Source organism: Manis javanica, chromosome 8 (assembly GCF_040802235.1).
Source record: "Manis javanica isolate MJ-LG chromosome 8, MJ_LKY, whole genome shotgun sequence".
Taxonomy (NCBI): Eukaryota; Metazoa; Chordata; class Mammalia; order Pholidota; family Manidae; genus Manis; species Manis javanica.
The window spans coordinates 2,201,234-2,483,948 of NC_133163.1; the positions used below are offsets into that span (position 1 = coordinate 2,201,234).

At 48.9% G+C, this 282,715-nt stretch overlaps 8 protein-coding genes and 3 long non-coding RNA genes across 46 annotated transcripts; 6 read left to right on the top strand and 5 right to left on the bottom strand.

Annotated features, from left to right (window-relative positions):
- The first annotated feature begins 20,447 nt into the window (after positions 1-20,447).
- PPP1R13B (protein phosphatase 1 regulatory subunit 13B) lies at positions 20,448-106,281 on the top strand. Of its 5 annotated transcripts, none has more exons than XM_073241782.1 (18): positions 20,450-20,660; positions 56,160-56,307; positions 69,625-69,744; positions 74,753-74,829; positions 88,135-88,236; positions 90,519-90,693; positions 91,450-91,646; positions 93,471-93,611; positions 96,204-96,381; positions 97,690-97,794; positions 99,600-99,769; positions 100,142-100,643; positions 101,575-102,344; positions 102,828-102,965; positions 103,031-103,164; positions 103,845-104,011; positions 105,112-105,311; positions 105,986-106,281. In XM_073241782.1, exons 1-18 carry the CDS (start codon positions 20,652-20,654, stop codon positions 106,025-106,027), a joined length of 3,375 nt encoding a protein of 1,124 aa, XP_073097883.1. In that variant the 5' UTR covers positions 20,450-20,651; the 3' UTR covers positions 106,028-106,281. The 5 variants fall into 5 exon arrangements, 4 of the variants coding, with proteins under 4 accessions (XP_073097883.1, XP_036847348.1, XP_073097884.1 ...); XM_017666796.3 differs by lacking the exon at positions 20,450-20,660 and adding an exon at positions 21,061-21,378; XR_012133625.1 differs by lacking the exon at positions 105,986-106,281 and having other exon boundaries at positions 20,448-20,660; positions 103,748-104,011; positions 105,112-105,275.
- A 1,059-nt stretch (positions 106,282-107,340) lies between these two features.
- On the bottom strand, positions 107,341-123,540 carry ZFYVE21 (zinc finger FYVE-type containing 21). 2 transcript variants are annotated; one of them, XM_073241786.1, is made up of 8 exons: positions 123,390-123,540; positions 112,023-112,073; positions 111,469-111,637; positions 110,805-110,880; positions 110,628-110,719; positions 110,015-110,066; positions 108,106-108,248; positions 107,341-107,937 (listed from the first exon to the last, which is right to left on the bottom strand). In XM_073241786.1, the coding sequence occupies exons 1-8, from the start codon at positions 123,525-123,527 to the stop codon at positions 107,918-107,920; spliced, it is 741 nt and encodes a 246-aa protein (XP_073097887.1). In that variant the 5' UTR covers positions 123,528-123,540; the 3' UTR covers positions 107,341-107,917. The 2 variants fall into 2 exon arrangements, with proteins under 2 accessions (XP_073097887.1, XP_017522288.1); XM_017666799.3 differs by lacking the exon at positions 110,015-110,066.
- Positions 123,541-123,796: 256 nt separating this feature from the next.
- Positions 123,797-137,083, top strand: XRCC3 (X-ray repair cross complementing 3). 3 transcript variants are annotated; one of them, XM_036991471.2, is made up of 8 exons: positions 123,797-123,942; positions 126,989-127,435; positions 128,990-129,127; positions 129,399-129,611; positions 133,638-133,789; positions 135,774-135,986; positions 136,112-136,158; positions 136,238-137,083. In XM_036991471.2, exons 1-8 carry the CDS (start codon positions 123,801-123,803, stop codon positions 136,455-136,457), a joined length of 1,572 nt encoding a protein of 523 aa, XP_036847366.2. In that variant the 5' UTR covers positions 123,797-123,800; the 3' UTR covers positions 136,458-137,083. The 3 variants fall into 3 exon arrangements, with proteins under 3 accessions (XP_036847366.2, XP_036847367.2, XP_073097886.1); XM_073241785.1 differs by lacking the exon at positions 123,797-123,942 and adding an exon at positions 124,827-124,851; XM_036991472.2 differs by lacking the exon at positions 136,112-136,158 and having other exon boundaries at positions 136,238-136,400.
- KLC1 (kinesin light chain 1) lies at positions 134,566-192,764 on the bottom strand. 24 transcript variants are annotated; one of them, XR_012133626.1, is made up of 19 exons: positions 192,500-192,763; positions 184,228-184,333; positions 169,141-169,238; positions 168,488-168,749; positions 166,385-166,615; positions 163,196-163,274; positions 162,551-162,776; positions 160,500-160,587; positions 159,794-159,895; positions 157,526-157,699; positions 157,287-157,386; positions 154,795-154,844; positions 154,640-154,707; positions 153,298-153,406; positions 150,818-150,979; positions 144,614-144,744; positions 140,915-141,025; positions 135,252-135,321; positions 134,566-134,969 (listed from the first exon to the last, which is right to left on the bottom strand). XR_012133626.1 is itself a non-coding variant. In XM_036991458.2 (17 exons), exons 3-17 carry the CDS (start codon positions 168,746-168,748, stop codon positions 134,967-134,969), a joined length of 1,803 nt encoding a protein of 600 aa, XP_036847353.1. In that variant the 5' UTR covers position 168,749; positions 169,141-169,238; positions 192,500-192,763; the 3' UTR covers positions 134,566-134,966. The 24 variants fall into 24 exon arrangements, 16 of the variants coding, with proteins under 16 accessions (XP_036847353.1, XP_036847351.1, XP_036847352.1 ...); XR_012133631.1 differs by lacking the exon at positions 184,228-184,333 and having other exon boundaries at positions 150,845-150,955; positions 192,500-192,764; XR_012133629.1 differs by lacking the exon at positions 184,228-184,333 and having other exon boundaries at positions 150,818-150,955; positions 192,500-192,764.
- An 18,524-nt stretch (positions 192,765-211,288) lies between these two features.
- COA8 (cytochrome c oxidase assembly factor 8) lies at positions 211,289-242,434 on the bottom strand. Of its 2 annotated transcripts, XM_036991446.2 has the most exons (5): positions 242,298-242,434; positions 227,353-227,550; positions 226,627-226,690; positions 221,742-221,832; positions 211,289-212,756 (listed from the first exon to the last, which is right to left on the bottom strand). In XM_036991446.2, exons 1-5 carry the CDS (start codon positions 242,418-242,420, stop codon positions 212,657-212,659), a joined length of 576 nt encoding a protein of 191 aa, XP_036847341.1. In that variant the 5' UTR covers positions 242,421-242,434; the 3' UTR covers positions 211,289-212,656. The 2 variants fall into 2 exon arrangements, with proteins under 2 accessions (XP_036847341.1, XP_036847340.2); XM_036991445.2 differs by lacking the exon at positions 221,742-221,832.
- Positions 240,953-248,192, top strand: LOC140850682 (uncharacterized). The gene is made up of 2 exons (XR_012133633.1): positions 240,953-241,061; positions 246,305-248,192. It is a non-coding gene; the product is annotated as an uncharacterized lncRNA (long non-coding RNA).
- On the top strand, positions 242,419-250,452 carry BAG5 (BAG cochaperone 5). 2 transcript variants are annotated; one of them, XR_012133632.1, is made up of 4 exons: positions 242,419-242,735; positions 244,032-246,561; positions 249,330-249,467; positions 250,151-250,452. XR_012133632.1 is itself a non-coding variant. In XM_036991444.2 (2 exons), the coding sequence occupies exons 1-2, from the start codon at positions 242,419-242,421 to the stop codon at positions 245,398-245,400; spliced, it is 1,686 nt and encodes a 561-aa protein (XP_036847339.1). In that variant the 3' UTR covers positions 245,401-248,192. The 2 variants fall into 2 exon arrangements, 1 of the variants encoding a protein (XP_036847339.1); XM_036991444.2 differs by lacking the exons at positions 249,330-249,467; positions 250,151-250,452 and having other exon boundaries at positions 244,032-248,192.
- Positions 250,453-254,283: 3,831 nt separating this feature from the next.
- On the top strand, positions 254,284-261,490 carry LOC108384486 (uncharacterized). Its single transcript, XR_001850039.3, has 3 exons — positions 254,284-254,588; positions 256,218-256,444; positions 257,143-261,490. It is a non-coding gene; the product is annotated as an uncharacterized lncRNA (long non-coding RNA).
- A 4,267-nt stretch (positions 261,491-265,757) lies between these two features.
- TRMT61A (tRNA methyltransferase 61A) lies at positions 265,758-272,987 on the bottom strand. 4 transcript variants are annotated; one of them, XR_005053989.2, is made up of 5 exons: positions 272,869-272,983; positions 271,838-272,190; positions 269,173-269,439; positions 266,593-267,181; positions 265,758-265,922 (listed from the first exon to the last, which is right to left on the bottom strand). XR_005053989.2 is itself a non-coding variant. In XM_036991721.2 (4 exons), exons 2-4 carry the CDS (start codon positions 272,166-272,168, stop codon positions 266,922-266,924), a joined length of 804 nt encoding a protein of 267 aa, XP_036847616.1. In that variant the 5' UTR covers positions 272,169-272,190; positions 272,869-272,987; the 3' UTR covers positions 265,758-266,921. The 4 variants fall into 4 exon arrangements, 3 of the variants coding, with proteins under 3 accessions (XP_036847616.1, XP_036847614.1, XP_036847615.1); XM_036991721.2 differs by having other exon boundaries at positions 265,758-267,181; positions 269,173-269,385; positions 272,869-272,987; XM_036991719.2 differs by having other exon boundaries at positions 265,758-267,181.
- A 3,481-nt stretch (positions 272,988-276,468) lies between these two features.
- LOC140850685 (uncharacterized) lies at positions 276,469-278,364 on the bottom strand. Its single transcript, XR_012133636.1, has 3 exons — positions 278,237-278,364; positions 277,608-277,772; positions 276,469-277,222 (listed from the first exon to the last, which is right to left on the bottom strand). It is a non-coding gene; the product is annotated as an uncharacterized lncRNA (long non-coding RNA).
- CKB (creatine kinase B) lies at positions 277,906-281,114 on the top strand. Its single transcript, XM_017641506.3, has 8 exons — positions 277,906-278,041; positions 278,338-278,542; positions 278,736-278,890; positions 278,964-279,096; positions 279,390-279,561; positions 280,109-280,232; positions 280,456-280,645; positions 280,729-281,114. The coding sequence occupies exons 2-8, from the start codon at positions 278,350-278,352 to the stop codon at positions 280,905-280,907; spliced, it is 1,146 nt and encodes a 381-aa protein (XP_017496995.1). The 5' UTR covers positions 277,906-278,041; positions 278,338-278,349; the 3' UTR covers positions 280,908-281,114.
- Positions 281,115-282,715: the final 1,601 nt, after the last annotated feature.

Below are 282,715 nucleotides of genomic sequence, written 5' to 3' on the forward strand. Positions count from 1 at the left end.
TATGGTGTTCATAGCATCTGAAATCTGGCAAGTCAGAGACCAGAGACAGACATGGAGCTGCAGGAGCAACTGTGAGCAGAAACAGACTCAGCGAGATGGAAGACCAGCCCAGGGGCCCCCTGCGGGCAACTGCAGTGGGCAGTGGCAGGGGGTCGAGCGGGGTGCCCACAGTGTGGCTTTGCACCCCAAGCCCCTCTGTGTTATTTGTGCCTGTGGTTGTCGCTTGCATCAAAAAGACACTTTGCTAATTATAAAATGTTTGGAGTCACCACCAACCACTTCAGAACTAAAAATGTAAGTTAGCTAGAAAATCAGGTTCCATTTGCCATTTGTTGGAACACAGCCTTTGCCTCAGACACCATCTGCCTCCCTCCCACTTCCACCAGCAGGCCTCAGGCCATCCGTCCGTGGAGCCACGGATTCAGGAGGGGGTCCCTGCCTTCTCCTGGGGGAGCTCTCCAAACCCGCAAGGGCCGCTCTCCTGTTCCTCTGAGCCTTGTCTTCTGCAGGCTAAACTTCACCCACCTCCTCGGTTCTCTGATGGACATAGGTTCTATGACCCTTTCTGGCCAGGAGCCTTGGGGCACTCAGGTGTGCAGGGAGTGGGGGTACTCTGCTGGCCTCTGTTGGGAATGCATCATCCACCCACCCACTTGCTGGTGCCTCCTCCCGGCCAGCCCCTCTGGCTCTGCCCTCAGGGAGTGTCCAGTGTGAGAACCACACTGACCTGCGCACCAGCAGTGACCACATAAGGGGTAAGAAGAGCCGGGGCAGAGCTCAGCCCTAGGAGTGTCAAGGGAGGTTTCTGCTTGGGGGAGGCAATGGGGAAGATGCTCTGAATAGACAGCTCTGAGTCAGGGCAGTGGAGGGCGGGAGAAACAGGAGTGGTCTACAAGACCAAACCCGACCTCCGCAGAGGTCAGGTCCAATGGGGTAGGACGGCGCCGCTGGGAGGGACCGTTCTGCGGCCGCTCCGGCCTCCTTCAGCAGACACTTCGTTTCAGGGACTCTGGCAGACACCCCAGCTCCAGAGCAGTACATGCAGTGACAAGCTGGGGCTTGGAGCCCCTCCGACCTGCTTCTCCAGGTGGGGCATCAACTGTGGGCACAGACTCGATCCACCTGTGTAAGCAGGAAATGATAACCACCATGAACTGTTCTTGGGGGTCCATTTAGCAAGAGTTTATTGAACAACTGGTATGTGTCAGACACAGTCCTAGCCTTTGGGGAAAGGGCTGTGCGCCCAAGTCCTGCCCTCGGGGCCCAGTGAATTAGAGAGAGGGCACCGAGGCCGCAGCGCACAGCAGAGGGGCTGCCCCTGCCTCTTCTGTGAGAGCGCGCAGGTGCACAGGAGCACCGCTGTGCACAGGGCCCTGGGCCTGCCTCCCTCAGACGGGTGTGTGTGTGCGTGCGGCCAGGCGCCCACTCCACCTGGTCTTTCTCTTGCGGGCAGACCCCGAGCCAAGTGTGAGGAGCGCGGCACCTGCAGACTCTGCCTGGTGGGGACATTCTGCTGACCAGGCTGTGGTTCTGTAAAGCTTCTTTTCCCCTTAAAAAAAAAAAGAAATCAGGACTTCCCAGGTTGGAGGCTGGGGTGCAACGAACAGACGAGGCCCTTCCTCCTGTGCGCCCACCCTGCCTTGGCAGAAGGGCCCCCTCCTCTGCTGGGCCCAGGCTCCTGGGCGCCCACCGGCGCCTTGGAGGAGTGCCCTGGGCCCGCAGGAGGGGCTGCTGGGCCGCCCTGGGGCCCCACTGCCGGGGGCTGTCGCGGGAGGGCCCCGCCGGTGTCCCGCGGCCACGGCACGTCGGGCTGGCCTCTGAGACGCCTGGCCTTGGGCTCCGCGGTGAGGAGATCCGCCCAGAGGTCGCGGGCTGTGTCCGGGAGGGTGGCGGCGCCGGATCCCCGAGGCAGGAAGTTAAACTGGGTCCCCTGGGAGGGCGTGGTGTTGAGGGGAGCCCGGGGAACCCGCAGGCGGAGAGGCCTGCGCCAGGGCGGCCCGCAGCGGGATGAGGGGCTGGGCGCAGACAGGAGCCTGGCGGCGGGCGGGTGAAGGATGCTGACTGTGGAGGAGCCCCCGCGCCCGGGGGAGGGAGGGCAGGGAGCGCCCAGGCGGCCCCCGTGACCTGCGTCTAGGCACGGGGTCGCAGAATGGAAGGTGGGGCTCCGGGAAGGAGGGCCGGGCGCAGGGGAAGAGCAGCAGGCCCACCGGGGGAGGCAGGGCGCCCCCCACCAAACCGGGAGGATGCAGGCTCCATCCTGCCCGGCTAGGCCCTGCCCCCGGTGGAGCAGGAGCGGGTGCGCCCGCGGGGAGCCCAGGCCTGCCCCTCCGAGCCCTCACCCTGTCTCATGGTGCACCCCCCTACCAGCACCCTACCTCGCAGGCACAGTGTGGCCCAGGTGCCGCTCACCCGCCCACCACACGGTTCTCCCTGCTCGGGATAGTCCAACACCCCAGGAAGGGGCCCGCAGGCTGGACCTTGCCTGAGCCGGGGGCCAGGGTGTGACCACAGGAAAATGGGAGGCTGTCCAGGAATGAGGAGGCCCGGGTCCTGCCCACCTCCCTGCCCCGGTGAGGCACTTTCTCTAGCAGAGCAGCAGGGCACTACCTGGGTAGGTGGGATGCTCAGAGCCCTTCACCGGGACCACCTCCAGGGAACAGGAAGCTCCTTCCCCAGCTGCAGACACTGGCCTAGAACACCAACCACAGCCCTCATGGTGGCTGCCGTGCTGCCGTGCACACACACCTGGGGGTTACTGCTCACTAATGGATGAGTCCATCTGAGCCACCAGTGTCCAGAAGTGTGGCCAGGGAGCTTGGTGCCAGGGCCCACCCACAGGTGGTCAGAGCCAGCAGGACACTTGGGAGAGTGTGCTTCATCCATCTGGGCAGCAACAGTCAGCAAGAAGGGCAGGGCACAGGGTGGAAGGTGTCGGGGAGTGGAACCACAGCTCTGAGGGGCCGGGCAGCCTCTGGCGGCCGGGGGCCAGAGCACCAGACAGGTGCTGGGGTGCGCTGATGGGATGGGCTGCAAGAGGTCCTGCATGGGACTGAGCTGGTCAAGCCCCTCAAATCTGGCTTGGCCCCAGGGCTGGCTGCGGCTGGGGTGAGGGCAGGAGAAGAGCCAATATCATGTGGCTCCAGCTATCGTGGGGCAGGGAGTTAGGCCAGATCTGAGATCCATCTGTGGGGGATCAGAGGCCCACATCAGTGCCCCACGTACCATCCTAAGGCCATATGGTTCCTCTGAGACGCAGGCTGGGGAGATATTGGAAGGTGAAGCCTTAGGGTCTCTGGTTGCTAAGAGACAGCTGGAGGAAAAGCTGGCCCCAGGATATGGCTGCGACAGCGAAAGTTCTGGACACAATCCCACAGGGGCCCGGCACTCTCAAAGGACACACCCCTTATGCCCACTAGGCTCACCTGCAGGGGCAGCTGCAGTCAGGCACTGGCTGGGAGCAGAGGCCAGTGCACAGCTAGACAGGCTCAGCGCTGGTCTCTGGTCTGGGGAGCACCCTGTTCCCTCCCTCTTAGGGCAGTCAGACCCTGGAGGCAGAGACAGAGGGCCTTGAATGCCATGCAAAGGTCAAACTTTATCCTGCAGGCAGTTTAGAGCCAGAGGGTTTCAGGATGACCTAGTCAGATCTGGGTGACTAGCAAAGGAGGCCGCCCTGTGCCTGTGCGACTGCGTTTGGGGACGGAGCCCTGTGAGCAGCATTGCTGTCTATGAAGAGGGACCCTGGCTCCCTGGGTTAGAGGAGGCGGCGGAGCTGCAGAAATGGGGCTGGGGGCTGGGGAAAGCCAAGGCCTCTGGCATTTGCCCCAGGGTGCCTGGGGATGGCTGCTTCCATCATGGGTGTTTGGACCGCCTACCCCTCCCTTGGAAACCCAACCGAGCTGGTGCTGCCCCACTTCCCAGAGCCCTTTATGGAGGGTGGCTGGCCCCACCTCCACCCCAGCCACACAGAATGCTGTGACACCCAAAATCCAGTAGGGGCAGGGGCAGGAGACACAGTGCTGTGTCCTTAGGATGCCCTGCACGCTGGCCTGAACCTGACCTGTAACTGCAGCTCTTGGAGCCTTCCGGAACCCAGATCCCCACCTAAGATCAAACCAAAGACCTGGTTTAAGGTCCCTCACTTGGCTTGTGGCCTCCCAATGCTGCCCCACTTCAAGGTGTGTCCTTGGGCCAGCCCCTTGGTGTCCCTGGGACTTGCTTCCTATCTGTAAAATGAGAGGGCACTGCAAGGTTTCTGAGCTCCTTCCTCCCCCTCGCTCCTCTGGGCGTACTTCTGGGTGCCAGGCCCTTGCAGAGTGATGGGGTTACAGAGGGATACAGACACAGTGGAAAGACAGATATGTACTCAGAGGGTGGCACATGTGACAGTGGCAACAGAAAAGAGGGAGGGGAGGAGTTCAGGGCAGCAACATCAGTTTTGACCCTTGAAGGCTGGACTGAGGCAGAGCCTGGGGTTGCCTCCCCCTACCAGCACCCAGCACTGGCCTTTGCCCACAGGCCTGCTTGGTGAAATAAGTTATCATTAGTGGTGGCTACCAGTAACTACCAGTATCTGTGAAGCCTACTGAGTTACAAAGGCCTGACAGCGCGACCTGGTTTGCCTTCCAGCGCCGCCTACCCGAGCTTCAAGGTAAGTCTTAGGATCTCCGATTCACCGAGAGGGGTCTGAGAGGCAGAGGGGAGCAGGTCGCTGGCTGTCAGCCCACAGTGGTGGCCCTGCACCTAGGTGGGGCGGAGAGGCAGCCCTGGGACCCCAGAGCAGGCAGGATGCTGAAGACCCTGCCCTGCAGCCTGGGCAGCCCATCCAGGAGAGCAGCTGGAGGGAAGCCCACATGACCCTCCCAGGGGCAGCGGAGCCCACGGTCCAGCCCACACCCTGGCCTCTGGCCTGCCCTGAGTTTGGGAGCAGGAAATGGGGGCAAGGCTGAGCTCCCGGAGGCTGTCTTCTTGCTGTAGGATTTCATGAGATAAAGCCTGCTAAGTGCTTAAGCTCAAAGTCCAGAGATACACAAGGTGAGAACAGGGTGGGCAGGGGCTGCTTCACTCGGGAGTCTCAAAGATCAAATCGGATTCAGACCCAGGAAGATGGAATAAGGGCGCCCTGGGGCCAGGCAACAGCAGGAGTGAGGAGGCAGGCCGGGGAGTGGGGAGGAGCAGGCTGGAGCAGGGTGTGGCCTGGCCCTGAAGGGTCAGGAGCTGGGCTGTGGGGAGCAGGGACACAGGCCTCCTGCAGCACGTGGGACCCCAAATCACTGGCAGATCACTTCTGTGTTGAGCCCCAAAGTGGCCACCAGGGAGGCCTGGGGGATGTCACCACTTTTGTTTGCCAGCAAGGCCAGCTTCCTGGGGAAGCACTGTTGCCTAGCTCTGACCAAGCTCAGTCAGAGGTCCCCAACCCGGAGGTCATGGGGGCAAGGAAGGCTGGCTTTGAGGTCCAGGGGCCCCACTTGGGGGCCTCAGAGGGGTTGGCTCCATGGATCTCTGCCTACAGCCCTCCGAAAAGATGAGAAATCCGGCTGGCAAGTAACCAGATGGGTTGTTTCCAGGCCAACAGGCCCTGAGCCAGTGCCCACAGGCCCAGGTGAGACCACTGTCCTCCAGCCCACCCCCGGCCTGGCACTGCCTGGCACTCAGATCGGAGGGGCCCTGGCAAGGGCTCCTGGATGTGGGACTGCAGGCATGTGCCTCCTGCCCACAGGTGTGGAAGCGCATCCTGCCCACACGAGCTGGGCCACTGGTTATTTGCCCTCTCTGGGCCTCAGCTTTCTCCTCTGCCAAATGGAGGTGAGGGCCAGGCTCATCTCCTAGGGGCTGCGGCCAGGAGAGCAGGGGGGCTCCAGGCAGAGGGCACACTAGAGACTCAGGTCAGCACCTCTCGAGTCGCTCAGCCTTTGGGGAGGTCACGCGGTGCAGGAGGTGCCGGGAAGGCTTCCAACAGGCGGGGTTCTGGAATAGAGGCCTGTGCTTGGGCCCCGCGTGTCCCCCTGGCATCTCACTCTCCTCCAGGTACAGCCCCTGTTCCTTGCCTCCTCCTGGGCCTGGTGTGACAAGGATCACCAGGGCCTTTGGGACTTGAACAGCTGGAGCTCCTCCCTGCTAGGTGTGGCCAGTCACCCTTAGGGGAAGGTCACCTGCACCATCCATATCCTGGGACCTGTGCCACTTCTGGGGTGCCCAGCTTGGAAGCAGTGGGACACCCGTCGTCCTTCTGCGGTGCTGCCCCAAGCCACTTGCACCCAGGGGGAGGAGAGGCAACCCCCCAGTAAGGCTCTGGAGACCCCAGGAAAGAGCAGTGGGTTCTGGCTAAGCACTCTGCCTTTAGCTCAGCCCCGCCCCAGAGCCTAATCAGGGACAGCAGACTCCTAGTAGAGGGCTTGCTAGCTGGCGCTCCCCACCTACATCTCAAGTCTGGACCGCCACCCCACCAGGGCAGTGAACTGTTAGGAACAGGGGCTCTGCAGTCAGGCTCAGGTTCAAGTCCCCGCCCAGCACTTAGCAGCTGTGTGGCCTCAGGCGAGTTTCTCAACCTTTCTGACTCTGTTCACTTACCTAAAAAGTGGGAGTGACAATTGTTCCTTCCTCTGAAAGTCATAGTTTTGCCAAGTTGTTGCCTGCAAAGGAGTTTGGCCCTTAGGGCTTAAAACCTGACTCTCGGAGCAGGAGCAGGGAGGAGAGAGGAAAGGAGCTGGAGAGGCTGGCCGGTGGGCAGGGGGTCATGGCTGTGGCCATCCAGAGCCCCACAGCATTGAGGGCTGGCAACAAGCCCTGAGGACAGCACCAGGACAGACACAGAGGCCAAGAGTCTGGCTCTGGTTATGAGGATGAAAAGCAGCGGAAGGGCGAGCTGGCAGGTCTGAGGGGCCACAGGGGCACCAGTCACTCACCCATCCGTCCACCGCCTGCTCACTTGTCGGTTCATCCCCCGTATTTCTTGAGCACAGATGGTGTGCAGGGCACTGTTCTAGGCGTAGGGGGGCTTCTCCATGGAGCATATGTTTCAGAAGTGAGAGGCAGACACTTTTTTGGGACTATACGCGATATACAACGTTACGTTGGCTTCAGGTGTATGACATAGTGACTCTCTGACTATATACATTACTGCATGCTTGCTACTGTCAGTCAGGTGCCCCCTGCTACCATGCCAGGATATTACACTTTTATTGGTTGTATTCCCCATGCTGGACTTCCATCCCTGTGACTAATTTATTTTACAGTTTGAGGTTTGTACCTCTTTATCCCCTTCACCTATTTCACTCATCCCCACACTTCCCTTCCCTGTGGTAAAACCCACAGTCTGTTGTCAGTATTTATGACTCAGTTTCTTTTTGTTTGTTGTGTTTTTTAGATTCCATATATAAGTGAAATTTTATGGTATTTGTCTTTCTCCATCTGACTTATTTCACTCAGCATAATGCCCTCTAGGTCCATTCATGTTGTCACAAATGGTAAGATCTCATTCTTTTTTATGGCTAAGTAATAATCCATTGTGTATATGTACCACATCTTTATCCATTCATCTATTGATGGGCACTTAGATTGCTTTCACATCTTGGGTGTTGAAAATAATGTTGCAATAAACAAAGGGGTGCATGTGTCTCTTCAAATTAATGATTTTTTCTTTGTGTAAACTCCCAGAAGAGGAATTACTGGATTGTGTGGGATTTCTATATTTACTGTTTTGAGGGACCTCCATACTGCTTCCCGCAGTGGCTGCAACAATTCACAATCCTACCAGCAGGGCACAAGGGTACCCTTTTCTCTACAGCCACTTGTTATTTCTTATTTTGTCCACTGCAGATTTTAAACAATACGTAGAATGCTATCCAGAGAACCGTGAAAGAGCAAAGGGTGAAGTGAAGGGCGGGCCGGGGGTCGGGGAGGAGTCAGGGGCGGCCTCTCTGATGGGACTGTACTAAGCAGAGACGGGGTGGAAGGGAGGCAGGGGCACGTGCGGGAGGCTTCACGGACCAGCACAGTCGCCCCGGGCCCCACGCTCAGGGTTTATGCCCTGTGCATACCATCTGAAATTCTTCGTAATTCTCTTTGAATTTGTGTTTTATAAGGGGCGTCTGGGGACAATGGGGCACGCACTGGGGATTGGATCCTGGGCGCATGCCTGTGTTGTCCCCCTTCCTGCAGGTTCCCTGTCTCTTGGCTGCCTGTGCCCCTGCTGGCTGGTGTCCCAGACCCCATCAGAGCCACACACACACACCTGCCCAGCAATTGCTACCAACTGCCCCCAGTGGGGACGTGGGCATGGGGACAGGGAGGGTCAGGGACAGTCGCACTTGCCCATGGCATCTCAGGTGGGACAGGGAGGTGGCTGATCCCACCCTGGGCTGGCAGCCACACAGCATGTTCTGTAGGTGATTTGGCAGGGGTGAGCCTCTCACCCACCTCCAGTCCAGGCACTGAGAGCTTCCTGTACAGAGGTTGTAACCCCCTTGGGGTCGCCCACGGGAAGGGGAGATTGCTCTCCAGCCCCCGTTAGTAGTGGTTAGTCAGCAGCCTGTGGTTTGTGCTGTCACGAGTGTGGGGCCCTGGGCTCCTGTCAGGTCTGCACATTCATAGCCAGCATCCCTGTGCCCCAGAGAGCACAACATTCAGTAATGCATTTAATGACACTTTCTTTTCCTGCTCTTTGGGTGAGGAGCCCCACATTTTCATTCGGCAGTGGGCCCCACAAATGACATTGCCATCCCAGCTCACGTGAAATCTGAGGGAAGGACTTCTGAGACAGAAGGAAGAGCGAGTGCAGGGCCCCGAGGCAGGAAGATGGTTGGCAGCGCTGAGCAAGGTGGCCCATGTGGCTGGGATGAGGTGACAGAGGGGACGGGAAGTAGCATCTGTGTTGACCCTGCAGGCTGTGGAGGGCTTAGGCTTTGCTGGGTGAGGTGGAGAGCTAGGGAGAGTTTTGAGAGAAGTGAAGTGATCTTTCCTTAAAAGGATCATGCCAGGTGCTGGGTTCAGCACGGACTCATGGTCAGGTGGTGCGTAGTGAGCAGGCAGCAAAGGCAGAGGCAGGGGGACCAGTAAGGGACCCAAGTAAGGGTGACACCACCTTAGCCTGGGGTGGGAGCAGTGGGGGTGGCAAGACCTGGTGAGATTCTGGAGATGTTTTGAAGGTTGAGCTGAAAGAATTTCCTGGGAGACTGGATCTGGGGTATGAGACAAAGAGGATTCAAGGGTGACTCCAGAGTTTTAGCCTGAATGATTGGAAAGATGGGGTGCCCTCAGCTCACATGAGGAACGCTGTGAAGGCACGGTGCTGGGGAGTGTACCGGCTTCTGACTGCTGCTGTAACAAGTCACTGCAAACTTGGTGGTTTAAAACAACTCACATGTGTTTTCTTTACAGCTCTGTAGGCTAGAAATTTGGAATCAGTCTCACTGGGCTAAAACCAAGGTGTCAACAGGGCTGGCTTCTTCTGGAGAATCTGTGTCCCTGTCTTTAGCTCCTGGAAGCCACCTGCATTCTGGCTTATGACCCTTTCCTTACAGCACTCCAACCACTTGCCTCTGTTGTCACGTCTCCTTCTTTCTCCTCTGACTTTCTCACCCCCCTTTTATAAGGACTCTTGTGGTGGCCTTCGGGATCCACAGGATCATCTTCGCATCTCAAGATCCTTAATCACATCTGCAAGTCCTTTTTGCCACATAAGGTAACATCCACAGGTTCTGGGTTTAGGATGTGATTATTTTGGGGAGCCATTGTTCAGCCTATTATAGGGATTTAAAAACTGGGGTTTCAGTTTTAGACATAATTAAGCCAAGAAGACTATTAAATATACAAGTAGAGATGCTGAGAAGATAAGTTAGGTAAAGGAATATGGAACTTAGGAGAAAGGTCCAGGCTGGAGATATACATTTGGGAGTCACCAGTGTACAAATAGCATTTAAAACCATGACATTGGATAAGATCATGTTGGGATCATCATTTCCTCAAGTTAAAGGACTGTCCCAAAAGATGGATATATAAAAAAGGAGAGAAAAGAAAATTGAGAAACCGAACTAGGAGGTCCAATATCTGAATGTCAGGAATTCTGGGGGGAAAAAAAATCACACAGAGAAAACAGAGAAATGAAATAATCAAAGAATTGTTAAGAAAAACTCCCAGAACCCAAGGATATAAATATCCCGATGGAAAAAAAATTCCACCAAGTTACCAGCATAGTTAATAGATAAAAATCTGTATCGGTACACTTCATCTTCAAATTTCAGATCAACAGGGATAAAGATAAGACCCTAAAAGCTTTCAAATAGAAAAAAGCAGGTTATGTCCAAAGGGTCAGATAGCAGAATCATGTCCACAGCAACACTGGAAGTAAGATGACCATGGAATCATGCCTTCCAAGTTCCGACGGAGGGTGATCTCCAATCCGGAGTGCTGTACCCAGCCGAACTCTTAGTCAGTTGTGAGAGTAGAACAAAGACACTTTCAGAATGCAAAATTTTAGAAAATTTACCTCCCATGCACTCTGTCTCAAGAAGCTACTGAAAAATGCGCTTTGTTGTGAAAAAGATGCGAACTCAAGAAAGAGGAAGATAAAGATCCGGGAAACAGATGCCTCATGTAAGAGTGGAGGACAAGGAGAATTCCCTGGACAATAGCAAAGGAAGTCCCAGGACAGGACAACAGCCACGTAATAGACTTAGCAACCACCCAGACTGAGATGTATTAACTCCTAAAGGACAAAACACTACAGAAAGAAGAAATGTAATTGTGACTGATGTATTTTTGTTACAATTAAATATGTATGTTCCTTTAAAATCTTGCCTTCGTTAAATCCCATTCACTAAAAATAACAGGGCTCACCGAGAAAAGACGGTTAGACACAGATTATGTGAGGTCCATGGAACATTTTTAAGAGTTGGGTTTATTGAGGTATGATTTATATACAATAAAATTGTTCCTTTTGAACTGTATAATTTGATGTTGTTTTGAAAAATGTAGTCATGTAACCACCACCATCAAGACATAGAACACTTCCATCACCCTGAAATTCCTTACCCCCACTGCAATCAATTCTCCCTCATCTTCCAGCAATGACTGGTCTAGTTTCTGCCCCTATAACATTCCAGAATGTCATATGAATCGTGGAGTACAGTACGCAGTCTTTCATGTCTGACTCCTTTCACTTAGCATAATGCTGTTTTTAGATGTACCTATTTTGCTGTCAGTGCCAGTTAGTTTGTTCCTGTCTATTGCTGAAGCAATATTCCATTGTACAGATGTTCCACATTCACCATTTGGACACAGGTTGGGTGATTTCCAGTTTGAGGTTATTATGACAAATGCTGCTGTGACCTTCACATACAGGTCTGTGCTGTGTGAGCTTTATACTTTCATTTCTATGATTTCGTAAGAAAATAACAAGCTGTTTTCCAAAAGGGCTGAACTGTTTTGCACCCCCACCAGCAATGTATGAACATCCTAAGTGTTCCACCTCCCCCCCAACACAATATTGTCAGTCTTACTCATTTTAGTCTATATAGGAGGTATGTGGTGGTATTTTATTGATGGTGACTAATGACCTTTTCATATGCTTATATGTCATCCATATCTCTGATGAATTATCACTTCAAATTTTTTGCTAATTTTTTTGGGTTGTCTGTCTTATTGGGTTATAAGAGCTATTTATATATTCTGTATACAAGTCCTGTATTAGATTGTGATTTGCACCTTATAACTTTGTAACTGGAGCCCTAATAAAAATGACAATGATACTAATAAAGCAACTACCAGGGTCATTTCTCCTATGGCATTAGCACCTAAAATCACAGCTGGTCCTTCCTCTGTAGCCTTAGGCTTTAGGCTTCTGCTTTCTCCTTGAAGATGTTGACCCTTGCAGACATTCACTTCCAAAAGAGACCAGTTTCAGCAACAATAAAAATGCAATATGGAGGTAGTTTCCTTGTCAACCAAAAGGAAGCAAAATGTTTTAATATGAGGGAATGTCTTTGCAGCTTATCATCTGCATGCTCCCCTAGACAGAGCGAACATGGAGGGGAATGAAGTGGCCTTCCCCTACACCATCCAGCACCAAGGGGAGACTTGTCTTGGGATTTTTCAGCTTATCTATTTCTTAAGGCCTTCATATATTGCTAAAGCCTTCTTAATCATTGGAACACTTGCCCTGATGGCTTCAAAACATTAACAAATATGCTGGGGAAATTGTCTATGAACAATTTGATTTCCGGGTTGTGCTGACATCCTTCCCTGCCTACAATCACCTGTGAGCTGATGTGCATTAACAAAACACATGTTGTAACAGAACAGTCTGTACACAACTTGGCTCAGCAGTGAATAGTGTTTACATGGGCACAACAGTGGAATCCTGAATATTGTTTAAACCAAAAATAGGACATAATTGTGCTGTGAAAAAGGGAAGGATATATTGGAAGAGGACATAGATTGCCAGTTTCTCATCTGCCTTAATAGGGAGCCAGTTGATCATCGCTAGCATTAAAAAAAATCAAGTAATAACATTGTAAGCATAAAATTTACAAATGTGAAGACAACACATACACATATACATAAACTGTAAAAGAACTGAGAGAGGTTGCCCCTGTGCGCTGTGACTTGGAGGTGGGCCTGGGCCTACTGGTTTTCATCAGAATACTATTTGGTTAAAAATTAAGTCCATGGATTATTTTGATAAGAATGAGAACTAATTTTAAACATAAAGAAAGTTAGTATTTTGTCCAAACAGAACTATTTTTGCAGGTGGGGGTTTTTTAATTGGAATTTGACTCCTTCTGACTCCAGTCACCATGTTACAAGTAGAGAGCACGAGAGGCTGATTTAGGAGGAGAGAAGACACAGGTGATGGGCTGCCACCCGCATTGGTGTGTGTGTGTGTGTGTGTGTAAAGTCCCCTTCTGGCTCAGCCGGTCCCGTCCTCCAAGACCGAAGTTCTCCAGCGAAGCTCCCACACAGCCTTGGCATGTTCTTCATGCTTCATTCAACTCGGCTGCCTTTCTTGCCCAGCTGGACATGCCAAGGAGTTGGCAATTTCCCTCCAGGGTCACTGAGAGGCGTGTCCAGGGTCCTCCTTGCTCCCTTAGAGGAGGTTCCTGAACTTGTGCAGACTCTCCTCAGGCATCTCGTACCAACTGTAGCCATCAAGTCATATTATCTCACATACCAAGAGGGCCGGACCTGCCGCGAGCTGCCTCTTTGGTGTTAGCGAAAAGGACAGATCACCCTGTTCCAGCTGGTGTTCTTGTCTGTGCGGAGGAGGCTGAGGTGGGTGAGCAGAGGAGACGTGCTCAGCTGGCAGGGGTGTTTCAAGGTCAGGTTGGCAAGCCTGGGACCCGAGGCTGCAGATGAGCAGCTTAGCATGGTGGGTCCAGAGACCAGGGACCGTCCTGGCCTGGCAGCAGCATCTTGCCCAATACAGGGTAACAGCAAATGCCTGGTGGGATTCACTGTGTTCCACACCTTTTAATTTTATGTAATCCAGATAAGATTTCTTGAGGTAGGCTCTGTTATTATCCCCATTTTACAGATGACCAAACTAAGGCACAGAAAAGTTGCATAGCTTGCCAAAAATTACACCAGCAGAGCTAAGTAGCAGGTGGTTTAGCTCCACAGTTCAAGCTCCTAGGTACTATGAGAAAGCACATTTTGTTAACTTCTTGCTGCAAAATATATAATTAGGTTTTGCGAAATGGACTCTTAACTCATAAAAGGGTGCAAAGTGTATAAGACAGCAGAGTCTGGAGTCAGAACTGGATTGGAATCTTGGCGCTCTGCCTGGGGAGGCCCATCTCCAGAGACTGCATCTACGGGCCCTGGCCCTCCAAACCCAGTGGGTTTGCCCAGTGAAGTGCCCTCATAAAAAGCCAGGGAATCAATCTGGCTCCTCCTGATGAGGTCCTTGGATAGACTGTGTTACCTGACCCAGTGTCATTGCTCTCAAGGTCAGGCCTCTCTTGGGGACTCTCATTTGCTGGTGGCATCCCCTCCCTCTCCCCTCCAGCTCTGGAGGTGTAACTGCTGCCCCAGGTCCTGGAATCCTGCCCTCTCCCACTAGTTCCCCACCGACCCCCCTTCTGTAAGCAGTTCCCCTTCGTAAATAACCCTCCTGGAATTTCCCTAACTGGCGGAAGCCATCTGTTTTCCCACGGGACCCTGACTGATGTGACAGCATCGTGAATAATGGGGTAAACTGGAAGCACCTGAAGTGTGGAAGAGCACAGGAGAGGAGCGCTGACTGGGGGACTCTGCGCAGCGGCTCGGCGGGAGGGGGTGCAGCCAGTGGAAAGGATGTTTGGAAAAGCCATTATAACCAAGTGGGGTAAGGGGACGCTAGGGTAGGAAGCTTGGGGAAGAACAAAAGACCCGAGACTAAAGTGTGCTTGGGCAGGACCTCCCTAATCTCCCTACAAGCAGGACCTCAGGTCCAGCACGGAGACACAGTAAAGGTCAGAAATGAGCGAGTCAATGAATGAATCAGTGCGTGTCCGGGCCCAGCACAGGCCTTGCCCCTTCCCACCGAAGTCCCAGGCGGATCCCAGGAGGAGGGGAGAATGCGTTTTCGGCCTCGGACCAGGATCGGGGCTGTGTATGCGTGTGTGCATGTGCGTGCGCGCGCGCGCGCGTGTGTATCCATTTTAGCGCGGGCGCCGCACCACCTCCCTGGGCGCGGAAGGCCCAGCGCCTGCGGACGCCCCCTCCCCTCCTCGGAGCCCCGCCCAAGTCCCCGCCCTCCTTGGGTGCCCCGCTCACCAGGGCGGAGCCCGCGGCCGCCGCGGAGCGAGGTGACCGGCCGCGGCCGCGGGGAGCGCGCCGGGCGCTGCGCCTGCGGGGCGGGGCTCGGCCCGCGTCCCAGCCCAGACGGCGCACGTCCCCGCCGCGTGGCCCCGGGCTGGCGACGAGACCGCTGCGGGCGTCAGGGAGCACCTGCCCCTCGGGGCTCCTGCAGGGATGGGCCTGGGGCCGCGAGCTGGGCACGCGGACCCCTTCCGCCCAGGCCTCACCCCGCCCCGGGCGGTAACCCCGCCGCTGGGCTTCGCGACGGCGACAGGCCCGTGCGGGAATCAGAACCGCCTGAGGCCCCGGACTCCTGGGCGTGAGAAGCCGATGTCCGGCGCTCGGCTGCGTCTTCCCAGGCGGGGGGCAGTGGGCAGGCGCACCCCAGCCCTGCAGGGCCACGCACAGCCAAGCAAAACTCGGCAGACAGACCCATCGCCCTGTGCTCGCGCCACGTGCCTCTTTTCTAACTGTGACAACAAATATTACTTAATGCCCCCGAGGAGCGAGCGCGACCACGAGGAGAAGCCAACACTCGTGGAAACAGGTTTCCCCGGGAACCGTGGGGACGGAACAGGAGCCATGCCTCCCACAGTGGGGCAGACGGGGCGCACAGCAACTGTGCGCGGGTTGGAGGGGTCCCACTGGGGCAGTGGCCTGCTCTGATTTCCACTTTAGAAACACCCTTCGGGCTTAGGAAGGCTAATCAACGAGGTAGGTGATGGTGGCTCCAGTTGGAGTGCGTTGGGAAGCAGTTGGAGGTGGTGGGCAGTAAGGGGCAGAGGCCCAGGCCATCCATGCCCAATACCTGGCTGCAGTGCTGAATGGATGGCAGGGTGGGGTGCCAACCAGTTGGAGGAGGAAGGGGGGTCCTGAAATGTGGCCTTTCCTAGGGAGTGCCCAGCAAAGCAGGAAGTCAGCACTGGACCTCCCACACCAGCTCCCAGGCCTGCAGGGTGCTCTGTGGGCACCATGCAGCCTGGGCTGCTTACCAGCCCTCCACCACTGGGTAGAAGCCATGGGCCATCCCGCGCCCTTCCTTTCTCTCTCTCCTGAGTCCCAGCCTTCAAAGCACATCCCAAAGGGGACTCCTTATCCACATCCACCACCTCCTAAAAGGCTTCCGTCCTTCACTCTTGCCACACGCTGCGCAGCCTCCCCACGGTGGCCACTGGATATGGGAAAACATAGATCTCTCTACTCCCCTGGAAAATCACCGGTATGAAATCCAGACCCATCCTAGCCCACAAACCCCAACCTGCCCTCACCTCCCTGCACTCGCCCCCTCTTCTGACTGTTGAGCCCCCCAGCGCTGCCCCCAGAGCTGCTGTAAGCTCACCTGCTCTTGTTCTTCCTTCACATGCTTCTCCCCGGGTGCCCCACAGGCCACCTCCTCTGCATTCAAGTCCCAACTCAAAGGTCACCTTCTCCTGGCAAAAGCGAGTATCTCTGTCACATTATCTGGCTTTGTTTTTATTATTATTTTTAATACCGTTACCACGGTTTGAAGTTATTTTGTGTTATCGTCTCCCTTGACCATAATATAAGCTCTGTGAGGACAGGGACCTTGTCTGTCTGGCTCAAGGTTGTCAGGACCTGCACTGGTGCTGGCATACAGGAGAAGCCATTCAATGCTTGTGAGCTGAGCAAGCTCGCTGGCCTCGGCCGGGAGACAGGTATATTGCCGGCTTTAAGGTGGCATGTTGTGACAGGTGATCCAGGATTCAGCAGTCTCGGAGATGGAGGTAGCGATGAGTTCTCCAAGGAAGGATCTGGGAAAACCTTGAAGAGTAAAAATTTGGCTTGTGACTTGTAGCGCTTCTTGAGGAAATAGACAAGAGTGCTTCTGCAGGCATAGGGAGATGGCTGAACAAGGACTGGAGGAGGAAAGGGCCAGGGGCCAGGATGGCTGGGTTATAGGACTTAGGTGTGGGCTGCTAGGGGCATGGGAGACAAACTTGAAAAGGGAGACTGGTACCATGCTATGAAGGTCTTGTTATGGGCTGAATTGTGTCCCCCCAAGATTCAGATGTTGAAGTCCTTACCCTTGTTAAACCTCTGAATGTGGCTATATTTGAAATTAGAGCCTTTAAAGAGGTAATCAAGGTTAAAGAGAGGTCATATAGTGGGCCTTAACCCAGTATGACTGGTGTCCTTATAAAAAGAGAGAGAGACACCAGGGATGCACACACTAAGAAAAACCATGCAAAGAGCCAGCAAGGAGTTGGCCATCTGCCAGCCCAGGAGAAAGGCCAGAGGAGCCGGTCCTTCCTGCACCTACATCTGGGACTTCCAGCCCCCAGGACTGTGAGAAAATTAATTTCTGTCATGTAAGCCACCAAATCTGTAATCTTTTGTCACTGCAGCCCTAGCAAACTTATACATACATGTCTCAATTTTAACATTTAAACTACATTTTAATTTTAAATAGTATTATATTCACCTGGTTCAAAAACCAAACATAAAAGGAATAATGACAGGTGATCAAAGTCAGCCTTAACAATGACACATGCTGATAGTGTGCACTCTTGACATGAGGTCATGAAGGTGGCATTTTACTCTGTGGTCTTTCTCCAAAAACACCTTAGTGTATCATGAGAAAAAATGTCAAATACATCTTGAGTGAGAAACATCATACAAAATGCCTAACCCAGAGGAGAGTAACTAAATGTAGTGTGGTGTCCTGGATGGGACCCTGGAACAAAGGACACAGGGTAAAACTAAGGGAATCCAAATATAGTGTGGACTTTGGTTAGCACTAATGTAATGACATTGGTTCATTGGCTGTGATGAATACCGTACTGATATACAATGTTAATAAACCAGGCAGGGGGTGGGAGGAACATGAACATAGGAACTTTGTATTAATCTTTGCAATTTTTCCATTAATCTAAAACAGCTCTAAAAGTAAAGTTTATTTTTAATAGTAATAGTGAAAAGTCTCACTCTGATTTCTGTCCCTTGCCCAGTATGTTCCCATTGACAGCTGCTATCTTAGTGTTCTGAGCATCCTTGAAGAACTCTCTGCAAAGATGAATCTGTACTGATTTTCTCCCCAGATGGTCTTTGTATTTATTTTAAAGAACATTTAATAATTTTTAATGTATTTCAAACATACAAAGAGAAAAATACAATGCACTCCATATACCTATCACCTATATTCCACAATTACCAAGAATTTGCCATGTATGCTTCAGCTCTCCCTCCCCACCTTGCTCTCTCATTCTTTTGCTGAACTGTCTTTAAAGCAAATTCCAGACCCCTTACATCTGCTGACGTGCGTCTCTGAACAATCTGAACATGTTCCATCTCCCTAAAGTCTGTATCCCACCGTCAGTAGTGACTCCTGAAGGGCCTCTTGTGAACTTGAGTCTCTGTCATGGAGAGATGCAGAGGGCTTTACCAGGTGGGGGTGTGTAGGTGACCTGATTACATCTGTGTGGGGGATGGTTTGAGCAGGGAGGTCAGAGCAGGGAGGTCGATTGTGAACCCCCTTGGTCAGGAGGCCGGTTGAGGGAGCCTGATGCTCAGTGGCTGCGGCAGGATGAAGACGGGAAGGCCAGCCGCAGAGCTTATGTGGGGCCCATTGACCAGCCTGGTCTCAGAAAGATGCCTGCAGGAAGATGGATGGGGCCTTGGTGTGAGGGCCCAAGGGGCTGCCACTATCTGTGCCCATGAGTCCTGCAGGCAAGGGCATGGGATCCAAAGGCCAAAGCCCCCTTCTCAGGAAGGTGGACTCATTTTGACCACCTCACCCCAGGTGGCACTTCTTTGTAGTGTCCTCAAAAGGTGTTCCTTGCCTGGCAGAGGGAGCCAGCACCCACCCCTTCAAAACTCACGGGTGTCAGTTACGTCAGGGCTGGAAGGCCCTCAAGAGATCATGGAATCCAACCCCTTTCTAGTTTAGATGAGAAAACCGAGACCCAGAGGAGAGGTACAAGTCGCCTAGGGCTGCACAGGGAGTCAGAGCAGAGATGGAATTAGAGCTTGAGTCTCTGACTTCCAGCCTAGGGCCTCCCATTACCTAGAGCTTACTCCTCTCTCCAAACTCTGCTCCTAGAAGAGATGTGCCATTAGCCATTGATGCCCAGCATGTATACATTTAAAAATCCTTGGATGGCCCTTCTCCCAGGGGCCATTTGTACACTAAGCCTGCTTACTAGTGATAGCATAGTAGAAAGCTATTCATGGAGCAGCTACCATGTGCCAGAAACTGCTAGGAGCTTTTGCTGTGTTGGGTCTGAAACCTCCCCAAATCCCATGAGGCAGGCACTATTATTTCTGTAATCTCCCATTATAGAGATGGGCAAATTGAGATAGAGAGATGTAGCTTATTAGAGTAAGGGTGCAGCAGAGACAGGGTCTGTCTAACTGGAAAGCCTACCCTCTTAACCACTAACCCCTGTGGCTTCTGAAGAACAGGGTTCCCCATGGAGAAGAAGGCAGTTACCCCAGACCTCCCCTCTTTATCCCCCAGACCCACCCAGCAGCCTTGAGCCTCTCAAGAGGACAAAGGTGCGGATGGACCGAGACCACCACCTGTTGCTGTCTCCGAGAAGCTGCACCCTTGCCAAGGTGGTTTATGGCCCTTGGTGTTCTAGATGCTTCTGGATGCTCCCGGAAATTTCAGTGGTGCCTGTGACATAGTCACGGTCACATCTCTGCCAAAGAATGGGAGACGGTGGAGGATACACAAAGGGTGCCCGCCCACTGGGCGCCTTTCATGAGGGCCAGCTCCGCGCCAGCGCTGGGCATTGGCCACATGGGCGTCCCTGACCTGGTCTCTCTCACTGAGGTGCTCGGACCCTACCAGGAGGTGTCACGGGAAACAGGGCTGTAAGGACAGACTTGGACCCTAGAGATGAGGACCGGGCGCTGCCCTGGACTTTTGAGTATCAAAGGATGCTGGCCCAGGTGGGCACAGGCGTTCTAGGCCGGGGGTATCGCCAGTGTGAAGGGCCAAGGCTACAGAAAGCGGATGCATGCCCCGGAAGGCCGACTGGTCGAAGGAACCGGGCACCGGGAGCCCAGACGACGCGATGGGGACCGATCAAGTGCCCAGGAGCCGAACGCCCGAGCAACGCAGAGCCGGGTCGCGGTTTGGGGGTGCACCCACGCCTTCCGCCCTGTCCCTAGCCTGCAGTCTAGCCGGACGCGAGAAGCCAGGGTCAGGCTGCGGTCAGACGCGGGCGCGCGCCGTTGCCGTGGGAAGCACCCCGTTCCCCCTGCGGCCTCCGGAGCCTGGGGTTCCAGTCCCGACCCAGAGGTGACTCGCTGCGCGGCCAGAGCAGGGCACTTGCCTTCTCCGGCCCCTTTTCCCACGCCCCAGCCTCCTAGCGCCGGGGATCTCGGGTCCGCGCGGCCCTGCTCCCACAGGCCGAAACGCGGGGCGGGGCAGCGGCGCGGCGTTTGCAGCGCGCCCTCCCCTCCCCTCCCCTCTCCCACCCGCGGGAGCGCGGACGCGCACGGGCGCGCTCTCACCTGGCCGCCGCCGAGAGCCGGGTTAGACGGGAGGGGCAGGGAAGCCCCACCCCGGCCCCGCCCACGGCCCCTCCGGGCCAATGGGAGGGATCGGCCAGACCCTAGCGGCGTGACGCGCTGGGGGCGGGACCTGCGGGGGCTGAGGAAAGAGCCCGCGGGCGGGCGGCGCGAGGCGGGCGGGCGGAGGCGGCCGGTCCCGGGACACCGACGCAGCGCGCTGGCGGCCGCCGCAGGGCTGGCCAGGCTCCGCAGCCTGTCGCAGTCGCCGCCTCGCCGCTGAGGTCCCGAGAGCGCGGCGGCGGGCGCGCGGCCTGTGAGGGCGGCCGGAGCGGCGGGCGCGGTGCGGCGCCGAGCGTCCTGTCAGGCGACCGAGGGCGCCGCGGACCCGCGCCGCGATGATGCCGGTGGGTGTGGACGGCCGCGGCTTCCTCCGCGGGCGGCTGGCCAAGCCTCCTTCCTCCCGCGGCTTCCCGCCCCCGGGGCCCGCGCGAGGCCGTTCGTTCGTTCGTCCGTCCGTCCGGGCGGGCGGGCAAGGAAGTGGCCTGGCGGGCGCGCCCGGGCCCGGCGCTCTCCGGGCGGGCGGGCAGGTGGGGGCGGCACCGGGCTGTCAGCGCGGCCCGGCCGGGGGTCGGGGCCGGGGACCGGGGGCGGCCCGGCCCACCCTGCCCACCTGGCACCGCAGGGACCCCCGGCCGCAGCCCTAAGTGTCGAGCTCCCCGGCTGGGGGCTGCCCGGGAGGGGAAGCACTCGAAACCGGAGCCGGTCACTTTTCCATCCGTCCTGGAGGGCGGTCAGACGGGGAGGCTGGGGTGTCGTCCGGGGTCTGAAATTTGCTGGGGTCGCGTTCCGAGGCGGCAGCGTGTGCACCCCGTGCGGTGTTCCCACGCCGGCTTTCTCTAGCCCTTCCCGGATTCCGCGATTCTGTTGAGTTCACGAATTAGGGAATGGAAGTGGAGAGCCATTTTGGGAATTGCCTTTCACCGCGTCCTGGACATTGGAGCATCGCCCCAACTGGCCTGCTGTCCCCGTGTTCTGGAGGTTGAGCGGGGTTCATTTGTGGCGGTGCCTTTGTCCTGCCCGCAGGGATGCGCTCTCCTGGAGAAGAGCCACTGGTTATTAGAGGTGCTGCCATCCTCCTACCCGGCCTTTCCTTTACCTGTAGCTGAAATAGCAGTGGGTGCTGGATTGTGATTTTTGTATTCTGGCTTTTTGTGAGATAAATGTCATGACTTACCAGAAAATGTGGGACTGGTGGTACCCAGTTGGATGTATTGGTTTTCTGAGTGCCCAATATGTTAAAATTCTCAAACACATTTATACTGAACTAACAGCAAAATCAGTCTTTTAACCTACAGTTTGTACATTGAAAATCTCATTTCGGGAAGAGGGTGCCCTTTCTCTGCATTTTCTGATTGAATACTGTTATTTGCTATGGTGCACCCAAGGACATTTAGATAAGAATTTTTTTCTCGTGTTCTTTCAAGTCGTTTCCTGACTCTTAATAATCTCTCTTTGAACTGATGCCAAAACATCGTGTTTGCAGACTCTTAAGGTTTGACCTAGTTGATCCTTAGATCCTTCTTTGTCATCAGGGCTTGTTGGGTTTCTAAACATTTGGTTTTAAATGAACGTATTGTGATGGAAAGAGAATTGGATGAGAATCAGAAGATCCGGAGTCCAGTACTGGTTCTCCTACTTTTTAGCTGTGTGACCTTGAACAAGTCAAGGTTTCCCAGCCTGGAATCACCTGGGACAAAACAGCATGCCAATATCTGAGTGCTGTCCTGAGGACCAAAAGGCTGATGTGTCCAAAACTGCTTGTCAAACAGAATGCCATGCAAATATTTATTATTGTTAATATGGCTTTGAACTGTCAGTTTTAATCTCAGCAAGACAAGGCATTTGGAAAACATTCCTTCCCTAATTCTCACTGGCTAGATTTGGAAAAAGGCATTGCTGTGTCTTGGCATTTTGAAAGCAGTTTTAGCTAAATCCTGTAATAGTTGATCGGTGTATTATACTAGTAACATTAACAGATATCCATAAAATTTTGGTTGATTTTGTCATTGTATACTGCTGAACTATAAATACCGTGTCAAGAAACTTAGCTTACATTTTCCCATATGGTACATTCAGACATTTTATCTCTATTCACATAGTTAGAGTTCCTAGTCTATCTCACCCCGTTTCCTTTTGAAGAAGTTTGCTTAGCTGGCAACGGGGAAATTTCTTCATGACATTCAAAATAATCAAATAGTGTCTAAAAAATTTTTTTAATTGCTTTTAATATGCCTCCTAGAAACATAGTATTTCTCTTAGTCCCCTTTTTGTGGCCTTTATTTTTATTTTTTATTTATTTTTATTTTGGTATCATTAATTTACAGTTACATGAGGATCACTGTTTACTAGACTCCCCATATCACCAAGTCTCCCCCACATACCCTGTTATAGTCACTGTCCATCAGCGTAGTAAGATGCTGTAGAATCACCACTTGTCTTCTCTGTGTTGCACAGCCCTCCCCATGCCCCCCCCCACGTTATACATGCTAATCATAAGGCCCCCTTTCTTTTTCCCCCTCCCTTTTCCCTTCTTTCCCACCCATCCTCCCCAGTCCCTTTCCCTTTGGTAACTGTTAGTCCATTCTTGGGTTCTGTGAGTCTGCTGCTGTTTTGTTCCTTAAGTTTTTGCTTTGTTCTTATACTCCACAGATGAGTGAAATCATTTGGTACTTGTCTTTCTCTGCCTGCCTTATTTCACTGAGCATAATACCCTCTAGCTCCGTTTTGTTGCAAATGGTAGGATTTGTTTTCTTCTTATGGCGGAATAATATTCTATTGTGTATATGTACCACATCTTCTTTATCCATGTATATGTACCACATCTTCTTTAACCTAAGCGTCTACTGATGGATGCTTAGGTTGCGTCCATTTCTTGGCTATTGTAAATAGTGCTACAATAACATATGTCTTTTTCAAACTGGGCTGCTGCATTCTTAGGGTAGATTCCTAGGAGTGGAATTCCTGGATCAAATGGTATTTCTATTTTTAGTTTTTTGAGGAACCTCCATATTGCTTTCCACAATGGTTGAACTAATTTACATTCCCACCAGCAGTGTAGGAGGGTCCCCTTTTCTCCACATCTCACCAACATTTGTTGTTGTTTGTCTTTTGGATGGTGGCCATCCTAACTGGTATGAGGTTATATCTCATTGTGGTTTTAATTTGCATTTCTCTGATGAGTAGTGATGTGGAGCATCTTTTCATGTGCCTCTTGGCCATCTGAATTTCTTCTTTGGAGAAGTGTCTGTTCAGCTCCTCTGCCCATTTTTTAAGTGGATTATTTGCTTTTTGTTTGTTGAGGTGCGTGACCTCTTTATATATTTTGGATGTCAACCCTTTATCGGATCTGTCATTTATGAATATGTTCTTCCATACTGTAGGATGCCTTTTTGTTCTATTGATGGTGTCCTTTGCTGTACAGAAGCTTTTCAGCTTGATATAGTCCCACTTGTTCATTTTTGCTTTTGTTTCCCTTGCCCATGGAGATATGTTCATGAAGAAGTCGCTCATGTTTATGTCCAAGAGACTTTTGCCTGTTTTTTTCTAAGAGTTTTATGGTTTCATGATTTACATTCAGGTCTTTGATCTTGTGGCCTTTATTTTTGCATTTCCTTCCTGATACCTGAAAACAACACTTGCAGGATTGAGTCCTTCCTATGTTGTTGAAATTGGGGTTTGTTGTGAATTTAATACATGTCTTAAGAGCATGCCATTCTAACTTGATGCTATACAAGATATAATATTTTTCTTTGCTGTACACTTGGTGTTCGTCATCATGATAAATCATTAAGGGAAAATTGTATCACATTTTACATAGTTTGTATAGAGCAGCATTGTCTAATAGGAATATAATGTGAGCTGCACAAATATGATTTAGTTTTCTAGTAACTATGTTAAAAAGGTGGTATTATTTTAATATCTTTCATTAACCCAATATATCAAAGATATTTTAATGTAGTCAATACGAAACATTTAATAGTGTGATATTTTACTTTTTTTTTATAGCCAGTCAGTGAAGTCATGTGAATCCAGTGTGAATCTGGTGAAGTTTTACATTTATAACACACCCCTGTTCAGGTTTCAAGAGTTCAGTAGCCATGTGTAATTAGTGGCTACCATACTGGACAACACAGGTTAGAGTATATTTTATTTTATTTATCTGAGAATTGGCAATTAGTGTGTAGTGTCTATGATAACTTGTAATTAATCAGATGGTTTACTGCAGGGCTCAGTCTGTCAGCTGTTGGGAATAAAAGGAAAGTATCTGGCCATGTTCTCATCTGACACATAAAATCTTTGTAGAAGTGTTCAGTTTGGTGCACAAAGTTCCATGACTGCCTACTTTTAAACAAAGTTATGTTTTGGAATTTTCTCTTATTAAAGTAGTATTGTATTCTAGTAACTGTAGTCATTTGCCTTTTTTGTCAGTAAATGACATTTTAAAAATGTTTTCCCAAAAAGAAAATGGACTATACTTTAGAAATTACTCTTGGCTTATCCCTAGGATCTGGATCTGACAGCATTTAGGCCACACCTAAGCAACTTTTATAAAAATAATAATTTAAATAAAAATAGCCTGATTCAGAGTATGGAAAGGATGAAAACTGCCTTGATCATTAGTCAGCAGCATTCTTTTTGAAAAAGTAAACATTTTACAGGTGGTGAAACTTTTCGTTTATAGGTGAATTATATCTGGGGGATGGTGCTAAGGATACTTTTTCCTCTTTGAAAGGAATGTTGACCTGAATAAAGAAAGCTCTATGGCTCTGAAGTGTGTTTTATCCATAAGTAAGGTACTCTAGTGGTAGTGTTTGGTAATGTTAACAGTGGGACTCCTTACCCCCAGTAGACACCACGCAGTGTGACCACTGATTCCACTCATTTCTGTCCTAGATTATTCTGTCATTTCAAAATAATCACTATAGGCTATGGGTTACATTAATTTGTTTTTAATATTTATCTCAGTTAAACAAACATCCACTTACTTAAGGTAGTTTCTTCCCAACTATGTAGAAAACATTTTGAGGTACTGGAGAAGGTCTTTCTCTCTTTTTAAGCCATCAGCTATCATGGAATTGATAAAACAAATGTAGGGAGACTTAGATTCTAGTCGTGCTGTGTGACCCTTGGCCTCCATCTTTTTGGACCTTAGTTTCTCATCTGTAAAATAAATTGGTTCTGATGATTTCCAGCTGTTTGTGTTTGGTCCAGTAGTTGACATATAGCAGACACTTTCATGGAGGTCAATAATACTGATATTGGCTACATCAGTTGAGGCAACCTGACACTTTGTTCGGCAGCCTTTTAGTAAACTTCACTGCCCACGTATCTTTGTATGACAGAGCAGATAAGAAGAGCTCAGTAGAGGTTTGCTATTATATTTAATCAATAATTAGCTACTTTGTAAGCTTGAATATACACCTTAATTTAGTAAACAAACCCTGAAGACTGGATATTTTTTTAAATTTCAGTTTCATTTAAAACTAAAATTACAAATATAATATTACCATTTGAAATAAACTATTCCTAGCCTTTGGACAGCCCAAAAATTCATAAAAAGGGAGAGCAAAGCCTCCATCCTACAAAGATGTGTATATAAAAGCTTTTATTATTACATTTTTATTGAACTTAAAAATGTCTAACTCTTCTAAAGGCTACAGTATTAAGCATAGCCATAAATTTTTGCAGCTATTTAACTTACAATAATTTAGTAATAGCACTCAGTGAATGGCATTTGTCATCATTTGCTAAGGCACTGTGTCATAGGTTTTGTAGTGGTATCTTCATTTTTATGGAGAACTGAGGCCCAAGAGGTAAAGAAACTTGGCTAAGGTCCCCCAGCTGGTAAGTGGTAAAACAAAGTTTGAAAAATAAACTATGACTCAAAAGCTTTAGTGCTAGTCATTTCAGGGAGTTTGCTTTAGTCAAGGCATTTTGCTAGAGGTGCCAGTAAACTGAGTTTAGATAAATTTTTTCCTCTAATGCTCAGCTCAAATGGGGCTTAATATTTAAAAGAATCCCAAGGTGAATCTTTCTGATAAAAAAAGATAGTTTTCAGCATCTTGAGTTGGAGGACAATGCTGTGTTAAATGTATCTTTCTTTTTAAACAGTCTATGCCAGTATATATGCTTGAGTTACTTAGGATTTTTAGCACGATAGACACTTAAAATATCACCAGGTTATTGTACTGAAGTTATATAACTGGTGGTCAACATTCATTTTTGTGTGTGTTTGCACAAGTGGGCAATAGTTTCTCAGCAAAAGTTCAGTACCTTGAAGTGTTGTTGCCATAGTTATTTCACAAAGTTGGTTCTAGGGCTGAACGGTGGAATGGTGGTAATCAAATTCTATTCTGACACTTTCTTGGCTTAATTGCTTTGTTTTATTTCACTGCAAAGATAGCTGGGTGACTGTTATTCATACTAATTAGTAAGCAAAAGCTGCTGTTACTGGATTTTGTAAAATAAATATCTTTGTATGGTGACATCATGCAGAACAATAAGACTGAAAAAATGAGGTAGTTTAGATGAAAATAAATGACATTCAAAATACTAGTGTACAGTTCAGAATAGGATCTTTCTAGTGACATGGCTAGTGTATCTAGAGAAAATGTTAACTGAAGTTTTAACAGAATCATGATTTATAACATATGTTGTGATTACAGTCATCATAGATCAAGCAAGTGCAAAGGTCCTGTGGTAGGAGCATGCCCAGCATACTACAGAAACAAAAGGAAGCCTGTGTGGCTGGAGCAGGGTGTGTGAGGATGTGAATGGAGAAGATGAGGTCTGAAAGGTGATGGTTGGTGGCGCAGAGGATGATTTAGGATCTTGTAGGACCCTCTAGGTTATTGTAAGGATGAAGGACATAGAGAGAAATTTCTGTGTGAAGAAATGAAATGCAGTATTCATTCATCCTTACTGTACTGTGAGTAGTTCTGAGTAGCAGGTATGAGTGTGGGCCCAAGTGTCAGTTGCCTAAGTGAGGATTCTGGGATCACCACTCACTGGCTCTCTGACCTTGTAAAGTTACTTGACCCTCCAGTTACTTGTCTCTAAACCAAAGATAATAGTAGTAGAGGATTGTTAGGAGGACCAGATGGATTATTCTAGTGAAAACTACCTGTTGTGTAGTAAATGCTCAGTAAATGTTAGTTATTTGTAAGAACTGATTTCCTCTGGAAAGCTTTCACTGTCTTTTCCTTGGCCAAATCTACCAAATCCACCAAATCAATCTGGTGTATCTTTTTTTTTTTTAAGATATTATTCTCATGCCATAAAACTTTCCTTTTAATGTGTACAATTCAGTGTCTTAGTTTATTTACAAGATTATACAACCATCACCACTATCTTGATTTCAGGACATTTTGCCTGGTGTGTGTGTAGTACTTGTAATCACTGAAGTCTTACACATTGTGTGACTGATGAATGTCTATTTCTTATCCTAGACGGTAAGTTTCATGAGAGCAGGAACTGCCTCTTTTTAATCACCATTTACCACCAGTGCCTGTCCCAGGGACTGGCCACATAGTTGGTATTCAATGGTGATTGGTGGAACAAAAGAAGATAGGATGTGGAAAGTAGTGTAGGACCCCTTTGTGAAGAGGTATGTGTGCTGTAATGGCACTCGCCCTTGATCTGAAAACACCAAACATTTTTTTAAGATGATATTATAGAGAATTGTAGAGCCATGAGAAGGCAGATTAAAAAGAAACAGGAAGAGCAGTTAGGAGACCAGTTGGTACAGGCTTGATCTGACCTAAAGGAAAAGAGATCCAGTCAGTAGGTGGTAAAGTAGACCTGATGGGGTGTGTGTGTGAGTGTGAAGGTATGAGTGAGTGCTATTGCTCTATGTTGTGTATGTGTGGGTGTGTGTACCCATGTGTAAGTGCGTGTGTGGGAAAGGGAGAAGGAAGGAAGTACAGTGGCTGGAGTTAAGGTTAACAGTTAATTACTTCAGCAGCCAGACTTGTCTTTCCTTTAAGATAGGGAGCACTTGAGAAGGAATAGGTTTAGAGTGCTGTAAGGGGCTGTCGGGTTTTATTTTGGCTGTGTTGTGCTTGAGATGACCGCTATATCTGGAAAGATGTTACTCTTAAATCTTAAGGTAAAATAAATACATCAAGAAAAGAAATCGTTTGCTCTTTATTAATAAGTGGTTTTCAGTGCTGTGTTCTTGGCATCTAGATTGCTGCCTGGGCATCTGTGACACACCATACACGTTATCCCTTGTGCTTGTCTGTTTGCCTGGTCAGCCTGAGGTTCCCAGGGCAGTGGCTGGCCTGGGCTTCCTCCATCTTCTGCTGTCAGCACCTGGCAGAGCTATGTGCACATGTTTTAGGGCAGTGTAATCTGTGTCTGCATTGACAGCTTGTGTCCTGCTTTTACTCTATTGCATGTTTATATTTTTATCTAATGGGAGCCTTGAAAATAATATTAGGAAATAATAACTAATGTCACAAATGATCAAAGCATAGACAAACTTTTGTCGTAGAATGAGGGGGATTTTGTGGTAGAAGTAGAAATGAGAAATGAGGTTTGGTCAAAATGTGAAGAAAGATGAAGTAAAAATTGACAATTTCAGGATTAACAGAAAGAAAAAAACCAACAATAGGAACAAAGAGTATTTTGTGACAGAAATTACAAATGTGAAACTGGATACCATAGTTGTTATCGGCTTAGATCCTGGAGCTAAGACTATCTGACTTCAGATTCTAGCTTTGCTGCTTAGTGGCTCTGAATTCTTAGATAAATTATTTAACCTCTTTTTGCCTTATTTTCCTCTTTAAAATGGGTTCAATAATATATGTCAAAATGTTGTGAGGATTGTCAGGTACTTAGAGCATTATGTTAATATACAAAATAAGCTCTCAATAACCGTTTGCTCTTCTCAACTTTTCCCCAGCAACTATAAGGCTTCGTGGCAGACAGGATTCAGTCATAAGAGCATATTATCCCATTGAGGTAGAAAGTTATATTCTTCCTGCTGAGAGAACTGGGGGTAATTGCAAAATCTATTAAGCTAATAGGACTGAGAAGGAATGGTTTGCTTTTCTTTATTTTATTTTTTTTGGTATCATTAATATACAATCACATGAGCAACATTGTGGTTACTAGATTCTCCGCATTATCAAGTCCCCACCACATACCCCATTACACTCACTGTCCATCAGTGTAGTAAGATGCTATAGAGTCACTACTTGTCTTCTCTGGGCTGTACCGCGTTCCCCGTGCCTCTCCCCGCCACCACATTATGTGTGCTAATTGTAATGCCCCTTATTTCCCTTATCCCTCCCTTCCCACCCACCCTCCCCAGTCCCTTTCCCTTTGGTAACTGTTAGTCCATTCTTGGGTTCTGTGAGTCTGCTGCTGTTTTGTTCCTTCAGTTTTTGCTTTGTTCTTATACTCCACAGATGAGTGAAATCATTTGCTACTTGTCTTTCTCCGCCTGGCTTATTTAATTGATCATAATACCCTCTAGCTCCATCCATGTTGTTGCAAATGGTAGAATTTGTTTTTCTCTTATGGCTGAATAATATTCCGTTGTGTATATGTACCACATCTTCTTTATCCATTCATCTACTGATGGACACTTAGGTTACTTCCATTTCTTGGCTATTGTAAATAGTGCTGCGATAAACATAGGGGTGCATATGTCTTTTTGAAACTGGGCTGCTGCATACTTAGGGTAAATTCCTAGAAGTGAAATTCCTGGGTCAAATGGTGTTTCTATTTTGAGTTTTTTGAGGAACCTCAATACTGCTTTCCACAATGGTTGAACTAATTTACATTCTCACCAGCAGTGTAGGAGGGTTCCCCTTTCTCCACAACCTCACCAACATTTGTTGTTGTTTGTCTTTTGGATGGTGGCCATCCTAATTGGTGTGAGGTGATATCTCATTGTGGTTTTAATTTGCATTTCTCTGATGATTAGCGATGTGGAGCATCTTTTCCTGTGCTTGTTGGCCATCTGAATTTCTTCTTTGGAGAAGTGTCTGTTCAGCTCCTCTGCCCATTTTTTAAGTGAATTATTTGCTTTTTGTTTGTTGAGGTGCGTGACCTCTTTATATATTTTGGATGTCAACCCTTTATCGGATCTGTCATTTATGAATATGTTCTTCCATACTGTAGGGTACCTTTTTGTTCTACTGATGGTGTCCTTTGCTATACAGAAGCTTTTTAGTTTTTTTATATAGTCCTACTTGTTCATTTTTGCTCTTGTTTTCCTTGCCTGGGGAGATATGTTCATGAAGAAGTTGCTCATGTTTATGTCCAAGAGAATTTTGCCTATGTTTTTTTCTAAGAGTTTTATGGTTTCATGACTTATATTCAGGTCTTTGATCCATTTCAAGTTTACTTTTGTATATGGAGTTAGACAGTGATCCAGTTTCATTCTCTTGCATGTAGCTGTCCAGTTTTGCCAACACCAGCTGTTGAAGAGGCTGTCATTTCCCCATTGTATGTCCATGGCTCCTTTATTGTGTAATAATTGACCATACATGCTTGGGTTAATATCTGGACTCTCTATTCTGTTCCACTGGTCTATGGCTCTGTTCTTGTGCCAGTACCAAATTGTCTTGATTACTGTGGCTTTGTAGTAGAGCTTGAAGTTGGGAAGTGAGATTCTCCCTGCTTTACTCTTCCTTCTCAGGAAAGCTTTGGCTATTTGGGATCTTCTGTGGTTCCATATGAATTTTAGAACTATTTGTTCCAGTTCGTTGAAGAATGCTGCTGATATTTTGATAGGGATTGCATTGAATCTGTAGAGTGCTTTGGACAGGATGGCCATTTTGACAATATTAATTCTTCCTAGCCAAGAGCATGGGATGAATTTCCATTTATTAGTGTCCTCTTTAATTTCTCTTAAGAATGTCTTGTCATTTTTAGAGTACAGGTCTTTCACTTCCTTGGTTAGGTTTATTCCAAGGTATTTTATTCTTTTTGATGCAGTTATGAATGGAATTGTTTTTCTGGTTTCTCTTTCTGCTTGTTCATTGTTAGTGTATAGGAAAGCCACAGATTTCTGTGTGTTAATTTTGTATCCTGCAACTTTGCTGAATTCAGATATTAGATGTAGTTAGTAGTTTTGGAGTGGATTCTTTAGGGTTTTTATGTACAATATCACGTCATCTGCAAACAGTGACAGTTTAACTTCTTCCTTGCCAATCTGGATGCCTTTTGTTTCTTTGTGTTGTCTGATTGCCATGGCTAGGACCTCCAGAACTATGTTGAATGGTTTGCTTTTCTTAGGAATTAGTTCAGTGTCTTCTGTTGACCAGACCAGAGCTCAGAACCAGAATAAGATTCACTTCACTCAGAGTTCTATCAGTGAGCTTTTCAGTCTTTCTGGTCTCTCCGTAGATGGTGCTCTGCAGGTGCCAGTATAAAGCCCTTCCCCTTCCTGTGCTTAATTTCTGTTTATAGTATTTATTTCTGCTTGGGATTTATTTGTGGAAGTTCCATGAAAGTGGGGCTCTGTTTTCTTTTCCCATTGCAGTATGCCCAGTGCATAGGACATTGCCTGCCTCTGATAGGCAGGCATTCAATGAGTACCAGTTTACTGGATTACCTCAACAAGGATTTAGGGTGCGTCGCTTATATGCTGTGTCTGTGCTGGGTCTGGGCATGGTCTCTGTTCTCAGCAGGCTCACAGTGGGCCACAGTCATGTAAACAAAAATGCCTTTCTGAAAGAATGATTGTAAGAGTGGCAGAGTACAGGTACAGCGGGCACAGTGTAAACAGGTATCTTCTCAACCTTGAGATGTTGGAAATTTCCCAGAGGAGGTGACATTTGAATAGGGTTTAGAAGAATGAGGTAGAGGGGGTAGAGGTGATAGGGAAGGGCTTTTAGGTAGAGGGTTAACATATACAAGGCACTGAGATATGAATCACAAGGTGTGTTCAGAGAAATTGCCTGGAGCATGAGGTCAGAAGAACCTAGAGGGAGGCTAGAAAGGTAAGTAGAGGTCAGATTCTGAGGACCAAGTATGACCTGCAAAAGAATTTGAACTTGATCCTAAGAAAAATGTGAAATTTTTAAAGGGCTGGGGTTTTTCTTTTCTGTGTGTGTGGTAAAATACACATAACGTAAAATTTACCATTTTAACCTTTTTCAAGTGTGTAATTCTGTGGTGCTGGGTACATTCACACTGTTCAGCAACCATACATCCCCAGAATTTTTTCATATTGTCAAACTGAAACTCCTGTTGCAGGATTTTAAGCTGATTGTTAAGTTTGCTAAAGTGTCTAGAGTCAAAAGGAGTCTGTTAGGATAACTGGAGCAGGAAAGGGTCTCTGAGCAGTCAAAATAGTTTTCAGAGAATCTAGTACTGAAGCCAACTTGTAAGACACCCTCTTCAGCCCTCACTTAATCTTTATTCTTACATGTTGTGCAGTCCTACTTTTCCTGGCTTCTGAATCTTTAGGTGGCTAGAGGGGTGTAGCTGTGTGCAGACTGCTGGAAGCCGTGGACTGAGGTTGTGGTCTGAGGTCTCAGGGTGGGCAGCCTGACCTCAGTCAACACCAGAGGTACCACAGTTACAGATTACCCACAGGGCAGTAGTTAAAGTTCTTCATGATGACTTAGTCATCAAGAAAAGAGTAAAAATTATCAGCAGTGTATACAGTGACTGGATACATTTTAGATGAGCTCTGTCCAATGGAAGCATAATGTTAGCTACAAAGGCATTTAAAAATGTCTAGTAGCCACATAAAAAAGTGAAAAGATGTAAGTGAAATTCATTTTAATAATATATTTGACTCATATTCAAAATATTATTTAAACACATAGTTAATATTAAAACATTATCAGTGAGACATTTTACATTCCCTTTTTCATACTAAGGTCTTAATTCCAGAACATATTTTACACATACAGCATATCTCGATTCAGACTAGCCACCATTCAAATTCGTAATATTCATGTGTAGCTAGTGGCCATGTCATACGGACAGTACAATTTCAGATTTTGGCTCAAAGGGATTAGACCCTCAGCTATTTAGAGAACGTTGTTAATTCGTAAGAATTAATTTCTCAAATTTTATAGATGGCTGGTGTTTTATTATAGTAGTTTTCATGTACTAATTTTTGCTTTTATATTTGAAAAATTATAGAGAGGCAAAGTATGGAGCAGTTAAACAGCACAGATTTGAGGACAGATTATCTGGGTTTAAATCTCATTTCCTACTTATGTAATCTTGGGTGAGTTATTTAATTTCTCCATATCTGTGTTCTCATCTGTAAAATGGAGGTCATTGAAGTACCTACCTTACTGGATTTTGTGAGAATCACATGAGTTGTTATGTATAAAGAACCTATAACAGCGCCTGGTATATTCTAAGCACTGTTGATGTGTGCTATTATTCCCAAAGTGTTAGATGATGTGGATTCTGTAGATTTTTAAGGCATTCTTGTGTTGTAAACTGTTTAATTTCAGATAGGCAGTTAATAAGATTTCACAGGTGAAAAAAATATTAAACTAATTTTGTGAGGTTACTTTCTAATTGCTGTCTTTGGGTAACTAATTTTCTTGTTTGCTGTAGCACTTACGCTGCTTAATGGCCACAGAAATAGTATAATTAATAATTAAAAGATTTAGGATTATAATTAAAATTAGGAAAAATTTGAAAGGATGATTTTATCAGCATTTAAATGCTAGTACTGTTGTAATTAAACTACTCTTTCTCAGAAATATTTTATCAGTCCTACTATGTCTGGGGAGACGACTGAGTTCTGACTTTTCCATTGGTATCGTCTAACACTGGATTATTTTAAGAGTTTCATCTTCTATTACTTTAGAGTATAAAAGAGTAGCAAAAGTAAAAGCAAAATATAAAAAGATCACTAGCAGGTGGAAGACATTTAACAGGAGGTCTTTCATCACCTTCTAGAGTGAAGCATGGCTGGAAGCATAACCAAATAATGGTATGGTTATTTAAACATTAAGTTCTGTGGCACAGAAGAAAGCAGTGCCCAGTGTGGGGCTGTTTAATCACGGCTCTTTCCATCTGTCATTGATTGGCACCTCTGCCCTGCTGTGGCAGCCTGCAGAACAGTTAACAGCTCTCTGCTTACAACATGACCCACTCAGCCCCTGGCTCCCATGAGCATTCCCCACTCCCCTCCATGGCTGACCCCTTCAGTCTCAGCCTACATGTTGCTTCCTCTGGGGAGTCTTTCCTGGCTCCGGCGTCTAGATCAGGCAGCCCTCCTGTGGGGTCTCGCGGCACTCTGTAGGCCGCTGCAGTTTCCTGGTGTCTCTTCTGTGTCTCAGCTCCTATTCAGTGAGGGCAGAGATCTTGGTTGTGTGGTGCCCTAAGCCTGGCCCAGGGCCAGGTTGGGCTCTAGAATTTTTCTAGGTGAGTGAGTGAGTGATCCTGTAAATTGTCCAATTTATGTTATGTATAAAGGATCACTTTGCACTTACAGTATGGCTTTTGGCTGCTTATGCCCATTACACTGTAGTGTCTTGCCATAAAACCTGAGAGCCTAATATTAATCTCTTTATGGGACTATTTGCTTCTAGAATTGAACAAATCTTCAAGTATCATCATTTAACAGAGAAAATCTTATGGCCCAATTGGTTTCTGATAGGAGACCTTTTGGAAATTTGCTAGTAATTAGATACTAAGGCTTATATGGAACAATTGGGAGTGAAAATGGGATATTTTTACCATAGCAATAGTAGCTGCTGATGATTTTGGTAGTAAAGTCAAAGTAGCTAAGTTCCATGTCTAAATTGAATGGAGAGATGAACTTCTGTGTTTGTTTTGCCAGCTTTTTTTGTTGTGAAACTGTTATTAAAGCCTCTTAATCTGAAGCTTTATAGTTATTGTACAATAGAAGAACCCATTTCTAGCAGTTTATGAGGTATTGGCTAGTAATATTCAGAGGAGAAGTCTGGTGCTAGAGATTATTGAGGTCAGAATTCTGCACTACCATGGAGTCAGGCAGGACAAGAATATAAACTTCAAATTTTTGGAGGTTCAAGTAGACATTTAGATATTTGCAAAATCTCACTGCCTTCGTGTCCTGCTCCCCTCTCCAAGTAGTAGCTAGCATAATCTGTGTTTAAGTGCCTATACTTTTGTTTTTAAATTCCCAATTTCTTGTGCGTTGAAGCCTATTAGTTTGTCATAAAACCATGGTTTATGATCTCTTTTATAACGAAGTGAGGAGGATCCAGGCAAAGAAGTGCTAAGATACTTTGTGGTGCTGACTCCCTGTGATTGCCCTGTTAGAGCGCTATAGAGGGTCTCCATGTGAAAGCCCTCTCTTGGGGAAGCTCCTGGAGAGGTAGGTGGGCTCTGAGCTTGAGTTGCCCGTGCATCCCGAGATCTAGAGAGGCCAAGTGACCCAGGCCAGTAGGGGGCAGTTCTGTGCTGCTTGTTGAATCTATACTTTGAGCAGGTATGTTGTGCCCCCACTGTATGCCAGAGTGTTGTGAAAGATGTGAATGGCATAGTGGGGAAGATAAATTTAATACAACACATAATTAGCTTTTATTATGTGATAGAACAATACTAGGAATGAGAGACAGACAAATTCACTGTCTTCAAGAGGTTTAAAGTCTAGTTGATGGAAACTTGCAAAATAGGTACATGGTGGGGCAGGAACACAAACTTTAGGTTAGGTAAGCCTGATTCCAGCCCTTTCCCTGACATTTACTGGCTGTGTGACCTTGACAAGTTACATGACCTGTTTGAGCTTATCTCCTTACCTGTAAAATGAAAGTAACAGTGCCTATCTCATAGTAAATTATGGTGTGGCCATATAGAGAAATAATATATAGACTAAAAAAGAATAAGGTAGAACTGTGTGTATTCTCATAGAAAAATGCCCAAAATACAGTGTTGGCTGAAAATCCAACATTCTGCTTAATGTGGTCCCATTGTAAAAGAAGAGAAGAGCTTTATGGTATAGAAAAAGGTCTGAAACCAGCTAAAGTGTGGGTCATTAGGGGGACTATTTTTAAGTTCCTCTATTAGACTCCTGAAAAAACTTTGTGTCTTAATTTGCTACTTAAAAATAATAAAGATAATAGTATAAAAAAACAAAACCATAAACCTGGTTTGCAGGATTTCTGGCCAGATTGGAAATGCATGGAGAATGCATAGCACGAGGTCTAAAGCGCGGGTCAGTAAGTGGGTACCATTATTGTGATTGCTGGATGTGGCAGCTGAGGAGGAAGAGACTGCAAAACTCTTGTGAATTTAAGTTGGGTTCTGCAGTTTTGATCTCCAAGGTCAGGTGATTCCTTAGGTTGTCCTTTGGGTTCCAGATCTAGGAACCAGAGTTCTAAGGGTCCATGAGCTTTTCCTCGCCTTGGTGAAAGAGACAAGACCCACAGCTGGGTCCAGTGTGCTAAGTGCACAGGAACCTCTGCACCCCTCTCTCCATTCTCTTTCAAGAAAGAAACATAACCCACCTCACCTTGATAGGAGGGAGAGAGAAATGTCCTGTTAAGTTGCAATGACTGTCCTAAGAGAAATCTGGGACCCTTATGAACAATGTGGTGTATATAGCAGGCTTTTGGAGTCATCCTGGGTTTAGGTTTGGACCTTGAGCAAGATACCAAGCCTCTCCTGACACAGCTCCTTTATCTGTACAGGGGGGAGGGTGCTTCCGCCTCTTTCACTTGCACGTCATAAATGGTTCTTTTTCTTGTTCTTGTCAGATGAAGGATTGGAGAAGAATGTGTTTGAGGTAGGATTGATGGATCATCTTAAAAGATTTGCCTTTCATCTGCTGGTGAAGTAGATAGTTGTAATGAATCTTCAAGGGAAAAAAAGATCTGTGGGTTTTGTTTTTTCTTTAAACCTGATTTTTAAAATACTTGTTCTTTGTGGTACCTGTCCCTTGGGAATTGTTTTTTTGTGAATGAAGCAGTGTAGTTTTTCTTTGGAGTGACTTATTTGGCTGCCCATACATGCAGGTGTGCAAGGGCAGGTCTTGATTTTTTTGTCTGTTACTCTGGCAGTCTGTCTCATATGCTCCTTTTTTTCACTCAAAATGGCCATGTTTGGTTCTTAATTATATGGTCACCTCAGTTATATCCCATTTGTATACTTTGGACTTATGTATTTTTAACAAGATTGTTCTATTTAGCTTACATTTTTCCAGGATCCCAGTGATATTTTTGGATCCCTCTTATAATATTTTCAAAGCATGTTATAATTCTGTTTCATGATCAGCTATCCTTTGCACTTGATTATGTGTTCCTGTGTCAATTTTGTTTCATGGTGCTCTTTTGTGGCTTAGCTCATTTCTATAATTTTAAAAGACCTGTAGGGTTTTCTAGCTTTTTCAGTGCTCAGAGTTGTTGTGTATTTAAATAAGAGAGGGAAGAAATTTGATTTGAGGGAATATTGTATGTCAGTCTTCTTGCTGGACATTTTACAGACCTACTTATTTAAGTAAACAATATAACTGTAAGCTGCTGAGAGGAAGGCAGCTTGCTTGACTGAGAATCAAGAGACCTGATTTCAGTCGTGGTTTTATCACCAATAAGATTTATTAACCTAGATAAATTATTCCTTCTCTGCTTCCTCATCTGTAAAATGGGGAGGAATGGTGGTTAGATTAGGTTCCTCTGGCTCTAAGATTTGACAACTGATCTTTGATGATAGCTTAAATTTGAAACTCTCAGCATATCCCTTTAAGTTGAAGAATGTTTATGAAAGTATTAAGCACGTGGTCACTTACTCTGAAATAACCAAAAAATATTTTTTATATTTTTGCCCAAGTAACTTTAGTAACTTGAAAAAAAAAAGAGGCACCTTGTACTGTCATCTCAGATATGCACCTTAAACTGTGTGCTTTTAATAGGACAAGTATGAATGGTACCTTAGGAAACACATTACAGTTGACCCTTGAATAATGCAGGGGTTAGGAACTCTGACTTCCTGCGCAGTTTAAATCCATGTTTAACTTTTGACTTCCCCAAAACTTAACTGCTGATAGCGTGCTGTTGATTGGAAGTCTGACAGATAACAAACAGTTGATTAACATATTTTCATATGTTATATGCATTATATACTGTATTACATGTACAATAAAGTAAGAGATAGAGAAGAAAATCTTTTTTCTAATTGTCACAAACCTCTAAAAAAAAAGTTCCAATATATTTATTGAAAAATATCTGCATATAAGTGGACCTGCAAAGTTCAAACCCATTTTGTTGGAGGGTCAGTTGTACTTATTTTTGTGTTAAAACGCAAATCCTTGTGAGAACATCCTAAGTGTTAAGCCAACAATAACACGTCAACTATTGATAAGACCAGAAGGGAAAGCAAACTATTATGTGGCAGTGAGAGGTAGATGATAAGACCAAAGGAAAGATGATCTGCTAACCTGAGCCCCATTTTCTCTCCTTTTCTGGATGGAAACAGCCAGAACTTACAACTTGATACAGAGCTGGGACCTCCCTGTGTTTGCTGAACCCAGTTGCTGAGGCTCTTGACTCTGTAGGGTGGAGGGAGCAGGGGAGTGTTCTACGTAACAGGACAGCCCCCGCCTCTCATGTCCTGTGAAGTGCTGGGTCTGAAGCAGGTGTTCTTGCACCTCCAACCCCCACTGTGTTTTTGGTTTAGTTCAGATGCTCTCCGAACCTGTTTTCAGCTAGAGGATTAGTGAGGACCTGAGAGGCAGTGTGGTGTGATGGGGCAAGCGCAGGCTCTGGGGCCGGTCAGACTTGTGTTCCTAGCTCAGCTCAGCCACTCAGTAACCGGTGCCTCATTTGTAAAGTAAGAGTACTTTTAGTTAAGTTCATTTTGGTTGCAAGTAGCAAAAAAACCAACTCTTGTTTTCCAACATCTTAGAAAAGGGGATTTATTGGGGGGATACTGCAAGGAGAGCTGAACAACTGAATCCTCAGTGGAGCAGGAGCAGGGGCAGCTCCGGGGCCTTGCCAGCGGGTGAGGGAGGCCTCTTCTCTGCGGCATCCTCCTCTCACCGTCCTCACCCACCCCCTCAGCAAATCTCAGCACGGCTGCCTTCACAGTCTCCCCAGCTTTTTTTGCACTACCTCCAGGACTCTCACTATCTCCTAGACTCTCATGTCAGCCTCCTGAGGGGGTCTTCCTGGTTCTGTGCTCCTTCCTCCATCTGTTCCCAGCAAAGCAGCAGGAGTGAGCCTGCAAATCCTTATGGTAAAGCACGCCACTTGCCAGCCCAGAACCCTCCCAGGGCTTCCAGCCTCCCTCTGGGCAAGGCCTAATTAAATAGCTCACTTCTCATCTCCTACTCGTCTCCCCTGGATTTCTCTGTTACAGCCAAGCTTATGTCTTACTGATTCGGAGCCTTACCGGGCATTCCTTCTACCTCAGGGCCTTGGTACTCCTTGCCTCTGCCTGAGCGCCCTTCAAGCTGTCTGTACTTTGCTCTCTCATCTCCTTCAATGAGGCCTTTCACCTTATTTAAAATTAAAATCGCCCTGCTCCCAATCTCCTTTGTCTGCTTTATTTTTCTCTGAAGTATGTATCGCTACCCACTATACTGTATGTTTTACCTACTTATTTCGTCTCTTTCCCCAAAGTATAGTCAACACCCCACACATGCAGGAACCCTGTCTGCTTTGTTAGTGCTGCATCTCCAGAGACTGGAACATAGTAGGTACACAGTAAATACTGGGATGAAGAGTATTTTTGACAGTATCTTCCGTAGTTGAGTCACCAATGGCAAGAGGGATGGGCATGTGAACTAAGCATGACTGCTAGTAACTTGCCCAAGTGTGAGTCCTAGAGAAGAGAGAATTGCCAGATGAGAGACATCCCAGTCGGGGTCTCTTAGGTTGCTCTGAGGACTAAGTATGAGATTGCTGTTCAGTCTTTTCTGTTTTGGAAAATGTATAACTTCCTGACAGTATTAACATTCAGAAATTCATTCTCTTTAATAGAGATTGTTTACAAAGGTCAAAATCACAGCTGTATAGTAAAAAGAAAACTCATGTGCAGTCTAGTGTTTAAAATAAGTGATGGAATACATAATTCTCTTTTCCAAAGGAATGGTGTTGAAATTTGCATGCAGATTTTTTTTTAGGAGAGCAAGGCAGAGGCTTTTATTTTTATTTATTTATTTGTTTATTTATTTATTCATTTATTCATTTATCATTAATCTACAATTACATGAAGAACATTATGTTTACTAGGTTTCCCCCTTCACCAAGTCCCCCACACACACCCTATTACAGTCACTGCCCATCAGTGTAGTAAGATGGTGTAGAATCACTACTTGTCTTCTCTGTGTTGCACATCCCTCCCCGTGCCCCCTCCCCACATTATACATACTAATCGTAATGCCCCCTTTCTTTTTCCCTGCACTTAACCCTCCCTTCCCACCCACCCTCCCCAGTCCCTTTCCCTTTGGTAACTGTTAGTCCATTCTTGGGTTCTGTGACTCTGCTGCTGTGTTGTTCCTTCAGTTTTTCTTTGTTTTTATATTCCACATATTAGTGAAATCATTTGGTGCTTGTCTTTCTCCACCTGGCTTATTTCACTGAGCATAATCCCCTCTAGCTCCATCCATGTTGTTGCAAATGGTAGGATTTGTTTTCTCCTTATGGCGGAATAATATTCCGTTGTGTATACGTACCACATCTCCTTTATCCATTCATCTACTGATGGACACTTAGGTTGCTTCCATTTCTTGGCTACTGTAAATAGTGCTGCGATAAATATAGGGGTGCATCTGTCTTTTTCAAATTGGGCTGCTGCATCTTAGGGTAAATTCCTAGAAGTGGGATTCCTGGGTCAAATGGTATTTCTATTTTGAGCTTTTTGAGGAACCTCCATACTGCTTTCCACAATGGTTGAACTAATTTGCATTCCCACCAGCAGTGTAGGAGGGTTCTTCTTTCTCCACAACCTCGCCAACATTTGTTGTTGTTTGTCTTTTGGATGGTGGTGATCCTTACTGGTGTGAGGTGATATCTTATTGTGGTTTTAATTTGCATTTCTCTGATCACTAGTGATGTGGAGCATCTTTTCATGTGTCTGTTGGCCATCTGAATTTCTCCTTTGGAGAATTAGTTTTTTTTATTGCAGGTTTTATATGGAGATTAGTAAATTAGTGTTTAATTTTCCTTTTCATGGTGATTTCTAAATCCTGGCTAAAATTGTTATTGAACAACAATAGAACTGAACGTTTGTCTTCCATGGAACACACCTAATTCAGTGAAAGTTATGTACCATGTCACTCTGACAGTGGTGATCTGTGTTGTTGCATTAGGATGTCTTATCATGACTCATGTCATTAGTGCCTGAATTTAGATTCCAGGGGACTTAAGGGATATCTGTTTAAGTATTTTCTCTTTGTAAATGGCATAGATAATCTCCAGGCACTGGAATGTTTGTTTTCTACACTTCACTTTTGCTTAGTTTTCTAAAGATGAGAAACATTTTTATAATGGTAACTTAAAGCATTTCAGGTATTTCAGAGTGGGCTCAAATCTGAAAGAGAAAAAGACAAGGTGCTATTGGACTTACTTTTTTTATGAACTGTATTCTGATTTTGTAATAATCAGACAAATAGTATTTACTGTGGTATATCTATAGTCATCACTAAAGTGTTCTTCAGAGAGCTAATTTTACTAATTATCTTTCTTGTTTTAAGAGAGAAAAAAGGATCTCTAGTAATGAAAGAATATTGAGAGAACTGTGTGACCAATACAAATGGAACAATATTTGCATTTTAGGAGTACCAGAGAAAGAAGAGACAAGTAAAGGGATAGAAACTGTCTTTGAGGAGGTAATTGCTGAAAACTTCCCCAATTTGGGGAAGAAGATTGTCTCTTAGGCCATGGAGGTGCACAGATCTCCCAACACAAGGGATCCAAGAAAGACAACACCAAGACATATAATAATTAAAATGGCAGAGATAAAGGATAAGGACAGACTTAAAAGCAACTAGAGAGAGAAAAAAGATCACTTTCAAAGGAAAAACCATCAGACTACCATCAGACTTCTCAACAGAAATCTTACAGGCCAGAAGGGAATGGCATGATATATTTAATGCAATGAAGCAGAAGGGCCCCGAACCAAGAATACTCTACGCAGAAAGATTATCATTTAAATGTGAAGGCAGGATTAAACAATTTTTAGATGAGCAAAAGATGAGAGAATTTACCTCCCACAAACCACCTCTGCAGTGCATTTTTCAGGGACTGCTATAGATGGAAGTATTCCTAAGGCTAAATACCTGTCACCAGGGGAAATAAAACCACAACAAAGTAAAACAATGAATTAGTAAGCAGATGTAAAATCAAATCAACTACCCCCAAAGTCAGTCAAGGGATAGACAAAGAGTACAGAATATGATACCTAATATATAAAGAATGGAGGAGAAAGAAAAAGGAGGAAAAATAAAAAAGAACCTTTAAGTTGTGTTTATAATAATAGCATATGAAGTGAGATAAATTAGACTGTTACATAGTAAGGGAACTACCCTTGAACATTTTTTGGTAACCATGAATCTAAAGCCTGCAATGGCAATAAGTACATACCTATTGATAATCACCCTAAATTTAAATGGTCTGAATGCACCAACCAAAAGACATAGAGTCACTGAATGGGTAAAAAAAACAAGACCTGTCTATATGCTGCCTACAAGAGACTCACTTCAACCCCAAAGACATACACAGACCGAAAAATAAAGAGAAAAAGATATTTCATGCAACTAATATGGAGAAAAAAGCAGGAGTTGCAGTACTTGTATCAGACAAAATATACTTCAAAACAAAGAGAGTAACAAGAGACAAAGAAGGACATTATAAAATGATAAAGGGGTCAGTCCAACAAGAAGATATAACTACTATAAATATCTATGCACCCAGCACAGGATCACCTACATATATGAAAGAAATACTAACAGAATTAAAGGGGAAATAGAATGCAATGCATTCATTTTAGAAGACTTCAACACACCACTCATTCCAAAGGACAGATCAAACACAGAAAATAAGGAAGGATACAGAGGCACTGAACAATGTATTAGAACAGATGGACCTAACGGACATTGACAGAACACTCCATCCAAAAGCAGCAAGATACACATTTTTCTCAAATGCACATGGAACATTTACAATAATAGGTCATATACTAGGCCACAAAAAGAGTCCCAGTAAATTCAAAAATATTGAAATTGTGCCAACCAGCTTCTCAGACCATGAAGGCATGAAACAAGAAATAAATTACACAAAGAAGACGAAAAAGCCCACTAACACATGGAGGCTTAATAACATGCTCCTAAATAATCAATGGATCAATGACCAAATAAAAACAGATCAAGCAATATATGGAGACAAATGACAACAATTATTCAACAGCACAGAATCTGTGGGACGCAGCGAAGGCCATGCTAAGAGGGAAGTATATTGCAATACAGGCCTGCCTTAGGAAAGAAGAACAATCCCAAATGAACAGTCTAAACTCACAGTTAACAAAACTAGAAAAAGAACAAATAGGGCCCAAAATCAGTAGAAGGAGGGACATAATAAAGATTAGAGCAGAAATAAATAAAATCGAGATGAATAAAACAATAGAAGGAATCAATGAAAGCAGGAGCTGCTTCCTTGAGAAAATAAACAAAATTGATAAACCACTAGCCAGACTTCTATCAAGAAAAAAAGAGAGTCTACACACATAAACAGAATCAGAAATGAGAAAGGAAAAATCACTACAGACACCACAGAAATACAAAGAATTATGAGAGAATACTATGAAAAATTATATGTTAACAAACTGGATAACCTAGGAGAAATAGACAACTTTCTAGAAAAATACAACCTTCCAAAGCTGACACAGGAAGAAACAGAAAACCTGAACAGACCAATTACCAGCAACAAAATATAATTGGTAATCAAAAAACTACATAAGAACAAAACTCCTGGACCAGATGTTTTCACTGTTGAATTTTATCAAACATTTAGTGAAGACCTAATACCCATCCTCCTTACAGTTTTCCAAAAAGTAGAAGAGGAGAGAATACTCCCAAACTCATTCTACGAGGCCAGCATCACTCTAATACCAAAACCAGGCAAAGACACCACAAAAAAGAAAATTACAGACCAATATCCCTGATGAACATAGATGAAAAAATACTCAACAAAATATTAGCAAACTGAATTAAAAAAATACATCAAAAAGATCATCCATTATGATCAAGTGGGATTTATTCCAGGGATGCACAGATGGTACAATATTAGAAAATCCATCAACATCATCCACCATACCAACAAAAAGAAGGACAAAAACTGCATGATCATCTCCATAGATGCTGATAAAGCATTTGACAAAATTCAACATACATTCATGGTAAAAACTCTCAGCAAAATGGATATAGAGGGAAAGCACCTCAACAAAATAAAGGCCATATATGCAAACCCATAGCCAACATTATACTTAACAGTGAGAACCTGAAAGCTTTTCACCTAAGATCGGGAACAAGACAGGGATGCCCACTCTCCTCACTTTTATTCAGCATGGTTCTGAAGCTCCTCGCTATGGCAATCAGACAACACAAAGAAATACAAGGCATCCAGATTGGCAAGGAAGAAGTTAAACTGTCACTGTTTGCAGATGACATGATATTGTACATAAAAAACCCTAAATAATCCACTCCAAAACTACTACATCTAATATCTGAATTTAGCAAAGTTGCAGGATACAAAATTAATACACAGAAATCTGTTGCATTCCTATACACTAATGATGAACTAGCAGAAAGAGAAATCAGGAAAACAATTCCATTCACAATTGCATCAAAAAGAATAAAATACCTAGGAATAAACCTAACCAAGAAAGTGAAAGACCTGTACTCTGAAAACAAGACACTCATGAGAGAAATTAAAGAAGATACCAATAAATGGAAACACATCCCATGCTCATGGATAGGAAGAATTAATATTGTCAAAATGGCCATTCTACCTAAAGCAATCTACAGATTCAATGCAATGCCTATCAAAATAACAATGGCATTCTTCAGTGAACTAGAGAAATTGTTTCAAAATTCATATGGAACCGCAAATGACCCCAAATAGCCAAAGCAATCCTGAGAAGGAAAAATAAAGTGAGGAAGATTACGCTTCCTGATTTCAAGCTCTACTACAAAGCCACAGTAATCAAGACAATTTGGTACTGGCACAACAGACCCATAGACCAATGGAACAGACTAGAGAGCCCAGATATAAACCCAAGCATATATGGTCAATTAATATATGATTAAGGAGCCATGGATATACAATTGGGAAACAACTGCCTCTTCAACAACTGTTGTTGGCAAAACTGGACAAGCTACATGCAAAAGAATGAAACTGGATTATTGTCTAACCCCATACACAAAAGTAAACTCAAAATGGATCCAAGACCTGAATGTAAGTCATGAAACCATAAAACTCTTAGAAGAAAACATAGGCAAAAATCTCGAATATAAACATGAGCAACTTTTTCATGAATGCATCTCCTTGGGCACAGGAAACAAAATAAAAAATGAATAAATGGGACTACACTATGCTAAACAGCTTCTGTACAGCAAAGGACACCATCAGCAGGACAAAAAGGCATCCTACAGTATGGGAGCATATATTTGTAAAGACATATCCGACAAGGGTTTAACATCCAAAATATATGAAGAACTCACATGCCTCAACACCCAAAAAGCAAATAGCACTGTTAAAAAATGGGTGGAGTATATGAACAGACACTTCTCCAGAGAAGAAATTCATATGGCCAACAGGCACATGAAAAGATGCTCCACATCGCTAATTATCAGGGAAATGCAAATTAAAACCACAATGAGATATCACTTCGCACCAGTTAGGATGGCCACCATCCAAAAGACTTGGAACAACAAATGCTGGTGTGTATGTGGCGAAAGGGGAACCTTCCTACAGTACTGGTGGTAATATAAACTAGTTCAACCTTTGTGGAAAGCAGTATGGAGGTTCTTCAAAAAACTAAAAATAGAAATACCATTTGACTCAGGAATTTTACTCCTAGGAATTTACCCTAAGAATGCAGGATCCCATTTTCAAAAAGACATGCACCCCTATCCCTATGTGTATCACAACACTATTTACAATAGCCAAGAAATGGAAGCAACCGAAGTGTCCGTCAGTAGATGAATGGATAAGGGAGATGTGGGACATATACACAATGGAGTATTATTCAGCCATAAGAATAAAACAAATCCTACCATTTGCAAGAACATGGATGGAGCTAGAGGGTATTATGCTCAGTGAAGTAAGTCGGGTGGAGAAAGACAAGTATCAAATTATATCACTCATCTGAGGAGCATAAGAACAAAGCAAAAACTGAAGGAACAAAAGAGCAGCAGACTCACAGAACCTAAGAATGAACTAACAGTTGCCAAAGGGAAAAGGACTGGGGAGGATGGGTGAGAAGGGAATGAGAAGGGGAATAAGGGGCATTATGATTAGCACACATAACATGAGGGGGTCACGGAGAAGGCAGTATAGCACAGAGAAGACAAGTAGTGACTCTATAACATCTTACTATGCTGATCAACATTGACTGTAATGGGGTATGTGGTGGGGAGTCGAGAATGGGGGGAATCTAGTAACTACAATGTTGCTCATGTGATTGTATATTAATAATACCAAAATAAAAAGATAAATAAGTAAAAGTATGCCTTCATTTTAAAAAGTGAAAAAAAATGCATATAGGAATATATTTTCTTGACTTTTACATAGAAACAAAGAGGAAGTCTTACTCTGATAATTGTTGGTACACAATTTTTGAAAGATCAAGGAAATTTAGGGCATCTATATAGTTTTAGTCAGATCATCTTTATAGTTGATTAGAAAAACATGTTTTTTTCTTCTTGCTCCTTTGTGTAATAAAGAACTTTTCATTTCATATATTTCAACTATAAACACTGGATAAAACTTGGTTAATTAAGTTATTGAGTAATGGGGAGTATATTATAAATAGGAAGGCGTTTGTGAAAACCTATGCTGTCTTTCCTGTTTTATTTTGAAGCAGTGTGGAGTAGTGGTCCAGAGCATAGCTTGTGAGTCAGACAAACCAGGGTTAAGTCCTGCTTTGGCATTTATTAGTTCACTGACCTTGAAAAAAAGTTACTTAGCCTTTCCAAACCTCCTTTCCCTAATCTGTAAAATGAAGGGTAGGTGACATCTGTCTCATGGAGTTGGAGCAAGAATTGAGAATGTGTGAAGTGCATGTCACAATGCCGAATAACAAACACTGATAAATAGTGATCAGTGTCTGTTTTTTCTCCCAGTGCAGTGATTTTTTATTTAGTCCTAGTAGGGTTTCAGGAGACCCGGAGAGTGGTATCTTTCAGACTTCTTAGACCATGACCCAACTAAGAAACTCCTTTCACAAGATGAACCCAGTCTTAACAGACACATACCCACATACGTGTATATCTATCTATCTATAATTAAAATTATATTTGTTAAATTAATATACTTTATTTTTAGAGAATTTTAGGTTTACAGAAAAATCGAGGCTGTACGTTTTCCTTATTAACGTCTTGTGTTAGTGTGGTATATTTGTGACAACTGATAAACTAAAGTTCATAGCTTATAGGGGGGTTCACTCTTTGTATTGTATAGTTCTGTGGGTTTTGACAAATGTGTCATGTTATTTATCCACCATTATGATATCATACAGAGTACTTTCACTGCCCTAAAAACTCTGTGCTCCACTTATCAGCCCTCTCTCTTCCCAAACCGCTGGCAGCTACTGATCTTTTCACGACTCCATAGTTTTTCCTTTTCTAGAATGTCATAGAGTTGGAATCATACAGTATATTTCCTTTTCAGACTGGCCTCTTTAACTTAGCAATATGCATTTAAGTTTCCATTTCTTTTTGTGACTTGAGAGCTCATTTCTTTTTATCACTGAATAATGTTCCATTGTCTGGATGCACCACAGTTTATTCATTCACCTACTGAAAGACATCTCTGTGGCTTCCAAGTTTTGGAAGTTATGAATAAAGCTGCTATAAATATTTATTCATTTTCAACTCATCTGGGTAAATACCAAGGAACTTGATTTCTGGATTATTGTAAAAGTATGTTTAGTTTTGTAAGAAGCTGCCAGACTGTTTTCCAAAGTGGCTGCACCATCTTACATTTCCACCAGCAAGCTTCTGTTTCATATCCTCACCAGCATTTGGTATTGTCAGTATTTTGGCCATTCTAATATTGGTTATCCCGTTTTAATTTACAGTTCCCTAGTGACCTATAGTGATCATCTTTTCATATTTGCCATCTGTATATCTTATTTGATGTTCTGAATCTTTTGTCCATTTTTTGATTGGGTTCTTTGTTTTCTTATAACTGAGTTTTAAGAACTCTTTGTATATTTAGAATAAAACTCATTTATCAGATATGTATTTTGTAAGTATTTTCTCCCAGTCTGTGGTTTGTCTCTTCCTTCTCTTAATATGTTTATATTGTTTTATTCCATTAAAAAGAAAACTGGTCCTGAGGCACTCTTTGGTTTTAATGCCCACTAGAGTAGGTCGCAGCCTGTGGTTTGAAAATCAGTGTTTCTTCTGCTTTCCTAATACTCACATGGACATTCCAGGAAAGCAACCATCGTTCCAGGCAGTGATTCCCAACATGGACCAGCAGGAGTGTCAGAGTTGATACTGCCCTTTTTCTATTCTAGAGGATTCTTTAAGTTTCAGTAAATACATTAAAGTTGGGCAGCTACGTCACCTCCACACCTGATAGTAAAGGCGCGTCTATGCATTATGGAAAGGCTTTGTGAATTTTGCATTTCCGTATTTTAGACGGGTTCCCTCAAAATGCATGTGCTTTTAAATACTGAAGGGATTATGTAAATAAGGCGAAGGGAAGCTGAGGTGTATATTCAGGATTCCCAGGAATAATGTATAACCAGATTTCACCAATTCAAGGTGGTAAGAGGGAATTTTTATATTATGGAATATTTGTGCATATAAATAAACTCCAAACAGGGATTTGAATTAAAGAGAATGAAAATAGTTATTGAGGATCTAATTTAACAGGCATTTAACTTTGAATAGATGCTACTCAAATATTTACAAGTATCTACACTCTCAAGAGGGTTAAATATGTACGCCTGTTTTCATCTCATGTATTTAGGAAAAAAAATGAATTGCTCTTCAAAGGCTAATTCTATTTTTTTCAAAAAGAATACAACTTACAACTATGAAAATTACAGTGAACATAAGGATCTTACTTAATTGTTGATCTGTTTTCTTTAAAGTTAACTCTTTACCCTCAAAATTTACAAAAGGAAAGAAAAATTCATCCCCTGGTGCCCTGCAGTGCCACCTTGTGGAAAGAGGGAAGGATTTAACAGGGGTTGTCCATGGATCTCTGGGCTAGAGTGAAATCTGCCAGGTATCACATATGTGTGTGCAGGCTCCTGACTTACACACTAACATTTTTTTAAAGACTTTTTCCCTTCTCTCTGATGTGGACTAACTCATTGATTAGAGGGATAAAATATTGGCGGTTTTTTTTTTCTATAGAGACCTTAAGGATGAGAAGGCAGATACCTATGATTGTGACTCAACTTACTATAAAAAAATGTTGTATATAATTGGGGAAGTTTATTGAGTGCCTTGTATGTTCTGGGTACTGCTCCAGCACTAGTGATAAAGCAGTGAACTAATATTCCTGCTCTCAGGGAGCTTATTTCTAGTGGGAGGAGACAATGGGCAAACAAATATAGTAACAATGATCAGGTAGGGGTGAGTGCTAAGAAGAAAAAAATAAAGCAGGACAGTAAGAGGATAGAGAGTCACAGAATAGTGTTAATTTAGATAGATTGGTCAGGGGAAGCTTCCCTGATAAAGTGACATTTGACCAGAGTCCTAAAAGAAGAGACAAATATAACCATGTTAATAGCTGAGGGAAGAGTGGTTTAGGTAGAGAACAGTGAGTGCAAAGGCCCTGAGGCAGAAGTTGACTTTCTCTCTTGGAAGAACAATGCAAATGTATTTCTCTCACTGTGGCTGGAGCAGGGGAGTGAAGGGAGGAAGAGTAAAAGGTAAGATCAGAGTGTGTGGGTGTGTGTGTCTGTGGGTGTGAGTGACTGATGCAGGTTATATAGGACCTTGTGGACAGTACTTAGGACTTTGGAGTTTTCTCTGAGAGTGGTACGAAACCACTGGAAGGAACTGAGTGAAGTGATATATCTGAAGGGCAAGTGTGGAAACACGGACCAACTAGGTTGCTCTTGCAAACATCTTGAGAGGCAGTGGTGGCTTGGACTAGGGTAATAGCAATGGCAACAAGTGGTCAGATTCTGCATATAGTTTGAAATTAGGGTTGATAGTATTGCTAATGTGTTGTTTGTAGATTACGAGAGAGAAGAAAGTCTAGAGTGCCTCCCAAGTCTGTTTTATTTTCTGCTCCTGTGCAGTGGGAGTGGGGTGGGGGTTCCCTGATGTGTGCTTTTACGCCTTTGAGAGGCTGATGCAGAGAAATGGGATGAGGCAGCAAGGCGATGCCTTAGACTTAGTTTTTCTTACAGCACTAAAGTCTTTGAGATTCTGCGTTGGTAAACAGTGTTACATGCTGGGGCCAGAAGTAAGGTTACTGTTGATTCTCCTTTTGGGGCATGCAGCCCCCGAGAAAGCTTGAATGATGTCCCTTACCTGCACCGCAATGGATCCTTTCTATGGCTTTTATGAGCTACTTACTCAAAGGCTACCAAATGAGTTATTACACGTTATTCAAATTCGGCATCACTTTTATTTCTCAATTATTTTTTTCTCATCCCTGAGTTTCTTTTCCAGTAGAAAGTAGAAGTAGGTGGGGTTGGTGAGCTGAGGGATCTAAGGTTTTACCTGAGTGGGTCAGGGCCAGAAAAGTCTGAGAGACATTGTGCTAAAGGGTATATACCATCCGTATTATCTACTGAGCTCCTGATGAAAGGCCAAGACCCAGAGATGGATGATGGATGAGAGAGCAGCTTCCTCAGCCAGTCACTGCAAAATCAGTGGCAAAGCCAAGGATAGAACCTGAGTTTCTCATTCCAGGCTTCTTAGTGCCATATAAATAGAGTATCTTATTTTCTTTTTTGGAAGTTTATAGTTCCTACATTTTAAAAACAGCTCTACTGAGGGTATAGTTTATATACCATTAAATTCACCTATTTTAAGTGAACAATTCAATGATCTATTGTGAATTTACATAGTTGCGCAACCATCACCACAATCTAATTTTAGAACATTTCCATCATTCCCAAAAGGAGTTTTGTGCCTATTTGCATTTAGGCATATCTACTTCATGTAGTTTCTGTCTCTGTGGATGTATAGTTATGGGCATTTCATACAGATGGAGTCGTATAATATGTGGTCTTTTGTGTACTATGTGGATGTAATCAAGAAAATGTTATTTTACGTGGTCTTTTGTAGAAACATTTTTTCCATGTAAAGCATAATATTTTCAAGGTCCTTCTATGTTGTAGCCTGCATCAGCACTCTTGTTTCTTTTTATGACTGAATAATATTCTGCTGTATCATATACCACATTTTATTTATCTCTTCACCAGTTGCTTGGACATTTGGGTTGTTTCCTTTTTTGGCTATTATGATTAATATGAACATTTGCATACAGGACTTTGTGTGGACATATATTTTTATTCTCTTGAGTGGATACCTAGGAATGGAATCACTGGGTCATATGATAAATCTGTGTTTAACATCTTTAAAAACTGCTGGAGGGTTTTTCAAAATGGCTGTGCCATTTTGTTTCCATCACTGATGTACAACAGTTCTAGTTTCTGCACATCCTCAACTCTTATTAATGCCTGCCTTTTTGATGATAGGGTAGTTCTTTTTTTGCTATGGATAACTTTTCCCAGCTTAATTGAGATATAATTGACATAGAACATTGCATCATTGTATAATTGACATACATTGTGTAACATTGTGTACAGCATGATCATTTGATACATCTATATGTTGCAGGTAGTTCCATTTTATAATTGCCAATTTGTGCTTTGCTCTAATTTCCTTGGACAAAAAACATCCTTTAAATACTGAGTTTGTCCATGAAAATATTTTCCAAAGTGTCTGCACTATTTTACCTTCCCACTGGAAGTCTATGAGAGTTCCAGTTGCTCCACATTCTGGCCAACATTTGGTACTGCCATTCTTTTTAATTTTAATTGTTGCGTGTATAATGGTATCTCATGGTGATTTTAATTTTAATTGCCCTAATGACTGATGATGATGATATTTTTTGATATGTTTATGAAAGCATAAAATTTTGTTTGATGAAAAAAATACTGAGTTTGTAAACATTTTAAAGGGTCTTTGTGGATTACTCAAATTGACAATTACTTGATTCCAACTGATTCTGTTTATGTAGCTCAAATATTCTTGAAAGTAAGGATTAGGTGACTTCATAGCTTACTCGATATGGTTACTTAGTTGTCTGCCTGCTAACCTGCCCCCATCCTTCACTTTCTGAGCACTATTTATGTGTGTAGCTTTGTACTCAGGCACTGCGATAGTGACCACAAGTCCTGCCCTCACTGGCCTATGGTCTTTCCACGGTTTTCAGACTTTTTAAAATACTAAAAATATGTGCAGTTTGAGACACACTTAGATGATTTCAAGAGCAGGGTAGTGGGTTACAACTCACTCCCGTGAGTCACAAACACTGTTCCAGTAAAGGATGTAATCAAGAAAACATTGATAATTTAGTGTAAGAATATTGTAATAGAAATCGCCAAAGTCTGTTACAGGAGAGCAGACAGGAGGCTCCATGTTCGATTGGGTCAGGATGAGTATACATTGGTGCCAGGAAATACTTTCAAGAGGAAGTGGAAGTTTGTGGGTGATAGAGAAGGATGGGCAGGGGCAAGCAGAGCTGTCAGCATGACTTGTCTGTGCAGAGGGAACAATTTTAGGAAAGGCATAAATAGGGCATCTTGCATCACATGCTCTATTTGTTACAGCACATAGTATAAATCTTTGCATGTTTTTCTAACTAGTTAACCAAATTCTTTTTCAATGTATTGATTTTTTAGATAAGCATTGACTTCTTGTCTTTTTCCTTCAGTTGTTTCCTGTAATGCCCCTAATCCTATTGGGTTTCATCTGTTTCCTATGTGCTGTCAAGAAAGAAAAAATAACACTACCTGTTGATTGTGACATGCTATCCATTGTAAGATATATTGTGACTTTGAGGATGTAAAAATATAAACAAAACAAAAAAGTGCATCTGAAATCAATACCATACAATAATTGTGTTGGAGATCCTTTAGTCTTTTTAATCTGAGGAAATCTTGCTAGAGTAACAGCAGTCACATACATGCCTTTTAAGGTTTAATTTTAGGTGATGCTTTAGGGAAGTATGTACCATCCAAGTCAATGCCAGTTTGATTTATCTTGAAAGTTTTTAAATAGGTCATGATTATAATGGAATTAACTTTGATTGAATAACAGAGATTAGGGAAAGTGAATTTTGCTAAGATTAGGAAAGATAGGGTTAACTGAAGACTATAAAATATGATTTAATGATTGAAGTAATGTTTGGTGACTTTATTTGGGAATTCTTAGCTTTTAAAAATAAGTGTTCAGACTCACAACTCTGCCATTCTGCGTTTCCTTCCCTCCATTACATTGAATTTATTCATGAGCTGAAAAATCTTGGTAATTCAAAAAGTGTCTCAAAATAGTGTCATGCCGTTGTTCATTTTGACAGCATGTTCATAAAGAACTGTGCTTTTCAGAGCAAGTGAGCTTAAGCCAAGCCTTTATGGGTGAGTGCTGAAGGTGCTGCTCTGTGACGGTGCTGAGAGGTGAGCAGGCAAAACACTGGGCCTTGGACATGAAAAACAAACCTTGGGATATCCTAGCAGGCACAAGGGGAAGAGAAGAGAAACAAGACTGAGGAACGAGTGAAATAAGGCACTCTTCCAGTTGTTGGTGAGCTGTAGTCTCAGCACTTAACAGGAGATAATAAAAGAAAAAAGATTCTTACTAATCTGAAATTTTGATTTATAAAGCATGATTTGGGAAACTATTAGATTTTGAAATGCATAGGCTATGAAATTACATGGACAAATATTTACCATTGAAGTATACGATAAATGTATGTAAACAAGAATAAAAATACATTCCAGTTGTTCTGGTGAAACTGTTATAGCATTATAAGGGGCTTCAGTTCTGGACTTGTTTGCCTTGGATCCAGGAATTACCTAGTTTGTTCCAAAATCTATAGATTCCAGGCCATTTATTTCAGGATTCAAAAGCCCCCAATTTTATAATTTTCTCTTAATGTGTTAGTGAGCAGAAGGTACTCTTTAACTTCTTATAAAATAAAAACATACAATATCCAAGAACTGAAGGACAACGCTTATTGAGCAGACTGAATGTATTTTGTATAGATGATGGGCAGTATTTGCTCTGTCCATCCTATGGTATAGTGGACGTTTTATATCCTGTGTCTTTCATAAGAGTCAGCCAGGTTTTAGTGTACCTGCCATGCACCAGATACAGATTAGGCAGTGGGAAGTAAAAGGCGTAAAAGTGAATTGCTTGGAGGAGCTGGAGTCTAGCATGGGGAGGGAGATGTGTTAATGCTGTGATGGAGGTTTAGTGTGAAGAGTTACTGGACCACAGAGGAAGGAGTATATAGCCTCCCTCGTAAGGTGCAGAAACCAGTTCAAAACTACTATGAATTTTGGTTACATAAAATCTGACCATTGATAAAAAGATGTTTGATGTCAATTTAGGGCACTTCTAAGAAAAAAATACTTTAACAATCAACTAAAATATTAGTTGACAGCTAGGGTTTTAAGTGAGAGAAGAATTTGGAGACAAATCCAGATTTTTTTTCTGATTTTAATCAAAAATTAAAGTTGGAAATACTTTATAATACTCTCTGATTAAAGAAAATCTGATTTAAATTGTACTTTAGGAGTAATGTTTTTAAAAAATCCTTGCTAATAGAATCTCTTCAGATCTTAGATCAAAATGGTAGGATTAAAAAAAATTTTTTTAATTTATTCTGAATAATTTTTATTTTTTACTTTTCTTTCATATTTAAGGGCCATATGCATTTCTTTTACTATGATATATTTTTTAATTTCCCCAGCCAAATTTTTTTAATAAATTGGATTTTGGTCTTTTAATATCAATTTTTAGGAACCCTTTAGATATTGAGGAAATTAGCCTTCTATCTGTAATATGAGTTGCAAATACATTTTCCCCAGTTTGTCTTCTTTGCTTTGTAAGATTATTACATTTAATTACTTGAACATATCAATCCTTTTTTTTTATGGTTTCTGGTTTTTGACTCATACTTAAAAAGGGCAAAGTTATTAAAAAGAATTTACCCAATTTTATTTTAGTACTTTAATAATTTTATGATTTGTATTTAAATATTTGATCTCAGTAGCATAAGAAGTATATATACAGTATGGATACAATTTTTTCTTTCGAGATGGGCATTTTAATTACTCAGACGTCATTCATTGTACAGTCTTTTTCCCTCCTCAATTTTGAGATTCCTTCAGCATTTACCATTTTCTGTTTCTGGACTTTAGTTGTCCCACTGATCTCTGTATATGCTTAGTGCCCTTTTGTTTTGAGGCTTTATAATGTCTAATAGTGCTAGTTTCCTTCAAATACTCTTGTCTGTTGGAATTAACATGACTTGTTTTACATTATTAAAATTTTCTACATAAACTTTAGAATCAATATATCTATTTCTAAAAACTAATCCTATAAGCATTTTGGCAAGGATGAGGGAGTGGGGAGGTGGGGGATCACTTTAAATTTCATATTAATCTCTTTATAATAATGACTCTAAGCTGTAGTTGTTATTTAATCTTCTCTTTTACAGATGATATTAACCGTGTTTTTGAGCAACAATGAACAGATTTTAACAGAAGTTCCTATAACACCAGAAACAACATGTCGAGATGTTGTAGAATTTTGCAAGGAACCTGGAGAAGGCAGTTGCCATTTAGCTGAAGTGTGGAGGGGAAATGGTATGTATTACGCTTTGTAAAGATTAGTAAGTACATAATATGTAATACCTATCAAATATTTAAAAAAACGTTGCTTCTGGTCCTTAGTTACGTGTGGTAATAAGGAAATGAGTAATCAAAATAAAAATATATTACCTGGGATAGTATTTCACAAATGCTTTTTATTTTCTAGCCTTTAAAAAAAGATTCTTTTTTTATTAAGGTATCATTGATATACAGTCTTATTAAGGTTTCACATGAGCAACACTGTGATTACTGCAGTCACCCATATTATCAAGTCCCCCCTCACACCCCATTGCAGTCACTGTATATCAGCGTAGTAAGATGCTATAGAGACACTTGTCTTCTCTGTGCTATACTGTCTTCCCTGTGACCCTCCCTACATTATGTGTGCTAATCATAATGCCCCTTAATCCCCTTCTGCCTCCCCACCCTTTTCCCTTTGATAACTGCTAATCCCTTCTTGGAGTCTGTGAGCCTGCTATTGTTTTGTTTCTTCAGTTTTGCTCCTTGTTACCCTCCACAAATGAGGGAAACCATTTGGTACTTGTCTTCCTCCTGCTGGTGGCTTATTTCACTGAGCATAATACCCTCTAGTTCATGTGGCAAATGATAGGATTTGTTTTCTTACAGCTGAATAATATTCCATTGTGTATATGTACCACATCTTCTTTATCCATTCATCTACTGATTGGACACTTAGGTTGCTTCCAATTTCTTGGCTATTGTAAATAGTGCTGCCATAAACATAGGGGTGCATAAGTCTTTTTGAATCTGGGTTCTTGTTTTCTTCGGGTAAATTCCTAGGAGTGGAATTCCTGGGTCAAATGATATTTCTAATTTTAGTTTTTTGGGGAACCTGCATATTGCTTTCCACAATGGTTGAACTAATTTACATTCCCACCAGCAGTGTAGGAGGGTTCCCCTTTCTCTACATCCTTACCAGCATTTGTTGTTCCTTATCTTTTCAATGTTGGCCATACTAACTGGTGTGAGGTGATATCTCATTGTGGTTTTAATTTGCATTTCCCTGATAATTAGCAATGTGGAGCATCTTTTCATGTTCCTGTTAGCCATCTGAATTTCTTCTTTGGAAAAATGTATGTTCAGATCCCCTGCCCATTTTTTAATGAGGTTATTTGCTTTTTGGGTGTTGAGGCGTATGAGTTCTTCATATATTTTGGATGTTAACCCCTTGTCAGATATGTCTTTACAAATATATTCTCCCACACTGTAGAATGCCATTTTGTTCTACAGATGGTATCCTTTGCTGTACAGAAGCATTTTAGTTTGATGTAGTCCCATTTATTAATTTTTACTTTTGTTTCCCTTGCCCAAGGAGATGTGTTCAGGAAAAAGTTGCTCATGTTTATATTCAGGAGATTTTTGCCTATGTTTTCTTCTGATATTTCTATGGTTTCATGACTTACATTCAGGTTTTTGATACACTTCAAGTTTACTTTTGTGTATGGAGTTAGAGAATAATCCAGTTTCTTTCTCTTACATGTGGCTGTCCAGTTTTGCCAACACCAGTTGTTGAAGAGGCTGTTGTTTCCCCATTGTATATCCATGACTCCTTTATTGTATGTTAATTGGCTGTATATGTATAGGTTTATGTCTGGGCTCTCTATTCTGTTCCATTGATCTATGGGTCTGTTCTTGTGCTAGTAGCAAATTGTTTTGATTACTGTGGCTTTGTAGTAGAATTTGAAATTGGGGAGTGTAATTCCCCTGCTTTATTCTTCTTTCTCAGGATTGCTTTCACTATTTGGGGTCTTTGTGGTTCCATATGAATTTTAGAACTATTTGCTCTAGTTCATTGAAGAATGACATTGATATTTTGATAGGGATTGCATTGAATCTATAGATTGCTTTAGGCAGAATGGTCATTTTGACAATATTAATTCTTCCTGTCCATGAGCACGGGATTTATTCCCATTTATTGATGTCTTCTATAATTTCTCTTAAGAGTGTCTTGTAGTTTTCAGGGTCTTGGTCTTTCACCTCCTTGGTTACATTTATTCCTAGGTATTTTATTCTTTTTGATGTAATTGTAAATGGAATTGTTTTCCTGATTTCTCTTTCTGCTACTTCATCATTAGTGTATAGGAATGCAACAGATTTCTGTGTATTAATTTTGTGTCCTGCAACTTTTCTGAATTCAACTATTCTAGTAGTTTTGGGATGGATTCTTTAGGGTTTTTTTTATCCTTCATTTTTCTTTATTTTGCTATCATTAATCTACAATTACATGAAGAACATTATGATTACTAGGCTCCCCCCTTCACCAAGTCCCCCCACATACCCCTTCACAGTCACTGTCCATCAGCATAGTAAGATGCTGTAAAATCACTACTTGTCTTCTCTGTGTTGCACAGCCCTCCCCATGCTCCCCACACACTATAAATGCTAACTGTATAGTTGTCCTCTTTGGGTCCCTTCTGTTGGGATTTCTGTGTGCTTCCGTAGTCTGAGCAACTATTTCCTCCCCCAGTTTGGGGAAGTTCTCAGCAATTATTTCTTCAAAGACACTTTCTATCCCTTTTTCTTTCTCTTCTTCTGGTACCCCTATAATGCGGATATTGTTCCTTTTGGATTGGTCACATGGTTCTCTTAATATTGTTTCATTCCTGGAGATCCTTTTATCTCTCTCTGCGTCAGCTTCTATGCATTCCTGTTCTCTGATTTCTATTCCATCAATGGCCTCCTGCATCTCATCCATTCTGCTTATAAATCCTTCCAGAGATTGTTTCACTTCTGTAATCTCCCTCTGGACATCATCCCTTAGCTCTTGTATATTTCTCTGCAGCTCCATCAGCATGTTTATGATTTTGATTTTGAATTCTTTTTCAGGAAGACTGGTTAGGTCTGTCTCCTTCTCAGGGGTTGTGAATTTGGTCTGTATCAAATTCTTCTGCCTTTTCATGGTGATAGAGATAGTTTGCATAGCTGGCACTAGTGATGGCTGGGAGAACGTCCCTTCTTGTTGGTTTGTAGCGTTCCTCTCCTTGGAGAACAGTGACCTCTAGAGGCGTGTGCTGGGCAACAGAGCGCAGACGGGGCTTCTGATTCTTGCCCGGCGGCTATGGAGTTTAGCTCCGTGTTTGCTGTGGGCGTTGGCTGCCTTGGGCTGCTGCTTCAATATGGCGGAGCCACGTTGGAGGGGAAACGGCCGGGAGGCTGTTTATCTCCGTGAGGGGCCTCCGTGCTCCCTGCTGCCCAGGAAGTTAGAGTGCCCAGAGTTCCCCAGGATTCCCAGCTGCTGGGCTAAGTGTCCTGGGACGCTTCCGTCCAGCTGTGGGGTCCCTGTCCCTTTAAGGCTTTCAAAAAGCACTCGCTTTTCTTTGTCCCAGGGGCGCCAGCTGCAGGGACCCGCTCACAGGTTTTACTGTCCTGTTTCCCTAGTATCCAGGACCCCACGCATGCACTGTGTCTGCGCTCTGGTGCGTATGGCTAGGGCTGGGTGTTCAGCAGTCCTGGGCTCTCTCTCCCTCCCCACTCCGACTCCTCTCCTCCCGCTGGGAGCTGGGGTGAGGGGCCCTCGGGTCCTGCTGGGCCATGGCTTGTATCTTACCCCCTTCGTGAGGCGCTGGGTTCTCATAGGTGTGGATGTAGTCTGGCTGTTGTCCTGTGTCTTCTGGTCTCTCTTTTAGGAAAAGTTGTATTTGTTGTATTTTCAAAAATATATGTGGTTTTGGGAGGAGATTTCCGCTGCTCTACTCGCCCTGCCATCTTGGCTCCACCCCTTCTTTAGCGATTTTTATGTACAATATCATGTCATCTGCAAACAGTGACAGTTTAACTTCTTTCTTTCCAATCTGGATGCCTTTTATTTCTTTGTGTTGTCTGATTGCCGTGTCCAGGACCTCCAGAAGTATGTTGAATAAAAGTGGGGAGAGAAGACATCCTTCTCATTTTCCCAATCTTAGAGGAAAAGCTTTCATCTTTTTGCTGTTATATGATGTTGGCTGTTGATTTGTCATATATGGCCTTTATTATGTGTGGTACTTGCCCTCTATACCCATTTTGTTGAGACTTTTTATGATGAATGAATGTTGAATTTTGTCAAATGCTTTTTCAACATCTATTGTGATGATCATGTGATTTTTGTCCTTTTTTGTTGATGTGGTGGATGATGTTGATAGATATTCGAATGTTGTACCATCCTTGCATCCCTGGAATAAATCCCACTTGGTCATGATGGATGATCTTTTTGATGTATTTTTGAATTCAGTTTGCTAATATTTTGTTGAGTATTTTTGAATCTATGTTCATCAGGGATATTGGTCTGTGATTTTCTTTTTTTTTGGTGTCTGCCTGGTTTTGGTATTAAAGTGGTGCTAGCCTCATAGAATGAATTTGGAAGTATTCCCTCCTCTTCTCCTTTTTGGAAAACTTTAAGGAGGTTGGGTATTAGGTCTTCACTAAATGTTTGATAAAATTCAGCAGTGAAGCCATCTGGTTCAGGGTTTTGTTCTTAGGCAGTTTTTTAAATACCAATTCAATTTCCCTGCTGGTAATTGGTCTGTTCAGATTCTGTGTTTCTTTATGGGTCAGGCTTGGAAGATTGTATTTTTCTAGAAAGTTGTCCATTTCTTATAGATTATCCAATTTGTTAACATATAATTTTTCATAGTATTCTCTCATAATTCTTTGTATTTCTGTGGTGTCCGTAATGATTTTTCCTTTCTCATTTCTGATTCTGTTTATGTGTGTAGACTCTCTTTTTACTTGATAGAAGTCTGGCTAGCAGTTTATCTACTTTGTTTATTTTCTTGAAGTACCAGTTTCAGCTTTTATTGATTCTTTCTACTGTTTTATTCTTCTCAATTTTATTTATTTCTGCTCTGATCTTTACTATGTCCCTCCTTCTCCTGACTTTGGGCCTCATTTGTTCTTCTTTTTCTAGTTTCACTAATTGTGAATTTAAATTGTTCATTTAGGATTGTTCTTTCTTGACATAAGTCTGTATTGCAATATACTTTTCTCTTAGAATGGTCTTTGCTGCGTCCCACACATTTTGGGGTGTTGAATTGTTGTTTTTATTTGTCTCTTTATATTGCTTGATCTCTATTTATTTGGTCATTGGTCAATTGATTATTTAGGAGCATGTTGTTAAGCCTCCATGTGTTTGTGGGATTTTTTGTTTTCTTTGCATGATTCATTTCTAGTTTCATACCTTTGTGTTCTGAGAAAGTGATTGCAAATTTCAGTCTTTTTTAATTTATTTAGGCTCTTTTTGTGACTTAGTATGTTGTCTATTCTGGAAAATGTTCCATGCGCACTTGAAAAGAATGTGTTTCCTGCTGCTTTTAGGTGGAGTGTTCTGTAGATGTCTGTTAGGTTCATCTGTTCTAATGTGTTATTCAGGGCCTCTCTCTTCTTACCTATTTTCTGTCTGGTTGTTTGTCCTTTGGAGTAAATGGTGCATTAAGTCTTCTGAGATGAATGCATTGCATTCTATTTCCCCCTTTAATTCTGTTAGTATTTGTTTCACATATGTAGATGATCCTGTGTTGGGTGCATAAATATTTTAAATAGTTATATCCTCTTGTTGAATTGACCCCTTTATCATATGTAATGTCCTTTGTCTCTTGTTACTTTCTTTGGTTTGAAGTCTGTTTTGTCTAATAAAATACTGCAACTCCTGCTTTTTTATCCCTATTAGTTGCATGAAATATCTTTTTTCATCCCTTCGCTTTTAGTGTGTGTGTGTCTTTGAGTTTGAAGTGAGTCTTTTATAGGCAGCATATAGATGGGTCTTGTTTTTTTTTTCACCCATTCATCCAATGACTCTATGTCTTTTGATTGGTATATTCAGTCCTTTTACATTTAGGGTGATTATCGATAGATATGTATTTATTACCATTGCAGGCTTTACATTCATGGTTATCAAAGGTTCAAGGGTAACTTCCTTACGATCTAACAGTCTTATTTAACTCACTACTCTATTACAAACACAATCTAAAGGTTCTTTTTTTTTCTTCCTTTTTCTTCCTCTTCCATTCTTTATATACTAGGTATCATATTCTATACTCTTTGTCTATCCCTTGACTGACTTTGGGGGTAGTTGATTTGATTTTGTATTTGGTTAGTAATTAATTGGCCTGCTTTCTTTACTGTGGTTTAATTTTCTCTGGTAACAGCTATTTAGTCGTAGGAACACTTCACTTCCATTTATAGCAGTCCCTCCAAAATACACTGTAGAGATGGTTTATGGGAGGTAAATTGTCTCAGCTTTTGCTTATCTGGAAAGTGTTTAATCCCTCCTTCAAATTTAAATGATAATCTTTCTGGGTAGAGTAATCTTGGTTCCAGGCCCTTCTGTTTCCTTGCATTAAATACATCATGCCACTCCCTTCTGGCCTGTAAGGTTTCTGCTGAGAAGTCTGATGACAGCCTGATGGGCTTTCCTTTGTATGTGATCTTTTCTCTCTCTCTGGCTGCTTTTAATACTCTGTCTTTGATCTTTGCCATTTTAATTATTATATGTCTTGGTGCTGTCCTCCTTGGGTCCCCTGTGTTGGGAAATCTGTGCGCTTAATGGCCTAAGAGACTATTTCCTTCCCCAGATAGGGGAAGTTTTCAGCAATTATTTCCTCAAAGAGACTTTCTATTCCTTTTTCTCTCTCTTCTGTTGTCTGTATAATGTGAATATTGTTCTGTTTGGATTGGTTGCACAGTTCTCTTATTATTCTTTCATTCCTAGAGATGCTTTTTTCTCTCTGTGCCTCAGCTTCTTTGTATTCCTGTTCTCTAATTTCTATTCCATTTACCTTCTCCTCTACCTCATCTACTCTGCTTTTAAATCCCTCCATTTTACATTTCATTTCAGATAGTGTATTTTTCAAATTTCTGTCTCTTTCTTGAAGTACTCCCTAAGATCTTGAATATTTTTCTGTAGCTCCATGAGCATGTTATGATTTTTATTTTCAAATCTTTATCAAAAAGATTGGTAATTTCAGTTTCAGTTAGCCCTCTTTCTGGTGTTTGAGGGATTGTGGTTTGTATGCGATTCTTTTGCTGTTTCATATTTCTAATGGTTACTATGGAATAACAACTTTGTGGATATGGTACCCTCTAGTGTCCAGAAACTATTCTCTGGAGCTGCCCAGCACCTGGAATGTTGGTTGGCGGCTCAGGCACACAGCGCCTGTGCCTACCGGGAGGAAAGAGCTCTTTCCTGCTTTCAGGCTGCAGTGCCTGCCCCCACTCCAGGGCCAGTAGGCCAAGCACACAGGGATGAGCCTCTGCAGTATGCCTCGGTAGCTGGTGTAGGCGGGGCTGCCCTCTGGATGCTCTGGTGCAATGGTGGGGGCAGCAGATGAGCAGACTGGTCCCTGCCCCGGGAAGGAAGGAGCAGCAGGGGTCCTCAGTGGGGAGCCTCAGCACTGCATTGCCAGCCAGGGGGATGGAGTGTCTGAAGCTCCTGAAAGTTCCCAACCTGCTGGGCAGAGTTTTTCCTGGACAATTTTGTCTACCTGTCCTTTCCCCTGAGCACCCCTCTCACTGCTGGAAAGTCTTTCAAAGTGCCCGCTTTTCTTTTGTCCCTGAGCAGCTGGCTATGGGTCCTTGTTCTCCACAATAGGCTGGAATCTCAGTCTCTCTGAGTATTCCATCTGTCTTTGCTTTCCAACCCCTTTAATCTCCTGAGCACCATGTAATGTGGGTTCGTGCTCCTGGAGCAGCTCTCCAGGGGTGGGTGTTTAGCAGTCCTGGGCTTCTACTCCCTCCCTGCTCCATTTCTCTTCCTCCTGCCTGTGAGCTGGGGTGGGGGTAGGGCTTGGGTCCCTCTGTATCATGGCTTTGCTACTTTACCCTTTTCTGTGAGGTTTTCCCCAGATGTAGGCATCCTGTAGCAGTCTTCAGGTTGCTCTTTCAGGATTCATTGTATTTGCTGTATTTTTGTGTGATGTGTTGTTTTGGGAGGAGGTTCTTGCCTCACTTCTCATGCCGCCGTCTTTTCCCTCCTCCCCTATCTACTGCTTTTGTATATGCTCTTCCTATTGTGTAAAAAAAATCCCTGGCACCCATCTCCTTGCTTGGTTAGCTTCTACTCATTCTCTGTTTCTCATTCCTTCCTTGAATTTCAGAGGATGTTAAGTGTCCCTCTCCTGTGCTTCAGTCCTGTCCTAGTGTCTATGAGAACATGACACAGTGGCTTTCCCGTCTCTCGTTGGACTGCGATCTCTGAAGGCAGGAACTCTTCTGTTCACCGTCACATCCCTGATGCCCCGCCTAGTGCTCATATGGGCTCTCAGCAAACAGTTAAATTACTGAGTAAAATGGAGCAGGAAAGCTGGATCTTAAAGAGATACTTTCTAATGAATGAGATTCAAAGGAAGAGGCAAGGCCCTATAATAGCCTTTCTCAATCTTTTTACCTTAGAGGAATGCTGAAAGTGATTTTTAGGTTTCAGAACCCCTGTGTAAAAATTATTGCATTTGTAACTCCTGGTTTATTACTAGTGCAATCAGTATGTCATAAATATGACACTGCAATATAATTGTCAGTGCTTTTGAGAAGACAGTATTTTTCTGTGGATCTGTGTATTAGTCTGGTAGGGCTGCCATAACAAAGTGCCATAAACTGGGTGGCTTAAACAACACAAATTTAATTTTCTCATGGTTCTGGAGACTAGAGGTCTGCAATCAAGGTGTCTTGTGGGGCTGGTTTCCTCTGAGCCTGTCTCTTTGACTGTCCACCTTCTCCCTGTGTCTCCCTGTGGTCATCCCTCTGTGCCTGTCTGTGTCCTCATCTCGTCTTATGAGAACACCAGTCAGATTGGATTAGGGTCCACCCTAGGGACCTCATCTTAACTTACTACCTCTGTAAAGATCCACTTTCTGAATAAGTCACATTCTGAGGTACTGGGGGTTAGGACTTCAACATGTGAATTAGTGTAGGAACACAACCAGCCTGTAATTGTCTGTTAAGTTGGCTGGTTTATTACCCACTCTTGCTGTGGTTCCCTTCCCACATACAGGGTGTCAACTCTCATGCAAACCAGGTGGTGTAGGTAGACTCTTCAGTTTCTCCTTTTGTTAAATTTTCTTCTTTATTTTCTTTTTGGTTTATCCAAGAATGCCTAAAGGTCTTTTCATAGTGTTCTATTATGTAAGATGCTAATGAGGCATAATATACAGTATTTGTAAGGTAGTTTGTTTCCACTATAAAACAAAAATTTTCCTTATTTAAAAAAAGGTAGTAAGGCCTAGCTTACTTTTCTTGAAATTAATCTTTCTTTAAAAAGTTATTTTTCAATTCCTAAAAGAAAACGAATTTCTGTTAACTTTCCTAAGACAAAATTGGGTTTTATTTTTATGAAGTTGGTTCATTTGGCAGATTTAAGTGAAGGTTGTAAATTGATTTTAATTAATGTAAAAAAAAGAAAATTTATCACAATGTTTAGTTAGGTGACTAAAATGAAAGCTACTAGCATCATAAGCCAAAGCAACATGAATACAAATATGGCCTAAGACACAATTTTATCCAAAACTGAAGGAAGCAGTTATGCTTAAATACCAGCCTCAGCCTCGTAAAATTACAATACATGTTTTTAAAATTTTTTATAGGCCTGTAACATAAAAGGTGTTGATGTCAAAACTGAAAATAAGGAATGATACTTCCTTAATGTTTAGATTGTGTTTGTTTTTGCCATGCAGATACTTAGTTCTCAGCTGAACTTGAGCTAAGCACATATGAATTTCATTTTCAGCTGAGATGAGACCCTTTCTGCTCTTGCCCTTGACAGTCCTCAAAGGAGGCAGATCTTATCTGCACATGTGAGATGATGAGGCGCCAGCCCAGTGTGCAGCTGCATCTCTGTGAATGGTAGTTTTCTCCTTTAGAAATCTAGAACTCAGACGTAAATGTGTAAAACTCAGAACTCGTACCTTGAATATGTGATTAGACTGCAGCTTGGAAGTTCTTTCTCATGTCTCAAGGTCAAGTTCTCAGATTGAGCAGATTTGGGGAAAGGTCCCTGAGAACCCAGCCATACGCTGTGTGGAAAGGAGGAAAAACACTCAGTTTTGTCCTGCTGCCCTCTTAGGCCATTTTCTATAAGGCTTTAGTCTTGCTGATACCCTTCTACACTTTCAAACACAAGCAGCGGTGGGAACATTTCAGAGTGTCCTTTCTTTTCCCTTTGATTGGAAACAAAATTCACATAACATAAGAATCACCATTTTAAAGTAGGGTTCCGTAGTGTTTAGGACATTCACTGTGTTGTGCAACCATCACCAAACTCTGGACCGCCCCCCATTCCTTCCTCTCTCAGTCCCTAGCAACCACTCTTACTGTCTGCTCTATGTATTTGACTATTCTAGGCACCTCATAGAAATGGAATCATCCAATGTGTGGCCTTTTTTGTCTGGCTTCTCCCACTTAGTATAATATTTTCAAGGTTCATCCATGCTGTAATACATATCATACTTAATTCCTTTTTTTAATGATATACCACATTTCATTTACCCACTCATCAATTGATGGACACTTGGGTTGTTTCTGCTTTTTGGCTACTATGAATAATGCTGCTATGAATATTCATGTACAAGTGGTAATGTGCAGATATGTTTTCAATTCTCTAAAGTGTATGCCTAGGTCTAGAATTCCCATTATCTCACACCTAGTCTTCAAAAACTGCCCCATTGGGCTGCCAGGTACGTTTGTAAAACACAAACACTAATAAAATATAAAACTCATAATTAATAACTAAGCCAGAATTACTAAAAAATATGAAAATTTCATAACACAATTCACTTTTCACTGCAGAATCCACATTTGTTAATGTTAGCAACAGCAAAGAGACAGGGGGAACAGCCCCTGGGTTTTTAAAACTTCTCTTTAGAACAAAAAATTCCCTCTAGTTTCCTATTATAGCTGTAGCGGTATAATAGGTCCTACAATGTTAGCCAGCACCTGAGGAAATGTTGGGGGAGATGCTTCTGCAAGAAGAAATTAATGTTGTCAGCCTATGGTCCTCCCCTCCACACAATATAATGCTCATCAGTTACTACCTGCCTGACTGGGGTTTGGGGAGGGAGTAGGGGGACCTGACAGACATCGCTGTAGGTAAGTGATAAAGGTCAGTGTCACCAGTGGTCCGTCAGGGTGATGGCATGTATACCCTGGTATGATGAGATGATAAAGGGGCCCTCTATCTGTGGTGTTCTCCCCAAAACCCATAACCTCTGTCTAACCATAGAAAAAACATCAAATAAACCCAAGTTAGAGACATTCTACAAAATATCAGACAAGAACTCCTCAAAACTGTCAAGGTCGTATAAAAACAAGGAAGGACTGAGCTATTAGAGACCTACGGAGACCTGGGGTTTATGACAAGTAAATGCAATAAGTTTTCTGGGTTAGTTCTCAGAGCAGAGCACATTAGCAGAAAACTGGTGAAATCCAAATAAGCCTGAAATTTAGTTAACAGTAATGCACCAGTGTGAGTTTCTTAGTTTTGACAAACATACCATAGTTCTTTTAGGTGTTAACATAGTGGAACCTGGGTAAAGCATATTCGGGAACTCTCTGTGCTATCTTGGCAACTTTTCTGTAAGTCATTCCAAAACAATTTTAAAAAAATATATGCATATGTAAACAAAAAGACCTATAAGGTGTGGAGGAATAGATTAAGATGTTTAAGACCACTATGGTAAGACTTAAAAAAAAAATCATTGAAGGTACCTGAAAAAAATGGGGAGACATAACCATGTTCATTGGCTAGAGAACTTGGTCTGTAAAGATGCCAGGTCTCCCCAAGTTTGTTTATAAATAAATTAGTATGATTCTAGTCAAAAGCCTACCATTAAAAAAAGAACTCGACAGGTTGCTCCTAAGGTATATACATTGGAGCAAAGGGCTGAGAAATGCTGAGACAAGATCAGCCATGTAAGGGAACTTGCCCTATAAAAAGACAGCAGTTGAGACTCTAGCATTGGCACAGGGGGCTGAGAGACCAGATGAGACAGTGGAAAGATCCACTGTGCATGTGAGATCCTGACACGTGCCAGACACATGCAATGTGTTCATGTGGGGAGAAGATAGACTTTTCAATAAATGATGCTGGGACAACCGAAGATTCAAGTAGGAAAAAGTAAAATCAGATCAGTTCTATAAGTACAATGAAAAGCAATACTTCAGAATTTGTAGAAAAAAATTCTAAGAATATCCTTTTGATCTTAGAGAAGGATTTATTATACAAAAAATCAAATTAAAATGGGAAAAAATTGATAACTGTTTACATTTAAATTTTTTAACTTCTCTATCAACAAGTTACCAACAAAATAAAGACAAGCCCTATTTTCAAGATATGTAACCAAACCAGGATTAGTATCTAACATCTAAATAACTCCTTCAAATACCAAAGAAAAAGATTAAAAAAAAATTTTTTTAAAAGGACATAATGAGGCAATTCAAAAGAAAATGGGATGTATTATAAACAATGAACATGGTAACTTTTTTTTTTACTTATTTTTTTATTAAAGTATCATTGATAAACACTCCTATGAAGGTTTCACAAGAAAAACAATGTGGTTATTACATTCACCCTTATTATCAAGTCCCCCCGCACCCCATTGCAGTCACTGTCCATCAGTGTGGTAAGATGCCCCCGAGTCCCTACTTGTCTTCTCTGTGCTGCACTCTTGTCGCGTGACCCCACACACAAAACATGGTGACTTTTAAATTTAACATTTGTGTTACTGCTGTTCTCAACTGCTAAAGAAATACTCTCTCAGCTGTTTTTATATTTGAATTACACTAATGCATATATGAAATGGCATGGAATTTAATTTTTATTATTAACTTGGTTATTTTTGGTATCTGCAAGTGCTAGCAAACATTCACGGTAATGTTAACTGAGTTGCCAGGAAGTGCCCAGTCTGTCCTTTGCGCATCTGATCGCCACATGCAGCATTTAATGAACGGGAAGACTCAGCCAGTTCGTTAATGTGTCTCTTTGAAGAGTGCGGGGCATATTGCTCCATGATGAATAAATGCTGTAAAGGGCATTTTTTCAATGTTCCCTATTTTATGTTGCAAAATTGCATTTGTGTACTTCTTGTGTTTATGTATTACCTAGATTTCTTCCCATTCATATTCTTGCTTTTATATCATGAAAATTAAAATTCAGTGCTTATAATAATCCTTGATTCTAATATATGTATGTGTATGTCCATATGTATATGTACATATATATTTATATATACATTTACTTAAATTTATCTTTATTTTTTACTTTCAGTAGGAGTGATTTTGTTTGTTTCTGGGAGATGTAAGACTTGGGTTGTTTGTTTGTTTGTTTTCTAGAGCGTCCCATACCCTTTGATCATATGATGTATGAACATCTTCAGAAGTGGGGGCCACGAAGAGAAGAAGTGAAATTTTTCCTTCGACATGAGGATTCCCCCACTGAGAGCAGTGAACAAGGTAGCTGAGTGCCTTTTCCCCCCATTTGTTAATTTTTGCCATAAAAGTTACTTCTAGAAAAATAGAAATAATTACTAAAATAAATTATTCACATGATTTTTTCCCCTTCACACACAGGTGATGAGAGGAATATTTTGGTATCTCACTTTGGCCTCTGTTACTGAAGTTTACAATTATTACACACTTTTTAGGCACCCAGCCTTGCTTCTCAGGACTCCTAAGTCAGTCAATTAATGCGTTCAAACATGTGAGGGGACCTTCTGTTTAAAGGAATTGTTTTTGGTGAATACCATGTAGATCAATATCTAGGTTTTAAGAATAATTAAAACCATGAAAGAATTAGAAAAATTCTAAGAAATATGTTATTTAAAAAATTTTTAGAGTGAACAGAACTTTCTAATTGTAACACTAAGACTTAAAAGATGGATAAACTAAATTATTAAAAACATAACAAACAAAACTACATGGCAATAATCACCCTAAGCAGAGTCAAAAGGCAAGTTATAAACTGGGAAACGGCAGTTATAGCACATACTGTAAAGGGCTAATTTCCTTTACATATAAGAGATCCTACAAATCTAAAAAAATTAGTTAAAAAATGGCTAAGATATACAAACACAGTTCACAGAGAAGGAAATGTGCATGGCCCTGGGTATATGAAAAGGTGTTCAGCCTTAGTCCTAATAAAAGAAATGCAGGGAAAACACTAAGATAACTCTATTTCATCTGTCACTCTGACAAAGAGTAGAACATTTAATGACATGGTGTTCACAATGTTGAGAAACAGCCACTCTTCCCCATTGCCATGGGGGGGATCAGTTGGCAGCTTCTGTAGAGGGCAGTTTGGCAATATTCACACAGCAGTCTTACTTCTGAGAAGTTTTCTTAAAGCTGTGCCTGCATACATACAGAATGATGTATACATAAGTGTTTACTCATGGAAAATTGCTGGTAGGAACAATTAAATGCCTACCAGTGATGCCAGGCTTAGAGATTGTAGTACTTCCATGCAGTAGACTGCTCTACTGCGTAAATAACAAACAGGCCCTGTGCCCTGACTTGTACTGTCTCCTGGGCACTTCAAATGAATAGGCACAGTGCAAAACACAGTGCATACCATGCTACTTTCTGTGTAACAAAGACAAAAGAATAATTGTGTATGTCTGCATTGGCTTGTGTGTGTATAAAGTCTCTTTGGAAGGGTACCTAAGAAACTGGTAACCTTGCTAGCCTGGGAGGAAGGCTGCAAGACATGGGAAAATTGGTGGTTGTATACCTGTTTTTTCCTTTTGAATTTTGAACCATGAGACTATGTGACCCATTTTTGAATAAACATTTAAACAAAATAATTTTTTTTGTTAAAGCATGTAGGCTGTACAGTTTGGAGCCTATTAACTTGTCATTTAACAGTGATTGTAGATTACTTCTTCTATTTAAAAACAACAATAAAAGGACATCGTTTTTTTAAAAGATTCCTTTATTGCACATTATCCCCTAGGATAAGCTGTTACATTTTGTCCTTAGGATGAGGTGCTATCTACTTGAAAATCATCTTCCAGAGCTATAAATATTGTTACAGTGCTGCTGCATTTCATAATGCACCATTACTTCTTGGTTTTATTCCACTGACTGGTCATCTGGAGTCAGGAGACCAAGGCTCCAGGTCCAGCTCTTCATCCATTTTTGCCTCAGACAAGGGGCCCTACCTCTCTGGACAGAGTCCTCCTGAGGTGGAACACTAGGCTGGCTGGCTGTTCAAGCGCTGTTCTGGTGCTAAGAAGTGATTTCAACTCTCTGCCTGAGCTCTCCCTCACCGAGTCATACTGAAATGAAGGTTTCCTAGTTTACTTTTACTGATACAATAAATGTACTTAAGGCTTAATGTCCTGGGGTTGTAGGAGGTCTTACTTTATTCTCACTTTATAAAGTTTAGAAGTGTTAGGGATGCTTAAGAGAACCGGGCAGAGTCCCAAGGGAGGTCACAGGGCTGACTTCATCACGTCACAGTGCTGCTCAGCCTGCCTGTGCTCGCCCAGCAGGCCCATGAGACCACTGGGAGGAGGGGGCATGGCACTGCAGGGTTTTGTGGCGCACAGTGACTGCCATGGGCACCGAGCAGAGAAGGATGGGTGGGAATTGAAGGACAGTGCCGAGCTGCTGTGGTCTAGGCAGGAGTGAGGATGAGGGTGATGTGGCGGGGGATACACTTCTCATGGCAGGCTGGTATGGAAGACCAGTCAGGGTTGGCAGGACCCAGTTCAACACAACTTTCATCCCTTTTCAGAACTTCCAGCAAAGTCCCTGCTGCCCTATTTAACATTCCTCAGCTTAGCTCTGATGGCATTGTGACAGGGCCCTACCCATCTCTCCCACCTCATTGTCCCTTCTTTCTCTTGACTACATCCTTTCCTGCATATTTGTTCTCTCTCGTGCCCTAACTCAGAATTCCATTCCAGCAGCTGTAATGCTCTGCCCTCTGCCCTTTACCCTCTGCCTATGCTTGTGCATATTTTGCTCTCAGAGCTCGTGGCAAATTGAACAACTTGGGTCGGCGCTTTGCTCCATCTTGTTTGTGCCCACTGAATGGCGCCAGTTTATATTCTGAGCAGCCAGAGTGGAGGATCCAAGACTCATGTTACCTGTGTGCTTCCACAGAGCTGAGGACAAGGCAGTTGTCACCTATTGATACTATTTAAAAAGGATGAAATTTGGGTGCTTTTGTATGTAGAACTGCAGAATGTAACAAGAAGAGAATCCCTCTCTAAAAGACTAAGAATTCTTTATTTGGAAGCTAGAGGAGAGCATAGAGGACTTTCACTTCAGCCACTTTTACACTTGGGGAAACAGAAGCTTAGAATGTAAAAGTACCTTGGTGAAGGTCACGGGCAGAGCATAAACCAGAACCTGGGAGCTGGTGTGATGGAGCTTGGAGCAAGGCTGCCTGACTTCTGCACACTTAGCGTGGACCTGGTGCAAGTGACCTCACGTCTGTGTGCCTCCATTTCCTGTCTGCAGGTTTCCTAGGATTGGGGGGATTGATGAGGTGACCCTCTGAAATGCTCGGAGGGCCTCAGTGCCCAGTAAGTGTTCGCTAACTGCTGATTCTTAGTATTCATGATTTTTTAACTCAAGATGCAAGATCCTCAAGTTTTTTCTTTGCTATCAGAGATTAAGTGGTACTTGGTATAATTTTAATGTATATACTAATTCTTGTTAGTTGTTAGGAAGAGACAGCAATTACAGAATATTAAATTAACCTGATTGCCTTATGCCTTAAAAATACCAAGAATAAAACTAAGTTAAATTTACCCTGTAAATGGATAGATGCCATAGTTGTATGTGTGTATAATTCCTGCTAATAGGAAATCACTCTTGATTTTATGAAATGGCTACTGTATATTATATGACCATGTTCGGTTGCATGCTGTGTTACTGTTACTCACATTTATTTAAATTCTTTTTTTCATTATCTCCCAAAGGACCCTTTTTTGGATGTTTTGTTCTCCCTGTCTTTCCCTCTTCCCCTGTATCTTTTATGTACTATATATATATTTGCTTTATACATAAACAGTAAGACATTTTTATCCCCTAAGGACCAATCTTTGCCCCCATGGGGCTATCACTGTCTTTGAGAATACATGGTTTAAGGTAAAGTTGTACTAACGTAATATAGTTTTTCTTCAAATTTTTCAAAGCAGTAAAGAAGGAAAATGTTTTTGTCTTTTTGTTTTAACATTAGGATCATGACCTTTGAAGTCAGGTATTCTAGGTAATAAAGCAGGCTCTGGGGTGTAATAACTCTCAAAATAGCATCAAGTAAAAGCTGGAGAGATGAGTGAAATAGAAACAGGCACTTGACACATCAAAGACATTAATTCCTATGACTTCAGGTTCACCTGATACCAACTATGCATCATACTTTATTTTGTTTTAAAAATGACAGGACATGTAGAGCATTTTTCCCGTTTAAATTTGAAACCGTTTTTATTTTATTTTTATGGAATAAAAGAGAATTCATAAGACTGCCCAATTTAAGATGGTATCTCATCTCAGCTTTAACCCTGTTAGGAAAGAATAGATTTGTGAATCTGTTTTTTTCATTGCTGACTATTAAGTTCTATTTTAGTCTCTTCCAAAATATAAAAGCCTTTTTAAATTTTTTAATAAAAATTAATAGTGATAAAATATGTATAACCTAAATTTACCATCTTGACCATTTTTGAGTGTTAGAAACCTTTTGATACAATCTCAAAATTCTGAAGTAGAATGTTAGAAGAAAAATTTTCATTTAAACAACTTCATATATAAAGATTAATTATAAAACATCTTTTCAGTTGTACTAAGTCTTGAATTGTTCAGGGTGTTTTTTACTGTATTTAATAAATATTCAAAAGAAGATGTGGTACATATACACAATGGAATATTATTCAGCCATAAGAAGAAAAATCCTACCATTTGCAACAACATGGATGGAGCTAAAGGGGATTATGCTCAGTGAAATAAGCCAGGTGGAGAAAGACAAATACCAAATGATTTCACTCATATGTGGAGTATAAGAACAAAGAAAAACTGAAGGAACAAAACAGCAGCAGAATCATGGAACCCAAGAATGGACTAACAGTTACCAAAGGAAAAGAGGCTGGGGATGATGGGTGAAAAGGGAGGGCTAAGGGCGGGGAAAAAGAAAGGGGGCATAACGATTAGCATGTATAATGTGGGGGTCACGGGGAGTGCCGTACAACACAGAGAAGACAGGTGGTGATTACACAGCATCTTGCTACGCTGATGGACAGTGACTGTAGTAGGGTGTGTGTGGGGAACTTGGTGAGGCGGGGAGCCTGGTAAACATAGTGTTCTTCATGTAATTGTAGATTAATGATAGCAAAAATATAAATAAATAAATAGATAGATAAACAAACAAATAAATATTCAAGTAAGTAAAAAAGGAGGGGGGCGAGTATTATTTTTCTGGTATGTTTCGGTAAGTTTGGCCCTTGCATTTCTTCAGGTGGCCATCAGACCCAAGAGCACAGAACTCAGAGAAATATAATAAATGTACCTGGAGAGAAGCGCACTGAAAATGGGGTAAGTAATTAAATTTAATAGAATTAAACTGATAATTTTAAATTGCTTTTTACAGGTACAAATGAGTTTGCATTATCATTTGTTTTTAAAGAACTATTTTTGGGGTACAAATTGTTATTTTTGCTGTACTATTTCAAAACTGTTTATGAAGCTATAGAGGGGCAGTTGCTGATGGTTTCCTGATCGGCAGTCCAGCCCAGGATAGTCTCCAGCAGAGCAGCTGCTCCAAGGGCCCGTCGCCTGCACGGGGTGGGTGTCCGTCTCCAGACCGAGAGATGAGCAGGCACACCTGCCTGTGTCTTCAGTGGTGATGTCTTGATCCTTCTGTCAGGTTCTGAGAGACGAAATGACTGGTGGGTTGAAGTCTCCTTCCCAGTTGCCTCCAGGACAGAAAACATCCTTTGTCAGCATGGGAGCTGAAGAAGAGGCCCGGCAGTGGTTATAGGTGAAGAAGTGGGTCTAAGTGGAAGGAGGTTTTGTTCAGGAATGTTGGGTTAGGTCAAAAGAATGGATGGAAATGAGCAAATGATAATCAGTGAATGAGAAGTTTTCAGTGTGGTCTTTTCTGGAAATTTTAGTAATAACTATTCCAAATGATTTTAAGACCAGAGAATTAGTTTTTTTTTCTGGCTCTGCCATTAACTAGGTACCACGTAACCATGAGAAAGTCACTTCCTAGCCCAGTGCTTGGCACAGCGGATAACCTGGGGTCTAAAATGGGGAAGGCCCATATTCAGACGCTGGCTTCAGAACTTCCTAACTAAATTTGCGCAAGTTACTTTGCATCCCTGCTTCCCAACTTAATATGGCTGAATTGCTGTTTTAGTTCTTTTATTGATACACTTAAATCTCAATTTTTTTGTACTATCAAGTTTGAACCATATCACTGGACATCCCTCCCTGTAAGATGAGGCCATTAGCCCTCCCCCTTGTATCCATCTCCCCCTCCTTCCTACCTTCCAGTTCCTTCAGCCGTACTTTTATGTTGTCCAGGTTGATCATATTTGTGTACTGTTATCTAATTAAGCTTTTTATACTTTACCTATACATTGGTTATAAAGTTAAAAGCATTTAATAGTGTTTATTTAATTTTACATTTCACAGGTACTGTCCACTGCAGAGCCAAGTGTTATAATAGATTATATTTTCTTCTCTTTGACTTCAATGTCATAAGCCTTATGCCACTCAGGGAAGATTGGTCCCAGTGTCAATATTATGGATTCCCCCTCCTTGCCCTCTAGTTTCTAAAGAGCATTCCACAAATCCTCTCTCACTCCTGCCTTCTGACCCACTTGTCCACTCCAAATCTAGAGCCTCTATGGGGCTCTGCCAGGCATATATGCTTCAGAAAGTCCTAAGAAATAAAGGCTCAAGCCCTTGGCAAAACTTCTGATTCAGTAAGTGTGGGGTGGGCCTAGAAAAGTGCCTACATGACTGTGTTGCCCTGCCTGGCTTGGGAATTTGCAGTCACATGAACACCGTGTCATAAACATTCAGAGCTTACTTGTCCAACAGAACTATGAAGATCACTTTGAGTTGTAAGAGTTCCTGTGACCTGAACTTCAGGGAAGGTGAAGTAAATACATTGAGTAGGCTGTGTATTGAGGTGGGGACTGTGTACATATGATGTAGGGAAGGGACTCAGGAGGAAGCATTCCAATGGCATAATAAAGTGAGTTTTGATGTTTTGATGTGATAGGTCTGTGAAGTTGTTTCTTGCAAACATGGAGATAATGTTTACATCTCAAGAACAACAAAACTGAAACATTAAACCAAAATTAAAAATGTGTTTGTAGCCTTTATGTAGCTTGTAATTAGGAAGGTGGAGAGCTTGTCTAGAGGTATAACTTTGTGCAGGAAGCATTACGTCAAAGATGTTACTGTATTTTATGGCATACACACCTACCTCTTAAGCCTAATAATAGGCTCCACCTTTGTAAAACACTTTATTGTCTACAAAGCACTTTTACATGCATTTTTAAAAGTAACAAATATGTTAAAGACATCTTTTTCCAAAAATGTTTTTGTGTACACTGTGGATCTAGAGTAATGGCAGGTTAAACTTCTGCCTCAAGGGCTGTAGCAACCAGGAACAGATCAAGAAGCAGCTATGAGTGGAGGGGGTGTGAGAGAAGGACAGGATGTAGAGTTGGTGTGATTTGTGCCCATTAGCTGCTGAGACAAGAGGCTGGGGAAGCTCTGCTTTCCAAAAATGGCAGGTCAGTAAGTCAGGTTGTCTGAGAAATGAAGTTCCCGACCTCATTGGCAGAGCTTTTAATTTAGTAAGTCTGGGGTGGGCCTGGAAAACTGCCCAGATTTCTGTGTTGTCCTGCCAGGTTTGGGACCCTCATGAAGTCTCGGCAAGGATGTGGGGAGCCTGGAACTCTCATGCACTGCTGTTGGGAATGTAAAATGGTAGAATCGGGAAAGCAGTTTGGCAGTTTCTGTAAAACTTGAACATCAGTCTGTTAAATAGTCCAGCAGTTCTACTCCTAGGTATTTGCCCAAGAGAAGGGAAGGCAAATGTCCATACAAACCTGCACATGAACGTTCATAGCAGTTTGATTTGTTGTGACCAAAATCTAGAAACAACCCTAATGTCTATTACAGGTGAATGGACAAAAAAACCTCTGGTATCCATACAGTGAAATATCACTAAGCAGTAAAAAGGAGTGAACTACTGATACATGCTCCAACACGGATGAGTCTCAAAATTATGCTGAAAGAAAGAAGCCAGACCAAAGACTACATACTACCTGATCCCATCTGTATAAAATTGTAGAAAATGTGAACTAATATCTAGTAACAAGGTAGATCAGTGGTCGCCTGTGCACCTGGGAGCTGGGAGGCACAAGGGTGAGGAAGGAAGGGATCACAGAAGCACAAGGGAATGTGGAGGTGGTGGTGATGGATTTCTTCATTTTCTTGACTGGTGGTGATTTCATGTGTATACATCTGTCCGAATGTGTCATATTGCGCACTCTAGGTATGTGCAGTTTAGTGTGACAAATTATACCTCAATAAAATGGTTTTTAAAATTCATTAAAATTTTTAATTCTGGAAGTTTTATTTGGTTCTTTTCCACCTCTTCTTGGTTATTCTTTTCTCATATACTTTTTCTTATTAAGGTATCATTGCTGTACACTCTTATGAAGGTTTCACAAGAAAAACAATGTGGTTATTACATTTACCCTTATTGTCGGGTCCCCTTCCATACCCCGTTGCAGTCGCTGTCCAGGCCACAGAGTCCCTATTTGTCTTCTCTGTTTTTGCTCATATTTAAGCCTCTCCTGTTTGTTTAAACCCACTAGAATAGTTATTTACCTTTTTGTAACTAATCATTTTAGTATCTGCATTGCTACTTTTGCTGGCTGTTAGTCATGGTGCCTTGATCGTTTATGTGTCTTGATTTTTGACAGTGAGCTGCCCATTTTCTTGGATCTGTACCTGTGAGCATCCTTTGAGGTCTTGATGAAGGTGGGCTTTTCTTGCAGTTTGTATTTACTCTGATCAGTAACTGGACACACATATAGGGTCACTGTGGTGCTCTTTGTAGGTAACAAGCTTTCATAAAGGCTGTCTAGTGACTGCAGATTCTTAGGGGTGTGTTTCCCCTCCCCTCGGACCATGATGGAGAAAGGCAGGTTTCCCTGCTACCCCCTTCTGCAAGTGGGTCTTATTTACTCTCACATGGAGATTAGAGCCTTTTGGAATCCTGGGTGTATGTGGACATCTCCTATGAACTCTCCACTCTGGGGTGGTTCTTGTGTCTCTCTCTGTTCCACGCTTCAGCAGCTGCAGAGGGCAAGTCACCAGGTAGGCACAAGCCAACTTTGGTGTCCCTCCTCCTTGCCCAGAGCACCTGTCATCTCCGTCTTTGGCCCCTGTATTTTCCATACTGTTGTATCAGCTCAGTAATGCTTTTAAAAACAGGTTTTATATTTTATCTTGCCTTTTAGATGTTGCTGTCAGTGGTGTAATTCAGCATGTCTTGTGGACCATACTGTTGGAAACAGAGCAGTTCCCAGGTGTTTTGCGTGTAACTCTCATGTGGCATGTGGTTGGTTTTATCTCACTGGTATTTGTGTTTGTTGATGTTTCTGTTTTCCTGCTGCTCTTTCTAGCCCTACTTGTTCCTAGCCACTTGCCGTGGGTATAATTGTGTTGACCCAAACTGAATTTTAATCATTAGAACAATTCACATTTATAGGATAAAATGGCTTATTGTAGTATTATTGTTGGGGGTGGGGAGCCACTATACATTTTAGATATCTCTAATTAATTTTTAAGATTTAGTAATTATTGGAATATGAAATATTCCAGCTCAAGATTAGTTAGAGAGTCTCAATTTTATTGAATATTTTATGTTATAAAAATAAGTCTACACGTTTATAATGTATGTTGATATCATTATCACCTATTTTTTTGTTTGCTAAATAGGCAAGTAAATATATTCTCCAAACCTAAATATTTATAACCTTTGAGAGAGAGATAAAAAGAGGAATGACTTAATGTTCTTGGACATTATGTTAGCATACATACACTTTTATCCTAATGATTTTGTTACAGTTTTGTTTTAGGGATGTTTGTCATTTTTGAAGTGACATTATACTTGGAATCCACTTATAATTTGAAAACTAACTGTAGTTTTAAACAAATATCTTGTGATGATTAAATTACAAGATAGAACATTATCTGTTTGGTCTAATTTTTCTCTATTTCTTTTTTATTGTTAAATGTACATAACAATGTGTAAAACATGTAGTTTAAAGAATTACTTTAAAGACGTTCAGGTAATTACCACCCAGGCTTGAAATTTCTCTCATTTTTTTTAAAGCATTTCTATCCAGTTTATTTTGATTTTAGACAAACCAAAGGCATTCTAAAAGCAAGGTCTTTGGTGGCAACTATTTAAATCTATCTCGGATTCCACAAAGGAAAGGGTCTGTAAACAAATAAATCACCCTGCAGTGCAGGAAAAGTGGAATAAAAGTAGAACTAGGCACCAAAATAATAGGATCTGGTTTGATCACCTTAGTGAGGTGGACATCAGGAAATATTTCTCTGATTAGAGGGGCAGATCAGAGGCTTCTGCAAAGATCGGGGGTAGAATGTGAAACTCTGTGGCAGCAGAGAGTTATGAACACAGTGGGGAATTATAAATGGCAGAGCATAAAACGTGGGAACAGGAGGGTAGGGGCAGCGCTGAGAGAGAGCGGGTGTACTGTGAGGGAGCTGCCAGACTGCCAGACCCTCGCTGGGCTAAAAGCCGAGACTTAATCTTGTAGGATTTTAAGCAAAAGAAAGGCAGGATCAGCTGTTTTAGAAAGACCAACTACTTGAATCTCAGAGAGAGACTTACTTTCAAACAAAATGTACGAAAATAAGAATTTCAAGGTTACGGAGACATAAGCTTAAAAGGCATCCAGTTATGTATGTACAAACTACAATTTATAAGAAATGTCACTTCTTGAGATAATAAACAAGAAAAGTTTATTAGGATGATTTTTCTTCAGAGAAATCTTAAGAAATGAGAACAATGATACTATCCAAGAAAAGAAATTCCTTGGAAATTATCTCTCAAGAAAAATGATCAGACCTGAGGGTTTAAAATTAGTTCATTGCCTGTTATGATTCATTTGTGTCTGCTTATATAAAATTGTCCCAAGAAAGTCAAAGACAGAGTTGGGCTTTTGTAGATGTCCTCCAGTATGATGTAAACAGTGACAAGCAGGTCTCCTCAGCTATTCTGCCCTGCTGCAGGAAGCCATGTAGTGTTGTTGGGCCAGTGACATTAGTCTATTTTATTTCTCATAATCTTCCAAAAATAGAGTATACCAGAGTTCTCATCATTCTCTTTATTTATTTATTATTATATGCTAGAATCAAGTCATCTTTAGCTTATATGTTTCTCAAGGGCAGTAGTTAATTCTTTCCTGTTAGGTTGAACCATATGAAATTATTGATGTTTGACCATTTTTGATCTACAAAAACAGCCTTTTCATATGATTCAGAATAGTAATAGATCAATAAATGGTGTCTGGTAGAGCATTTACCCTTTGATACAGAAAATGGCCAGTGGTTGGGAGCAATCATATATGCCTTTGCTGCAACCCAATAGGAAAAAAATGGGAGGCAGTGTGTCCTGTGTGGTAGAAGAAGCATCCAGCTTGCTCCAGGGGACCTGGGTTAAAATCCTGAGCCCACAACTGACCTGCCACATGAGCTTGGGGGAGCCAGTGAACCAGCTGCCCAGAGACTCAGCTTTCTCATTTGTAAAGTAAGCTTCATTTTCCATAAACTTAGGTATATCTAAATGTCTCACATGCAGCATGTGCTCATTACATGTTGTTGAATCTCTAGAATTCATAATTCATCAGAAATACTGAGTTCTCTTCCATCTCTGGAAGTGATGTCATATCCTGAGTGTCAGAACAATTGTGAGAGAGTCCTTAGAGGATCAGGAAAAACTTCAGGAAGCAGATGGCATTGCCACTAGATCTGAATGGATAGGTAGAGTTTAGGAAGTAGGGGAAGGGCACTGTAGACAGAAGATGTGAGCAAAAGTATGGTGGTGAGAAAGTGCTGGCTCTGAATGGAGGAGCAAGTGCAGACGTGAGGGACGGAATGTGAGCAGCTGCTTACGTTTACAGCAAGGTCGGCCCACATCAGATATGATGCGGAGGTTTCTAGGAAAACGCTACAGCATTTAATAGAAATGGGATTTTAGGGAAGAGGCCAGGGTTGGAAGGAAAGAAGGAGTTTGGTTTTAGACATTTGGAGATGAAGGTGCTGCCAGGGCCCACAAATGAAAATGTGAACATTGCCAGGGAATGGTGTTTCTCGGGTTCCTCTGGGGAAAGGCAGGGAGGGTGGCAAGGCTCACTGAGGGTGAGGTGTTTCTCTTTATTAACTAAGTACCAAAAGAAATTCGTCATTCACACTTTTGAACTGCAGCATGTCATCTCATTGAAACCTGAAAGCTTAGGGCATCTTCCCCCCTAATAATATTACAGTGACATTCTTGTCTATTATAATCAAAGATGAAGTTATTTGGTTAAGTATTACAGCATATCAGGGTTAGAGCTGACATCTGAAGTGACCCATTAATCAGTAGGTGTTTAATTGCTGACAAAATCCACTCATCTTTTCTATTAACTGATTATCAAGGTATATATGTTAGGTATTGAGGGGGGGGAAGCAGCATTTATAGTTAAAACCTCTGTTGATTGATGTCTTACACATGTGCCCGTAAGCATTCTCTCTCCTTTGGATTGTGACAGTGCTGTGGAGAGTTACAACCGAGCTCCTGTATGTAGTGAATAATAGATGAGAGAAGTATAGAGTCTTCATGAGATTTTACAGCAAATGGATATGGTGGTTTTTAAATATGTTTGCAAATACTTGAATACACTTTCCTTCAAAAGGTGGAACCTAATTCCCCTCCTCTCCTAGGCTTAGTGACTTGCTTCTAACTAATAGAATGTGGAGAAAGAAATGCTAAGTTACTTTTGAGGATAGTTCATAAAAGAAATTGCTTCCCCCTGGCTCCCTTGCTCACACTGCTTGCTCTGGGGGAAACCAGCCACCACGTCGTGAGGATGTTCAAGCAAGCAGCTCTGTGCCCACTCGGGAAGGCACTGAGGCCCCACCAAGCAGCCAGCACCAGCTCAAACCATGTGAGCACGCTGTGTTGGGTCAGGTCCTCCAGCCCTGGCCAAGCCTTAGGATGTCTGCAGCCCTACTGACATTTGATTCAACATCATGAGAAATCTTAAACCAGAGCCACTTAGCCAAGCTACTCACGAATCCTTCACCCACAGAAACTGTGAGCCCTAATGAAGGTATATTGTTGTTTTAAGACACCACGTTTAGGTATGATCTGTTACTCAGCAACAGAGAACTAGTACATGGCCTGTGAAATGCATAAAGGTAGACTATTGATTCCCAAATCATTTCCACAAATATAAAAGTATATGAACAATGAAGGTGTAAATAAAAACGGGCTGTTGATATCCAAACCATTTTCACAAATACAAAATGTATGAGTTGAATAATGAAGACATGCTTATATAAGTAATAAACATCAATACAGTTGCTAAGTAAAATGCAATGTAACCAAAGTTTGTTATACTTGCCAAAGGAGGAAGAGAAGTCTTCAAAGTAGGCATGGTTGGTGGAGGGGGATGCAAGGGATTTGTTCTTTGGAATGACTTTAAAATATAAATTCTTCCTTTTGCATCATTTTCTTTACCAGCTTTTCAACTTTCGGGGAGATTGCAATCAAACTTAAGTTAAAAATAAGGTTCTAGGACTTGTTCGTTATGCTTCAGAAGATTGGAGACTGTTGAGAATTAGGCTTGGGGTTGATTAATGATTGTGCATTGAGTCCCCTATACAGAATTTTATTGTTGTTAACAACCATTTGATCAATAAATATGAGAGATGCCCTCTCAAAAAAAAAATAATAAGGTTCTAGGATAAGAAAGCACCTTTTGGGTAAAGAAGCTCAACAGGAGAGCACTTGAAGAATGGGAGAGCTGGCCCCCGTGCACCATAGACCAAAGGGCATAGAAGGTGCCCCTCCTTGTCACTAGGCATGTGTGTGCAGAGCACACCGTGGGACAGGTGCACAGGCAGGACACGCAGCTCAGCCTCCTTCCTGACAGGAGTGATCGGGCGGAGAACACTGCTGACTATTCGCCAGAAACTTTGATGTTGAATACCACTTGTTACTGAGAATTTATTTAGTGTGTTTTAGGTGAAAGTTGTCTGGAAAATGTCAGACCTCTTCAGGAGCCATGATAGTGAATTCATTAACTGAACACTGATGAGTACTTTTGTTTTGACAGGTAAAATTTCCATCTTTGATAAACTTTTTTGCACATATTAGAAAAATATATTTGGCACATATTGGCAGAATGTTTCAAGGTACATTAGATGTACTTGGTAAAACTATGTCTTCTTACTAATATTTGGAAAGACAAAAATCTATAAAAACAGTGGCTTAGGATGGAAGATATATATATATAGCTTAATTGTCTACAAGGGTTATTCTGAGAAACTTTATTATATGTTTTTAATGCCTGAATTATTGTAACACTGGTTTCAAAATTGTACTTAAAACAGTACCTGAGGAGACAAAAAAATACATTTGATTAAAGCCATTTTACCAACTAACTTGTGACCTAAAGCTTTCAACCATAATTATCAAGTGAGTTGCAGTTGTTGCTTAACATTTTAAAAACTCTAGTTTTGATAGCCCGTTTTTCAAGCATACTTAATTTTGATAGCTTTTATGAGTCACGTCTCATATGCGTAATTAGTACAAACTGGACCTTAGCCTGGGAAAGGAACCCCTTTTTCATATCTAACTTTTGGCAGATCATGGGCTAGCTTAATTATGGACAATTTTTATGCTTGCTTTTTTCATTACTTATCAAAATACCACTTACATGGAAGTGGTCCTTTGCCAAGAGGTTAACATTTTATTTAAAAAGAGGATAATTAAAATTTAAAAATTGACAGCAGCAAGTCTTGGCAAGGATATAGAGAGACTAGAGCTCTCATAGTTGATGGTGGAAGTATAAAATGACCCTCCTTGGAAAACAGTTTGGCAGTTTCTGTAGGTTAAACAAACACTTACCATACAATCACCCGTTTCATTTCTTGAAGCTGATTACCCAACAGGAAATAGAACATTTGTCCATATAAATGCTGGTACAAGAAGTTCAGGATGGCTTTATTCCTTATAGCCAAAAAGTGGGAAAACTCAAGTGTCCATCATGTTTATCCAGATGAATGGATAAACAGAATGTGACATATCCACACAAGGGATTGGTTACTACTCACCAGTGAAAGAATGAATTACTGATACACAGAACGACAGGGGTGAATCTCAGAAACACTGGGGCAAGTGAAAGAAGGAAGTATACACTGTATGACCCCCTCTATGTGAAATTCTATAGCAAACAGCTAGGCTGTCATGGCACAACTAGCCCCACACAGTAGTAGTTGGAGGGAGAGGAGCAGAATTGACTGGTGTTGTCAAAACTCATTGAATGGCATACTTCAAATGGGTGCATTTTATAATCTGTAAACTATGCCTCAGGGAAGTTGTTTTTCCCTCCTTCACCAGTTTCACCCATCCCCTATGGCAACCACCAGTCTATTCTCTGTGTTTATGATTTTAAAAGCAAACGTAGATTTCACTGTGTATTTCTAAACTAGCCGGTTGTCATTTCACTTTGCTAACTTACTACTAGTGTGGATGTTTTTGAAGATTTGTATCTGAAATGGACTAGAATATATGCTTACCAATTTGTTTAAAGTTGCTAATCTTAAATTTAGGACCATAAAAATTAGAAATTCATGTTTTATTTTTATTTGTTGTGAAATAGTATTTTTATTTGAAATATCTGTAAAGTCAGGCAGTAATGTACAGAGGGTTTAGCTTCGTATTTGGAGTGACTGTTTCAGGGTGGGAGGTTTTAAGAGGCATCTTTTTTGTTTACAGACTCACAGTTCCCATATGATTGGACCCAGAGTAGCCAAGTGTGGTGTTGTGAATCATCCTGTTTTCTGAGCTTCCCACAAGTGTTCTAGGATGGGCACCAGGCTGACTGGTGCATTCTTACAACACACTGTTCCCTGTCCTTGCTACCACACTGAAAATGCTGTTTTTATTTCACAGTGAAAATACTAAGAAAAGCCAAGCCCCAGCCTCTGTTCCTCATAGTTGAATTTGATAGGTAACTTAATTGCTTCCCTTGTGAAATCCTTACCTCATTCATAGAGTAGAGGCTCATGAAAATGGAGAAACCATGTTTTGCCTTTATATTGCTGCAGTGTCCGGGATTATATGTGACATATCAAGGGTAAGTGAATTATCATGGTGTTTTGGTATTGAACATGTATAGTACTCACAGACTCCCAGGCCTCTGGACCCCTGCACAATCCCCCTGTCGTGTGAATAGAGAAGGCCACGCTCCCGGAAGGTGGTCCTCCTCCAGCACTTCCTGAGCACATAGTGTGGTTCCTTCTATTACAAAGCCCCATTTGCCACTGCTGCTCACAGGAATTAGGGGACATGGCCAGAGGGAGGTGATAGGGGCCAGAGGAAGTGTGGGTTAGTGAGGTATTGGGAAAGGTCTGAAGACGCAGTTAAAATGGTGAGCAGACTATAGACTCTTTGTACGAAGAGCAAAAAGAAATCTCGGCTTGTGAGTTTGAAAAGATGTTGTCCACACTGCAGTGTGATTGCTGTATGGTGAAGGCTGAGGAAGTAGAGTCACTTATAAATCCATCCAGCAAGCGCTGATCATTGATCAGAAGCTGTGGCCAGGCCCTGGACCAGGTGCTGTGGGTGCCTGATGAACGTAGGACCTGCAGTTGCCAAGGCCCTAAGTCTCTGAATTCTCTCCTTCACTAGAGAGGGTCACTGGTACAAGTTTTCTGTCAGCTCAGTATTTTGTATATAAAAGTGTTGTAACTTAAAGGAATAGTCTCTTCATTTATCATTTCTGCAAGTAGATTTGTGGAAGTTTGGAGAAAGAAGGTGGTGATGTGACCAAATAAGTGATCATGACAGCTGGGGGCAAGAGGCTTCTGTTTGTCTCTGCTCTTGCTGGCAGTGGTAGGTGTCAGTTAGACCTGGAGTTGGGTGGGCCATGTTTGTGGTGGAAGATGGGTGACATCCCTGCTAGGCTGGAGGGTGAAACAGCATTCACTGGGAGCATAAGTCCTTTCCCTGGAAACCAGAGTTGAGGTAGAACATCAGCGTGGGTGGCCCTGAGCTCTGGGCCCCCTGGGCAGCAATCCCTGCTGGAAGGATATCAGGGCAGGCTGAAGGCTGGTGGGCTGTTCCCTTTTCTCTGAGCCCATTTTCTAGAAGCCTGCCAGGGATGCTACCAAGAGAACTTTTCCACACATTTAACTTTCTGTGGAGGTAGCTTGTCCTTTCCAGGACCTGGAGCTGATCATCAGATAACTGGACCATAATGAGGGGCCTCAGTGTGCCCAAGGGAACATGATTTGGTTTCCCCTTATTAGATGTAATAAAAAGAAATAAGGGAGGAATTAGAGCATAGGTTTATTTGAATAAATTGAGTTCATATAGAGAATTTAAAATTGTAAGTGGGGTTCAGTTTACATGGAGAGAGTGCATAGTGACAGGCCCGTCATAAAAGGATCAGATTTGTATCTAAGGTTTTTGTTTTCTTAAAAACTCTGAAAGACATTTCTTTTGTGAATTTTTCACATTGAATGATTAAGGAAATACATACTAAGTGTAAAATGTTAACTTATTTGTTAATTTACAAGTTTATGGTAGGTTGTGGTTTTATAACCCATTTACAGTATGAGTAAATTACATGGATGTGTTCACTTTGAAATAACTCATTGAGCTGTGTGCTATGATTTATGTTTTTCTGCATGTAAGAACCACTGCAGTAAAATTTTATTAAATTACAATATACATACATATAAGCTATAATAAGACGTGTGTGAAAAGTGGTAAAAATTCTGAAGGTTTCAAAAATATTTTTTGTTGTGGTTGGAAAATCTCAGTAGGCAGAAATTAGCAACCCTTTATCAGTGTTAAAACAGACATTTCAGGTATTTTGATGGTTCTGCCAGGCATTTTTTGGTAGAATAAGCATCTCTTTTCAAATAGGAGTTTCTGTAACTTGGTGGTTTACAATATCTAGTTTTGAAAAGGGTCTTGCTTCATATTGCTACCTCAGAATCTTAGATAAACAGAAAGGGAATTCCAGCTAAGGCTGTTGAAATAAATCCTGATTCCATTTTTCAAGAGTCAAGAATGTGCTGGAACACTTAACATTTGGGGAAAACTAAAGTTGGAGAAAAAGGGGTTGGAAGCTCTCTGAAGAACCACACAGGGTGTTTGGGCAGCAGGGGGTGAAGAGTTCTCTGAGAAGTCTATACAGAGACAGAGTCTATTTGTTAGGGTGTGTATCCTTAAACATTTGACCACTCCATTTCCTCAAATACACGTGGTAAATATCCAGTCCAAGAAGAGAAATGTCACTTTCAATACACATTTGCAAAGGTTTGCTTCCAATTGGGCCCTTTATTAAATACAGTACCTGGTATATTTGAAAAACTGTTACTTAAGTTAATGAAAGTCAACAATTAGGAAAAGTTCTTATGAGAAAATGAACTAATTTGTGTCCGCCTAACTTCTAGGAAGCCTATTTAAGTCTTGATGTGTGTGAATTCTGACACTGGGGGAAACAACTATACAGATAAACATACACTGTAGCCTGAGTGTGTTATTCTCTGTAGGTTGGGAATCCACGTGTTGAACTTACCCTCTCGGAGCTCCAAGATATGGCAGCTAGGCAACAGCAGCAAATTGAAAACCAGCAGCAAATGCTGGTTGCCAAGGTAAGTTATAGAAGCAGAGGTGGGGAAATGCTCGAAGTGTCCTTCAACTGTCACTCTACAGTGGCATTAATGTGCTCGTGGGTAGGGCTTTTAAGTAGGACTGTGCCATGGCAGTGTTAAGCACAGCGTCTCTGTCTTTGTTCTCTTCTATAGTAGTAAGCACATTCTGTAGCTTCCTGGAGTTGGGAAGGCATCAGTGCAAGTGTGTCTGGTCCTTGATAGGCACACGAATACCCAGTACAGGGAGTGTCGACCTTACTCCATTGTAGATAAAATTGGGAAAGAAGGAATGTTCTCCATTGTCATCTGCTTTTCCTCTGGGTGTGTGCCTGGCCGGTGTAGTGTTCTGGAGGAGGCCACCGCTCCACGATGAGCCCAATGGGCATGGGCCCTGAGGGCAATGGCCGCTGGCTGTCAGGCCTGCCAGGACGCCGCTCTACAAGGCGCTCATTTGATTTATTGCGGTGCGGGGCAGTTACTGCTCATTCTATGCCCTGAGCTCTGCATCTACTGTTAAGACTGTAACAGAAGGATTTGAAATTTTTCTAAATAATGGTTTAGTTGTGGACTGAAAATTCAGACTTCCTACCTTCAAGCCCGCTAGAAATGATCACATGGTAAGGATCTCAGGTGTTCGGGAACAAAGAGAACGCGGAAATGTGACTGCCGATGTCCTTACTGCTTTCTCTGTGGTTCTTGATAACCAAGCCTTTGATCCAGCCTTTTCATTCATCGAATGACCATGTAATTCACTGTACTATCCATTTTTACATAAATAATGGTTGAAGTTGGACTTGTTTTTAAAAGTTGTCTTACAGAGTCTATCAGATTTATAAGAATTAAAGTTTTTTAAAAATTAAGGGTTAAAGGACTGGGGAGGATGGGTGGGAAGGGAGGGATAAGGGGGGGAAAGAAAGGGGGCATTATGAATAGCATGTGTAATAGGGGGGCACGGGGAGGGCTGTGCAGCACAGAGAAGACAAGTAGTGGTTCTGCAGCATCTTACTACGCTGATGGGCAGTGACTGTAATGGGGAATGAGGGGGGAACTTGGTGATGGGGGGAGTCTAGTAAACATAATGTTCCTCATGTAATTGTAGAGTAATGATACCAAAATAATAATTAATTGATTGATTGATTAAGTGTTAAGTAATTGGAAAGTATTTCATCCCACTAACGAGATTTCTGAGATGATATGTACATAATATTATGCAATTATAAAATTTTATGCTTTTTATTTCATTTTCTAACTATTGATCCAAGTATATTGCTATTAAAAAAATTCTTAGATATTTTCAGCAGTGTAAATCACAAGTTAATCTAATTTTTATATACTTAAACACATATTTCCTTAACTTACAGTGTAGTGTGTAATGCCTGCATAATCACACTTAAACCTCTCTTAGGTATATTTTATGCATACATGTGGGACCATGCATATTTAATATTAACTGTTATCCTTAAGGTATGTTTTCATATTAACAGGGAAAAGATCTGTTGAAGAGCAGTGCAAATTTTCTTTTTTGGTATCATTAATATACAATCACATGAGCAATATTGTGGTTACTAGATTCCCACCATTATCAAGTCCCCACCACATACCCCTTTACAAGCAGTCTCTCCAAAATGCACGAGCAGAGCAAATATTTTTACTTTAGGATTGTCCTGTTCTTATTTGACTATAAAATGTTTCATTAGTTTTGAAGAAACGAATCCTAAAGAAAACAAACATTTCCTTGGCTGTTTGATGTCACTTAGCAAACTAGAGGTTTATCTCCATCCTGATGGCCTTGTCTGTTTTCAGTATAAAGTCCTTTGCTAGCTGTTGTCCATTTCCTCCAGGAGGGAAATAAGGGACTCTTGGGTGCTGCTTTCTAGCCGCAGGAAACCTGACAGCAGGTAGTGACAGCAGGAATCCAAGGCTGGCTGGGGCCTCACAGGCAGGCTGGAGATGCGACGGTGTTAGTGCATATGAAGTGCAGGTTTGCTCTTCTCCTGCTGCAAGGTTTTTTGTGGGAACGTTTATAGTAACTGAATGGTGTAGATCAATGTGCAAGGTAAAATACACTTTTAAAAAAAAATGCGAACTCTTACCATCTCACGCACCTGTGTATACCCAGTGACTTCAGTCTTGTGTGTGGTCTGATGTGTGCAAGATTCCTCTAGCATTTCTTGGATATTCCTTAAGATAGCTGACACTGTGGTATTCACTCAAAATAGTATAGTGTATAAAAGTAATTGTACATTACACTTTTCAAAGTTGGCTATTTCCTCTTTTGTTAGGAACAACGTTTACACTTTCTAAAGCAACAGGAGCGCCGTCAGCAGCAGTCTATTTCTGAAAATGAAAAGCTTCAAAAGTTGAAAGAACGAGTTGAAGCCCAGGAAAACAAGCTGAAGAAAATCCGTGCTATGAGAGGACAAGTAGACTACAGCAAAATTATGAACGGCAATCTGTGTATGTGCCCGCAGCCGCTCTCAGCATCTCAGTCAGCAGATGTAGATAGAGGGACACAGGCCAGCTTCCGGGCACATGCAGTCACACACTAATATCAGGTTTCTCGCTATAGGAAATGCACTGAAGCTTTGCTCTGAACCTGCATCTAAAAGGAGGGGTCGGTTAGGTTGTGATCTTGAAAGATCTCTTGCAACCCTAGCAATGCAATGTTCAGAGATCCTCTTGTCCTGTTTGTGGCAGCAGCCCTTTGGATGGGGGCTGGGGTGCTCTGAGACAGCTCATGATGAGGGTCTGTTTTAATTGGACAGCTTACAAATGCTCACTTTTTCTTTTGTGTATGTGTAGTCTTTGTTATTTTATTAATTATTTCAGTTAGGTCCTACTTTATGTCACAATAATAATCAAGACAGACTTGGATGGTCCTGTCCTTATGGAGCCTTTGGTCTGTTGACACACTGAGATCCCTGTGACTTGGCCGAACTAGCTTTAGCCCGATTACCCCGATGCAAGGGTGCTCAGTAATCTGTGCGAATGGAGTTGCTTGCTATGAAGGCAGTCACATCATGCAAAGGCTGGTTGAAATGTGTTCTGGATTATGCATATCACAGTTTTCTCTCCAAGGTCTGGTACTAGATGATACTAGAGTTGAGGTAAATGTATAGAAATGTAGAAACCACAAAATAAGAATAACAAAATGCCATGTAAAAAAGAATATCAACTAAGTGATTTTTTTTTTTTTTTGGTGGAAACTCATAGCTGCTGAAATAGAAAGGTTCAGTGCCATGTTCCAGGAAAAGAAGCAGGAAGTACAGACTGCAATTTTAAGAGTTGATCAGCTCAGTCAGCAATTAGAAGATTTAAAGAAAGGAAAACTGAACGGGTTCCAGTCTTACAATGGCAAGCTGACAGGACCGGCAGCAGTGGAGCTAAAAAGACTGTACCAAGAGCTACAGGTAACCCACAGGGTAGGGGAATGGTTGTACTAAAATATCCTTATCTCTCAGGCTTTCTTCCAGCATAGGCCAGAATCCTCAGGAAACTAATTAATGGGTTCTAATGTAGTAGTAGGCACAAAATGTATTCAGTACAAAAGAATTTTTAAGACAGCTTTGAGATATATAATATACAGCATACAGTTCACCCATTTAAAGTGTGCAAGTAAGTGGTTTCTGGTATTGTCACAAGTTCGGCAGCCACCACTGCAGCCAATGTTAGAACATCTTCATCATCCCCAAACGAAACACTGTGCCTCTTAGCCATCACCCCACAACCCCCTCTCCCCCCAGCCCTAAGCAAGGATGAATCTACTTTCTGTTTCTGTAGATTTGGCTATTCTGGACATTTCAGATGAACAAGTCAAGCAATCTATAGTTCTTTGTGGCTGGCTTCTTTCAGTTAGCATGTTTTCAGTACAGAATTTAATTGGCAAGATAATGAGCTAGTAAAGACTTAGGCTTTTGATGATACTTAAGGTCTCTGTGTAAACTGTTTTGATAAGGTAGATGCCTGTTGTTAAATCCTTGTCTTAGCTTGGGGCACTTTAATAAAATACCATAGACGGAAGATGTAAACTACAGATATTTATGTCTCAGTTCTAGAAGCTGGAAGTCCTCGATAAAAGGTGCTGGCAGATCCTGTTCGTGGTGAACATCTCCTTCCCGGCTGGCAGGCAGTGTCTTCATGCTGTGCCCGCATAGCTCTGGTCTCTGTCCCTTACGAGGGCAGTAACCCCGTCATGGGGACACCACCCTCATGGACCTCCTCTAAGCCTGATCACCTCCCAAAGGCCCCATCCCCAAATATCACCACACAAAGGTTAGGGCTTCAACATAGGAATTTGGGAGGACACGTTCAGTCTGTAACAGTTCTCAAGATTTCCATTTCTCAGGTGATTTTTCAAGCCAGAATTAAAATTAAAGTTTTGCAATTCTGTTAGTACTTACTACAAAAATTATGTCATTTTATGAAATGAGAATATTTACAGAGAATAAAATCATTCTTTTTGCTGTTAAGTTCTCTAACAAATACATGAAGTATTATAAGAATCTGTGACTTCTTTTACATTTTAAGCAATTGTTAAAAGTGCACGGTTTTAAATGTTTTTTTCTTTTTGATAATGTGTGATGAACGTAGTGTATTTATTTATTTTCAACTTTTTGACTGCATCAAGGCTAAAATACGTTGCCTCCTGCCTAGCGCACCCGTGCAAGCATGCATATGCCAGCACACCTGAGAGGGGCTGGCCTCTGCACAGAGCTCTAGAAAGCAGAGCTTTCTAGTCTCCATTTTCACTTTTTTTAAATGCTGGTTGCAACTCACTAAAGTGATAGAAGAATATTCTGTTTGGTGATTTTAGGCCATCCTTTGTGAATTCCTGTTGCCTCCAAAATAGGGTCCCTCCCTCGGTGGGCCATGTGGGACAGAGCAGATGCCTCTACTTATATCCCTAGAGAGTGTGTTTGGGGCAGTCATCACTAAAGTGCCATTCACAGGGACTGTAGTTACGGTCTTCTATAGCCATTGGTACCAGTCATTCTGTGCACCCTGAAGAAGACACCTTTGCAGATATTTGCATATTTGCTCTTTTTTGTTCCATAAGAAATGGTCTGAATACATCTGTGTTGTACCTGTCAGATACTTAGCCCACAGGTGACAGTGCATGTATGTAAATACAAGCATGTAGTGTTACTTTATCTTCTTGTTTTAATCTCCCAGGTGATGAGAATTTGGCCATTTAATTCATGCAAATCATTAGCACTGTATTTTCTGTTGTGCAGATTCGTAACCAGCTTAACCAGGAACAGAATTCAAAACTCCAGCAGCAGAAGGAACTCTTAAATAAGCGCAACATGGAGGTGGCCATGATGGACAAGCGAATCAGTGAACTGCGTGAACGTCTTTATGGGAAAAAAATTCAGGCATGTGAAAGAGAAAATATTTCTGTGAGATAAAGTACTAAAAATGGTTCAGCCCCAAATTGCATGTCTTTGCTATAATGGCATTTTGCTCCCCTGATCCACCACAGCTGATAGAATATAAATTGTCCTTAAGCCATAAAAAACACAACAGTAGAAGAAAGTTTCTCACGGACACACTGGTTTCCTGGTGTATGGAGTCCAGGCCATCCCTGTCCGCAGCCCCTGTGCTGTGGCCTTGCCCTCCGTGCCCCTGGGCAGCACTCCCGCCTCGCCACGAGTATTTGGCTCTGGAATTGCAGCAATGGGCTTGATCTGCCATTTTTTGCAGACCAAACCCCTTGACCTTGAGTGGACTTGTGCCCTCCCTGCCCTATAACCTAGAAATAACCCCTGTGAAAGGGCTTTGTAAACTCTCAGGGGAAGTGCTATGTAAGGGGTTTATGCTTTTTAAAAATATTTTGATATTTTGAGTTTGAAAGGTAATAAATACTCATCGAAAGAAGTTAAAACAGTATAGAAATATTTAAAGCAAATATGAAAGTCCCTTCTGCCCTTTTCATCTTCTCCAGGGCTGCTAGTTGTTAATGGTTCCAATCTTTTTCTTAGTACAGGGAGAAAGATATTCATTTTAAATTGAAAATGTAACTGTAGGAATTATACCATTCGTACTGCTCTGCACCTAGTTTTGTTTTGTTTTTTTTTATAACTGCAACATGGGCATCTTTCCAGGCCGTTGCCTCACTCCTTCTGTGACTTCTGTATGGTACTCCACATCCCAGGGTGGGGTCACTTTACCAGCCCTGTTGTCAGGCAGGGTGTCCCAAGTCTCCCTGTTACCAGGGCATTCGTGAGCATGTGGCAGCCAGCCTTTCTCCCATAAATGGTGCTCGGCCTGAGGGAAGCAGTGCCTGGGTGCAGAGCTGATCAGCTGTCTGCCCTCTGGAGTGGAGGGTGCAGCAGGCAGCCAGCACGCTGGGACAGCGCTCCCAAAGTTCCCTTCTCCCACTTAGTAATTGGTCAACTTCTGCTGCTCTGAAGGCAGCTTTTCAGGATGTAAGGCATGGGCTTAGCTTTGCCCTGGTGGGTTGGCTTAGGAGGGAGGAGGGAACCGCCACTCCTTTGGTGTCATGATCTGTGGTCTCAGGTGAAAATCTCTTATTTACAGACCTACACTGTTTTTTTGGTTGTTTAACCAGTCTCTAAAGGTCAGTGATTAAACTGTATAAATGTGGTCTCAAATAATGGTTTTCTTTTTCTCTGGGTTAATGGCACAGGCCGTGGGGAGGGCGCATGAACCATCTCCATGCTCGCTCATAGCACTCTTTATTTGTGGTGTACCAGTCAGGGCCCTCCAGAGAAACAGAGTCAGCGAGGTGTATGTAGAGAGACTGACTGACTGATTGATTGATTGATTGATTCCAAGGAATTAGTTCACTCGATGTGGAGGCTGGCACATCTGAAGTCAGCAGGGCAGGCCAGCAGCCTGAAGACCTGGGGGGTTACTGGCATTGCAGCTTGAGTCTGTGGGCAGAGCCCCTGGCCCTTGGAGGCCCCCTCCTCAAGGCCTTCAGCTGTTGGGCATGGCCCACCCACATTATGGAGGCCCATCTGCTTTACTGAAAGTCTGTTGATTAAAATGCTAATCTTACATAGTAAACACCTTCACAGCCACATCTAGATGTGTTTGAGCAAACATCTGGGTACCATAGCCTGGCTGCGTTGACACATAACATTAACTATCACAAGTGGCTAGCTAAATCTTACTTCCTGAATTCCAACTGATGGTTCTAAGGGATCTCCCTGAAGAAATGGGTGCTTCTGCAAAGATGTCTCCACACAAAGGCCTTGAGCACCTCTGAGCAATTGTCAGAGTCATGAACCCTCTCCCTAAAATGACACATTCTCATATAGGCAGAATTTTGCAAACAGTTGTAGGGGTTATGGATCCCTCACGTACACCCCATCTGGGGGTCCTAAAGAGTCAGCAGTTCCCTAGTTAGAGCCCTGTGATGGGACTCATTTGTTTTTTGGGCAGCATCATGTGACCAGTGTGGCTGGCTGTGGCTTGGTGTCCTTGCTGAGAAATGCAGAGTTGCCTTCAGGGAACTGGTTGGAGCTGCAGGCCCTGTCACTGCCCGGCATGGCTCCTTCAGTCCTTACAAGAACCCTTTATCATCCTGACTTTATGGACGTGGGCACAGAGGTTCAGAAAGGTTGAGCTGCTTGCTCAAGGCAGTGTAGCAAGTATGTGGCAGAGTAGGATTTGAAGGCAGGCTCAGAGCCTAGGCTTTGACCACCGAGGGGAGGGAGAGAGAGCACCCCAGGTAAGGGGTGATGTGGCAGAGTCCTGGGGAGCTGTTCTGTTACACCTTCAGCTCCTGGTTTTCTCGACTCACAAATGGGTAGGTGCTGTCAAAGGGAGACTGGCTGGTGGGGGGCCCCTTCCATGAGGGTGTCCCTTTTGGGTACTGGCCTTTCAGGGAGATGAGCTGCCTGAGTAAGATTACTGAGGTCTGAGCAGCCTGTCACACTAGGCTTACAGTTTCTTTTACTTTGGGAGAAACTTAACTCTGGTTTCTTGCCATTTTCTAGCTGAGCCGTGTGAACGGCACGTCATCACCGCAGTCGCCCCTGAGCACCCCGGGCAGGGTTGCAGCAGTGGGGCCTTACATCCAGGTGCCAGGAGGCAGCTCTTCTGTCCCGGGGGACCCCATCAAGCCCCAGGTGCTTGCGATCGCCTCGAGCACTGCCCATGGAAGATCCAAATCTGGTGAGTGGCCCAGGCCTCTTCCTGGGGGTGGGGGGGTGTGATGGAGTAGGGAAGTGGAGCCTTGGGTCCAGCAGCCTCAGGGGAGCCCCTGCATTGCACCCCAGACTTTGCCCGCATTAGTCCCCCACTAGGTGCTTTGTCTTCTGGGCAGCGTTTGGGAGCAGTGCGCCACCACAGTAACGATGAACAGGTTCTCTTTATTGAACTGAATGTATTTACTGTGTGGCTTTTGAAAACACTAATTAATTAAGACCTGATCCTCTCCTGTCACAGGTTTCATTTGCCTGTGAGGGCACTCAGTGGCACAGCTGCCACCCAGGCAGAGGGTCCACCTCCCATAAGCAGAACACTATGGCTCATCTTTGCCTTTGTCCACTCAGCAGGACCTTAATCGATCAGGAAACCCACAGACCATCACTTTGGCCCTTGGCTATGCTGAGTCATGCAGTGTGACCAGATGTGTCTCTCCCAGCACCATGCTCATGAGTAGCTTTCTTGAGGACGACGGGATGCCCCCCAACCCCAGGCTCTCCAGCCCAGGGCAGGTTATCCACAGAGAGTCTGCTCTCTGCTCCCTCCTCAGGGGAGGGTGGCTATTTCTTAAAGCAGCACATAAAAAGCTAGGGCTGCTTTGCAGTATGACTCTCCTTGTGGGGGCTAACCAGTGTGCCTGCAGCGCGGGACTGCGGTGTGCAGGAGCCGACCCTGCTGTGCCTCTGCGGCCCCGAGGACTGCTTTCTGGGCAGGAGATGGACGTGTGCTCTTTTGTTGGTTTACTTCATGTTCCCTTGCCTGGCCCCTCTGCTGCAGGGCTCGGGACTTGTTCTGGCCCAGCCCTCGAGGACCACATGCCCCAGTTCAGATCTCTTCACCGTGTCTCAGCAGCCACACAGGGCGTGTGGTTAGCATGACTATTGAATTGCATCTTTCTTTGATAAGCTATTATTTACAGTCTGAACCTCCCTATGGTGGGAGTAAGTGTTCATCTGTTTCCAATGGTAGATAATTAGCACAGTAGCTACTTCTCTGCCAACTTCATTTTAAACCCTTCCCAAGCTGGGAACATCTCCCATTTCCCCTCTTCTCTGTGGGCAAGTGCTGGGCCACCTCACAGGGGTGGAAGGAGGAGACAGACAAGTTGGGCACTAGCCTCTGTCTCTCTGCTGTGCGGCAGGTGACTGGATGCAGGAGGCCTGTGCCTCCCCACACCAGGGGCAGTCTCGGCCTATGAGCGGAGCTGGGAGGGGGAGATCCCCACAGGGATTCTAACCTGCACTGCCGGCTGTCCTTTGGTTCCATGTCACACAGATGGCCATGGTAAACCCAGAGAGACCAGCTCGTGGATGGTGTCAGACCTCGATGCCCCGCCTGACTGCGGCTCCTCACAGCCCTCTGCAAACCTGTGTGCAAAGCGTATGTCAGCCGGCAGGCCTTGTGGCCACTGACCCTCCTTAGCACTTCCAAACCAACAGTCATGTGTGCTTCCAAACGCTCATCACAGCTAGGCCTGAGAAAGATGCCACGTAAACATTGGCCCTTTCTTCAACAGGTGTGAAGTTTGGGCTGGGCCACATACACCAGATCATCCTTAGGGAGGCACAGCAAGCATTTTTTGGGTTTGTTTTAAAGAAGTTCAGATGATTTTCTGAGTTCATAATGAGATGTTTAATTTTATCTTCAGTACAAAAATCTCCCATCATGCTTAAAGTTAATTGTCCTTTTATAATAAAAATAAATGATCTTCCGTCTATACCTCCTGCCTTATTCTAAAGGAAGAAAATTCCTAGTTCTTTCTTAGCCCTTTGTAGCTGATTCCCACATAAACTCCCTGCTGAGGGATTCCCACAGCCACTGGACAGCCCTGTCCCCTGTGAGCCAAGACAGGGCCCTGGAAACCAGCAGTGTGGGCCGGCCCCACCCCTCCTGAGTCTGCAGGGACTGTTTCCCAGCAGCCTGCAGTTTGCACCGGGGTGTGTCCTTGGTGATCCTGTGCATTTCTATCCCCGCATTGCCAGTCTGAGAGGCCTGGAAGAGGCTGGCAGACCACACACAGCAAGGCGGCCGCATATACGGCCTTACCCTTGCAGCTTGCTGAGCACCATTCTGACCATGCTGCCTGGAGCCTGGGGGGATTTTTGGCAATGCAGTGATTCAGCAGTGCAGCAAGGAGGCATCTGGGTTGCAGAGCACTGCGATGGGTAGAGCCAGCTTAGGGGCGGCCCAGCTAGGGCACTTGGAGGCTCTGCTCACCTCACTGCCTCCTGTGGCTGTGCCCGGAGCGTGCGGAGAGCCGAATTCCTGTTTGATGAGTGGAGGGCTTGACTCTAACACTGTTGTAGGAAGTGATTTCCTGGTTGCTCCTCAGGTGACCCAGCCTGCTTGTGCTGATGGACTTGGGGAGGGACGAGGATCTGCTCTTCTGGTCAGAGGGCCTGAAACTGTCCCCTCTGATCTCTCTGTCCCATATGGCTGACGGCTAGGGTGTTCACCTGTGCCCGCTACGGAGCAAAGCAAGAGCCTGAGTCGGGGTATAACCTGCCCCTACAGACGCGGTGATGTATTCATGTCACTGAATAAGCCTGTGTTATCAGGGAATGCCTCTGCACCCTTTCTCAGTTTGGAAAATGCTCTGTAAAAAGAACGTATCTCTTCAGTGGCTTTCCTGAACACCTGGGGGTTACTGGCTTTCTAATCACTGCAACAAAACGATAGTCTGCTACTCCAGTCACTGGACTCTTGTGGTTATGAGTTATTTTAAGAGGATAGAAAGTTCTAAGAGATTAAAGTCGATATCAAAGTAATATAGGTCAAACCTGTTACAAAGTCAAAAGACAAATCTTTTTTTATTGCTGTATGTAACTTATAAATAGTGTTTGAATAGTAAGTACCAATGCTTATTCACTGGTGTTGATATAATAGATTTGACCTGTCTTTAAATGGGGACCCAAGAGTGCTTCTACATCCTCTGGCCCCTTGCCTGCTTTGGAGTGGCCCTGTGCTTGGTCAAGTGTCTACATGTGAAAGGGACGCAGGCGTTGGCAGTGCCTCGCCGGCAGAGGCCACCCTTCATCCTGCCGCACACAAGCCCACGTGGAGGAAGGGGTTCATGGAGACATCAGAACATGATGTCTCAGAAGTGACTTTTGTTTCTGGCAGGGGGGTGTTATGTTCAGTTAATTTCAAGAAAATTTTTACTTAAATTCTATGTTCTTTTCAAGCCAATGATGGAAACTGGCCAACGTTAAAACAAAATTCTAGCTCTTCAGCGAAACCAGTGCAGGTTGCCAGTGTGGACTGGAAGGACTCAAGTGTGGAAGGTCCCATCAAGCCAGGGACCGTCTCAAGCCAGCCTGTGCCCTTGTCTGCTTTAGGCGCCACGGAGAAGCCGGTAGGCTGTTTGTCTTATCACAAAATACACACAAGCTTCTATTTGGCCATGTCTTCATCTGAGGGATAGGAGGTGTCATGAGGCAAATTGATCCTGTTAGTGTCCAAATTATACCCAAGTCCTTAGAAGTTCATGGACCCTAAGCCTGAGCAGTATGAAAGTGTAAACACCTTTTGGTCAGGATCATTCTGTTGTAGACCAGTGATGAGGCCTGCTGTGTTTGACCCCCTCCCAGGGTGCCCCGTGCCTGGTCACAAGCTGATTTGAAGGATTATAAGTCCTACTTTTCTCTTGTTCTCCTGTGACCATGGATAGAAATATGCTTAACTTTCAAAGGGTAACTTTCTTTTTCTTCTTAACATCTAAATTTAGGGCATTGAGATGGGTAAAGTGCCACCCCCCATCCCTGGTGTTGGCAAGCAGCTGCCTCCAAGCTATGGGACACACACAAGTACTGCACCCGTGGGCCTGGGGCCAACAGACTCCCTGGAGAGGAGGAAGGAGGGCAGCTTGCCCAGGCCTGGTGCAGGCCTGCCTACTCGGCCAAAGCCCGCCCCGCTGCCCACTGTGGGTAGCACGCACCAGCCAGGTTCCTCGCAGCAGATTCAGCAAAGGATTTCTGTGCCACCAAGTCCCACATACCCACCAGTGGGGCCGCCTGCATTTCCAGCTGGAGACAGCAAACCTGAACTTCCACTGACTGTGGCTATTAGGCCCTTTCTGGCTGATAAAGGATCAAGGCCACAGTCCCCCAGGAAAGGACCCCAGACAGTGAATTCAAGTTCCATATATTCCATGTACCTCCAGCAAGCCACACCACCTAAGAATTACCAGCCAGCGGTGCACAGCGCCTTAAATAAGTCGGTAAAAGCAGGTACTACGGCTTTGTGCTCTCCTTCTCTTGAGGCTAGGAAGTTTTACTTAAGAAAATGCCAGTAGGATTGAAACCTGATTCTTACATAAAGTGTGGTCCTGGATGTCTGTGTAAGTAAGGAGGGGATACAAGCTGGAATGCATGGGCAGTTTTGTGGGTGGGTCACAGCTCTCTGACTTTCTGTTTGAGTGCCTGCCTCCCTGTGTCCCTCAGGAGAGCCAGCCTGGACTCAGTACTCCCAGCCCCCTGGCAGTGACTGAGCCAGGCCCTTGGAGGGGACTTGAGGGGGTCTGCTGCTTTGGGAGCCTCCCTCAGAGCCCATGGGCGAGAAGAGCCTTGGTTTGAGGGAGGGGAGACAGTCCGTGTGTGTCCGAGGAGGGCGGGTGAGAGAATGGAGCCTCGGCCCTCACACACTGACCCGTGTAGAGGGCTGTGCACTTAAGGGCTGGGCTGGGGGGCCTCCTCAGACCTTTCTGGGCATGGGCTCTGAACGGCTAGCACCCTTCTTCAGAGCTCCTGGGCCGCCAGGCAAAACTCCCTGCCTGAGGCAGCCTGGGTTTTATAACCATCCGGCTGAGGGCGAGGGTCAGATGCTGTTTAGGGGTGACATCTTCCTCTAGCCTGAAAACTGGGTAAGGGCTTGTTTTGAGTGGGGAAGTCACTTTCACAACTTTCTTTTTTCATTTGAAAAGCCTCAATTCTGGAAACCCCAATGTAAACTGATAAATTAGAGACACTCCACCTAACAAAAGGAGTCAGTGGGGCTCTTGAACAGAGGGCTCCGTAGGGATTTTAAATTAGGGTTTGCCACCCGCCACGGCAGGTCCACAGCCTCTGCAAGAGCCTGTCTCTGGTGCCCAAAGGTGCTTAGTGACCGGGCCCCAGTCCCCACAGGCTGCTGACATTGCCCTGTCCTCTGTGTCTCCTCCAGTATACGGGAAACCTGTGTTACCATCTGGGTCAACGTCCCCGTCACCCTTACCGTTTCTTCATGGGTCGCTGGCCACAAGTGTTTCACAGTCCCAGCCACCTTCAGAAAGTGCAGAGAAAGAGCCAGAGCAGGACAGCCATGCCCCTCCCGGAGATGGTGGCACTGGCCACGTGGAAAGCCTGCCACGGCCACTCAGCCCCACCAAGCTCACGCCCATCGTACACTCACCGTTGCGCTACCAGAGTGACGCCGACCTGGAAGCCCTGCGCAGGAAGCTGGCCAACGCGCCCCGGCCCCTGAAGAAGCGCAGCTCCATCACAGAGCCTGAGGGTCCCGGTGGGCCCAACATCCAGAAGCTGCTGTACCAGCGCTTCAATACCCTGGCTGGGGGCATAGAGGGCACTCCCTTCTACCAGCCCAGCCCCTCACAGGACTTCATGGGCACACTTGCCGATGTTGACAATGGCAATACCAATGCCAACGGGAACCTGGGAGAGGCCAGCCCCGCCCAGCCCACGGCCCTGCTCCCCGCTGAGCCCACTCCGTCCTCAGATGCCAACGACAATGAGCTCCCTTCCCCGGAACCACAGGGGCTCATCTGTCCCCAGAGCGCGCGCCAGACGGCCGAACCTGCTGAGGACACGAACAACAACGTGGCCCCGGCCCAGACCACAGAGCAGGTCCCCAGCCCTGGGGCCGAGGCTCCCTCCCCGGGGGAGGAGCAGGTCCCCCCGCCCACTCCTGCTGTGCCCCCTCCGGCAGCCTCCACGGTGGGTGTCGTCGGAGACAAATAGCCAGTGCTTGTGTGGGGCCTGCGGTGCCTGGAGTGGTGGGGCCTTGTCCCCACCCTCGCCAAGTCAGGTGGTGGGACAGGTGGGTCAGCCTGCAGACAGGGCTCAGAAGCAGAAGTGCAGGGGCTGTGGAGGCTCACTGGAGGCTCCCCTGGGAAGGGCAGGCAGTGGGGAGAAACAGACCAGACAGAGCCCCGCTGGTAGGAGTTCAGCGTGTTGATGGAGCAGGGAGGGTGGTGGGAGTCGCGTGGGGATCCTGCACGTCTGGCAGTGTGAGCTGCTAAGTCCTGCTAAGTAGGAAGCGTGGCCATCTTCACCTGGTCCTGGGGCCAGAGCCTGGGCAGGGCTCCCTTGCGGCAGCAGTAGGCCCCGCGGACGCCACCGGGGCTGCGATCCTGTCCTCCCACCGGGCTGCTTCGCTGTACTGCTCTTTTAAGTCCAATGCCTGCTTCCTTCCACTAGAGCAAACGGACCAACCTGAAGAAGCCTAACTCAGAGCGGACCGGGCACGGGCTGAGAGTCCGCTTCAACCCCCTGGCGCTGCTCCTAGATGCTTCACTGGAAGGAGAGTTTGACCTGGTGCAAAGGATCATCTATGAGGTGAGCTGACGGGGGGTGCAGCCTGCACAGCTGCAGGTCGGGGCTCACCACGCCCTGTGTCCCAGGTGGAAGACCCCAGCAAGCCCAACGATGAAGGGATCACCCCGCTGCACAATGCCGTCTGCGCTGGCCACCACCACATTGTGAAGTTCCTGCTGGACTTTGGGGTCAACGTGAATGCCGCTGACAGCGATGGCTGGTGAGGGCCCCTGGGGCGGGGCCCAGAAATCCCTTTCTGCAGTACAAAAGGGTTGGGCTGTCTAGAATGACCGGAGGGGAGGGGCGAAGCCAAGGGCGGGCAGGACGCCTTTCCCTGGTGCTTGTCTGTGTTTTGTGAGGTTCACCTCCCAGCCTTTGCTCTCGATTTATTAAAAGCACAGCTGTGATTATGTGCTTCCCTTACCCCATAACTAACAGTGTAGGGGAAGCACGCTACCAGTCATTCCTCTCCAGCTGTCTTTTAAGTGGTTTAGTGATCTGTGTGAGGAGGAACTTCACGGTCCCGCTTTGGGGGGGCATTTAGCTCACCCTGGAGCTGCCGTCAGCCCTCAGGCCTCTGCAGGCAGTACTGGGGACTCCAGGCAGCTCCCTGTTCTGCTGTCGGAACACCTGGGTGCTTTAAATCGTGGTGAAATACGTGTACCATCGTAGCCACGTTAAGGCTTGTCAGCAGTGTGACGTACGTTCACATTGCACAGTGAGCATCTGTTTCATAGGCCATTTCTCTGTCCACCCCCTGCCCCCCTTTTCAAAAATTTACGTGTGATCCAAACCACTCGAAGCCAGGCACACAGACAGTGGCAGGGCATGAGGCACAGCACAGCCCTGTCCCTGAGGCCTGGGGCAGCGCCGCAGCACCTTCACCTCCTGCCGTTCCAGGACGCCGCTGCACTGCGCCGCCTCCTGCAACAGTGTTCACCTCTGCAAACAGCTGGTGGAGAGCGGCGCCGCCATTTTTGCCTCGACCATCAGCGACATTGAAACTGCTGCAGACAAGTGTGAAGAGATGGAGGAAGGCTACATCCAGTGTTCCCAGTTTTTATATGGTATACGGGGACCTTGAGGTGCCCCTTGGGTTCATTTCCTGGGTGCAGTGGTGACGATTGCCATGGTGCTGTCAGGGCCCAGGAGGAGCCCAAGCTTAGCTTCAGGGGGCAGTCTAGCAAGCCTTGATAGAATGGAGGTCGCTGTCCCTTAGGGTCATTCTTGATGCCATGTTTGAAAATCCATGTTGTCAGAAGAATTCTGGGCTGGATTGCTAAAAACAAAGCTCCCTTTTCTGTGTCGGCACAGATGTTGCCCCTCTGGGCAGAGGAGCTGGTGGGCAGGGGGTGGCCGGGCAGTGCCTGTCTGCACACTTTCAGTGGGATGCACCAGACTTGAAGCAGGCCTGGTAAAGAGTCCTAGTGGGCTGAGGCATCCCAGAGTTAGGCCACAGTCGGGCCCCTGTCTCCATCCGGGGTGACATTGAAGAGTAAGGCACATCGTGTCAGGACTCAGCTGCTGTGGCCAAGGGCATGCTTCCCAAGAGCTGAACTCCTGTCCTGAGGGTCAAGGAGCTGCAGGTGTCCAGTCCACACATAACTTGAGAACATGTGGGCGCAGCCCTTCATCAGACCCTGGGGATAAAGGGATAAACGAACACAATGCCCTGCAGGCCCCTAGTGCTAGGTCAGGTGGCAGCAGGGTCTGGGAGGCCCCGGCACAGTGAGCCTTCGGGAGGAGTAGGGAGCCCTGGGCCCTCAGCATGGCCTTTTCCTGGGACCCCTAGGTGACTTCTGGGCATGGGCTGGCTTGGTCCCGGTGGCTGGCAGGCATGTAGCTCCTTCCTGCCATTTGCCAGTGCTTCCTGCTGACCAGGAGCAGTTCCTAGCTTCTGGCAGGCTTTGGAAACTGTTCCAGATGTGATTTGGTTCACCTTAAGAAATGCCTTTTGGAACAAGCCACCTTTGCCCCTGGAGTATGCCTCTGCTACTTTGGTAGCACTACTCTTGCTGGGATGCAGAAAGGACTGCAGACTTGAAGCCGAGGCCTCCTGGGGAGGCGTCCGGCTGTGCAGCCCTGGCTTCTGACTGCCCACCCAGCAGCATGCAGTGGGCCATCCAGCCCCGCAGCCTGTCCTCCTGACTGCTGGCTGTTGTCCCAGGGGTGCAGGAGAAGCTGGGCGTGATGAACCGAGGAGTCGTGTACGCCCTATGGGGCTACGAGGCCCAGAACAGTGACGAGCTGTCCTTCCACGAAGGGGACGCCATCACCGTCCTGAGACGCAAGGACGAGAGCGAGACTGAGTGGTGGTGGGCCCGCCTTGGGGACCGGGAGGGCTATGTGCCCAAAAACCTGCTGGGGGTAAGCATGCTGAGCTCGCCTGGGGCCTGACAGCTGCTGGGGGCCACTTTGCGGGGCTCTCCTTTCCTTCTCTGTGGGCTCAGGCCCTACAGGCCGGCGCGGCAGGAGAATGCCTCCTGCGGACCCAGTGCCCCCGCTCAGGCAGGCAGGTGTGCAGTTGGAGGGCCCGGGCCCCCAGCATGAGCTGCCCAGCACACTGTGCTCACAGGGGCCTTGGTGAGCAGCCAGTCTCAGCCCAGCCAGACTTCTCCGAGCCCAGAAATGTCTCTGATCGGGGTGGGGGGCAGTCTGCAGGTTGGAGGCTTGGTTATGGCTGTAGTAGCATCTGCCCCGTGGGGAAGTGCTGCAGCTCCCCCATGGCCAGGGCGCCCGCAGAGGTTGCCTTCACTCCGTAGTCACTGAATGCCAAGCACCTGCTGGATGCCCAGGTGAGCCCAGCAGAGAACAGCGATGCCTGCCTTCCCTCAGGCGGTCTGAGACAAGTGACAAATATTTTAGGGGATACCGAGTGCCATGAGAGAATAGGGGATAGGGTGTCCTAGGTTGGGGGGGGCGAGGTGACTCTTAAAGAGCTAGAGGGCCTCAGGGGGAGGGTGGCGGCCGTGCTCCACCCTGAGGAAGGTGCGCTGAACCGCCGTTCCTGCCCGGTGCACCGTGTTTCTCTTGCTTCCCAGTTGTACCCACGGATCAAACCCCGACAGCGAACGTTAGCCTGAGCTTCCACCTGGAGCACTGCTGTGAGGAGCTGCTGAAGAGATGATTCTGCTGTTTCCCCAGGAAAGCTGAAGCTAGAATGGTTTCATGGTGCTCACTTTAGCAGCCAGCATCCACAATGTGAAATTCCTGCAGTTTTTAGGTGAGGCCCTTTCTCCAGTTTGCCCACACCTGGGAGACGTACTTTCACCTCCAAGAAGATGGAATTTTGCTAATTACTGTAAATCCAAATAAATACCCAGCTTTTTAAACAACTGCCCCGTTGCCAATGTGAAGCCCTGTAATCACACCTGGCCAGGGTGGGTGCCATGACGACAGACTCTCTGACTCAGCTCGGCTGACCCTCGTCCCCACAGTGAAAGTCTGCACTGTGCCGTGAGCTCCCGGCTAGAGCCCTGCCCTCGTCTCTGGACACCACAGAGCCCCACCACTCTTCCCACCCTCAGCACACACATTCGTCTTCATTGTCAAAGGAGCCCCTATATGGAAACTTCTGTCCAGTGGTGGTGGTGGTAGTGCCCGATGCCCATGTCCTTGCGTGGGTGCTCCACTGCCCGCTCCCGGCAGTGGTCTGCATCACCTGCAGGCTGATGGTGCTGGTCTGGAATTCACGTCCCCAGACAAGGGCCCTTAAGAGCACGTGACGTGGGTGCGAGGCTCGACACGCACCAACCCCTCCTCTGCAGCCTCTTGCTGCCCGGGTGTTGTTCTTACTGCCTCATAGTGTGGACATGCTCTGCTCTTGGGTGCAGCCCACAGGCCAGGAGCCTGAGGTCAGTCAGTCTGGGTGGGGCAGAGTGAGGGTACCTACATGTCAGGAGGGGCAGCTGTGGGGCAGGGCCCGCCTCCCCAGGCCAGGCCTCCTGGGACTCCGTAACCTCCAGACTTCAAGCAAGCACGACTCCTCACTGCTGTTTGTATGTACAGGCTTTTATCTACTAACACTATTTTTTGACACGACCATTCAAAACTACCAGATGATGCTGGAAATGTTTTTTCCTCTCATTAACATCTAGGCCCGTAGGCTTTATTTTCCACGTGTGAGTCACATGTATAACTTGTGGGTGAACGTGTGTAGATCCATTGCTTTAGTCGATCACCTTTAAGTACTGATTGTATAGCACGGTGATGAGAAGCGAACGCCCTGTGGGGCAGCCTCTGCGAGCCCCTGCCGTGCCAGCACCGCTGACGCCATGTAAGTGTGCACAATAAACCGCTCTCTCACGCTGGCGGCTGTGAGTCTTGTGTCTGGAGTCAGAACGGAGCTGTAGCACAAGGCACAGGTTATATGCACACAGGGAGGTGAGGCCTGACCCATATTTTCAAAATAGGTTTTAATCATAAGCTTTATATACAAACTGTACAATTATTTTAGTAAAGTGAAACAGTAAGTAAAAAGTACAAAACACAAGGCTGGCTCCTCCCCGTCAGTGAAGGATCAAGCGTGTGTTCACAGCCCACAGTTAGAGCCGCAGGGAGAGAGCAGTCTCAGCTGCGCTCGGGCTCAGGCCACATCGGCCTGAGTAACTACCACCCACGTCTCCTGCGGAGGAGTTCATGAAATGAACAGAAAGGCCAGAACCTTCTAGTAAACCTGGGCACTCGTAAAATCCCAGTACAGATTATGCTAAAAATGGCTTAGCAGTAGTGTAGCTCAGTCTCTCCCATCCCCAATTAAGTATCAACAAGATAATACACAAATTCTAAAGCATGAGGCTGTTCAGAGCATTAATAACTATATGTATTGCACTAGGTAAGCGAACACTTCTGTTTCTCCCAGTATTTGAATTGCATTTCCCATCATGTGTAGGATTAGTCGCCCGTGTGCACACAGCAGGCTCTGCTGCTCCAAGCTGATTGTTCATCCCCTGTGGAGTTACTGGTCCCGAGATTCATAGAGGAGCTTGGCAGCCTACAAGATGACCAGAAATAGACACGGAGAAAGGTGGTTGATCCTGTGCCCGGCCGGAGCTGGTCTGGGCACTCCCCAACTGGCAGGTCGTCTGCTGGGAAAGGTGGGCCTGCACTCTAAGCAGAAGGGCCCAGCCTCCCAAGCCCCTGCCTGCCTCGGCCACAGTACCTTGTGCATGGCCACTAGCCAGGCTATCGACTGCCTTCTGCTGGCATTTGCATCCTCCCCAGCTGTCAGCTTCAGTTGGGTCACGCTCTCTGTCCCTGGCACTGTGTACTGCAGGGACATACCTGTGGCCCGTGCGTTGCCTCCTGGAGGAGAGAGACAAGGTGAGAAGGCCCAAGGGGAATGCAGAGCACAGAGGGTGCGGCCACCCTGACAGGGGAGTGGTCAGGGTGCCTTCATGCTGCTCTGAGAGGCGGCCTGGTGGGGGGGCCTGTCCTCGGGAGGCACCCCATGAATGAGCTCCTCAGGCCTTCTGATAGGTGACCCCGAGTTCATGGGATGGGAAAGAGACTGAGTCACCTGGCCCGGTGCTCTCCAGAGCCAGGGATAAACTGCACCATATCAGGGCCAAGGGAGACATGGCTGTGTCTCCCAGTCCCAAGACAAGGTTCCTGACATGGGGCTGCGTCCAGGCACTGGTCACACTGGTCTGCAGGGTAGGTGAAAGCAGGGCCTGCCCGCCCCTGGCTACCCCGATCCTACTGAGAGCCAGGGTCAAAGCTGAGGAGGGTGTGAGCAAGGCCTAGCGCCAACCCAGGGGGCAGACACCCCACCCTCACACATGCACGCCCACAAGATGCCATGTGGGCGATTGGTCTGCTGGGGCCCTACCCATCTCTGGGCTGTGGCCAGCTGCTTTGTTGATAATTCCAACACTTGCCCTGAGAACCAACCTCAAAGAACAGAAAATAGCATTTCAGATAGACAATAGCAGTCAGAAAAGTCACCTTCATGACTTGGGAAGGGAGACTGCATTTTGAGCAGTGACCCACCTGAATCCTTTGATCAGACACAGACCAGAGTCAAAACCGAGAGCCTGCGTCTGCCACCACCAGATGGGTGGGCAGTCTGGGTGTGCCACCTGTGGCCCCAAAGCCACCTCAACCAGCCTTTCACAAGCCACATTCCTACCCCATGTGGCCCCTGGCTTGTTCCCAGCTTGGCTCCTGGCAGGCGCTCCCACCCATGCCCCGGAGCAGACTGTGGCCCTGCCACTCCTATGTGCAGCAGCTCTCAGGCCTACGGCCACAGCTGTGTCTGCACGTCTGGGTGCTTTCACACTTTGGCCAGGTCTACATGGCCAGTGCAGATAAAGAGTTCCACTGCCTGCCCCCTCCCCACTCCACCCCCACAGGAAGATGATTCTGGGGTTTCAAAGGTTCTAAAAAATGGCACAGCAGGGCTCTGTATTCTCAAAACTGCCATGAGGGGCACATAGTGCCGATGCCCCGGGCCCTGTCAAGAAGGGTGAGACCAGAGGCTTCGCTAGGTGAGCTGGCATGGTGCCTGCCTCCCTGGCCTGGGGTGGGGCTTTGGCAAGGTGTGTTCCTGAGCTCGAGGGGCACCTGGGGTGATCCCCAGTTTCTCAAGACACCTCCCTTTGCACCAGGGCATCTCCAAGTCACAGCCCACCACAGGTGACCAGCATGGTGCTCGGGACAGAGGTAGCAAAATGCCAGCCTGGCCCTCTTGCATCATCACTCAGGCTCGGACAGAAATGTGGAGAGTATGAAAGGCTCCCAGAAGAGCCCAGAGAGCTGGCTGTGAAGGGGCCCCCTGCACCCCCATCCCCGTCCAGGGCTGAGCACTCCAGGCCGACCCTGACAGGAAGTGGACTACCTTCCTGTCCACTAGCTGCTGCTCCTGAGTCGGGCACTGCAGACCGAGCCCACTCCTGCCGGGCTGTCGTCACTCAACGCTCACCACACGCACATCATGGATCCGACCCTCTCTCAAACCAACCAGAGGAAGTGACCGTATTTCACAGACCCTGGCGTGGATTGCCCACAGGGTGTCAGGAGGACTGGGGCTGCAGCATGCAGGGGAGAGCAGCAGGGAGCGTGTGGCTGACCTTGAGAGACAGGCTGGCTCCCCAGGAGGCTGTTTTAAGTGTGAATGTCTTTCTACGTCAAGAAGGTAGCAGGCAGGCAGAAGAGGACAGTCAAGAACCAGTCAGGAAACAGAAAGCAACACAATGGAGCCGCATGGATCTTCTCAGCACACTGTGCACCTTACAGAACACAAACTCCACTTTGGTGGACAGATGGCTTCTGAAGCACGTAGTTTGAAAGATCCAGACCAGCTAAATGCTCTGGAAGCTCACCAAGGAAATGTAAGGAATCCATTTCCACAGATGCCTCCAGGAGTGGGGTGTGCCAGGAGGGCTGCATGCTTCCCGGTCAGCCACCACTCCAGACCCTTCTGCAAACTGCGTCTGGAGCATTATCCTTGGTTAGAGTCCAACAGCAAACGAAATGGTATACAAGAGCTTTGTACACATCCAGGCAAATCTTCCTGTTACTTGACATAGTGTGCCCCCATTCACCTGGTGAATTCCTAAAGCCACTTAAAATACAAGCCCACAGAGGACAGGCAGGCACCTTGAAAACCCTTCCAACAGACCCTGTCCTTGGTGCTACATCACCCGACCACACCACCCCTTAGTGAGGGGCTCGTGACTGTACCTCCAGGAGGGCAGCTTTCCGTCAGAATCCGCACAGTTGAAATGTGTGCAAGTTCGATCTCATGGCGGCTGTCCCCTTCCAGAAGCAGGCACCTGTCAGACAAAGGGCATGCGAGCCACATCACGTCAGGGCTCAGTGGGGCAGAGCTGCTGTGCCAAGCCACACTCTGCCTCTCACCTCTGGCTGTTGGAAAGGCGACAAACCATGGTTTCCGACTTCTCTGAGCTCCCAAAAGTTACAAGGAAAGTGGCTCCTTGGGGTAGAGAAACAAGTGTGGGAACAGGCAGCTTCTCTCACACTCCCGCCCCGCCCTAGCCGGGCCAGCTCCTGTGGGGGCGCACACGAGGGACACAGGAGACAGCTTGGCCTGGGGTCCCTCAGCTGTGGCAGAAAGGCCCTGAGCAGTACAGGCTTGTGAGGTAAAGCCAGGGGCCACTCCTGAGAGGGTCTGCAGGCCTCAAAAGCTCCTAGTGACTTCACACCCTCTGAGAGGTGTCTTGGCTCCGTCCCAAAGGCCCAGGTCAGGGGGCACCAACCCTCCACCCACATCTGGAGCACCGGGCCCCAACGGGACCAGAAGCACAGAGCCACAGGGCTCACCCCCTCTCCAGGAGGCAACCCCCGATTTGTGGAGTGGGGCTGTGCAGCAGGAGGGCCAGGCTGTAAGGAGGAGCAGAGTAGGCGGCAGGCAGGGGGGGCAGGCCCCCGTCCCACCGCCGGGCATCCCGGCTACCAGTCCCAAGCCCAGCGCTCGAGGCCAGACCCACACTGAAGGAGACTCTCGTGGCCATCACAGGGAAGGCCCATGCCACCCGAACACCCAGGGCGGGGCTCAGCTTACCACCTAGGAGCACCCCGAGCTGCTTGTCATAGAACCCCGCCTCCTTGAGAGACACCAGGGAGCACTGGGCACACTGCCTCACTGGGTCCACGAAGCACATGCGCCGCAGCGGCACCTTCTGGCTGCAGCACTTGTCACAGAAGCACTTGCCACACCGGCGACAGTGGTGCTGCAGAGCAGGGCACGTGAGCAGGGCCAGAAGACCATGAGCACAGCCCCGCACACTGTCCAGACGGCCAGCCTCACTGGCAGAAGGGCGGACGCCACGAGGGTCCCCACAGCAGGTGCTCCTCAGTCTCCCAGCTGCTGACCGCCCACCAGGACGCCCACCTCTATGTGCTGGGAACCAAGTACCTCTTCAGAGAAGGGCACCCTGAGAGCAAAACCCCATGCTGTGAAGCACCCATGAGCCGTCCCAGGGAGCCAGGGCCCAGCACTCAGGCAGGTGGCCCAGTGGCACAGGTGCACTTCACCATCCCTCCTCGGGGCTCCACACTCCCCCCAAGTCCTGCACCCTGCCTCCCCCCACAACTCCCGCCCTGGCCTCAGCTCACCTTTCTGGTGAGAAAGTCAAACTTGGCGCTGCAGTGCATACACCTGGGGCACTAGGAGAGAAGGCGGGAAGGTGTCAGAGCCCGGCTGAGGCAGGGCTGAGGCACTGGGCCTGCGGCTCCGTGGCTCCCAGTCTGTGGGGGTGGTGCCCTCAGCCCGGGGAGGTGGTCTGAGCGTGCAGGTCTGAGTGAGCAGTGAGAGCTGGGACTGGGACCAGGAGAGAGCTGTGAAGTGAGAGATTCACAGCAAGAATCGACCCAGTCAGGAAACGAGCACACCCCACTTCATGAATGAAGGAAGCGCAGTAGGTCTGCTCAGCTGGGGACTGTTCCCAGATGACAAAGGCCTACACGGCCGAGGCACACGACTTATCCTGGCTGTTTGCATGAGTCTTCGCGCCCTCAGCCCGGCCTCTGAAGGTGTCTGCAAGAGACTGCACAGAAGGCACACCAGCTGCCAGCCAAGTGCTCCCAAATGCACCTCAGATTACAGGACTGGAGAGAAAAGGCCCCCTGGGGCTAGTCTGACGATGAGCACCCCACGCCCACTGCCCCTGGGGTGCAGGGATCAGGGTGGCTGGGCTCGGAGGGCAGAAGTCTGAGCCCAGAGTGACTGATGGCAGCAGGCCCTCACCCAGGTGCTCAGAGACAGGTCCAGTCCTGTGCAAGGACAAGGGATGGAAAACAGCCACATCAACACCAAATGAGCTCAGATCTCTTGTCTAAAAGAGCAGGAGATGCTTCAGGTCTCAGCACCATGAGGAAGGGGGGTCCCAGCCAGCCAGCAGGGCAGCCCTTGCAGCCCCTCCCAGCCCCACATTGCCCAGGCTCCACACTGGGTGTGGTGTCTACACTTCACAGGATTCCGTGACTAACATTTTCTTGTTTCCCCTCTTTGCTCATAAGCTGCTTTCTGAACTTAGACACAGAGCCTGGCCCACCCTGGCCTTCCAGAACCATCCACAGAGTCCTGCAGGCTTCAGGCACGGGCTGGCTTTCACTGCTGCCCCTGCGCCCAGTCCCTGCATCTAACAGTTCTCAAGCACAGCGTGTTTGTCCCTTGGAACTCTGCACAGTGGCAGAGTCCTGGCCTCCATGTGCAACAGCCTTCAGTGACCCCAGACATCTGCCAGCCACAGAATCCACTGGAGAAAGGCTCTGCGTGGGTGTAACTGGGGAGGCTGAGCGGATGGGAAAGCCACACTGTGACCAGGTTCCTCGAGGGCAGCTGCTCAGCCACCCCAGCCCCTGCCCAGCAAGCCTCACGAGGGGCAGTCTCACTGCAACAACGTGAAAGACCAATTTCTAAATGGAAGACCACGTCTCAAATTTAAAATTTTCTCCCTTAAAAATATAAGTGATTGAGGCGGAGCCAAGATGGTGGCGTGAGAAGGACAGTGGGAATCTCCTCCCAAAAACATATATATTTTTGAAAATACAACAAATACAACTATCTCTAAAAGAGAGACCAGAAGACACAGGACAACAGCCAGGCTACATCCACACCTGCGAGAGCCCAGCGCCTCGCGAAGGGGGTGAGATACAAGCGGCGGCCGGCGGGACCCGAGCACCCCTCCCCCCAGCTCCCAGCAGGAGGAGAGGAGTCGGAGCGGGGAGGGGGAGGGAGCCCAGGACTGCTGAACACCCAGCCCCAGCCACCCGCACCAGAGCGCAGACACAGTGCATGCGTGGGGTGCTGGAAACTAAGGAAACAGGACAGTAAGACCTGTGAGTGGGTCCCCGCAGCCGGCGCCCCTGGGACAAAGAAAAGCGAGTGCTTTTTGAAAGTCTTAAAGGGACAGGGACCCCACAGCTGGACGGAAGTGTCCCGGGACACTTAGCCCAGCAGCTGGGAATCCTGGGGAACTCCAGGCGACCTAACCCCTGGGCGGCAGTGCAGCTCTGAGACCCCTCACAGCAATAAACAGCCCCCCACCCATTCCCCCTCCAGCGTGGCCCTGCCATAGTGGAGCAGCAGCCTGAAGCTAGCCATGCCCACAGCAACCGAAGGGAGCCTCCTCCACAGCGCCTGGGCAAGAATCAGATCCCGTCGGCGCACGACTGCCCAACACAAGCCACTAGGGTCGCCGTTGTCCCAGGAAAGAAAGGCCAGGAGCAAGTGGAAAGGGTCTTGGTTCTCCCAGCTGACCTTACCACTGCATCTATCGACATGAAAAGGCAGGAGAATTTGATCCAGACAAGACTAACCCAGGCATCCTCACCTGAGAAGGAATCTGGGGAGATAGATCTAACCAATCTCCCTGAAAAAGAATTCAAAATAAAGGTCATAACTATGCTGATGGAGCTGCAGAAAAATATGCAGGAACTAACGAGGGAGAACACAGAAATAAAAGAATCTCTGGAAGGACTTCAAAGCAGAATGGACAAGAGGCAAGAGGCCATTAATGGACTAGAAATCAGGGAACAGGAACGCAGAGAAGCTGACGCAGAGAGAGATGAAAGGACCTCCAGGAATGAAAGAATATTAAGAGAACTGTGTGACCAAACGAAATGGAACAATATCTGCATTATAGGGGCACCAGAAGAAGAAGAGAGAGAAAAAGGGTTAGAAAGTGTCTCTGAGGAAATAATTGCTGAAAACTTCCCCAAACTGGGGGTGGGGGTGGGGGGGAATGGCCTCTCAGACCACAGAAGCACACAGAACTCCCATGACAAGGGACCCAAGGAGGACAACACCAAGACACATAATAATTAAAATGGCAAAGATCAAAGACAAGGACAAAGTATTAAAGGCAGCCAGAGAGAAAAAAAAGGTCACCTACAAAGGAAAACCCATCAGGCTATCATCAGACTTCTCAACAGAAACCTTACAGGCCAGGAGAGAATGGTATGTTTAATGCAATGAAACAGAAGGGCCTTGAACCAAGGATACTGTATCCAGGACATTTATCATTTAAATATGAAGGACGGATTAAACAATTCCCAGACAAGTAAAAGGTGAGGGAATTTGCCTCCCACAAACCACCTCTACAGGGTATTTTAGAGGGACTGCTCTAGATGGGAGCACTCCTAAAAAGAGCACAGAACAAAACACTCAACATATGAAGAATGGAGGAGGAGGAATAAGAAGGGAGAGAAATAAAGAATAATCAGACAGTGTTTATAATAGCACAATAAGCGAGTTAAGGTAGACAATAAGATAGTAAAGAAGCTAACCTTGAACCTTTGGTAACCACGAACCTAAAGCAATGGCAATAAGTACATATCTTTCAATAATCACCCTAAATGTAAATGGACTGAATGTACCAATCAAAAGACACCAGAGTAATAAAATGGAGAAAAAAGCAAGATCCATCTATATGCTGCTTACAAGAGACTCACCTCAAACCCAGAAACATGCACAGATTAGAAGTCAAGGAATGGAAAAAGATTCCATGCAAACAACAGGGAGAAAAAAGCAGGGGTTACATTACTAGTATCAGACAAAATAGACTTCAAAGAAAGTAACAAGAGATAAAGAAGGGACATTACATAATGATAAAGGGCTCAGTCCAACAAGAGGATATAACCATTATAAACATATATGCACCCAACACAGGAGCACCAGCATATGTGAAACAAAAACTATCAGAATTAAAGGAGGAAATAGAATGCAATGCATTCATTTTGGGAGGCTTTAACACACCACTCACTCCAAAGAACAGATCCACCAGACAGAAAATATGTAAGGACACAGAGGCACTGAACAACACACTAGAACAGATGGACCTAATAGACATCTACAGAACTCTACATCCTAAAGCAGCAGGATACACATTCTTCTCAAGTGCACACGGAACATTCTCCAGAATAGACCACATTCTAGGCCACAAAAAGAGCCTCAGTAAATTCAAAAAGACTGAAATCCTACCAACCAACTTTTCAGACCACAAAGGTATAAAACTAGAATTGTACAAAGAAAGCAAAAAGGCTCACAAACACATGGAGGCTTAACAACATGCTCCTAAACAATCAATGGATCAACAACCAAATTAAAATGGAGATCCAGCAATATATGGAAACAAATGACACAACTTCTGTGGGACGCAGCAAAAGCAGTCTTAAGAGGAAAGTATATAGCAATCCAGGCGTATTTAAAGAAGGAAGAACAATGCCAAATGAATAGTCTAATATCACAATTATTGAAATTGATAAAAGAAGAACAAATGAGGCCTAAGGTCAGCAGAAGGAGGGACATAATAAAGATGAAAGAAGAAATAAAATTGAGAAGAATAAAATAGAAAAAAAATCAATGAAACCAAGAGCTGGTTCTTTGAGAAAATAAACAAAATAGATAAGCCTCTAGCCAGACTAATTAAGAGAAAAAGAGAATCAACACACATCAACAGAATCAGAAACAGGAAAGGAAAAATCATGACAGACCCCACAGAAATACAAAGAATTATTAGAGAATACTAAGAAAAAACCTATATGCTAACAAGCTGGAAAACCTAGAAGAAATGGACAACTTCCTAGAAAAACACAACCTTCCAAGACAGACCCAGAAAGAAACAGAAAATCTAAACAGACCAATTACCAGCAACGAAATTGAAGCAGCAATAAAAAAACTACCCAAGAACAAAACCCCCCGGGGCAAGATGGATTTACCTCGGAATTTTACCAGACATACAAAGAAGACATAGCCATTCTCCTTAAAGTTTTCCAAAAAAAAGAAGAGGAGGGAATACTCCCAAACTCATTCTATGAAGCCAACATCACCCTAATACCAAAACCAGGCAAAGACCCCATCAAAAAACAAAACTACAGACCAATATCCCTGATGAACATAGATGCAAAAATACTCAACAGAATATTAGCAAACCGAATTCAAAAATACATCAAAAGGATCAGACACCATGACCAAGTGGGATTCATCCCAGGGATGCAAGGATGGTACAACATTCGAAAATCCATCAACATCATCCACCACATCAACAAAAAAAAGGACAAAAACCACATGATCATCTCCATAGATGCTGAAAAAGCACTCGACAAAATTCAACATCCGTTCATGATAAAAACTCTCAACAAAATGGGCATAGAGGGCAAGTACCTCATATAAAGGCCATATATGATAAACCCACAGCTGACATCATACTGAACAGCGAGAGGCTGAAAGCTTTTCCTCTGCGATCGGGAACAAGACAGGGATGCCCACTCTCCCCACTGTTATTTAACATAGTACTGGAGGTCCTAGCCACGGCAATCAGACAAAACAAAGAAATACAAGGAATCCAGATTGGTAAAGAAGTTAAACTGTAACTATCTGCAGATGACATGATATTGTACATAAAAAACCCTAAAGACTCCACTCTAAAACTACTAGGACTAATATCAGAATTCAGCAAAGTTGCAGGATACAAAATTAACTCACAGAAATCTGTGGCTTTCCTATACACTAACAATAAACTAATAGAAAGAGAAATCAGGAAAACAATTCCATTCACAGTAGCATAAAAAAAATAAAATACCTAGGAATAAACCTAACCAAGGAAGTGAAAGACCTATACCCTGAAAACTATAAGACACTCTTAAGAGAAATTAAAGAGGACACTAACAAATGGAAACTCATCCCATGCTCTTGGCTAGGAAGAATTAATACTGTCAAAAAAGGTCATCCTGCCCAAAGCAATATATGGATTTGATGCAATCTCTATCAAATCACCAACAGCATTCTTCAATGAACTGGAACAAATAGTTAAAAAATTCATATGGAATCACCAAAGACCCCGAATGGCCAAAGCAATCCTGAGAAGGAAGAATAAAGTGGGAGGGATCTCGCTCCCCAACTTCAGGCTGTACTATTACAAAGCCACAGTAATCAAGACAGTTTGGTACTGGCACAAGAACAGAGCCACAGACCAGTGGAACAGAGTAGATTCCAAACATTAACCCAAACACATATGATCAGTTAATATATGATAAAGGAGCCATGGATACACAATGGGGAAATGACAGCCTCTTCAACAGCTGGTGTTGGCAAAACTGGACAGCTACATGTAAGAGAATGAAACTGGATTATTGTCTAACCCCATACACAGAAGTAAATTCAAAATGGATTAAAGACCTGAATGTTATTCATAAAACCATAAAACTCCTAGAAAAAAACATAGGCAGAAACCTCTTGGACATAAACGTGAGCAACTTCTTCATGAACATATCTCCCCGGGCAAGGGAAACAAGAGCAAAAATGAACAAGTGGGACTATATCAAGATGAAAAGCTTCTGTACAGCAAAGGACACCATCAATAGAACAAAAATGCATCCTACAGTATGGGAGAATATATTCATAAATGACAGATCTGATAAAGAGTTGACATCCAAAATATATAAAGAGCTCACACACCTCAACAAACAAAAAGCAAATAATCCAATTAAAAAATGGGCAGAGGAGCTGAACAGATACTTCCCCAAAGAAGAAATTCAGATGGCCAAGAGGCACATGAAAAGATGCTCCACATCGCCAGTCATCAGAGAAATGCAAATTAAAACCACAATGAGGTATCACCTCACACCAGTAAGGATCGTCACCACCCAAAAGACAAACAACAACAGATGTTGGCGAGGCTGTGGAGACAGGGGAACCCTCCTACACTGCTGGTGGGAATGTAAATTAGTTCAACCATTGTGGAAAGCAGTATGGAGGTTCCTCAAAAATCTCAAAATAGAAATACCGTTTGACCCAGGAATTCCACTCCTAGGAATTTACCCTAAGAATGCAGAAGCCCAGTTTGAAAAAGACAGATGCACCCCTATGATTATCGCAGCACTATTTACAATAGCCAAGAAATGGAAGCAACCTAAGTGTCCATCAGTAGATGAATGGATAAAGAAGATGTGGTACATATACACAATGGAATATTATTCAGCCATAAGAAGAAAACAAATCCTACCATTTGCAACAACATGGATGGAGCTGGAGGGTATTATGCTCAGTGAAATAAGCCAGGTGGAGAAAGACAAGTACCAAATGATTTCACTCATATGTGAACTATAAGAACAAAGAAAAACTGAAGGAACAAAACAGCAGCAGAATCACGGAACCCAAGAATGGACTAACAGTTACCAAAGGGAAAGGGACTGGGGAGGATGGGTGGGAGCGGAGGGAGAAGGGCAGGGTGGGGGAGAAAGGAGGCCTTACGATTAGCATGTATAGTGTGGGGGGCACGGGGAGGGCTGTGCAACACAGAGAAGACAGGTGGAGATTATACAGCATCTTGCTACGCTGATGGGCAGTGACTGTAGTGCGGTGGGAGGGGGGACTTGGTGAGGGGCGGAGCCTGGTAAACATAGTGTTCTTCATGTAATTGTAGATTAATGATACCAAAATACATATATATATATGTGTATATATAAGTGATCTACAAATTTTTATCAAAAAACCAATGAGGTTATTCACAAAAGTGACAGATTTTTAAACAAGGTAATTTTCTGACTACGTAAAAGACACTTTGAAAATTGTCAACAGAGCAACTTAACATGAAAGAAAATTGAACAAAGAAAGCAAGCAATGGGTAAAGATAGAGATTTAAATAACCACCCAAGAACTAACAGCCTGTCTGAGAGACAAGCCCTCCCGAAAGGAAGCAAAACCACAGGCCAAGGCCCAGTACCAGGACCCACAAGCACTGACCTGGGCCAGCAGCCTCCTGAGGCTCTGGGAAGCCACTACTCGGGGAGACAGAACGTGCCCAATTCCAGAATGCCAGCATGATCCACCAGTTCCCACCGTCTGCAGCCAAAGGCGGCTAAGATGCCCCAGCCTCTCAGACTGTGTCACACCCAGGCCTGGGCGAGCCAGGCACCACCACGCTGGGGCTGACGTTGAAACAGACACAATCACCAGGAAGAACCGAGACCTGCGAGAGCAGACCCCCAAAAGGGGCCCCATGGAGTTCAGTATGGCCTTCAGCCTGCGGTCTGGTGGTGACAGTCACTACTGCTGCTGCTGGCAGGCAAGGCAGCACTGTAAAATAAGCTCCCTGGTGGGTGAGGAGCAATGAAGAGAGACCAGCGAGGGCCTGAATCTAAGGCTTCAGAACAGAAGGGTCTCAGAGCATCGGGTCTCAGCTCCCCCCCACCTGGCTGAGGGCAAGGCCCCAGCACAGGCAGCCCTCCTACCAGCGCAGCCCCTAAGGCTAGCGGCCCAGCACCCGCCCTGAGGCTGGAAGAATCGGAAAGCAGAGTCTGGAGGCTCCCCGGGAATGTACGGGAAAGAACAGCTACTGTAAGAAGAACGCATTTCAGGACAAGGGACAGTCACGCCCTCCCACCTGGCCCTGGGGTGTGGCACTGCTGACAGGAATGTCACCTGGCTGGCTGGTGCCAGGCTCACACGAGACCATTTCTTCGATTCCTTAAAAATAAGTAAATCAATCAAAAATGGATTTTAAAAATACATGTGTTTATTGAAAAATAAGCCTCGTTTAAGAGTAAAAGCACAACTCCTAAAATACAAAACAAACCCATGTCAAGATTTAACTCAATGAGGGAACTAACATGAGAAAACCAATAAAAACCCTGCTCAAAGGAGAGTCCAAAGAGCAGACACATGCAGGGCAGCTGCACCCCGAGCCGCCACGGCTCAGGACTCGAGTGCCCGCTGGCTGCCAGCCTCCTACCACGTGAAGCTATCACTAGGCTCAGAGAGAATGGGATGCCAGCCCTGTGACAGTCACTGCCCCACGTCCTGCAGCATGTTGTCCATAGTCCACAGAGGCAGCTGCGCTCACCTGTGACCCTGGGCAGCAACCTCGAGACCCCGCCCCTCAGTGATCCACAAAGGTGTCTGCAAAGAAGCCCCTTCCCGTGGGGCTGGGGCAAGACTCATAGATGCCCCTGTTCACAAGGCCAGCCATGGACCCCAAATTCCCGTCCTCCACCCACTCTTGAACTGGCTGGCCTGTGTGTCCCTACTTAGCAATGAGAACAAAATGCCCATTAACTAACCTCACTGATCAAGCTAGAGTCAGGCCTCTCTCCTTTCTTCAGGCCCCTGAACCGTGACCCACCCACAGCCTGAGACAGGCGGACCTGGAGTGATGTGTCCCCAGCCGCCGTCAGGCAGGTCACTCCCCACCCACTCCCCCTGCTTCTCTCCTAGGCTGTCCCCTCACACCCCCTGAACAAAGTCCTCTTCTCCGTGACTACGGACATGCTGGCAGACCCCGTGGCTAGGCTTTCTTCCCCACCTGCCACGACCCTGCTGAACACGATCCTCACGTGAGTCAGGGTTGTTTCTTAGGTGACATGCCTGTTCTCCCTCTGCTCACTTATGCACCTACCCAGTGAATGTGAAAATGACAGCACAGCGCTGTCATCCTCCTTGGGAACACGCAGTGCCGAGCATGAAAGGAAGGGGGTGCAAAACAACACGGGTTGGGGGACAGAGCTCAGTATTTCAAGCTTCTTGTGACAGGGCCCTTTGGCTGCACGCCCAGACAGCCCACCCGCAAATCCGCTCTTTGCCGCTGGACACTAATGGCAGAGTCACAGGAGCCCCCAGACCATTCCTCCGTGCTCCCAAGTCCTGGCCCCCGCCCCTCAAGCTCACAGGCAGCCACAGACTGCTTGGTCCTCTGGGTTTACACCTGAGAAGCAATTTTCAGTGATTTATGGGCAGGAACCCCTCTCAGAAGCTGTCCCCACAGGAGGATGACTGGCATTGTGGTTCGACTGAGGGGGTCAAAGTCTGTCCCCACCACAGAGAGGTGGTCTGTAGCACATTTTTCCAACATTTTTAAGGGATGTCCTCGTGGCCCAAGCTAATAAGCTGGCACAGAGTCAGGCACCCAGTAAGTCTTAAGTAGACGGGAAGGCTGGCCTCGGCCTGCCAGGAAGACAGCCAGAACGAGAAACGGAGGCACGTCTAGAGAAGAAAGTGACACTAACTGGGCGCGCAGCCAAGAAAGGGGTATAAAGGACAGGAGTGAGGGCAATATGTGGCCCTGACCCCCATCCCAAACCACAGGTAAACGCACTTCTCACTGCGCGTTACCTCCATGCCGGGTCACCTCCGCACACAGCGATCCCAGCAGCACTTAAGAGGCAGAGGAAGTGGGGCTGCACCCCCAGGCTTTCCTCCCCGCAGCCCAGCCAGGCGGCCCACGCCAAGTTTCTTTTCCCCCAGAGCCGCTCTGGTAATTTCTGGACCCTGGACCATGTCTCAACAAATTCCCAAATTCACTTTCCGAAACGCAGAGAAGCCCACGTTCCCTGGGAGGTTTCCTCCCCTCCAAAGCCGCTCGGCTTTAGAGCTCTGGCTGCTCAACCACCTGCCATCACAATTCTAACAAACTAGAGGTGTTTCTGGAGGGGCACCCCGCCGGCACTCCACCCAGGAATGGCACCTCTCTTGCAGGAGGAGTGCTGCACTGACTGGGGCATTTCACCCCGACTCCTTCGGAATTTGGCCAGAATTCTCGAGGCAGCCCGGCCGGAGAGCAGACGCAGGCCACCGCTCTGTTCCTCAACACGCGCCCACAAAGCACGGCCACGGCCACGGAGGCAGGAAAACACGGCTGTGCCTGGAAACGCCAAGGGGCTGGAGAGGCAGAGGCGGGGCGCCGCGGTTAACTCCGGAGCAGGCCAAACCGTGGGACTCGGGGGCCGCGGTGGAAACGAGCGCGTCTCCACAGCCCCAGGCAGACCTGGGGCGGGTCCGGGCTGGCACCATCTCACGGGCATCTACCGGGGGAAGAAATGTCAAGTAAGAGGCCCCTGGGGAGCGACGTCGGTCGCCCCACGGACGCGTGCGGCCCGCGCCGCCGGGCGCTGTGCTGCCGCCGCCTGGGCCGTGCTGACAGCTGCCGGCTCCCGCACCGAGGCGGCTCCGCCACCTCTGACACGTACTCACAAGCCCTAGAGGCGTAGCTTCGCCTACTCCTCGGGGCCTTCTGGCAGCACTAAGCGCCGCCCAGGTGAGGAGACGGACGCTCCGCTGCTCGGGGGGCAGGCACCCGGGGCGAGTACACCGAGGGCGTGGGGCGGCGGGGCGCCCGCGCTGCGGGCCCGGCGCCCCGCGGTAGGCACGCCTTCTGCCGCCCGGGCCTGGCCAGGGAGGGCAGGAGCCGGACGTCTCCGCGCGTTTCGGGCAGCCCTGGAGCAGGCGCGGGCCTCCCCGGGCACCCCCGCCCGCCTGGGGACTCCGCACGCCGACCGCGCCGGGAGGCAGGACGGCGAGTGGGCAGGAGAGGGGGGCGCGGCACGGAGCCGTGCGGGTTGGGGAGCCTGCCGCCGAGCGGGAGAACCGGAGGTTGCGGAGGGCCTGCGGCCCGGGGTACAGCGCTGCCGCAGAAGCCGGGCCCCGACGGCGGCTTAGGGTCGCGAGGCGCAGGCTGAGTCCCGGGGTTCCCGCCGGCGGCCACCTACCTCCTTGTCCGGGACCCACTGAGGCTCCTCCAGGCCGAAGGGGCTGCTGAAGGCGCGGTGCTCGGGCACCATGCGCAGGCCGCTGGGGGAGCGCACCAGCTTCTTGGCGTCGCGGCGCGCGGCCACGTCGGAGGACATGACGCCGCCTCAGCACTCGCGACCCCGGGGCCTTGGTCCCTCTGGAAGCCCCGCCCCGCTTCAATGATGACAGCGCCGGCGCCCAATCGCCACGCCCGGGCCTGGATACGGACCATTCGGCGCCTGGGATCCGCCCTACCACTGCGCTCTCCAATCCGCGCAAGGGTGCCGCCCGCCGCCAGGCCGCTCACCAATCGGCAGTGGGGACACTAGGTCACGCTCCGCCCCCTACGGGCCATTGAGCCTTTGGATTGGCCAAGTAGTCTGCGTTTCATGCCCTGCTTCTTTTCTGATGGGCGTATCCGTCACGGGAGCCCGGCACTAATTGGATGCGGAGAACGAGGGGCGGAACGGCGTGCAGAGGCGTTGGAGAGCGCGAGGAGAGGGCCGCGGGGTCTGGGCGCGGCCTGTCGGGGTGAGGGCTGCAGCGGCTTGGGGCCAAGCAGCGGCGGCAGGGGACAGGGGGCAGGGGGCAGGGGGAGGGCGGTTGGGGGCGGGGGCGGACGGCCAGGCGTAGGCGAGGAAGGAGGAGGAGGGCGAAGGCAGTGGTGGGGCGGGGCGGGGGTCCCCGGGGCGCGGCGGGGCCCTTCAGCGGGTCGGGCAAGGGGGCTGGTCGGCGGGGTCACGAATCATCGATGCCCGCGGTCCGGCAAAGGGGACAGCCGGAGAAAAAGCCTTAGCGGGGTCCTAGCAAGGGTCTTCGAGCCGAGTGGGGTGCCCGGGCGGCGGCCCTCCAGGCTGTCACCCCTAAGGCTTGAAAGAGGCTCCCCAGCTGCAGGACCAGTTTGGGTGAAGGCAGCAGTGCAGGGGCAAGTGGGGTGAGAGGTCACCCAGGACCATGTGAAGTTGGGTGTTTTAGGAGTGGGGAGAGGGCAGGCCAAGTGTGAAAGGTGACAACCACGGAGATGGGGTACATCGTGGGAAGAACTAGTGTGCATGGGTGTCAGGGTGGGTCTTCAGGACGCACTCAGTCATCAGGACAGCAAAAGCTGGGGTCCTGGGAAATCCAGGCGGGGGTATCACTGGGGATTGGGGAGTGCTCCAAGCCGTGGGGGTCGGGTACTGGAAAGGGCAGGGTCCCCGGAAGAGCAGGGTGAGTCCTTAGGAGGGACAAGGGTCCGGGCCAGGCAGTTCTGGAGAAACTACAAGGGTGGCACCGGCATGGCAACCCCACGTCACCTGTAAGAGCCCCCTGCCAACCGCTCTGGGATGAGGGGGCACGCCTCACCCCTGCTGGGAGGAGAGGGAAGGTTGCACCGTCTTGAAACTGGGCTGCTCCCCACGGGGCTGGATGGCCCCAGGCAGGTCAGCGTCTGGATAACAGGTTTGGAGTTCCTGTTGAATGTGTCAGGGTCAGGCTGGTACAGGCCAAGCACTGGACCTGAGCCTGTGTGGCCTGGACGAATCCCAGGCCAGCCACTTGCTGGCTGTGTGACAGCTCTGCGCTTCCGACTGCTCAGCAGCAAAACGGAGATCACAGCATTGCTGCTGCAGGGTTTGAGCGAGCTCACACGCGTCAGGTGCTTGGAAGAGTCCGTGGGGCCAGCTGGCGTCTGGTGCCCGTCAGCCCTCCGCATCTCATTGTCTTTGGTGATTTGAGGGTGACATCAGGGTAGCTGCAAGGACCTTGCCTGGATTTAGCTCTGAGCTTGGCAGGGGAGAGGTAATGGTTTTAGTTGTGTGGGGGACTTGGCCTGCGGCCCTTGCCCGCGCTCCGGTTTGTGTGGGGATCCCTGTCTCATGCTGCACAGACACACCACAGAAGGGGATCAGTTCTGAAAGGTCTTTGTGCACCCGACCTGTGACCCCTTCCTTGCAGCAGCTTGAACCCTGAGTCTTGCTGTCCAGGGTGGAAGGGGGGTCTCTAGCTCTGGCCTTCCCATTCCTATGTGGCCTGCCCCAATCCCAGAACTCCAAAGAAAGGACAGTCATTCCACCCAGGAAGGCGCAGGGTTTTGCTCCAGGAAGTAACAGGAGTGTCCAGGAAGTCTCGTGTTTGATGGGAATAGTCCCCTTGCGCTCCCCAGCAGCACAGGACGTTGACTGTCCCCAAAGCAGATAGCTTCACTCGATGCCCCAGGCTCTGCCGCGTCCTGTGTGCAGACCTCGGCATGGCTGGAGAGCACAGGGCCACGGGCAGCCCTGCCTGGGGCTGTGTCTGGCGGGAGCTGTTACTCTTGGGCCGCTGTGCATCCAGGTGCCCTTTCGGCCCATCCTGTAAGCCTGAGGCGCCGCAGTCACCTGCCATTTTCCTGCCCATGTCCAGCTGCTTGTCAGGATCCAAGCTTCATATCCAGGCACCGCCCTGAGGCTGTGGTGAGCCTGCCTGGGCTCACATACACCTTCTCCAGAATTTTAAAACTTTGTTTTGTTCAGGGTGTTCTGGGCGGCGTCCTAGTCGCCTTGTCCATTCTTGTCCTCAGGCTCTGGGCTCTGAGATCTCCCTGCCAGGCCAGGCGAGGCAGGCCCACGAGTCTCCTCTGCCTGCTCGGCTTGGAGTCGCTCTCTGTCCTCAGGAATGTAACCTCGCACTGGCCACCAACCCTGCCAGCACTGACTGTTCGGCCCTGGGGCTCGGTCTGGGCTGGGCACAGTCCCCAGCACCCTCACGGTGCAGCTGGCCCTGGGGCCCTCCGATGGCCGAGCCACCCTTCTCAATTTGCAGCCGTGGGGGTTGCTCGGGCCGGGCGCCCGTGTGTGTCCCTGCCTCGGTCATGTTCTGTCAGCCCCACCCTAACAGCCAGCAAGGCCCCATCCCTGCTCCAGGGGACACAGGACCAGGCTGTGGGCCACGGGCCCCAGGAGCCTTGTGCCTGGGCAGGAAGCCAGCCCGTGGAGCACCAGCCTCCCGAGGTGGCATGTCAATGGCACATGCCCGGAACTCACACTGTTGGCTCTGGGTGTCACAGCCCTCCTGGGAGGCAAACCTATGTCTCCCTGACCAGGGTGCCAGCCTGGGAATGCATGTGACCTGGCCATTGTCCAAGCCAGTCATGTTCTAAGCATTGCAAGGTGGAGTCCACTGTGGGGAGCCTGCCCCTCAGCTCAGGAGTGGCCGGGAGGACCAGGCCCTGCTGGTGGACACTGACTCTGAATTCTGCCTGCATGGCAGCCACTCTCGGCGTCCTAAACGCCCTGCTGCATTCTGGGCCTTGTGGCCTGGGCAGCTACAAGGGGAAAAGAGTGGCTTGCTGGAGGTTCCTACGGGCCCCCGGGCGGAGCCCCTGGCCGCGGGCTGGCCTGGGAGCCTGTCTCCACTGCCTTCGGTGCTCGGGCTGTGGAAGAGCTGCGGCCACTCCCCCTGAGAGGGGCTGGCCAGGAAGGGTGGGGGCTGCGGGGCAAGGCCACCACCGCCCACCCAGCCCACATGTCTCCGCTGACCCCGCTCGACAGCCTGTGATCGGGGGTTCTGGGGCCCCCGGCATCCCGTGAGATCCAGAACTTCCTTTCGCACTGCCCAGACTCCCCATGGAGACACACTTCGGGGACGTCAAACCGGAGAAGGCAAAAGGAACCGCACCCAAGTGAGCCCGTTGCGACGGATCTCATTCTACACATCGTCCTCGCCCCGGAGAGGCGGGTCAGCAGGGTCCGTTGCCAGCCCGTCCCTCAGCTGCGGGGTGAGCCCGCGCATCAGTGGGGACTGACCTGCCTTAGACGCACCTGGCTGGTCTGCCTGGCACAGCGTGCCCTCTGCAGCCTCTGGGCTCACGGGAACCCATCACCAGGCGTCTGCACACTGGGGCACCAGCACTGCTGCGCGCGGCTCCCAGGCGGTTTTGAGTTGACAGCAGGCGTGTTGGAATTTGTGCCCCTGGAAGTTACTCGTCTTTATGTTCCACCCACTGAGGAAATGGATTTGGATGAGCTGGACCTGAACCCCAGGATTCTTGCTGCAGTTAAGAAAGGTATATTGATCTTTATGTAAGACACGTGTAAAATGCAGGGATGTACACACACACTTTGTGTGAGACCAGTAGGTTGCCTGGCCCCTCCCCTCACTTGCTCTGATCCTCATCGGGACTCTGGTGCTGGACTGTGCCGCGATTCTGGGGCGGGGGTGTAACAGAGGACTTTTTAAAAGTTCATCTTATTTTCATCAAAATAATTCATGCACCATGTCTAAGGAGTGAAAGGAACTCTGCACTCCCAAGTCAGGTCTTCACATCTGGGTTTTTAAAGACCGCGCTTCAACGGCCGTGTTTGCTTTGGGGTGTCACTGATCAGTCAGACTTCCTGCTACAGGCTGAGGGCTACTTGCTGGCACCCCGCATGCCCCTGCTTCCTCCGTCCCCTCCCCCACAGCCGGAGCCCAGTCTGGGTCACCTTAGCCATCAGGGCTGTGACCATTCCTTGTGCCGTCTTGTTTTTCTCTCCTGGAGTCAGTACTTGCCCTCGTTTTTTGTGTGCTGCGTGCTGAACTCCACTGATGTTTCCCACACCCTGCGGGAGCTCTGTGGAGACCAGTGGGCCCCCCTCCCCCGAGTGCCCGGAGGCTTGGGGCTCGGCTCACTCCCTGTGCAGGCCCCCTGCACCCTCTGGGCCCTGGCCCTCTGTCTTCTCTGTCCCCCGAGGCTCCCACTGGGACACTCACTGGCCACATAATGCAGACCTCTGAGCGTGCACGGGGCAGGGGTGTGGTGCCGACCTGCATGGGCACAGTCTTGGGGCCCTGCTTTTTCCTCCTTGGCTACTGGTTTTTCCAGGGAGCTTATCGGTAGTCCTGTTTCTCCTTTCCTCCAGCCTGACCAGCTTTGTCTTTAACTGGAGCATGTGTGTTTAAGGTAATTCCCAATAAATTTGGGTGTAACTGTTACTGTGCTGAGCTATCTGTCCTGTTCCTTTTTTATGTGATTTTCTTTTTTGCTTTTTTCTGATTGAATGTATTTTTAGCATTTTTTTCCTGCTGGTTTGAAAGTAATGTGCTTGTCCAAGCCAAGATTAACTTTCTTCCCCCGAAGTGGTGGGTCCATTGGCAGCACTGACCCTGGGGTCCTCCCCACAGCCATCCCGCCACCCTGCACTATGCCGCACGGACTTGTAGTGGTTCCTGGCCCCCTTCTGTCCTGACCTCCTTCGTGCGGGGCTCTCCCCGGCCCCCAGCTCATCCTCTGGCCTGGCCTTGCATGCGGGCTGGCTCTGCAGAAGCCTCCTTTCTTGAGACAGGCTTCTGGGGCATGGAGCCTGGTGGCAGCCTCGCTCTTGGCGTCTGGGAGAGCCCCCTGGCCACCTCTGGCTGGAGCTGCTGCAGCCGGGAGGCGGGGCCCCCCTGTCCCCTTCCCTCCTGGCCGTCCGCATCACACTCCATCCAGGGTCCCCTCAGATTCAGGGAACAGATAGATTGGCCCCTGCGCACCAAGTCCCCAGAGTGGAAGACAATGCCCCAAAAACCACAGCTGTGGTTGCTCTGTGGCCTCGTGTTACCATAATGTGACCTTGTCCTGTTATTTGTATAATTTCAGCCAAACTGAAATCGGTAAAGGAGGTTTTGCATTTCTCTGGACCAGACTTGCAGAGACTGAGTGGCCTCTCTGGCCCTGATGTGCAGTACCTGATGAGAACGGCCTCCTCACACCTGCGGGGAAGCAGCGTCTTCACAGGTGGGCAGGGCGGGCATCTGCTCTGCCGGGTGCCTGGCTTTAGCTGAACCCCAGGCCACTCCTCGTGCAGTGTCCTCCACGGCACCGGACCGGTGTGCATGGGGCAGGGGGACACGCTGCTGGCCCTGGAGGGCAGGGGTGAGGTGGCAGTCAGGGAGAGCCCAGTGCTGTGGCGAGGAGGGCCCGGGCATGGAAGGACCTGCCTTGTGGGCTGCAGGCCAGCAGCAGGGCTCCAGGAGAGGCAGGCCTGATGCCCTGCCCGCCCCTCCAGCCCTCCACCTGCAGCAGCAACCCGAGAGCTTCCCCGCACAGCACCAGCGCCTGAGCCTCGGCTGCCCTGTGCTGGACGGGCTCCTCCGCGGCGGGCTGCCCTTGGACGGCATCACCGAGCTGGCCGGCTGCAGCTCGGCCGGGAAGACCCAGCTCGCACTGCAGCTCTGCCTGGCCGTGCAGCTTCCACGGCGATACGGAGGCCTGGAGGCCGGTGAGTGGCCACCTCCTGGGGCAACACTGGGGCGACGGGGACCCGCCCAGCAGCTGCGGCCCCAGCTCTGTCTGGCGCTGCTTTCCCTCGGGTGGGTCGCAGTCGCTCCACTCTCTCCAGGGTCTCTCTGCGACCCCTCTCCCGGGGAGAGCAGGTGAGCCTGGGGGCTCAGGCGGGTGCAGCCCCTGCCCGCCCCGTGTGCACCCCAAGGCAGTCACCGGCTGAGCCCCACGGCCCCGCGCTCCCCCCTCATGAGCCCACAGAGCATTTGGTCCGCAGGGTGGGGGCTCAGGCCGAGGGGTGTTAGTGGGAGTGGGGCCGGGGGTGGCACGGGCGGTGTGGCTGTGCCCAGAATTAGGGGCACTTCTCAGGGCCGCCTGTTTGGGTCTCCCAAGTGTTAAACAGTCCGGCTGTCCCTGCCAGGCATGGGGTGACTGGAGCAGACGCGATGCGGCTGCCGGTTCCTCACTGTGCTGCCACCAGCACCCTGGTGCTCGCCTGGCTCCCCGGATGGGGTGCTCGAGCCGCGCTGCCCCTGCCCCGGCCACACGGCCCCTCTCCCAGTTGCCAGACCTGCTGCTGAGCCCTGGCGGGTCCCTGTCAGCTGGGATCTCCGGCCAGGCAGGGTTTGGAGTCTGCTTCTGTGTCCCTTTTGTTCCATGTGCTGGGCACAGGGGCCCTGTGGGTTTAGCCAGAGGGTCCCCTGACCTCATCTGGGGGTTGCCTTGCCAGGTCTGCACAGCACCTCCTGTCCCTGTGTCTCTGGGCAAATGTGTGGCCAGGAGGGCCCAGGGCCTCTGCAGTGCTGTCTGAGGCTTCCTGGTGCCCAGTGGGCGGCTCAGGCCTCAGAAGCAGGGGTGTTAGTTTGCCCTGTCAGAAGAGGGGCCATGGCAGCAGACTGGAGTCTGCTCATAGTGAAGTAGGGGTGCCCTCCTGCAAGCTCGGGGCAGATCTGTGCCAGCCGTGCCACTGCTTCTGCCCCATCGCCTTCCCAGGGGAGCCGGGCAGGTGGAGGCTGTGCCCGAGATGGGCCAGTGCAGAGCACAGGGCTGGCAACCGCATCTTGATCCCAAGGGTCTCCTGAGCCTGCTCATGTTTGCTGCATGATGTCCCCAGATGGTCTGGCCCGGCAGGGGCCCCAGGGGACCTGTGTCTCCTGGAACGGCCGCACCATCAGCTGCTCTTGGCATCACGTCCACACAGGGCCCAGGCCTGGTCTGTATCTGAATGCGGTGTGGGCCCGAGCACGTGGACCCCTTCTGGCCTGTCCAGAAGAGAAGGGGGGCGCCACAGGGCAGGCCCTCCCGGGGCCCCTCCGCCCCTCCCTGCCAACACTGGGCTCCTGACATCCCACGGCAGAGCCCGGTCCTGTCCGCACACCCCCTTGACCCCCTTGTTGCGTGGGGAAGGCCCCTGTCCACTGCTGGCCTGGGAGTTCCCGCCCCGTCCTGTGCCAGCACAGGGTGTCTTCTGGTGGGCCGTGTCACCTCACACAGACTCCCCGGGGGCCCTGCAGGTGACGGGGCTCCCAGGCCCATGCCCCCCGGCTGTACCTGCTTCACACCCACCAGAGGGGGGCAAGGGCGCTGAGAAAGCAGGGCAGGCGGATGTGACGCTAGAGGGTGACCGGTGAGGTCCTAGGGGCGGCAGGCATGGAGGGCGGTGTGAGCCCGCTTCCAGAGGTACAGCCCTCGGGAAAGCAGCTGTGACCATCACGGAGGCCTGGGGGAGGCCGGAGACAGCCCTGTGGGCCTCTCGCAGTGGCCTGGTGGAGGGCATGAATGGGTCCCCCATGGCTGTGGTGGCCACGTTGAATGTTGGGTCCGGTGTGTATGTTTTCTGGAGAAAATGATGTCATTTCCCCAAATCAGATCTGTAGGCCCTGACTTAAAAGAATGGCAAAGAGGTGCTGGAGTCAATTTGAATCCTGCCTTAAGACCTGGGCCCCCAGCCCCCAGCCTGCTGCCTTCTGCTGGGGCCACCCTCCCACCATGGCAGTGGTGCAGCCCCTCTGGCAGGTGGGGGCGGCTGCAGGGACGCCCGGACAGGGAGCCTTGAGGGCCACACAGGTGCTGTTCAGGTTTGGTTCTGACCACCCATCTGGCCACCCCTCCGCCCAGCTGCCTGAAGGCCAGTGGCACCCAGCCCTGTCTCCAGGCGGCATGTGCCTGCGGAATGAGTGGAATGTGCAAGGATTCGGTCAGGAGCTAATCCCATACAGCCAGGCTCTGCTCAGGCCACCCGGTCCCATCTCACATCTCTTTCCCAGTTAGCAATTCTATTGGAACAATATTAGGTCAAAATTAAAGTTACACACGCCTTCACAGGCAGGGCGCACAGACCTGGTGTGGCACTGTGGTCCCCTGGGGCAGAAGAGTGGGGCCGAGCAGGCCGAGCCGATGGGCTGCGGCCCAGGAGTCGGTGGAGCGCGGCCCGCACTCAGCTCTCCAACTGCTGGTCTTTAACTGAGATGTAATTCACGTGCCACAACATTCACTCTTTAAATGGATGACTCAATGGTTTTTATGCTCACAAGGCTGTGCTCCATCACTGCCATCTAGTTCAGAACTTCAGTGGCTCAGAAGGAAAGCTGCGCCGGGCCCAACCCCACCACTCCACTGGCTCTGTGCCCGTCCTGGGCAGCCCACATGCCTGGGGCCACAGGTGTGGCCTGGCACGTCTGCACCCAGGGTGACGTCCTCAGCACTCACCACTGCTGGCCGTGGGCACTTCACTCCGTGTGGCCGGTGACAGTCCTCCGTGTAGAGACCATATTGGTCCCTCCGCCTGGCCGCTGGCGTCCCCTGGGGGGTCGCCCATTCAGGCCCCTGCGAGTCGTGTGGCTGTGAGCATCCGTGTGCACCTGTGTGCCTGGCTCTGGGTGGCTGTGTCTCGTCTCCCTGGGCCAGGCACTTGCCAAGGAGTGGAATCTGGGGCACAGGGTGACCCCGTGGTTAGCTTTGAGGAATTGCCAGGCTGTTAAAAGCAGCAGCTGCACCATCTTACTTCCCATCAACAGCTCACGAGGGTTCACCTCCCCACGTCCCTGGCAGCGCCTGCACCCGCTCCGGGCAGGAAAGCCCCCGCTGGGCGCCGAGCAGCTCTGCTGGAGTTGCAGGCATCTCTCCCTGACCACTGAGCGTCTTTGGTGTCCCTGCTGGTCATTCGCACTTCTCTGGAGAGGTGTCCTTTCAAGTCCTCTGCCCATCTGGAGTTGGGCCGTCTCTGTGCTTGAGTCGCAGGAGCGCCTCACTCCCCGGCCGCTGGACCCCTCAGGCCCGTGGCCTGCAGGGCCTTCTCTCCGTGGCCTGCCTGCCTTTTCTTGATGGTGTCCTTTGAAGCACAGCTGTCTTTCATTTTGGTGAAGTCATCTGTCTACTCTTCCTGTGCTTTTTGTGTCCTAAGAGTCCACTTCCTAGTCCAGGGTCGCAGATATTCACCCGCTTTCTTCCAGGAGCTTGTTTGGGCCCCCGCGTGTGACTCGTTCGGGTCTTGCTTGTACACTGGCTGAGACACGGACCTGATTGTGTTCTGCGTCTTGTGTGAATGTCCAGCTGTATCAGCATCGTGGGTTGAGAATTAGTTGCCATGTAGGGCAGGGTTTATTTGGGGTAGTCCCCCATTCTTTTAGCTACAGAGTATGAAGGCCTGCAGGCTGGGCCGGCCTGTTGCCATCGGGGTGTTCAGGCCCCGGGGTGCTGGCTTTTCCAGTGGCAGCAGATGAGACCATCACCACCCAGCCCAGGATTGTAGGAGCCTTGAATGCAGACTGGAGGAGGCATCTGCCCCTCAGAGCCTCGGAGGGGACTTGCCCTGCATCTGTGGGAGGGGGCATGTCCAGAAGCCCATAGGCCCCAATGATTCCACTCTCCCAGGTTGGCTCAGGGCACAGCGCCCGGGTGACTTCCCGTGGTGAGGTGGCAGTGTGTGTGGGAGGCCAGCTGGGCCGGAGGCGGGGCAGGGGTCAGGAAGGAGGGCCACCCAGGCCCGGGCCCATTTCCCCGTGCCTGCGGGCTGTTCTCCCAGGCGCCATCTACATCTGCACGGAGGACGCCTTCCCTGACAAGCGGCTGCAGCAGCTCATGGCTCTGCAGCACCTTCGGACCGATGTTCCCGGGAAGGTAATCAGGACGATAAAATTTGGTGACCAGATCTTTGTCGAGCATGCGGCCGACGTGGTGAGTGTGCTGCCTCTGCAGCCCAGGCGCTGAGAGTGGGCTGGGGGGCAGGGGACCCCCCCACAGGACACCGGGCGGTCAGTCAGCAGGGAAGCATGCTCCAGGGAAGGGGTCCCCTGCATTCAGATGAGCAGCACTGTTCCTTGGCTGGAACTGGGTTGAGCAGGGCATCCTGTATGTTTTCTGTCAGCCCTGCCCCTGAGGAAAGGGGAGGGAGGCCCCCAGGTCCCTGGACAGGCCTCGGTTGCCCCTTGCTCCCCCGGCCAAGGAGACCACCACCTGGCAAGTCAGCCCTCCCGACAAAGGGGAGTCTGTGGGGTTTTATTTCTGCCTCTGATGGAAAGCCCCCTTTGGGGGCACAGGAGGCTCCCCAGCTGGCAGGGCCTAGTGGGCACCCAGCCCAGACAAGCCACGCAGACTGCTGCCCACCACCTGGTCACGCAGCTCGGGCTGCACATTCGGGAACATCGAGTCCCCCAGTCCTCTCCATGGGCAGAGTTGAGGGACGCCCACCCCCTCCCCATGGATGGGGGCAGCAGGGGAGGGGATGACGCCGCCAGCAGGGGGAGCAGAGCCACTGTCTGGTCACCTTTTCAGCTTAGCTGATGATGAATTGTGGGTGCCAAGTATTCAAAGGAAAGGTGAGGTGTTAGAAAAGCCGCACTCCAAGGACGAGTGGATACGGCCTCTGCACAGGGAGGTGGCCCGAGGCCAGAGCTCTAGGGGGGGCCACTCCCCAGGTAAGAATTGTTATAAAAGGAATTTAAAGTGAAGGGTAAGTTGTTTAAAGTTTTAATTTAAAAAAAATTTACAATAAAACATTATCACACGTAGTGCAGGGAAGTAACAAGGGGCAATGGCACTCAAGGCCTCTAAGTCCAAGCTCAGGACTGCGGCGGCCTGGGGCTTCCCTGGAAGGGCTGGAGGGAGGCTGCTCGCCCTGCTGTCCGTCAAGGGCCAAGGGTGGCCAGGCGTTGCAAGCAGTGCGCGCCAGGACAGGTAGTGCAGGTGTCAGAAGGACGGCGTGCTCCCCGCAGGGACGCGGGAGAAGACGAGGTCAGTGCTGCGGATGCCCAGCTCCACGCCCTCCGCCTCGGCAGCCATCCCCGCCGTCACAGGGCTGGCTCTGGCTGCTCACGAGCAGTGTCGTTCTGGGCCCGCGGGGCCAGGCATGGCTTCACTGAAAGGGAAGGCGGAGGATCAGGGCCCCCTGGCGGCGCTTCTCCGTGGAGTTCTGGAAATGCTCTGGAGGGATGCCGAAGCCCGAAGCCGGCAGTGCTGACCAGGCATGCCCCCTCCTGCACCAGCAGGGCCTCAGGGCCCCGGTCCCCCGCTTCTCCCTGGGGACGGGTCCAAGCTAGGCCCCTCCCAGTCCTGGCCCTGCAGCAAATGGGCGTAGCCACCACCTGTTGGCCCCCAGGTGCCCGGAGAGCTGCCTGTGCTGGCCAGGCTGAGGACTCACGTTAGGGTGAGCGTCTTCCAGGCAGCTACTGCTGTCGTTTTCCACAAAAAGAGGCTCGACTGGAGACGCCCTGGAGATTGAAGCACAGAACTGAATTTCATTCTGGGGCAGGAACTAGAAGCTCGACTGATCTTGAGAGCTCTAGGTCGATGGTCACTGTGTGGCCGCCTGCCCACCCACCCCCGACCAGGCCAAGGCTGCTCAGCACAGGACGGGCAGGACCAGCCAGGGGTCCACTGCAGTGCCCACCTGGTGCTACAGCCCAGAGTCTCACACTTAAGAGAACAGGAGCAGGATGGGTTGGAGTCCCGCCCCACTGCCTTGCACTCCCATCCCCCTGCTGGGTGGGGTGGTCAGGGCCCAGCCCCGTGACCATGATGGTGGCAGCCACTGAGGGAGGAGGTCTGGCCCGCCAGACACTTGCGGGCACATGGCAAGGATGGGAGGGGGTCCCTTGGCCCAGGGCAGAGGGTGTGATGAGAGCAGTGTGGGTGGTGACCACCACCTCCCTGTGGCTCCTAGGACACGCTGCTGGAGTGTGTCAGTAAGAAGGTCCCCGTGCTGCTGTCCCGGGGCATGGCCCGCCTGGTGGTCATCGACTCTGTGGCAGCCCCGTTCCGCTGCGAGTTTGGCGGCCCGGCCTTGGTCCCCAGGGCCAGGTGTCTGCAGGCGCTGGGGGCCACACTGCGCCGGCTGAGCTGCGCCTTCGGAAGCCCGGTGCTGTGCATCAACCAGGTGCGCCGCCTGCTGCCCCCTGCCCACCCCCAGCTGGGCCGGCCCCGCGGGCTCTTCAGGAGGGTGGGGGGTGGCCGGGCGGGGGCAGTGGCCCTGGTGCAGTGGACCCTGCTCTGGTCTTGCAGGTGACAGAGGCCCTGGAGGAGCAGGGCGCGGAGCTCGGGCCGGTGAGGTGAGCAGGGTTGGCCCACGGCAGGAGGGAGGCTCGGGCGGGTCCGGGCATTTGTAACGGGGCCTGCTTTCTGTCTCAGCCTCTGGAATGAGCGGGTGTCCCCAGCCCTGGGGCTGACCTGGACCAACCAACTCTTAATGAGGCTGCTGGTGGATCGGCGCCGCCCTGAGGAGGCTGTCCCGGGCCAGCCTGGCCGCACCCTGCGTGTGGGCTTTGCCCCACACCTGCCCCCCTCGTCCTGCTCCTACACAGTCACGGCCAAGGGCGTGCGAGGGACGCCTGGGACTGAGTCTTGCTGACGCGGCAGCTGCAGTCAGCCGGGTCCCAAGAAGCCCCGTTCCTGGCAGAGGCTTCCAGCTCCACGGGTGAGGGGGGCAGCACTGTTAGCTGGCACAGCCTCGCCAGGTTCGGGGCTCCCGGGAGGCAGACCATGATGAGCCTGGGTGACGCCCACCACCCCTTCCGTGCTGGCAGTGCTGGGCCCCACCACGCCGCTTGGCACAGCGCGGGATCGCCTTGGACAGAGCTGTGCAATGAGAATGCAGAGGGGCCTCCTCGACCCTTCGGGACTGACTTGCTCTCTGCCAGGCCCTATCCTAAGTATTTCATCCATGTTGGTATATGTCCTTTTTCCAGCCCTTGGACAGAGGGCAGTTCTGATCCTTGCTCCCAGGTAGGGAAACTGAGGCAAGGTCAAGGGGCTTAGCCATCCTCCCTCATCCTGTGCCAGGAAAGCCAGGGCCCCCAGCCCCCAGGCCAGCACTGGGACAGGCCGTGCGTCCCTGTCATCGGGCAGCCTCTGTACAGCTTTCTAGGGCAGGACGAGTCCATTTATGACTTTCATCACCATTTCAAAGTTATCTGTGACCCTAAAAAGGCTAAGAATGGCTGGCATAAAAAATAAAAAATTATTTTGGGGTTGGAATTCTATTGAATCTTTCTGCAAAAGTGCAGGGACTTTACAACAGGAAATAAAAGACTTTTACATTAAATGTAAACCATCCCACATGATCTATCATACCAATGAGAAAACAGCTCCAAGACAGTGCCCATCTGCCCGTGTCTCCACCCCTGGGGGGGGCAGAGCAGCAGGACCCCACCAGGGCAGCCAGGCTAGCAAGCTTGACACCATGCCACCCCCACCCCCCAAGGGCCATGCCTGCAGCAGGGCTCTCGGTGCCTTGGGCACAGAAGGGGGCCCAGCGTGGGGAGGAGTAGCCGCCCACCCTCCCTGCCAGCACTGTCTCCACCCCCGGAATGGGCAGGCGGTCCTGACAGACCGGGGGCCCCTCCCACCCTGGGCCAGTTACCCCACTGTGTACATCCCTGAATGCCCTGTAATGCTGGGTAGCCAGCTGGAAACGACTCATCCTAACGTGCCAGCCCACGGACGACTGCCCTAGTCACACGGGCAGGTCGCTGGCCCAGCGAGGCCGGCTCAGCTGACCTGAATGAACCTCCTCTGCTCAGGGCTGTCAGGGCCACCCTACCACCTGCGACATCCGACAGCAATGACTGGAAAGCACATGCAGGTATGTTAGCCTTGTACATAACATGCCTCTAAGAACATGCTATAAAGTTACCATGAGAGAGAGCTGTTCTATAAATGTAAACTATATATCCTTAGCAATATTTATATTTTGTAACACTGAATTGCTAATTACATGACATTCCTAGCAGCTTTCTGAGCAAGTGATAGGAACTTTTTTTCATTCCAGAAAGTCACTGTCTGAACCCCTCCAATGTTGTAAATACAAAGACCAAACTGCGGAGCCGGCCGCCCACTCCTCTGCCCCGGGAACATCTGGGAGGGTCAGAAGGCCCAGCTGGCTCCCCCGCGGCCCCCACCCTCAGACGGACACCCCCTTTCACACGCTGAGAAGGACGGGTCTCTGGCCGCTCGCCCACTCCCGTCTGCCCTCCGGCCGGGGGCTCATGTGACAGGAACCATGCAGAAGCAGGGCCCAGGGAGCCAGCGAGCTTAGGCCCCTTCACGGGGAGGGGACACACCGAGGAGGAGGGGGTGCTGTGCCCGCTGCTGCTCTGAATCAAGACTGTTGAACTTGAGGCCATCAGACTTGGAAGTGGTTATGAGCCAGAGCCAGCTTGTATCTATTTTGATAGAAGTTCCAGCTAGAAACTGAAGACTCCCCCGCGGCGCCCCGGGAGCCCTTACGGCCCCGACGTGCACCACCCAGCCTCGCACGGGCCACCACGGCCCTGAAGAAGCCAGGCCAGGTTCAACAGCGCACCTGCGGAGATGGTCCTAGCCCATCACCTGGAGGCTTAAAATTAAATTCTACTCTCACCCCACGTTTATTCTTTCTAAATTCCCTTCATTTTTCCAGGGAGAAATGTCACTAAGAGAAACTGGATTTCAAATGTACCATATCAGCTTTGTGGTTGAAAATCAAGTTCAGGGGGAATGGAAGGAAGGGGGAAAGGGCACAGCTACAACGTGGGACACGCACACAGCACTGCGGCAATGCCACGGCACCCCCACCGCACCCGAAATGCGAACTTCAAGAGGCCGTGGCACCTGCGCAGGGGCACAGCTTGCTCACCCTGGTGGTGTCTCAGCCCATCGAATTCTTAAACACATCCAGAGAGCAGAGCAGGTAGGAAACCAGTTCCTCACCCATCAGCAGCTGCACGGCCCAGCGGAGTCAGGAGCCGAGGGAAGGAGGGTGGCCAGAGGAGACCCTGTCAGCCCGAGGGCCCCGTCCGCGCAGGCCCGCGTCTGGGCAGAAGCAAGCACACCGTCAAGGCACAAGCAGCCCACGCCATGAGGTGTGTGCAACTAAGGGACAGGCCTCTTCCTTAGAGACCCCCAGGGTGCTGCTGCCTCCAACCCTCAGCCCCATGTCCACACATGGCCTGAAGGACCCACACACTGGAGGGTGCCTGGCCTGTGAGCCAATGCAAACCAGCGCCCTCGCCGGACCACCACCGCCTGTCATCGCAGCGCAGGGAGCGGGAAACCAAAGCAGCAGCAGGGATGCCTGGAGATTCTCAGGTCCCCCTTCGCATCTGAAGGAGGCACCTCTGCATTCTGGGTAGACGAAGTCTAGCTACTAGCTCTTACCTTGTCACGGTTCTTCCCTACCAGGTGGTCTTAGAGGTCCCCTATGGAACAATGCCTTCAGACTTACTTGAAAATGTTCCCATCAAAACCCACCTCGTGGTACTTAATTCTATAAATGGTTAAAATTAAAACATGCATCTCTGTGTGCTTAGTGCACAGGGCCAGCACACAGAAACAGGCTCCTGAGGGCAGGGCAGAGCGCTCTCCAAGGACCCAGGGGTAAAGGCCTAGGCGAGCCACCGTTCCTCTGGGTTAGCATCACCCGCCTGCCTCCAACTCCAGACATTCCTGCCACAGGTCAGATGCTGACCCTAAAAGGATGCTGTTTAAGGTTCCAGAGCCTTAATTTACAGCCTGAATATAGTATTAAAGTTTAAAACAGACTTCAGTGTCCTGGCAGAAAGCGCCAGTGTGGTGAGCAGCTGCCGGGTCACGCCTGCCTCGGTCTCATGCTCTCACAGCTCATGGTCACTAGGAACGCAGGCAAACCTCCGGGGACACAGGGGGCAGTGGAGGTCACTATCTGGAGATGACGCGGGCTGGCGCAGAGTAGGGAGGGGCTTGGTGCAACTTTGAGGGCCTGGGACTCGTTAGTCCTGGGGGTTCTGTCTAGTTCTGCCCCCACCCTCAGTGGGCCAGGTCAGTGTGGCTGGCACTCAATGCTCTCAAGTCTGCCAGATAATTATTTCATTCCTGCGTGAAAAAAACAAATGGAAAAATTATACTTAACCAGTACTCCCCATGCCAGCTTCAGGGGACTCAACCAGCACCGACCGCTGCCAGTGTCTGAGCCGAGGCCCAGAGGCGGCCTGAGCTCAGGTGTGTGGGCGCTCAACACCAGGGGTAGGGGGAGAGGACTGGGACAGCCCCGGGCCTGTTAAGGCAGAAGTGCCTTCTTCTGCTTTCATTGCCACAAGTGCCTAAAGCACCCAGCCTCCTGCCAGCATCTCACAGCTCCTGACCAGCAGCCTGGTAAAAGCGCCCAGGGACAGTCAACTCCCAGGGTGCCAGGCACTGAGGAAGGCCCACTACTGACAGTGAACGTGGACAGTCTGCCGGGTGGATCAGGCCCCCTGGGAGAGCTGCGGACCTGATGGTGCGGACAAGCATTAACTGAAGGCCCAGGATTTCTCTCACATATGCTGTCTGGGCTGCTCAGTTGAGAAACAGCCAGGTTCTGGGGTCTAAGGGCCTGGCTGCACCCCAACAGTCACACTAGATATTTAAAAATAAATAAATAAGAAGGCCATTTCTGACAGAGACCAGCATGGCCAAGTTTTAAATGTGAAGGTGACATGTTCATGTGAGACCTGGACGGCGGACGAAGGTAGGAAAGGATTGTAGCCTCCAAGTTCATTCGTAAAGTTCTGAATAGTTTTAAAACCCCGAACAACAGCGTAACTAGACAAATTAGTTATAAACTTAATAGAGGCTAAAATCATACACATTAACTGGCCAGGTTTTAAAGTTACTTTATCAGACATTTACTTTTAATTAGGCCAATCTATTCTTAAAGATTAGTAACATACTGAGAATGGCCACATGACTTACCTAAGTTAATGCAGAGTATGAAAATACCATTCTTAGGCCAATTTCTAAGATCAGAACCACTCAAACGTTTGCAAGGCCCTGGAGGTGACAGTGGTGCCAAGGGAGGTCGGCACAGCTGACCTTGTCTAGGTGGGTCAGGGGCCGTCGTGGTGTGGGTTCCTCACTTGGAAATGGTCTTCAGCTGCCTTGCCACCCACGTTAAGGACGTTCAGGGAACTGGCACGCTTCACGCTGCAGCCGGGACGGTGGACATGCAAGGACAGACGACCAGCACTTCAGTCAGCGGGGAGGAAGCACAGCAGAGCCACCCCTCCAAGGCCCCTGCTCCTACTGGGGCATCCCTGGGACAGGCCTGAGCGTGCCACCCAGTTCTCAACAGGGACATCCCAAGTGCAGCTGTACTGAGCGCCCAGTACAAAACAGTTTCTCTGCGTCTCTCTCAGAAAAATGTTTGTCTTAAAGTCGCCCTATGTAAATGCAGTGTCATGATATGTTCACTTTTTTAAAAACCTGGCTCGAATAGGAGCCGAGAGGTTCTGCCAATGTAAACCCTCTGACGCAGCGAGCCCTCGGTGCGCGCGCGGGGATGGGAAGGGGGCTGCAGTGCCTCGTGAACGCTGTCACCCACAGTGACCATGTCAGAGACACTCAGAGCTCGATCGAATCAGATGCATTCTGTACTTTATGTATTTTTCCATATTAGATGTCGGGGAAAATTTTTTCATTAGTAAACTGATGCTGTTATTTCTCTGCTTAAAACCAAGATTTAAAACAAATTTCATGGCTTCACGTTTAAAAAAAACAGTGACTTATACACACATTTACTTTTTTTCCCATTTGATACCTTTAAAATACTTGATAAAACATCCTACAAATTACCTATAAACTTAAGTTAAAAAATGGATAGTCATATAAAACTAATTGCTTACTGCTACCACGGATGCCCTCAAAGAGAAAGTCACCTTAGCTTTTAAAGCTAAATAACTGATACTAAGGGCTGTTTTTAAATATCTGAAATAGAATCTGACATTCTGAACTTGAACTACCCACGACATAAAAGCGAGCAGTCACTGCCTCCAAGCTGAAGGCAGGCATGGCTGCTGGGTCGAAGCACAGGTACACAGGCTTAGCCAGGGCACCCACGGGCACAGAGCTGCACACATGATGGACAGAGGCACACGGGCGCACAGGGGCACTCTACCAAGAAGGACTGAAGGCACAGGCCATGGGCTGCTGGCCACCAGCGCCACAAGCACAGCAAACAGCAGACACTTAATTCTTGCTCAATGAAATATACCAAAAGCAAAGACCCTAACTGTCCCCAAGTAACATTCACTCCAAAATGTCCCAATTAGGACAAAAGAAAAACACTCCAACAAAACCCACACAAATGTTGCTAGAGTTCTGAATGAAATTTTCTCTACCTAGAATTGCTCAAAAACAAAGGATAAAAATCAAACCAAATCGCAAGTAAATTATACTCCGGAGTAACTATTGTGCTGTTTAACTTTTTCTAAGAAAGCTGCACTACTTTTCCTCAAACCCCCTTTCCCTTACAAGGTGGAAGGAAGGACAGTTTGATGCCCGTCACCAGCTCCCCCCTTGGCTGTGAGCGACCACATCCCCGCTGCTCATTCGCGCTCACGCTCTGGGGAACAGGAAGCAGCGGAGCCGCAATGAGGGCCCGCCCGAGGGGGGCCCGGGCAGCGAGCCTCCTACTAAGGCAGTCGCGCATCTGCAGCACAGGCACCACACTGGGAACTTGCCGGGAAGGCGAAGTGGGGCGGGCGGACCCTGACCCCCGGGCACCCTAAACCAAGGGCTGGGGCCTAGCAGTCGTGTTTCGCAGACCCTCCAGGAGATACTGATGCACACTCAAGTTTGAGAACCACTGGTCCTTAATAAAAACGGTTGCTCTTACCTAGAAAGATCATTCAGTTTTATGCATTTTATGGGATTTCTAAGTCATTTAGTTTTTCAAAAAGGTTCAGAAAGGTATCATCTCAAATAACATCTAAGAAAAATGTTAGTATATGCAGGTGTACATGGCACTGGGCAAGTGTCATAGGCACTAAGTGTGACTGTACAGGGTGAGTTCACAGTCACATCACAGCACGGACAGGCCTTCTGAGCTCTGTCACACAGGAACTGAGGTCCACGGTGTAAGACTTAGTGCCAGAAGTGGACTTTGCATTTAAAAAGCTTCAGAACATCCCGAACCTCAAGTAACCAGCGGGTGTGCCCTGAAGGAACGAAGTCATGGCCCGTGTGGAGCAGCGATGCACAAACGACTCCCACGTACAGGTCGCTCAAGGAACGGAGACCACGTGGTGAGACAACAGTCTGTTAGGATCCCCTAACACTGCAAGAAAAAATGTTTCATCTTTCAAAAAAAATTCAGAGAGACAGATAGCAGCCTTTCATTTTAGTTCTGAAAGTCTGTGCATCTTTTCAAACTCCAGAGGCAGTGCAGAACCTCCTCACCCACGTCAACATCTGTCTTGTCAGAGGCCCTTTGGTGCCGCCTATAGAATGAGCCAGCAATCAGCTGCTGAGGCCCCCAGACTTCCAGAGGCCCCGCCTAGCTTCAAACAGGGGATCTCCCAGGTGGTGTTTGCAACTGACATCTATAGAACTCATAAAACTCCCTCTGCCGAGATGAGCTCATAAACATCTTTGAGAGGCAGGGCAATAGCCACTTGAAAATCAAATTGCTCCTGTTACCTCAAAAATCGTCAAGAAACATGTCCTTCCACAAGCAAGAGCATCTGGGGTCCGGGGCTGAGAGAAGGCCTAGGCCTCAACTCCCCTGACCAGCTGTGGGGCTGAGCTTGAGGGGTGGGCCTGGCTGATACCAGGGGTCTCAGGAGTTAGACCCTACCTGACAGATGAGGAATGAGACTGGACACACAGTTAAATAGCAAAGGATCCACTTAAATGGCATATAACCATCATATTCCCAATGTTACCCAAAGGAGCTTGGCCTGAGTCACTGGAACTTAACATGGAATCACTTGTCAAATACATTTCTACTAAGAAATCCATTTTTAAAAGTAGGTGCCATTTAGGAAGTTAGTTTCACAGAACAGCTGACAGCAGTGCTTCTGTGAGAAAAATGCATCCAAGATCAGGACCCTGTTTACACCACAAATAACCCAGAAACCAGGCAATGCGTTAGCCCTCTAACCGAAAGGTACAAAGAACCCTTCCCTCTGATTTGGCTGATTAAAAAACAAGGAATATATTAGAACCAATTCCTTTGCACAACTTAAATGCTATTGTTCAAGTTACTGAAGCCCATGACTGAACCTTTTTTTAAACATGGAACACCTAGTGTTGTAAAACCCCTAAAGAAACTCCTTATGATAAAGTCCTGAAATTATAATTCTTCTACTTAAAGCCTTTTTTCTCCATATATAATACCTGTATGGAGTTTAATATACTTGTAGCTAGCATTTGACTTTAAAAGAGTAAAACTAATTTCAAAGGATTTAAACTATACTAATTTTAAAAATAAGTACTGCACATCTAGAGTAAATAATATGCTCACTGTTTTAATAGTAAATCCCCACTTGTCACCACCAAGGCTTTCTTTGAACGTGTACAGAATCAAAGAATCCCTTATACTTCTTTTCAAGACATCAGCCCTTTAAGCTTCTAAACAGGAAGTTTCAGTCATTTCTTAACCTATGCTGGGGAAAAGATGGGCACTACCAAACCTTCCCGTTGCTAGAATTCGGAAACAAGCTGGGCTCTCGCGGATGTGGGGAGGTGGCCCCTGGGGGCCGCGCGGGGGGCCCAGCGGGCAGAGACAGTTACCCAGGGTTCTTCGGCTCACTCTCTCGGGAACTTCCTCCCTTCAGCTTCCTAACCAGCTTCTCACTGCTGCGTCTAATTGAAGCCCGGAGTTTGCTAAAGGAACCACTGCGTTTTAAAGATCCAGTGCCATCCTGCAAAAAACGTGAACAAATGTGAGGCTGCAGATGGTTCTCCCTCCCAACCCCCCGCAGCAAAGCTGAATGAAAACAGCAATCACGTCGCGGCTGACCTACTTGTCTGTGGCCTGCTAGAAATGCAATTCCTGCAGAAATTACCAAGCTGCCATTATGTAAGTACACTTTAAATAGAAATCTATCCATTTTAAATTTAAGGATAATCCAATGATCACGAAAACCTTTGAACACGAAGCAGCTCATTCAAACAGAAAAACATGCCCAAAGATAATTAATTACATTGCGGTTTTGAAATACAGCACACAAGTCTCAAGAAAATTAAGGCAACTTCGAGGAATACCACCGAAATCAAATTACATGTTTAATAAAATGGAAGGATCTGGCCCACATAATAGTACCGGACCCAAAACATTTAGATCTGACAGAGGTGACTTCCTTTTCACAATTTCATTTTAATGAACAATACTCAGATGTACTGTTTCTTGAGTAAATTTTAAAGAGTTTTATTAAACATTGGCTTAACATGGTTGGAAACTTAAAATGCTTATTCTATACAAATAACTCCGCCCTCAGGTGCTCCGAGGCAGGAGAGGAGTCCCTGCCCTCACAGCTGATTCAGACATGAGTAAGGGGGACATTTGGCAGCATCTGGATATGAAAATCAAAAACTGAAAAAAATGTGTATATAAAAACTTTTATTCTCAGAAGGAATCAGTAAGATTAACGTGAGCCCCAGTCCTTCTAGAAGCTATGCAATGCATTCCATGGCAAGTGATGAGTTCTAGTAAGCAGACAGACACCAAGACAGGTCAGTTGGAGTGAGTTTATTAGAAGTTAGAAAGACACAAATACACACAAATCACTGAACACATAAAGATCAGTAGAGAAAAGCAGGATTGCTGAAATTTCACACACAGACTACACAGCGTGTGTTCCTTGACTGCAGTCCTTAAGGGGAGAGCCCAGAGCCCAGGCAGTGCTGCAGGCCTCTGAGCACATGGGGGCAGCACATGCCCTACGTGTACAGCCTAGCTCGTGCCAATGGTCAAGTTCATGCCATTGCATACCTGTGGGGTAATTCTAACTACCTTTTATCGAAGTGAACAGCTAATCGCTCTCAATTTTTAAACTCATGTCACACAGCAAGTGGTTTTTATTAACGCAGTTCATATTCCTAAGTACATATCTGGCAAAGCTACAAGTATACAGAGATCAGGACCCCGGGAAGGATAGCAGCACCGAAAGGAGGTGGGGCACTTCTACACACAGCAGCCAGCACTGGAGGGAGAGGAAGGCTGGAGGAGGTGCCGCCCGGCATGCAGGAGACAGTGTGAGCGCCACACAGGGCCGCTAGGCCTGTCAGACAGAAATGAGAGAGAGCTCAGATGAGACCTGTGAGGAGAGAGCCAGGTTTCCGCGCAGCTTGGCTTGGCTTACAGTATTTCTAGGTCACAAAATATGGCAGCATTGTTCACCACTGCAGTATTTAGGAGTACCTTCTGCCTGCTTCTACCAGCCCAGCACAGAACAGATACTGGACCTCACATTGCCATTTCACGTGATCTAGACTCGTTACTCCCAACCATCATCAAAATGTGGTTCCCCCTTTTGCGCGCATGGGTTAGTGCTGTGCCAGGAACCTCCTTGATACTCGCTCTAAAGGGGCTCAAGGAACTGTACAAACAGGAAGTTCCACAATGGAAAAATCAGCAATGACCAAAAGAAACCCTGTACACAGGGAAGGCCCATTCACGTAAGCTTTGATTTCATCAGAAATCCCTTTATATCGGCAAACTGTAACATTCTCTCTGAGATCAGGTAGGACTTTCTCTTAAAAATCACTAATGTTTTAGACACTCCAGAAACTTTAAGAAACCGCTACCTTTAAAAGTCTATGTGGCATATTTTGAACATGCAGTTGACAATTCACAGTCAAGTGAATTATAGAAATGATTTCCACAGGCAGCAGTGCATCCTGGGTCCTAGCAGACTGGAAACCCAACGGTGTTGACCAAAGCCCCAGAGAGCAGAGACCCGAGCCCCTGCCAGCTCTGACTCACCATGGGACGCTGAGCAAGTCATTTAACCAGCCCGAGCTTCATTTTTCTCATCTTTAAAATGGAAAAATAACACTTGTTACCAACTCCCCACATATGTTGGGCGGACAAGAAAACATAAGTTCTTGCAGCTCTTCAGAAAAAGGATGTTAAAATGTTAATGTAACTCCATAAATAGTACAACTTCTACTGTTCATTTCAGAATTCAGTGTGACACTACAGTAGTGTTACTGATAATATTCCTGTCCTAGACACTCAGAAAACTACGGAAGAGTCATCACAGACTCCAGAAGCATTTCACGCTGAACACACTCACGCACTCTCTCCCCATCCCCACCAAGCAGAAGCCGACAGCCGGGCCTGGGGAGCAGCCCCTGGTTCCCGGAAGGAGCAGGCCTGCCCCCACTCCCACCTGCACTCACCACCCTATAGCCTCGCCCTGCAGGAAGGGGTGGGAAGGTCAACCACACACCTGCCCAAAGCCCAGATGGATTTCTATGCGATAAGGGCTTGGGGACTGGAGGTCTCACTACATTCTAACACTTCCGAAAGGTCTTCTTTATGTAACCATGAAAAAATATTTACATCAAAAAAGTGGATTTTGAGCAAAAAGGACAAGTATAATGTATTAGTTAAGAAACACACAGAATAATAATTATTAACGGAGTTCAGGTGATTTGGTGTTTTCAATTTTTTTTCCTTTGGTATATATTCTAGCTGTCTTCCTAATATAATTTTTTTTAATAAAAATTAATCTATTTCTAGTTAACAGTATATCCCATTCCTCAGTAATCTTGGGTGAGAGTTTAGGGTATTAAAAGCTTTAGAAATATAAACATGGGGAGGAGTGTAAGAGTGGGGGACACGACTGCTTCTGAAGAACCCAGTGGAAAAGAGCAACGTAAGACCAGAGAGGACAGCAGCGGGGGGCCTCGGGACCTCGGGCTGCGCTCGGACTGTCAGGAGGGTGACTTTCCTTGTGGCCCGGTGGGACCGCTGCAAATCCAGTTACTTAGTAATGGTGTGGCCAGAAGCTCCCACACATCCCGGTGGGGACCCCTCACAAGTCAACATGCAGCCACAGAGGGTAAAGGGAATCCAGCTTTACCTAGAAAGGATTTCTTCACACACAGCCCCTGCACATTTAGAAGCAGGACCATCAGAAGAACTCACTCGGACCTCTCTTGAAAGTGACTTTTAAGTCAGCACACCTTCTGCAAACATCAGCTGGAGGAAGTTACATTTTCATGTACTTTAATCACACTCTTTTCAGTACATCCTTAAAAGAACAAAACTGTCCTTCCCTCTGCAAGTTATCGACCAGGTCAAGAATCTGACCAAAAACGTCAAATGAATTATCAGGGTACGTGCAGCAACCTCACTTTTACTTTATTTTACTAGCGTATCATGCAGTTCTGTGCTGACCAGACTGTCAGGACCTGCAAGCAAGGAGCAGGCGCCATGACCCAGTTCGCCTGATCTTTGACCGCCTTGCCCTCTAAGTGTTATTTCTGGATGTTGAGAAAAATCACACCTACTGCCTTGAGTAAACAGCTCAGTAACTGAATCAGGCACCGCGTCTGCTCCCTGTTGTCTTTCCTACTAGACAGACTTGTACCTGAGAACACGATGCTCTTCCCCACGGAAGAAGTTCTCACACTTTTTAAAGAGCACTAATGTCCTTTCTTAAAAAATTAAAATCAAATGCAAAATCCCAGTATAATCTAATGGCATTTCTTACTATAAATGTATAACGAGTTCTTATGATAATCAACCAATAAGAACAATGAAACTAACTTTATAAAATCCACAATTTGAAATATGAAATTATAGGTGACAGGTCAGTCTGAATGTCTACCTCAATTCCCAGTTTATTTCTGTATTTTATCCTGATCGCCTAAATCAAGAACATCTTGATACAGCTAAGTGCATAGTGGTTGCAAATGGTTAACAGTCCTTAAACCATCTGCCTTATAATCTCAAGGAAATCTCCACTCACACAAAGACACAATTAGACACTTGATCCTCACACCAGGACGGAGACTAGGCTGCAGTGTGTTAACACCTAAATCAAAGGGCACACTTAAAATGGGCTCCTTCGAGTGCATATAATTATACCTCAATAAAGTTGATTTAAAAAACTAGGTGTGCATTATGCCTTTATTGCCTCTTCTTAAGTAACAGAAGTATGCCTTGGAAACAAAGCTCAGGTGAGTGTTGGGAGGGCTCAGCACTGCCTTCTTAGACCCTCAGAGCATCCAGGGCAGCAGTCTGAGAGCCTTGGCATGCCCCTGTAGGTGAGGGTGGGAGCAGTGGCCCAGCTGTCCCATTCCCAGCACATTCAGGGGGCTCCCTGTGCAGTCGCTGCTTTAGGTAAGACTCCACTTCAAGGGCGGGCCCCCCCCTTGCTCAAGTGAGTGTGGGGGCCTGGATGACCAAAACCTAGCTCCCTCCACCCCATGACTGATCAATGAGCCCTGGCATGGATTTTGTCAAAGACACAGAGCCACCTGTGCCTGAAAACCAAATAAAAAGGTGTCCAGAGCCCAGCATGCGAGCGTCCGGAGAGTATGTCCAAAGTGACAGGGGAAATGTGAGGTAGGAGCTGCGGACATCCACTCAGAGGAATGACTGACTGCTCCACCCACTGCACCCTGAGCAGGCCACCCTCCACAGGGGAACGAAGGCAGCTCGCCCACATCCCTGAGTCTCAGCCTTGAAAATAGGAAGCGATAGAACTCCGAGTTGTCAATAATTTTGTCACATGATTTCATGAAAAGATTGACCTAGAAATACTGTCTCAAGAGAAAGTTCCGGCAGAACTTCATTCAGGAGTATCGAAATTGCACCCTGGCTTCTAAAGACTAGAGAGGCCCATGGCCCTCTACACAAGCATGCGGGACAACAGCACCCTGGGGCAGAGTAAGCACACCGCGCAGTGGACGTGGCAAGAGTAGGGGCTGTGCCGCGGGATGAGGCCCGCAGGGCAGATACCAGAGCGGCGCTGATCGGCTGTCTTGGCACAGAAATGCCACAGTGGGGAAGCTGCCAGGTAAAGACAGTCAAGATACCCTCCCTGGAATTGTGGCCACTACTTAAGAGTGCTAATCCCTGCCAGACTGCGCAGCCACAGAACACCCCAAGTAACCGGATTTAAAAAGACTTGAGCTGCAAGCCTGGACTACTATCTGGCAAGGCGCCTGTGTCTACAGCTCATCAAACTGCACTGCTGCAACAGCAGAGCCTGATGGGCCCAGGTGCACCGGAGCTACCCTCCTGGTGGCGGCCAGGCGCCAGCGGTGCCAGCTCCATGCACAGTCACCACCTGCACGTCATAAAAACCCACTGGGAAGAAAACTTCCACAAGACCACTTGCTCTCTGGCGAGCACTGGATAAACAGTGGTGGCAAGAATTTCCAGAGGCAGACCAGCAACACCAAGGCAGAGCCTGCTGGGAGTGAACAGGTCTCACACCCAGCACCACGTCCTGGATCTGGCCAGCCGCAGCGGAGACACGGCAGGGCTGAGGTGGGACACAGAGAGCAGACACCCTAATGTTCCTGCTCTTGACCTGTTCTTTCTAAAGACAAGTTCTGTTTGAAACATTACTTCCCTTTAAGGCATTTAAATTAACTAACAAACTCTATAGCAGCCCGGTCAGTGGAATTAGGAGCGCTGGCGTTAGCAATGAAATGGGTAAGTGAAAAAAGCAAGTTAGTTGTCTGCCACACTACATCTAATATTCAAATAAAGCCAGACTATGGATTATGTTTTAAATAACCAGGACACTTAATCAGCATTTTAGTGCTCAAAGGTAAGCCCAACAGCTGTCACGGGCTCCTAAAAGGAAGAAAATGACCACTTCAAACAAGTAACAGACTTCAGTATTAGCAGAAGGTTAAGACTTACAACAAGCTTAATTCGTACTTAAGTTGAGGAAAATCAATGTCTAGCACACAGGACAGAAGCTGCCGGCACGCTCCCAGCGGAGGCTGGCCCCACGCCGTACTTACCCCGCTCCACTCTACGCGCATACTCACTTCCTCGCCTCCGTCAGGGCCGCTCTCGTACTTGACCACGTCTGCGTTGAGGCTCTCCCGGCTTCTCCGTCTCTCCATGTTCTCAGGGTCATTCAGCACTTCGGCTACTCTCTGTTTGTGAACATTGTCAAGACCCTGTGAGCCAGGCGGGGGGAAAGGATTCGATCCATTAGCACTGAGGTTTCATTAGGGATCTCGGAGACAGCTACACTCGGCTAGGAAAAAAAAAAGCAATTCTAAGACGCTGAAGGGAAAAAAGAACAGCGATTCTCAGGGATGCAGATCTGTGCATTTCACTGTGTGTAAACTTCCCATCACATTTTTAAAAACTATATACAAATAGTGAGCTCCAGCTAATGATTTGCATGCTGAAGTGTTCAGAAGGAAACATACTGATGTATACAAATTTGAAAAGCTTCAGAAAAAGGACTAACTGTAGGTGGTAGAGACGTGCCTGAAGTGTGATGAAATGCTCACGACAGAGTCTGGATGGTGGGCAGACGACTTAAAACCCCTCGACTTTCCGGATGTGTGAGAAGTTTCACGAGGCAATGCTGGGAAGTGTCCGCATCTGATGCTTCCGTGCCAAACTGGTGTTTCATGCCTCCAAAATACGTATGTGGTTGAAAACTTGGGATCTGTTATTCTCAGTACAACATTTTTAAAAACTGGTCGCTAATTTACAAAAGGCATTTCAGAGACGACCTGCACACTTTTAGAAGCGCTGGGCAGCAGCAAGTGCTCGTTTCATTTCTTCAATGATCACTTCGCACACATTTGAGCTAAGCTGTACCTGGATTGACACCCTGTGGGGATTGCTCTCCAGGTGTATCCAGTGGCACCTGGTGATCAAGATGCAGTGATTATGTTCTAAATGGGATTCCAACCCAAACAGCTTGTGGGAATGCCGACTTGCAGTCACGTCCCAGGATGCGCACACCTCAGACGATGCATTGCTGTGACTCCCAGCAAAACGTACTGTGGCGCCTCACTAGGCAGAAGGAGACCATCCTCTGTGAGGCCCTGGCAACCCCCATGCTTCAAACTCCTCCGACCTGAGTCTCTAGACTCTGCTCATCTGAAAACCCCAGGCTGTGCCGCCTTCATGATGACAAGTCGCAGCGCTCTAGAAGGGCGCCAAGCCACCCACCGCCCCCGAGGAGGCACAGGCAGCACACCGTGCGGCAGAGCCCCGCTAGGCCGCTCCGCCCCCATCGCGAAGCCCCATGCAGTCCCCCTCCAAGTCAGCAGACCGGGAAGGATGACAGGACCTAAAAGGGGGACCCCGGAGGCTCAGGCCAGGAGTGCTACAAGTGCGCCACCTCTGTGGGGTTTTCACTTATCACTCTGCACACACACTTTTGAAAACAGAACAAAAAAATTCTTAGATACATATGTGGGTTATTTTAATCCCAGCCAAAAAATGGCCATTAAACCAACAATCACATAATAGCCTACATATACACCATTCAGTGGGAAAACTCCCACACTTGCCCTTCAGGCCCTAAAAATATAAAATAACAACCACATATAGTCTATATATCCACATTCAAGTGACCTCAGGCACAGAATCAGCCAAGCAGCCTAACGCAGGTCTCAACAGAAACACACACACAAGGGGATGTCCTGGTCGGCTGGCGGCACCCTTGCAGTGAGCAGAGGCTCGCAGGACCGAGCTGTGCCCCGCAGGAGCAGCGTTCAGTGCTCACTGATTCAGTGTTAGCGGTGACTTCACAGAACAGAGCTACCATAACTAACAAGAATCAGGTGCATCTGTCTCAGGCAGCCGTGTTCAGTTCTTTGGCACAGACCCGGAGAAGCGGCACTGCTAAGTCACACAGGAATTCTGTGCCTGACTTCGGATGAGCCCTGAACAGTTCCCCACAGAGGCTGCACCACTTCACGGCCCAGCAGCGGTGCACACGGGTTCCCAGATGCCCACCTCCTCCTCAGCACTTGTTACCCCCTTTCTGTGCTGTGCTCTATTACAGCCAACCTCGCTGGCGTGAACCGGTACCTCTCCGTAGGTTCAGTTTGCATTCCCTAGACAATGATGGTGAGCAACTCTCACTGCTGGCTGGCCGTTTGTGTCTCCCCTTCAGAGAAATGTCCACTCAGACCCTTTGCTCATTTTTAACTACATGGTCCTTTAGTCTTTAGACATTCTGGATACTAGGCCCTTACCAGATATGTGATTTGCACATACTTTTGCCCATTCTGTGCGTGTCCTTTCATTTTCCTGACCATGTCCTTAAACACACAAACGTTTGTGATTCTGGTGAAATTGATCAAGTTTTTCTTTTGGTATCATATTTATGGTCTTAAACAGCATTAAAAATTATCTATTTCTCAATCAAGCTTTCAATAAGTCATGTAAAAGAGAATCATTAGACTCAAAGTTCTAACAGGTGAAAAATAGAAGGTACATGAAAAATAGAAGGTACGGGACTGACCTGTTTACGTGACCTCATGGCTGCTTCTTCCAATGTTTCTGCAGCTTCAAATTTGCCTTGACGTCTGTAAAGTGCCCCAAGGTTTTTTAAAGTAGTTGTAACAGTTGGACTATAAAAAAGCATATGACATACAGTATTAAATGCAAGTTTTAGAGCAACCGTTATCACTAGCATATAATCTGAAGAACCGACAGATCACGTTTGGTTAAAAAACTTTTTGTTATTTCTACAGTACTTTTTAAAACTGTACAATTGAAAAGCTCTTCTATCTCAGGCATCCCCGGCCGACCAGGGCCGCCTGGGGCACTTAGCCCCACACCCCCCCCACAGCACTGGGGCACGCTGAGCGCTGTGGTGGGCCCCTGCGCCCCTCCCAGGCTGCGGGGCGCGGCCGCTCTATCAGCGGGGATGTCGGCGCCGCGCCCGTCCCGTGGCCACCGTGCTCGCCCTAGAAACAGAGCTTACTCCGTGTCAAGTAGCAAAGAGGACGTGGTGTTTTTGATGCTGCTATTCACTGTCCCCTTGCCCCCTACAAATGGAGGGGAAGCAGAGTGGGCCCAAACCTCACCCCCAACAGGGCCTGCGTCAGAGAATGAACGCTGCCCCGGTGGAGGAGGAGGAGGTCACGGACAGGATGGGGTGCTGCTGTGCCCACAGGGCTGTCTCAGTAGGAACCAGACACACACCCAGCTCCTGCCAGCGTGGATCTGTACTCGTGACAGGCACGTTAGAACAGAAATGAGGCAGCTCTATACGATCCATGTCTTTGAGACGATCACACAGTAAGGGAAGATAAAGCATGTAAACGCTTGTGAGTATTACAGTATGTGCTGTGGAGAACCCAGAGCGGGCCTTCAGTTTTCCTGAAACGGAGTCTTTAAGGATGGACTGGAATCACAGCAGGAAGAAGGCTGCAACAAAGCCCAGGGTGTGGGCCGAGCCTAGGCTCAGAGGCCCTGAGGGCTACAAGGACGGGGTGGGTGTGCAGCGCGGCATCCCCAACAGGCTGGCAGAGGGGAATTTCGCAGGTCTGCCAGCCCACTCTCAGCAAGTGTGCTCCAGCAGCCTTTAAATGCTGCGTCCTTACTTAGCCACCTCTCCCTCAAGGCTGCAGTTCAGCAGTCAGCCTCGGACAAAGTAGTGTTAATGGACAGAACCCACATTTTACCCATGTTACAGTGAGTTTTGTTTACATGAATGATCTCATTTACAAAGTCACAGGCTTCCTGATCGGCCTTCGGAAGCACACCACCCTGAGGAGCCCCACCCACCTGCTCCGCTCCACGTCACCCTGTGCGGCACTAGCGCCCCCGACAGCTTTGGGCTTTGTTCACAGACGTACCTGTCGACTTTGCAGGCTTTGTACCAGCCGCCATATTCTCCAAAGGATGCCCCATCCTTTTGCTTTCCCTAAATTATAACAAATGATTTCAAATGAGTAATTATTTTGAGAGTGACGTATCTAACTCAGAAGATCTCTCCAAACTATATTCTTACTTTGCATTCTTCTCTTTCTTCAGCGTGCATCCAGATGGGCTTATTTTCATCTAGGAAAGAAAAAGGTAACATATCAAATCGAAGCATAATAAAGCTGAGTAGCTGTCAAGTTTCAGTGGTCGCAAGGGTTTTGTTTCTTGTTTGATTCTTCTTAGATGTTACTTCTTACTCCTTGGACAGAGGGCGTTCACGTGGAGGAGGCCTACGCAGACACAGCCGGACCGTGCGGAGCGCGGAATAGACGGCCGCTCGTGTGTGATACAGAATCAGACAGACCTGGACCAGGCAGGCAACTGTTGAATATATCTGACAAATGCTGGAGTCCCTATAATGAAACCTTTTCAATGCTAGAATTCTCACATACGTCTTGGAAGTATTTAGAATTTGAGCAACCCAGCATTAAACATAAGTCTAAGAAAAAGTAATTAGATGTGGGAAGCAAATACAGAAAAGACACAAATCAATATTCCTTTAAAATCTTGTGAATTTTTGAGAATGGTAACACACCCTCATCCAAAGTTTCTAGACAATAATGTACTGATACCACGAAGGATACAGAGACTTAAAAGTGTATTTATGAAAATATTTTTATGACATGAAAAATGCTTAAGCTACAAGTATTCAGGAAAGTACACAGTAAACATGCATGTAAAGTAGGCTTTCAGTTACGTAAACCAGCAGGCACAGCAAGAAGACAAGACACTAAAAATATTCAACTGTGTACTTGGGCGATGACGTTATGGGTGGTCTTCACATTCCCATCTCTGCGTGAATTCTCAGGGTTTCCCAACATGAGGACCTGCCCCAGAGGAGAGCTGCTCACCCACTCAGCCCCACCTTTCACCAACTACCACCCGTGGGCAAGTCCCTGACTTAGCTCCTGAAATGGGGTAGTGCCTGACCTACTTCACAGGACTGTTGAGAAAATTAGATCAAGTAAGATTACACATTTAAACCGCCTAACTGAAGCTAGCACATGGTTAACTATCATTAGATAGTTATTATTATTTGTCATGTCATAGGAGAAGAGTGAAACTAGTTTTAAATATTGCTTTTAAAAGGGTGAACAGTATTCACACTTACTAACTCTGTTACCTAGTGCACTTTTAGCTAGAGCTACTAAACTAATTCTACTGCTAGAAGGGATAACGATGCAGCACAATAACAGAAACAGCCTGATCGCCAGACACCAACTGGTCCAGTCGTTCAGTGTCTCACTCGGAGGAGCGGAAGGCCCTGGGACACTGAAGATCACGCGCTGAAGGGGTAACGGGACACCCCTGCATCCTGCCCAAAGGAGGCCTCTCTGTCTTGAGTCTTTATCATTTGTATGAAGGATAAATCCAAATATAGAAAAACTGCTTTTAACTGGAACCCAATTAGCTGGGCTTCACATAATTTTTAGCAGGAAGAAACTAGCGATCGTAAGAAAATAACTATTCTATAAGAGTAGAATCTTTTTTAAAAGGCATTAAGGAGATGGCCTGGAATCACTGCAAAATCCACAAGGCCTCGGCAGTTAGATGAAGATATGAAAGCCCCCTATAAACTGTGAGTTTATTATATACTCCAGGGAGGCAAGCTGCTACCCTACCCTGCCACACAAGTGCAAACAGAATCCATCTTCAGAATGATGGGGCATTACTATATTCTGATAGTAAGTGGAGCAGAACATCTCTTTTACTAACAGAGAAAAAAAACTAATACCCTTTTCAAAGACTTTTTAAAGTGTTTTCTAGAAACAATCTCTGAAAGAAAATATTTATTCATCAAAATCTCTTCCTGTGCATTCTAAAGTCTCCTGCACACTAGTATTTGTCTTCATTCTGAATGTCCGACATAATACCTGATGGAGGAAGAGACATGCCTTACATAAAACACCCCAACACTGTTTTACTGAGCAACTTAAATCCTATAAAATATGTTCTCCAAAACTGTGTATTAAGCACAATACTTTAAGAAATATAAAGGAAACAGGCCTTGGCTCTTTAAGACAGTCTGACCACCCACAGCCCGGGATGGACGGTGAATCTGTGTTTCTGATGGGGCCCAGGCGGTGCTGACGCTGTTGGTCCCCTTCCAGCCCTTGGAGGACCACTGATTGCAGAACAATTCTAAAAACCATTAATGACTCCAGGGAGGTTTTCTGGAGATAGTGCATCTAGGTTGCACATGAAGCAAGTGTGGGCTCTGGAGAGGGCAGCATGGAAAGAACAAGACAGGTGGCCCATCCCCCGTCCCCACAGGACGCTTGACCCCAGGGAGGGATCAGTCCTGTGCGGCATGTTCACCAGATGATGAATGCGTGAATGAATGAGCCAGTGGGCTGATGAGACCCTCTCCTCTAAGTGTTACTTGGAAAACTGTTTCTAATTTAAATTCGATTCTACCTTGAAAATATTATGATGCCTATAACTATGCGCAAGCTGGAATCATTATTCTCACCGCACCATGCAGTTGTAGCTGCTTAGAAACAGGGGGATACTTCTTACCATCTACGGAACCAAACTCCCTTTCATGTGCGCGCGTGAGGATCTCTTTGTACAGTGTCTCTGCTTGCTTGAATTTTCCTTGCTTCAGATAGCAGGATGCCTTGAAGTGAAACAAAGTCCTTAGCATTGTTCATATGAGAATGAAGTATACACTCATCTACATGTTAAAGCATGAAACAGTTCAGATCTCAGAAAGCATGCTTGGCTCCATCTATACAGTAGCACCTCTGTCAACATACCAGGTTATTTTTCGTTTTGGCCACATTGGGGTCATCGGGCCCCAGTTTTGTTTGGTAGATCTCAAGGGCTCTCTGATAATAATACTCTACTTCTTCGTATTTCCCCTGGTTCTGGCACAGTAAGGCCAAGTTATTTAATTGCTTGGCAACATCGGGGTGATCCTTTCCCAAAACCTGAGAATAAAAAACAGAGTATTGGAAACACTTACCTGCTCACAACCATCCCACCCACCCTCCACCTGACTATAAGCAGGGCCTTTCTGGACACAAACATGCCTGTGCCTCACATCCAGGCTTATGATCCTCACATGGCCCCCCATGCTTGTGATAATAAAGATGACTTAGCCAGAACCTACCGGGCTCATACTCCTGGTTGGGAAGGAGGGAACTGTGCTAATTTCCTTTACATGCTGTGACTTCTAATAATTCTACATGACAGGTGGCATTATTATGCACATTTTGGAGAAGGAAAGTGGATTTTATAAAGGCTATGTTAATGTCACTGCTAAATTCTGAGGAGCCCAAATTTAAACCCAGCCCTTTCTGACTCTAACTACTACACTACACTCACCCTGAGGTGTACAAGCCTTCAGAGGAAATGTCCAACTCTTCAACTCCACCTACAGACCCCTTCACATTCTGACCCAGAGGGCCTCCCTAGTTGCCCCTAACTACATCCCCCTACATTTCAAACTCCACCTTCAGGGTTCTTGCACCTCATGGCCCCAGATCACTGGATGCCCGCTGCTCTTCTCCCAGCCTCCCCCCACTGCCTCCCTCCGGGCCCCCAGACGGGACTTCCACAGAGCCAACTGAAGGGGGCCCACAACCCATCCCCACCCAGTTAACTCACCTAGTTTCTTTTTCGGCAAGAATCACTCCCCAAAATGATCTTATCTATTTAGTCCTTTACTGCCCAATTCTCACCAATTAAAATGTAGCCCCCCAGAGTGCAAATTCTGTCACTTCACTGATGTAACCTCAGCACGTAGAAAGGTGCTGGCACACAGGTGGATGAATAAACGTTAAACAACTTGAACAAGAGATTCATTTTCTCAAGTTTGTGCCTTTACCTCTGCGGTCCCCGAGGAGGTATCCTGTCTCTTCACCCCTTTATTATATCCCTACCTGAGAGACTCTAAACTCAGTTATTTAAGACCATTTGTGGGAAGCCTTCCCCAAATCACTCGCAAGCCCTGGACCTGGAGGAGCCCCTGCTCTCTGCTGTCCCAGAGCTCCGTCCTAGCAGCCAACTCTCCCTGCATTCCCGAGGCCTGTCTAGTGGACTGTGCTCCCAGGTAGGGAGCTGTGTCTCTGACATATAAATCACCCACTCTAACCAAGCAGGAGGTTCCCAAGACCTCAGTAAACATTTGCTTAATGAGTGAATGAAAGAGCAAAAACATATGAATGAATGTGGCAGATCACCACGTGCAGTTCATGGTCTTTAATTTGATCCTTTTGCGTTCTCCTGATCGTAACCCTGCTCCACTCAAAATGTGATTTTATTTCATTACTATCATGCAGACAGCAGCACAATAAACTTTTACATGTGTGATTTGATAATGAGCCCCTTTTCATTTTCCCTCCTTGCCATATGGTTCAAAGTTCAATGATAGCCTCTTGGTATCACTGGTAAACAATCACAAAAAATAAGTTGAAATACCACCCTTGGTTATCCACAGCGTGGACCTGACATACCTGAGTCCTGTAATCCTGGAATATAGAACATTCTAGAGCATTCTATAACCCAGCACTGCAGAGATCAAAGTTACATTTTCTCGATAACTAATTCCCATAAACTCTGGCAGCTAGTACTAAACATCCATGACACTGACTAAATCTAAAGCTCTGAGTTAATCTTTAATTCTGAAAATAATTATTTCATATTTTGAGCTTTATATGCATATTTGGTAACTTTATTTTTAAACTTTAATGTTTTTCTTATTGACAGGCACATGCCCCGTTGTCAAATGAAATGCTCCCATGTTTTCCCTCCAGTGCTCAGAAGTTCCTTCTTCAACAGCGTCATTTCCTGACACACCAGTGTCAGGAGACTCGAGACCCACCTCTGAAAACCCAGTCCTCTTACACTCCGATTTGTATGGGCCAACCTGGCTACCCTGCTGCTCACTGAATGAGTTATTTTTAGTAGATGGTCAATAATGATACATCACAGTGGTCATTTCTTAAAACTTACAGCTGAAACATTTTTAAAAAGCACGAAACACCACATCTCAGAGAACAAGAGCCCCTCCCCGACCGCACCTTCTCTCTGATCTCCAGAGCCCTCTTGCACAGAGGCTCAGCTTCCTTGTATTTCCCTCTTTTGCCGTAAAGCACTGCGAGGTTATTCAGAGTTGCTGCCACCTGCCGATACAGAGGGGACGCAAGGAATTTAAACGACACCAAGAAAAACGGCTGCAGACGCCACACGTCCAGTTATACTCAGCACATACAGTGAAGTGCTCTCAACTGCATGAAGGAAAATGACTTCAGTTAAAAGCAAAGAGCAATGCACTATCGATAGATCACAGAAAGAAACCCTTAGAATACTAAAATTAAACCAATCAACATCAACAGCATGAGCTGGATTTTTTTAAATTTCACTGGAAGCCACAAAGCCAGACAAAACAAATCTATATGCAAATCTGACCAGATTTTAATAAAAAGATAATATGAATTCTTTAGAAAGAAATTTGTAGAAGTACATGCGATTTGATTTAGGATAAAAAAATATGGTATGTGATCCATATGAGGCAGTGGTGGTGAATTCAGTGCACTGGCAGGTGCAAAATGCCAGCCACCAGCCCTGAGGCTCCTCACCGACACGGAATGGGTGGGGCCCTACCTGTGCCTCCAGTGAAAAGGCGGTGTGTAAACCTCCCTGCTGAGTTTAATATTAAAATGAGTTGGGTAAAAACATGTATTAGGGAAAATAAAACACAAAAGCAGGAGAACCAGATATACAAACCGCAGGATGGTCTCTGCCCAAAGTCTTTTCACGGATGGCCAAGGCGTCATTCAGCAGATTGGCCGCATCTTTGTACTTATTCTGGTCTCTAAAGTGAAAAACATACAGTAAGTATTCTGGATGTACTTACTAAGTTTTTCTTTTTAATGTAATTTTGCAACTACGGAAAAAAAGCTTCAACTATTAAAAAAAGTGTTTCTTCCTAGCCTATGAGAAAAGACTCCAACAATACACATACTGGGCAAGCAAGGTGAGCTTGGTATCAGGCCTGATGAGCCCACCTGGGCCCCCGGCCGCTGTGCTGCCCTGCCTGTTAACAGCTGCTTGCAGAGTGAAGCGGTCCGAACAGCGGCCAGAGCCTCGCGTGGCACCAGACGGAAGGACACCAGTGTCTGGGCCCAGGCTCTGCCAGTTCATGGCTGCAGGGCTCTGGGACATGCAGCAGCACCCCCAGTGCCAGCCAGTCCATGTAGGAAATGTATACCTAGCTCACAGAGTTGCTATAAAAAGCTAATGACATTCTATGTGCATACTGAAAAAGTCTTGTTAAAAATAAATGCAATACACTGGAATGTCTTAATGTGGTACATCATTTGCCACCATTTGCTTAAGAAAGGAAGAACAAAGCACCTTTTTTACTGTGTCCAGACAGAACCACCATCAGCCCCAACCCCATCTCTCACTACTGCTCCCCAGGTACCATCAAGCTGTGCCCAGATGGACTCAGGGGTTTGCCCCAAACACACCCAATGCCCCTTCCCAGCCCCGCTTGCTAAAATCCTAACCGCTGTTCAAGGCACCAGAAAGTGCTTTTGCCCATCCATTAATCCTGCCCCAACCATCTCGACTGGAAGAAATCTTTCTATTCCATGAACACTTCTGTGTTATTTTACTAAAAACACAATCTTCCTGCTTCTGTAATTACATATGAATATAAACAGTCTATTTCCTAAACAGTGCTGTAAGTTCCTTTAGGAATAGAGTTAGATAATGTTGTTTGAGTATTTCATGTCTGCAAGGCAATGCCATGTGTCACCTCCCCTGTGAGTGGGCATTAGAACTGCCTCCATTTTGATTACAAGGAAACTGAGGCTCAGAAAAGTTAAGGGCTCTGAACACAACACTGTCTGCCAAGTGGCCACTTAGCAGAGACACACACAGACTTCTCCTGACTTTAAATTCAACATTCCAGGGTCACCCTTAGAACAGGAATATGTATTCGTCTTTAGGGCCTCACAGAAACCACCAGCCCAAAGTCTTAAATATATGTGGATCTCAAAAATGTTTCTTGAATTTGAACAACCAAACCAACAAAGAAAAATGAAGCCATTAACTGAAACCCACAGAACTGGAATGGCCACAGCAAACCAATCCTGCTGTGTGAATAATTTCTCCCTCCTCAGGTCCCTACTCACTCAGAATGGCTCCACTTCAGGTGAGTTCAGACAAAAGGCTCCAAAATATCATTTCCCAATGTCATAAGAGCAAACTATTTAATTCCACTCAACATGTGTACCAAGAGCTTCTCAGGAAACAAGCTAGAGGAACCCAAAGAACAGAGATACAAAGACTACTCGGCCCTCCACTTCAAGGAACCGATATTCTGGGAGAAAACAGAACAGAATTCAAATAACCCTGACGCCAACCACAATGAGCAAGTGCTGCAAAAGCAGCAGGGAGAGAGGGATATGGGGTTGTCACTGGGGGGGCGAAGGCAGGAGCATCCTGGATCCAGATGGGAAAAGCGCTGACAAGGCCCTAGGAAGGCAGGAGGCTACTCTGGACAAAAGCAGCCCAGTACACAGTCTTGCATAAAAAAGATCAGAAGAGCTTATTAGCCAGGGTGGAGGGTGCCTGTGGGCCATTCTAGAAGCTGAGCTGGGGGTCTAGGCAGCACTGTTCCGCACAGTGATACCTTTGCTAGAGCTTGCTAAACATTTTGAGGAAAAGTGGGTGATGAAGCTGGGAGAGTAGCTTAAACAGGCTGATGCAAACATACCCTGCGTGCAGGTTCAGCGGAATTGTTAAGAGGTAAAAGGAGGATTACTAGCCTGTACACCAAGGCCAGGATGTTCAGCATGGTGGCCACATCCGGGTGGTCGTGGCCAGAAGTCTTCTCCAGGTCCTCCAGGGCCTGCTTGCAGAGGGGCACGGCCACCTCGTAGCGCCCCTGTGAGGCGTACTGGATAACCAGGTTGTGCAGGGTGCGCAGCCGTGCAGGGATCTCGTAGCCACCCTGTTGGGCAGCTGCTGCTGCACTGCTATGCTGTTGCTGGACTGCAGAAAGAGCGGCACCTCAGGCCCTGTAGCATCACCGATGCGCGGCCTACACACTGCGGACACCTGCCCCGCAACCCCTCACAAGCCGGGGGGCATCAGTGACTTGTCAGGGTGCACGATGCCCCCTCCCAGCCCCAGGGGGCTGGTTGGGTCTCTTCCACCCAGCGGGAACTCACAGTCCGTCTGGACTGTGTGCAGCTCCACCTCTTAGCAGCCGGCCTGGTGGTGACTACACCCTAGCAAGAACCTTAGGGAATCGCCCTGGGAAACCCAGGGCAGCCGGGTGCGGCCGGGCTCCTTCCTGTAAGACAGGCTGCATGCACGACGCCCGCTGCTATGGCAACTACACCCGCAGAGGACGAACTGCCTCCTGTTTGTATCCTGGTGTCCAAACGCCCTCCCCAACCCCCACTTACTTCCTTGACCAGGATCATCATCATCATTTGGGAAAAGGTCATCCAGAGGTTCTTTGGTGGAATCAGTGTCTTTGTCCTCCTACAAAACCGACCCGTGAGAATTTTAGTCCTATGAATACTATCAATTCTGTACCAGAAATCTTTGACATAAATTTCATTTTAGTTAAAAATTTTAGAAAAGATGGTCTGTTTTTAGGATAAAATATAGAACTATCCACAATTTGGCTTATGCACCAATTTCATAAAGAGGAATAAAACGCTTGCTAGACTAGAACTCGAAACACTAAATGCAGCCTAGGGGGCGACAAAGTAGAGCACGAGGGCCTTTCTAGGCCTCAGATACTTCATCTGTGATCTGAGAAGTCCAAATACAGAACGGAAGCCCTTACCTGAAATACATTTTACTTGGAAGCCAAATACAGAAAAACAAATTAAAGTGGTGTGTCTCTGAACGCCACAGACCTAGGAGACTGGACTCCCCTTCTCCCTGACCACCACCTCCACCACAGGCCTAAAAGAGCATTTTGAAACCTCCCAGCTTTAAAAGTATGTGTGCCAGTGTCTTCCCACAAATGGCTTTTTAGTGCAGGGGTAAAAACAGTGACTACACAATGGAGAAAACAGACAACAGTTGGACCAAATGAAAAGTCAGCATTGCCCTGGGACAGATGAGTGTCATTTGCCTCTGGAAGGGTTCATCTGAGAAGCATACAACATCACTTTTAATATTCCTGTCTGGGATGCACAGTCCAAATGCGCTCAGAAAGGAACATCAGAACCCAAACTGAGGGTTCATCTACGTAGTAACTTGCCTGTATTCTTCAAAAATATCAGTGTCATGCAAAACAAACACTTTTTTCTTTCTTTGGAAAGGACCTGTGCCAGGTGAAAGATGACTGAAGGGACAAGACAACTATGTGAAGCACGTGATCCTGGTCTGGGTCCTGAACCACAGTGAGATAAATGCCATGAAGGACGCTCACACAATAAGCAAAAGTGGAATATGGGCTGCAGAGTAGGTGGAGTTCCATTTCCTGAACAGGCCTGGCCCTCAGTGCGATAGGGAACATCCTGATGCTTGGGAGACGTGCCCAGCAGCCTTAGAGGCAACACAGCACGAGATATGCCACCTACTCTCACCATGTTCAGAAGAAACCACCACTCCTACTTACAGCCGGAAAGGGAAGGCAGAGTTAGAGTTAGCTCATTTTCTCTCTTCCCCAAGCTAGACATTTTTTCAATGTGAAAACTTTTATGATTCTCTGATTCTATGAAACCAGCTGTCCCCTGCTCAGCATCACCCAGTATTCTAGGTGAACAACTGGCCCACATCCGCATCTCCAAATGGCTTCCCACAGCAGCCTACAGCAGTATGTCCTTTCGATCAAAATATTTAGCTGCTCTTAAGAGTTGCAGGGGAGAAATACAATGAGCCTAATAAAACAGGGTGCTGTGGACTGATTGTGTCCCCCAGACACACACACACACATGGATTTCTATGTTGAAGCCCTAATGCCCAGTGTGATGGTATGAGGTTTAGATGGGGTCATGAGGGTGAGGCCCTCAAGTTGGCTTTATTAATAAGAAGAGATACCAGAGGGCTAGCTCACCCTCTCTCTCTACCCCACCCCACCATGTGAGGACACAGCAAGAAGGTAGCTTTCTGCAAGCTAGGCAGAGAAACCTCATCAGAAACCAACTGTGCTGGCGCCCTGATCTCAGAACTAACTGTAAGAAAACAAATGTCTGTTGTTTAAGACCCCATCCTGGGCTGTTCTGCTACAGCAGCCCCGAGCCAAGAAACAGGGTAAGTGCAGGGGTGCTGCCCACGTGTAACACACAGACTGTTCCCACAGTCCTGTTGGGGCTCAGATTCATGATACAAATGCAGAGCTCACTGGTATATGGATTTTATAATGAACACACCTACCACCATGTAAGCATTAAAAAAACATTAGCTCAAAATGCAATGCTGAACCCTGGATTAGATCCTGAAACAGAAAATAGACACTAGTGGAAGAACTGGTGAAATCCAAATAGAGGCCGCAGTTTAGTTAACAGAGATTAATGTTGCTACATTACTGAGTTTTAACAAATGTACTGCTATGGAATGAATGTTTGTATCCCCCCAAAATGCTTATGCTGAAGCCCTAATACTCAATGTGCTGGTAATGGGAGGTGTGGCCTTATAGGAGGTAATATGGGTTAGACAAGGTCATGAGGGTGGGGCCACCGTGATGAGATTAGTGACCTTACATGAAAAGAAAGGGACACTGGATCTCTCCCAAGAACTCCACCATGCTGACCCCATGATCTCAGACTTCTAGTCTCCAGAACCTTGAGAAACAATGTCTTATTTTTTAAGCCATGCAGCCAGTTGCGTAAGTTAACTAAGACATATAGCATGGTGATACGAGATATGACGTTAGGGGAAACTGGGTGAAGGATATATGAGAATTCTCTTTGCTATGTTTTCAAATTTTTTATGAAATCAAAAAGTACTCCAAAATAAAAAAGGTTATTTTTTAAAAGCTAATTGAATCAGAAACAAATGGATGAAAACTAATCAAGACTGGGATGAACATCCAAAGACAGCCAACAGAAAAAGGACAAGACCAAGACCCTGAGGAACACTGCCGTTCCAGCAGACCACAGGGAAGCCGGCAGGAGAGGCCCAGACGGGCACAGGGCTGAGGCGGCAGGAGAGCAGGTGGTGCCCGCGGGCAAGGAAGAGAATTTCAAAGAGAAAATCAAGATCCACACCACCACCACCTAGAGAATTAGCCCCGAGTCTGGAACACAGACGACCGGATCAGGTCACTGCTGACATGAAGGGAAAGTGCCAGCGGCGTGTGGGCACCGGAGCCAGCCTGCAATGCGTGAAGATGCTCAGGAGAGGTCCAGCGGAGACAGAGCTCATCGAAGGTTAAGACTGCTTCTCTGCATAGTACCTAGATTTACAAAGTTTTTTCATGTTTCCTGGCCATTTCCCTAAAAAACATCTATGAAAATAATGTGGAGAAGAGAAACTGTATGACTTGCCCAGGGACAGTTCGGTCCCCAGACCCATATCCTCCGTCTTGCTAAAAGGCCATGACCAGGAGAGGGGAGCTCCGAAAGCATTACTGCAATCACCCCGCAGCAGTAACGAGGTAACTGCCAACCCTGCACTTCTGCAGCCCCACTTACAGAGGGAGAAATGTCATCATCATATTTCTTTAACTGATTCATGAATTCCAGATGCTTCTTTTCTTCCTCCAGTTGAGCCACAGACTGCTCACTCTTCTGTAATTTCTGCTGCGTGTTGGCCAATTCATCCCGCAGCCACTGATTCTCCTGGCACAGCCGACGAACCTGCGCACGCAGTTTCTGTTTCTCGGACTCAACGGCATTCAGGTGATTGGATAAAGCCATCATGACCTAGACAGATGGAGACACTTAGAGCACATGGGTGTTCTGTCCGATGGAGCCCACCTCCTCTCTCCAAGTGCTCCGTGAGTGAGGCGCAAGCTCGCACCTGCGGCTGGACTCCAGAGAACACCGAGTCACCACCTGCCACCTCCCTCTGCTTTCACCCTCCAACTCAGGCCATGCGATGAAGCAGGAGAAAGGCATAGTGAAGAGTGTCCCACGCGCAGAACCCCTACAAAAAACCTATGGTTTTCACACTACAGCATCTTACTACACTGATGGACAGTGACTGTGATGGGGTATGTGGGGGGAAAATCTAGTGACCACAATATTGCTCATGTGATTCTATATTAATGATCAAAAAAAAAATTTTTTGTTTGTTTGACCACATGTAAAAATGGACTAGCAATGACCACACAGCTACTCTTCTAATGAAACTCTGCTTTTCTACTTTCTATGCGGAAGGCTCCAACATCATCTCTCAAAGACCCTTTCCACATTAGGAAAATGTGTGCACACACACGCTTATGTGCACAGAGGTCAGGTCACTCTGAGAGACTGGAGGTTGTGCTGGGGATAGGCAGGTGGACAGATCTTCAGTGTTCCAAGGTAAGGAAGGAAATATTTGTGACTCAGACCAAGAGTCAGAATACACTCATACATTCAGTCAGAAGCTTAGGTCCATTCTTGTCATGAAATCCCATGGCTGCCCCAGGGCTCTGCCTGTGAACTAACTTCAGAGAAAGACCTGCCTAAGGCTACAGCAAGTTCCTGGGAGGCTAAAAGCAGAAAGAGTTGGGGACAAAAGCTGACTTCAATCTCTCTCTAGACCATGTACCTGCCCTTCCTTTTTATTACCCTCCTAGGCTTAAAACCTGTAACTCCAAAAGGTGGGGCTTTTTCTAGTCCTAATATCTACCAAACTAAAAAAGGAAGTCAGAGTGCCTTTCGGCAACAGAACTTGCAAAATAGATTTATAATAACCAAAGTTAAAGTCCTACAATTAGAGTCTCTGTACATGACTAGGATGAAGAACTCTATCATCAGGGTATGGTCGACCACTTTGGTAAAGTATGATTTCCGCTACGAAAACAGCAGTTGGTAACCCAGCAGCCCCACTTCTGCTTTATTCATTCACTACACAAGAAGAAAAGCAAAGAGAAAGAAGCAGCCAATTTTCTAGTGTATTTAATTTTACCCAAAACATGTTGGCAGAGCCAAAGAGTTATCAGAAGGGTAGAGACACCTAGATGTTTCCAATTTTTTCCTATGCTATTATGACAGAAACCAAGGTGTAGTCAAATAAATGAAGCCATCTTGGCTTGGCAATTTACAGAGAGTATTACCAATATCCATTCTCTTTCTTCTTAGGCTAAAGAACCTGGAACTTTAATGAGCAAGACAACCTTCCCATCTCCTTCACAACTAGGTGTGGCCATGGAGCCAAGTTCTGGCCAATGAATCATAAGCAGTGTTGGGCACAAGTTTAAGGAAGACAGGAACCACGCCCTTCCTGTCCCGCCCCATCCTAGCGGGAGCTGTCTTAGTCCACGAGACAGGCTGCCCGGGGTGGCGTGCAGCAGGGGTCAGGGGTCTGGTGACTCCCATAACCATGCAGCACAGAACTTGCCGGACAGCCTGCCTTGGTATTTGTTTTACACACGTCTCTGTTTAAGCCACTGCTTTTGTAACACACAGAGAATCTCTATTTTGGCTCTGCTTTTTAAAGTTTAGACATGCCAAATCAACTATCATATGCATAACCCACATCAAAGTTGATCTCTGTTACTCTCTAAGTATCTTAGTATTAAACTGCATATTTCAGATGAAGTCCCCAGGCCGCCAAGTTCAGGTTCATGTCTGAGACAATCTCACTTATACCTGTGCCTCACTCAGGCCGAGCTCCAACATTTCCAGTGACTTTCGGATCATGTTTGATTTCTCTTCCACCAGATTACTTTCATCATCTTTCTTCAAACACTTCAGTGTCTCAAGTAAACTTTGTAAAATGGAATTGTGCTCATTTTTCAGAGCTTCCAGCCCCTGAATTACTTGCTTTGTCTTAGAAATAATTTCATCCTGCGTAAGCTTCTCCAACTTGTCTTCCTTTATGTACACCATTGTGGACATGCTGTCATACATTCTAGAATGGAAAAAGGAAAAATAATTACACATCTCATCATAGGTTTGTTACAATTTAATAACATACATGTGTAAAGATTTTTAAATTGCATTTTTATAGGTAATAATAAGTATGTATGAGTATTTGTGATTTATTACCTTGAAATATTATGTTCTGCACTATTTCTATTTTTCCTTTGCAGACCAATTACTTTTCTGCTTATGTCTGAATTTTTTTGTATGGAAAAAATGACAGCAATTGAAATTAATGCCAAAGAGTAAAAGAAACAAAACATCCAAATGGCATTTCTAAAACACCGCCTCACTGAACAAAATTTTCTCAGAATATTTGCAAGCCTTGTTTTCCTTAATGAAGTGCAGAAGGGACAATAAACTCTTGGTCACATATTTACCAGACAAGGCCTTGAGAAGTGGTCACAGGTGGAAGAAGAAAGAAAACCAGCAAAGGAACATGGAACAATCAGAGTGGCAGGCGAAGCACTGGGTCCGTCTGAAACACATCAAGAATGGCATAAGCAGGAGGATTAGTGCCGGAAAGACTCCCGGAAGACGAGGCTCAGCCTGCCCTGCGAGGCAGCAGGATGAAGTCTACAGCGTCAGGAACTGATCTAAAATACGACAGTGAGAAAAAAAGACGACAGGGGAGAGGGGCAGACAGACAATACCAGCAAAACTGCGATGGCAAGTTCCTTCTACTGTACCTGTGTGCACGGTTTTAAATACTGTAAGTAAACTTTAAAAAAGCCACAAACTGTGATCACTAAGAAAGCCTTCAGGATCATCCAGGAAAGTGACAAGCAGGCATGGAAGTCAGTGATTTCCTTCAGAGCACTTACCACTCCTGAAATCTTATTTGCCTACACATACTGTCTTCTACCCACTAAGTATAAGCGCAATTTAAAAGGCAGGGGCTTTATCTTGTACCCCACTGAGTCCGCGGACTCCAGGCCAGCTCCGAGCCCGGCTGCTGACAGACGCCGGCTTGGGCAAAGCGGTGCCGAGCAGCAGCCACAGCCTGCGGCTCAGGCCTGAGAGGGAAGGCTCCAAGTCTCTGCACCTCCAGTTTCACACTGGAAGACTGTTCTTTTCGCATAGCCATGAAGACTAAATTCCTGTTAAAATTAGAAGCTTTCTGTAGGATATTGAGAAATCCACCTCCATGCCGCCAAGAGCCCAGACAGCACCACAAGAATACAGGCAGCCACTCTATCCGACAGTCAGTGTCATTAGATGCGCTGTGTGTCTCACTTATGGCTCAGCAACCCCACTACAACTCCAGAAGAGCCGAAACCTCGTCTGTCTTGTTCAGAGCAGCACCACAGTCCCAGCCTGTCTGTCACACAGTGATGCTAGAACATATATGCTGAGTGAATGGACAGTTTAGGACCAGCTTCCAACAAACAGGACAGTACCTCTAGGTTCAAGTGCAGACCTGAGCACAGCCAAAGGCTCCTCCACATGAACAGGGGGGATCTCCAGAAGTGGGACCCCAGAGAAAGAGGAAAATGAAAATGGAGGCTGCCTTCTCCACCTTTGGCAGCGAAGTATATATTCTTCCCAAATGATGCAACATTTATTTTTTTCTTTCTCAAACTAGGCAATATAAGGGTTTTACTAGAACATACTGAGAGGTAGGCCCTGAGTAATTCATATATTGGAACAGACAGACTGACATGGCCTCACCCTCAGGAACATGCAGGATAGTAGAAGACAAGCTAAACAAACACCTGCACCAAGAGCTAAAGGCACGGCGACAGGACTGTGCGAGAGGAGTACAGTGGGAACGGTGGCAGCAGGTACTTCTGCTTTAGCAGGCTGGACTGGGGAGGCCAGCCACAGGGGAGAAACGACCCCCCAAGGTGAGCCAGTCTTCTCAAATGAGCACCTTCTCCAGAGGGAGTGCGAGGGCACTGCCAGCTGAGGCAGCAACAGGCACCCAGACAGAGGTGTGAAAGCCCCAGGCTGCAGGTCCATGCTGGGAGTGTGGCTCCCAGGGGCGAGAAGGAGGGGGAGAGGGAGCGCAGCACAGGCCACCTGCTCTCTGAAAGCCAGAGCCTGTGGCTGGGGAAGAAAGGCCCAGCAGAGGCCAGGAGAGTGCTTCCGGCGACAGTGCAAGGGAACAATGCATTAGAGATACACTGCACTCCCTTCGGCAGACTCGGCCTCTGCTCAGAGCACCAAACACCTAGCCAGCAACTTTTCAAGCTTTTCCAATCAAACTTAGGCGGATGCTAAGGAAAGTCTCTAGACCTAATAAGAAATGACAGAAACTTCATTACTCGAACCACCTCTGGGAAAAAAAGCTCGAAGATTGAATGGGCACTCGGTTACAGCTATGTAAGACTGGATCCTGCCCAGTTACAAAGGTGGTCAGTGTCATGCCTCTGCAGGGTCGAGTGGTGGCTGAAAAGAAGGGAAGGGCAGTTCTGTTTACGTTAAAAAGAAAAAAGGGGCCTCCGACAGAGGGTTTAAATAGGAGGGGGGAAAAACATAAAAGATAGAACTTACATGTGGGGGTAAAAAATTACAACGAGACAGACTCATTAGGGAAATGCCTCAGTTAAGTCCATTTAAAGAACAAGTCAATACATTTAAAGAAATCCCACTTTAGTTCCCTGAGGAAAATGTAACAGAGGCAGTGACAGTGTGCTCTGTGCTCACACTCCTGTAAAGCCTTAACCACGACAGGACTACTGGGCTCCAGGGTCATCTGGATGCACATGCACAGAAGTGCAGCTTAAGGTACTTATTTTTCTTTTTAAGCTTACTCTTAAAATGAACGAGAATCCAAATGCTGTTGCCGGACACTCAGCTCTCTTGAGAAATGAGACGACGGTGCTACGGAAAGCATGGACTGAATGCAACATGATCAGGTGCAGAGCCTGGCTCTGCCATGGGCCTTTGCCACACAGGCTGGCTCCAGCCCTCCTGGGTCTCCGTGGCAAGCCGCACTCCCTTACCAGGCTGTTCACGGCAGAGCGCAGGTGCAGTGCAATGCATGGTGGCTGACAGACATAGGAGCCACTGGACAGCCAATGCGGGAGTCAGGGACATCCCTGATAAAGGAGACTGCTCTAGGTCTGCGATACACTTGCTGTTACGCAGGCCTCACCTGCTAGATGTTTCTACTAGATGGCTCCAATATTTAAGTAGAAAGTTATTTCTTTGGCTGAGATGACATCTCCCTTTCTAACTACTTCCCACTGAGCCAACTTCTTACCTCTAAAATGAACACAAAGTGTATTCACCATCTCATCCACAAGCTAACATTTCAAATACTGTGTCCCTGGCACAGGGCTCTCCAAAGCCTCCACTTGCCACACTCACACAGCTCACACAGCCCTCAGGCGCTTCTCAATCGGAGTTTCCATCGCCCCAACCCAAGCCACCACCATAATAACTATAACTATGGTGTGAGCATAACTATGCACAATGCACGTCCCTTCTTCAGACGGGAACACACCACTGCAGTATGTCTGTATTGCTCAGTATGTGTCTCACTTCTAGGCTGAGCCACTGTAACCAAAGGTGGGTTATATAAAAGCGGTGCTAACACAACTGGCTATTTAGAAAAAGTGGAGTTGCATACCTACCCTCTATACACTAAATAAATTCCACATTGGTTAAAGAATTAAACTTTTTTTAAAACACACAAGAAACTAGAAGAAAATTTAGGCAAAGGTCTATATGCATATAGGTGAAAGTAATGAGTGTTCTATGGATAAAATGGCAGAAAAACTTAAGAAAAGACTGGCAAGTGTTTACTTATAATAAGAAACTTCTGAAGTTTGATGTAGAGACTAAATACATTCTTGAAGGGGCATCATTTTGCAGCCCATCACAGTGAAGAGCTCAAAGGTACCCACGCTCCCAGGTTAAAGGGTTATAGTAGAAGTTACATTTGTTTCTAGCCTCGGCCAACGCCACTATCATACTTTGTCAGCCTGTAAATCACACTGTCCCTCAGACCTTCTTCCAACTCCTATTCGGTATATGCCTCAAGGTGACTCGGTGTAAGAGTAACCCAGCCAGGCCAATGCCTGGTGCTCTACAGCCGTGCATTCAGTATGTGCTCACTGAACAGATGAAGCAGCTTGCAAAGCAGCACATCTGAGTCCAATAATTTTTCTTTCTCTCACTTGCCATGTGGCCTCTTAGAGTCTCAATCTCCCTGCATGTCAAGTGGCACTGATACCCACCCAACCTAAAACATTGTACAGGCTCAAAAATACTGCCTTCTCTCTTCCCCTCCAAGTGACACACAAGACATCTGGCCCCAGGTTATTCTAATTAATCACGGCAAATTGTTTACTATGATTTTATTTCCAAAAAGCCCTTCAAAGTCCCATATATTTGCACTGTGAAAGCAAAGGAACTCAATGCTCAGTGCATAATCTCCAGCATAGAAAGTAACAAATCTAACATTTGAATCAAGCTCTTAAAATGTGAAAAGCCCTTTTTAGGGTCAAACCTCTTAATTCCAATGGCTCAACAAGCAAAACTCTTATGGCCTACTAATTTCAAGTCCAATAAATTTGGTCCCATATCTGCAAATCTAAGAGTTATTACCTAAAAAATAATAGACAAAAATAATCCTTTTAAAGCTTTTTATTTTCATTTTAAAACTATTTTTGTCTCCATTATTTTAGACCAGTGACTCAATCTTTGCAATTTTGGGGGCAATAACAGATTTTGTTTTTTTTCATAGTGAAAACTGCTTTACTGGTGACAGTTAGTACAACTCAATAAATATTGATCCTCAAAGAACTCAGTTTCTTATCAGATTCCTGGTCCATAAAAAGCTGAATGAAAAGGAACCATATGATTGCTGGGATGATAAAGTGAAGTCAATCCTGCTTCTCAGGACAGGAAGCCACAGCCAGCTGACACATGGCACGTGCTGCTCCACCCATTGTTAGAATCACTGGTGGCTCTGTACAGAAGAGCATCGGCTGCCCCACCCTTTAGGTGCACAGAAGTTCATCATCCTCCTGAAATAGCTCTGTTTCTCTAGAACTTTATTTTCAAATTGCCTGCACAAAGAAGCACTTATGGTCCTCTGGGCAATCTGATGAAAAACCAACAGATCCCATGGTTACCCTGGCTCAGTTCTGCCCACCAACCTAGAACAGTTTTGACATGTATTTTAAATATACATGATTCACAGGTCCAAGGATTTACTCCATTTATTTACTCAAACAACTACAATGTGAGGTCATAAACTGGGAAATGAGGAGAACCCAGCTCATCTCCACATTCAGACTCCCAACTGAATCCTGCCTGTAGCATTTTGTAACCTAAAAATAAAACTTTTATTTCTTTTTAAAATGCCACTGGAAAAGCAGTAAAAAAGAGACACGTTCTCTTATAAACTATCCCAAGAGGGCAGAGTGAGGAGGTACAATCATCACCCTTCAAAGGGGCCAACCTGCCATCTGGAAACATGGGAAGCCAAAAAATAAGCCCGTGATTCAGACAGACACTGAATCCCTACATGCTCAAGCTTGAAATGGGATGGACTAGACAAGTGCACCATCTTTTTTTTTCATATCATGAATTCCTCATAATACTAGTTGAGGTAAGGATCTGGACCTTGACCACAGCTGAAAGGGGAGGACTAGCAACAATAACTAGTGGACAGACACATCACTAACCATTACTCAGGTACAACAGACACACCAGACAAAACATTCATTTGCATATTGTTGATTTACCTCTACTTTCAAGTCATCAAAGGAGAGGTAATAGGCAACACAGAAAATAGCTCCCTTTAACTTGTCCTTTCACATAACTTGGCCTTTATGCAGGAGTGAGTTTTTTTTCAAACTCTAATACAACAGTGAATAAAAGAGCCATCTTCAGAGTCACACATTCACACCATTTAGGGGCAGTGAAAACTGACAGACCATGCACGCAGTGTGTGGTGAGGCTCGACCCTGAGAAGTGTGGCCGCTATGTCCACAGAAGCCTGACAGGAGGACAGCAAGAAGTGAGCAACACAGGGGACGCTGCAGGATCTGCCCCTCAACCACAACCTGGCCGGCAAAACACTGGCATCCAGGCCTTCGCCTCTGAAAGAAGTGAAAGATGCAACCAGCCAAAGGCAGTAACAGCTGTTCACTAGTTAATGAGCCCCAACTCCATGCCAGACACTGTTCTAGGCCTAACGGTTGGATTTTTACCACAAGGTTTAAAAAAATAAAAATAAGAGGGGAGTCAAGATGGTGGCATTAGAGGTGAGACAGATAACTCCTCCCCAAACCACATATAATACGAAAATATAGTTATTACAACTAAACCTAAAAGAGCAACAGGAAAGAAGGCTGTCCCAGACTGCACACACCTGGAGAACAGAGCAGACTTCACAAAGCAGGGTAACGTACCAAAGCCTTGATTTGGCGGGACCCAAGCCCTTCCCACACCCCAGCTCATCGGAAGGAGGAAGAGAAATGGAGTGGAAGCCTAGGAATACCGAACACCCAGCCCTACCTACATTGTGTGGTGCTTTGATGATTAGTGGGGTTGGAAGGCTAAGACAGGCAGAATACTTGGAAAGACTGAGATTCCAGCTGTTTGTGGAGGACAGGGATCCACATCCGGCAACTCTGGGACAAAGGAAAGGTGGGCAGTCTGAGAGGCTTCCTAGCAGCGAGAGGGCTGCTGAAGGGGTGGGATTTGCACAGAGCTTGCTAGGCGGAAGAAGGGATAGGTGAACAAGGTGGTTTCAGGGGGCTCTGCCCAGCAGGTTGAAAACTTTCAGGAGCTTCAGGTGCTCCATCCCCCTGGCTGGCTATACAGCTCCCAGGCCCCCCACAGTGATTTGCAGCCTGCTGCACCTTCCTCCTGGCCCGCCAGCACCTGCTCGGAAACCACAGAACCTGCCCTGGCCAGAGGGAGGCCCCGCCTGTGGCAGCTACAAGTGCAAAACAGACAGACACACCTGTGTGCTCAGCCCACCAGTACTGACACTGGAGACAGGCACCACAGACGGGAAGCAGGAAACAGCTCTTTCCACCCCCAGGCACCAGCGCCACTCCCCCCAACCCCAAACATCACTCTACAGGTTACGCAGCAAGAGAAACTAGAGCTGCGCACTAGAGGGCGCCACATACAAATATGAAACGTCATATGAACCTGGTTCAAACAAAAACCTGAAAAGCACCAGAAAAAGGGCCAAATGAAAATTCACCAATGTTCCTGAGAGAGAGTTCAAAATAAAAATCATAAACATACTCACAGAGGTACAGAAAAATATTCAAGAACTCAGGGACAAATTTAGGACAGAGATTCAATCATTAAGAAATGCCATATCTGAAATGAAACACACAAAGGAGGGATTTTAAAGCAGATTAGATGTAGTAGAAGAGATGGTAAATGGAGTAGAAATTAGAAAGAGGAATACAAAGATGATGCACAGAGATAAAAAAGGATCTCTAAGAATGAGAGAATATTGAGAGAACTGTGTGACCAACCCAAATTGAGCAATATTCGCATTATACGCGTACAAGAAGACAGAGTGAAAGGGATAGGAAGTGTCTTTGAGGAGGTAATTGCTAAAAATTTCCCCAATCTGGGGAAGGAGATAGTCTCTCAGGCCATGAAGGTGCACAGATCTCCCAACACAAGGGACCTGAGGAAGACAACAACAAGACATATAATAGTTAAAATGGCAAATATCAAGGAATAAGGACAGACTTTTAAAAGCAGCTAGAAAGAGAAAAAACATCACATACAAAGGAAAACCCATCAGGCTATCATCAGACTTCTCAATAGAAACCTTACCAGCCAGAAGGGAGAGGCGTGATATATTTAATTCAATGAGGAAAAAGGGCCTCAAACCAAGAATACTCTACCCAGCAAGATTATCATTTAAATTTGAAGGAGGGATTGAACAATTTTCAGATAAGCAAAACCTGAGAGAATTTACCTCCCACAAACCACCTCTACAACAGTGCATTTTGGAGCAACTGCCATAGATGGAAGTATTCTTAAAACTAAATTGCTGTCACCAGGGGAAATAAACCACAGCAAAGAAAGTAGAATGATTAATTACTAAGCATATGGAAAATTTAATCAACCACCCCCAAAGTCAATCAAGGGACAGAAAAGAGTACAGAATATGATGCCTAATATATAAAGAATGGAGGAGGAAGAAAAAGGAGGGAAAAAAAAGAACCATTAGGTTGTGTTTGTAATAGCATACTAAGTGAGTTAAATTAGACTGTTTCATGGTAAGAGAACACTACCCAAGAACCTTTGGCAACCACAAATCTAAAGCCTGCAATGTCTGTAAGTACATACCTATAGATATTCACCCTAAATGTAAATGGTCTGAATAGACCAGTCAAAAGACATAAGAGTCACTGAATGGATAAAAAAACAAGACCCATGTATATGCTGCCTACAAGAGACTCACGTCAAATCCAAAGACATACACAGAGTGAAAGTAAAGGGATGGAAAAAGCTGTTTCATGCAACTAATAGGGAGAAAAAAGCAGGAGTTACAGTACTTGTATCAGACAAAATAGACTTCATAACAAAGAAAGTCACAAGAGACAAAGGACATTACATAATGATAAGGGGTCAATCCAACAAGAGGATATAACCATTATAAATATGTATGCACCCAACACAGGAACACCTATTTGATGTGAAACAAATACTAACAGAATTAAAGGGGGAAACAGAATGCAATGCATTCATTTTAGGAGACTTCAACACACCACTCACTCTAAAGGACAGATCAATCAGACAGAAAATAAGTGAGGAGAGAGAGGCACTGGACAACGTATTAGAACAGATGAAACTAACAGACATCTACACGACACTCCATCAAAAAGCAACAGGATACATATTCTTGTCAAGTACACATGGAACATTTTAAAGAATAGATCATATACTAGGCCACAAAAAGAGGCTCAGTAAATTCAGAAAGATTGAAAGCATACCAACCAGCTTCTCAGATCACAAAGGTATGAAACTAGAAATAAATTACACAAAGAAAATGAAAAGCCCACAAACACATGGAGGCTTGCTAACATGCTCCTAAATAATCAATGGATTAATGATCAAATAAAAACAGAGAACAAGCAATATATGGAGACAAATGACAACAATAACTCAACACTGCAAAATCTGTGGGATGCAGCAATGACCTTGCTAAGAGGGAAGTATACTGCAATACAGGCCTACCTCAGGAGAGAACAATCCCAAATGAACAGTCTAAACTCACCATTAATGAAACTAGAAAAAGAAGAACAAATGAAACCCAAAGTCAGTAGAAGGAGGGAAATCAAAATTAGAGAGAAATAAAATTGAAAAGAATAAAAAAACAGTAGGAATTGATGAAAGCAGGAGCTGGTCATTGAAGAAAATAAACAAAATAGATAAACCCCTAGTCAGACTTATCAAGAAGAGAGTCTACACACAGAGACAGAATCAGCAATGAGAAAGGAAAAAAATCACTACAGATACCACAGAAATACAAAGAGTTATGAGAGAATACTATGAAAAATTATATGCTAACAAACTGGATAACCTAGAAGAAATGGACAACTTTCTAGAAAAATACAACTTTCAAAGGTTGACCCAGGAAGAAACAGAAAATCTGAATAGACCAATTACCAGCAAGAAAATTGAACTGGTAATCAAAAAACTACCTAAGAACAAATCCCTAGACCAGATGGTTTCACTGCTAAATTTTATCAAACATTTAGTGAAGACCTAAAACCCATCCTCCTCACAGTTTTCCAAAAAGTAGAAGAGGGAATACTCCCAAACTCATTCTATGAGGCCCACATCATTCTAATACCAAAACCAGCCAAAGACACCACAAAAAAAGAAAATTACATACCAATATTCCTGATGAACATAGATGCAAAAATACTCAACAGAATATTAGCAAACTGAATTCAAAAACACATCAAAAAGATCATCCATCATGATCAAATAGGATTTATTCCAGGGATGCAAGGATGGTACAACATTCGAAAATCCATCAACATCATCCACCACATCAACAAAAAGGACAAAAACCACATGATCATCTCCATAGATGCTGAAAAAGCATTCGACAAAATTCAACATCCATTCATGATAAAAACTCAACAAAATGGGTATAGAGAGCAGGTACCTCAACATAATGAGAGCCACATATAACAAACCCACAGCCAACATCATACTTAACAGCAAGAAGCTGAAAGCCTTTCCTTTAAAATCAGGAACAAGACAGGATGCCACTCTCCCCACTTTTAGTAAACACAGTTCTGGAGGTCCTAGCCATGGCAAACAGACAACACAAAGAAAGAAAAGGCATCCACACTGGCAAGGAAGGAGTTAAACTGTTCCTGTCTGCAGATGACATGACAAGAAAAACCCTAAAAAGTCCACTCCAAAACTACTAGACCTAATATCTGAATTCAACAGAGTTGCAGGATACAAAATTAATACACAGAAATCTGTTGCATTCCTATATACTAACAATGAACTAGCAGAAAGACAAATCAGGAAAACAATTTCATTCACAACTGCATCAAAAAGAATGAAATACCTAGGAATGAACCTAACCAATGAAGTGGAAGACCTATACTCTGAAAACTACAAGACACTCATGAGAGAAATTAAAGAAGAGACCAAAAAATGGAAACACATCCTGTGCTCATGGGTAGGAAGAATTAATATTGTCAAAATGGCCATCCTACCTAAAGCAATCTACAGATTCAGTGCAATCCCCATCAAAATACCAACAGCATTCTTCAATGAACTGGAACAAATAGTTCTAAAATTCATATGGAACCACAAAAGACCCCGAATAGCCATAGCAATCCTGACAACGAAGTAAAAAGCTGGGGAGATCTCGATTCCCAACTTCATGCCCTACTGCAAAGCCACAGTAATCAAGACAATTTGGTACTGGCACAAGAAAAGACCCATAGACCAATGGAACAGACTAGAGAGCCCAGATATAAACCAAACCATATATGGTCAATTAATATACAATAAAGGAGCCAGGGACATACAATGAGGAAATGACAGCCTCTTCAACAGCTGGTGTTGGTAAAACTGGACAGATAAATGTAAGAGAATGAAACTGGATTATTGTCTAACCCCCATACACAAAAGTAAATTCGAAATGGATCAAAGACCTGAATGTTAGTCATGAAACCATAAAACTCTAAGAAAAAAAAATAGGCAAAAATCTCTTGGACATAAACATGAGCAACTTCTTCATGAACATATCTCCCCGGGAAAGGGAAACAAAAGCAAAAATGAACAAGTAGGACCGTATCAAGCTGAAAAGCTTCTGTACAGCAAAGGACACCATCAATAGAACAAAAAGGTACCCTACAGTATGGGAAAATATATTCATAAATGACAGATCCAATAAATAAAGATCATGCACCTCAACAAACAAAAAGCAAACAATCCAATTAAAAAATGGGCAGAGGAGTTGAACAGACAGTTCTCCAAAGAAGAAATTCAGATGGCCAACAGACACATGAAAAGATGCTCCACATCGCTAGTCATCAGAGAAATGCAAATTAAAAACACGAGATATCACCTCACACCAGTAAGGGTTACCACCATCCAAAAGACAAACAGAGCAAATGCTGGCGAGGTTGAGGAGAAAGGGGAACCCTCCTACCTACACTGCTGGTGGGAATGTAAAATTAGTTCAACCATTGTGGAAAGCAGTATGGAGGTTCCTCAAAAAACTAAAAACGGAAATACCATTTGACCCAGGAATTCCACTCCTAGGAATTTACCCTAAGAATGCAGAAGCCCAGTTTGGAAAAGACATATGCACCCCTATGTTTATCGCAGCACTATTTACAATAGCCAAGAAATGGAAGCAACCTAAGTGTCCATCAGTAGATGAATGGATAAAGAAGATGTGGTACATATACACAATGGAGTATTATTCAGCTGTAAGAAGAAAACAAATCCTACCATTTGCAACAACATGGATGGAGCTAGAGGGTATTATGCTCAGTGAAATAAGCCAGGCAGAGAAATACAAGTACCAAATGATTTCACTCATCTGTGCAGTGTAAGTATAAAGGAAAAACTGAAGGAACAAAACAGCAGCAGAATCACAGAACCCAAGAATGGACTAACAGTTACCAAAGGGAAAGGGACTGGGGAGGGTGGGTGGGAAGGGAGGGATAAGGGGGAAAAGGGGCATTATGATTAGCACACATAATGTATAGGGGGGCAAGGGGAAGGCAGTATAACACAGAGAAGACAAGTAGTGACTCTATAGCATCTTACTACGCTGATGGACAGTGACTGTAATGGGGGATGTGGTGGGGACTCCGATAATGGGGGGAGTCTAGTAAGCATAATGTTGCTCTTGTAATTGTATATTAATGATACCAAAAAAAAAAAATTCACACCTTTGTGGCACCTTAGATTTTGGAGCATTTCCATACGTGTATATATTTTATAAGAATAAAACAAGTCTTCAGGCAGTTTAGCCGATTATTACTGGAATTCCCATTTACAATAAAGGAGGCAGACAGCTAAAGCAACCTAGGCCCACAGTTCCCAGACCAGGAGGCAGAGCCAAGCCTCTCTTGTCAGTCTGGTGCGCCGAGTCAGGGGCCACGCAGTTGCGCAGGTAAGCCCCACATGCACATGTACACACACCCGGTGCTGCTCCCACCTCACCAAGAAAACACCCTAATGAGCTGTCTGGGCTGCCGGGGTCACAGGCAAGAACTTCTTAAAGCCTCAAATTAAGGGAGGATTTGAAACTTCTGCCACAATAAAAACAGACTAATACAGAGACAAGAATAGAAATGCTGAATACACTGAATATTTTATAAAACAATTAAACCAGAACTAGACTCTACTGGCACTCCTTAAAGAATCCTCTAGATCACAGAGGCTGAATATCATATCAGATGATCAATTTTCATCTAATCTTGTTTCCCATCTCTACTATCTGATCATTTCATATACTTACACTCCCTTTGCAACACAGTGAGATCATATACACTCACAATCAAACATCCTACTAATTAATAGGCAATACAATTTTCAATAGTCTTACAAACTTTACCATAACCTTCCCCCTCTCTCAAAAACCTACAACAAAAGCAAAGGCCAGAGAGGTCAAGAACATCATCTTGGTCCTCTGCATTTACCATGTGGGATTCTGACATGGGGAGTAAAAAGCTCACAGTGGTGAAGAAAGTTCACAACAAAACAAACAAAAATGTACTCAATAATAAATTAATGTGAGGACAGGCAGAATCTAGTATATGACGAAGAAAAGGTCATCAATGGATAAGAGGAATTTAAAACTCAGAAAGGACACCATTAGAATTCCCTGTGAATTTCAGAAGTGCTCCCATCCAAAACTCATTGCCGAAGTCAGTATCTCCCATTCTTTTTGTGAAAGCTTCAAATTCATAAATTGGTATGACAATGGGCATTTATACAGACTTGTGACTTTTCTTGTCAAAGTCCTGAGAACTTTGTGAAGAACACAAATGATTATGTTCTTATGCACCTATTTGTATGGGTCTGAGGATGTAGGTACAAATTGAGACGAGTTCTTCAGACTCTTGATAAGCTTGAGCTTAAAAAAAAAAATACCTCGTTTTCCTCAGCCTAATTCATTCTTACGCAACTGAGCATTACTCACACTCAGGCTGGCTCTCTGGAGTGTGGGAAGACAGGTGCTCTGGGTGGAGGGCCACTGAGTGCAGCTTGCTTGGGTGATGCCATGCACTTCACGACTCTGAACAGTTAACTTGACAGAGGAAGAAGCATGATTTATGCTAGTGGCTTCTGTAATTAAAGCTTTATTAATCTCTTCTGTGAAACTTTCAAGAAGCTAAAGACTTATACTGGAGAAATCATCCTAAAGGGATGATTAAAAATAATTAATTAACAACAGGAATACCCTAAGTAGCTATACGGTAACTGCAGGTGAACTGGTAGCGTGGGCAGTCAGCACATCCCCTCAAACTCAGCAAGCATTTCTCTAGACCACACAGCCACCCAGGTAGCTTTGGGTATTTTTCAATGTTTCTAATCAAACCCAAGGTCACCCATGTAACTCCTTGGGAGCTGAAGATCATACTGTTTGTAACTAGTTTTAAGTAGCTGAGGTGGAAAATATTCTGAAGTGAATTTACCCAAATACTGGTTTTGTATTTTAAAAACCAACTTCTCTACATAAATTCCTGCTGTTTGTAAGCCCAGTTATGGTATTTTGTTATAGCAGCCCAAACAGAGTAAGACACTCAGTATCTTAGTAAGTGTGAATTAAATGATAAAAGGTCAAAACTTAAAAAAATTAAATGAATGTCTCATCAGTTTCACTCCTGGGTAATATACCCAAGAAAACTGAAAACGTGTCTGCATAAACACTTGCACACAAATAGCCCAAAAAATAACATGCTGGACAAATTTAAAAACTGTACACCAAGAGTTTGACATTGATCATTAACAGCCAAATGTGGAAACGACCCAAATGGCCATCAGCTGATTAACATATAAACAAAATTTAGTACATCCATACAACAGATTTGGCTATAAAAAGGAACAAAATATTGATACATGCTACAACACAGATAATCCTGTTCTAACTGAACAAAGCCAGACAAACTAGGCCACATATTGCATAATTTTGGTTATATGAAATGTGTCCACAGATACAGAAAGTGGATTAGTGGTTGCCAAGGGCCAGGGAGAGAAGGTGGGGAGTGACTGCTCATGGGTAGGTTTTCTTTTGGGGTGATCAAAATGTCCTGGAATCAGATGACTACACAATTCTCTGGAATTTTTCATATGTGAATATTTCAGCAAGATATATCCAGAATTTTGTAAAAATTAAATGATACAGATAAAAGAAAAAAAAACAAAAAAAGCCCCACTTTGGGACCTAATGTACTTTGCTTTGTCAAAGAGTCACAGAAAGCTTCATTTCTCAATCTTTTTATCCTATACTCCCCTTTGATAAAATAAAAAATCTCAGGCCCTCTTCAATTAATTTATAAATTTCCAAATACAACTTTCCTGTTGTGACTAAAAAGTAATCAATGGTAATATAAAAAATAAAAGTGTACTTTTGTTTGACTCTGAAATTTTACAACAAAAATTAAGTAGTGCAGAGTTAAGGTGGGAATACAACTTATTTGAAAAGAGGTAAAACAAAACACTAATTTTTGAATTTTCAGGGGATGTTCGGTCTTTGTTTCAGTAGGGGTAGGAGACAGGTAAGCAGTAGGGGGGGGGGGTGGCACTCTCCCAGCTTACATAACAAAGTTAAGGCTCATATTTGAATGAAATCCAAAAAAGGTCTCCTGGAGGGTCACAATCTTTTTCAAACCCTGACATTTTGGATAAAAACACAAAGGTAACTTTTCCTTTGTAGTTTGTATTTTAACAGTGAGCTACTTTATTTTTCCAAATATATCACCATATAATAATAATAAATATATTTTATCCTGCTATACATTGCCTACCTTCTCCCAATCAAAAGTCACTGTATGCTACTCAGGGAAGGATGTGTTCCTTCAGGCACCTCCTCATCAGAAACTTCATCTCTGGGTGGTGCACTGACAGAAGCAGCTGAAAGATACAATTCCAGAGCTTACCAGAAAAAGCCATTAAAAATGAAAAATTTTCAACTCATTTTCTACTTGAACCATTGTACCTCCTGATCTGATCTTCCTATAATCTAATCCTTTATTTTTTTATTAAGCTATTATTGATATACACTTATGAAGGTTTCACATGAAAAACAATGTGGTTACTACATTCACCCATATTATCGAGTCTCCCCCCCACACCCCAATGCAGTCACTGTCCATCAGTGCAGTTAGATGCCAGAGTCACTATTTGTCCTCTCTGTGCTACACTGTCCTCCCCATGATCCCCCTATACCATGTGTGCCAACCATACCCCTCAACCCCCTTCTTCCTCCCTCCCCACCCATCCTCCCCCTCTCCTCCCCTTTGGTAACCGCTAGTCCCTTCTTGGAGTCTGTGAGTCTGTTGCTGTTTTGTTCCTTCAGTTTTGCTTCGTTGTTACACTCCACAAATGAGGGAATCATTTGGTCCTTGCCTTTCTCCGCCTGGCTTATTTCACTGAGCATAATGTCCTCCAGCTCCATCCATGTTGTTGCAAATGGTAGGTCTAATCCTTTTATCTTGTCTTCTGAACTTGAGTCACAAAAATGAACTATGCTGAATTGTGCTGGCCTAAAAATCACAAAATCTATAAAGTGAAATATTTTAAATTAAAGACCCCGTAATTACAGCACCTTGTCTTAAACTGCTTCCATCTTAAAACTATAAAACACTGGATAAAACAAAAGCATGTATTTGTCTCTTGTGCGATGCTACTGCAGATGCCCTTGCAGAAATAGAGAAATGAAGGCAGTCAGACTCTTTAGGTTTTGTTCCTTACAGCCCTGCTCAGAATCCTTCAACTCTACAATGACCTAACCAGCCCATCCTTGAGGTGTGCACATACCCCAGGAAGAGTTTACTAGGTCGGTCCGTGACTGAGGCTGCACCTGAGGTGAGTTTACAAGAATGCTACTATCCCCTACCCAGCTGGTCAGGTGTCTACCCCAGCGCTGCTGGGCAGGGCTCCTGGCCAGGGCCAGGCAGTGCACTGAGGTCATTCAATTTGCCATGGGACCACAGGCTGCCTCTTCAGATGCAAATTTTAAGTATGAGAAACTAGAGGGAAGGGGACTACGTGAAAACATAGGACATGCTTTCTCTTACAAGGATGAGCAGGCCCAGTGATGCAGTCTCTCTAATACAAGGCCTCGGCTGAGCAAGCAGAACGAAAAACAGCTTCACTGGACAGTGTGGCCATGAGAATACATCACAGGGTGCTATGAGAGTTCTGGGGCAAAAGATATAAATACAGAGAATATTCATTCTGTGGTAAAAAAGCATTCTCATTTCAGAATGAAAAATGTCAGCAAATTAATATAATATCCTAAGACTGAGTTTATGTACTTAAATGTGTATCAATAACACATGTAAGGAATTTTATAGTAACACATGTAATTTTCTTTCCTACCTAAAGAAAGGCAATTAAAATACCTTTAAAAAATCAGTTATCTTGGGAGATGGGAAATGGGACGAGACAACTCACACCTTTACATCTTTCTTTATCATGAGTTTCCCCAAAAGAGCATACATTTTTTTTAATGATTTAAAAACAACAGACAACAGAAAACAGGACTGTAAAAGAAGAAAAAATTGAGAGTTTGTCAAAATGTAAAACTACTGATTATTAAAGACAGCCAAAAAAAAACAGTTAAGCCTCAGATTGGGAAAAAATACTCGCAACACATATACCTGGCAAAAGACTTGTGCCCAAATATGTAAAGAACTCCTACACTCAATTAAAAAATATGTTTTAAATGGACTAAAGACTTGAACAGATACTTCACAAAAGCAGGTAGACAAAAGGCCAATAAGCACATTTAGAAATGTTCACCACTAGTCATCAAGGAAATGCTCGGTAAACCCACATGACGCCACACATCCACCGAACAGCAGAGATGAGGCTGACAAGATGCCGAATGCCATAGGGAGTGCGAAGCAAGTGGAACACTCTTACATTGCTGGTGGGAGTGCAAAATGTGCAACCACTTTGGAAAACTGGCAGTTCCCTTAAAGTTAATCATACATCTGTCCCATGAGCAATTCCACTCCTAGGCATTCATCCAAAAGAAATGGTAACATATGCCCACAGAGTCTTGTACAAGAATGAGTGGCACCCCCAGATGTGCACCCAAAGGATAAGGGCTAATCTGTGATAGATCCACACAACAGACCACTACTCAGAACAGAAAGGAACTATCACTGACACATGCAACAGGCATGAATTTCAAAAATGGCATGCTGCACGAGAGAAACTGGGTGCAAAAACAGATATACTGTACATTCACATTTACATGAAATTCTAGGACAGAACTATACAGAACCAACCTACAGTTACAGAAATCACATCAGTGTTGGTGAGGAAAATCTAGATTGGCAGGGAACTAGAGGAAACTTTATAGATTCATTAAAACAAAATAAACAGTACATTTAAAATCTTAGCACTTCACTGCATGTAAATCATATCTCAATTTTTCTAAGGAAGCAGAATTTCCTAACATTTAATGGTGTACGTATTCAGAGACTGTCACTGTATGTCAACTGAAAGACAATTAGGAATGGTTTTGTTTTGAGAACACAATATAACTGAGATGAGGTAGGCAGATTAAGATGCCCCTTCTCTGCCAAGATTCCAGGCTTTTGGTGTACACACACCTTGTCCCACTTACTCAATCAAGTACTAATCCAAGTCCTACTGTAAAGGGATTTTGCAAATGTAGTTAATGTCCCAAATCAGTTGACCTTAAAATAGGGAGATTATACCCATGGGCCTGACCTGATCATATGAGACCTTTAAGCCTGGATCTAGAGGTCAGATGGAAGGGAAGCCACAGACTTAAAGTGTGAGGGGAATTAAGGGTTTGTACGGTTCTCCAAGCCAAGCTTTAAAGATGGAGGAGGACAGGAGGAAAGGAATGCAGGCCACCTCCAGGAGTTAAGAAATCCCCCAGCTGACAAGGAAACCGAGACTTCAGTCCTACAACCAAAAGAACTGAATTCTACAACCACAAAAGCTTGCAAGAGAGCCCTGAGCTCTGAAAGAGAACTACAGCTCAACACGATTGCAGCCACATGAGCCAGAGCAGAGGATCCAGCCAACCCACCCTGGAGCTCTCACCCACAGACACTGAGATATTTTTTTAATCCACTAAATTGGTAGTAAAATTTGTTACACAGTAAAGAGAAAACTAATAAATGTCATACTGTCTCACCTGAGGGTTTCTGGCCCAGGCAAGTTCACTCTGGATTCGATGAGACCAAACAAAAAAACGACAACAGAATGTTCTTGGGGTAAAAGGGTTTATACCCAGCTTTATTCTCCCGGAGGCAGCTCAAGCGCTAGCTTCCCATCTACCTCCGGGGCAGTCGGCCAGCAGCAAACCGAGCTCTGCTGCCTCTCAGCCCCACAGCACTGGGCGGAGACCTTTATATAGAGAGTGAGTAACAACTCACTGCCCACACGTGTGTAAGCCGGCGCCTGCGAGCACTACACGTACGCAGTGGACAAGCAGACCAACGTCAGGTAAGAATCCTGGCCAAGGAGTTTCCATTTATTTTCCCTACATATAGTAAGAAAACTTTAGAACTTAATGATATTTTAAGTTAAAAAGAATAGAAATTATGGATGAACCTGGAGGACATTAGGCTAAGGGAAATTAAGCCAATCACAGAAAGACAAATAGTATATGATTCCACTTACATGAGGTATATCTAAAGTAGTCAAATTCATAGGAACAAAGACGAATGGTGGTTGCCAGGGCTTGGGGGAGAGGGGCCACAGGAAGTTGCTATTTAAGGATATGGAGTTTTAGTTTTCCAAGATGAAAAGTTCTATAGAGATCTGCTACACAATAATGTGAATGTATTAAAACTACTAAACTTTGTTTAAAAATGATAAAGATGGTAAATTTTGTGGGGGTTTTTTACCACAATTTAAAAAGAATATAAAGATTTCCCCCATTTGGTCAATAATACAAACCTATTTAAAACAGGCAGGATAAGTAAATGTAAGAGATTACACACTACCTATATTCACCGTAAAAATGAAAACTCAGTCAACTTTTATCGACCAGATATTCTATGCCCAGGCTCTGTGAACAACACAAATACCACAATGCCAATATGGTGACCAAATCACACACATTTGACAGCAACTGCAAAGAAACATCACAACTACAATGCATTGCCTAGGCTTTTGAAATGGAAAAACTGGGGCAAGGACTTCCCAAGTGAAGGCAACTGTCATGATTCACTACAGCAAGGTGGTTCAGAGGTTGAAAGGTGCAAAAAGACTTGAGTTAGAAGCCTGACTTCACAGCTATGTCATCTCCGGTCTTTGTAACTTGCCCTCTCTAACCCCATCCTAGATCCTACACAGTGGAATGGAGGTGATCACAGCACCAATTTTATTTGGTATGGGGCTAACTTAACTTTTATCAGTTTTAGTAGTAGATAGTGAACTTCAGAAAGGCCGGGAAATAAATTTCCATGTTACACAATCAAAGAGAACAATCCAAGGTTTAATTTGAGGTAACTAGGATATTTTAGAACCAAGGGAAAAACTTCTACTTTACACACACACTTAGCTTAAAATGCTTGTTCTATTGATAGTCACTTACCTGCTTTATATTTAGATATGGACAACATACCAAGCATATTTAAAAACCAAACCTGCTTTCACCTTCCTCCAAAAATTAGTCAAGACAAAAATAAAATTATTTATTTGTGATAAGTCTATAAACCAGAAGACTACAGGGCAGAATGACACAAGGATGCCTTAGGCGGAAGAATGCAGGTCATGTCTGAATTAGCCCTCTTGCTTTAGGAGGTGATAATTCTCAGGAAAAATTTAAAAGATCACTAACAATCTTGTGGAAGTCAAACCTAAAAGATTTTTCTGTCCAAACCTTTCTTGAGCTCTCAGCCAATTCAGAAGCGATCTCTTCCACTTCCTAGGGCTCCTCCTCCTCCATTCAGGGCCCCTCCAGTCCCTACCAAGGGTCAGAAGCCCTGAAAAGGTAACTACGGATGCCGCCACCGGCTTTCCACAATAGGACAAGGTCTCTCAAACCTTTATTCCCAGCCTAAATGTTTATCCTGAGCTCCACATCTGACTCTCCAACTGCCCACTGGTCCACTTGGCCACCCCACAAGCACTTTGGGTTCGACCTCTCCGAAACAAAACCTGCCGTCTCCTCCTCCTCCCATTTTCCCCATCGTGGGTGGGAGGGGGGGTGTCATCGGCAAGTGGGTGACCCACGTGAGAGACAAGCAAGTAATTCTGGATGCATTCCTTCAATAAACAAACACTAAAGGCTTATAAAAATGCCCTCCTGGAGATTACAGACTTAAGTGGAGGAGACAGACAATAAACCTAATAAGAAATAATTAAGTAAAATCACACAGTATAGTAGATAGTGAGAAGTGATAAGGGGCAAAGGGGAAGTGAGGACACACTGACTGGCAGACGAGCAGGCTCAGGATGGGCCTGGGTGTGCTGAGTCAGGGCCAAAGTAGGAAGATGAGGAAGAGATGGGAGGGAGGGGGTGCTGCTTTAGGACTCTGGCAAATCCCCTAACATGAGTGACCTGGTCCGGCTTTTGTCGTGCCCAGCCTGAAACTCCACCTTTACCCTAGTCTATTCCCAAATCAAGGCCGCTCTAACCCTGAAATCCCTCTCAAACCCAGCTCGTACAGGAATCCATTCTTACTCTCACTGCCCTAGCACAGAAGGTCTCAGTCCTCACTTGGGGGTTAAAAACTCCCTCAATGGTCTCATCTTGGTTCAAAGCACCTGCCACACTCTCTCTGCTCTAAGTCACCTCATTCCCTGGGAATCCTACAATCCTTCCTGCCCTCAGGATGAAAGCAACCCCCCAAGACACACCCTTCCTGATCTCATCTCTCCCAGCCTCCCCTTCCCAACATGCCCTTTTACTGCAGCACCATCTCAGGGCCTCCATCTTCCAGGGGGCCTCCACCCACATGTCACCCACCATCCTCTTGACGTGTCCTATCTGGCATCGCTGCTCAGGGCACTCAGTGCAGCAGTATTTAATCTTATCTGTGGTACACGTCACTTTCCCAGGTCTCCCCCACCAGGCTATGAGCTCCCAGGACAGCATCTATCATCTCTGCATCCCCAACTACTTAGCACAGCACCCACCATTCAGTTGGTTCTCAAGACATTTAAAACCATGCTTTCTTCATCTTAATATGCTAATCATTTTTATTCCCTGTCCAGAAATTTGACACTTAAACCTTTCTTGTGCTTTTGTTTAGGATACTACTGATCACTTCTTTGTTACATGAAGTTCTGGTTTCTCATATTTCATTTATGTTTCCAGACTATACGAATCCTACATTTTATTCAATTTTGGCTTTTCTAATTTTCTTTTTATGTAACTGTTTTAAAAGTTCACAGCCCCATATGGAAAGCTATGATACTTTTCAACATTATGAAACATACTTAAGAATGTATTAATTTTCTAAAAAAGTCAATGTGTAATTTTAAATAACTGCAGTTTTTTTATTTATTATGAAATATTTACAATACTATGTGTCCCTCCCCAGTGGCATTTCCTCCCTCCTCCTTGTTGGGGATAAATCACAGTCCTGATTCCATGCATGTTTTTCTACCTTTACTATGTATTGCTACAGTGCTTTCAGAAGCCAAGGAAGGTGAGAGCCAGGTGGCAGTGAGGTTCCCACCTTGGCCCCCCCACACCCCTCAGTAACACCCTCAGGGCTGCCTGGCTCCACTGCAATGTGATGTTGCATTCTCTGATGACTTGGAGAAACTGGGCTCTTAGGAGTGCCTACCTCCCACAAAAAATTTCACACAATCTGAAATTGTTATTATTTAGTATCATTCTATTGTTACAGATACTCAGGAAACGGAACAATAAATCAAATTCCCCACCCTAAGCCATGTTACCAGTCCGAGAGAGGTAAATTCAGAGCTGTAATAATATCATGAGACTTAAGGAATTCGCTGGGATTTTAAAGCTTTTTTCACAAATCTATTACAATGTATTCGAAGCTAACGATTCTTCCCGATCAATGGCTTAGTCACCCTATTTTAAAAAAGCCGTAATTTAATGCAAAGAATGAAAGAACCAACGATCCTTTTACATAGCTGTTTAATGATGCATCTCAAATTTTCTATTGTCCTCAGACTTTTTACAAACACTATTACACGAACTAAATATGTAAATTATTGAAGTGCTGTTTAAATAAGAAAACAGTAATAAGCAATAATTCTAACAAAATTACCTGAACCTACAACCCTAAATTATAAAACTATTCAATCCAGGCATTAATTTTACCTTTTGAATGCTTTGCTTTAATTTTTTTAAGAGGTGTACCAAATTTGACAACCCGGACCGGGGCCGTTGCAAGTTTAGGAGCACCGCCAGCCTAGGTGGAACTGTCGCTGAAACGTGTCGCGTCTACCCATTAAAAGAAAAGTATCGCCGAGTAGGCGAGTCCAGCCGCCTTCCGGGAGGGACCGTGCATGCTTCCGACCCGCCCGCGAGCAGGACAGGGGCGCCCGCCCAGGGCGGTGCCGCGGGAGAGGGCGGGGGCCGGAAGGAGGAGGAAGGATGCGGACAAAGCAAACCCGGCCGGCCGCCGCCACCCCGAGCGCCGCGCCCGGGGGCGGCCACATCCCCGCCGCGCGCCTCCCGGGGTCCGCAGCTGCTCACGGGAAAGGCCGCCCCCGCCCGCGGCAGGGCCGCACCGGGATGCCGGGGCGGGGCCGGGCCCAAGCAAGATGGGAACACAAAGGGGCCCGGGCCTGGGAGGGACGAGGACGGGGTCCGTGACCCGGGGGAGCGGCCGGGGATGCGATCCCGGCGGGGAAGGGAAGCGGACGTGGATGAGGCCCGAGGCCCGGGGAGGGGCATGGGGAGGGGCGTGAATGAGGACGGCGGTCCGGGCAGGGGCGGGGACGGGGAGGGGAGCCGGACAGCCGGGCGCGGAAGGGCCGTGGGTGAGGGGAGTGGGCCTGAGGGGACAGGGCTGAGGGCCGGGCGGGGCAGGGGACGGGGGCCCGGGAAGGGGCGCCGCGGGTGCGGACGGGGCCCTGGCGGCCGCGGGCACTCACCGTGCTGCTCCGCCGGGCCGCGCGCTCGCGCTGTCAGCACCGGGAGGTCTCGGGGCGCGTGCGCGGAGAAGACTGCGCGGAGCCCGCCGCCTCGGCCGCGGTCACGACAGAGGGGCGCCGGCGCGGCCACCCCGAAGCATCCTCGGCCGCCCGCGCGCGCTGTCTGTCCTCCGCGGCGCCTCCTCGCAGCCGCCACCCCACGCCCCGCCGGCTCCGCAGCTCCCACCGCCGAAAATGGCGCCCCGGCGTCCCTCCCCCGGCTCGGCACTCCCGCCCCACAATGCCGCGCGCCGCTCGTGACGTCACCGGCGGGCCGCCGGGGGCGGGGCGCTAAGGGACGTCCCGGCCGGGGCCCGGGCCCTGCCGCGGGCTGGGGCGGCGTGGACGCGGCGTGTCCTGAGGACGGCGCCGGCTCCGCGCTGGCGCGAGCTCCGCACCACGAATCACCCGACTCCCGCAGCCGCGTATCAGGAACCACGTTCACTGTGTGGCCGGCCCCTTCCCCGTATGTCTTGTGAGCTCCTTTAACTCCTTCCTGAACCCGCGAGAGGGCTTTGAGCACCGTCCAAGGGAGAGAGGATCCAGAGGCCTCCCTCCCTTGTCCAGGAAAACCTCCAGTCTTCGATCAAGACCCTGGCCCCCAAGCCCTCCCCATCTCATTCCCTCGCCCCACCGCATCTCAGGCTGGTGGGAGGGACCAGGGTGCTTAACCGCTAGCGCCCGGCAAGCGCAGCGCGGCTATCCCTGCTGTCGCTCCCACCCCGGGCAGCCATCCCCGGTGCACACCCCTGCTGCAGTACCACGACCTCCAGCCCCTGCCTGAAGGGCAGTACTTCCAGGTCAGGGAGCGTCCCTGGGCCTCATCCTGCTGCATCGCCAGCTCTGCAAGCCTGACTCAGCAGCCAGCCGGGAGGATGCATGCTGATTCAGTGAGCAAGGCTCAGCTTTCTTCGCCTGCCACCGGCTTGGGAGAGCCTCCGGACGGGCCCCCACTCCCCAGGTGCCTGCAACTGTCCGTCCCAAATGCAGCTGTTGGCATTATTAACAAGGAGGGATTCCTGTGCCACTCCTCACCCTGCAGTTGTTTTTGACCTGCTGTGCTCTTCAGATGTTACAACCCAGCACCAGTGCTGTTTTAACCCTGCAGTTACACAGTCACTGGGAAGTAAATGCTCCTAGATTTTCACAGGGAGGTCCAGTTACTCTGCTTTCATTTAAAAATGAGAAGGGGGAGCAGTCCAATGGTGACACAGTAGTTACTGGACAAGGGAGAGGCAGTGACTCAGTCACCCCTCCACACTCCCTTAATGATTCGGCCATGCTGCCGCTTGGATGTCACCTGCTCCTCAACAACCACCTTGGGGTGGGCATACAGGTGTTAACCAAATTGCTCAAGAAGAAATGAACAGGCTGAGCAAGGCTCCTTTGTCTGTCCCTGACTTTAGGCTCAGTGACAGCTCCCTCCACTCATCAGGCACCAGAATGAGGAACCTGAGATGCTTACACCCTGTTCCCGTGGGTGGACAAGAGCCTACCTCCTTGGTATTGCTTTAGTCCATTCCCACTGCTGCCACTTTGTTAAGGTTTTATTATCTCATTTTTTTTCTCTCAACAAATCCCCGTTGAGCTGCCATGGTCCCCATGATAAGAGCCGAGATGCATTGGTAAACAGGATAAAGTCCCTGCTCTTGCCTGAGCAGAACTATGCAGGGAATTAAAGTAAGATGATGCAACACGTAGATGCGAGGGGGTTGGAGTGAACCGAGGTAGCCACGTAAGGTGAGGCCTAAGTAGCCAGAAGGAGCCACATGTGCCAAGTCAGTGGACAGCCTGTGCCAGCAAAGGTCCTCAGGAGGAATGAGTCTGGAACATTGGGGCAAAGAGAGAAACGACTGATTCATCCAGCAGATCCGTGGACCCTCCAGAATCTGAAGGCCATTTTCCTCCAGAAAATGCAGCAATGCACCCCATACTCTCAGGGTAGCGGGACTGGAGCACCAGCATTTCCCAGCCATCCTTCCAGGGTTCCACATAGACTCAGGAGCCCACCATCACTGAGCTGCCCCAAGCAACTCTGAGAGGCACTGCTGTCCCCATTTTACAGATGCTGCAGCTGAGGCCCTTCAGGTTCTATGGTTTGCTTGCTGCTTCCTGGGGAGGGACTAGCTCAGCTTCAGAAAACGAGAGAGCCACACCATGCTCTGTGCAGGCGCGAGCAGAGCCAAGGGGTTAATGCCTTTGTGTGAGAAAGCCTCTACACCTATCATCTGTCCTTCCCTGTAAAGCTAGAGGACTAGGGCCCTGGGAGGCAAATACCTGTTTGCACAAGTCCTGGTGGCCTCAAGCATCCTCGTGGCCAGCGGTCCTGGATGGGTGGGGTTGTGCCCAAGGAAGCAGCACGGGACCTTTGGCCAGAGCCTGCCCTGTACCCCACCCCCCTTGGGCAGGAAAAGCAGTTGCTCCAGCAGAAATGAGGGCAAGGAGCAAAATCCTTGCTCCCTTGTAAGTGCTCTTCCATTCTGGAAAAGGCAGCCTGCGTGGCATGAGCATCTCTTCCTCCCTTCTGCCTATCCCTGTCTCTCCATATTCTTGCTTTCCCAAATGTAGATTTGGGGAATAATCAGCCTGTTTCCTCTGCCTTCATCTGTCTCCTTCCCACCTCTGACCCTTTCAATCCCCTGTTCCAAAACCTGAGAGAACAGGCAGCCTGGGGATCTAAATGGGAGCTGGGGCTGGAGGAAAGATGTGAAGGCAACCTGCAGGGCCCCACTGAAGCCACTTGCAAGGTCCCTGGTCCAGGGAGAGTGAGAACATCCACATGTCAGCCTCCTGCAGTTTGCCAGGCACCTGAGCATCAGAGACAAGCCAGGAGCTCCAGTCTCGGGCTCACTCTGTTCCTAGCATTTCTGGAGCACTACTGCGGGGGTCAAGTGTGAAGACGGGCAATAGGAGAACAGGGTGGCCCTGCCCTGCACTGGTGAGCGGACAGCCCTACGGAGCCAAGACAGGAGGCCCGCGTCAGGCACTGGGTGCGGAAGCTCTGTGTCCCTCAAGGATCAGGGGACTCCAGGCAAGAGGCACGTTCACATGGCAGGTGGGAAGGATCCAGCAAAGAAAGGTCCAAGTGGCAGACAGGTAGAAACAAAGCGTAGTGCCCAACAGGGGGCAAACCGCAGTTGTATGTGTCAAATGGAGAACGGAGCAGGGCACTGGCATTTTGTTGTTGTTGTCGTCGTTATCATTAATCTACAATTACATGAAGAACATTATGTTTACTAGGGCCCCCCTTTACCAAGTCCCCCCCACATACCCCATTAGTCACTGTCCATCAGCGTAGTAAGATGCTGTAGAATCATTACTTGTCTTCTCTGTGTTGCACAGCCCTCCCCGTGCCCCCCCCCACATTATACATGCTAATCATAATGCCCCCTTTCTTTTTCCCCACCCTTCTCCCTCCCTTCCCACCCATCCTCCCCAGTCCCTTTCCCTTTGGTAACTGTTAGTCCATTCTTGGGTTCTGTGAGTCTGCTGCTGTTTTGTTCCTTCAGTTTTCCTTTGTTCTTATACTCCACAGATGAGTGACATCATTTGGTATTTGTCTTTCTCCACCTGGCTTAATTCACTGAGCATAATACCCTCTAGCTCCATCCATGGTGTTGCAAATGGTAGGATTTGTTTTCTTCTTATGGCTGAATAATACTCCATTGTGTATATGTACCACATCTTCTTTATCCATTCATCTACTGATGGACACTTAGGTTGCTTCCATTTCTTGGCTATTGTAAATAGTGCTGTGATAAACATAGGGGTGCATCTGTCTTTTTCAAACTGGGCTGCTGCATTCTTAGGGTAAATTCCTAGGAGTGGAATTCCTGGGTCAAATGGTATTTCTATTTTGAGCTTTCTGAGGAACCTCTATACTGCTTTCCACAATGGTTGAACTAATTTACATTCCCACCAGCAGTGTAGGAGGGTTCCCCTTTCTCCGCAACCTCGCCAACATTTGTTGTTGTTTGTCTCTTGGATGGTGGCCATCCTTACTGGTGTGAGGTGATATCTCATTGTGGTTTTAATTTGCATTTCTCTGATGACAAACGATGTGGAGCATCTTTTCATGTGCCTGTTGGCCATCTGAATTTCTTCTTTGGAGAACTGTCTGTTCAGCTCCTTTGCCCATTTTTTAATTGGATTATTTGCTTTTTGTTTGTTGAGGTGCCTGACCTCTATATATTTTGGATGTCAAGCCTTTATCGGATCTGTCATTTATGAATATATTCTCCCATACTGTAGGATGCCTTTTTGTTCTATTCATGGTGTCCTTTGCTGTACAGAAGCTTTCCAGCTTAATATAGTCCCACCTGTTCATAGTAGCTTTTGTTTCCCTTGCCCGGGGAGATATGTTCATGAAGAAGTAGCTCAAGTTTATGTCCAAGAGATTTTTGCCTATGTTTTTTTCTAAGAGTTTTATGGTTTCATGACTTACATTCAGGTCTTTGATCCATTTTGAATTTACTTTTGTGTATGGGGTTAGACAATGGTCCAGTTTCATTCTCTTACATGTAGCTGCCCAGTTTTGCCAACACCAGCTGCTGAAGAGACTGTCATTTCCCCATTGTATGTCCATGGCTCCTTTATTGAATATTAATTGACCATATATGTTTGGGTTAATGTCTGGAGTCTCTATTCTGTTCCACTGGTCTGTGGCTCTGTTCTTGTGCCAGTACCAAACTGTCTTGATTACTGTGGCTTTGTAGTAGAGCTTGAACTTGGGGAGCGAGATCCCCCCCAACTTTATTCTTCCTCCTCAGGATTGCTTTGGCTATTCGGAGTCTATGGTGGTTCCATATGAATTTTTTAACTATTTGTTCTAGTTCGTTGAAGAATGTTGTTGGTATTTTGATAGGGATTGCATCAAATCTGCAGATTGCTTTAGGCAGGATGGCCATTTTGACTATATTAATTCTTCCTAGCCAAGAGCATGAGGTGAGTTTCCATTTGTTAGTGTCCTCTTTAATTTCTCTTAAGAGTGTCTTATCATTTTCAGGGTACAGGTCTTTCACTTCCTTGGTTAGGTTTATTCCTAAGTATTTTACTCTTTTTGATGCAATTGTGAATGGAACTGTTTTCCTGATTTCTCTTTCCGTTAGTTCATTGTTCGTGTATAGGAAAGCCACAGATTTCTGTGTGTTAATTTTGTATCCTGCAACTTTGCTGTATTCCGATATCAGTTCTAGTAGTTTTGGAGTGGAGTCTTTAGGGTTTTTTATGTACAATATCATGTCATCTGCAAATAGTGACAGTTTGACTTCTTCTTTACCAATCTGGATTCCTTGTATTTCTTTGTTTTGTCTGATTGCCGTGGCTAGGACCTCCAGTACTATGTTGAATAACAGTGGGGAGAGTGGCCACGCATCCCTGTCTTGTTCCCGATCTCAGAGGAAAAGCTTTCAGCTTCTCGCTGTTCAGTATGATGTTGGCTGTGGGTTTATCATATATGGCCTTTATTATGTTGAGGGACTTGCCCTCTATGCCCAGTTTGTTGAGAGTTTTTTTCATGAATGGATGTTGAATTTTGTCGAATGCTTTTTCAGCATCTATGGAGATGATCATGTGGTTTTTGTCCTTCTTTTTGTTGATGTGGTGGAAAATATTGATGGATTTTCGAATGTTGTACCATCCTTGCATCCCTGGGATGAATCCCACTTGGTCATGGTGCATGATCCTTTTGATATATTTCTGACACTGGCATTTTTTAAAGCATGCATCTTTTTACTGTAAATGTCTGTGGATGTCTGTGCCCCAGGTAGCCTTGGGGAAGGCAGTGATGCTAGGGTTTCACTCTGATCCTGAGAAGCCAGCAGTCCAGTGGGCAGCCCCAGTCCACGAGGCCTGAAAAGGAGAGAGAAGGCAGAACAAGGGAAGGGGAAGGAAGGGAAGGGGAACTGAAGCCCACCCTGGTGGGCTGGGAAGTGACACTTGGGCACATGTCCTCAGGTTGGGAGGGGCCACCTGTCTGGGAAGGGGGAGGGTAAGCACAAGCCACGCAGCAGGACACCCCCACCAGCTCCTTGGTGGTCCTGCTGTGCACCCCCTACCCCTCACCCCTGTCCTGAGACCTCAGCCTGCTCACGTCTCCTGGGCCCAACAACCCCCCACCACCCCAGCGGGGATGGGCCTGGGCTCCTCTAGGCTCTGCTGTCTGCTGTGGGTCATGCCCTCTCTGGTCTCTGGCTTCAGTTCTGAAAATAGCATATATCAGACTTTTTGAGAGTGCTTTTCCTTTCAAGGGCTGGAGCCACTGGCATTGAGCTCCAGGCGCTGCTCCCTCAGAACACGGAAAGCGGCAGCATTTGGGTGGAAGGGGTACGTTAGGGTGGAGGCCGCCCAGGGGGAGCCCGGGTGCTCCCTCGCCCTCCCTCACATTTTCCTCCAAAGGAAATGGAATTGAGATCCGGGTGCTGCTCGGTGAAGAGGATGGCCCAGGCCCCCCAGCATTCCTGACTAGCCCCCTCTCCCACTTGCACGCTGGACCCGCCTGTTTCCTGAAGACGGTTGAAGTGAGGCTCCCCAGTTCCAGGCATACGCCTAGAGAAGGCCTGGAAGCTTCCACTCCTGTGCTGTGGGAAGCCCTGAGCTGTTAAGCCTGAAGGCCGGCTGCTCTGCAGGAGAGCCCCAGCCCCCCTGGCCCCCGAGCCCTGCCGTCCAGCTACCCCTGGGACAACAGGCTCTAAGGAAAGCCGCCTTGAATGATCCAGCCCAGCTCACAGAGGCAGGGTACCTCCAGAGGAGGACCGATGCCTAAATGCAGGCAGGCAAGGCGACTATGTGCCTAGAAAGTTCTGTCTGGCTGCGTGTGCATTTGTACATGCAGCACTACTTATTGAGCCCCAAATGTGTGTCACTGAACCACAGCCAGGTGCCAGGGACCATAATGTTCTCAGGGCCTGGGAGAGTATTAACCCTACTTCACACCCTCTCAGCAAGTCACTTCACATACAAGAAAAAGTGCTGGGCTTCCCACAGTTTGTGGCCTAGAGACCTGACTCACTTTACGTGGTTATTGAAAAAGGGTGATGCCAGAAACTGGGAGAGGGGAGGGCATCTGTGTCAAAACAATTTCAGTCTGGCTTGATAAACACCATGATAGAGAGAAACAATGGAGCCTGGGGACCTGGGATTAGGGACATGTCATGGGAGATGGATATTCTGCATTAGGGATCCCCCATTTTGTTATGAAAATAAACAGAAAAATTTCTGTAGCAAACACCCAAAGAGGCACCCCCGAGATTCTGTCCTGTTTGCTCTGTCACCTGCTGCCATTTCTCCAGCCCTCTCTCTATCCATCCGTCCGTCCTGAGTGTGTTTGGGTTTTTCGGATGCTCTTCAAAGTGAGTTGCGAACATCAGCGCACTCTACCCCCAAACACCTTAGTATCCATACCACTAGTGGGGCTCCATACCGGTTTGTTTTTAAGGAAAAATTCAGACAATGTGAAATGCACACATCTAAGGGTGCCATGGGATGTGTTCTGATAGGTGCTCACACCAGTGTGGGACCCCATCGAGAATGGACCGTCCCCATCAGTCCTCAGAACTCCCTCAGGGCTCTGCTCGGTCGCGTTTTATTTTGTCGTTTGGTTCGGTTTTACTGTAGCGCACTGCTGCCAGTGCTATCATCTATGTAAGTGGGCTCCTGTCTGCCTTTTGCATCTGGCGCCTCCTACTCACGAATGGCTTTCACACTCGTCAGGGCTGTTAGAGGTTTGTTGATGGGAACGTGGGCTGCTTCCATTTTGGTTGATATGAATAAAGCTGATCTGAACTTTCTTATGACAAATCTTGAGGGAACATATCGTCTTTTCTCTTAGATGAATACCTTGGAAAGGAACCACTAAGCCCCAGGGCAGGTGTGTGTTTAGTTTTACAAGAAACTCCCAGACCTTTTCCTGAGGTGCGTGAGCTTCCCACACAGGGAGACCGCTGTGCGCGCGTCCTGAGGAGCCGGCCTGGAGCAAAGGAGGGTCAGCACGCGGCCCCCAGCGGGCACTGGGGGCCACGCTGGAGTCACAGGCCGTCAGGAGCCAAGCCCCCTGCAGGGAAGGGACCTGGCTCCAGTGACAGCCCAGCCCCCAGGTGTAAGATCCCTTCATAAGACACCCTGTGAACCAATGATTCTGCTGTTAAAAAATAATGCATGAAAACATTGGCGTACGTGCTCCGAATGTGCAGGAACTGGAGATGGGAGGGTGGGGAGGGTACCCCAGCCATTGTCACTGGGGAGAGGATGGTAGCTGATGGGTAGGCCTCCTGCAGCGCCAACCCAAACGCTCCAGCATTGCCATGGCAGACCACATTCTCCAAAGAGAGCACCTGACGCTGCCTTCCCACACTTCCTCGTGGGGATGCTGGCGCTCCTGCCGTTGGAAGTGGGTCTCTGTCCTCTTCCTCTGCATCCGGGCAGGGCTGGGACACAGCACAAGTGACTTCAGAAGCTAGATTTTAAAAGGTGACACTGCCTCTGCGGGAAGACCCCCGACAAGAAGGCCTGTGTAGGCCGTCCAGCGACAGCCATGCAGACATGCGGTGAAGATGTCTCTGGACAGTGCCAGCCCCCGGCCGCTTGGTGCCCCCAGCCTTTGGGACATAGAGGAGCAGAGGCAAGCCTTTCTTGCTGTGCCCAGTCGTGGGCCCACACGACGTGAGCGTACCAGAAGCCCTGTTCTGCCGGGATGCTCTGGGAGTGACCAGCCGGGTCCTGGAAGTTCCGCACACCTCTGGGCACCATCCGCTCCCCTGGAAGCTCCGGGCCCTTGGTGGGTCCCACACCTGCCAGTAAATTAGGAGCCTCCGTCCTCCGAGGCCTCTCACAGCACCAGCATCTTCCACCCCCTGCTATCGCCTCCCTCTCCCACTGCAGCCGAGGAGAGGGTCAGCTCTGAGTGGGTCCTAAAGGTGCCGGAGGGAAGAGGGAGGGGCTGAATTCAGTCCTGAAAGGGGCCTGTGAGGGCCACACCGGCTGGGCTCAGCAGATGGGCTGGGCTCAAGCCCCAGCTCCTCTCCGGTGTGGTCTCAGCCTGCCTACATGGGTAGCGGGGGCAATCTCTGTCCCCTGCCTCTTAGGAAGGAGGTGGAGCTGGTGGGTGGAAAACCCAAGTACTGGTCCCATCTTTCACCCCATCCCTGGGGGACATGTGCCAATGGCCAAGCCTCTGGGAAAGGGGCAGTGGGAACATGGGCTGTGGCCACTCCTCTCTTTCTTGGGGACATCTACAGCAGCGCCCAGTAAGTGAAGGAGGGTGCGAGGTCTGCGCCGCTGCCCCAGCTGCCGCATGCCCCTTGTCCCCAGGGATCCAAGGGCCTGCACTGTGTAATGTTCTCTCACTTCCTGCCCATCTACCTGTCTCTGTATGTGATGGCCCAGCACAGACTGGCCTCCTCCAGGCAGCTCCCCAGTCCGAGACAGCAGAGCCCCAGAGGGAGATCACCGGGCCCTTCCAGGGAGTGATTCTCTGGATCACCAGGTCCCCCAGGAGGCCTCTACTTCTGCAGAATGTTAAGAGGCCTAGAGGACCCCCTCCTCACCCAAGACAGCTGTGATCCCAGAAGGGGTGGACCTGCTCATGGATGCAGTGCAGGGCTCCTCAGGCAGGCGGATGGATGGCTTCTTCCAGCTTTTGGTCAAAAGGGCCACGCAGGTGCTGGGTCTGCCGCTGCATCAGCACAGGCTGCTCCTGGCCCGTCAGGTCACAGCCCCTCCTCCAAGTACAGGAGACCAGGGACATCATCCCCTGGATGCCCGGCAGCACCGAGCACACGGCTCCCAGGCGCCCTGTCCCCGGAGCACAGCCTCCCCCCCACTTCTGGTCTCCAGCCTCCTCCGCGAGACCAGGCTCCCCTCACAGCTGCTCTGAGAGTTCTGGGGCCACAGACCTTCCCTCAGTTCCTTTGGTGTCTCTGTCCCTCCCCCATCCCACACACCCCAGGCCTGGCTCAGGCTCTTAATAAATGGGGCTCACCCGAGTGAGCAGATGAGTGAATGAACAAATGAGCAAGCAAACAGCACCCCAGGGGCTGAATTTCCACACGTCCCGGATGGAAGCCTGAGCCTGACCTTCATCTCCTTCAACCCTCCCCAGCGCTGCCTGCTGATGCCCTTGAACTTCTGAGTCTGGCCATATGGGGGGAAGGTATGGGGGGAAGGTATGGCGTCCAGATCTCTCTCACCTCTGCCTTTGGCTGGCGTGTGGCCAAGCGTCAGCCCAGTTCCCCTTGCAGGAACTAAACGGGCTGCAGCGGTTCTGGCCGTCATGTCTCATACCTCACTGTCCAGAGGAAAGGGCCTCCCACCTACCATCCATAACAAACAGCTGCCCGGGCTCCACTGGAATCCACCTCCCAGGGCACAAGCCCACCTGGACCCACTCCTGGCCAGAAGGTCTCACACTACTTGGCTCAGCTGGTGAGCACCCCACCCGGAAGGTGCTGCCTCAGGATGGGGTTGGGAGTGGAGGCTCGGAGCAGCCACAGTCCCAGGTGGGTGACCCTCTGAGCTCACACAGCCCTGATCCCATGGGTTCTGGGTGGGCAGGTGCAGTGGGGTTTTAACATCACGCTGACGCTGCCCTGGCTCACTCAGTCTGGTGTGCCAACCTTCCCTGGGCCCCATGTCCCACCCTCGAAACTGGCATCCCTTCCACCCTACCCACCAGTCCCGGGCTGCCAGACACACCTGTATGATTGTGAGCATCCTTCACATTGCTTTTTTCCTCCTAGATTTCTTGGTCACATGTGACCTGGTGGATTCAGTCATGTTTGGGAGGAGAGGGCCACTTAGCTCCTCCCATCGGAATCATCTGTGTTGGCGAGCTGGGACCACATGACCCCAAGAAAGGCCCAGGAGAAAGGCCGGCCAGAGGCAGACTTCAAGGGTCCCCCCAGGAGCAGCAGACCCACAGCCCATGCAGACTGCCACTGTGCAGAGGACAAGAGCAGGCCCGAGGGAGCCCTCAGCAGCGGCTCAGACGTGGCCAGCTGCCTGTCCGGGGCTGGGCTCTCAGCCCTGTGCATGCCAGCACCCTGGGGCAGGCTTCTGCTTGTGCTGGGCTCTGCTCAGCTCTGCAGGGTGGGCGGAGGAGGAGGCAGACACTGAACGAGGAAATGCACAAATGGATACACCACCACAGTGCCCACAGAAGGAAAACCCGCCTTCAGAACATCCCAGGCCAGCCCACCTAGGCTGTGCCCGTGGCTTCTTCCAACTTTCAGCACCATGATCCCATCTGCACAGAAACCAGTCATCACCACCCGCAACCCCTGCCCCGCCTGTCTCCCAGAAGCACCAGCCAGGGCAGGGAGCACCTCCCACTTTGCTCCTAGAGGGGAAAAGGCTGCAAGGCCAGGACTCAGGGCCAGTCTGTGGCCTTGGTCGAGTGCCCACTCACTGCTACAGTGACACAAAGGCATCTACCTGCGGTCACAGCTCGGAGGCTAGACCAGGAGAAGACTTTAAGCAGGGCCCTGGAAATTCATCTGTCGATTCATTTTAGAAGCTGCTGACCCGTCAGACATAAATCTCGTTCTCCTTTTCCAGGACTGCACGTTGACTCAACCTCATTCCCGAACGCCATGTGTTCCCCCTGCTGTCCTCATGGGCTCCGAGTCCGCAACCCATCAGAGTGCCTTCCCAGGGCTGCTGGACTAACGATCACGACCTGCGGGCTTAAGACAACGGAAGCGCATTCCCCTCCCGCTCTGGAGGCCAGAGGACAAAAGGGTCGCTTCCCTGTGGAGCTCCTGAGACTGACCTGGCCTGGCCTCCGTCCCCCTTTCAGGGACGCCATGAGTCCCTCGGCTCGGAGGCGCATCACCCCAAAGTGTCTTCCCTTTTGCGTGCCCCTCCTTTCTAAGGACGCTTGTCAGATTGAGGGCTCACCCTAAATCCAGGACGGTCTCATCTTCGTATCTTCTCATCTGCAAAGTCCCTGTTTTCAAAAGAAGACACAATCCCAGGTACATGGGGTCAGGATGCGGGCACATCTTTCAGGAGGCCCCTACTACGCTGGCCTCCAGAGAACCAGCTGGTCTACGCGTCTTAGGAAGCCGACTGCTGCTGATCCTGTTTAAACGAGGCCAGTGAAGTGTCCTGGGGTCCCGTCCTGTTCTCAGTGTGGGTCCCTCCCAGGACCTGCCAAAGGGGAGGTAGATGGGAGAGGACTGTCCTTGGCTGACCTGGCAGATGGCAATATGGGCCGGGTAATGACTTGCCTGTTCCCAGATAAGCCACAGGCCAGCCTCTTGGCCTGGTGAGGGCCTGCCCAGAAAACCTTGGCTAATGGGGACTTCTCAGCCACCATAGCCCAGCTTGCGTGTCGCACCTCTGCGAGGCTGGGACCACCCGGCGGGCACAGCGCAGGCCTCCGTAAGGGCTGTGTGCACTGGGTCACACTGGACTGCAGAGACCTCCAGGGCCTGGGCTCGTCCCCCTTCCCTGCCCAGCCCTCAGTACCCACCAGCCTACATCATGTCTGAGTTAGACTCCTAGGACCTCAGGTGAGCAGAATCAGACAGAATTTGTCCTTTGGGCACTTGATGTCTCCAGGGTTCATCCATATCATAGCACGTGTCAGAGTTTCCTTCATTCTAAGGCTGTTTAATAACATACTTTATTGAACCCAATATAGTCAAAGTATAATTCCAACATGTGATAAAAAATTATGGATGAGACAGTTTACATTCCTTTCCTCATACTGTCTTTGGAATCTGCTGGGTCACACTTACAGCACCTTCCAGTTTGGACCAACCATGTCTCCAATGCTCACTGGCCACGTGTGGCCACGGCTGCGGTGTGGACAGCTGGGCGCTTCTCATCAATGTCCTGGGAAAAGCCCATGTGGCCACACAGTTTGGGAATGTCTTCTGGATCCCCTCGCCCCTCAGTCAGGTACTGGCCTTTCCTGCTGGACTCTCGCCTGGACAGCCCACCTGCCCTCCCAGGACACAGCGTGGACCCCTGGACTCCCAGCTTTGACCTGCCCCACCTGCTGCCTGGTCCACTCACAGACGCTGAGCTCCGGCTTCCCAGGACTAATGAAGGAAGAGCTCACCTCTGGCCCCTCCCAGGCCAGCTCCATCTAACAGAACTTTCTATGATGATAGAAAGTCCCACATCTGTGATGTCCACTATAGGAGCATGAGCCACATGTGGCTAGTGGGCATTTGAAAGGTGGCAGTGTGACTGAGGGGCTGCTTTTAATTTCACCAAGTTCACAGAGATGTGAGTAGCTATACGTGGCTTGTGGCTCCCATACCGGACAGCAGTCGGCCCCAGGCTGCTTCTCATTGCCTGCCTGGCCACACTTGGTGGGGCTCCCTGCTGTGCCCAGGCCCCTGACAGCGTGACCAGGCCATGGCCCTCCCTTGCTCAGAGCCCAACCTAGAGGAGAAGCCGGCTTTTGTACGGTGGCCTGCCAGGCCTGGCCCATCTCCCCTGGCCCTCCTCCCTGGCTGCTGCTAACCCACCACATGGCCGTCTGGCTGCTCCTGGCTCTGCCAGGCACTCTGCGGCCCCAGGGCATTGGTCACCAGATTCAGATCACGCAGCTCCCTTGCCATCTGCTGTCTCCCAAGTCCCCAGCCCGCCTGCCACTTTCTCGCAGCACTGAGCACCTGCGAATGTTTTATTCAGTCTCCTCTACCGCACACGCTGTCGGCCCCTGGAGGAGGATGCCTGCCGGCATGGCTCACTGATGACCCGACCATGGCAGTTCTGCTGGTTGGATGAGTGACACTGAATGCGGGCAGCACTCACGCTCCCAGCCACACCCGGTGGGGCCCACCCCAGACTGCAGGCCGAGGCACCCGAGCTCTGGGCTGGGCCCCCTCAAGGGCTGCTCTGAGGGTGCCGAGAACCCAGTGAGCTCTGAGAACTGCCGGGCAGAGTGACACATGCTCCCAGCCGTTATGACTGCTGGGCAGAAGGGCCCGTGTGCCACCACTGCGTTCACTTAGCACATCTGCATGTCCAAGGCCACTCTGTGCCAGGCGGTGTGGTGAGGCTGGGGTGGGGTAGGGGGAGAAGGCGGACACAGCTCTGTCCTCCGGGGCTGGGCAGGCATGTCCCTCGGCGACCGCTGGCCTCATGTCTCTATGACCAGATGGGCGGACTCTGGAGTTTACAGCCAGAAGCAGCAGGACCCTATGCTGACGCGAGGACCTGCTTCCCACCTGGAAGGAGCTTCCCTGGAGGGCCACCGAGGTGCGGGAGCTGGGCTCATGTAGGTGCCAGAGAGGATGCCCCACTGGGCCCGGGCTGTGCAGGATGCCCTAGCCGCCGCGGCCAGGCTTGGGGAGGCACTGAGGGTGTGCTGGGGTGCTGCTTTCTTATTAAAATGAAAATCTTGTTTGCCCACTTGTGTTCCCAGCAGATGGACTGTCCTTTCACCAGCTAGTGCCCACAGCTGTTTGTTCCTTGTCCAGCTGTGGCAGGTGGGGCTGGGGGACAGAGGTAAAGGAACAAAGCAGTTTTGGAGGGCCTGCCCGCCTGTGGCCCTGGCTGTGTGCATCTTTCTACTCTGACCAAACAGTGGGTCTGTTTTGATGGCAGACTTGCCTTTGGATGTGTGTGCTGGGGTGGGGCTGAGGGATCCCAGGGGTCTCAGAACTCCCAACACCTGGGCAGAAACCCCTCTGGACACCACCACCCTGTCTACCATCCCGTCCCCACCTCCAGCAGCTCATCTTGTACTTTTCCACTAAGGGCTGACTCAGAACAAAGTGAACCGTCCCTGCAAATCAATAGCAGAGCAGCTATGAATGCAGCTGGAACAGCGTGAACATTTCTGAAAGGCTGATGGACTGGCTTTCAATGGTATGCAAGAGATTACGTCCCAGAAGACCAGTTAGGTGAGCAGAATGTCTGAGCAGGGGCACTGCCCAGCAAGGAGGGTGGTGTCCCCAACATGTGGGCACTGGGGACTTAGTTACAAGGGCAGGGTGGCACTTGGGGGCCGTCTCCTCCAGAGTTCCATTGCCCGTGTCTGGAAGAGGGCCTGCACACAGTGGGCGCTCTCAAGCACTGTTGAATGAATGGGAAAGCAAAGACCCTTCTGTCCTCATGATGCCGGCGTTCTTGTTTGCGGAGCCGAAGAATGAGCTTCACAAACAGTCAAGGTAGGAGAGCGAGGTACAGGCTTTATTTAGAGATACAGTGAAAGGACAGAGCTCCCGGCTCATGCCAGGAGGGGACAAGAGAGCCCGTAGTGGTGCGTTGTCTAGGATGTTTTATAGACAGTTAAGGATTTTTCGAGAACATGAAAAAATACTTAGGGGTGTGGGCTTGTTAAGTGGTCTCTGAATATTTAGAATTAACTTAACACAAGCAACTTCCTCTGATGATTTCTCCCTGAGATACCAGCATCTTGGTCTGGGAGCATATGAAACAAGGCCACCTGCTCAGTCCCCGAGGTGGGCCGAGGTATTGTTTGCTAAAGAGTAAGTCAAGAATTTCTAATGTCTTAACTTCTTGGGTATTAAAATGCAATCTTATCTTTAAGGTGGAATCTTTCCTGCCTTTTACTATGTTGTTTATGCCTGGGCTTACTTGCTAAATTAGTTGCCCAGTTTGCAAAATCACTTCATCAGATCTGAAGGAGAAAGACAGCACATAGGCCTGGGCCTTTTAGTATGCTAAAGAGAACCTTACTCATGATTATAAATGGTCAGCATAATGAAACATGTGCTACTCTTCTTTATCTGGGGAACATTAACTGATTTTACTGAAGAATGATTCTAGAGCTTAATGTTTAACATAGAGTTTTAGCAGGGAGGTTTCCTTGCATGTAGTGACATTGCTCTGACTGCAAATATCCCACCCTGCTTTTCCCCGGAGGCCCTCACCCTGCTCTGACTACATCCATGGTCCCTGTCTCTCTCACAGGAGCTGGCAGGAGTGCCATCGCAGGCCTGTGGCCCCCAGGGCTCACTGTTCCTGGTCCACAGTGACGTTTGGGGCTTGGAGGGCTTGGTGCCAGGGCTGAGGCTGCAACAGGCTTATCTGTCTGCAAACAGACCTGTCAGTTCTCCCACAGCAGGGCTGGGGGCTTTGCTCAGAAGGCTGCCCTGACCGGTTGCTCTGTCCTGAGAGATTCCCTCTCAGGCTCCATCATCCCTGCTTAACTTCTCATTTCACGTTCACGCTGCTGTGCCACCCCCACCTCCACGTCTCTTCTCGCCAGCGGAAACCCTGCCCCGTTAGACACTAGCCTCCTCTCCCTCCCCAGCCCCGGCCCCTCACTCTGCTTTTGTCCCTGTGGGCCTGCCCACCCCGGGGGTCCCGTGGAAGTGGACTCACAGGATCTGCCCTCCAGTGACAGGCTGGCTACCTTACGTGGTGTCCTCAGGGCTTTGCCCTGCCGCATGTCTGCCGAGGGACGGCACCTGAGCCCTGGCGGGGAAACCCCTTGGGAAGAAATTTAGGTGCCAAAGCCCAAATTCAGAACAGTGTTCAAGTCCTAACAGACAATTACTTTGAAATGAGAAGTACCCTGCTCTCAGCACCTTTTCCCTACGGAGGCCTTTGGGTACTCGGAAGCCAGCCCCTTTGGGTGGCATTATTAGAAACTGTGATTTCAGTGTTTGTGAGCCTGTTAGGTGCCAGGTACTGTCCCTGCCACACGACATGAAACCCCACCAGGAGCCCAAGGAGGCTGAGGCCTAGGGGTGGGCCCTGAGGCAGACAGGTCAGCTCTGGAGCACAACCCCAGTACAGTCCGGTTATAAAGATGCCCGGCAGTGCCTCCCAGAGGCGGACCCTTCCAATGCGTCATTCGGGCTGAAACATGACAAGGGAAAGTGCTGTGGTCACACCCCCTGTCAGCGGCCTGGGCCGGCCGCCGGGAACACTGCTGCTCCGGGGCCACACCTGGATTCTCCTTTTTTGGCTGAGTATGAGCACGCACCCACCGACGTCCACCAAGAGACCCTACATGCACGGGGGGGAGACTCCATTTAATTTTATTTTATGGTTGAGATACATATAATAATTTGCACAAATCTTAGTGTACAGCTCAATGAATTGTGACACTCATGTGTATTTTACTTTTTAATTCAGAAAACAGAAGGATTAGATTTTTAAGAGAGACATTTTCTGAGAAAAAACAGTATAAAATACATCACTGAGATAACCTTTATTCGTAATCATTTAAAATCCACAGAAGTACTTTACTTGAATACGGCTATGACAGAGAAAAACAACCTATTTTCTTAACTGAGCATACAAATTTTAGGCTCAAAATAACCTTAGTTATAATTCATTTGCGCTTCTTTGAGACTTAAAGTATTGTGACCTAAAGTTTACCACAGTTTTTTAATCTTAAATGTTTAAGAAATTAAAAAAGAGGAAAACAGCACTGTCATTTCTCATTAATTTGCTCAGAGCATTTAAGAACCCATCAACAGTTAATGCCGCCGCTCAGGCCAACCTTCCTGGCATTATATTGACCTGTCACTACAAAGGGGCGACACACAGATGGCCGAGATTTCCACTGCACTTAGGTCTGGAGCTGCTGAAACGTTCTGCCAGTGCTTAAGATCTACCAAGGAACTCATGCCAAGTGCACAGAGTTTTAGGAAAACTGCCTGGGACTGTGGGCGCTGGGACTGCAGAGCTTTGGTGGGGTTCTCACCCAGCAGTCCGCCCTGCCCCAGGGCCTCTGCCAACCTCTCATCGCCAGCGGCCTCAGGACCCCTTCAGCTTCCCTGCCCGCCCCAGCCCAGGACGCAGCTGACAGTTTTACAGAAAAACTTCACAACTGTCACTTTGTGAAGTCAAAGAACTGCTTATGCTTTCCCTGGTCTGAACACAGAGCATGTTTACCTTCTGCTCATCTTTTAAAGTTGCTCCTAAAAGAAAGTATCCTTGGAACTGTGAAGGCAACGTCTCTGTGGCCTCACATCTGAGGGGCTCTGGGGGTGAGGAACCTGGAGCCTCTGCATGACACTCTGTCACCTGGGCCCCTCCGCCTGCCCGCTGGATGGGGCCTGCCGGGGCCCAGCCCACCCCCGGAGGTGACAGCTGGCGGGCAGAGCTCGGGGGCTCCGGCAGCCAGCAGGGCCATCATGGTGCCTGGCTCTTGGGCTTTCCCGCTGCCAGGAGGGTGATCTGTTTTTGGAGATCTCTGGCTTCTCACGGTCACCTGCCCCTCAACCTTGACTGGAGCTCTTTTGAGCAAGTTTCTGTTCCTTGAAACCTCAAGGGACTTTGCCCCTAGGAGCCCTAAGGGTCTGGGAGGTATTTACGAAGTGAGCCGGGAAGAACTTCAGTTGGTAAAAGCTCTTGACCAATGTGAATACTGGCAGTGGATCACCAAGCCACCAGTTGAAGGGCAGAATCCATCTGCCCAAGGACCTGGTAAACAAACTATCTGGGGCACTCGGCTAACAACTGTGACACACATGATCTCTGCATCATGGGATGTGATTCAGGAAAAGCTGCATCTGAAAAGGCCTATAATACTTATAGTTGTCCAACAGTCCCACAGGTCACAAAACACGTTGACGCTTCTGACATTCTCCAGAGGGAGGCCCTCAGAGACAGCACATAGAACATGTGACATGGCTTTAACGGTCTGTACCAATGCGCCCATGCATGCGCATCTCTGCCACCCATGCTGGAATTCACTTTCCTGAAAACAAATTTTCCTTTCATACCATCCACCTATCTTCTGCTATTACTATGGAAAGTTACACTGAAAATCTTGAAGAATTGATGTGCAAAAACAATCAGAAGCGGCACCACTAGAAGATGCTGTTTATTTCACCGTCACATTACCCAGGGCCAAGACGATCTTTAAGTGACCTTAAAGTCAGACAGGCAGTTTGATGGGATGAGGGAGGAACCGAAAGCTAGTAAACAGCTCCTGCCTTCTGGGCTGCTCACACGGAACAAAGGGCCCCTGCCCAGGGCCCTGGCCCTGCCGCCTACCACCTTCCCCTTCAGTTCTCTCAGACGCAGTGTCCCGGCCACTGGTGACAGGGTGAGAACCTGTTGCTGAATGAACAGCACGGTGTCACCTCTGTGAACCAGTGCTCCGCACTGTTTGCTGCATACACTCCACTCCCGGGGCCTCTGTTAACCGGAAAAGGGGCTTAACGACCCCGGAGTTCCTCCAGGAACCGGCGCACAACTCCGCTGCAGACGCAGGGCTGATGGATTCGCATTTGCACCTTAAAGGGCTCCGTCCGAGCAACGTGCTTCCTCTGGCTTCTGGATTTCAGCCTGGGAGAGTGCCATAAGCCACAGAAGGAACCCAATCCTATGGCTCTATTGTCGTGCCTCATTTTGGAACAGAAACTGTTGGCCAAGTAGCTTTTGGTTAACCCCGGATATCTCGCCTATCATACAGGCCTCACTTACTGGTGGGGCCTGGCTCTGCAGCCACTTCCCATGGTTGAGGCAGGTGTCCCCTCCTGTAGGCCATGACCCCATGCCACACGGCTCCAGGATGCAATACAGAGTGCCCCATCACTTTATAAACACATAATCCCACTTCAAACAATGCTGACTTTAAAGGCATTTTTCAAACAGAGGGATATACTCCAGGAGCAAGTTGTTGGGGAAAACCTGGAAACCGAGGCTGGGAAGGTGCCTGCGTGGGCCAGTGAGATCTCTACCAGAGGAGCCGCTTTCAAGTCTGTAGGTACATGTGCCCCAGGATAGCTGTGCACTGCCAGGCACGGGCCAGGACCTCCGGTAACTCATGCTCCTGGTTCTGTGAGGGCTACAGCTGGCTTCACAATCATTTCCATCGTGGAGTCAAATTTTTCACATGAAATTTTATTAGTATTTTTATATTGTCCTATTTCAAACTGGTGTAATTCAAAGACACAGAAAATGCCACACAATGCTTGGGCTTTATTTAACATCACATCAGTGCCCAAGTGCCAGCCTGGAATCCAGAGTCAGGACAGAGGCACCCGGCCCACAGGCACGGGACTCGTGTTCCTGCGGCCCGTCCTGCGCTGACCTCAGCCAAGGGCCCCCGTGAGGAAGGCACGGGGCTCTGGTCGCTTACAGGCTTTCAGAGCCCTCACACAGCGAGCTCCTGTCACCACGGCTTCCTGGGGAAACTGGGTGCAGCGGGGAGGGGGAGTGTGGCTCCTCCTAGCTGGTCTTCTGCTGCAGTGTAAGCCTGTTCCAAACCCTCTGCAGGGCCACTCTGCCCATGAAGAAGGTGATGGCGAAGTTGCGCTTGTACCAGTCTCTGGGGGAAAGCAGAACAGTGCACGTGACTCACCCGGTGCCCAGGCATCTGAGGAAAGCTCCCCGCAGAAGCCCAGCCCTCCCAGCTACCCCTCGGCCTTTCCTCACCGCCTCTTCCTGGCTCACTTAAGCTAAGCCTTTCTGCTTGGATTGGCATCAGGTTGAGAACAAAGCACAGTCAAGAGTGAATGCCCAGGGTTAACGTCCAAAATATATAAAGAACTCATTCTCCTCACACCCAAAAAACAAATAACCTGATCAAAAAATGGGCAGAGGACCTGAACAGACATTTCTCCAAAGAAGAAATACACATGGATAACAGGTACATGAAAAGATGCTCCACATCGCTAATCACCAGGGAATGCAAACCAAAACCACAATGAGGTATCACCTCACCCCAGTCAGAATGGCCTCCATCCAGAAGACAAGAAACAACAAACGCTGGTGAGGGTGCGGAGGAAAGGGAACCCGCCTACACTGCTGGTAGGAATGTAAATTGGTGAAGCCACTGTGGAAGGCAGTATGGAGGTGTCTCAAAAAACTAAAAATAGAAATACCATTGGACCCAGTAATTCCACTCCTAGGAATTTATCAGAAGAAAACAAAGTCCCTGATTCGAAAAGACAGATGCACCCCTATGTTTTTTGCAGTGCTACTTACAATAGCCAAGATGTGGAAGCAACCTAAGTGTCCATCAACAGATGGATGGATAAAGAAGATGTGGCACATACACACAATAGAATGTTATTCAGCCATAAAAAGAAAACAAATCCTGCAGTTTGCAACAACATGGATGGATCTAGAGGTTATTATGTTAAGTGAAATAAGCCAGGCAGAGAAAGACAAATTTTATATGATTTCACTTATTTGTGGAATATAAAAACAAAGCAAAACAGAAGGAAAAAAACAGCATTAGACTCATAGACACCGAGAAGTGACTAGTGGTTACCAAGGGGGACGGGTTGGGGCGGGTGGGACAGGGTGGGGGATAAAAGGGCACAATAATTTGCAATCACAAAATAAGTCGATCATGGGGACTGTTGAACCACTGTGATGTACATCTGAAACCACCGTAAGATCATATATTAATGATACTTTAATAAAGATAAATTTTTAATTAAAATAAAAAAATCAAAAAAAGAATGAATGCCCAGGGTTCCCCGAAGCCCACGTTTTCCCATGCACTGGGATCTTGCTCTGGTTTTTGCTCAAAGACACCAAAAGAACACTAGGAAACCTGGGCCTCCCTTGAGTCCAGTCGCATCCCTGGAGACACACAACACTGCATGGTGGGGGTGCGGCCGCTCAGCAAAGCGACTCCGCAGGCTCCGCAGGGTTTGTGGGGACCAGTCTGGCTTCGGTGCCTTACACGCATGAGAAGCACATGGAAAAACTCCTCCATCGCGAGAAGCTGGTTAATCCCAAGTGCCAACATCATAAAGCTCCATATCCTCCCTCTAGACCTCGGAGTTTGTGCATAATTTGTCTCTGAAGAGGTAATTCCAAAGCTTCTCATACAGACAGTGGGATGGAGAAGCTCCTGAATCTCACAGGCCCGCCTGCTTATGAGTCACTCTACAGAATGTGCCGAAACTTAAGAGTCACCCCACAGTCAGCACTGAGTGGGTGAGCTTGGCAAACTGCCCCCACAAAATGCACAAATTCCAGACTCTCAGTGCCAAGCTGGGGCCTTTGCATGGCGGAGTGATAAACCCCTCTCTATATGACAACAATTTTTACATTTCTACCCACTAAGTGATGCCATAAATGGGAAGCAGGGCCCTAAACAAGCAAGAGAGGCTTCCAGAAAAAGAAAACCCATATCCCATTAAGATTAAAGTTCTCAAGTTATTAAGGAAAAGCTGGATCCCACTTGCCTCCGTGAAGAGCAGGGAAAAAGGCAGACCACGCTCCCCCGGCTCTGGCAGGAGCAGCAGGGGCAGCGCCGGCCCCCTCTGCCCTGAGGCCCCGGCGCACAGCTTCCCAGAGGTGCTTCTGCGAATGTCAGAGACCAGAGGCCCCCAAAGCAACCACTCCTGGCTCGGCCGCATGTGACTACGCGAGCAACAGCTCCAGGGGTTCCAGGACGCATCTTCAAGTCCAAGGCTCGCCCGCACGAGCTCGCCTCGCCCACTACCGGCATTCCCTAGCTCCTGCCTCACCTCCCCAGTCCGACGCTGTCATTGTCATAGTCAAAACCAAATCTCAACGTCATATCCTACATTTCCCCTGGAAATAAACATCATTACGTATTGGCAAAGCCTTTTTTAAAAACACATAACCATCAACGTATCTGATAAAATGGACAATAACTAATATATACAACCTAATATGCAGTCACTGTTCAATCCCCTCTGACTTCCAAAGGTATCTGTTCACAGGCAGCCTGGCTCAACCAGGGTCCAAGCGAGGTCTGTGCACTGCATGAAATCTGTGATAGTGACGGTCTATAACTTAGTCTGTGATAGTCCCCCCCTCTTTTTTTTTTCTTTTATTTCTGGCTGGTTGTTGAAACTGGATCATTTGTCTTAGAGAATCCAACCTTCTGGGACAGCACCTTCGACTGTCATCTCAGACGGCCCTCCGTGGAGCCTCTCACCCATCTCACCTCCCCTTCCTCTGCCCCAAAAACTGCCATCGGGTTTGCAGGCCTGACTAGGCCCCAGTTCCATTTGTTTCGGTAAGAAGACCTCAGGAGCGGTGCTGCGTACTTCCTCATGTGTCTCGCAGAGGCCGGTGAGGGCCGCTTGCCCACTGTGGACGGCGGGAAGAGGCACTGGGGTCCAGGCACGACCCACCTGGCCCAGCCACTCTCAAGGCCCCGCAAGCTTTCCTTCCCAGGGTCTCAGCAGCTGTGGGGACTGTCGCCCGATCCACTACTTCATCAGGAGTTAGTTTTCTGACCCCATGAGTCCTGCTCTGGCTGCCCTCCAGGGAAAAGTGCTCCCTCATCTGGTGACGAGACACAGTCGGTACAGGAAAGCCAAGAAGGCGCATGTTCCTTGGATTCCTCCTTGCTGTTTCTCAATTCCTAGACTGAGCTACCGACTGGTGGTATCCAGACGTGACCCGTGCGCCCGTATCACTGTACCGCAAAGATGTTTGCACCAGACGTATTTCTTTTCTTTTTTTTTATTAAGGTATTATTGATAATGCACTCCTACAAAGGTTTCACATGAAAACACAATGTGGTTACTACAGTCACCCATACTGCCAAGTCCCCCCATATCCTATTCCAGTCACAGTGTAGTAAGATGCCACAGATTCACTATTTGCCTTCTCTGTGCTACACTGTTTTCCCCGTGACCCCCCACATTATGTGTACTAAACATAATGCCCCTCAATCCCCTTCTCCCTCCCTCCCCACCTGCCCTTGCCCAACCCTCCCCTTTGGTAACCACTAGTCCCTTCTTGGAGTCTGTGATTCTGCTGCTGTTTTGTTCCTTCAGTTTTTCTTTGTTCCTATACTCCACACGTGAGTGAAATCATTTGATACTTGTCTTTCTCTGCCTGGCTTATTTCACTGAGCATAATACCCTCTAGCTCCATCCATGTTGTTGCAAATGGTAGGATCTGTTTTTTTCTTATGGCTGAGTCATATTCCCTTGTGTATATGTACCACATCTTCTTTATCCATTCATCTACTGATGGACACTTAGGTTGCTTCCATTTCTTGGCTATTGTAAATAGTGCTGCGATAAACATAGGGGAGCATGTGTCTTTTTGGATCTAAGAACTTGTACTATTTGGGTAAATTCCTAGGAGTGGAATTCCTGGGTCAAATGGTATTTCTATTTTTAGTTTTCTGAGGAACCTCCATAATGCTTCCCACAATTGCTTTCAACAATGGTTGAACTGGTTTACATTCAAGTGGTGCCATAAATGGGAAGCAGAGCCCAAAACAAGCAAGAGAGGCTTCCAGAAAAAGAAAGTCCATATCTCATTAAGATTAAAGTTCTCAAGTTATTAAGGAAAAGCTAGATTCCACTTGCCTCCATGAAGAGCAGGGAAAAGCTTCCCCCAGCTAAGCTTCCCCTTTCTCCTCATCCTCAACAGCATTTGTGGTTCTTAGTCTTTTCGATGCTGGCCATCATAACTGGTGTGAGGTGGTATCTCATTGTGGTTTTTGTTGCATTTCCCTGATAATTAGTGATGTGGAGCATCTTTTCATGTGCCTGTTGGCCATCTGAATTTCTTCTTTGGAGAACTGTCTGTTCAGCTCCTCTGCCCATTTTTAATTGGGTTATTTGCTTTTTGGATGTTGAGACGTGTGAGTTCTTTATATATTTTGGATGTTAACCCCTTGTCGGATATGTCATTTACAAATATACTCTCCCATACTGTAGGATGCCTTTTTGTTCTACTGATGGTGTCCTTTGCTGTACAGGAGCTTTTTAGTTTGATGTAGTCCCATGAGTTCATTTTTGCTTTTGTTTCCCTTGCCCGAGATGCGTCCAGGAAGAAGTTGCTCATGTTTATATTCAGGAGATATTTGCCTATGTTGTCTTCTAAGAATTTTATGGTTTCATGTCTTATATTCAGGTCTTTGATCCATTTTGAGTTTACTTTTGTGTATGGGGTTAAGCAATAATCCAGTTTCATTCTCTTCCATGTAGCTGTCCAGTTTTTCTAACACCAGTTGTTGAAGAGGCTGTCATTTCCCCATTGTATATCCATGGCTCCTTTATGGTATATTAATTGACAATATATGCTCGGGTTAATATCTGGGCTCTCTAATCTGTTCCATTGGTCTACTGTTCTGTTCTCATGCCAGTACCAGATTGTCTTGATTACTGTGGCTTTGTAGTAGAGCTTGAAGTTGGGGAGCATAATCCCCCCCCCTGCTTTATTCTTCCTTCTCAAGATTGCTTTGGCTATTCGGGGTCTTTTGTGGTTCCATATGAATTTTAGAACTATTTGTTCCAGTTCATTGAAGAATGCTGCTGGTATTCTGATAGGGATTGCACTGAATCTGTACATTGCTTTAGGCAGGATGGCTGTTTTGACAATATTAGTTCTTCCTATCCATGAGCACAGGATGTGTTTCCATTTATTGGTATCTTCTTTAATTTCTCTCATGAGTGTCTTGTAGTTTTCAGGGTATAGGTTTTTCACTTCCTTGGTTAGGTTTATTCCTAGGTGTTTTATTCTTTTTGATGCAATTGTGAATGGAATTGTTTTCCTGATTTCTCTTTCTGGTAGTTCATCATTAGGGTATAAGAATGCAACAGATTTCTGTGTATTAATTTTGTATCCTGCAACTTTGCTGAATTCAGATATTAGTTCTAGTAGTTTGGAGTGGATTCTTTAGGGTTTTTTATGTACAACATCATGTCATCTGCAAACAGGGGCAGTTTAAATTCTTCTTTACAAATCTGGATGCCTTTTGTTTCTTTGTGTTGTCTGATTGCTGAGGCTAGGACCTCCAGAACTATGTTGTATAAAAGTGGACAGAGTGGACATCCTTGTCTTGTTCCCCATCTTCAAGGAAAAGCTTTCAGCTTCTCGCTGTTCAGTATGATGCTGGCTGTGGGTTTATCATGTGTGGCCTTTGTTATGTTGAGGGACTTACCCTCTATACCCATTTTGTTGAGAGTCTCTATCATGAATGGATATTGAATTTTGTCAAATGCTTTTTCAGCATCTATGGAGATGATCATGTGGTTTTTGTCCTTCATTTTGTTTTTGTGGTGGATGATGTTGATGGATTTTTGAATATTAAACCATCCTTGCATCCCTGGGATGAATCCCATTTCATCATGGTGGATGATCTTTTTGATACATTTTTTTATTCAGTTTGCTATTATTTTGTTGAGTATTTTTGTATCTATGTTCATCAGGAATATTGGTCTGTAATTTTCTTTTTTTGTGGTGTCTTTGCCTGGTTTTGGTATTAGAGTGATTCTGGCCTCATAGAATGATTTTGGAAGTATTCCCTCTTCTTCTACTTTTTTGAAAACTTTAAGGAGGATGGTTATTAGGTCTTCAATAAATGTTTGATAAAATTCAGTGGTGAAGCCATCTGGACCAGGAGTTTTATTTTTAGGTAGTTTTTTGATTATCAATTCAATTTCATTGCTGGTAATTGGTCTGTTCAGATTTTCCATTTCTTCCTTGGTCAGTCTTGGAAGGCTATATTTTTCTAGAAAGTTGTCCATTTCTTCTAGGTTATCCAATTTGTTAACATATAATTTTTCATACTATTCTCTAATAATTCTTTGTATTTCTGTGGTGTATGTAGTGAATTTTCCTTTCTCATTTCTGATTCTGTTTATGAGTGAAGACTCTCTTTTTTTCTTGATAAGTCTGACTAGGGGTTTATCTATTTTGTTTATTTTCTCAAAGAACCAGCTCTTGCTTTCATTGATACTTTCTATTGTTTTATTCTTCTCAATTGTATTTATTCCTGCCTTAATCTTTCTTATGTTCCTCCTTCTACTGACTTTGGGCCTCATTTGTTCTTCTTTCTATAGTTTCGTTAATTGTGCGTTTAGACTGTTCATATGGGATTGTTCTTCTCTCCTGAGGTAGGCCTGTATTGCAGTATACTTTCCTTTTAGCATGGCCTTTGCTGCATCCCACAGATGTTGCGGTATTTAATTATTGTTGCCATTTGTCTCCATATGTTGCTTTATCTCTGTATTTATTTGGTCATTGATCCATTGGTTATTTAGGAGCATGTTGTGAAGCCTCCATGTGTTCGTGAGATTTTTTGTTTTCTTTGCATAATTTATTTCTAGTTTCATACCTTTGTGATCTGAGAAGTTGGTTGGTACAATTTCAGTCTTTTATAATTTACTGAGGTTCTTTTGGTGGCCTAGTATATGATCTATTCTTGAAAATGTTCCATGTGCACTTGAGACCAATGTGTATCCTGTTGCTTTTGGGTGTAGAGTTCTGTAGATGTCTGTTAGGTCCATCTGTTCTAGTGTGTTGTTCAGTGCCTCTGTGTCCTTACTTATTTTCTGTCTGGATGATCTGTCCTTTGGATTGTTGAATGGAGTGCTGAAGTCTCCTAGAATTAATGCATTGCATTCTATTTCCCCTTTTTATTCTGTTAGTATTTGTTTACATATATAGGTGCTCCTGTGTTGGGTGCATAGATATTCATTATGTAATGTTCTTTGTCTCTTGTGACTTTGTTTTGAGACTTTGTATCAGACTTTTGTCTGATACAAGTACTGCAACTCCTGCTTTTTTATCCCTATTAGTTGTATGAACTCTTTTTCCATCCCTTCACTTTTGGTCTGTGTATGTCTTTGGGTTTGAAGTGCATCTCTTGTAGGCAGCATACAGATGAGTCTTGTTTTTTTATCCATTCAGTGACTCTATGTCTTTTGACTGGTGCATTCAGACCATTTACGTTTAGGATGATTATCAATTGGTATATACTTATTGCCATTGCAGGCTTTAGATTTGTGGTTACCAAAGGTTCAAGGTTAACTTCCTTACTTTCTAAGAGTCTAACTTAACTCACTTAGTATGCTAATATAAACAGAATCTAAAGGTTCTTTTTTTTTCTCCTCCTTTTTCTTCCTCCTTCATTCCTTTATATATTAGGTATCATATTCTGTACTCTTTGTCTCTCCCTTGACTGACTTTGGGGGTAGTTGATTTAATTTTGCATTTGCTTAGTAATTAATTGTTCTACTTTCTTTACTGTGGTTTTATTGCCCCTGGTGACAGCTGTTTAGCCTTAGGAACACTTCCTTCTATAGCAGTCCCTCCAAAATACACTGTAGAGACCGTTTGTGGGAGGTAAATTCTCTCAGCTTTTGCTCATCTGGAAATTGTTTAATCCCTCCTTCAAAGTAAAATGATAACCTTGCTGGGTAGAGTATTCTTGGTTCGAGGCCCTTCTGCTTCATTGCATTATATATATCATGCCACTCCCTTCTGGCCTGTAAAGTTTCTGCTGAGAAGTCTGATGGGTTTTCCTTTGTATGTGATCTTATTTCTCTCTCTAGCTGCTTTTAATAGTCTGTCCTTATCCTTGATCTCTGCCATTTTAATTATTATATGTCTTGGTGTTGTCCTCCTTGGGTCCCTTGTGTTGGGAGATCTGCGCACCTCCATGGCCTGAGAGACTATCTGCTTCCCCAGATTGGGGAAGTTCTCAGCAATTATCTCCTCAAAGACACTTTCTATCCCTTTTTCTCTCTCTTCTTCTGGTACTCCTATCATACAACTATTGTTGCATTTGGATTGGTCACACAGTTCTCTCAATATTCTTTCATTCTTAGAGATCTCCAGGGCTGGGTGTTCAGCAGTCCTAGGCTTCCACCCTCTCCCTGCTCCGTTTCTCTTCCTCCTCTCTGTGAGCTGGGGTGGGGGAAGGGCTTGGGTCCCACTGCATCAAGGCTTTGGCACGTTACCCTGTTTGGTGAGGTCTGCTCTGTTCTCCAGGGGTATGCAGTCTGGTGCAGCCTTCTTCCCTGTTGCTCTTTCAGGATTAGCTGTATTAACTGTATTTTCGTATCATAAGTGGTTTTAGGAGGAGGCCTCTGTCTCACCTCTCACACCGCCATCTTCAATCCTCTGACACCTTTGAGTTTTGCTAACCCACCGTGGGCGTGTTCCTTCTGAGCTCAGATGGCTTACCTTCAGCCACGGGAGCCCATCAGGCTCACTCCTGTGCCATTCTCACGTGACCCCCCTAGTCTGAGCCTCCACACTTTCAGACTCAAGGTGTCTCAACTCACCTTTGCTGTTCCCAGGCCAGACTGTGCTTCTCCAAGAAGCCCAGGTTCCATTTAGTGGGAGGTGCTGTTTCGTACTCACTGTCCAAGCACTATGGGTGCAGACCACAGTGGGGCTGCCATGCAAATAACTTTAAGCTGTTAGTTTTATTTAAAAGTGCAAAAACTGAGTTTATAGCAACTTCCACCTTTAATATAAATATTAATATCATTAAATTCAGGTAATAAAATAATCTTACCCAGTATGGATGTGGTATTCAAATTTTTAGGAAAAAGTAAACACCTACCTGTTATAATGCATGTGCTTCTGAAAATTTTTACTTAAAAATTCCTTGTAAAAGTCAGCCATTTCTTCTGCATTCAGTGTCGCTTTCTGACCTGAAAATTTATTTCAGCTTCAATATTAAGACTTAAAAGTAAGAGACCCACAAATAAGTACTGATCTAATAAAATAAAGTCAGCAAGGTTGCAGGACATAAGAGCAATATACAAATATCAACTATATTTCTATACACCAGTAATAAACAATCTGAAAGTGAAATTGAGAAAACAATTGCAATTACAATAGCATCAAAAAGAATAAAAGACTGAGGAATAAATTTAAGAGAGGAAATATAAGACACACTGGGGTTGGGAGGATGGGTGAAATAAGGGAAGGAGATGAAGAGGTACAAACTTGAAATTATAAAAGAAATTACTCATAGAATGGAAGTACAGCAGAGAGAATACTACCAAGAGTAGTGTAGTATCTTGGTATGACCGCATGGTTAGTAACTACACTTTCCATGGTGAGCATTTAGTAATGTATATAATTATCAAATCACTATGTTGTACATCTGAAACCAACATAATATTTCAAATCAACTATATTCCAATAAGGAAAATTAAATGTAAAGACATCCCATGTTCATGGTTTTGAAGATAATACCATCTCCCCAAATTGTAACAGAGTCGACACAATACCCATCAAAACCCTAGCTGGCTTTTTTTTTTTTTTTTTGGCAGAAATTGACAAGCAGATTGTGAAATTCCTATGAAAATGCAAGGAGTGGGAAGGGAGGGATAAGGGCAGGGAAAAAGAAAGGGGGCATTACGATTAGCATGTACAGTGTTGTGGGGGGTACAGGGAGGGCTGTACAACACAGAGAAGACAGGTGATGATTATACAGCATCTTGCTACACTGACGGACAGTGACTGTAGTGGGGTGTGGGGGGGACTTGGTGAGTGGGGAGCCTGGTAAACATAGTGTTCTTCATGTAATTGTAAAGTAATGATAGCAAAAAAAAAAGAAAGAAAGAAAATGCAAGGAAACCCAGAGGCCAAAACAATCTTGAAAAAGAACAAAATTGGAAGAGTCACACTTCTCAGTTTCAACTTACTACAAAGCTACAATAATCAAGATGGTGTGGTACTGGCATAAGGACAGGCATATACATCAATAGAACAGAACTTATGGACAAGTGATTTTCAATGAGGATGCCAAGACAGTTCAAAGGGGGAAGTATAGTCTTTTCAACAAATGGTGCTAAGACAACTGGATACCCATGCACAAAAAAGTAAAGTCAAATCTCTACCTCACATGTGATCAACAACCTCAAATGGATCAAAGACCTAATTATAAGACCTAAAATGATAAGACTCTTAGAAGAAAATAGGTACAAATCTTCATCTCCTTGAATTAGGCGAATGCATTTGACCTACCACACCTTAAGTACAACCTGACAAAGAAAAATAGATAAATTGGACTTTGCAAAAATTTTAAACTTTTGTACTTCAAAAGGGCACTACCAGGAAAGCAAAGAGACAACCTACAGAATGGGAGAAACATTTACAAATCATCTATGTAATATGGTCTAGTATCCAGACTATGTAGAGAACTCTTACAACTCAACATAAAAAAGAAATAATCCAATTTAAAAATGGGCAAAGTATTTGAACAGATATTTCTCCGAAGAAATAAGAACATGAAAAGATCTCAACATCATTAGTCATTAGGGAAATGCCAATAAAAAAGACAAAAAGCACTTCATACACACTAGGATGGCTACAATCGGACAGATAGTAACAAGTGCTGCCAAAGATGTGGAGAAAGTGCTCTTACCCATCCCTGGTGGGAGTGTTAAATGGCCCAGCCGCTTTGGAAAACAGCCCCGCAGTTCCTCAGAAAATTAAACACAGTACGCGGAGGTCGGCCCCCGCAGGTCTCCCTGGCCTCTGCCACCGAGTGCGGAAGGGAGGGGGCACCAGCAGGAGGAGCCTGCGGCTCCCCTTGTGCAGGCGCTGGACACACCTCTGTGCCTCTCTGGCTGTTCCGCCCAGGGCTGTGACATCTCTCACCTCTAGAAAGGGGGTCACAACAGCACCCCGCATAAGGCTGCTCCCAGAGAAACTAAGCCCTGGCCCGAGGCGCTCGCTTGTTACCAGGGCTGGGAGCAGAGCGGAAGCCCCGGGGCTGAGGACCGGTGTGTGTAGCTGTAGCTGGTGACCTAGCTCGGCGTCTTGCCCAAACACCCCAGACCAAGCACGCAGAAAGCAGCGGTGCTGCGAATGCTCGCTCAACAGGTCAGATTCCACACCTGTCAACACTGCAACGGGCTACTGAGCTTTAGCAAAACGGAGAAAGTGAGGCAGAATGCTCTGGCTCAACATGTTTACTGAAGACTGAGTGGGTGTGCCATGAACACCAGCTAAGTAAACCCATCCTGATGGCATACTTTTCCCCCACTGAATAAGCACTGTAGCAACAAAAGAAATCAGAGGCAAGAACCCTCCCACAGAACTGCCTGCCCTACAAGTGGGCCTTAATGTGGGAACAGGCAGAGCTGAAATCATGGCATTTTGCTTTCTGCACTTGAAATTAAATCAGTGATCTCTCTACACTGCTGTAGAATACCCCAGTCAACATCCAAAGAGTGGGTGGGCCACCAGAGCAATTATTGGAATTCAGAGGCTCCGTGACTTCTTTGCAATTAAAGATAATGCTGCAAGGAACATACAGCTAGCTGTCTCGGGTTTTCCTCTAGGATGAATTCTTAGACATTCTGTGGTCATAATTTCCCTACTTCTCGGCATATGTTCGCTGCATGCAGCTAAATCCTCCTGGAAAGGGGCTGGCAACTTTCTACTTCCGCGTACGAGCAGGGTACTGGCAACATTACTGCATCTCGCACGAGCTCAGTAAGCACAGAACGATGCCTGGCTGCTGTTTTAAATACGCTGTAACATCTGTAGTAATGTTATTCGTTTACAGGTGTTTTGTTATTTCTACCAATTTGTTGAGGCTTTTCAGAGTCCAAACCACCCCTTTGTCTCTCGCAAACACCCCCTAACCTGCTGGTCATGTTGGACTTGTCTCTGGGATGCTGACCCCTTTGCTGGTCCAGCCCTCTAGTTTCCCAGGCTCAGGCCTTGCCCTGCATCCATCCTGCGGACACGGCAGCCGCCATGCTAGCTCAACACAACCCCCAGCCCTAGGCCCCTGTGGATTCTAGGGCACCTCCCCACTGGCCAGACCACACCGGGGGAGAGCTTCCAGAGAGCTACTTCTCAGTTGGCTACTGTCTGGACACTGGGCGCATACACTGAGAGGCAGAGAAAGCCCGTTTACTCGGAGAAGGTGGAAGCAGAGGGGTGGAGGGGAGCCCCACCAAGAGGAGGGAAGCTGTCCTGGGTCCCTCGGCTCCAGTGTCTGAATGCAGGCCATACGTGGGCCTGGCCACACCCCGCCTCCGTCTGAGCCCCCTGTGTCCCCTAAGAAGCTCTCCTTGCAGAAAGGCAGAGCAAGAGGGGGCCTGACTGCTAAGGGTGCCGGCGGGCCCCCATGCGGCTGACTCTCTACCTTTACTACTAAGCTTGGGGAGTCGGCCAGTCATCCTTCCTCCAGAAGAGGGATGGTCAGTTTTATTCTGTCAGGCTTTCTACAACTAGGAGCTATGTATTTAACTTTTTAATCCATAAACAATTCATTCTTAATAATTAACTCTTTGATCCATTTGGAATATATTTGTATTTGGAATACAATTTGGAACCATTTGGAATATTTATATTCCAAATGGATCAAAAGTTAATCTTGAATCTAAAGATAAATTATTTTGGGCCAAAAGCAGTTAGTTTCTCCAATAGCATGTATTAGACAAACCTCCCCTCACCTCAGTACTGTGGGATCCTATACCCATATACTAAGCGTGTATATTCTGGCCTGCTGAGGTGACATGCCTGGCCCCCATTTTCACTGCAGCTGTTTGGGAAGTGTCTAAACAGATGATACCGCAGGCATCTCCTTTCATGTGCCCTCCCCTCAATGCATATTTCCTGCTTTACTACCAAATTAATTCAAAATTCTGATCCAATACTTGGTAAGCCATCAGTAGGAACTGTGTGGTTGTCTGGTGGGCCAGGCCTAGGTTGGAACCTAAGTCCCTCCACTGAATCACTGTGTCATTTTGGTCTAAAACTTGCCCACAGGTTCCTCACCTTTAAAATGGTAAGAGTTTAAGGACCTGCACTTCCCTGGGTCACTGTGGGAGATAAACTGGAAGATAGAGGCCAGAGGCTCAGCCCAGTTCCCAGCGCGGGAGTTTCGGGGGAGTTGGGGGGGTGGGGGGCACAGCTGTGCGCTGCTCTTCCATGCTGACCGCAGAGCGCGGCCCCCCTGCTGCGCTCTCCTGCCCCTCCAGAGCTCCCCCTGATGCGCGGCAGAGCCCGGGAGGGGGGCGGCTCCATTTCCCCAGCCCTTTATTGTGAATGACCCGAGCAAGGCCGGGGATTAGCAAGCAGGGAGAGGGGCTCCGGTGACAGGCTGCGCTCTTAGGGGACAATCGCTTCAGAGTTCCCAAGAGAATAATATTTTGACAGTAGACGTCTGTTTAACAAAGAGTGTGAAATGTTACCCAGCCTCACACCAACCCCCAGGAAAACAAAGGTCAGCTTGAGCTCTAAGGACAGCATGGTGGGCACAGGGACTGAGCGCGCCCGGAGTCCCTGGCCCCTCGGGCGCACAGAGGAGGGGGCAGAAGGGCAGACCTCCCTCTGAGGAGGCCCCCAGGGGGCCTGCCCCGCAGAGGCCACCACTTGCCCCCTGAACTTCCTCTCCTTCATTTCCACCCTTTCATCTTCTCACGGAGTTACTCAGACAAAAACAATGTTGGCGGAAAAAAAAACAGATGACTGACCTGACTCAGCTCTCAGTCCCAGGCCTTTTGCTCTCAGTCTTGAGTGAATAAATTCTTCTTTTTCCTAAAAGAAGACAACTATCAGAACTCTGTCTTTCCATTTTCCCTGAGCCAGATCCCAACCTGCAGCGTGCTGGAAAAATCTGATGTAGATTCCTGAGAAACGGCTGATCTCAAAGCCCGTTTTAAATATGACCTGAATTTGGTTAAGTTTCATGCTTTGAAAACAAGATGTTTAATAAACTCTAGGAGGCACTATTTGTTTATAAATCCAGAGAGTAAGATAAATGGACTCCATTTGATTCAGCTCACCCAAATGCATAGAAGTATAAAGCTTGAATGATTTTCTTCTGGATTAGGGTATGTACACTTTTTTGTCATATAGTTGATAGTATGCTGCTGACAATTCTAAATTCCCAGGAAGAATGGGGCCACATCACAGAACCCCAAGTGTTGTGACATGAACACACACATACACCCACACCTCTGCTACTCCCTCCCTTCCTTGAAAGCCTCAAGATCTGCTGCTCTAAGAATGACCAACATGTCCTATGTACAGTCACAGATCCACTTCAAACTTGTGAATACACACACGTGATTATGCGACAGAGAAAAGGGAGGGGCTGAGACAGGCCAGTAACGGAAAAGCACTGCGAATACTCGAGGCTGAGCGCCCCCACGTGGCCAACGGTATTACTTCTCATTTGGACCTGAAACTAAACTTACCTTATGAAAAGTCAAATTCTGGTTTGACCAGAACTGTTGGTTCCATTCTTGTGTTTCTTGTCTTAATTCTCTCAGCTTCTGTTCCAATGGTGATTCATTTTCAGGGATGTAAAAGTGAACAGGTCGAAGGTTTGAATATTTATCTGGGGGTCCTATCCAATCATGGCAAGATTTTCTTGGAGGGCAGAATCTTGAAACCTTTAACAAAATGCATGGGGTTCACATAAACCAAAAAAAATTCCTAGTATTATAAAATTACCAGCCCAAATTTACTAAAGTCCCTTGTTGGCTTTCTCTAAGACTATGTGCCAGAGAATATCCAAATGAAAAGACCCATATAAATATTATCAACGTTAATACTATACTTTGGTGCTGGAACAGTTCAACATTCTGATGCAAAAAATAAAGGATCTCAACCTGTACTCTGCACCATATACAAAAATTAACTTAGAATGGATCAAAGACCTAAATGTAAAATCTAAAACTGTAAAACTTCTAAAATAAAATTTTGACCTCATATTAGGCAAATATTATTTAGATACAACACTAAAAGCACAATCCATAAGACAAAAAATAGATGAATTGGACTTCACCAAAGTTAAAACTTGCTCTCCTAATGACACTATTAAGAAAATGAAAAGGCAAGCCACAGACTGGGACAAAACTAACTTAAGTCTGAAAACAGCCCTTTTACACTGCTGGTGGGAATGCAAAGGGGTACTGGTTCAAACGTCCTTCCACTGGTGCAAGGAAGAACCGAGGATGACGCATCCCTGCCACAGACCCTATCCGACAGTAGTGGAGACTGCTAACACGCCGGCGGAGCAGCTCAAAGACATCGTGCAAGCTGAGAAGCCACACTCAGGGGGCTGCGCTCCATATTCTGCTCAGCTAATACTGTGGGAGAGACAGGTGCGGGGTGGAGGGAGGGGCTGACGACAAAGAGATTTTCCAGGGAGATGAGAATGTTCTAGATCTTGAATGGTAGTGGTGGTGTACGTATGTATCAGGAGTGAATTTTACTGTCTGTAAATAGGACTTCAATAACACTGGTAAAATAAAAAGATCGATTGAGTAATCAAAAGACTAGCTTTCCATCTGTCAGTTAACAAATGAATATAACTAAAATTCATGGGAGAAAAATACAATTCAATCTGAAAATCTCATGCCCTATTTCTTTAAAAAAGCAGGTCTATGGAACTTGACTTCCACCTCCAACACCAGAGTACCTCTGGTGAGCCCCCCACTCCTTCAACAACCAGAAAACTACCAGCAACAGAAAAGAGGGGGCCACACACACCGCAACACCCAGGAGCCGCAGGATGACACGCCAAGGGAAAGAGCCAGGCACGGTGCAACCCCACTGTGTGACGTTCTGGAGAAAGGACCACTTGAGTGGTTGCCATGGGGAAGGAGTGGAGGGGACTGGGGTGATGCTCTAGACCTTACTGAGGTGCTGACTGGAACAGCTTAACAGCTGTCATAACTCACCAAATGCATAGTTACAAGGTGTGTATTCATTCTGCTGTGGAGAAATTACACTGCAATAAAGTCAATTAAAAGAATGGTAAAACTTACAAAGACCAAAGAAATACTATATTGAATGTAACTGACATTTCTTTTCCATTTAGGAGGCACTTCATTCAAGACATTCCGGTATTTCACTATCACCATTATGAGGGGCAATGCCCAAAGAACTAAAGAGATGCAGGGTTTGCAAATTTTAGGTCAAACAGCTCTTTGTCTACTTTGTTGCTTACTGATCATTTAATTTGAAAAAGTAGAATCGCTAATAATTTTACAAATATAATGCGCAGGTGAAGCCACACGCTTGACGATGGCTCCCTTGGCGACAGCACACGGAAAGAAGCCCAGCAGAGGAGTTCCTGCCAGCGCAGCTCCACGGACACGCCTCAGCCAGCCTGTCCCGTCTCATCCCAGTCCCACCTGATGCCCTTTCGTACCAACTAGTATAAGGGCTTCAGAATTTATGCCAAATGTGGGATAAACACTCTCCAGTAGCCCAAAAGACCCAAAAACTCTTGTAACACTGCCACGGTGGTAGGGGTGGGGAAAGCCTGGACCTCGTCTATGACTGCTTCAGGAACAACGTTAGTTTTACCCGACCAGACAACCCCCAAGAATTCCACAGACAAACCGGGTCCCTGAACCTTGGTGCTGTTCACAGCCCGTCCTTTTTCCTGTAGATGTTACAACAGTCTAGGAACTGCCCCTTCTAAGTCTGAAAGAGAATCAGATGTGAGCATATCATCAATGTAGTGATACAACCTCACTGTTTGTGGTTCTTCCATGTGGCCGAGTCCTGGGCTACAAGCCCATGACAGATGGTGGGACCGTGGAGATGTCCCTGTGGAAGGACAGTGAATGTCCACTGCCGGCCTTCCCACGTGAAGGCAAACTGTTCCTGGCTTCCTGTGCTATGTCAATGGAGAAGAGAGCATTAGCCAAGTCTACTACATAATGATACCTTCCCAGTTCATGGCTGAGGGTGTCCAGAATGTCTGCGATCGAGGGGACGGCAGCATGCAAAGGGGGTGGGACTTTCTTCAATTCCCTGTAGTCCACGGTCATACGCCAGGAGCTGTCTGGCTTTCTCATGGCCACACTGGGGAATTAAAAGGACTATGAGTGGGCTTTATGATGCCCACCCACTCCAACTCCTGTAGAACTTCTCCAATTTCCTTGTGCCCCCCAGGCAATTTATACTGCTTAATATTTGCCACCCACCAAGGTACGGGCAGAGCTACAGGTGGGTGCTTAGCATGTCTCCAGAACTGCCTTTACCACAGGTACCTTCAGTCTGAACTCACCTGCAGGGGTCTGTAAGCACAGGCACTGCAGGATATCTACCCCCAAAATATATTCAGGGACGGGGGAAATGAACACGGTATACTCCTTTGGGGGTAAACGCCCCATCCCCAATGAGATTTGGGCTTTCTTCGCTCTAATTGCCTTCCCCCCATAGCCACCTGTCACAGCAGGGGTCCCGGGAAAACGCTCAGGGTTGCCACGAATCAGGGAACACTCAGCTCCTGTGCCCACAAGCACCAGGACATGTACATTCACAGGGGACCAATGAACTGCTAATTCTACATGTGGCCTCTGGTCCCCACCATGTCCCCCAAGGTGGGGACTTTGACCCCCTCAGTCGAACCACAATGCCAGTCATCCTCCTGTGGGGGTGAGGGCCCTGGCGAATCCTGAGTACTGTCCCCCAGGAAGTTTCGCAGGGACACGGGCCAGGCATGTGGCCTTGACTCTGGTTTCTGTGTCCTGGACCTCAGCGGCTGTAGCTGCTGCTCTGGCTTTAATTGGTGCCACGGTTCTAACAGATCCTGTTGGGCTGCCCATCGAGTTTTTCTCTCACTACCCCGGCCTTTATCAAATCAACCACACCTGGGTCCTCAAGACCTTCTTGGGGCCTTTTGCACTTCTTTCAGTTGTGGCCTGTACTTCCCTCCATGCCCTTATTGTTTCAGCCTCCCCCAGATCTGCTAAAGCACGAGTAGCCTCACTTATGGGGTGCCCTAGGTGGGGGGCAAGAGTATTCACTAGGGACCCACAGAGATGGGGGAGCTGTGTGCAGCACCAGGTTTCTCATTCCTACAGTGAACACCTCCTCATCGGGGCCCTGTGAGCTAGGCGTTCATGTAACTGAACATGGTTATGGATGGAGTCTTTGGCAGCGGCTTGAATGGACAGGCCAACCTATTGGATTCTGGTCACAACTATGGAAAGGAGCAGAGGTCCGGTACACCTTGACAGAGAAGCACCTGGCTGCTGTGTACCATGCCTTGCTGGCTATGGAGCCCATCGCCGAACAGCTCCAAACAAGGTAATAACCACCTATCCCATCCTGGGGTGGATGCGAGACTGGACCCAAAGGCCAAGGAGTGGCGTGGCACAGACACCTGCACTGGCCAAATGGGGCACATATTTACAGCAGCACAGCATGTTGGCAGCCGCGCTCAGAAAATAGCGCCCAATGCAGGGCAGCCGGAAGGCCCCGAACTTCCTAATGACAAATCATCCCACACCACTAAACTACATGCTAATTGCGCCTTGGCATAAGGACCAATGAGACCCACCAAATGGTTATGCTAGTAAGGCATATGGAGCCGCACCAACCAGGTCAGAGCATGAGAACTATATAAGCAAGCCTCTCCTTCCCCTCTGGGTCCTGCCCAACTCATTTGTTTCACAAAGAGCTGAAGAATAAAGCTTTCTGCAGAAGAATCCTGCTGTTGTTGCCGGCGAGGACAGGGCACGCGACAACAGCACCCTCTCTACTAGCCCGTTAAGTGGAGAACTCCAACGCTTATTGGGGCCAGTGACCTACACCAGTGGAAAGCGGGAAGAACTTGCTTTTCAGCCTTTGGTAGCCGAGACTCCTTATCAGGAGGGAAAAGCCCCTATACCTGAAGATGGTTGGTACACAGGTGGCTCCAGTCATGGGCAGCCCCCAAAGTGGAGGGCTGTGGCTTTCCATCCTAAGACTGAGACAGTATGGATGGAGGATGGAGAGGGGAAGAGCAGCCAGTGGGCTGAGCTGCGGGCAGTATGGCTCGTGATCCCCCAGGAGCCCTCCCCCATAGATGTCTGCACTGACAGCTGGGCTGTCAATCAGGGCTTGACCCTGTGGCTTCCAACATGGTACCATGCCAACTGGCTGGTTGGTCACCGGCCCCTTTGGGGGCAAGAGTTGTGGCAAGACCTATGGGCCTCTGGTCAGACTAAGACAGTTACCATATATCATGTGACTGGCCATTTGCCTTTGGCTTCCCCAGGGAATCATGAAGCAGACACTCTGGCCCAGATACACTGGCTAAAAGGAAAGCCTGTGTCTGATATGGCCCAATGGCTACACCAGTGTTTGCTGCAAGCGGGGCAAAAGACAATGTGGGCTGTAACCCCTCAGTGGGGCTTGCCACTGACCTTTGAAGAAGTCAGCAGGGCCCGGAAGGAGTGCCTTGTGTGCTCTAAGAGGGACTTACACCGAGTCCCACAGCAACATGGGATAATAGTAAGGGGGCCAATACCCCTTGTCAGGTGGCAAATAGACTACACTGGGCCTCTGCCCATATCAGAAGGATATCGGTATGCCATGACTTGTGTGGACACAGCTACTGGCCTATTGGTTGCTTTTTCTGCATGTCATACAGATCAACAAACCACCAAGAAGGGCCTGGAGCGTCTCTTTGCAGCCTATGGCCGGCCGCAGGTGATGGAGAGTGATCAAGGCACCCACTTTACTGGACATGTATTATAAGAACTGGTGCAGTGATTAGGGAAAAAGTGGAAATTTCATGTACCATATAACCCTGCTGGGGCAGGCATGATAGATAGGGACAATGGTTTGCTGAAATCTGGCCTGAGGTCGGACACCAATAGTCTACAGGATTGGTCAGTTCACCTATGGATGGTGCTGCGGCGTTTGAACGAGAAGCCCCGTGAAGGAGCTTTGAGCCCGGTGGACGTGCTCACACACCTTGCCGCCTCTCCTATACAACTGTACGTCCAAACCAAAGAGGAGCTACTGAAGCCAGGATACGGGCAGCAGAGCAACACCCTGCCGCCAGCCCCTGCTGCATCAAGCCCTGGGGACACTGTTGAATGGACCTGGCCCTGGACATTTCAACACATGGACCAGCGATGGCCAGCCCTTCTGGTACCTTGGGGGAAAGGCCTGGAAGCTGGCCTCCTGTGTATTCCTGGAGTAACAGCAGAATGGCCCCCAAAGGTCATGGTAGTGTACCCAAAACGTCCAGGAGGTAGGAGCATCTTGTGGGGATGTTTTGTTTTATCTTTATGGCCAGTGCATGTAGCCCTATATATCGACCCATCTGTCACTCCCACAGGGAGGGGGGTGAAAGTCTAGTAACTAGACCAGGGCGAGATCCCATTCCTGCCACTGTTTTATCACAAGGCCACTCTCTTGCATGCATCCTACCTGATGGACAAGATTTGCCTACGCTGGTGTCATTAAAACATGTATCTTACTGCCCTTAAGGTTATTTTCTCCTACAGTCCTTGTGGCCTGAATGCACCCCCTGGCTGCAGCTGCCGTGTGATGACTGCTCTGAACCCTCGGCTACTGCCTGCCTGGGGAATGGACGGGCTATGGACTTAGTCTGCATGGGACTTTGGACCTAGCTGAATCCTCCGGCTTGAGGATGGTCATGATTTTATTGCTGTTGCTGTTGTCATTAGTCTGGTCACAAAGCTCCAGTTTTCTCACCCAGGGACCAGTGCAGAAGGGGAAGGAGTAGACTCTAAGGCGAGATTTCTGGAGGGGTGGCCTGTGGGTAAAATTGTACCAGATTATCTTGCCTGGCTTTGGTGCATTTGCATATCCTCAGGGGTGGAGAGAAGTTAATCTCCATATCAATGGGTAATTACCTGGGCAACTGAGGGCTTATCGGAACCTGAGAGGTTAAGGGGAGGGGCTTGCTTGCTTGCTTCTTCAGAAGCAGAGGAGGGAGATGGCACTGGACTGCAGTTTGTGAGCAATAAACAGATTTGAAACTTTATTTCTCCCTTTGATTTTGGTTTTTATGGGTATTTCGCTCCAGGATTTCCTCTCCCTGGACTTACACCCCAGTGTGGGTTTGACCATCATTTAGGTCCCTGGACTCAAACCTTGACAATTAAGGTAAAGAACCCAGTGTGGTCTGAGAAGAGAAATCGAGCCATTATTTAGGAAACACGGCTTGTCAGTTTTCGCTCCAATGGCCGCCACTAATCACCACCCACATGTACCCCGCAACCTCAGAGCTGGCATTCCTGAGAGACTGCTAAAGGCAGAACCACTCCCTGGCATTCCCATTTTCTCTTTTTCTTAGATGCTAGAACCTTTGTAAATCATCTAAATTCCACAGCATTCTAAAAATAGGAAGAATTTAAGACATGACAAGGATGGCACTGGGCTTGGCCCGGAAGCAGGTCAAAGAGCTTGGGGCAGTCAACACTTGGCATGAGTGACGGCAGAAGGCACCTCGGTTCTGCAGGCTCTGCCGTGACTCCTGGGAGGCAGCAGCGCGGCCAAGCCATGTCATAAAGCACACAGGGACACGGGTCACGTGAAGGCCTGCTCACGTCCAAGGACACGGTTAGTTTCTGGGCTTCGCATCCCAGCTCTTCCTTCAGGACAACACGGGCACACTTGTAAAATTTTAGTAAAAATCTATGGGATGTTCAGCTCAGCAGAAGAATGATCAGCGTTCAGGAAACTATTCTGGGCCTAGAGTAAGTGAATGAGCTGGAACTGCTGAAAAGTATGGTCCCCTCAGACTTTCAAGATGTTTCTATTTACAGTATTTTAAAAAAAATGTAAATTGTTCAATAGACTCTTCCCAGATTAGGTAAAAAAAGTGATAGCACTTGAGTGAAAAAAATTAAAAGGTTGATAGAAAATGCTCAATCACTGAAAAGAAGCTGTAAGTAATGAGTTAAAGATTTGAGGTCAATTCTTATCACAAAGAGGAGTGCTCCCCAAAATTCAACCAACATTTCCAGGGCAACAGTGGAGCCTCAGAAATGAAGGAGGCCCTTTGTAAATAGGGGGAGAGGAAATCCCGGAGTGAAATACCTCTAAAAACCGAAATCAGTCAAAGGGAGAAATAAAGTTTAAAACCTGTTTATTGCTCACAAACTGCGGTCTCGGACGGTCCTTCTCCCCGGCTCTGGAAGAAGCCAGCGAGCAAGCAGGCCGGCCCCTCCCTTTAACCTCTCAGGTTCAGACATGCCCTCGGTTGCCCAGGTAATTACCCACTGACAAGGAGGTGAACTTCTCTCCACCCCTGAGGATATGCAAATGCACTAAAGCCGGGCAAGATATGCTGAAAAGTCACAATTTCACCCACACCCTTGGGGGTAGATGTGGGGGTTGCAGGGACAGAGGAACAGGGGGAAGGTCTGGGGACAGTGGTGAGGAGCCCAGTGGAGCTGCCCCAAGTCCAACACAGCTGGGGAGGTTTCATTGCAGGCTCACTGACAGACGGATGCATAGCATGCACTCCACACATGACAGTAAAGTACACCATACCCTTCCCTGTAAATTCCACATAGCCAACCGATTCTCACAAAGTGCTTATTAATTTTTTAACGGCTGTAGTGAGATGTAATTCAGATACTATAAAATTAACCCTTTAAAGCATGCAATCCAGAGTTTTTGGCATGTTCCCAGAGCTATCTGATCATCACCACAAATCCCAGAACATTTTCATCTCCCCAGAAAGAAACCCTGTCCCCGTTTGTCAGCATCCATGTCCCCACCCTGGCCGCCACTGCTCCACTCTGGCCCTACGCAGCTGCCTATTCCAGACGTTTCTGGTGAGTGGAGTCACACCAAATGTGCTCTTCTGTGACTGGCCTCCTTCACTCCATGCTGTCAAGGCTCATCCAAATTTCAGCATGTGTCGATGCTTCCTATGTGTGCTGAATGACGATCCATAGGATGGACACACCGCCACTTGTTTATCCATTCATCGGTTCAGAACACTGAGACCGGCTCCACTCGGGGGCTAGTATGAATAATGCTGTCATGGACATTTGTGTACAGATTTTTGTGCGGGCGTATTTTTTCAGTTCTCTTGGGTGTATAATGTACAGAGGAAAAGAACTGCTGAGTCATATGGTGACTGTGTTTAACCATTTGAGGAACTGCCAAACTGTTTCCAAAGTGGCTGCGCCATTTCACAGTCCTTCCAGCAGTGTAAGAGTCGGTTTCTCCCCATCCCTACCAACACTTGTTACTGTTCTTTTTTTTTAAAATTATAGCCACTTAGTGGGTATAAAGTGGTATCTCACTGAGGCTCTTTCATTGATTTTTGCCAAATTCTTATATTACTCACCAACCCCTGGTTGCAAGGGACTAACTAGCTGCAGATACAAAGGTCACTTCAAATCAAGGACAGGATGAAAGTGAAGCAAGATCTATGCCAGACCTCACCTATTTGTAAAGGATGCGAGAAATTACCTTGCTGAATTGTGTAATGGCTTTTGAATACTGGAAGAACATTTCTTCAATTTTGGACTATTCAAATGTAATAGCAGCAGACAAGATACACTTCTTCATTTAATCCACATCACAAACATTTTCTCCTCACTTCCCTGAATCTAAACAATCAGGAAAACAATAAATCAAGCCCTGATTTGGAGCATTTGCCAATTCCGTGGTGCAAATACCTCCACCATGGACAATATCAAGCAGTGGTGTACCATTTTATGGTATTTCCACTATATAGGTACAATAAATGTAAATAACCTCAAAAGCAGAGATAATTGTAAAATGCAGTAAAACAGTATTTTAAGTATGTATTATCACCTTTAATGTAAGTGTGTAAGCAACCTTTGGCAATGGCTGCTTATCAGCAATACTCCTGAAAATGTGTGCTGGGCAGGGATGGGAGAGAGAAGTGGAGAAGTGCACGCACAGCAGTCACCCCTTGAGCGTGGCCCCTGCGGCTGCAGGTCGCAGCCCACGCAGCTTCCCCCCACCCCGGACACGCACCCACTAACTAGGTCAGTATGACTGTTTCATCTGCATTCGCCTCTTCTTGCAGATTCAAACATCTCTGTATGTGACAATGTTCACTTCTGCTAGTTCTTCTGAAGAGTCTCGGTGTCACTGCCCAGTAAGAGGCACAAGGTGGAGGGTTCCCAGCGGAGGGCTGCCAAGTCATTTCCGTTTCAAAAGGACCCAAGGGGCCTGAATGCATCCTTCCAGTGTGAAAGGGCCCTTATAACAAAGACATCCCCATCTTCTCCCTGAACCTGAACTATGCTACTCGCTGTCAACACTGAACACCGATTTGACACCAGCCTGACGTGAGCATCCTTGTTAGAAAGATGTAGCAGGGCTGTAGTACACAGATCTTTAACATTCTATCCATCATTCTAAAAACAATATACAATCACATTTTCTGTTTTTGTTTTTGTTTCAAGCCTCCTAAGAAACACTGCTTTGCCACAAATATTTCTGGACTTCTTGCCCAAAGCCTTTGCATCGGCTCTGTGTACATATTCTTAGAAACTAAAGGTAACTGACACAAAAGCATCCATCCCCCAACACACACACACACACACACACACACACACACACACACACGCACACACGCGCGCGCGCACACACGCACGCACGCACGCACGCTGCAGGACGGCCCTCGGAGATGTCAGCCCAGCCAGAAGCAAGGGGACGAGAGGGCGTGTTTCACCCCAACTGCTCTTTACCTGTTTTACCACCTTCCAGAACTGCACCCCAGGCTTTTCTTCTCAGGGGTTCCCTATCAGATGTTAAAAGGAGCCACCCCCACAAGTTATGGCTTTTCTGAGCTACCCACAAGGCAAGCTCAAAGGGGCACCACGAGCATTCAGTCCCTTTTCCGCCTTTCTCTTAGTTACTGTTTATATAACCTGCTTTACTGCTGAACTCTGTGAACCAACTCTTTCAGACATCTTCAAGTTTCCATTATAATTTGAGAGATTTTATATTCAACTGGGGCAGACGTATAGCTCCTCTGCTTTCCCCTATAAACACATATTCCGTCTTCCTTCACCCAAGAACCACTATTTAAAAGGGAGGAAGAAAGGGGCCTGGGGAGGAAAAAGTCCTTTTGTAAAAGAATCCCTTTGAGGTCTGAATATTACCATCCCTTACGGCTCCTACAGCACAAACACATGGCAGGGGCATGTACCTGCTGTCGTGGGCACGGCTGATGGGGGAGCATGCTGGAACCTCACAATTCCACAGGCCAGCGGCCTTCCCAGAGTGAGGAACTTGTGTGTTCCTACCTGTCCGAGATTTTGTTAGTGTCTGGCGGCAGTTACGCCGTTTTTCCCTCTTCAGCTGTGAACGGGCTGCCCCACACCGGGTCTCTCTCCGTCCAGCTCTGCAGACCCAGCCTGGCTCTCCAGCCCTTCTGCTTCACAGCAGACTCCTGAGCTCTCCCGTACTCCCCCCCGGGGCCTCTCCCAGCATTTGGGGGGCCTCTCCCAGCATTTGGAAGACCTCTCCGCAGCACCCTCCTTCCCAGAAGTGCTGGGCAACATCCGTGACGAAAGGAACAAGGGTCCTGGTCTATAGCCCCAGCTTTTCTGGGATAGGGACTGAAAGCGTTTACCTTCTTGTAGTCCTCGGCCTCCCATTCCAGACAGACCCCAGACACACCCGCACAGCATCCCGCTGCGCACAGACACACAGCACGTGAGGACCTGGCTGCACGTCTATGCTGGGAATGCAAGGTTTGTTTAACATCAGAAAATCAGTCAGTCCTGATGGAAGAACACACCTCCAAAGAAAGTCTTCTCAAAAAGGAAAACATCAAATCTGAGTGTGGTCAAGGCTTTAGATTGCAACCGTCAACTGACTGGAAAAACAGATCAGAGCGACATTTTCCAGGACACCATGGGGACGCAATCAGCAAGGTCCCTACCGGGGAACTCCGAAGGGCATGTTCTTCCCGCCCCCACACAGCTTTAAAGAGGAAGGAGACAAGAGTCAAAACCTATAGATTAAAAGAGACCTAATAGATTATCAATCAGTTACAATCTGCAGACCTTCTTTGGATCCTGATACAAGCAAACTGGGAAAGAAAACATGACATTTTCTTTTCTTTCAATCAGTAATTTTATTTCATTACTTTATAGTTGATATACAATATTATATTGGCTTCAAGACATTTATGGCATTTCTAAGATAATCGAGAAATCAGAACAATGCACATTTGCTGGAATTAAGGAACTGTTGTATTTCTAGATGTGACAATGGTACTATGTTTAGCTATTTTTTTAAATTCCGTATCTTTTAAAGATACATATGAAATACTTAGAAATGAATTACTATGACTGATATTTGCCACAAAATTATCTGGGAAGGGAGACTACACGGGTTGGGGGGGGGATGAAGTAAACAGACATGAATGGATAATCGTAAAAGCGGGAGTGTTAGATACATAGTAATTCTTTATATTCTTCTATCTTTGTACATGTTTGAAATTCCCCTTAGACAATAAATCATGTAGTACTCCCGGTTAACAGAATAAGGGGAAATCATGTAATCATTTCACCTGATAAGGCAAAAACAGCTGGTGATGTTAGGGCCCTGGACTGAGAGTGGGCAGCTCCGGTGTAGTCCTGGCTCTGCTGTGTGACACCAGGCCAGGCCCTGCTGCTGGGCCCAACTTCCTCACCTTTGAGACAATGCAGTTAAGCTACATGTTTTTTTTTTCCAACTATTTATTGAAAAGCTTTTAAATATGAGAAATGCCCAAATTAGCTTTAAGTCCTGCGATTAGATTTCTCAACATCTTCTCATGCATCTTGAACCTCAACTTCCTCCTTATGATCCTGATTCTGAATCTACCCTTGGAGGGTTGAGAATCATTCTCCTTAATGAATATATAAGCAAAATACAGGATCAGACAGCTTCCTTATTTGTTATTTGTAAATATTACCTCTCCATGCTATGCTCCTGTCCTTTGTTCTTTTTGATCCAAAACTACTGTAAGAAAAATTTTGACTCACTATTCTGTGGCTATAGGAACTGTAACATGCACATTCCTTATGTGCAAGCATCATGATCCCGAGGAAATCAGTCCTTCCGACGGCGTCCACGCTTCCCCACCTGCAGAATGGGGATGATAACAGCGCCCACTTCATAGACTCACGAGGATCAAATAAGCTAAAATACACAAAGCATTTAGAACAGCACTGCAAATACTTAACAAATGTGACTTATCATGTTAACGACATTCCGGGCTACAAGCAAATATTACTGCATATAATGCAACCCATGAATCTCTAACTTGGGAGCTTATTAAAACATCATAAATCCTGATGTTATATTGAGGTTATACTGGACAAACCGAGAAAATAAATAAATAAATAACCTGATGCCCAGGCCACATCCCAGACCAATCACATCACAACCTCCAGAGGTGGACCCCAGTACTTTCTAAAGTTTTCCAGATGAACCCAAGCATGCAGACAAGTTTAAGAACCACTGACCTAAACTACATAGATAAGGAATAAGCAAGTAAGCAGCAGCTAGAACACTTGAGAGCTGAGTTTTTAAGTTGGGTTTGGAAGGAAGAGTGGTGCCTAACTCCAAGTTTTATAATACTTTTCTATTAAAAACTGGTACCAGAGATCAAAGCTGGCACTAAATTTTGTAGGTCCTAAAAGCAGGTCTCCTGAACTCAAGTGGGGAGCAAATAATTAAGGAGAAATACATAGTGTGACTAGTCATACAGGATTAAAATATATCTATTCAGATAAAGAAAGCAAAAGGCTTATGACTTATTACTTTTAAGACAACCTAATATTTAAAATCAAAGTCTGAAAGACAACAATCTCTCTGTGCTGCAAGAATTTAATTACCTGGAGAGCCAGCCAGGAAGAGGGGACCAAACAACACAAAACACAAAACGCCCTGAGGAAGATCTGCTCTCTTATGTTCCACACAGTACCTGGCACAATGGGGCACATGTCCTAAAAAAACAACGTAAGTCATAATGCTAGAACTGGGCAAGGGCTGACTCATGGGTCAGCTGCTCCACCTTGCAGAATCCTCACGCTCACCACCACCTGCACAGTTTCGGCAGTCTGGCAGGTGCGTGGCGCTGGCTGCTCAGTCACTTGGACTATAAACAAAAGGTACACAGAGGTCTCCTCTTGAGGATCAGACACAGGTAAGATTTATTTTAACAAAAAGCTGTATGAAATAAGGAAAGCCTTGTGTGGGTGCTGTTCGTTTTCCCAGCACTAGCTCACAAAATAATTGAGGTTAAGTCCTCACCACTGGGGACGGTTGCCGGTTGGTGTCGGTTGCCTTCCCAAAATGCCTTTTCAGATACCTGTTGAGTATCCTTCCGCCCAAAGACTGAGACGCTGGGGTGTGAGGGGCAGTTCCTACGTTCTAAGAACAGAAGTCAGAGCTGCAGCCACTATAACAGGGAATTGAACCAGGGAGGGGGGGTCTGGGTAACAGCTGCCCTGGTAACTCCTTGTCTAAAATGTGAACTAGACAGAACTTCAAAGCTGCATTTATAAAAGCACATTAATAACAAAAGACCAGAAGAAATGAAAATTTATAATAAGCAGGCACATTTTGGTATTCTTAATTGGCTCTTCTTTATCTTTTTATTAATGTTTAAACCAGAATTTCCAGCCTCCTTCATTAATCTGTTGACAGATTATTAGTGTACGATCTTTTGTTTAAATGTTTTATCTGCGGCCCACTCCACACAGTCAGTCACTATTTTCAGGGCACAGTTGGACTTTCAAAGACTAGGGCTCCTTTAAGCAGAAAACATGCCTCCCCAAAAAAGTGCAATTCATAAAAACTGGTCACAATTCTGTGGCTACAGCCGTCAACTTTTGTGGCTCTTCGGCCTGTAATGAGCATATATGCACACAGTTTCCAAACAAGAAAAACAATTTAACGTTAAGTCCTACAAAATACGATGATAAAGTTTGCCAACGCTTGAAGAAAAGCACTAATAACCTTAACGAAGACAAAACACAAACCAAAAACAAAACGAAGAAATGCTGTAAACACCAAGAGCTTTTTAAATATACGTAATAATCCTGCTCCAAACAACAAGGCACGTACCGGCTTGCTCGCTGACCGCCATGTCAGCCAAAGTTCTGCCCACGGCGCGCGGCGCGACGGCGGCACCCCCCGCTCCGTCAGGCCCCAGGGGCCGGCGAGACACGGGCGGCCTGGGGGCCGGGGCGAGGCGCCCCTCGCGCGGAGGCCGCTCCGCTCCCCAACCCCCGCGCCCCAGGCGGGCCTGCCCGGGGACCCCCCTCCCGGGGCGCGGCTGCCGCTGCGTGGGACCCGCGGGCGTCCCCGAGGCGCGGCCCGGGCCTGCCGCCCCTCGCGGCCACCCCTCCCGGCCCTCCTCTGCGGGAACCCCGCTCACCCGGCTCGGCGCAGCAGCCCCGCACTCACTGCCCCTCTCGCGGCCGAGCTGACAGCCGGGGCCGGCGAGGGCGCGGCGGAGAGGAGGGAGGAGCGCCCTGCGTCCCGGCCTCCGCGCCGCCATGGCCGCAGCGACCCGCTCCCGCGACGCACGGCAGAGTCGCGCCGGCGCGAGGGGGCTGCCTTACGGCACGGTCGCAAAGCCGGCGGCTGGGAGGAGAACTGCGCGGCCAGGCGTGCGCTCTCCCGCGTCGGACGCGTGCGCGGCGGCGGGCGGCCGGACCTCGCAGCGGCCGCACCCCGGTCACGAGCGTTCCAGGCCTCGAGCAAGGCCGCTAGCGGCGGGGTCGGGGTGCGGCGCCCGGGAACGTTTCTCCAGGGCGGCAGCCGCGGAATTACGTGCGTCGGCGGCGGGCTCGCCATGGCGCGGGCGACACAGGTGAGCGCGGCGGCGACGGAGACCCCCCGTTCCGCGGGCGGCGCGGCCCCGGAGCTCCCTGCGCCCCGCCCCGCCCCGCCGCGCGCGGCCGCCCCCTTCCCCGCGGGCCATTGTGACCTCAGGGCCGGTGGGCGCGTCGAGGGGCCCGGGCGGGACTCCCGGAGCGACCGCTGCGCCCCGCCGCCGCCGGCCCCCTCGCCGGCCGCCCCCGCCCGGGCCCAGCCGCGAGCGGCGAGAGGGATGCCGCTGGGGCCCCGCCCTGGCGCCGCTTCTCCTGAAGGGCCGAGCGCCCACCTCGCCGCCGCAGCCGCGGGAAGCCGGCGCCCGAGCAGCCTGGACCTCGTCCGGGTGAAGCGCCGGGAGGGAAGGGCCAGAGGCGGAGGGGAGGCGAGGCGGCGCGCCCTGCGTGGGCCTCCGCCGCGTGTACTCGGTCCGGGCACCCACAGGGGTGGGTTTCGGCCGATTATTCACCCCGCGCCCCCCCTCCCCCAGTCAGCCGTTCGAAGGAAACCAAGAGCATGAGCAGAAAGTCGCGGAGCCATTCTGGACTCCTAACGGGAGTTGCCCCTCGGTGCGGGACGCAGGCGGGAGGGGAGCGCGGCGAGGCCTGGGCACGTACGAGGCCGCGGAGCCCGAGGCGGCGGCCGGGCCTCGAGCGGGCCTCGGCCGGGGAGGTTTCTGCCTCCGCAGGGACCATCTGAGGTGCCGGAAGTGGGCGGAGAAACGAGTTCTGTAGAAACACATACAGGAACGGAGAGGAGCGCAGAAACGGAAGCTTTCGGAGGTGTCTGCGAACCGCCGGCATTTGTCTCGCTTAGAGCTACTTTTTCCTGGAGAGACGCATAGCTCTTTAGGGCCAGTGGGCCGCTGAGGTGGTGCCTGAGCAGAATGTCTCGCATTCCCCCAAAGAGCCCTGCTGGTGCCAAAGAGCAGCTCCAGTGTTCGCACCCAAGAGACTTAGGCTCTTTCCACGTTGATAGTCACCTCGTGTTGTGCTTGTGAAGCGTTTGCTGCTCTTCCATTGAAGAAACTGGAAATGCACAGGCGCAGAGCTGCAGCTCATTGCGGCCCTGCGGTCACCCTGTTCTTAATCGCTGCTGTGTTAGGTGTACTGAGGAGAGGGGGTTGATGAGTCACGCCTCTTTCCTTCCTGAGTGTGACTTGTTTGGATTGCAAAATGACAAACCCTGTTTCTAAACATATCTTTTTAAAGTGAGAATGTTAGAAGAAGTTAATATATGATTGCCCTTCTGTAGAGACTTTGTGGTGTAATGAACTGTCCTTGTCATCTTTCAGTGCTTGTGAAACTGAACACAGCAACAGTATGGATATGGGCAACCAACATCCTTCTATTACTAGGCTTCAGGAAATCCAAAAGGAAGTAAAAAGTATAGAACAGCAAGTCATTGGCTTCAGTGGTCTGTCAGATGACAAGAATTACAAGAAACTGGAGAGGATTCTGACAAAACAACTTTTTGAAATAGACTCTGTAGATACTGAAGGGAAAGGAGAAGTCCAGCAAGCCAGGAAGAGAGCAGCGCAAGAGACAGAGCGGCTTCTCAAAGAGCTGGAGCAGAATGCGAACCACCCACACCGGATCGAAATACAGAACATCTTTAAAGAAGCCCAGTCCCTCGTGAAGGAAAACATCGTGCCATTTTATACCGGCGGCAACTGTGTAACTGATGAATTTGAAGAAGCCATCCAAGACATCATTCTGAGGCTGACACATGTTAAAACTGGAGGGAAGATCTCCTTGCGCAGAGCAAGGTATCACACTTTGACCAAACTCTGTGCGGTGCAGGAGATTATCGAAGACTGCGTGAAGGGGCAGCCTTCCCTGCCGCTCTCGGAGGACGCGCACCCTGCAGTTGCCAGAATCAACTCTGTGATGTGTGAAGTGAACAGAGCCAGAGGCACCCTGATCGCACTGCTCACGGGAGTGAGCAGCAACGAGACCTGCAGGCACCTCTCTTGTGTGCTCTCAGGGCTGATGGCCGATCTGGACGCGTTAGATGTGTGCGGACACACAGAAATCAGAAATTACCGAAGGGAGGTAGTAGAGGATATTAACAAATTACTGAAATACTTGGATTTAGAAGAGGAAGCAGATACTACCTACGCATTTGACCTGGGACAGAATCATTCCATTTTAAAAATAGAAAAGGTCCTCAAGAGAATGAGAGAAATAAAAAATGAACTTATTCAAGCACAAAGTCCTGAATTGTACCCGAGCTCCAAAACAGAATTGCAGGGTTTGATTGGACAGTTGGATGAGGTAAGTGTTGAAAAGAACCCGTGCATCCGGGAAGCCAGGAGACGAGCAGTGATTGAAGTGCAGACCCTTACCACTTACATCGACCTGAAGGAAGCCCTCGAGAAAAGGAAGCTGTGTGCTTGCGACGAGCACCCATCACATAAGGCGGTCTGGAACATTCTTGGAAACCTGTCCGAGATCCAGGGAGAAGTTCTTTCTTTTGATGGAGACCGAACCGATAAGAACTATGTCCGGCTGGAAGAGCTGCTCACCAAGCAGCTGCTGGCCCTGGATGCTGTCGACCCACAGGGGGAGGAGCGGAGTAAAGCCGCCCGGAAGCAGGCGGTGAAGCTCGCGCAGAACGTCCTCGGCTACCTCGACCTGAAGTCCGATGGGTGGGAGTACTGAGCCGCGGCGCTCTCGGGGTGGCGGCTCTGTTCTGCGCTTTACATGTGCTTCTGTGTATTTGTAGAGGGCTTTCAGGGCATCGAGCCTAAATGTGATGGATACGTGATAGTTCGATCAGTATTATGGTTTAAGCAAGTTGGTATTCAGTATCTTTCTTTTGATACTGCGGAACAGATATTATAGCACATTAACTTTTCCATTTGGATCATTATCTGTATGTTGTGTGGGGTTTTGTTTTTTTTTTTTAATCATAAAATGGAATGGGCAGCTTTTGTAATTTTTAAGTGGGCTGTGCAAGCATTAAAATGCATATATTTTAGAATCTAGGAGTAGACATGACCTCACGTGATACTAGGACTGTCGTGAGGGAGGGGAACACCTCGGTCAGGCGGACGTGGGGCCCACGCACACGACCTGCTTCATGCCGCCGGCGGAGGCGGAGGGCCCAGCTCTCACCCGCGAGGTTGGTCCTGCCCGACCACAGGCCATCCGTTGCTCCTGTTCCGGTGGTCTGCACTTTCACGAACAGTTTTTGTGTGAAAATCAGTGTCTGTATTAACTCCCAACTCTGCGTTTAGAGGGAGGAATCTTATTTTTATGTGGGACATTAAGAAAATTATGAAAATTAGCAGCAAAGAAACCACCGAGACTGCACTGAAGAAGGGGTGAAACACCAGCTGACAGCCTCAAGTTGTTTTTGTTTGTAAAATCTGAACTTACAATTCCTTAGTAATTAGTAAGGATGGGAACTTGGAAATGAAGTTAATGAACCCTTAAAAAAAAAAAAGACGTTGTATCTGTAGTAGGATAATGAAAATTGGAGATTAGTTACCAATGTCAGGTTATGCTAAACAGGAACAAAAATGTCTGAAATGTGGCATATGATGGGCTTCTGTCATTCAAGGGTGTTAACGGACAAAGCGAACACACTGGTGCCGCTCTGCAGTGAGGAGGGCCGAAGCTGCCCCAGCCCCCAGGCCCAGGTCTTCGTGGCTTGCCGGAGGAGTCGGCGGGCAGCTGCTGGCGTCCTCAGCGTCCCTCTGGGACCAAGCCTAAGCAGCGAGGGCTGCCGGGCTCCTGCTGTGCCGCGGGCTCACGGGGGCGTCGCCTGCGCCTGAGAGCTGGCACAGGCCATCAGTGCAGCGTTTCTTCTACTAAAGGGTATGCATGTTTCTGTAAATATTTTCGGGAAATTCAATTTTACGGTTGCCTGTTAATGTGAAAAAAGAATGTCCCCGATTTCTGAAGTGCCTTGATACCGTGTTGGTCCCAGGACTGTAACTACCAGATTCCTCTCCCATCATGACTCGCACAAATCACTAGAGTATGTCTTTTGAACTCTGTAGTAATGTTTTCTTCCTGAGATGCGAATTTGCATAAACTGCTGAAAGTAAGATAAAGGAATAACCCTGGCACCTGAAAGACGGTAAAAGTGTGGCCCTAAACACATATTCACTTTGTCCCAGAACCGCCTGATAATTAAGAGCCCTTGCTATATCTTTGCTACCAGAAGTGTTCTAGGTGCACTGGATAGTGGAGTTGGGGGGCAGTTGGACTTTGGGCAGTGAGCCCCCCCCCATCTGTACATCCAGCCCCCACAGCTGGGGCCTCTCTCAGTGCACGTCCTTGTGGCCAAAGTCACATTGGGATTCGTTTTCTGTACCGTAATTTTAGGGTGCTCTCCAAGTCCTGAAGGGTTCTGATTCAAGCACTGCCTCAGTCATACAGCTGGGAGGTCAAAGCTGTGCTGACCTCAGGCCTGTCCCGCAGGCTCTACTTCATTCTCCACTTCAGATTTGAAAGTCATTTCCTTTAGAAGTATCCATTCTTTGCAAACAGGTCTTCCGCGACCTTTCTCCGTAGCTTCTACAAAGATGCCCTTACTGCCATCTGCCAGCCCTGTGAGCTGGGGCTAGACCCCTCCTCCCCCGTCGGCTGGATTGCTCATTGATACCTTGGTCATCAAGATGATCAAATCAGCCTTGAGTGACTGGAAAGACCTGACATTTTCAGGCTGTTCCAGTGCCCTGTACCTGCTTGCTCTACCCCGTGATGAGCCCTGGTGACACCTGAGGTAGTTTCCCGCCACCACCCCCCCCATTGGGAGCTTCTTGTCTGTGTTAATATGGGCAGCCACCTGTAATTTTAAAATCAGGCTTATAACGTTGTATCATGTTTTTATGCTCCTGATATGAAGAGAATCTGTAATAGAAGTAAAACCTACCCCCTAAAAATGTTTGGCCGTGGGTCTACATTAAATGGTATAATCCGTGTTCATGGAAAAAAATGGCTGGGAATGTTTGCTTTCTTCCCCTACATTCAGTCAGCATTGCTTTCAGATCACCATCCCGAGAGTCAGTCACCCTATAATGAAGTCGGTATGAAAATAAATTAATATGTCTACTAAGTATAGTTTAATGCTTTATTTTACTAAAATGCCTTGGTTTATTATAATTTAGTATGTTTGTTTTTCTGATTTGTTTTACTTTGCCAATTTTTACCTAATGTTTGAGGGTCTAAGCTTATCCTGTAGATGCAGGGGTTTTTAAGCAAAGCTTTTTAGCTTTGACCTCGCCTGGTATTTTTCTCTTAAGAATAGTTGGAGAAACACTTGCCATTGATCTTGATGTATAATCCAGCTGTGTCACCCATGTGTCAGTTCCTGTCCCCTCAGTTGTATGACTGTTGTGATAGTATGTCAATCTGGTATGATTTTTAAATATACACATTAGTATACCCTTAATTACTAATGAAATAAAACCTCTTAGCTTATCTTTGCTGTGGCGAAAGAAGAGAGTCTGAGGTGTGGGTTCTGTTCTGATGTTGCACCTTCATTCACTGTATGACTGAGTGTCGGGGTGCCAGAGCGGGCCGGGCCTGGGAAGGCGGGCTCCTGGGCTCCTGCGGGCGGCCCTGGTTTGAGGAGGCAGCGATGCAGAGCACGGACCAGGGTCCAATTGCACGTGAAGGGGCATCTGTTCCCTCTGAAACGACCCAGGAAGGGTGGAGGCCAGAGATGGGCCGCCACACCCAGGGGAGATGGGTCCTCACACCCTTCTCCTCCAGGAGGGCACCCACAGGTCCCGAAGCCGGCCGTACTTACAGTAGGAGGAGAAACTGGAAGGGGTTCCAGAAGGACCTAGTCTCTGGAGGAAAGGGTTATGTTAAGATGTGCTGTTGGAACTCATCCTACAGAGGTGCTGCGTCTCCGGCCGAGCAGTCCCTACCCGCAGCTTCCTGCCCAGAGTGTCCTGTGCACCTTGGGCGGTCCCTCATCTACTGCAAACCCATTACGTGGTAGCAGGAGCTTGTTTTTTTTTCTGTTCCTGGCTTTTTCCTACAAGCGATTTTCTGTTGCCATCTCTGCCTGCTTATATCTAACAGGTGCTCCAAAGAGATGTGCAGACGGTGCCCTCAGCTTTGCAAATGTGTGGCAAGCAAGCACAGAAGCAAAAAGAATTTGCACAGTTCAGAAGTGCTCTGGGGGAGAGCTGAAATTTTCTCCACGCCCTGCCGCACAGAGAGGCACGATGCCACAGCGGGCTTCGGCGGCTTACAGACAGAACCAGAGTTCCCCGAGCTTCTGTGTGTTTAGTGCTGTGCCAGTGGTTGGGAAATACCCACCAGGCTGTTAGGCAGAAGAATAGATATGAGCTGGGTGGAGAGAGAATAGGGCTAGTAAAACCCACTAGGTGGGTAAAACTAGAGGGCCGGAAAAGACTCACAGGCCTAATGAGTTAATCCATTAAAGCTCAAATGGTCAGGAGCAACTAGGCCTCAAATGTTTGAATATTCCCCAGATAAAAGTCTCTCAGCACAGCCCATGTCTTCATTGTGCCAGTTGGATCATGCCATGTAAGGTCTACTTCAGCCTGCGGTTAGACCCGGTGATTCCTCACTGAACCTATGTGCTGGTTTTGCTCCCCCAGCCCCTGATCAAGTACTGCGGCCTGGGCCAGAGAAGCGCATGACCGATGCAGCCGGCACGCCCAGCTAGAAACAGCGTGGGGAAAACGGGAAAGATGCCATCTTAAAGCTGAAACTGCATTTTAAAACCCAGTTAAGAAGTAAGGTTCTTGACACACTCTTTAGCAAACAGACAATAACAGCCCGCCTTGGGAGCAGGGCAGGCGGTCCTGATGGATATGCTCCCAGATGGAAGCTGCCATCCTAGGAAGGAATCAGCAGTAAATTTCTTGTGTTAATTTTGCAGAATTACCTGGATAATTACTGATAAGAGAAGAGACTTAATGTCTCATCAAAGATGAACATTTTGGGACCACTTACAAAGTCTACACCCCTTAGCCCTTTGTCACATTCCTGAAAAATCCTTAGAAGAGGGAACCCCCAACCTTTCAGGACCCACCTCCCTCTGAGGTCACTCACGGGTCTGCACTAAGTGTGTAACTTTAAAGAAAACTTAAACCTTCCCGTGCCTCTTCCCCGAGGTGGCCCACACTCCCCTTGCTCCCAGCATGCACCTTTTTGCCTTAAATAAATTTCTCACTGCTCAATTTACAATGTTTTGTCTGCGCCTTTCCAGAGGTAAGTGTCTGTTACTTTGCTTTGTCATTCTAATCCTCCAGATTTCAGCCCAAGCCTTCATTCTGTCCTATTTCACGAAGGTAGGGAGGGGCTGCTGAGGGCTCAGATCTGGGCTTGCAACTTACTGTCACCCCCCGGGGGGCACTGCAGTTTACGGCCCTGCTCTTTAGGAGCCTGCCTGAAAGTCTCCTTTCTTTGCCTCTAGGAAGTTCACAGATCATCTCGCTCCATCCAGTGCTCTGTGGCTCCCCGAAATCCTGGGGTGGTGGGGGCTCAGTTCCCACGCCGCGCAGATCCGAGTGGACCCTGGACGCCGGGTGACACTGGCTTAAGGAGCTGGCAGGGGCTGTGCCCCATGCTAAGCAGCAGTTCAGTGGACGCCCTTCCTCACTGACCCGTCCTTCCCTGACACTCGCGCTTTAATGAATCCCTTCCTCACCTTGTACTCTATCATCCCAAAGGCACCACACCTCTTTGAGGCAGTAAAGGGCACGATGACCCAGCCACTCCAGGTGTGTCCGGTGCGTGAATGCCAGGACATCAGGAGAGCAGCAAGGTGCTGAGTGGCTGCTGGAGAGCGAGCAGTGGACACCACAGGCCAGGGAGGCTGAGGGAGGGGGCTCGGTTCCCTCGAGGCTGGTCGGAAGCAGGACGGGACCCCTGGGGTGGGCTGGGCAGTGGTGCCGCACGGGCTGAGGGATACCGGGCTAGGAAGCTTGGCTCTTGCTTCCAGGGTGCAAAGGTGCTAGCAGGGGTGCAACTGAGGCCCAGTGCAGGTCTGAGGTCACCCGGGTTCGCGCATGTTGGGTGGTGGCCAACATGCTTCTGCTGTAATTTTGACATTTCATTTTTCAATCTGTCATTGGTTGAAACTTCCTATGTGCCTGGCCCTGTACAAAACATGTCACATGCATGTTTCACTCTCGGAACCATTCTGAGGCAGGTTTGGGCACCACCTCTATTTCACAAGTGATTTGCACACTCAAGATCACACCCAAGCAGCAGCCCGAGGCCACACGGCTAATAGGAAAGGCAGAGAGCTCATCTTGGACAGCAGGACGCCGCACAGGCCCCTGCAGTCCGCCGGGAGGGTGTGCTCCTGCCCACAGGGCTCTGCGCTCCTGGAAGGGGTGCCGTCTGGGCATCGAGCTCTATAGAAGCTCGCACACTTGCTGGCCCTGGAGGAGCAGTTGGGAGCTCAGGCTGGAGTGCAGGCGGCTGAAGTGGAATCTCACTGAGTTCCAAACATCAGTAAACCACAAGTCCCTTTTAATAGAAAACGTTACAAGAAATAGTCTTGATACACCAGCATCTTACTCTGTGCCAGTCTTTCAGTTGTGAATTTTAACTGGAAAAGGTATATCCTTTCAACTTACCCCCAGACTGAAGTCGCTATTCCCCTTCCTAGGACTCGGAGATCTTTCCAAGTTGCCAGCGGCCGGAGACTCTGTGTGAGCATCTCTGTGTGACTCACACTGTCCTATACCTTCTTCACTCTGTGGTGGCAGCAAATGGCTGGTTTAATCTGTGTGGTAACCCTTTAAACTCTTGAGCCATTTCCCTGCAGACATCTGGTTCCCAAAGAAGCACTGCTAGTCTCTCTCCGACCTGATGGTCCTGCCTCGTCCCCCAGGGCACCCAGGACGTGGAGCTGGGTGGTCCTGAGTGGCTCCGCCCAGCCTCTGTCGGCCCTGCCGCCTGCATCCCGAAGCCTTCCCGCCCAGGCCTCTGTGCCTGCCCCTTCCCCTGATGGCTCTCAGGGCCCACTGGCTCATTTGTCACTCCCTCCCCAGGCTAAGGTGCCTTTAAAGGCAGAACCATCTCTTCATCCTTGTAGCCTCCGGCCCTGGCAGCAAGTGGCAAACAGACAGCTTTGGATGAACTCCTCTTCAGAAATAGTGTCCTCTGCTCCTGGCAGATAATCTATATTCAAAACAACTTATTGAGTAAGTGAATAGGAAATCTCAGATTTTAGATGCTTCATAAAGTTTAAAGTCAGCTGCCTTTTTGCTTATCAGGATTCAAAGGACCTTGGTCCACTTACCTGCAGCCAGGATCTTGGCATCCTGTCAGGGTCTCACCTTATGCCCACCTTGCCCCCTGGGTGGGACTGGACGTGCCCCGTACCAAGGCCCTCATGGTGGGAGGGCAGGTCAGGTGAACACATTGCCCCCTCCACCTCCGACCAGCTGCCCTTGGCCGAGCACCCTGCTGGGTGAGAAGCCGAAGGGACACGGGAGGCTCCCACACAAAGGAGCCCCCACAGCACACTGTGGCCACCCCTGTCCCTTCATCTTCCTGGCCAGGCCTCCCCCTCTCCACCTCAGGTCACTTGGGTTCCCTGGGGAGGGTGCAGGACAGAACTACTGCCCCCTGCTGCCTGGCCACAGGTGGAAAGGTGGCCTCCTGATGGCTGTCCCTGCAGAAGGGACCAACTCGCACGCTGCTCCTGGGTCCTCAGCACGTCCAGGCCTACCTCTGAGCAGCCAGCAGCCACCCCTGGCTTCAGAATGGACCACGTGAACGCAGAACACAGTGTGAACCAACAGCAAGTGCTGGCCGCCAGATTGGCCCACGCAGCTGGTCCAGTCCCGCTCCGCCATCCGCAGGGGCTCCACAGCGGGACCATCCACTGTCTCCAACCAGGAAGACGGGGGACTTTGTTCTTCCTACATCTTCAGTACCTAGAACGGCACCTGGCTCACCCAGTAAATACTTGTTGAATGAATGAATGAATGGAGACAGTATGAATCATGGGAGTTGGCAGAAGGGCTACCCAAGGGGCAGGAGAGTCAGGGAGGGCCTCCTATGCTCCACCTGCAAACTTCCATGGGCCGCTGTCCTGCGGGCCGAGGGGTTGGCAGCCCCAGATGTGTCCCCGTGTCCAGGCAGAAGGCAGACAAGGGTAGTGAATCATATAGCCCAGGTGTGACAAGGATCGTGCCGGCAGGCAGGGTATGCATGTACCCCAAATGTGTGCTCCTGGGGTGGGGCACCTGTGCTGGGGAGTCCAAGAATGCCCCTCTAGGGGCACACCTGAACCCTGCAGGTGGGAGATCTCCCAGGGAGGAAGCAGCAGGTGCGGAGGCCCAGAGCCCAGTGCCAGGCATGCTTAGCAGGGAGCAGGGGACGGAGTGGGGGGAACGGGGCGCCAGGGATCCGGGGGGAGCTCCAGGGCAGGATCTGGGCCTTCCAGGACTAGGTGCTTTGTTGCTTACTCACCCTGGTGGCAGTGATGGGGGCTGAAATGGGAGCAAGGGGGACAGGGACAGGGGCCAGCAGGGAGGGCGGGACACCAGGAGAGGGGCAGAGTGTGGGACCCAGGGAGATGATCTGGGGTGCAGTGAGGGAAGCACCAGAGGTGGGGGACTGTCTGACAGTAGGAGAGACTAGTCACGAGAACAGGGTCACAAAAGCAATGCAAGTGACAGAACCCCTGGGTCTAGCTACATAACAAAAAGAGCAAATTATTGAAGATGCAAAGAATCTGATGGGCACAGAGGCCAGCCATACCCACAGGCTGGGGTGAGGGACCTGGCTGCTGGCTTGTGGGCCTGAGGTCTTGTCCCAGACCATCTGCCAGGCTTATGTCACCCTCCACAAATGCTGACTCAGGCAGGTCCAGCACTCTGGGTGACCCTCGGCCTTACTTTCTCTGGGAGGCCCGGGTCCATCTTCCCAGAAAAAGCCATCTTCCTGCTCTCACCCCCAACCCAGCCATCAGAGGAAAGGCAGGTGTCCTCCATCAACACGACTACCCTGAGGTGCAGCGGCCCGTGGTTGGGGCCAGGTGGGGACCAGAGAATGTGCAGGGCTGGCTCCCACAGGGCCTAGCTGGCTGCAAGAGGGGCCGTGGGTCCCTGGGTGGGGGCAGGATTGCATCCGGGGCCAGAGACTCTCCTAGAACGGAAAGTCAGGTACAAGCGGCCCTTTGGGACTGGGCCCTTCCTGGGGAGGCTCCCTCATGAGGTCCAGGCCACTGCAGCTCCACCAGGCCTGGGCTGGTTACTTCCGTGGGTGTCCATCCAGATGCTAGGCCTGTGCCCCGGCAGGTGCCCCAGGGGGCCCCTCCAGGTGAGACCCAAGAGGCCTGTCTGCGCCCCACTGTGTGCAGGACCTACTAGGCGGGGTGGAGAGGGAGGCCAACAGACCCGCCTCGCCATCCGGCCTTCCACCCAGCCGGGCCTGGGCGGTGGCGCCTTCCTGGCGCGCAGGGGTCCCTTGACATTGGGTGTCTCCTGAGCCCGAAGTGTATGGTTTTTTGGAGCAACGGCCGCCAGGCGGCGCCCGCGGCCCAATTTTGAGGCGCTCGGCACCTCCCAGGGCGGAAGGAGCAGCCAGAAGCCCGGCAGGGTGGCTGCGAAGTGTCTGCCTGGGCCCCTGCCTGGCGCACCGCCCTCACGGTGGTGGGCAGCTGGCCGCGCCTCCGGGCTGTGGCTTCTGCCCCGGGGCGGTGCGTGGTCATTGTGCTGGGCTCTCTGATCGCTTCACAGTCTAGGGTCTGGGTCAAGCCTGCGGTTCTTGCAACCTGTGACTCTCCCTTCGTGTTGGGGCATCCAGCGAGACCGTCTCAGGTCCTGGCTGGCCACCCACCACCAGCCCACCTGGCACACGCCATCGGGTAGAGCCTTGTGCCCTGGCAGGTAAGGGGGTGGTCCCTGGTAATTTGTGCCCAACCTTCATGCCCAAGGCAAAGCCACTTCCTGCAAACACCTCTCCACCGGACCCTCGCGGCTCTGTGGCGCGCTGGCCTGGGAGGGACGCCCCCCGGAGCTGGACGGTAACCATCCCATTCTCGGGCCTCAGTCCCCACCGGGGTCCTGCGATTTGAGGTCTAGGGCGGGAGGGCCGAGAACGGCCGTGGAAGCCGGAGAGAAGGAAGGAGCTGGAAGGTCCAAAGCAAGTGTGGGGCCTGGGCCAGGGCCTGGGCCCTCGGGGGCAGGAAAGGTTACTGTGTACAGTGAGAAGGGAGGCTGGGCTTCCCCTGGTGCTCCTGCGCACAAGGAGCCCCCCTAGGCCCCATCTTCCAGGGCTACTTTTCCCTAGCAGGTCTCCCAGGGCCTGTCCCAGGCCAGTGGGGTCCCCCCACTGCACTGTAGGGTCAGCAGCAGGCAGGACAGCTCAGGTGACCATGCACCAGGCAAAGGGCACCTATCACCATGCAAGGCAGGTGGCAAGCCTGGGCGCCAGCAGCCCCGGGACCATGGCCGTCCCCGCTGCGACCTGTGACCCCAAGCACGTTCCGCTCCAGCCCACCCCCCACCCTCCGTGAAGCCCCTGCCCGAGGAAGCTTCGGGGGTCTCTTAGCACCCAGCACTTCCTGCTCTGTGCCAGGCCCTCCTTTGAGAGCACCTGTGGGCATGCCTGACACAGCTCCATGCCACAGACACGCTACATGCCTCCTGGGCGCTGGGCTGGGGAGACTGCCCTGCCAGGTAGTGGGCGCCTCGGAGGGAAGCCATGCACAGTGGGACCCCGTGGGTAAGCCCGGGTGCTCTCGGGCTCTTGTCCCAGACCTTTTTACTGAAGGGTCGGCTTTGCTGAGCGTCCAGGGCCTTAACCAGGGGCCTTGGGATTCCAACGGACCTACCAACCCCAGAGGACAGAGGCGCTGAAGGGTGCAGCCACCAGCAGGCATGGTTACAATCACTAGTTGGGGCGCCCCTGTTGAAAAGGGGGCTGTCCTGTTTCCCACATGCCCTCCTGCCCCTCAGGAGCCAGTCCCACACAGACCTGAGTGGACTTTGGGGCCACCCTGTGTTACCAGACAGGGAGGCTGAGGCGGGGGATCAAGGGGCCCAGCTGTGACCCTGAAGGGGTCTGGGTGTCCCCAAGCAAGGAGCCCAGCCTCTCCCACCTGGCTCCTCCCCCAGATGCCCCCCAGGAAGGCACCTGGCTCTGCTTCTCTCCCTGCCTGCCACCTTTGGTGGGGTCCTCACTGGCAGGGGCTCAGGGACGCTAGGGTCAGCTACCTCTCCTAACACCCAGACTCTGCCCTTTGACATCAATTTTGCAGCACGAGGGTGTCTGCGAAGCTGGGCCTCAGGGCCCTTCTGTGCCCCAGGCCTTAGGCAGGGCAGCTGCCCACCAGTGCGCCTTGCTCTGCCCGAGAGGTCGGCAAAGGTCCTCACTTTGTCGTCGTGGGGCCGATTCCAGTGAGGCACACAGAGCCCCGGGGCAACAGCAGCTGCCTGGTGGGCAGGAGCCCTGAGGCTCCCCCTGCACGCCCAGGGCCACCTCTGAACTGGGTGATGCTCATGTCTCCCCTTTAGGCCACTGTGTCCCCTGAATCCTGGGCCCGCAGAGCCCCTCCCCCGTCTTCCTGTCATGCGAAGGTGGATACGGTGAGGCCGTCCCCGCCAAGGCCTTGGAGGCACAGCTCTGCCCTCCTGGGGTGAGCACGAAGCCCTCAGGGACTTGAGATGCAGGGCCGCTGAACGCCATGCATGTGTAACCAGGTGGGGCCGAGATATTCACACAGCCCCCCAGAGGCCTGCAGGTGAGCGCGGTGGGGGACCTGGAGGCTGGGAATGGCCCCTTACTGGGATGGGAGGGACGCCTGGTGTCCCGGGAACAGGGCCCAGAAGGAAACCTGTGCAGCAGCGGCCCCATGGCAACAGGGCGCACAGGCTGGCCTACTTACGCCCGCCCCGCCCCTCTGCTCCTGGGCGTCACGTGCCCCAGCCCTTTGGGGCCCTCCCTCGGCTTCCCTGCCCACCATGGGAGCTGGATGGATGCTGGCCCCGGCCTGTGGGGACTGTTTCCTCCTCTATAGACAGAGTGGGGCTACAGAAATGTCCAGCACCCAGTAGGTGCTCACAAACCTAAGTTCCCTCTCTGGCTCCTGGTGGGCTGTGAACCCAGTGGTTTCCCAAGGGCTTTGAAGTCTCCAGCCCTGGAAATCTAGGGTCTCTGTGCTGCTGGGGCAACTGCCAGTCCCAAAGGGCTCTGTGACCCCGACCAAAGGCCTAGGCCAGGCCAGACAGTGTCTGAGTGGGAGGGGTGGCTGGGAACACCGCGGACAGGGCCCCATGCTGCCCACGCACCCCTCATGAGACAGGCCCGCGGGGGCCGGTGACCCTCGCCCCCTCAGACGCCCCTCGGCGTCCGTTGTGAGCTTGGCCGGGATGTGGGGCAGCTAGGCCTGGCGTCATTCTCTGAGGGGTGCCCGCACCTGACACTCAGCCCTGCTGGCAGCACCAGCTCACCTATGCCTGCCTCCCGGATCCAGCCTGACCTCTGGGACCAGCTCCGGGCCGCTGACTCCACCTGCAGGAAGCCTGCCTGGCTTGGGGCCCTGGCACACCCGGGGCTGTGGAGATGGGGACTCTAGGGTCTAGGGGGACTCAGCAAGCCATCAGAAGGGAGCCCAGCATCCCTGGGCCAGCCCAAGGAACTCCCTGGGTGGCCAATGCTGCCTAGACCTGTGTGATGACCACACGGCCCTGCCGCTATCAGCCACCATTGGCCACCCCGGCTCAGCAGGGTCTCATACAGGAGCATCTCTGGAGTCCCAAGAAAGGTGGGCCAGGGGCCAGCAAGGCTGTGAGGGTGCTTTGTGGAGCACCAGGCCCTGGGGACAGGAGGCCCTCGGCTCTGCAGGGTGTGGACATCACCCAAAACCAGGCGTCAAAACCCCGATTTTTTCCTGACCTCACTTGGGGATCCAGCCAGGCTCATGGGCCTGCTGCGTGACCTCAGACCTGGGCACATGCTAGGCCTCGGTCTGCCCAGGGACAGACGCAGCCATGGGCTCGAGTGCGTGCAGATGAGCCGCTCGCTGTCCTGCCCAGGTCCAGGCTGTCCTACCCCCTGGGCGGTGAGCCCCGCTCCTTGCCCAGTTATTCCCTCCTGCGAGGCCCAGGGGCCATCTGTGGAATGAATGGAGGAGGGCAAATCGCTGAATGACACTTGGAGGGGCGCAGCTCATCACCCCTATGTAAGTGGGGGTCAGGGTGGCTCCTGTTCACGGGGACACAGCCATGTGTGTCCTGCTCCAGGCTCCGGCTGCAGATGCCCTCCCCACCCCCACCACAGCCCCCGCCTAATTTATGCCATGAGGGGGCTGGCCACTAGCTGGTCCCCTGCCTGGCAGTGGCTTTGTCCCCAGGCGGATTTCCAACAGCCGTCTTTGGGAAGAAAGAGCCCTTCTCTGGCCGGCAGTGAGGTCACCAGGAGGGGCTGGGCGCACACACAAAGGCCATGGCCCCCCCTACCCTGCCCTGCTGGCAGCTGTCTCTTTGTCCCCCGCTCTCAGCCTAGCAGAAACCCTGTGGGGCCCCAGCTCAGCCTTGGGGAGGCCTGAGCTGCATCCCTGAGAGGAGGGGACAGAAGCAGCCCCCTCTCCTGGCCTTGCTCCTGATAAGCGACAGCACCTGTTGGAGTGCACACCACACCCCAGATGCCACGCTGGGCCCAGGGTGGCTGTGGGGGCTCAGCCTGGTGGGGAGTGTGGGTCCCCAGGACAGGAAGGGGTGGCGGGCTGCCAGAAGGGCAGACCTGAGGTGTTGGGAGGCAGCCGGAGGGGGCAGGCAGCTGCTCCCCGGCCTGGGGCGAACATGGTCCTGGGAGGGACTCTGGGGCTGGTGTTCCTGCCCTCAGAGGCTGAAGCCTGCATCTCCCGGGATCCCATGACCCCGCATGTACACTCACTGTGTGTGTGTGTGTGCAAACATGCATGATTGTGTGTGCGGGGTGGTGAGGGGCTGGCAGACCGGGCACCCCTAGGCACTTCTCCATGCGGCTCTGAGGAAACCCCATGCCCTGGTCAGGGAGGCCCTGGGGCTGAGGCGCTAGGGAGGGTTGCTTTGAGGGCAAAGGCCTGGAGGCTGGACCCGGGAGCTCAGTGACCACCAAGCCCTTCCCCAGCGGCGGGCAGCCCTCAGCCCCAGAGCTTCTCCCCAGTCTCCCCACCAAGGGAGGAAGCGGGGCCTGAAGGGAGCAAACAGAAGCCCTCAGCTGGCACCAGATAGACAAGGCTGGGCTGGGCACTGGGCAGCGGGGGGTTCTCCAAGCTGGGCTGGAGCTGGGGGTGCTGGGCCCAAGGCCTGGGGTTGGGGCAGGGGGCAGAGGCCTGGGGTCCCACCCAGACCTCTAAGCTCTGCCCAGGGCCCTGTGAGGGCCCTGCCCTGGGACTTTGCGGCCAGCCAGGAAACAGAGTCAGAGGAGACAGAAGCCAGGAGATGGCAGGCAGGGAGGGCCACCCTCTGGCTGGGTGCCCTGCTAGCAAACTTGGGTCACAGAGGGTGCTAGGGCCAGTGTGGGGCAGGCGCCTGGCAGGCAGCACATCCTCATGTCCTGGGAGGGAGAGAGAGCTGGGGATGCTGGGTCCTGGGCCCCCTTCCTGTTGCCTGGTGCCTGGAATGTCCATTGTGCCCGTAGCCCAGCAACAAGCCTCGGTCGCCCCCGCTTCCCCACCCGTGAGCCACAGTCGGCATTCCTCGGCAGGGCCCGCGCCTCCGCAGGCCAGGGCCCCCTTCCCCGAGTGTGTCCACTGGTTCAGAGCTGTCAGCGTCCTGCGCGTCCAGCATCCCGGGTGGCCGAAGCTGCTGGCAGAGGCGGAGTGGTTCTGCCCGCGGCCATGGGCTGGCTACTTGCTCTGATGTGCTCTCTTGAAAGCACAAAAAGTCCGTGGTCTGACCTCGTCTCATTCCCTGGTTCCCTGCTAGATCCTGTGTATCAGCAAGTGTTGAACAATAGCAACTACCTGACACTGGGCTGGACGGCCGGTCTGGGAAGGGGTGGGGGTCGGGGGCACACAGGTGTATACATTTGGTCCAGGACTCCTGGGGCTGGATGGTTAAATGGGTGCCTCCTGTTGTATGTAAACTATACTGCAATAAGGCCGATTTCTAAGCCATTTTTAGGGGGCATGGGATGATGTCAGGCCTGCTGGAGGCTGTTGGTTGGGAGACAGGGGGCACAGGGCTGTGGGGGTGGTATGAGGAGGAGAGATTGGAGAGCCCAGAAGAGGGGCTGCCTCCCAGAGCCGAGGGACAGCACCTCCTCTGGGGTGGCGCCCCACTTGCCCCCAACCCTGTGCTGCCGAGGGGTGGAGGGTCCCAAGGGCCAACCTCAACCAGAGAAACGCGTTCCTGGGTCTGTGACCATCGGATCCGCACTGGGAGGCGCAGGGAGCGGCCGGGCCATCGCTACCCCTGCCAGGGACCGGGGACCTGTCTCTTCCACCTGCTCCGCAGCACGTCACCTGCCAGTGCCTGGGCCGTCCTCAGACCTGCCGGGGAGCTGAGACTCTCCAGGCCCGGCGGCCCCGGAAGGGAAGGCTGGGCAAAGCGGCCAAGGGCCTCTGAGAGGGCAGGGAGTTCCAGCCGCCACCTTCCCTGCCCGGGGTGTCTTGAGCAAATAAATGGTTGAGAGGGTCTGGGGCCTTTTTCCTTCTTGTTTTTTTAGAAAAATACTTATTATGGAAAATGTCAAATTCAAAGGCAGAACTGTGCAGGCCGCAGGTTGAAGGAGCACCTGGGTTCATCTCCCCTGCCACCCCACCCAGGTTATTTTGAGGATCTCAGCCACAGTATCATTAGCACACCTAAGAAAAGCTGTCATTCCTTAAACCTACGAAATATCCACCCAGGCTTCAAATTTTCCATTGTCTCGCTTTCAGACGTTTGGTTTGCTCAGACCGGAACCTGAGGAGGTCCTCACACAGAGGCCCTGCTGCCTCGCCAGCCCCCGCCCCGGGAGCTCAGGGGCCTCTGCGCCCGGACCACAGGGAGACATGGGGAGACAGTAACCCCAGGAGGACTGGGGACTCAGCACAAACGCTGCAGCCACGCTGAGGCCAAACTGAGTTCTTGTTGGCAACACGCAGCCTCAGGAGAGCCAGGGAGCTGGTGGTGGAAGCTTCCAGAGCTGTCACTGTGCCGCTTAAGGCTATGAAGATGTGTTCTGCCTGTTTGAAGAGATAGAAGAAAGCAATTTGAAAGACTCTGGTTCCCCTGCAGGCCCCTCGGCCGCCCCTGCAGCCCCGGGGTTCCAGGACCGGTGGGCGTGGGGTGGGGCCAGGAACAGGCATGTCCGGAGTCCCCAGATGATACGGACACAGCTGGCCCAGGGACCACAGTTTGAGAACCTCAGCTCTGTGGACATTCATGAACATACTGTGGCCAAAGCTTAGGAACATTTTTGTCCATAATTTTATTATGGAAAATGTCTAATTCAAAAGCAAAATCACAAAGGCCACAGGTCCAAGGCATACTTAGGTTCCATCTCCCCTGCCCTCTGGGGCTGCCTTGTGGGTTTGTACAGACTAAAGAATATAAATACACACACAGAGAGAGAGAGAGCGTGAGCTGGGGAAGAGGTATGCACCGTGTTGGTACAAGGATGGAGTTGGCCTTGTACCACTGGTGGCAGCATGCCCAGGTGACAATATGAACCTGTGACATCACCCACTTCAGCCCTGAGGGCCACTCTGGGAGGAGAAGGGTAGGACAGCAGGAAAAAACCAGTTGGAAATAAGATGAAACAGGGTTAAGTTCTATACACTCTTGTCAGATGGGCAACAAATTTGGCTCTGAGCTTCCTAGTGGCTGAGGCAAAGAGGGAACAAAGATTAGCCAAACTAGTACTTCTCAAACTTTCATATTGTTTGAATCACCTGGGGAATCTGTCTAAAACACACCTTCTGCTTAGGAGGTTTGTGTGGGGCCTGAGAGCCTGTCTCTTAACAAACCCCCTGAATATGTGGGTGCTGCCATCTGTGGACCACATTTTGAGGACCACTCAAGTGTCCCATGCAGGTAGAGCGGTTCCATCACTCCAGGTTCCAAGAGCCCCGTAGAGGGTGGGAAGGTAGGCTGTGCCCCGCACTCTAGGCACCTGGGATCGGAAGCCCGGGGACTCTGCCTCTCGGCCCGGAGGGTGGCCAGCAGAGGGACCTGTGGGAGGCCTGTCCCCGGCTGAGCCCCACCTCAGGTCCATCCCTGAGGGGCCCTTGTGGTGCCAAGTGCATCTGGGGCCTTCTTCCACCACCTCGCCCGGGGCAGGGCTGGTCGGTCCTGGGGAGTTGGGGGGCACTCCAGGTGGGAGGCAGGCTAGAGCTGGCCTGCCACCAGGGACCAGGGGGCAGCAGGCCGAGCAGAGGCGGTGGGGGATGGGGGCCGGCGGCTGGTAACAGACTCCCCTTCCGTCCTTGTTCCCTCTGCTTCTTCTAAAATGGTGCCCACACCCGTCTGCCCCCTTCTTTGAAGGGATAGATATTGGGGAGAAAGCTGATTATCCTCAAAGGCTGGAGGCTGTGACCAGAGCTCTCAGTAAGCGTGACCCAATTCTGAGCTATTCTCAGCCTGGTGGGAGCTGAGTTATTCCCTCCCGCCAACGCTGCGGCTTCAGAGGCGCCCTGACTTTGAAATGCCCTCGTCCTGCCGCTGGGGACGGGAGGGCGGGCCAGGCTGGTGAGGGGGCCCCGCGCCCTGCTCACTGAGGACCCACTGCGCACCCACTGCGCGTGCCCAACGCCGGCAGCCAGGCACCAACTCCCCAGCACTGCAGGGGCTCTCCCCGCACCTCCGACTGAGGTTAGGCTCGCCCGGGCCCCTTCCGCGTCTGAGCTGCACACCTCGGAGAGGCGTGCGCAGGGCCGGCCCGCGGTCCCAGGGACAGGAATTTACATTAGCTCAGCCCCACATGTGAACCGGCCTGGCTGAGGTCAGCCAAGGGCAGCCAAACCGGAAATCCGAGAGAGGATATTTATTAGGCAGCATGTCTGGGGTGACAGCTCCCTGCCTACCTTTAAAGTCGTGGAGGTCAGCTGGAGGGCTGTCTGCTCATGTCCAGCCTAGTTGCCCAACTAACTGTAAGCAGCGTCTGGGTGACCTGCATTTTCAATTTAGGTCTCCATGTCAAATCTCCTCTCTCATCCTCATCAACTCTTCAAGCATCCCTGAAGAAAAAGCTACTCAAGGGCCTCAAAGTGCAAAAGACATTCTCAGATGGACCCAGAAGTAGCCCCAAATTCTGACCTTGGACTCTGAAACAGAGAGCAGGGACTTCCTGGAGGCGGTGGTGGTGGGAGCCCCACCGATGGCACGGTCACTGAGCACTGGCCATCTGAGCACTGCCTGACACGTGCTCCCACTTAGCCCCCAGCCCTCAGGCAGGCAGGGGTCTGTCCCCATCTCTACAAGGAGGGAAGTGCCCGTCACCCGAGTGCGACAGCGAGGATGCGACCAGGTGGGCCCAGAGCCTGAGCCCGGGCAGCTCGCAGCTTCCAAGGGCAGAGCAGGGTCGGGCTGCCCCTGCCAAGGGCAGGCTGCCCACGGCATCAGGGCCAGATTCCTCGCCCCTCGGTGACCATGGGGGCCACGTCCCCACCACCCCGTACAGGGGTCAACCCCTTCCTCCGCTTTGTTCTTGCTGTGAGCTCCTCACCTGAGTTGTCTGTATTAAAGGTGGCTGGGGCTGCCCTGAGTGTCTGGGTCCCTGGCGCACATCACGTGCTCAGCCCATGTTTGCTGGGTGAAAGTCCTCGGGCTGGAGAGCAGGGTAGAGTCCTAAGGACTGGGCACGATCAGCCCCCACCTGCTGCTCTCTCCAGGGGGGATTTGAGAACCCAGGCCTCCAGCAGGCTGCCCCTGGGGCCCCTCCCACCCGAGGCCCTGTCAAGACACCCCCAGGCTAGCCCGATGACCCCTGGGCATAGTGGGGCCCTGGGTCTGGTGACCGACCTGTGCTTGGAGCAGCCTTGCAAGTAAGGGTAGGCAGTTACCAGCCTGGGAAGAGGCAGGGGTGCCACCCTCTGCACATAACAGGCCTCCCACTGGCATATTCCATCCCCTCCCTGTGGCCTGAGGGTCTCCTGCCCACTCCCAGCTGGGGAGCCCTCCTGCTCGTCCTCCTCCAGTTTCCACCAGCCCTTCCACACCCTGAACAGCCAGCACCTCTTCTGAGAAGCCTTCCTAACTACTGCACAGCTCTCATTTCCCTTTGGCCTCTGGGGTCAACATCAGGGTACAAGACAAGGTAGAAGCCTCTGACACAGGGGGTCCCGGCAGCAGATGGAGGCGGGAGGCCTGGAGCCAGTGAGTCTCACCTACTCTGGGCCTCACTACACGCCCCGTGTAGTGGGCTGGGCTTGGCCTGGGGTCCCCCATAGCCCGTCCTCCAGCATGAAGGCTAGAGGCAGGAGAGCTGGCATTCCAGGAGAGAGCACGGGCACAGGCGGCAGAGAGGAGGGGAGGGGAAGGCAGGTGGGCGGGAGACCCCTCCTCATCACGCTCCCCCAGACATGGTGTGGCCTCAGGCAGCCTAGTGTCCCTTATACCACCCATCACCCTTCCAAAAACCCACTTTGGGCCCCACAACCCTGCCACCCCAGGTTGGGCACAAGGCCAGCCTCCACCCCTAGAGGCTCCCAGTGGCTGAGGGTGGGAGCAGCAGCCACCAGGGCGAGGGGTCCAAGGCCGGAGGGCCTCCTGGGTGAGTGGCAGGAGCTGGCTTCCAGGGAGGCCGACTCTAATCCCAGCCCAGGGTGAGGATTCTGGCCTGGGGACAGGCGAGCCTGGGTCTGAGCAGGCTGCCTATCTCTGAGCCTTCTGGGGCTCCACTTGAGTGTGGGGGCAGCAGGGGAGGCAGTTCGGGAAGGGTGGAGCGGGGGCGGGGCAGCACGGAGGGCACAGGCATTCCCAAGGAAGGACAGGCCAGAGGTGAGTGATGAGCGTCAGGACTGCCGGGGACATTCCGGGTGAATCCTCGCCATGTGACTGGCCCCATGCTGCTGACTGTCGACGACGTGGCGATGGGTCACTCGCCTACCAGGGCCTGGCCCTACCTCTCGGCCTCAGACTCCCCTCCCCTCTGCAGGGCTCCGGGGCCGGGGTCAGTCCCACAGGGGTGAACCCCATCATCAGAACAGCAGCACCACCTGCCTGGGGGTAGGAGGGGCTGGGGAAAAGACATCTGAGTGGGGCCTTGAAGGACACACAGGAGCTCACTGCTGGCCCAGGGGCAGGTGCTAGCCTGGATGGCTATCTGGGGTGGGGTGATGCCAGAGGCCCGGGGGGCTTAAGGGCCACCCTGCACCAGGTGCCCCGTGAACAGAAGAGTGGGCCTCCAACCTTAACCTGGCGACCCCCAACCCCGCCCTCAATCCCGAGCGTGAGGCTGGGCTTTCCCACTGCCCCTCCAGCTCACACAGGCCCACCTGCAGGGCCACAGTCTAGACTGTCAGCCTCACCTGGGCAATGGGGCCCAGCACAGCTCCTGCTGCCCGGGCCTGTGTGCTCTGCACCAGATTCACAGGGCTTTACTTTAGGCCACGGCCCGACCCAAGTAATGCCTCTGTCCCAAGGCTGGGCATGTGCTCAGAGGTCTGACCAAGTCCTGGAAGCGGGGACAGGAGCCCTGGAGAAGAGCCAGTCATCCCAGGGCCCCTGAGGGACTCTGAGGGGCCGCAGGTCTCGCCAGGAGGTCCTTCATGGCTCCTGGGCCCTTCAGGGAGCACTGGCCAACAGCCAGGTGCTCAGGCTGTGAGCGCGTGGCCAGGCGAGCTACGGAGGCAGGGCCAGCGCCCTGGGCGGGAGCGTGAACGCACACTCGCACCCTCAGACTCTCCTCCCCCTTCCCAGGGACAAGTGGCCCTTTCTGCAGCTGGACAGGGGTGGCCACACACTTATGCCTTTGTCCACCATGTCCCAGGCTGTTGTCCTTGAGTCCAGAGCCCCTGTGGTGCCTGCCCTGGGATAGAGAGAAGGGGCAGGGCCGAGGAGGCCACAAACAAGGAGGTCCAGCCCAGACAGTGGTGAGGGGGAAGGGTCTGGCCTTGCAGGGCACCAGGCGGACCAGTCAGCATGGCAGGGGCAGCAGCATTTATTTCTCTACCAGGCATGGCTGGAGGCCAGCCCTCCTCCCCACCAGTGCAGTACCCCGGGGCTCTCAGGCAGACATGGAAACTGAGGCTCCTGGTGGCTGTAAACACAGGCCGAGGCTCGGGCCAGACGCTCAGGCCCTCCATGCACCTGTTGGAGGCAGGGTGCCAGTCACACCGAGCTGGAGACCAGGCTCGGAGGGTGACACATGTCCTGCCCTCCGTCTTGGACACACCCCCATGACCCCGGGGCTCTCTTGAGAGGCAGGGCCACCCAAGTAGCTCTGTGGTCAGACAGCTGGGGGTCAAACAGCCAGGACGGACTGGCTGGGTCACCCAAAGCGCTCCATCGTCCTCCCCGGGCCCTTCTCCCAGGGGTGCTGGGGGTGCTTGCTCACTGGCGCCCTGGGGCCTGACTGCTGGGGCTCACAGGCACTTTGTAGCGACAGGAGCAGTGAGGTGGGGGGCAGAGCTGGCCCTCCCTGTTCCTTCAACAGGAGGGCGGATGTGGGCACTCCCACACAGCCTGAGTGGCCAGCTGGCGTGGGGGTCAGAGCCGAGGCTACACAGCAGGGCGGCCTTAACTAGCTGCTGCCTGGCCTCATCAGCACTGGGGAGGACGGAGGGGTTGGGGCAGGCCGGGTGCTGGCCTAGGGAGGGCCGAGGTGGCCCACAGACCGTGAGGGCATGGAGGCCGTGGGGTCCAGGGGTCCCACGCAGCACCAAGACCATACCTTCCTCTTCTGTCTTTGCTCCCCACCCCCGTCTACTTGCTGCTTGGGAAGGGGTCAGATCTGAGCCCCGCCAGCAGCACCTCTCACCTCAATACCCAGAAGGGCCTACGGCAGGGGGCTGAGTGGCAGCAAACAGCAGCAGGGCCGGGTGTGAGCACGGCAAAGCCTCAGGAGGGAGGCCTCGCTCCCCAGAGAGCCAGACAGCTGGGGCTGGCAGGCCGTGCTGAGGCTCCTCCGTCTGGGTTGTCCCCCCCTCTGGCCACCCAGGAGGTCCCCAAGCCCCGCCCCACCACTCATTTGTAAACACAGCCCTGGCAGGCGTCCGCTGGCCATATAAGGAGGCCTCTGGCTGAGCTACGCCTCCTGGCCTGGGCCCTGGGGCTCCCCGCTCCCTGGAGCTCCTGGCGGGGAGCCTACTAGCCAGGGGTCTTGGTGGCAAAGGTCAGGTAGCCAGTGTGGCCCACGGTCTCCTTCATGGGCGTGCCACTGCGGAAAGGGCCGGCCTCAGGGCTTGGGCTGCCTCCCAGGTCAGGCGCAGGCAGGCTGACGGTGCGCACGTTGTAGACCTGCGGCAGCGCCTCCAGGGTGCTCAGCTCGGAGAAGCCACGCGAGGCCAGGGCCTGGCATGTGCGCTGTACCTGCTCGATGCATGGTGAGAAGGAGCAGAAGCGCCCACCTGTGGGGAGGACACAGGGGTCAGAGGGCTCCTTGAGCCTGGCCTGCGCCTGGCACCTCCCCTGGTGCAGGTGTCCATGGACTGGGGACTAGAGAGCAGAGGCCATGCCACCCCCAGTCCCTCTGGGAGCAGGCACCGGTAAAGAAACCCCATTCAGGAGAGTGAGGGTAGATGCCTGGACCCCTACTTTGGGGTGTGAGGCTGGACAAGCCCTCGGGCCGCAGAGCTGGGGCTCCAGAGTACAGGAGCTGGGCAAAGGCCCCATGGCAGAAGCCATCTGGAAGGGGCCAGCAGACCAAGCCCACCACTCTGGTCTCATTTGGCCTCCAGAGGGCACTGCCACCCGAGACTTGCATGATGTCAGAGGTCAGGGCAAACAACCAGACCGGGAGTGGTGGGGCTGGGGTAGAGCCTTGGCACTGCAGCTGCCAGAGCTTTGGACCCAGAACAGCTCTAACCACACGGTACAGCACCGGGGGCAGGAAGGGGGCTCACAGGCAGGTGGGGGTTGCTGCTGTCACAGGAAATTAGAGGCTGTCGCCTGCTCCTGGGAACTGGAGGCGTCTACTTTGAGCAGAGCAGGATGACGGGGCGGGGGAGGAAGCCAACAGCCCCTTCCTGCTGCCTCCTACCAAGGCCCACCTGCAGTGTCCCTCAGCCTGGCCATCTCAGCCATAACTGGGGACGCAGAGCCCCCAGGCAGGCCTGTGGGGAGGTCCGAGCTTGGGAATAAGTACATGCAGTTTGATGCCATCTCTGAGATGCCCACTCAGAGAGCACAGTGCCACCCCCGAGAGGGGACCTGGCCCCCAGGCACACTGCTGGGGAGACTGAAGCCCCACCAGGTGAGGGCCGAAGCCTGACGGCCAGTGCAAGATCCAAGGAACTGGGGGGCTGCCCCGGGCCAGGGCCAGGGCCAGGCTCACACAGCAGGCAGACAGGCTGTCAGAAAATGCCAGGCTCAAGTAAGCTGGGAGCTTCTTTGCCCAGAACAAACAGGTCTGGAGAAAGAGCTCAGAAGTGGGGGCTTAGAGGGACACAGGGTCCACAGACAGCAGTGTGGCTCCCCTCAGGGCCTTTCACCAGGGAAGAGGCCTGGGGGCGTGACTCCCTGGGCTCAGCCACGGCTGGGCGCCGGCTCTGGCCTCCCCAGGACTGCTGGTAGCCCTGGACTGGGTGGGCCCAAGAGGTCTGGGAGTAAACTGGAAGGTGTGGAGGTGTGGGGGAGTCCGGCGCTGCAGGCCACCTTGTCGGAGACCAGGGAAGCGGGAGTCCAGGGCACAGCCTGAGCCGGCCAGCAGGGGCCCTGCTGGCTGCTGCCCTGCTGTCCGAGCTAGGCTGCAGCATGGGCCTTTCAGAGGAGCAGCCCTCCGCGCTGGGCAGCCTGCCTCCCCGCCCCCCTGCACTGCTCCGCTCAGCTGGGAGGGGGAAGAGGCCCTGGCCGCCTGAGCTGGCTCCTTCTCCAGAAAAGGGAAAAACCCAGGGCCTCGCCTGCGCCTCCCTGGTGGAACGCCCACCTTCTGCCTCCACACCCAGCATATTCCCTAAAAGGGGACAGCTTGCCTGGCTTGTGGCTGGGGGGTGGGGAGACTCCACAGGGAAGGGCTGGGGTCAGAGACTGACCCCTGACCTCTGGCACGCTCTGTGGTACGGGTCCCACCTCTCGCTCAGGCTGGGCTGTCACATTCCCCAGGGGCCTCAGACATCTCCCACCTCAGGGTGGACGTTGGTCAAGGCCAAGGAGCAGGGGCCCAGCTCCTCTCCCCAATTCTGACTTCTTCTCCAGCCCTCACTCCCTGAGTGCCTGCCCCCTCACCCCAAAACTCCCCAGCCAGTCCAACCCACAACCTCAGGCCAAAAGGGGAGCTGGCCTGGCCATGGCCGCTGTGTGGCTGGTGGTTCCTGGCCTCTGGACTTCAGAAGACCCACAGCCAGGACCAGGCTCAGGAGGGTTCCCCCAGGTCACAACCCTCCCTGAACCCTGGAAGCACCTTCGACTTTGAGGGCATCCCAGGCATGACCCACAGCCTCCCAAGGAGACGGGATATCCAGGAAGACAGCATCCGCCACGTGATGCACGCCGAAGCCGCTGCGGCACACGTCCTGGTTGTGCACAGTCACCCAGCGGCCCACGCGGTGCTCCTGGAACTCTTCCCGGGCCTTCTCCGCCCGCTGCTGGTGGAACTCCACCGTGTGCAGGTGGCCTGTGGGCGCAATGGTGCGGATGATGGCGTGGGACACGGAGCCACTGCCGGTACCTGGGAGGACAGGATGGGTGTCAGAGGGACTTCTGGGGACACCAGGAAACACCCTCATCCTCACCCCAGGGAGACCCACACAGGTCCGCGAGGTTGGCTGAACCCGGGTGGCCCTAGGGGCGTCACTGCATCAAGTTCTGGCGGCCCTGGGTTTGGGCCCCCGAGGCTGTGTCGAGCTGGGGATGGGGGCGGGCGGACACTTCTTTTCAGCATCTGGGGTCCGGGTGGGGGAGTGGCAGCCCTGCCCAAGGCCAGCACTGGAGCAAGCCCTGTTACAAGACCCAGGGGCCTGGTGACCTGGCTCCGAGGGGCCCTAGGGCTCTTGGCTGAGCAGACAGAGGCCTGGGTCGGCACCAGCCCTCCTGTGCGGTGCTGGCCGGAGCATCCCAGCTCCTCAGCCTACTCAGGTGGGTCTGCTTCCCTGCCCCCAGCCCACTCTGTCCCACGGGGTGCAGCTCTGCCCTTGCCTGACCTCACAGCACTGCGACAAGCAACCAGCTTGCCAGAGAGGTGTCCCCACGCGTCATAAGCTCCTGGCTTTCCTTCCTCCATGCCGGCCACTCCTCAGCTTCCTTCAGGTCTGTCCCTCTGCTTCACCTCCTAACCTGCAGCACCGGCCCTGCGTCCCCACCTCCAGCCCCATGACCTCCTCTCACCCCAAAGTTTCAGGTGCTAGTCTGGAGGAAGATCCCCAGGCCTTCCAGGCCTCCACCTGTGTCCACTGCACACTCACCACCAGCACCCAAACAACACTGGGCATTAACACGCACACAGCCGCCCCTGGCCCGGCTCTACCCCACCCCCGCCAGATACCATGGAGGTGCCGCTTGCCTCCGCCCTCTCCCGTCCCACATCTGATCCACCAGGAGCTCCCACCGCCTACCTCTCCACCTCTTCAGGAGCCGCTCCTCTTCCTACGTGCTCCCGCCTGCCAGGCCCTCCCTCCTGGCTCTGTAACAGCCACCAGACTGGCTGGGCTTCCCTTCCCAAGCAGGGCAGTCAGACTCCTGGAGGCCTCCATGCTGCGCCCGTTTCCCCCGACCTCATTTCCTGCTCCTGCCACACCGGCCTCCTTGCTGGTCCCTAACCTGGGGCCTGTGCACAGCTCTCCTTTGGCTCTTGGTAGGTACCTCCTTCTCCTCATTTTCAACTCAACGTCCACTCTAGCTGGGGGGACCCCTTCTGCGTTGCCCTCACTCAAGCAGTCCTGTCTCACAAGCCTCACAGCAGTAAACAGCACTGAAGTGGTCACGTGGGGCTGTCTGCTGGGATGGTCCCCCCTGGAGATGCAGGAGCTTGGCCTGTCCTGTTCACTGCCATACTCACAATTCCTGAAAGGGGAGCCGGCACATCCAAGGGGCCCAGAAGCACGGCCACTGACAGAGCGCTTTTTACCCAAGTGTGGCGAGGCCCTGGCAGTGCGGACACAGGGAGCAGCAGGGCATGGAGCCAGCTCCGAGTCCTGCCATCCACCTTCCGCCAGCACCTCCACATCCAGCCAGCCTCTGCCCAGCTGCCACCTACTCTCTGACCCACAGCCCAGGTTCTGTATCTGACTCTTCCCATGTCAAATGCTTGGCTGGGCACAAAGAACCATCCAACTGTCCATGGAGAAACCGAGGCCCAGAGACAGATGGGATGGCCTGAAGCTCTCAGAAAGTTGGCAGTATTGGGAACTCTTTGTGACCCTGAAGCCCAGCTGCCCAGCCCACGAGGAATGTGGTAGAAATCTAAGTGCATGTGGACCTGGGTTGTTATTGGCTAGGCTGCATGCTTCTCCCTCCACCTGCTGCAGCCCCAGCGTGTGCATGTGCATGTGTGCGTGCACACACAATGGCTGGGAATGGCTGGCTTCAGGCACGTCCACCTGCACCCAAGACCCTGGGCTCAGCAACAATGGTGCTGGCTGGGGATAAGTATGGGGTAGACTTGCCACCTACAGTGAGCACCTCGGAGCAGCCCTGTCCTCTCTCTAGGAAGGGGCAATTCTCAGCCCGGGGCCTGGGGCTCCCATTAGCAGCAGGCAGGATCTACTAGGCCAGCACCCTCTGCCCCTGTGTCAGTGTAGGATTAGGGACCAGAAGTCAGCACCTTGGTCAGCACCAAGCGGCCCTGTGGCCCCTCCCACCAAGACTGGCAGGACCCTCACTGGGCACCAGCTCCTCTGGGGCTCTGCTTGGTGCAGGCCCTTCAGCTCACACTCAGGTTACAGCACCAACCTCCTAACTGGCTTCCTTGCTTCTGCCCTCACTCCCGGCAGGACAACTCCCCAGAAAAATCCTGTTCGAATGGAAACTGAGTAGCCATGTCTGTCTCCGGAAAGGATAGGGGGGAGGCTGTCTGGAGGTCAAGCCCTACCTCCACCAGAGTCAGAACCAAGGCATCACGAAGAACTCACCTGATTCACATACCACAGAGCCAGGCCGAAGCTCCAGCATCATGGTGAGCAGGGCAATGTCAGTGGAGTAGAGGATCTGGGTGCGGTGTGGCAGGTTTAGTGTCCAGAGCTCAGGCGTGGGGTGCAGCACATACACCCAGCCACCTCTGCCGCAGGTCACCTTGGAGCCAAAGGGGCGACCGATGAGGTCTACTGAGTGTCTCAGGACGCCATGCCGGGTCTGGGTCTGGGCCCCATGCTGTACACGCACCGCCACCATTGCACCATGGCCCAGTGACAAGATGGCCGTGTCACCCTCTTTGATCAGCTCCTCGTAGGCCACGAAGCTCATGGTGTTGCTGTCTGCCTGGGACCTGGGAGGAGGTGTGTAGGCATGAGCATGTAAGGATGCCAGGAAGTAGGATGTGCACCTGGGGTCTGGGTAGAGGGCTGTGAGGCCCGGACACTGAGCTGTCTGGGTGGCTGGCTCAGTCCCCGGTACTGTCCAACAGGACAGCCCAATAGGGCTGCACCCTAGCAGGACATCTGAAGCCCTTCTTGGTCTGGGTCATGAGACAGAAGCTATCAGCCCAAATTACAGATAGAGAGACTGAGGCCGGGCAATGGCAGAAGATGGGCCCAAGGACTCCCACAAAATAAAGACACTCATCATTCTTCTCCAGTAACCTGACTCCCATTCTCCAGGTGTGAGATCAGCGAACGGACACACCAGCGACGGAGCAGCAAATGGTCCGTGAGATCACCCCTAGACCAGGCTCTAGTCCGTGGAAACCCCCCTCTTCCCAACCTCCCTCAAGGAGGGCTTCTGGGGTGACACGTGGCAGTGGGGTGCAGAAGTAAGGGTGCCCCACCAGGCTGGGGACGCGCAGCGGGCAGCAAACGGAACACTGGCTGGGGCGCGCAGAAGCTGGGGCGGATCAGGCCGCGCAGGCCCCGGGCTGGAGGCGGTCGACGGGAGGCTGGAGGGAAGCGCCGAGCCCTCTGAGCCTCCCACACCCGCGCACTGCCACCGCGGACCCGCGAAGTCTCACCCGCGACGCTCCCCAGGCTCCGCTCCCTTAGGCCCCGCGTGCGGCTCCGCGACAGCGGCCACGGCGCTTCCGGCTCCGACCCTCGAGGCGCCGGCCGATGACGTCACGGCGCCCCGCCCCGGCGCGCGGGATCCCGGGACCCGCGGGCTGCCCCTCCCACGCTCGGCGCGCTCGGCTCCCTCCTTGTTTACAGAAACTAGCAAAAGACTGGCTAGAAGTGCCAGCGTTCCCCCGGCCACGCTGCCGCGGGAGCGGACAAGCCAGGGCTCCGTAACGCACCCTTTTTGACAGCTCTGGAGTCCCTGGGATGGCCGGCCCACGGCCAGTAGCCCAGGACACTTTGCCACGAACGCTTTGTCACTGCAAACTCTCCTGGGAACGCCCCTGACTGGGCTCCAGGATGTATTCCAGAAAATGGAATCGCAGGTCAGAGGGTCGTCCCAGGAGGCTTCGGCCGGCCTCAGCCCAGAGACGCAGGAAATGGTCTGGAAGGGTCTGTCCAAGGGCCTAGGCCCTGCCTCCCCTGCAGGGGCACGTTCTCTGTTTCCAGGAGGGAGGCAGTTATGTGTCCGCTCCTGGGACCCAGTACACAACGAGAGCTGGATGAACTGGGCCTACTTTGGGGTTGGTGAGAACAGGTCAAGAGGCCTGAGCAGGGGCCTGGGGGCGGGGCAGCTGGAAGGCAGGGACAGAAAAAGGAAGCAGCAGCTTTATTCTGTCTCAGCAGAGCTGAATCAGAGCCAGTTCCTTTGTGGAGAAGGGACGGGGACAGAGGACAAAGACTGTCTTCCTCATGCACTCCGCCCCCTGCAGCCATGGCGTGTCCCTGTCAGCCCTGGGGGCTGGAGGAGATAGACACACACCATCCCAGGAACCTAGCGACCCTGGGTCTTAGCCTGGGATCTAACCCAAGGCCAGCTAACACCCCCCAGGCCCTGGTTGCTCCAGCCTGGCAGAGTGGAAGTGGCCAGGTCCCTGCAGAGCTAGCCCCATCCTAGAGCCTGCCAGTTTATGGGGAACTCTTAACTCTCCCTCCTGTGGGGCCAGGACTGGCCAGAGTGACTGGCCCTTGTCAGGGACCCCTCAGAGTCCAAGTCCATGCTGGAAACCCAGGTGCCTAAGCTCAGCCCCTCAATGCCCCTACCCTGGCTGTGCCTAGGTCTGGGAGCCCCAGAGGTAAGAAGGTGAGGGGCCGTTGGTAGCTTCCCGCTCTCTGTGGGTTCATGTTCCTGTGAGGCCAGTGCTCTGGCCACCAGCTGCCTATGTAGTTCATCATGGCCTCCCTGCCTCCTGCTTGTCAACATTCGGACAAAACAGCTCCATCCACAGCCTGCCAACCTCTGTTCCAGGGGTCTCTGCTTCACTCCCTTGGTGAATCATCCCCTAATTGCTCCCCTGGGAGACTTTCCACTTCTCCTGGGGTTCCTCTTCCCTAGCCTCTCAGCTGTAGTGTGAAGCTGAGGCTGGGTGCCTTCCAAGAGCCTAAATTAGGACTCAGTGACTTGGTGCTGGTTTCCTGTGGTCTGACTTCCCACTTGTCTCTCTGCCCATGACTGGCTGGCCAGATCTTCCAGTGCCCTCTTCTCCAGGCAGACTTCCCAGAGCTGCCCATCTGCTCTAGCTGAGCCTGCTCCAGCCTTCAGCCTGAGTCCTCAGCATAGGCCTCCCCCAGGTCACCCCCAACTGATTACCCAGGTCAGGTGGATGGCTTGCCCAGGGCAACTGGTATGATAGGGTTTCCCTAACAAGAACTGATGCTATATAAGCCCAGCTAACTGTCATCACATTGAATCCTCTTCCCAGTCCTATGAGGGAGGGACCACTTTACAACCAAGGAAACTCACACTCAGAGAGGTTAAATAACTTGGCTAAGGCCACACAGCTAATGAGGCCAAAGTGGGATTGGGATTTAAAGCCAGTAAACCTGGCTTCAGGGAACCAATGGCAGACTTAAAGATGGTGAACAGGCAGGAAGGAGACCCTGGGAAAAAGGGTCAGGGTCACCCTGAGTAGAGGGAGAAACTGAGGATGCCTACTGGGGGAGGCTGACTCTGCCCACATCCCTGGCAGGGATCAGGTGACCTGAGGTTCCCTTCTCACTGACCAGCCCAACTTCCTACCCCGTTGTGCCCTATGACTCTAAGGCAGTGCCTGCTCCTCTCCTGACTGACCAACTTCCTCTTTGGGGTCTGCAGAGCTCAGGGACACAGCACCAGGGGGAAGCATGCCTGCTCTGGCTGCATCCTGAGCACAGACTCCAAGGATGGCCTCTAGTCTCCTGCCTGGAGTCTGGCCCTGCCTTCCCACCTGGCCTACCTCTGCCTGCCCAGCATAGAGCTTGCCTGGGGCCCTGTGCCCTTCCTACTCAGTGGGGCTGTGTTCTGTGGATGAAAGTCCTAGGACTTCTTTGAGTCTCTCCTCCCCCTCCAGGGCTGAATGGTTAATGTGTGACCAGGTGTGATTTCTGAGGCACCTGGGCCATAAACTGGCTGGATGATGTCACTTGGCTTCTGGCCCAGACGCCAACAAACCAGCTCCTGTGGGCCCTGGGGAAAGTGGAGGGTCCACAGACAGGGCCCCGTCAGCTGGGGGCAGCACTCTCCAGGGCCTCTGCCAGCCTTGCTCTTGTGCTCGGGGACCATACGGGATCCCAAGCAGTCCCTGCCTAGTAAGGGGCCTTACTCTGATATTTGGCCATAAGGTCCTCAGAGCCCCTTTCCATTTCCCCATCACAGCTGTTGACCCCTTGAATTGTCAGTATGAGTCCAGCCTAGGTTTGGCTTACTGGGGGTCCCCAGGGTGGACCCTGAATCAGGTTAAACCCAGGGCCAGGCACCCAGGATCACTGAGAGATTGCTGGGCATCTCACCTGGACTCTCTGTCACCCACCTTCTCATCTTTTTGCTTATCTGCAAAATGGGGAAAATCACATCTGAAGTCTGAAGATTGCTGGAGTCCCAGGCAGGAGCATTACCAGGCCCTGTCCCTGGGCAAGGCAGCCCAAAGCAGCCCCAAGCCTCTGAACCTCTCCTTACCAGTGTGGACCTTGCTTATGGAGGGAGAGAGGAGCAGGGGTCCTTCCCTTCGCCCACCTCCAACAGAGGGTCAGGACCTTGGTTGCCTGAGAGTGGGGGAGGGACAGCCTTCTGAGAGGCTGCAGAGTCTGAAGATAAAGAGGAAGCCCAGCTTGCCTCCACCCCACCTCTTGGGGTCTGAAAGCCAAGTGGGCCTCCAGGGCTAGCAACTCTCTAGAAACCGAAACCTGAGCCCATCGGGCCTTTGGGGGAGGGGAGGGCCACTGTAGATAGTTCTAAAACTGGGGACAGGCTGCAGGGGACAGAGTGCAGGCATTCCAGGCTTAAGGGACACCTGCTGTCTGGCCAGCCTGGGTATTTGCCTTTTTACCTCAGTTTGTTTTATGGGTCTGAGAAAACGTTGACTGTGAACAGGTCGAAGCACGCCCAGGAGAGCAAGCCAAGAGGCAGGAATCCTTTCAGGAGTGACCACAAGGACCGCCAGGCAAGCTCCACGCCCTTTGACGTGCACCGAAGCGGAGGTGAGCAGACTTGCCAGTTCTTTGGGTCTGCTCCAGTGCCTTCGGAAGCAGACACACTGGAATTCCTCCCTGGGCCCCTGTCCCCAGGGCGCCCATCTCTGGTGGCAGTCCGCTTGCCATGTGCCCCCCCGCCAGGCTTCCCTTCAGCAGCGCAATATTCATCTTGTTGCCCATGGAGCTCACTGTGCAGTCCTGGAGGGTTTTGTTGAAATATGCACATAGATAAGAGTTTCCTCTTTTTCTTGCTTTATTTAGGAAACAACATGTGATGGATATTAACCACACAAGTTCCAACTCACTCTTTTTAATAGCTGCACTATTCCACACTGGGGACGTATTCCTGCCCCTACCAGTCCCCAACTGATGGGCATCGAGTTATATCCAGGCTTGTTTGCGTGGTTTTACAGACTACACATCTCTCTACAAACTACAAACGACAGTCCTTTCTATAGACCGGATTCCTAGAAGTGGGACTGCTGGGTCATGGAGTACAAACATTTTTAATTTTAATAGATATTGCCAAATTACTTTCCAAAAAGGATGTAGCACATTCCAACCCATAGCCAACACTGGCTGGTGTCAGTCTTTAACATCTTTTGCACTTTTGCCAATCTGGGTGCGATGGGAGGCAGTGGAATGTATTTTCATTGTTGTTTTAATTTGCATGATTCCGATTTTAGTAAGTTGCTTTAAAAAAAAAAGGTCTCACAGATACTTATTGTTAGCGTTTCCTCCCGTCTTCGCCGAGGGTGTCTGGGGACTGCCTTTTGAGGATGCGGGTCGGAGCGAACCTGTGCCCTGCGGAGAAGATGCAGGGCTGGGATCTGGATACTCTGATACTGTGCAGTCCCCCAGCGCCCCTCGGGGCCACAGTGTTCCCGCATCTTCCAGGAGGGGCTGGGCCTGGGGGTCTTGGCTCGAATCCCCCAGAGCCCAGGGACTTGCCCAAGGTCGAGGAATCGCGGGGTGCCGCCAGACTGGGCCGCAGCCAGACTGCGCCTCCCGCGCGCCCTCGCTCTGCACCACGATCACCCGGGAGATGCCTGCGGGCACCTTGAGGAAGGTCGGCGGCCCGGGGCCAGCTCAAACGGGGCGGGGTGAGGGGGCAGGCAGTATCTGCTGCAGAAGCCCGGGACGCCCTCGCCTGGCCCCTAGCCACGACCACCGTGGAGACTGGCCTTACGCGGAAAGGCAGGGGTGCAGATGAACCCGACTGTCCTCAAGTGCCCGGTGGCTCTCCTGCCTCAGTTTCCCGCCCGGAGGTGGGGGATAGGGGGACTCCAGGATGTTCAGAGATCTTAGGTTCCGGTTTCGGGATCCCAGGAAGGCCTCGGGCTGGATAGACAGGCTGCGCGGGGTCCCGGCGAGGGAACAGCCAGGGTGGGCGGCCGGGGGGTGGTGGGGGAGGGGGCTGTCGGGGGCTGCCGGCGACGGACAAAGCGGAGAACACCACCCCGTAGCATGGGCCAATGGAATGAATGGGCTATAAATAGCGGCCAATGGGCGGCCCGCGTAGCGCCCCTTAAGAGCCACGGGAGCTCGGAGCGGCCGCTGTTCGCCTGCGCCGCGCCGGAGCTGCCGAATAACCTAGCTATCCCGCTCCTGTCCGGCCGCCCGGTGAGTGGGCCCGAGGGCAGGTGCCCCGCCGCGCTGGGCGCTGGGGCGGGGACTCTGAGCAGGGAGGGGGCGCGGGGACGGTGGCGTCACGCATTTGGGGTACGGGGGGCCCGCTGCCTGAAGCGCGCGCGCTAGCTGGGCAGAGGGTCCTGGGAGGTGCAGGCACCCCTCTGGGCCGCGGCGGACCTTGCTGACCTTGGCCTGTCGGGGTGACCGGGGCCCGGGCCCTCGGTAGTTTGCAGGGCCCGGGAGGCCCGCTGCACTGGGTCTCCGCTGATCCCCGCGTCTTTCCGCAGCCCGCCGCCGCCATGCCTTTCTCCAACAGCCACAACGCGCTGAAGCTGCGCTTCCCCGCCGAGGACGAGTTCCCCGACCTGAGCGGTCACAACAACCACATGGCCAAAGTGCTGACCCCCGAGCTGTACGCGGAGCTGCGCGCCAAGAGCACGCCGAGCGGCTTCACGGTGGACGACGCCATACAGACTGGAGTGGACAACCCAGGTACGCGCCCCCAGTCCCGGGGTCAGGGTGCCGGCGCCTTATGTGAAAGTCACCCGCGGTGCAAGGGAAAAGCGTACCGACACCCACCTTGGGGCTGTAGTCCCGGCGCCCCCTTCCCAGGCGCCGCCGCAGGGTCCTAAACTGCTGGCTTAGACCTGGAGGTGACGTCACTGTCCCCATTCCGCGCCCCCAGGCCATCCCTATATCCTGACCGTGGGCTGCGTGGCAGGCGACGAGGACTCGTACGACGTGTTCAAGGAGCTCTTTGACCCCATTATCGAGGACAGGCACGGCGGCTACAAGCCCTGCGACGAACACAAAACCGACCTCAATCCTGACAACCTGCAGGTGCGCGGCGGCCCAGGGCGGCAGGACGGGCTGGGGAGGGGTCTCCCGGCGCTCATCCCCGCTCGGCCCCCAGGGCGGTGACGACCTGGACCCCAACTACGTGCTGAGCTCGCGGGTGCGCACCGGCCGCAGCATCCGCGGCTTCTGCCTCCCTCCGCACTGCAGCCGCGGGGAGCGCCGCGCCATCGAGAAGCTCGCTGTGGAAGGTAGGGGTCGGGCCGGCCGGGCGCCCCTCCCCGTCCCCATTCCACGACCCCGTCCGAGTTTACCAGTCACCCGAGCCACCACCGCAGCCGTACGCTCTTATCTGCGTGCGGGTCCGGTTTCCCGGAGGGCGGGTCCGTACCGCACCTACGCGGCCTGGGTCACCGCATCGGATGGCCGCCGGGTCCTTGTGGACTTTTCCCTAGAAGCTGGGCGGGCGTAGGGGTTGGGGGCTGCGCCACGATGGGGGGTGCGGGGCACGGCCGACCGCGAGTCCTGAGCGCGCCCCCCGCAGCCCTATCCAGCCTGGACGGCGACCTAGCCGGCAGGTACTACGCTCTCAAGAGCATGACCGAGGCGGAGCAGCAGCAGCTTATCGACGACCACTTCCTCTTCGACAAGCCCGTGTCGCCCCTGCTGCTGGCCTCGGGCATGGCCCGCGATTGGCCCGATGCCCGGGGCATCTGGTGGGTGCCCCTCCCTCTCCCCTCCCCCTGAGGCCGAGGAAGAAGAGGGGAGGGGCCGGTTCCTGGGACAGGATTGGTACCCCTCCAACTCCGGGCAGGTGACCTTGCGGTGGGGCTTTGGCGGGTGGAGGCCGCTCTCGCGGGATGGTGGCTCCTCTCCCGTCCTGGGAGCTGGAGCTTCTTGTTTGCGCTTTCTCACGTGCTTCCCATGGGGACTCTGCTTGGTGCCGATGACGCAGATGCTTCCTTGGGGTGGGGTGGGGTGTAGGTAGCCTCCTGTCCCTGTTGCCTGTGAGGGAGTGAGGGAGACACTCTCCTAGTTGCCCCTGATCCTTCCCTCCTTGGTGGGGACCCCTCCCCTCCCCCACACCGGGCCACACTGCACAGGACTGGGAGGCTGGGGCACAGCTCAGGGCACTGCCTACTCCGGTGTCCAGGTCTCCTTGTCCTGCCCTCATTGTGCCTGGGGACCCTCTGGAGTTTTTTCCCCTAGATGTGCCCTGAGACCACATTTCAGGGAGAAGGCTTGACTGTGCCCCTTCCCCAGGCACAATGACAATAAGACCTTCCTGGTGTGGATCAATGAGGAGGACCACCTACGGGTCATCTCTATGCAGAAGGGGGGCAACATGAAGGAGGTGTTCACCCGCTTCTGCAATGGCCTCACCCAGGTCAGGCCCTGGTCACCCCCAACCTGGGCTGGCAGGGTTGGGCTTGGTGCCAGGGGTGGGACAGGGCGAGGCCCCAGAACTCAGGGATATGGGTGCCTGTCATTCCCTCCCAGGGAGCCCAGGTCTGTCACCACAGGGCCCTGCCAGGGGGCTCCCAGGCCCCAGCTGGCCCCTTGGGAGAGGGGCACTCATTCAGGCCTCCCCCTCATACCTTCACCTCCAGATTGAAACACTCTTCAAGTCTAAGAACTACGAGTTCATGTGGAACCCTCACCTGGGCTACATCCTCACCTGCCCATCCAACCTAGGCACAGGGCTGAGGGCGGGTGTGCACATCAAGCTGCCCCACCTGGGCAAGCACGAGAAGTTCCCGGAGGCACTCAAGCGGCTGCGACTTCAGAAGCGAGGCACAGGTGAGTTGAGTGGGGGCAGCAGGTAGTCTTCTCCCCCTGGGGCAGCCCCTGCCCAGCCCTTTCTGACCTGGCTGTCTCCCCAGGCGGTGTGGACACAGCTGCCGTGGGCGGGGTCTTCGACATCTCCAATGCAGACCGCTTGGGCTTCTCGGAGGTGGAACTGGTGCAGATGGTGGTGGACGGTGTGAAGCTGCTCATTGAGATGGAGCAGCGGCTGGAACAGGGTCAGGGCATTGATGACCTCATGCCTGCTCAGAAGTGAAGACCTGGCCCACACTCGGCCACACCACCAGCCCTAATGCTTCCTAACTTATTGCCTGGGCGATGCCCACCATGCACCCCTGATGTCTGCTGCCTGGCAGCTGAGCCCTTAGCCTCGCTGTAGAGACTTCTGTCACCCTTGGTAGAGTTTATTTTTGTGATGGCTAAGATATTGCTGATGCTGAAATAAACTAGGGTTTTAGCCTGCCCTGAGTGAGTGGTGTTTCCCCTTTCCAGGACAGCCTTGGGGCCCACCAGCCAGGCTATGGGGAACCTGAGTCCTGGGTATGCCATGACTGCTTCACTTTCTGTAAGACAGGACAGTGGTCCGGAGGCAGTCCCCCTGCTGTGCCCACCCAGTCCTAGCCCTTTGCCATCCTGTCTGTTTGGCTTTGGCAGGCCTGGGGTGGGCTGATGGGGAGGGACCAGGAGGAGGAGATCTCGGGAGACAGAGACCCAATTCAGGCCTCTAAAAGCATCACAGCCTGGATGGAGCCTGGCACTTTGCTCAGCCCTGTCCTGCAACATGGGGGAGGTGTGGATGTGTGGAGGAGGGTGGGGGTGTGGATACCTTTCCTGTCTCACCCCCTAAAACCCTCCATAGCCCAGTCCCTCCCTGCTGCCTCTCCACCTACTCAAGCTGCAAAATGACCTTCTCAACCCTCAATTTCCTCCCAGCTCCCACTTAGGCTGGACAGTCCTTTATAGGAAATCCTGGGGCCCCTTTGGACCTCCTCTTTGCAGTCTCCTCTCTAGGACCCTCAGGTATCCCAGCCCCTTGGACTCTGGCGGTAGGTCCCCTCCTGGGCATGAGTGGGGTGGAGCCATTAAGGTGGTATCCTTGGTTTCCCTAGCTGCTGCTGTCCCCGACTGGTCTCGCTCCCATCTCACCGTAGTGGGTCCTCTGAGGGGCTCCACCAGGGTTTGGGGAGTGGATGGGAGACAGGCGGTTGGCCAGTGAGGCGTCTGCTCTGAGCTTCCTTCTCCAGCTCCTGAGCATTGTCTCCTGCCAGTCAGGGCTGCCTGTATCCTCCCACTCTCCACCCTACCAGGGTCTGGGGCACCCCAACTCCTCTCGCTTCCGTTGGGCAAGCCTTACCTTTCTGAGGTTACCCAGCAACAGGGAGAAGCCAGGCATGGCCTCCATGCCTTTAGCATCCTGGGCTGGACAATAGCGTCCACTAAAGGTTGTGGACTTTCATGTCCAGGGGCAGCTTGTCAAACCAGACAGGGGCCCAGGACAAGGAGGTTGGGGCACGGCAGTACGGTGGAAGCAGGTGCATCCTGGCATTTGCCTCCATGGCAGGGCTGGGTCTGAGGGACCCATTCAGGTGTGTCCAGGCTGAGAGCTCTCAGGAGCCTTGCCCGAGGAGGGGCACGGGCCCAGCAGTTGGGTGAGTGGATACCTGGGTGGGCTGGGCATGATATGGGCAGGCCTCCAGGTGCACAAGGCTGGTGGGGAAGGGGTCTCTGCACCCATCTTTTGGGTCCAGCTGGGGCATGCATCAGGCAGGGCTCCCCCTCTTCAGCTTCAGTATCCTCTGGCCAGTAGTGGGAGGGGGCAAACAGGAAGGTGACCCTTTGGGACAGCAGGAGCTGGGGGAAGCCTTTCCTGGCTAGACCTGGAGCAGTCTGATCTTGCTGTGTCATTACCATTGAGGTTGCAGAGACAGCACACGGGCCAGTGGGGTTCCTGGCCTGTCTGCACTCACCCTGGGGCTTTGGCCCATACTCCCTCCTGCCAAAGGCCCTTTACCCCACCTTGGACCAAGCCTTGGGGCACAGGCTGGATGGGCAACTGTCCCTACC

Excerpts from the sequence above, each read along its gene's own strand:
- COA8 (XM_036991445.2), bottom strand. The coding sequence starts at position 242,420 with ATGGCGGCGCGGAGGCCGGGACGCAGGGCGCTCCTCCCTCCTCTCCGC. Across the intron at positions 226,691-227,352 it reads AGAATTTGACTTTTCATAAG|GAAAAAGAAGAATTTATTCA; the intron begins GTAAGTTTAGTT and ends GTCTTCTTTTAG. Across the intron at positions 212,757-226,626 it reads GGGACTGAGAGCTGAGTCAG|AGACTGGTACAAGCGCAACT; the intron begins GTCAGTCATCTG and ends GCTTTCCCCCAG.
- XRCC3 (XM_036991471.2), top strand. The coding sequence starts at position 123,801 with ATGCCCTGCTTCTTTTCTGATGGGCGTATCCGTCACGGGAGCCCGGCA. Across the intron at positions 123,943-126,988 it reads TCTGGGCGCGGCCTGTCGGG|ACTCCCCATGGAGACACACT; the intron begins GTGAGGGCTGCA and ends CGCACTGCCCAG. Across the intron at positions 133,790-135,773 it reads TCGAGCATGCGGCCGACGTG|GACACGCTGCTGGAGTGTGT; the intron begins GTGAGTGTGCTG and ends TGTGGCTCCTAG.
- BAG5 (XM_036991444.2), top strand. The coding sequence starts at position 242,419 with ATGGCCGCAGCGACCCGCTCCCGCGACGCACGGCAGAGTCGCGCCGGC. Across the intron at positions 242,736-244,031 it reads CCATGGCGCGGGCGACACAG|TGCTTGTGAAACTGAACACA; the intron begins GTGAGCGCGGCG and ends GTCATCTTTCAG.
- TRMT61A (XM_036991719.2), bottom strand. The coding sequence starts at position 272,168 with ATGAGCTTCGTGGCCTACGAGGAGCTGATCAAAGAGGGTGACACGGCC. Across the intron at positions 269,440-271,837 it reads CTCTGTGGTATGTGAATCAG|GTACCGGCAGTGGCTCCGTG; the intron begins GTGAGTTCTTCG and ends CTGTCCTCCCAG. Across the intron at positions 267,182-269,172 it reads GGATGCCCTCAAAGTCGAAG|GTGGGCGCTTCTGCTCCTTC; the intron begins GTGCTTCCAGGG and ends TCCTCCCCACAG.
- ZFYVE21 (XM_073241786.1), bottom strand. The coding sequence starts at position 123,527 with ATGTCCTCCGACGTGGCCGCGCGCCGCGACGCCAAGAAGCTGGTGCGC. Across the intron at positions 110,720-110,804 it reads CGCCTTTCCAACAGCCAGAG|GTGCCTGCTTCTGGAAGGGG; the intron begins GTGAGAGGCAGA and ends TTTGTCTGACAG. Across the intron at positions 107,938-108,105 it reads GGCTAGTGGCCATGCACAAG|GCTGCCAAGCTCCTCTATGA; the intron begins GTACTGTGGCCG and ends GTCATCTTGTAG.
- CKB (XM_017641506.3), top strand. The coding sequence starts at position 278,350 with ATGCCTTTCTCCAACAGCCACAACGCGCTGAAGCTGCGCTTCCCCGCC. Across the intron at positions 279,562-280,108 it reads CCCGATGCCCGGGGCATCTG|GCACAATGACAATAAGACCT; the intron begins GTGGGTGCCCCT and ends CCCCTTCCCCAG. Across the intron at positions 280,646-280,728 it reads ACTTCAGAAGCGAGGCACAG|GCGGTGTGGACACAGCTGCC; the intron begins GTGAGTTGAGTG and ends CTGTCTCCCCAG.
- KLC1 (XM_036991454.2), bottom strand. The coding sequence starts at position 168,748 with ATGTATGACAGCATGTCCACAATGGTGTACATAAAGGAAGACAAGTTG. Across the intron at positions 157,700-159,793 it reads CTCTGGAGATCAGAGAGAAG|GTTTTGGGAAAGGATCACCC; the intron begins GTGCGGTCGGGG and ends TTTTATTCTCAG. Across the intron at positions 135,322-144,613 it reads AGTGAGCCGAAGAACCCTGG|GGCGTCTCCAGTCGAGCCTC; the intron begins GTAACTGTCTCT and ends TTCAATCTCCAG.
- PPP1R13B (XM_073241782.1), top strand. Across the intron at positions 56,308-69,624 it reads TGAAGTGTGGAGGGGAAATG|AGCGTCCCATACCCTTTGAT; the intron begins GTATGTATTACG and ends TTTGTTTTCTAG. Across the intron at positions 91,647-93,470 it reads GACTGTACCAAGAGCTACAG|ATTCGTAACCAGCTTAACCA; the intron begins GTAACCCACAGG and ends TCTGTTGTGCAG.